General features: G+C 36.4%; 10 protein-coding genes and 1 non-coding gene across 18 annotated transcripts; 6 read left to right on the forward strand and 5 right to left on the reverse strand.

Moving 5' to 3' along the window:
- The first annotated feature begins 3,806 nt into the window (after positions 1-3,806).
- Positions 3,807-32,425, forward strand: LOC138322897 (annexin A5-like). Its single transcript, XM_069267105.1, is given in 18 exon segments — positions 3,807-4,781; positions 5,305-5,330; positions 5,630-5,825; positions 6,608-6,690; positions 7,131-7,211; positions 9,086-9,130; positions 9,334-9,412; positions 9,721-9,737; positions 11,813-12,071; positions 12,879-12,973; positions 18,714-18,759; positions 18,762-18,826; positions 19,764-19,854; positions 22,023-22,123; positions 22,315-22,566; positions 23,461-23,536; positions 28,929-29,041; positions 29,335-32,425. Coding segments are annotated over 17 exon segments (1,740 nt in total). The 5' UTR covers positions 3,807-4,781; positions 5,305-5,315; the 3' UTR covers positions 29,461-32,425.
- Positions 32,426-45,439: 13,014 nt separating this feature from the next.
- Positions 45,440-81,521, reverse strand: LOC138322898 (uncharacterized). 2 transcript variants are annotated; one of them, XM_069267106.1, is made up of 7 exons: positions 81,367-81,521; positions 79,291-79,581; positions 78,897-79,064; positions 58,093-58,335; positions 50,940-51,026; positions 50,437-50,515; positions 45,440-50,148 (listed from the first exon to the last, which is right to left on the reverse strand). In XM_069267106.1, exons 1-7 carry the CDS (start codon positions 81,425-81,427, stop codon positions 49,506-49,508), a joined length of 1,572 nt encoding a protein of 523 aa, XP_069123207.1. In that variant the 5' UTR covers positions 81,428-81,521; the 3' UTR covers positions 45,440-49,505. The 2 variants fall into 2 exon arrangements, with proteins under 2 accessions (XP_069123207.1, XP_069123208.1); XM_069267107.1 differs by lacking the exon at positions 58,093-58,335.
- Positions 81,522-86,296: 4,775 nt separating this feature from the next.
- On the forward strand, positions 86,297-100,398 carry LOC138322899 (core histone macro-H2A.1-like). 2 transcript variants are annotated; one of them, XM_069267110.1, is made up of 8 exons: positions 86,297-86,548; positions 87,316-87,422; positions 88,456-88,737; positions 89,348-89,437; positions 89,916-90,006; positions 93,091-93,180; positions 94,152-94,326; positions 97,275-100,398. In XM_069267110.1, the coding sequence occupies exons 1-8, from the start codon at positions 86,380-86,382 to the stop codon at positions 97,435-97,437; spliced, it is 1,167 nt and encodes a 388-aa protein (XP_069123211.1). In that variant the 5' UTR covers positions 86,297-86,379; the 3' UTR covers positions 97,438-100,398. The 2 variants fall into 2 exon arrangements, with proteins under 2 accessions (XP_069123211.1, XP_069123209.1); XM_069267108.1 differs by lacking the exon at positions 94,152-94,326 and adding an exon at positions 94,913-95,087.
- A 3,227-nt stretch (positions 100,399-103,625) lies between these two features.
- On the reverse strand, positions 103,626-109,678 carry LOC138322901 (biogenesis of lysosome-related organelles complex 1 subunit 2-like). Its single transcript, XM_069267114.1, has 5 exons — positions 109,526-109,678; positions 107,399-107,524; positions 106,352-106,471; positions 105,570-105,674; positions 103,626-104,585 (listed from the first exon to the last, which is right to left on the reverse strand). Exons 1-5 carry the CDS (start codon positions 109,596-109,598, stop codon positions 104,554-104,556), a joined length of 456 nt encoding a protein of 151 aa, XP_069123215.1. The 5' UTR covers positions 109,599-109,678; the 3' UTR covers positions 103,626-104,553.
- A 4-nt stretch (positions 109,679-109,682) lies between these two features.
- LOC138322900 (serine/arginine repetitive matrix protein 2-like) lies at positions 109,683-136,958 on the forward strand. Of its 3 annotated transcripts, none has more exons than XM_069267111.1 (16): positions 109,683-109,829; positions 119,107-119,590; positions 119,958-121,139; positions 121,524-121,647; positions 121,907-122,037; positions 122,436-122,465; positions 123,529-123,655; positions 124,273-124,400; positions 124,972-125,028; positions 125,646-127,910; positions 128,383-128,417; positions 128,742-128,782; positions 130,193-130,267; positions 130,911-132,106; positions 132,436-132,513; positions 134,296-136,958. In XM_069267111.1, exons 2-16 carry the CDS (start codon positions 119,158-119,160, stop codon positions 135,282-135,284), a joined length of 6,891 nt encoding a protein of 2,296 aa, XP_069123212.1. In that variant the 5' UTR covers positions 109,683-109,829; positions 119,107-119,157; the 3' UTR covers positions 135,285-136,958. The 3 variants fall into 3 exon arrangements, with proteins under 3 accessions (XP_069123212.1, XP_069123214.1, XP_069123213.1); XM_069267113.1 differs by having other exon boundaries at positions 132,439-132,513; XM_069267112.1 differs by lacking the exon at positions 109,683-109,829 and adding an exon at positions 116,521-116,539.
- Positions 136,959-140,182: 3,224 nt separating this feature from the next.
- Positions 140,183-170,997, reverse strand: LOC138322902 (uncharacterized). Of its 2 annotated transcripts, XM_069267116.1 has the most exons (17): positions 170,936-170,997; positions 169,243-169,332; positions 168,811-169,191; positions 168,093-168,521; positions 166,879-166,999; positions 164,835-164,962; positions 164,609-164,638; positions 162,599-162,731; positions 159,795-159,907; positions 156,490-156,561; positions 153,399-154,577; positions 152,976-153,022; positions 152,574-152,614; positions 150,738-150,812; positions 150,104-150,255; positions 149,094-149,384; positions 140,183-141,128 (listed from the first exon to the last, which is right to left on the reverse strand). In XM_069267116.1, exons 2-17 carry the CDS (start codon positions 169,310-169,312, stop codon positions 141,061-141,063), a joined length of 3,330 nt encoding a protein of 1,109 aa, XP_069123217.1. In that variant the 5' UTR covers positions 169,313-169,332; positions 170,936-170,997; the 3' UTR covers positions 140,183-141,060. The 2 variants fall into 2 exon arrangements, with proteins under 2 accessions (XP_069123217.1, XP_069123216.1); XM_069267115.1 differs by having other exon boundaries at positions 168,811-169,332.
- A 175-nt stretch (positions 170,998-171,172) lies between these two features.
- Positions 171,173-191,621, forward strand: LOC138322904 (nucleolin-like). 2 transcript variants are annotated; one of them, XM_069267120.1, is made up of 14 exons: positions 171,173-171,253; positions 176,918-177,209; positions 177,854-178,013; positions 178,295-178,425; positions 178,784-178,819; positions 180,342-180,471; positions 181,079-181,215; positions 182,282-182,602; positions 182,826-182,854; positions 186,300-186,313; positions 186,682-186,765; positions 187,292-187,440; positions 188,965-189,078; positions 191,262-191,621. In XM_069267120.1, exons 2-14 carry the CDS (start codon positions 176,933-176,935, stop codon positions 191,291-191,293), a joined length of 1,614 nt encoding a protein of 537 aa, XP_069123221.1. In that variant the 5' UTR covers positions 171,173-171,253; positions 176,918-176,932; the 3' UTR covers positions 191,294-191,621. The 2 variants fall into 2 exon arrangements, with proteins under 2 accessions (XP_069123221.1, XP_069123222.1); XM_069267121.1 differs by having other exon boundaries at positions 187,295-187,440.
- A 3,219-nt stretch (positions 191,622-194,840) lies between these two features.
- Positions 194,841-194,921, reverse strand: Trnal-uag (transfer RNA leucine (anticodon UAG)). The gene has a single exon. It is a non-coding gene; the product is annotated as a tRNA-Leu (tRNA).
- A 259-nt stretch (positions 194,922-195,180) lies between these two features.
- Positions 195,181-215,349, forward strand: LOC138322903 (eukaryotic elongation factor 2 kinase-like). Of its 2 annotated transcripts, XM_069267117.1 has the most exons (13): positions 195,181-195,338; positions 195,706-196,395; positions 196,594-196,631; positions 206,055-206,226; positions 207,508-207,654; positions 207,965-208,225; positions 208,799-209,068; positions 209,893-209,916; positions 211,158-211,277; positions 212,032-212,232; positions 212,553-212,677; positions 212,938-213,116; positions 213,707-215,349. In XM_069267117.1, the coding sequence occupies exons 2-13, from the start codon at positions 195,931-195,933 to the stop codon at positions 213,817-213,819; spliced, it is 2,115 nt and encodes a 704-aa protein (XP_069123218.1). In that variant the 5' UTR covers positions 195,181-195,338; positions 195,706-195,930; the 3' UTR covers positions 213,820-215,349. The 2 variants fall into 2 exon arrangements, with proteins under 2 accessions (XP_069123218.1, XP_069123220.1); XM_069267119.1 differs by lacking the exon at positions 209,893-209,916.
- Positions 215,350-223,312: 7,963 nt separating this feature from the next.
- LOC138322905 (actin-related protein 2/3 complex subunit 1A-like) lies at positions 223,313-235,795 on the reverse strand. The gene is made up of 13 exons (XM_069267122.1): positions 235,640-235,795; positions 234,437-234,520; positions 233,521-233,672; positions 227,974-228,082; positions 227,707-227,824; positions 227,094-227,153; positions 226,486-226,592; positions 226,073-226,175; positions 225,540-225,615; positions 224,982-225,085; positions 224,601-224,687; positions 224,188-224,278; positions 223,313-223,941 (listed from the first exon to the last, which is right to left on the reverse strand). The coding sequence occupies exons 2-13, from the start codon at positions 234,501-234,503 to the stop codon at positions 223,903-223,905; spliced, it is 1,113 nt and encodes a 370-aa protein (XP_069123223.1). The 5' UTR covers positions 234,504-234,520; positions 235,640-235,795; the 3' UTR covers positions 223,313-223,902.
- A 182-nt stretch (positions 235,796-235,977) lies between these two features.
- On the forward strand, positions 235,978-245,652 carry LOC138324156 (protein canopy homolog 4-like). Its single transcript, XM_069269241.1, is given in 6 exon segments — positions 235,978-236,170; positions 236,977-237,084; positions 239,043-239,155; positions 239,467-239,584; positions 242,926-243,021; positions 243,367-245,652. Coding segments are annotated over 6 exon segments (609 nt in total). The 5' UTR covers positions 235,978-236,052; the 3' UTR covers positions 243,423-245,652.
- The last annotated feature ends 6,777 nt before the right edge of the window (positions 245,653-252,429 follow it).

Below are 252,429 nucleotides of genomic sequence, written 5' to 3' on the forward strand. Positions count from 1 at the left end.
ACAAAGAAAAATAGATCTACTTCAAAATGGATATAAATGAGTAACATATTTCGAAATAACATAGTAAGATTGCGTAACCTACGTACATATGCCTACGTTGCGACATTCTGTTCTCTGAAAAGTGCAATATATCGGTAGTCAAAACATATACCAGTAACAAGAAAGCTCGTGATTACCGTCAGAAAATCTGTGGCTGAAATCTTTTGAAATTGTCTTTTCATTGAAATGATTACATAAAAAAGTGTGTTTTTTTATTTCTTTCAATTTCAAATCCAAACAATGGTTGCTTACACGAGTTTATGGAGTTTGTCATTCAAATCGAGAGGTGTCCATGTTTTCTTTGTAAATAGACATAGCAATAAGGTTATGAAAAACGGAACATGGACCAGTTTCTGTCGACAACGAAAGCTCAGAGGTACTAAATATCAAAACACGTCACACAACACACACTCTCAAGACACTTTTGATAGCAATCATTTGAGATGCCTGTACATAACTTACATTAAACAGACAACAATTTTTAATTGGACCGTATCAGATTCAGATCACAGGGATCTGAGAATTAGCTACAGTTTATATCAATGTGGACCCACCAGAGTGTTCAGACGTTAGATGTTTTAAGAGTCTAAACAAGTGAAATTGTGTTCTGAATAGTATGACTAAGCTACAATATACTAATTTTGCTGGAACACTAAAAAAATTGTTTGATATTTTTGTTGGAATTATGAAGATACCTTGAACAGTATTTTTATCATTAGTAATTGATTATTTGATTAATAGACTTAGGACAAAAAATATATCAGTATGTGAAAACCATGTATCTGAAGGTGTTCCATGAACAAAATTAAGAAGGTCAACAAATCCAGTATGGCTGTCATGCCGTAAAACATGTAAAAAAAAACAACAACACAAAAACAGCTATAACTCAAAAAGTATTAAAGTTATTTCCAATCTGAAGATATCTAATTGTAGGGAATAGACATATCTAACTTTTTCCCATTACATGTTTTCACAATATATGTCTTGTTAACTCTCTTGCTACTAGAGTGCACAATTACATGTATGTACATTGTCGGCTGACTGCCAGAGCGTACACATTTGTCCATTTCAAGTCATCCCTTGTACGTGGCGTATACACAGTGTATGAACGGAAGTGCATAGTATTTTTTAAATTTTCGTTGTTGCGACTCTGTATAGCGGTACTCGGTCACTTGCTAAGACAAATGAAACAATCGATCATGGATATTTTTTGCAAATTTTATTCATTCTATACGTTTTTGTTGTAATTTTCGGTTATAAACGGCGTTATGGATAGAAATTTGAACAACCAGTGACTAATGAAATGTTGAGGGTTAACCAGCATTAACATTTGAGACACTTGTTGTGAGTTGATCTGCTGTTCATCATCGAAGAATTGAGACACCCGCCTAATATTTTGCACTATTTTAAGGTATTCTGTCTGTCTTTCATTATTTCTAGCACCATCAAAGGTTTATAAATGAATCCAACAATATAAAACACATAAATACATCTTTATGGACACAATATCCTTTACTTAATCGTATTTTGAAGTTGTAGGATGATCAGTTAAAATTGTATAGTCACTTGCATTGTTTTGAACTGGCGATGTATAGTTGCTTGCGAGGACACTTGTATATTCGATGTATTATTTTCAAAATCATGTTAATGAATTTGTTTAAATACATGTGATGAAGGCGTCTATAATGTTAGACATATTTGTAGTTACGAATAATGCCGATATTTGATGATTTACCGACCTGTACACCATGCCTGTTTTCATTCATCCCGCTTCGATACTCACAAGTGACGATACAGAAAGCAACTAATGATTACACTATACACTTCCGTTCATACACTGTGGTATAGCTCGCTTGGTTTTCAACAGACTGTCGTGATATATTTGGTCTCAAATGAATCTGGAAACGCTACTGTATAGTAATTTATAGTAAACTATTTCATTTTGAAATAATTTATGGTACATAGTAACTTTTTAATGTCACACTTTGTCAAAAACACATTTTAACACATGGCGTAAAAATTAGAAAAGATGACGCACGGAACATTTGGATGTAATATATCTACAAGGCAATTATGACAAGCTAATTTAACATTTAATGAAGGAGCAAGGTCTATTCCGTATTTAATCGAAGTATATAAGATATCTTATATACATATGAGATATTATATATAGCGTATTTATATAAGATATCTCATATAGTATATGGAATATCTGTAGGTGTTTCATGATCAAATTAGTGGTTACGTTATGTATTTTGAAGTAATTCTTTGATACAGTGTATAATTATTGTTTTTTTAGTAGATTGCGTATCTCTATATTGTTTCAGTAATATATTACAGTATTATGCTAGGCCTACATCAGAGATTTAAATACTATTTAAATCTCTGACCTACATGTACTAGAACTGTAAATAATTAGCCTAGCTACAGGACTACATGTAGCTTCATAACAGCAAAATCTAATCACGATGGTCCTACCGAACAATAACGTTAGTGTAAGGCCTACTGTAGGCTCAAAATTCATGTGATCAATCAGAATTTTACTGTAGGTCTAGCATTTTCATGTTTTCGGTACTGTATATTTATTTGTTTGGACGTCTGAGCTTACTCAATATTTATGGACATAGATCACAGGCGTCTGCTTCTGGTTTGATAAAAATATAATAATAATAGGATTTATTATTTTTCCAAAACCAGATGCTGACGCCCGTGCATAGATATAGTTCTTGGATATTTTCGACACTCCATGAGAGTATTTTCGAATTCAGGAGAAGTATACATTTCGATATAGGCCTATGGGACATTTCTTTTTACGTAGGACATTTTTTTACGCATGAACTACGTAGTCTAGTTAATATCGTATACGTATTCACCGCCATTTTTGAAAGCGTAAGCAGACGATTGGGTGTGTAAAGCGTTTCTTCCACCCAGATCGAGAGCTAGCAAAATTGTTTACCAATCACTAAGGACATCAGTGTATTCGTAAGCACAGGTAAGTCATTGCTTGATTACCATGCACACAGGTAAGTCATTGCCTATATAGACCGAAGATCAGGTAAATCAGGTAAATTGCTTGATTACTATGCACACAGGCAAATTCTTGATTTGTGATACACAAAGGAACAACACTTAATTAATTGAAATATATCAAAATTTTAGAAAGTATTTGTGTACCAATGTAAACAAATGTCTCATGTTAATTATTAGTACCGATAATAGATCTAACGGCCTACACTATAGCCTAGTTCTTGTTGCTTCTTGGTCTTAAAAAGCAGGAGTCCAGAAACGTGTCAAATGTCAGCAGGAGATATCGGGCATTGATGTACATATGGACTTCAAATAAAGGTGTTTTTTTTATGTTTATTCCGTACTAATTTGTTAGAATATTGTAACAGAATAGGAGCCAGACAGGGATTCTTAGTGAAACCTGGGACCTCTGAACACTAGCCGCCGATGATCGATCTTGAATCATCTTGAATCGGACCAATCCTACTACATTCCTCCCTCCTTTTTCAAAGTCTTCGCCCTCTAAGACATGTATATGGCAAGCCTGTTTCACATTTATTGAAGGAGCAAGGCTATCTGTATTTAACTTAATCGACTTATATAAGATATCTTAATCTCATATAATTAAATATATATCTTATATATCCACATAAGATATCTCATATAGTAAATAAGATATCTTATTCAATTTTCTATATAATTAAAATATCTTATATGGTATATAAGATATCTTTATAATTGAAATCTCGTTGCTCAGCCGGCATTCAACACAATTCAAACTCTTTACAGTCCTTCCTCAGTCTCTTTGTCTTCAATGTATTGATTCTTTTTTTTTCGAGATTGATCTGACGAACTAATGACCAAGCCTATTCGGCTCATGTTGACGGCCATTTCGATTTTTTTTTTATTACAAAAAAATACATTCAATGTATTTGCTGGTGATTGACCCATTCCAGAACACTAACATTGGAACTTCTCAGCCACAGTTAGCCAAAAACTTGCTTCTGATGTAACAGATGAGTGCATTATACACAGACCATAGGCCTATAACATAACAGATAAATGGTGTTAAAATTGTACCTGTGAACAGGAGCAGACAGCTATGTATATCACAAAAAAATCAAAATGTGATCATAGATCTGTTAAATACAGGTGGTGAGCATTCTGGATTGAGTCAATCTCTGGTTTGAATATGACTGTCTGGCTGTGCCTTCTCCTTTTACTCTTTCATGTATATGTGGTACCTGCGACCAAACTTTGTTTCAAGTGAGGTGGATACTTGACAAGGCAATACCAAAACCTTGAAATTTTGTGGAAAAGACTAAAGGGATGCCAGAGTTAAACTATTGAAAATCTGATCAATCATTAGCGACATTAGAACCGTGGTCTGGCCAGGCATTTTAATGCTCCTCTTACACATGCTGAGATAAAGGACTACGAAGTTTGTTAAAAAAATGACCTTGACCCTCATTCAAGGTCACAGGAGTTAAAAAGGTTAAAGTCTTTAAACAACTTCTTGTGAATAACTAAAAGGCCTAAGAAACCTGATATTATTGTAAGTCTGTGACAGGCTGGAATGAAGGGCTACCAAGTTAAAACAAATAACCTTGACCTTCATTTAAGATCAGCTGTCAAATATAGCAGAAACTTACAACTACTGGAGAGCTTCGACAATGCAATGCTTTAACTACAACGTTTTAGTGATCAATTTAAAAAAAAAAGTTATTCAATCTCTGGTAAGCATTTCTATTTGTTCTTACAAAGAAATCAAACATGTGTGTGTATAGTGTTCCTGAAGATATACATGTACACAAGGTATTATTATTTATGGGAATCAACGTGTTCTCTTTTAAGAATTCTTTACTTATTGATTGTTAACATAATTATCCTCATTAGAAAGAAATTAAATGAAGTACGTTTCATAAGGGATGTTAATGTAGATCTTAGCAAAGTTTTGTGACTTTAAATAGCCAGATGACCATTTAGGCTCATGGGAATCTTGTTGATATGTACTACAACCAAGTCAAGGTATTTAAACTAGTGATATTTTGTATGCCTATATTTGCGTAATATATTGCCTACAATTATCTGGCATTTGCACGACAATGGACAAAGGACTCAATGTGATTTAAAGACTTTTTATCAAATTAGTGATGTTCATCTACCTATCAAGAATTTATATATATAGGCATACACAATATCACGAGGGGTTAATACCTCAACACATAATGTGTCAAATAATACATTTTTGTTTTATAGGAAACTAAAGCATGTCATACTATGGGGTGAGTACTTAAAATATTTTTTAACCTTCATTCAAGTTTTTAATTTATAAGTTTATGTTTTTACTAACCCCTACAACCAGTTTGGAGAAGTATTTATACAATTGGATCATCTTGCTACTCTGTCTGTTTTTATAATTGTGTAAAGCTCTCATCTACAAACAATTTTTGTACAACTTCAATTCATCTTACATGCATTTGAATACACAAGGAATTTTAGAAAAGGAGAAAGGGAGACAAGCAATGTTTCCGATTTAAACACGTAGAAATTAGTTTGTAGAGAAATGTGTTTTTTGTTTCAGAGTAACTACGGTGGTGGAGGATATGGTGCAGGTTATGGGGGTGGGGCGTACCCTCCCCCCAGTAGTGGCCCTCCCCCACCCCCAGGGGGCTATGGAGGTTACAGTGCCTACAATGTGAATTCCTATGGATCGTATGGTGGAGGATTTTCTGTTGGCTCTGCCGCACCCCCAGGGGGACAGCATGGATATACTGGGGGTAAGTATTTCATCAATGTTAATGATGCATGTTGTCTTTATTTCAATATATATATTGTAATGATTTTATATATTAAAATAGTTTTAATATTAGTAGATATTATATAGAGTAGAGATCTGTGTATTGTCTACAAATAAGGTCTGTATAATATTTTTGCAGGCTATCAGTATATTGTCTACAAAAGAGATTTGTATAATATTTTTGTAGTCGATCAGTATATTGTCTACAAAAGAGATTTGTATAATATTTTTGTAGTCGATCAGTATATTGTCTGCAATAGAGATTTGTATAATATTTTTGTAGTCAATCAGTATATTGTCTGCATTAGAGATTTGTATGGTATTTTTGTAGTCGATCAGTATATTGTCTGCAATAGAGATTTGTATATTGTCTACAGTAGAGATTTGTATATTATCTACAGTAGAGATTTGTATATTATCTACAATATAGATCTGTATATTGTCTACAGTAGAGATTTGTATATTATCTACAGTATAGATCTGTATATTGTCTACAGTAGAGATTTGTATATTATCTACAGTATAGATCTGTATATTGTCTACAGTAGAGATTTGTATATTGTCTACAGTAGAGATTTGTTTATTGTCTACAGTATAGATCTGTATATTATCTACAGTAGAGATTTGTATATTGTCTACAGTATATATCTGTATATTGTCTACAGTAGAGATTTGTATATTGCCTACAGTAGAGATTTGTTTATTGTCTACAGTATAGATCTGTATATTGTCTATAATAGAGATCTGCATAATATTTTGCAGGCTATCAGAGTGGTGCGGTGGCCGGTTTCACTGTTCCTGCTAGCGCTGTCCAGCATTGTTCTTACCAGGGAGTCATGCCTCAGGTTTAAATAAATTATATGTATTTCTGTTAATAGTAAAATTAAGATTGCAAAAAAAACCTAACCTACTCTTGAAACCAATCAAATTCAATATATTTAACTCCAAATAACATCAATGTTATACATGTACATAGTGGTGTTGTATCTGAACTGAATTTGAAGGGCAGTCAATATAACTTAAACTGAATTTAAAGAAGGTTTGCAAAGGTTAGCAGACATTCAACACAATGCCTTTTATTGTCTGTCATTTTCAGCCATATCTTATTAAAAAAAAAAGAGAAAAAAAAGATACAGAAATAAAAAATTGTTGTTTTTGTTTGTTCTGCTAAGAATTATTTTGAATGTGAACATTTAAGATACTTATATATTTCATATTGTAGTCTGTAGTAGCTACCTGCCTGTTTATGGAGAGATATTATATATTGGTATCCATTCTGTTACAGCAACAACAGATGCCCCAAAGTAATGTTTATGAATCCTTCAACAATAATATGTACCAACGACAGATACAAATGCAACAAATGGTAGGTTGGTGATCAATACATTACTTTCTTTCATACCTACAGGTGTAATACTGGCTGGTCCAGGGCAATACACTCATGTTGCCTGAGGCTGTATTGCATGTCTACCCATACAATAAAGCCTCGTGACGTCAATTTAAACATTTTTTTCACAAATATGACTGGTTTTACTATAAAAGATGCACACAATGAAATTTGTGTTGAAAATATTACATAATTTTTCATGTATGGAAAATTGATTTCCACTCGTGGATTTCTTTTATTTCAAAATGGCGGGATATATTAGTTGTAAAATTCCAATAAAACATCGAGGATCGGGATCACAAACTGTTGCAAAACCCTTGACAAACCTCGGGTTTTACTACATTTTGTGACTCTTGGGTAGAATATCCCTATCCTTCATATCCACATATGAAAGAGTCTCATAGTATTACCCTAAATTATTACTGCATGGTACAGGAAATGGACATAGAGTAAACAAAACATATTCTTTAGGTAGAAAAGAATGGTTTATGTAATTGTATTGTTACACAACCCATGAATATTTCATACGTAATATTATTTCAAGGGGAAAGAGGGTAGTAAATTGTAAAACATTAATTCAAATTCATAAATTGTGATGAATTATAAGTATTGAAGGGCTTTTGGTTAACTTTGGTGTAGCAATTATTTATAAATTATACATATGCTCAGGTAAAAGTACACACTGCATTTTGCCTCAAGTTTTATTTTGACACCTTTAGAACCATTTCAAACAAAAGAATGCCACTTTAATACACTGATTTTTTGCGATAACGCGCACTGCTTCCGGCGTCCATCCGTCTGCCAACAATTGACTTCTTCTCCATAACCGCTGGTCGGAATTTAACAAAATTTGACAGGTATCATCCATATGAGGTACTGACTGAAAATTGTACAAATGCTTGGGCTGACCCCCTGGGGGCCTGAGGAGTGGGACCAAAAGGGGTCAATTTGGCTATTTCCATAGAAACAACTTCTCTGAAACTAAGCATGGGACAGCTCTCATAATGCAATGGAAGCATGGATTTAAAGCAATTTAAGTGATTGGGCTGACCCCACAGGGGCCTGATGAGGGGCAGGGTCAAAAGGGATCAATTCGGCTATATCCTTATAAATGACTTCTTTTCTGAAACTAAGCATGGAATAGCATTCATAATGCAATGTTAGCATCCTTATACGGTGGGGATTCAAACTTGTACAAATGATTGACCCCTCCTGGCCTGAGGCGTGGGACCAAAAGGGTCAATAAGGCTAATGTTTTCATATAAATTACTTCCTCTCTGAAACTATGTATTGAATAGCACTCTTAGTCGTTGGGATTCAAAATAAAACAAATTATGGGGTCAATTTTGCTAATTTTTCTAATTGTAAGAGTCTTTGTGATTATTACTTGTACTAAAAAAAACAGGTGAGTGACACAGGCCCTCTAGTAGACTGGCCACCTGAGTCTCCAGAATATTGAAGAAAAAAATCATTAAGATTTTGCTTGATTATTTTTGTCTCTACTACATGTCTGATTCTAGCCTAAGTTACAAACTAGGGGGAGATAATCTAGTAAAGAACTCTGCTGAAAAAGTCTAAGTATCAACAACTTAGGGTCTGGTGGCCAGCTTAGGCCTCTTGTTTTATTTTAACAGTCAGAATTAGTAACACGTAGGTGCCAATACAGAAACAAAAATAAAGTTCAGGTGGGACCTTGACATCTGAGTGTATTAAAGCTTAATTTATATGTATCATCATTTATAACTTGCCACAATAGCAATTTAAAGGATTTGTCACTGTTTACCCCTATTGAGTGATTTTACACAGATCAAAACATAAGCAAGTCTCTATTTGTTTTCTTCTCTAACTTGTAGTACCAGCAGCAGGCCAGGGCCCAGAAGAAAATGAAGAGGAAAAATGTAAGTTTTTATTACTATCAACACATAATTTGGACCTGCATGCAAGGGATATGAAATAAAAGTCAAAATTCTCAAAATTGGCTCTTGGCTAAAATCTTATCAAAACCGATGTGCAACAGCTACTGTATTTACACATATAATTGAGTACTGGTAAGACATATTATCATGTAATTATTGTTCCCAATGCGATCATTTTTTGGCAGAGGAGGAAGAAGAAGAGGCAAGAAGAAGATGAAGATGAAGAGGAGGAGGAGGAGGAGGAGGAGGAGGAAGAGGAAGAGGAGGAGGTAGATGATTTTATTTTACACAGTCATCCTTGTCCTTACATGTTTAAACTATAATAGACTATAATAGATTGTCAATAGATACATTCAGTCTTGTCTTTGTCATATCACAATCAATCCCTATCACACCTCTGATGTTCTAAATAAAGCATTTTCTAGTTTCAGTATCATCTGTAATGTACACTGTACATATATCTCTATAAAGTATTGATAAAGGTTTGTACTTTACACATCCCTCGATCACCTCCTTTTTGTGTGTTTTAGAGTTCATAACACTTTGCTTTTCACTCCTAAAATTTTATTTGCAGTCATCTTCATCTGTGGTAAGTTAACATTGTTGTTCTTAGATAGACGTAATACAGTTGGAGTGCATAACATAGGCCTAATCTTGAATATTCCTTAAATTAACTTTGGACATGTTGAATCCATGGTGTACACTGTGGTCCATGTTAAATTATGATTATATAGAAATTTTCGAATTTTAACAAGTAATTTCATTGTTAAGTTACACATGATCATTTGTAGTCGTTAAAAAATCAGCTTTGGATTGCATTTTGTGTCTAAAACTTCATGAACTTCAAGAAAATGTATGATCATCTGATACTGAATAAGCACATAAAGTGTAGGTGCCTTAAGGAAAATCTGTATATGTTTAACAATTATGGACCTCTGTTGAGGTTAATATGGTGTTATACTGCCCTAGTAGAATGATGTTTTAGATTATTCCACGGCAGTATAACACCATATTTATTTACCAAATCAAAAGCCCTTAAATTTTATATTTGATATGGAGTTTTTCTATTTATGAAATGTCAAAACTATTATTTGATACACTTGATATTTACAAGAAGAATGTTAGCCTTGTGAATGGTGAACATGTACCACTCTTGAGAACATTAACAGCTGTAATATTTACCAAGCTGTGAGGTCACAAAAGTAATGTTATCTCTTTGTTTTTATTAATGGAAACATTGAGTTGATATGCTTAATATCAACTTAAACTCGATCCACATTAAAATGCACGTATTAACCAATGAAATAAGTGGAAGAAATATATCATACATACACCATTCAGAATTTCAGTTATCTTTTGTACATTGTACAATTGTATTTCAAAAAAATTGTTTAAAATAAAATTTAGTTTTTTTTTTTTTCATTCATGAACTTTCATTCTTTGCAGGAAGCAATGCCAAATGGCATCAGTCAACTTGTATTTTTAGCTCACCTGGCCCGATGGCAAGGTTAGCTTATTTCATGACACTGCGTCGGTCGTCTGTCCGTCCATCCGTCGATTGTCCGTCCATCGTCCGTCAACATTTCCTTTAAATCACTACTAGTCATAGACTTCCTTAGGGGGAGGGGAACAGAGTTTGTATAAATTTTTTGGCTCTGACCCCCCGGGGGGAAGGAGGGGCGGGGCCAAATAGCGGAAATAGAGGTAAATCTTTTAAATCGCTATTAGTCATAGAATTCTGCATGGATTGTAACCAGATTTGGTCAGAAACATCATCTGGTTAAGGGGAACAGAGTTTTTATAAATTTTGGCTCTGACCCCCCCGAAGGTAGGAGGGGCAGGGTCCAAAAGGAGATATAGAGGTAAATCCTTGAAATCGCTACTTAAGTCATAGACATCTGAATGGATTGTAACCAAATTTGGCCAGTAACATCCTTGGGGGAAGGGAAACAAAGTTTGTATAAATTTTGGCTCTGACCCCCCGGGGGCAGGAGGGGCGGGGCTCAATAGGGGAAATAGAGGTAAAGCCTTTAAATCGCAACTAGTCATCGAGTTCTGCATCGATTCTAACCAAATTTGGCCAGAAATATCCTTGAGGAAAGGGGAGTGAGGGTTGATGGATGGGGTTGGAGAGGGTTATAAGCTGGACGACACTTCTATTTATGCTTAGACATATTTATTGGTGTTATATATTTTACGTTGTAATGATAGTTTCATACCATTATAGTAAATGTCCTTAAATGACACTTTCATCCACGGTTAGCATATACCCGTATGTAAAATGTTTATTTTGAAAAACTGTTGCTCTCCTGGAAATCCCTCACATTTGACATGATTTTCATCTTTTTATTTTTTAATGCAGTATGCATTAACTATGCACTCTAGCTTATGCTCATATTTGGATCTGAGATCCATCTGAGTATGATGATACATCAATTTTGGTGACAGTGACACCCTTTTTTTGTTTACCCGTGACCTACTTTATGAAAAAGCTCACCAGGAGTTTATTTATCATTGTCTTTAAATATTTTATTATGCTTGAACCTACAAGTGGAGGGGCATTAGTGACTTTTATACACAAGGGACAAATGTTTTATATTTCGTCTGTTCTTTGTTTTTGCTCACACCACGCTGTATAATGGTTTTGCTTACATTTTAAAACAGGGACTGAGTGATGAACTTAAAGCTCACCTGAAGAATGCGTACAAAGTAGAATGTTTAAAGCGTCTGACACTGTCGGGAACCTTTGATATGACCTCGGGGACTGTCACACCCCTTAATAACTACCCAGAGGAAGGCGATGATCCAGTGGTTGTCTATCACAAATCAGAAGACTCCAATGCAGCTGGTGTGGATATCAGTGGCCAGAAATGGGACCCTGAATTAGATTGTCAGTACCTCAGATGGGCTATGAAGGGTGCAGGTTTGTAATCTGATTTGTATGTAATGTTGTGCGAGTTTTATGGTAGGGTCTATAGTATTATGTAATCGTCAGTTTGAAAATAAGTACTATTTGTCAGTAGATTTTCTTTCTTTCCAATCGTTACTGATACCTGGCTTTACTGACACCTGCCTTTAATGACAACGGTCTTTACTGACACCTGACTTAACTGACATCTGGCACTACAGATACCTCACTTAACAGAGATATGACTTAACTCATACCTGGCTTTACTGACACCTGTCTTTACTCACACCTGATCTAACAGAGATATGACTTTTGTGACACCTGACTTTACTGACATCTGACTGATCTGACACCTGACTGAACTGACATCTGGCAATATAAACACCTGACTTAACAGAGATATGACTTAACTCATACCTGGCTTTACTGACACCTGTCTTTACTCACACCTGAGATATGACTTTACTGACACCTGTCTTTACTGACATCTGTCTTTGCTGACACCTGGCTTTAATGACACTTGTCTTTACTGACACCTGGCTTTAATGATGCCTGTCTTTACTGACACCTGCCATAACTGACACCTGACTCAACGGACATCTGGCACTACAAACACCTGACTTATCAGAGATATGACTTAACTCACACCTGGCTTTACTGACACCTAGCTTTACTGACACCTGACTTTACTGACACCTGGCTTTACTGACACCTGACTTTACTAACAGTAGTCAGTTTTCTAGAGTTGTTAGCTGTGCAGACACTATTTGAGTCAATGCTAAACATATTGGTATTATGTATAGTTTTTGTGATAATTTACAGGAACTAACGAGGATGCAATCATCCATGTGGTCACGTCAAGGTGCAACTCACAGAGGCAAGAAATGAAGAAAACATTCAAAACGTTGTATGGCAGGGTGAGTTTGGTTACTACTGTATAAAACATTGTATGGCAGGGTGAGTTTGGTTACTACTGTATAAAACAATGTATGTCAGGGTGAGTCTGGTTACTACTGTATAAAACATTGGTTACTACTGTATAAAACATTGTATGGCAGGGTGAGTCTGGTTACTACTGTATAAAACATTGTATGGCAGGGTGAGTCTGGTTACTACTGTATAAAACATTGTATGGCAGGGTGAGTCTGGTTACTACTGTATAAAACATTGTATGTCAGGGTGAGTCTGGTTACTACTGTATAAAACATTGTATGTCAGGGTGAGTCTGGTTACTACTGTATAAAACATTGTATGTCAGGGTGAGTCTGGTTACTACTGTATAAAACATTGTATGTCAGGGTGAGTCTGGTTACTACTGTATAAAACATTGTATGCAGGGTGAGTCTGGTTACTACTGTATAAAACATTGTATGTCAGGGTGAGTCTGGTTACTACTGTATAAAACATTGTATGTCAGGGTGAGTCTGGTTACTACTGTATAAAACATTGTATGGCAGGGTGAGTCTGGTTACTACTGTATAAAACATTGTATGTCAGGGTGAGTCTGGTTACTACTGTATAAAACATTGTATGTCAGGGTGAGTCTGGTTACTACTGTATAAAACATTGTATGTCAGGGTGAGTCTGGTTACTACTGTATAAAACATTGTATGGCAGGGTGAGTCTGGTTACTACTGTATAAAACATTGTATGTCAGGGTGAGTCTGGTTACTACTGTATAAAACATTGTATGTCAGGGTGAGTCTGGTTACTACTGTATAAAACATTGTATGTCAGGGTGAGTCTGGTTACTACTGTATAAAACATTGTATGTCAGGGTGAGTCTGGTTACTACTGTATAAAACATTGTATGTCAGGGTGAGTCTGGTTACTACTGTATAAAACATTGTATGTCAGGGTGAGTCTGGTTACTACTGTATAAAACATTGTATGTCAGGGTGAGTCTGGTTACTACTGTATAAAACATTGTATGTCAGGGTGAGTCTGGTTACTACTGTATAAAACATTGTATGTCAGGGTGAGTCTGGTTACTACTGTATAAAACATTGTATGTCAGGGTGAGTCTGGTTACTACTGTGTATAAAACATTGTATGTCAGGGTGAGTCTGGTTACTACTGTATAAAACATTGTATGTCAGGGTGAGTCTGGTTACTACTGTATAAAACATTGTATGTCAGGGTGAGTCTGGTTACTACTGTATAAAACATTGTATGTCAGGGTGAGTCTGGTTACTACTGTATAAAACATTGTATGTCAGGGTGAGTCTGGTTACTACTGTATAAAACATTGTATGTCAGGGTGAGTCTGGTTACTACTGTATAAAACATTGTATGTCAGGGTGAGTCTGGTTACTACTGTATAAAACATTGTATGTCAGGGTGAGTCTGGTTACTACTGTATAAAACATTGTATGTCAGGGTGAGTCTGGTTACTACTGTATAAAACATTGTATGTCAGGGTGAGTCTGGTTACTACTGTATTAAAAAACATTGTATGCAGGGTGAGTCTGGTTACTACTGTATAAAACATTGTATGTCAGGGTGAGTCTGGTTACTACTGTATAAAACATTGTATGTCAGGGTGAGTCTGGTTACTACTGTATAAAACATTGTATGTCAGGGTGAGTCTGGTTACTACTGTATAAAACATTGTATGTCAGGGTGAGTCTGGTTACTACTGTATAAAACATTGTATGTCAGGGTGAGTCTGGTTACTACTGTATAAAACATTGTATGTCAGGGTGAGTCTGGTTACTACTGTATAAAAACATTGTATGTCAGGTGATCTGGTATACTGGGTATGTCAGGGTGAGTCTGGTTACTACTGTATAAAACATTGTATGTCAGGGTGAGTCTGGTTACTACTGTATAAAACATTGTATGTCAGGGTGAGTCTGGTTACTACTGTATAAAACATTGTATGTCAGGGTGAGTCTGGTTACTACTGTATAAAACATTGTATGTCAGGGTGAGTCTGGTTTACTACTGTATAAAACATTGTATGTCAGGGTGAGTCTGGTTACTACTGTATAAAACATTGTATGTCAGGGTGAGTCTGGTTACTACTGTATAAAACATTGTATCAGGTCAGGGTGAGTCTGGTTACTACTGTATAAAACATTGTATGTCAGGGTGAGTCTGGTTACTACTGTATAAAACATTGTATGGCAGGGTGAGTCTGTTTACTACTGTATAAAATATTGTATGTCAGGGTGAGTCTGGTTACTACTGTATAAAACATTGTATGTCAGGGTGAGTCTGGTTACTACTGTATAAAACATTGTATGTCAGGTGAGTCTGGTTACTACTGTATAAAACATTGTATGGCAGGGTGAGTCTGGTTACTACTGTATAAAACATTGTATGTCAGGATGAGTCTGGTTACTACTGTATAAAACATTGTATGTCAGGATGAGTCTGGTTACTACTGTATAAAACATTGTATGTCAGGGTGAGTCTGGTTACTACTGTATAAAACATTGTATGTCAGGGTGAGTCTGGTTACTACTGTATAAAACATTGTATGTCAGGGTGAGTCTGGTTACTACTGTATATAAAACATTGTATGTCAGGTGAGTCTGGTTACTACTGTATAAAACATTGTATGTCAGGGTGAGTCTGGTTACTACTGTATAAAACATTGTATGTCAGGGTGAGTCTGGTTACTACTGTATAAAATATTGTATGTCAGGGTGAGTCTGGTTACTACTGTATAAAACATTGTATGTCAGGGTGAGTCTGGTTACTACTGTATAAAACATTGTATGTCAGGGTGAGTCTGGTTACTACTGTATAAAACATTGTATGGCAGGGTGAGTCTGGTTACTACTGTATAAAACATTGTATGTCAGGGTGAGTCTGGTTACTACTGTATAAAACATTGTATGTCAGGGTGAGTCTGGTTACTACTGTATAAAACATTGTATGTCAGGGTGAGTCTGGTTACTACTGTATAAAACATTGTATGTCAGGGTGAGTCTGGTTACTACTGTATAAAACATTGTATGTCAGGGTGAGTCTGGTTACTACTGTATAAAACATTGTATGTCAGGGTGAGTCTGGTTACTACTGTATAAAACATTGTATGTCAGGGTGAGTCTGGTTACTACTGTATAAAACATTGTATGTCAGGGTGAGTCTGGTTACTACTGTATAAAACATTGTATGCAGGTGAGTCTGGTTACTACTGTATAAAACATTGTATGTCAGGGTGAGTCTGGTTACTACTGTATAAAACATTGTATGTCAGGGTGAGTCTGGTTACTACTGTATAAAACATTGTATGTCAGGGTGAGTCTGGTTACTACTGTATAAAACATTGTATGTCAGGGTGAGTCTGGTTACTACTGTATAAAACATTGTATGTCAGGGTGAGTCTGGTTACTACTGTATAAAACATTGTATGTCAGGGTGAGTCTGGTTACTACTGTATAAAACATTGTATGTCAGGGTGAGTCTGGTTACTACTGTATAAAACATTGTATGTCAGGGTGAGTCTGGTTACTACTGTATAAAACATTGTATGTCAGGGTGAGTCTGGTTACTACTGTATAAAACATTGTATGTCAGGGTGAGTCTGGTTACTACTGTATAAAACATTGTATGTCAGGGTGAGTCTGGTTACTACTGTATAAAACATTGTATGTCAGGGTGAGTCTGGTTACTACTGTATAAAACATTGTATGTCAGGATGAGTCTGGTTACTACTGTATAAAACATTGTATGTCAGGGTGAGTCTGGTTACTACTGTATAAAACATTGTATGTCAGGGTGAGTCTGGTTACTACTGTATAAAACATTGTATGTCAGGGTGAGTCTGGTTACTACTGTATAAAACATTGTATGTCAGGGTGAGTCTGGTTACTACTGTATAAAACATTGTATGTCAGGGTGAGTCTGGTTACTACTGTATAAAACATTGTATGTCAGGGTGAGTCTGGTTACTACTGTATAAAACATTGTATGGCAGGGTGAGTCTGGTTACTACTGTATAAAACATTGTATGTCAGGGTGAGTCTGGTTACTACTGTATAAAACATTGTATGTCAGGGTGAGTCTGGTTACTACTGTATAAAACATTGTATGTCAGGGTGAGTCTGGTTACTACTGTATAAAACATTGTATGGCAGGGTGAGTCTGGTTACTACTGTATAAAACATTGTATGTCAGGGTGAGTCTGGTTACTACTGTATAAAACATTGTATGTCAGGGTGAGTTGAGTCTGGTTACTACTGTATAAAACATTGTATGTCAGGGTGAGTCTGGTTACTACTGTATAAAACATTGTATGTCAGGGTGAGTCTGGTTACTACTGTATAAAACATTGTATGTCAGGGTGAGTCTGGTTACTACTGTATAAAACATTGTATGTCAGGGTGAGTCTGGTTACTACTGTATAAAACATTGTATGGCAGGGTGAGTCTGGTTACTACTGTATAAAACATTGTATGGCAGGGTGAGTCTGGTTACTACTGTATAAAACATTGTATGGCAGGGTGAGTCTGGTTACTACTGTATATAAAACATTGTATGTCAGGGTGAGTCTGGTTACTACTGTATATAAAACATTGTATGTCAGGGTGAGTCTGGTTACTACTGTATAAAACATTGTATGTCAGGGTGAGTCTGGTTACTACTGTATAAAACATTGTATGTCAGGGTGAGTCTGGTTACTACTGTATAAAACATTGTATGTCAGGGTGAGTCTGGTTACTACTGTATAAAACATTGTATGTCAGGGTGAGTCTGGTTACTACTGTATAAAACAATGAATGTCAGGGTGAGTCTGGTTACTACTATATAAAACATTGTATGTCAGGGTGAGTCTGGTTACTACTGTATAAAACATTGTATGTCAGGGTGAGTCTGGTTACTACTGTATAAAACATTGTATGTCAGGGTGAGTCTGGTTACTACTGTATAAAACATTGTATGTCAGGGTGAGTCTGGTTACTACTGTATAAAACATTGTATGTCAGGGTGAGTCTGGTTACTACTGTATAAAACATTGTATGGCAGGGTGAGTCTGGTTACTACTGTATAAAACATTGTATGTCAGGGTGAGTCTGGTTACTACTGTATAAAACATTGTATGGCAGGGTGAGTCTGGTTACTACTATATAAAACATTGTATGTCAGGGTGAGTCTGGTTACTACTGTATAAAACATTGTATGTCAGGGTGAGTCTGGTTACTACTGTATAAAACATTGTATGCAGGGTGAGTCTGGTTACTACTGTATAAAACATTGTATGTCAGGGTGAGTCTGGTTACTACTGTATAAAACATTGTATGTCAGGGTGAGTCTGGTTACTACTGTATAAAACATTGTATGTCAGGGTGAGTCTGGTTACTACTGTATAAAAACATTGTATGTCAGGGTGAGTCTGGTTACTACTGTATAAAACATTGTATGTCAGGGTGAGTCTGGTTACTACTGATATAAAACATTGTATGTCAGGGTGAGTCTGGTTACTACTGTATAAAACATTGTATGTCAGGGTGAGTCTGGTTACTACTGTATAAAACATTGTATGATCATGAGGTGAGTCTGTTTACTACTATATAAAACATTGTACAGTAGGGTATGATAATTAATGATAATTATAGTTGATTTAAAACTTAAACACTATATAGTTAGTTGGATCAATTTAATTTACATTGTTATGATAAATGTTTTAACGTGACATCATTTTAGGACTTGATTGAAGATCTTCATAGTGAGTTGAGTGGAAATTCCGAGGAGCTGTTATGGCGTTGTTTGTACCCCCGGCTAGATATGATGCTTGGTCGATAAAGGAGGCAATCTATGTAAGTATCTTACCTGCTACCCAACCCACAAGCACTTGTTGTTTAAAACATGCAATGTTTTTGAAATATATGTAATCTAACATAGGTCATGGTATTTAAAAATCTGTATAACATGTTACAAACTATGCAGGACCACATTTTAAACATTTATCTGCCATTTACTTGGGTACCATATCACTCACTACAAATTCTTCAAATTCTACAAATCAAACACAGTTTTCAAATCTACTAGCACTTGGTGTCCAAAAAAATATTTCAACATATAAAAGGATACCAATGTGGTCAATTGTACTTTAGAGGGTAGTAGTATTTGTATTTTGTTAAGCAATCAGATATTCGAACAAAGGTTACATTGATTGTCTATATAAGTACATATGTGATGGGGTCATGTATGAAATGGGAGTTAATAAATTTGATCGAGTAGTTGTAAAATGTGCAGTAGTCAAGGAAACATACCATACTAATGTTGATATAATTGAATGATCGCCAGATGATGTGTAGCCACGCCTTGTGCTCCCACATACAAGTGTACCCATCCAATGTTCAGACATTGTAGCTTACACAATACAAAATGCAAAGGTACATTTATGTGTTTGATTGACAGCTGGCAATTTGTCATTTCAGACAATGCAACGAAAATGTCATGATTATTTAACATAAATATCTCTGAGCTTCAATTAATAACTTGTTTTTGGTAATGAAAATAAATACCATACTCTTTTGAAAAAGGTTAAAACATAAAACCAAGATATTTTCAAAATTTGTTAGCATTTTTCACAGATAGACTAATTAGGCATTTTCTGAAGTACAAAAAATCATACATCCAGTGGGCAAGACACTGGAAATTATGGTAATCTAAGAATGGTCTCAAAAGTCTTTAATTTTGATGTTTATGTAATGTGTGTAAGCTTCTTTATTAGTGTGTTGATACCCACAGGGTTTAGGCACCGATGAGTGCAGCTTGATCGAAGTTCTAATGACGAGGACAAATGCCCAGATCCAGGAGATGAGAGCAATGTATCCAGATGGTTAGTAATCACTATGCAAGCCACAATTGTCAGTTTTTAGGTCATCTGAGACAATTACATTTTCGACTTCTTCTCAAAAACTGTTGAAGCAATTTCAATAAAATTTTGCACAAACCTTCTAAGGCATTAGGCCAATCAAATTTCTGAATTATAAGACCCCCACTCCCCAGGGGCTGTGGGAGGGGCCAAAAGGGGTAAAATTGACTAAAATTTCAAAAACCTTCTTCTCCACTCATAGATGTGGTAGAATCGAATACTCTTCATGGATAGAAAGGTCTCAAGGCCCTCTACAAAAATTGTGAATTATATAACCCTGGGTCTTGGGTTTTCCCCTGGGGTAAGGGGGTTAAGTTTACTATAGTTTATATAGGGAAAACACATTTTTAGCATTATTTGGTCATTTGTAATAGGAAACTAGTCAAACATTGTCAGAATGATCCCTATGAAATGGCCATTGAATCCTGTGAACAATTTTTACATGACTGACCCCCAGGGGCCTTATGGGCGGGGCAAAAAGAGGTCAAATAGGCTAAAACTTTAGAATTCTTCTTCTGAAATTCTGGAACTGGTAGAATCAAATACTCTTCATAGATGGAAATGACAATAAATGCATGTCAATGACATTCGAATAACAGCATTTTTAATTTTTAGTCCACCATAATCAGATGGTGGGCTTTTCGTCTGTGGTCCGTCATCTACCATCCGTCCTTCCGTCCTTGCATTCGTTAATATTTCTTATTACCTCTATTTCTCAGAAAGGGATGAAGGGATCTTTCTCAAATTTTATATGTAGGTTTCCCTAAGGCCCTAGTTGAGCATATTGCATTTTGAGACGGATCGGTCAACAAGATGGTCCCTGATACTTAAAGATTGTTACCGCTATTTCTCAGAAAGTACAGAAGTGATCTCTCTCAAATTCCACATGTAGGTTCCCCTTGGGCACTAGTTGTGCATAATGCATTTTGGGACCAATCCATGAACAAGATGGCCACCAGGCAGCTATCTTGGATTTTGATAGTTAAAGTTTGTTTCTGCTATTTCTCAGAAAGTACTGAAGGGATTCATCTCAAATTTCACATGTAGGTTCCCCTTGGTCCCTTATTGTGCATATTGCATTTTAGGACCTATCGGTCAACAAGATGTCCAACAGGCCACCATCTTGGATTTTGACAATTGAAGTTTGTTACCGCTATTTCTCAGAGAGTACAGAAGGGATCTTTCTCAAATTTATATGTAGGTTCCCTTAAGGCCCTCGTTATGCATATTGCATTTTTGGAACGATCTGTCAACAAGATGGCCAACAGGCTGCCATCTTGGATTTTGACAATTGAAGTTTGTTCCTGGTATATATATTTCTCAGAAAGTAATGAAGGGAAGCTTGTTACCACTATTTCTCAGAAAGTACAGAAGGGATCTTTCTCAAATTTATATGTAGGTTCCACTAAGGCCCTTGTTATGCATCTTGCATTTTGGGACCTATCGGTAAACAAGATGGCCAGCAGGACGTCATCTTGGATTTTGACAATTGAAGTTTTCCGTTGTTACCGCTATTTCTCAGAAAGTACAAAAAGGATACAAATTGTCTCAAATTTCATATACAGGTTCCCATAGGGGTCTAGTTGTGCATATTGCATTTCTCAGAAAGTACTCAAAGGATCTTTCTAAAATTTCATATGTAGTAATATGTATTGAAAGTTTTTAAAAGCAGAAAAAAAAATCCCTCTTTCATTTGTCAGACGTAGATCATTCTTTGGTGGGTGGCAAGATCCCTCTGGGATCTGTTGTTATGAAAGTGGTTTATGATTGGAATATCAAATTGAAAACATATGTATTCCATAAAAATGAGCTTTTGAAAATTTCTCAAGGGCCGAACACCTCTTCGTTGAATACATGGTTTGACGAAACAGGGATACATTTCGTACGAGATATAAGGGGTATTCAACGAATAGCTATTCAAGCTATTCAAGGTTTAGTTACATGAAACATACAGGGACACATTCGGGACCATTCAATTAGTTGGACGGATAGGGGTATTCCAGGAATGTGGGTTTGAGTTAGAGGGGTTATACTGTATATATATATTTGGCCTATCCCTACTCCATTCTGAGGGTCTACTAAGTTAGTTTTGAAATTAAATGACCTAAATAATAATTCTGGTTTCTTAACAGTTGTCAGTCCAAACCGTAAGAAACAAGACTCTGTGATTGAGGAGGACATTGAGGGTGATACATCTGGGGACTTCAAACGTCTTCTCATCTCAGCATCCCAGGTATATATTGAAACCTGACCACTGGTCAGCAGGATTATTATGCTTTCCTCTATATTACTTGGCCTATTTATGTATAATAATGAACTTTTACTGCTATCACAACTGCAGGAAGTTATGTGTTATATTCTGTAAAAGTGTCATATATCTAAAGAAAAGGGCTGAAATGATTTTATTGAATATTTGTTTACCAGGGAGGAAGAAATGAGATAAAGGAGGAGAAGCTTGAAGAAGCTATAGTAGAGATTGAGAGAGATGGAGAAGGCACTGGACTTTTCCAGATTGACTTTAAAAAACTCGCCAACATGGATCAGGCCAAACAAGACGCCAAAAAGCTGTTTAAAGCAGGAGAGGACAAATGGGGTACAGATGAGGAAACATTCATCAGGATTTTTGCAACTCGCAACACATACCAGCTGCGTGCTACCTGGGACGAGTATGTCAAAGTAAGTTTCTCATTGTCAAAGATCAAGTCAAAACCAATTCAGGGATGGGATTTATTTTATATGTTCACATAGCCAGGGTCATTTAAGGACTGGGTTTAAAACCTTTTTTTTCACTCTTACTTTTTTGAGCAAGTTGCATATCATTCTCAATTATCTTTTTTAACTTACTGTTGTTTTCTCAATATTTCCCTTCATTCAAAAACAAACATACATACAAAAAACAAATACATTCACTCATATACATACACCCTTACATACATACACCCTTACACCCTTACACACGCAGGCACGCACGCACACACGACTTTTATCATTTTTACACCTTATATATTATATTCATCTTTATTTTTACATTTCATCTATATATCATTTTTTAGTATTCTCATACAGTATTCAGTATATTGCAAAAATATCAATTTAAAAAAAAATATAATCGTTTTCTTAGAAGTTTTCTATATATTACATCCAATAATTTCACTAACAGTCTGATCAATCCTACCGATAGTCAAATTTCAGTGTTGATCGTATCAACTCAAAAACCTAAACAACTGTTAGAACCACATAAAGGGAGGTAAAGGCCTTAAAGTCACACCTTGACTACTTAGCCACTGTGGTCCCAACTAAGGTAGATTGAACCATAAAACAATGAGTCAAAACAGGAAACAATGACGTGGAAAGCAGCTTAGGAGTGGAATGGTGATGGAATCCAGTTAACTTTGGAGCAGATTAGAATGAGTAAATCTTTTAAGGAAAAGATTCACATTACTTCATTGATTGTTTTACTTTTTATCAAGGCATTCTATAGTACCATGCTTCATATAAGTTTTATTAAAAAGATTTTACCATCTGGTATGTTAAAGCTCAAACTAATACCTGTAAATGTGCTATTGACAGCTGACTCAACGAGACATCTTAAACTCCATTGATAGAGAAACCTCTGGCAACTTTAAGAAAGGGCTGCACACCATCGGTAAGGACAATTCATACATATGTACACAGTAGATACATAAATTATTTTGATGACAATATTAAAAAAAGAAGAAACACTAGACTTTGTTGCTAGGCCTTACTGCCTTCACAGCCGTCTTCAGGCAAACTTTAAATATATATATGTATATGTATTAAAATCTTTTCATAATTGTACAAGATAATATTTATGATGAATATGAAGTATATATTTTAAGCCTGACTTTGCTGACACTGTATGGGACAGAATCAATGTGTCAGTCTGTTAGTAACTCTGACTAGTCCTCTGTTATACAGTATGGGACAGAATCAATGTGTCAGTTTGTTAGTAACTCTGTGTGTAGTCCTAAGTTATACAGTATGGGACAGAATCAATGTGTCAGTTTGTTAGTAACTCTGTGTGTAGTCCTAAGTTATACAGTATGGGACAGAATCAATGTGTCAGTTTGTTAGTAACTCTGACTGTAGTCCTTAGTTATACAGTTAGGGGACAGAATCAATGTGTCAGTTTGTTAGTAACTCTGACTGTAGTCCTCTGTTATACAGTATGGGACAGAATCAATGTGTCAGTTTGTTAGTAACTCTGTGTGTAGTCCTTAGTTATACAGTTAGGGGACAGAATCAATGTGTCAGTTTGTTAGTAACTCTGTGTGTAGTCCTAAGTTATACAGTATGGGACAGAATCAATGTGTCAGTTTGTTAGTAACTCTGTGTGTAGTCCTAAGTTATACAGTTAGGGGACAGAATCAATGTGTCAGTTTGTTAGTAACTCTGTGTGTAGTCCTAAGTTATACAGTATGGGACAGAATCAATGTGTCAGTTTGTTAGTAACTCTGACTGTAGTCCTCTAGTTATACAGTTAGGGGACAGAATCAATGTGTCAGTTTGTTAGTAACTCTGACTGTAGTCCTCTGTTATACAGTTAGGGGACAGAATCAATGTGTCAGTTTGTTAGTAACTCTGTGTGTAGTCCTAAGTTATACAGTTAGGGGACAGAATCAATGTGTCAGTTTGTTAGTAACTCTGACTGTAGTCCTAAGTTATACAGTATGGGACAGAATCAATGTGTCAGTTTGTTAGTAACTCTGTGTGTAGTCCTAAGTTATACAGTTAGGGGACAGAATCAATGTGTCAGTTTGTTAGTAACTCTGACTGTAGTCCTTAGTTATACAGTTAGGGGACAGAATCAATGTGTCAGTTTGTTAGTAACTCTGACTGTAGTCCTTAGTTATACAGTATGGGACAGAATCAATGTGTCAGTTTTTATTAGTAACTCTGTGTGTAGTCCTAATTTATACAGTTAGGGGACAGAATCAATGTGTCAGTTTGTTAGTAACTCTGTGTGTAGTCCTAAGTTATACAGTTAGGGGACAGAATCAATGTGTCAGTTTGTTAGTAACTCTGTGTGTAGTCCTAAGTTATACAGTATGGGACAGAATCAATGTGTCAGTTTGTTAGTAACTCTGACTGTAGTCTTCTGTTATACAGTATGGGACAGAATCACTGTGTCAGTTTGTTAGTAACTCTGACTGTAATCCTCTGTTATACAGTTAGGGGGCAGAATCAATGTGTCAGTTTGTTAGTAACTCTGACTGTAGTCCTAAGTTATACAGTTAGGGGACAGAATCAATGTGTCAGTTTGTTAGTAACTCTGACTGTAGTCCTAAGTTATACAGTTAGGGGACAGAATCAATGTGTCAGTTTGTTAGTAACTCTGACTGTAGTCCTTAGTTATACAGTTAGGGGACAGAATCAATGTGTCAGTTTGTTAGTAACTCTGTGTGTAGTCCTCTGTTATACAGTATGGGACAGAATCAATGTGTCAGTTTGTTAGTAACTCTGTGTGTAGTCCTTAGTTATACAGTTAGGGGACAGAATCAATGTGTCAGTTTGTTAGTAACTCTGTGTGTAGTCCTAAGTTATACAGTTAGGGGACAGAATAAGTGTGTCAGATTGTTAGTAACTCTGTGTGTAGTCCTAAGTTATACAGTATGGGACAGAATCAATGTGTCAGTTTGTTAGTAACTCTGTGTGTAGTCCTAAGTTATACAGTATGGGACAGAATCAATGTGTCAGTTTGTTAGTAACTCTGACTGTAGTCCTTAGTTATACAGTTAGGGGACAGAATCAATGTGTCAGTTTGTTAGTAACTCTGACTGTAGTCCTTAGTTATACAGTTAGGGGACAGAATCAATGTGTCAGTTTGTTAGTAACTCTGACTAGTCCTAAGTTATACAGTTAGGGGACAGAATCAATGTGTCAGTTTGTTAGTAACTCTGACTGTAGTCCTAATTTATACAGTATGGGACAGAATCAATGTGTCAGTTTGTTAGTAACTCTGACTGTAGTAACAGTAGTCCTCTGTTATACAGTTAGGGGACAGAATCAATGTGTCAATTTGTTAGTAACTCTGACTGTAGTCCTAAGTTATACAGCATGGGACAGAATCAATGTGTCAGTTTGTTAGTAACTCTGTGTGTAGTCCTCTGTTATACAGTATGGGACAGAATCAATGTGTCAGTTTGTTAGTAACTCTGTGTGTAGTCCTTAGTTATAGGGTTAGGGGACAGAATCAATGTGTCAGTTTGTTAGTAACTCTGACTGTAGTCCTCTGTTATACAGTTAGGGGACAAAATCAATGTGTCAGTTTGTTAGTAACTCTGACTGTAGTCCTAAGTTATACAGTATGGGACAGAATCAATGTGTCAGTTTGTTAGTAACTCTGTGTGTAGTCCTAAGTTATACAGTATGGGACAGAATCAATGTGTCAGTTTGTTAGTAACTCTGTGTGTAGTCCTAAGTTATACAGTATGGGACAGAATCAATGTGTCAGTTTGTTAGTAACTCTGTGTGTAGTCCTCTGTTATACAGTTAGGGGACAGAATCAATGTGTCAGTTTGTTAGTAACTCTGACTGTAGTCCTGTTATACAGTATGGGACAGAATCAATGTGTCAGTTTGTTAGTAACTCTGTGTGTAGTCCTAAGTTATACAGTTAGGGGACAGAATCAATGTGTCAGTTTGTTAGTAACTCTGACTGTAGTCCTTAGTTATACAGTTAGGGGACAGAATCAATGTGTCAGTTTGTTAGTAACTCTGACTGTAGTCCTTAGTTATACAGTTAGGGGACAGAATCAATGTGTCAGTTTGTTAGTAACTCTGACTGTAGTCCTAAGTTATACAGTTAGGGGACAGAATCAATGTGTCAGTTTGTTAGTAACTCTGACTGTAGTCCTCTGTTATACAGTTAGGGGACAGAATCAATGTGTCAGTTTGTTAGTAACTCTGACTGTAGTCCTCTGTTATACAGTTAGGGGACAGAATCAATGTGTCAGTTTGTTAGTAACTCTGTGTGTAGTCCTAAGTTATACAGTTAGGGGACAGAATCAATGTGTCAGTTTGTTAGTAACTCTGTGTGTAGTCCTAAGTTATACAGTTAGGGGACAGAATCAATGTGTCAGTTTGTTAGTAACCCTGACTGTAGTCCTTAGTTATACAGTATGGGACAGAATCAATGTGTCAGTTTGTTAGTAACTCTGTGTGTAGTCCTAAGTTATACAGTTAGGGGACAGAATCAATGTGTCAGTTTGTTAGTAACTCTGTGTGTAGTCCTAAGTTATACAGTTAGGGGACAGAATCAATGTGTCAGTTTGTTAGTAACTCTGACTGTAGTCCTAAGTTATACAGTATGGGACAGAATCAATGTGTCAGTTTGTTAGTAACTCTGACTGTAGTCCTCTGTTATACAGTTAGGGGACAGAATCAATGTGTCAGTTTGTTAGTAACTCTGACTGTAGTCCTAAGTTATACAGTATGGGACAGAATCAATGTGTCAGTTTGTTAGTAACTCTGTGTGTAGTCCTTAGTTATACAGTTAGGGGACAGAATCAATGTGTCAGTTTGTTAGTAACTCTGTGTGTAGTCCTAAGTTATACAGTTAGGGGACAGAATCAATGTGTCAGTTTGTTAGTAACTCTGTGTGTAGTCCTAAGTTATACAGTATGGGACAGAATCAATGTGTCAGTTTGTTAGTAACTCTGTGTGTAATCCTAAGTTATACAGTATGGGACAGAATCAATGTGTCAGTTTGTTAGTAACTCTGACTGTAGTCCTTAGTTATACAGTTAGGGGACAGAATCAATGTGTCAGTTTGTTAGTAACTCTGACTAGTCCTTAGTTATACAGTTAGGGGACAGAATCAATGTGTCAGTTTGTTAGTAACTCTGACTGTAGTCCTCTGTTATACAGTTAGGGGACAGAATCAATGTGTCAGTTTGTTAGTAACTCTGACTGTAGTCCTCTGTTATACAGTATGGGACAGAATCAATGTGTCAGTTTGTTAGTAACTCTGTGTGTAGTCCTCTGTTATACAGTATGGGACAGAATCAATGTGTCAGTTTGTTAGTAACTCTGTGTGTAGTCCTTAGTTATACAGTTAGGGGACAGAATCAATGTGTCAGTTTGTTAGTAACTCTGACTGTAGTCCTCTGTTATACAGTTAGGGGACAGAATCAATGTGTCAGTTTGTTAGTAACTCTGTGTGTAGTCCTCTGTTATACAGTATGGGACAGAATCAATGTGTCAGTTTGTTAGTAACTCTGACTGTAGTCCTAAGTTATACAGTATGGGACAGAATCAATGTGTCAGTTTGTTAGTAACTCTGACTGTAGTCCTCTGTTATACAGTTAGGGGACAGAATCAATGTGTCAGTTTGTTAGTAACTCTGACTGTAGTCCTAAGTTATACAGTATGGGACAGAATCAATGTGTCAGTTTGTTAGTAACTCTGTGTGTAGTCCTCTGTTATACAGTATGGGACAGAATCAATGTGTCAGTTTGTTAGTAACTCTGTGTGTAGTCCTAAGTTATACAGTTAGGGGACAGAATCAATGTGTCAGTTTGTTAGTAACTCTGACTGTAGTCCTTAGTTATACAGTTAGGGGACAGAATCAATGTGTCAGTTTGTTAGTAACTCTGACTGTAGTCCTAAGTTATACAGTTAGGGGACAGAATCAATGTGTCAGTTTGTTAGTAACTCTGTGTGTAGTCCTCTGTTATACAGTTAGGGGACAGAATCAATGTGTCAGTTTGTTAGTAACTCTGACTGTAGTCCTAAGTTATACAGTATGGGACAGAATCAATGTGTCAGTTTGTTAGTAACTCTGACTGTAGTCCTTAGTTATACAGTTAGGGGACAGAATCAATGTGTCAGTTTGTTAGTAACTCTGACTGTAGTCCTAAGTTATATAGTTAGGGGACAGAATCAATGTGTCAGTTTGTTAGTAACTCTGACTGTAGTCCTAAGTTATATGCTAGCCTTTACACGCAAGTGTGTATATAATTTTCATGTCTGTCAAATGTTTATTGCATTTTTTCTCCGTTTCTCTTCTATATATAGTGGCCAGTATTCGCTGTCGTCCCATGTTATTCGCTGAGCGACTTGTTGACTGTATGAAGGGCCTGGGAACTAACGATGATGATCTCATCCGTATCATTGTCTCCAGATCTGAGGTATAATCAATTTATTTAGTGGATAGTAAAACTGTTTGGAAAATTTCAGATCTATTTTTCAATCTAAAAATGTTTAAGGGTGCATGGTTTCCATAACTGCAATTGTATTTATAACTTCAACACCATCTTATAATTGATTTTTTCAGATTCTTACTTTTGTCAAACTACATTATAGGATGAAGTTAGAAAGAAATTGTAAACTTCTTATGCAATTGTCTGTGATTGTATTAACTGGACGTTCTTGATTTCATTGAAAATGACCTCAATGTAAATGTATCCTGTGTACATTTCAGATTGACATGGTACAGATAAAGCAGTGTTTCCTTGAGAAGACCAAACAAACTTTATGGAGGTGGTTAAAGGATGACTGCAGTGGAGATTACAAGAAACTCCTCCAGGCTATAGTTGGGAGGGACTAGGGGACATAACTCTACTAAAAGATGACTGCAGTGGAGATTACAAGAAACTCCTCCAGGCTATAGTGGGGAGGGACTAGGGGACATAACTCTACTAAAAGATGACTGCAGTGGAGATTACAAGAAACTCCTCCAGGCTATAGTGGGGAGGGACTAGGGGACATAACTCTACTAAAAGATGACTGCAGTGGAGATTACAAGAAACTCCTCCAGGCTATAGTTGGGAGGGACTAGGGGACATAACTCTACTAAAAGATGACTGCAGTGGAGATTACAAGAAACTCCTCCAGGCTATAGTGGGGAGGGACTAGGGGACATAACTCTACTAAAAGATGACTGCAGTGGAGATTACAAGAAACTCCTCCAGGCTATAGTTGGGAGGAACTAGGGGACATAACTCTACTAAAAGATGACTGCAGTGGAGATTACAAGAAACTCCTCCAGGCTATAGTGGGGAGGGACTAGGGGACATAACTCTACTAAAAGATGACTGCAGTGGAGATTACAAGAAACTCCTCCAGGCTATAGTGGGGAGGAACTAGGGGACATAACTCTACTAAAAGATGACTGCAGTGGAGATTACAAGAAACTCCTCCAGGCTATAGTGGGGAGGGACTAGGGGACATAACTCTACTAAAAGATGACTGCAGTGGAGATTACAAGAAACTCCTCCAGGCTATAGTTGGGAGGAACTAGGGGACATAACTCTACTAAAAGATGACTGCAATGGAGATTACAAGAAACTCCTCCAGGCTATAGTTGGGAGGAACTAGGGGACATAACTCTACTAGTGTTGTATAGCATAGACATTTCCCTTTAGAATAACTTACCTAAATCTGTATACCTCACAACACCTTTATGGATCCTTATGAAAATAAATGACTCTTAATTGCCATTTCCTAGGAAGTGTGTCATTATTGTTTTGACAATTGTTTAGAAAAAGTAATGAATGTGAACCTTTAAAAATTGTCTTAAAAGAATTATAATGTTGTCATGAAGAATTCTGTGCTATGTATATAATAGATAATGTATAATTTAATTGATCTATTCAAAAATTATTTAAAAAAACAGGTTTGAGAAAACTTTTCAAAAACATGATGGAGTGCTTGAAATGGTTTTGTGTTCACTTAGATTTACAGTTTTTATCAATAGTACTGCAAATTTAAATTAGTGTTTGAGAAATCCTGCAGATTGATATTTGATTTCAGGTAAAAATACAGAAAAAAGCAATCAACTAATAGGACATAAAAATGAGTTATTTTCTACACAGTTGAATTTTTCTGAGTTTCGGCCATTTTTATACAATAAAACCTCATTTATATCTATAGTCTTCATTGACTTTCAAGAAATACAATTACTGTATTCGACCCAATAAGCGCCCATGTCCCTATAAGTGCCCCTCCCCCTTTTTAAGGCCTCGATTTCAATTGTCCACACATAAATAAAGACCAAAACTACACAAAACTGTATAGATTTGCAATAATTTTGTCAAGTTTTATTAGCACCTTTTCATTTTTGAATTTTCCAAACGCCCTGGGTACTTATTGGGTTGAATATGGTAGTACCTCATTTATATCTATATCATTAATTTTTATACTAAATCCGACTTTCTGATTGGCAGATTCTTTTTCTTCATACTACTTTGAAGAAAAAATCTGAGAATGGAGCGAAAACCCAACACTATCATGACGTCACAATAGAGACATCAAAGTTGCGTATTGATTTGGAAAAAATAATCCATTTGAAAATCAATGTAATTGTATGTTTCAACATATTTTATTGTATAGTCTGAAATATTTAATTGAAAGCATTGATGTCACTATCTTTTAATTTCATTGGGTTATGAAAAAAATTTTGTTTGCACACCTTTGCGAGAACCCGGTATGCGGATTCACATAGCTTAATAGCGACATCAATGCTTCAATGATATTGTATTTATAGCTATAGTTTGCATGGACTAACTAACTCTTTTTCACCTAAGTCTTCATCGACTATACCAGAATGTGGTTTTGGTAGATTTACAAGTATTTTACACTTTCATTAATTATACATTGTCAAAGTATGTGTATCATTAATAATTAAAGCATCATTCTTCACTTTTGTCTTGGATTAAAGTTGTATGGTCTACAACTTTTACTCTTTTTGTCATAGTGAAAAAATCTGAAGAGTTACATATATTTTCTCCATCTGTCTGAGTTTTAAACTTTATAATTTTTCCACTTTTTATAAAGTTCTAGGATTGGAAGTATTTTTAATCATAAATGTAAAAATTCTTTATAACAAAGTAACACAAGAGTTGTGAAACCAAAATGTCAACAATTTTTTAATAAACAAAAGATGTGGTCGACCTCAGCAGACTGGATCTACAAAGATAATAATGCTTGCACATTACAATATTTGACACACGCAATATTTTACGGTAATGTGTGAATTGGATGTTTCAAATTCTCATTCTGTGGACATATACCAGCATGATTAAGTCATATTAGCCAATTGAAGCCACATTATCAAATGTTTAAATGACATAACGTTACAGTGAAATAAGCATGCAATATAACTTTAATGTATGTATTTAAACTGTTTGGCACCAAAGTGATGCACAGGTCCTGTACTATCAATATTTGTTCTCAATTAGATAACGCTACATTGCCAAAATCATAACAAAATTAAACAAATGAAATTTAATTTTCTTGGTTTTAGTTAAAATTGTGAAATAACCAGGGCAAGACTGATCATGATGTTATATGGTGTTAATTCAATAAAAAGGCTAATGAAATAGCATGTGTGCATAATAGGTAGAACATCAAACTGAGGTCTTGTCAAGTATAGAAAATTGCAATCTATAATGTGTGATGCTTTAATAGGTCTCTTTCATCTTTTGTATAGAAATATTTATATTTTAAGCTTTTAACACCTCTATCTCGTTTGGTATTAAGTAGCACTTGTTGAATAAAGATTCTTTTCTAAATATTTCTTTTGTGGTTATTTATATGATATGCTTGGTATTTCGAAAAGAGCTAGAAGATTTGTAAATTAGGGAGGGAAATCAACCAGTGATGTAGCTTGTCCAGCTATAGATAGGAGAGACTATGGGACATAACTCTACCAGTGATGTAGCTTGTCCAGGGAATAGATAGGAGAGATAAGGACAGACTCTACCAGTGATGTAGCTTGTCCAGGGAATAGATGGGAGAGATAAGGGGACATAACTCTACCAGTGATGTAGCTTGTCCAGGGAATAGATGGGAGAGATAAGGGGACATAACTCTACCAGTGATGTAGCTTGTCCAGGGAATAGATAGGAGAGATAAGGGGACATAACTCTACCAGTGATGTAGCTTGTCCAGGGAATAGATGGGAGAGATAAGGGGACATAACTCTACCAGTGATGTAGCTTGTCCAGGGAATAGATGGGAGAGATAAGGGGACATAACTCTACCAGTGATGTAACTTGTCCAGGGAATAAATAGGAGAGACTCGGGGACATAATTCTACCAGTGATGTAGCTTGTCAAGGCTATAGAGGGGAGAGATAAAAAATATAACTCTACCAGTGATGTAACTTGTCGAGGCTATAGACGGGAGAGATAACAGAACATAACTCTACCAGTGATGTAGCTTGTCGAGGCTATAGAGGGGAGAGATAAAAAATATAACTCTACCAGTGATGTATCTTGTCCAGGGTATAGATGGGAGAGATAAGGGGACATAACTCTACCAGTGATGTAGCTTGTCTAGGGAATAGATAGGAGAGATAAGGGGACACAACTCTACCAGTGATGTAGCTTGTCTAGGGAATAGATAGGAGAGACTCGGGGGGGGGGGGGGGGGGGGGGGGGGGACATAACTCTACCAGTGATGTATCTTGTCCAGGGTATAGATGGGAGAGATAAGGTGACATAACTCCACTAATGATGCAGTTTGTCCAGGCTTTAGATGGGAGAGACTAGGGGACATGCCTTTACCAGTGACGTAACTTGTCCAGGCTATTGTTGGGAGAGATTAGGGGACATAACTCTACCAGTGATGCAGTTTGTCCAGGATAAAGATGGGAGAGTCTAGGGGACATAACTCTACCAGTGATGCAGTTTGTCCAAGCTGTCTATAGATGGGAGAGACTAAGGGAAATAACTCTAGCAGTTATGTAGCTTGTCCAGGCTATAGATGGGAGAAACTAGGGGACATACCTTTACCAGTGACGTAACTTGTCCAGGCTATTGATGGGAGAGATTAGGGGACATAACTCTACCAGTGATGCAGTTTGTCCAGGCTAAAGATGGGAGAGTCTAGGGGACATAACTCTACCAGTGATGCAGTTTGTCCAGGCAATAGATGGGAGAGACTAAGGGAAATAACTCTAGCACTGATGAAGCTTGTCCAAGCTAGCTATAGATTGGAGAGATTAGGGGGACATAACTCTACCAGTGACGTAACTTGTCCAGGCTATAGATGGAAGAGACTAGGGAACATAACCCAACCAGTGATGTAGCTGTGCTAAGGGTATAGATGGGTGAGATTATGGGACATAACTCTACCAGTAACGTAGCTTGTCCAGGCTATAGATGGGAGAGATAAGGGGACACAACTCTACCAGTGATGTAGCTTGTCTAGGGAATAGATAGGAGAGACTCGGGGACATAACTCTACCAGTGATGTAGCTTGTCGAGGCTATTGATGGGAGAGACTAGGGTTCATAATGCAACCATAACCCAACTTGTCAAGGCTTCATATGGGAGAGACTAGGGGACATAACTCTACCAGTGACGTAGGTTGGCCAACTATCACAATTAGCCATGTAATTTTCTGAGAAACATATGTTCTAAATATTGTAGAAAATGTGCTTCACAGCTAGTTCAGTGCACTTTACACTAGCTATTTTCAATAACAATAACAGTTGTGGTTTGCTTTAATGAATAAGCTTTGGACCAGAGGCTTACACATATTGCCCTTTGTCAAGTGCTGTCAAATGTCAATGAGTACTTTCTGTCATGGTTTGGCTATATTAGCTTCCAAATTATTTCATGAGTAGAAATAAAAAATTGAAACAAATTACTGTTATTTTTAGGTCACCTGAGACGAAGTCTCAAGTGACCTATTCTAATCGCCTTTTGTCCATCATCGTCTGTCGTCCATCGTGTGTTCGTAAACATTTTACATTTTCAACTTCTTCTGAAAAACCGCTGAAGCAATTTCAATGAAATTTTGCACAAACCTTCTAAGGCATTAGGCCAATCAAAAATGTGAATTATATGACCCCCCCCCCCCCAGGGGACTGTGGGAGGGGCCAAAAGGGGTAAAATTGACTAAAATTTCAAAAATCTTCTTCTCCACTCACAGATGTGATAGAATCAAATACTCTTCATTGATAGAAAGGTCTTAAGACTCTCTACAAAAATTGTGAATTATATGACCCTGGGGTCTCAGGTTCCGCCCAGGGTCATTGAATCCTATTAACAAATTATCCATGACTGACCCCCAGGGGCTTTGGTGGTGGGGCCAAAAGGGGTCAAATAGGCTAAAACTTCAAAAATCTTCTTCTGAAATTCTGTAACTGGTAAAATCAAATACTCTTCATGGATAGAAAGGTCTTAAGGTCCTTTACAAAAAATGTGAATTATATGACCCTAGGGTCTCATGTTTCCCCCTTGGGAGGGGTTCAAGTTTACTATAGTTTATATAGGAAAAACACAGTTATGAACGTTATTTGCTTATTTTTCATAGGAAATTAGACAAACTGGGTTAGAATTTTGAGCCTGAGATAGCATTTTATCGTCATATCAAAATTGGTCCTGGCCAACCTCTTGGGGCTTAGGGGCGCGGCCAAAAGGGGTCAAATAGCTGATATCTCATATTTTCCCCTTGGGAGGGGGTCAAATTTACAATAGTTTATATAGGAAAACAAATTTATGAACATTATTTGCTTTGTTTTCATAGGAAATTAGTCAAACTGGGTTAGAATTATAGCCTGAGAAAACATTTTAACATCATATCCATATTGGTCCTGGCCAACCCCCAAGGGCCAGAGGGGTGGGGCCAAAAGAGGTCAAATTAAAATGGCTAACTTTTCAAAAATCTGGCATCTGAATTCATAGATTTGGTGGAACCAAATTCTCTTCATAGATTGAAAGGTCTTAAGGCCCTTTACAAAATGTGTAAATTTCATAGCCCTCGGATCTCAGATTTTCCCCATTGGGAGCTAGGGAGTCGAGTTTACTATAGTTTATATAGGAAAAACACATTTATGAACATTATTTGCTTAGTTTTAATAGAATTATATGCCTGAAATAGCATTTTAACACCATATCCATATTGGTCCTGGCTGACTCCCAGGGACCAGAGGGGCAGGGCCAAAATGGGTCAAAATGGCTAAAATTTCAAAAATCTTCTTCTGAAATTTCAGGTTTGATGGAACCAAATAATCTTCATAAATTAAAGAGTTAAATTTATGAAATCACTGACACAGACTGACTTTGAATTTTAAGCATAAGGTTTGGTAGCATAATACATTAACTATCAAAATGAAAAACAAAAAATTAAAATTCTAATATGAAGGTTCAACTTTAAAGTTTATTCTAGTTCTTAAATACTTTTTACAAATTTGAACCAACTTTGCAATGCTCTTTCTGTATCAGCACTCAGGTGACCGTCAAGGCCTCTTTGGCCTTTTGTTTAAATTGTGGTTTACAAAGACTTCACCACAAGTGTAAGAGGTGATGTACAATCTTACCTGGAAGAGTTTAGGGAACACAGTTTATTGGGATCTAAGTCAACCTCCCCTGTAACAAATACAGATAAATTAGCTAGATTATACACTTACAAATATATACAAGATTCTGGGGATCTCATATACTTTATACACAAGAAAGCGACATTTTGAACTCTTAAAATTCATCTTCAGGCATCTTATATTCCACCTTGTATTCTGATGTAACCAGTGTGAAGGATGACACCGATGCTATATCAGTAACAGGTTAACCTACAGCCACAGTATCCTACAGAATCTCAGACACCAGCCATGTGTCAGTGTCAGAGTGATGCTCCACCAAACCTGGGAGGGATATTAGGCATATGACATTTTACTACGTCCTTCAGCTCTCAGCAGAGTGAACAAGTCATAAGTTATTGGTTGTTCTTCTGAATCCTCATTCCTGTTTTGCACTAGCTTAGCAGTTCTTAAGGTATCTGGGACAATTTTTCATAAACAATCCTTAAGAATTCGCTATAGGGAAGCACTATACAGAATCTAAGGACACAATAGGTCCATGGGCCTTAACGGTCACCTGAGTTCATTAAGAATGAAACAAAGACATGTAAACACTAATATACTGGCCCTTGAAGTCATTCAGTGATTTTATAAATTTGACTTTTAAATCTATGAAGAGTATTTGCTTCCATCAAACCTGTGAACTCAAAAGATTTTTTTTTTTTTAATTTTACGTCATTTTGACCCTGTTTGGCCCCGCCCCTCTGGTCCTCTAACGAGTCAGCGAGGACTGATATGGATGCTAAAATTATATATCTCAGGCTAATAATTCTAATAAAGTTTGACTCATTTCCTATGAAAATTAAGCAAATAATGTTCAATAATGTGTTTTTCATATTTAAACTAAAGTAAACTTGACCTCCTCCCCAGGGGGAAACATGAGACCCCAAGGTCATATAAAAATAGATATAATGTCTGTTGTCAGACTCTCTGATGTGAAATTATGTAATTTTAATTTGAATGGTTGATTATTATTATTCTATAAACTCTTATAAAGAGGCAATCTGATGGGAACGGAATATTAGAACACCATAATGGGAAACTATATGATGAGTCAATTAATGTGGATAAGAATGTGTTATATACATGCATCTATGTAAGATAGTGTATCAATGGCAATCAAACAAGCACAGTATTTCTGTGTATACCTAGTATGACAAACAGACAATACTTGAAAAACAAAAATAACAATACCACGCACACACACACACAACAAAACGATTAGGACATAAGCAACAAGAGACAATGCCAGTAATGTCAATTAGCTAAACGAAAAACAAACATTTCCTATTACAAATGACCAAATAATGTTCAAAAATGTGTTTTCCCTATATAAACTAAAGTAAAATTGACCCCCTCCCCATGAGGAAACGTAAGACCCCAGGGTCATATAATTCACAATTTTTGTATAGGACCAAGCCCTATTTGACCCTTTTGACCCCACCCCTAAGGCCCCTGGGGGTCAGTCATGGAAAATTTTTTAAAAGGATTCAATGGCCATCTTATACTGATAATTCTGACCAAGTTTGTGTCATTTCCTATTACAGATGACCAAATGAAGCTAAAAAAAGTGTTTTCCCTGTATAAACTATAGTAAACTTGACCTCCTCCACAGGGGGAAATAAGAGACCCCAGGGTAATATAATTCACAATTTTGGAAGACCTTAATTCCTTTCTATGTATGTAGAGTATTTGATTCCACCACATCTGTGAGTGGAGAAAAAGATTTTTGAAATTTTTAGTCAATTTTACCCCTTTTGGCCCCTCCCACAGGGGGTGGGGACCATATAATTCACAATTTTGATTGGCCTTATGCCTTAGATAGTTTGTGCAAAATTTTATTGAAATTGCCGTAGCAGTTTTGGAGGAGAAGTCGAAAATGTAAATTGTTTATGGACATACGACGGATGACACAGGACGGACAACTGACGACGACAGACAAAAGGCGTTTAGAATCGGTCACTTGAGACGTCGTCTCAGGTGACCTAATTATCTAAGTTAAGGAGCCTTCCTAATTTCTGTAATGCTTTCCTATGGGTAATCTGAAGTTAAGAAGTTCCTTAAAATTCAGGAATGTTTGTGAAATTTATCCTCAACATATACCAAGCTGCCCTCAACGCTGGGTTTTACATGGCAAGCAATACAGAAATTATGTTATTTTTCTTCATCCTCAATCACATTGGCTTAGTGGAAAAGTTGTTAGACATCCCTCCAGCTCCGGGTTCTTAGGGCTAAGGGATTGAGGTGTTCCACATTCTACTACTAATCCCTCCAGCTCAGGGTACTTACCTGGCTAAGGGATTGAGGTGTCCCACATTCTACTACTAATCCCTCCAGCTCAGGGTACTTACCTGGCTAAGGGATTGAGGTGTCCCACATTCTACTACTAATCCCTCCAGCTCAGGGTACTTACCTGGCTAAGGGATTGAGGTCAGGTGTTCCACATTCTACTACTAATCCCTCCAGGCTCAGGGTACTTACCTGGCTAAGGGATTGAGGTGTCCCACATTCTACTACTAATCCCTCCAGCTCAGGGTACTTAGGGCTAAGGGATTGAGGTGTCCCACATTCTACTACTAATCCCTCCAGCTCAGGGTACTTACCTGGCTAAGGGATTGAGGTGTCCCACATTCTACTACTAATCCCTCCAGCTCAGGGTACTTAGGGCTAAGGGATTGAGGTGTCCCACATTCTACTACTAATCCCTCCAGCTCAGGGTACTTACCTGGCTAAGGGATTGAGGTGTCCCACATTCTACTACTAATCCCTCCAGCTCAGGGTACTTACCTGGCTAAGGGATTGAGGTGTCCCACATTCTACTACTAATCCCTCCAGCTCAGGGTACTTACCTGGCTAAGGGATTGAGGTGTCCTACATTCTACTACTAATCCCTCCAGCTCAGGGTACTTACCTGGCTAAGGGATTGAGGTGTTCCACATTCTACTACTAATCCCTCCAGCTCAGGGTACTTACCTGGCTAAGGGATTGAGGTGTCCCACATTCTACTACTAATCCCTCCAGCTCAGGGTACTTACCTGGCTAAGGGATTGAGGTGTCCCACATTCTACTACTAATCCCTCCAGCTCAGGGTACTTAGGGCTACGGGATTGAGGTGTTCCACATTCTACTACTAATCCCTCCAGCTCAGGGTACTTACCTGGCTAAGGGATTGAGGTGTCCCACATTCTACTACTAATCCCTCCAGCTCAGGGTACTTACCTGGCTAAGGGATTGAGGTGTCCCACATTCTACTACTAATCCCTCCAGCTCTGCTGCTCAGGGTACTTATCCCTGGCTACCTGCTAAGGGATTGAGGTTGTCCCACATTCTACTACTAATCCCTCCAGCTCAGGGTACTTACCTGGCTAAGGGATTGAGGTGTCCCACATTCTACTACTAATCCCTCCAGCTCAGGGTACTTACCTGGCTAAGGGATTGAGTTGTCCCACATTCTACTACTAATCCCTCCAGCTCAGGGTACTTACCTGGCTAAGGGATTGAGGTGTCCCACATTCTACTACTAATCCCTCCAGCTCAGGGTACTTACCTGGCTAAGGGATTGAGTTGTCCCACATTCTACTACTAATCCCTCCAGCTCAGGGTACTTACCTGGCTAAGGGATTGAGGTGTCCCACATTCTACTACTAATCCCTCCAGCTCAGGGTACTTACCTGGCTAAGGGATTGAGGTTGTCCCTACATTCTACTACTAATCCCTCCAGCTCAGGGTACTTACCTGGCTAAGGGATTGAGGTGTCCCACATTCTACTACTAATCCCTCCAGCTCAGGGTACTTACCTGGCTAAGGGATTGAGGTGTCCCACATTCTACTACTAATCCCTCCAGCTCAGGGTACTTACCTGGCTAAGGGATTGAGGTGTCCCACATTCTACTACTAATCCCTCCAGCTCAGGGTACTTACCTGGCTAAGGGATTGAGGTGTCCCACATTCTACTACTAATCCCTCCAGCTCAGGGTACTTAGTGGCTAAGGGATTGAGGTGTCCACATTCTACTACTAATCCCTCCAGCTCAGGGTACTTAGGGCTAAGGGATTGAGGTGTCCCACATTCTACTACTAATCCCTCCAGCTCAGGGTACTTACCTGGCTAAGGGATTGAGTTGTCCCACATTCTACTACTAATCCCTCCAGCTCAGGGTACTTACCTGGCTAAGGGATTGAGTTGTCCCACATTCTACTACTAATCCCTCCAGCTCAGGGTACTTACCTGGCTAAGGGATTGAGGTGTCCCACATTCTACTACTAATCCCTCCAGCTCAGGGTACTTACCTGGCTAAGGGATTGAGGTGTCCCACATTCTACTACTAATCCCTCCAGCTCAGGGTACTTACCTGGCTAAGGGATTGAGGTTGTCCCACATTCTACTACTAATCCCTCCAGCTCAGGGTACTTACCTGGCTAAGGGATTGAGGTGTCCCACATTCTACTACTAATCCCTCCAGCTCAGGGTACTTACCTGGCTAAGGGATTGAGGTGTCCCACATTCTACTACTAATCCCTCCAGCTCAGGGTACTTACCTGGCTAAGGGATTGAGGTGTCCCACATTCTACTACTAATCCCTCCAGCTCAGGGTACTTACCTGGCTAAGGGATTGAGGTGTCCCACATTCTACTACTAATCCCTCCAGCTCAGGGTACTTACCTGGCTAAGGGATTGAGGTGTCCCACATTCTACTACTAATCCCTCCAGCTCAGGGTACTTACCTGGCTAAGGGATTGAGGTGTCCCACATTCTACTACTAATCCCTCCAGCTCAGGGTACTTACCTGGCTAAGGGATTGAGGTGTTCCACATTCTACTACTAATCCCTCCAGCTCAGGGTACTTAGGGCTAAGGAATTGAGGTGTCCTACATTCGACTACTAATCCCTCCAGCTCAGGGTACTTACCTGGCTAAGGATTGAGGTGTCCCACATTCTACTACTAATCCCTCCAGCTCAGGGTACTTACCTGGCTAAGGGATTGAGGTGTCCCACATTCTACTACTAATCCCTCCAGCTCAGGGTACTTACCTGGCTAAGGGATTGAGGTGTCCCACATTCTACTACTAATCCCTCCAGCTCAGGGTACTTACCTGGCTAAGGGATTGAGGTGTTCCACATTCTACTACTAATCCCTCCAGCTCAGGGTACTTACCTGGCTAAGGGATTGAGTTGTCCCACATTCTACTACTAATCCCTCCAGCTCAGGGTACTTACCTGGCTAAGGGATTGAGGTGTCCCACATTCTACTACTAATCCCTCCAGCTCAGGGTACTTACCTGGCTAAGGGATTGAGGTGTCCCACATTCTACTACTAATCCCTCCAGCTCAGGGTACTTACCTGGCTAAGGGATTGAGGTGTCCCACATTCTACTACTAATCCCTCCAGCTCAGGGTACTTACCTGGCTAAGGGATTGAGGTGTCCCACATTCTACTACTAATCCCTCCAGCTCAGGGTACTTACCTGGCTAAGGGATTGAGGTTGTCCCACATTCTACTACTAATCCCTCCAGCTCAGGGTACTTACCTGGCTAAGGGATTGAGGTGTCCCACATTCTACTACTAATCCCTCCAGCTCAGGGTACTTACCTGGCTAAGGGATTGAGGTGTCCCACATTCTACTACTAATCCCTCCAGCTCAGGGTACTTACCTGGCTAAGGGATTGAGGTGTCCCACATTCTACTACTAATCCCTCCAGCTCAGGGTACTTACCTGGCTAAGGGATTGAGGTGTCCCACATTCTACTACTAATCCCTCCAGCTCAGGGTACTTACCTGGCTAAGGGATTGAGGTGTCCCACATTCTACTACTAATCCCTCCAGCTCAGGGTACTTACCTGGCTAAGGGATTGAGGTGTCCCACATTCTACTACTAATCCCTCCAGCTCAGGGTACTTACCTGGCTAAGGGATTGAGGTGTCCCACATTCTACTACTAATCCCTCCAGCTCAGGGTACTTACCTGGCTAAGGGATTGAGGTGTCCCACATTCTACTACTAATCCCTCCAGCTCAGGGTACTTACCTGGCTAAGGGATTGAGGTGTCCCACATTCTACTACTAATCCCTCCAGCTCAGGGTACTTACCTGGCTAAGGGATTGAGGTGTCCCACATTCTACTACTAATCCCTCCAGCTCTGGGTACTTACCTGGCTAAGGGATTGAGGTGTTCCACATTCTACTACTAATCCCTCCAGCTCAGGGTACTTACCTGGCTAAGGGATTGAGGTGTCCCACATTCTACTACTAATCCCTCCAGCTCAGGGTACTTACCTGGCTAAGGGATTGAGGTGTCCCACATTCTACTACTAATCCCTCCAGCTCAGGGTACTTACCTGGCTAAGGGATTGAGGTGTCCCCACATTCTACTACTAATCCCTCCAGCTCAGGGTACTTACCTGGCTAAGGGATTGAGTTGTCCCACATTCTACTACTAATCCCTCCAGCTCAGGGTACTTACCTGGCTAAGGGATTGAGGTGTCCCACATTCTACTACTAATCCCTCCAGCTCAGGGTACTTACCTGGCTAAGGGATTGAGGTGTCCCACATTCTACTACTAATCCCTCCAGCTCAGGGTACTTACCTGGCTAAGGGATTGAGTTGTCCCACATTCTACTACTAATCCCTCCAGCTCAGGGTACTTACCTGGCTAAGGGATTGAGTTGTCCCACATTCTACTACTAATCCCTCCAGCTCAGGGTACTTACCTGGCTAAGGGATTGAGGTGTCCCACATTCTACTACTAATCCCTCCAGCTCTGGGTACTTACCTGGCTAAGGGATTGAGGTGTCCCACATTCTACTACTAATCCCTCCAGCTCAGGGTACTTACCTGGCTAAGGGATTGAGGTGTCCCACATTCTACTACTAATCCCTCCAGCTCAGGGTACTTACCTGGCTAAGGGATTGAGGTGTCCCACATTCTACTACTAATCCCTCCAGCTCAGGGTACTTACCTGGCTAAGGGATTGAGGTGTCCCACATTCTACTACTAATCCCTCCAGCTCAGGGTACTTACCTGGCTAAGGGATTGAGGTGTCCCACATTCTACTACTAATCCCTCCAGCTCAGGGTACTTACCTGGCTAAGGGATTGAGTTGTCCCACATTCTACTACTAATCCCTCCAGCTCAGGGTACTTACCTGGCTAAGGGATTGAGGTGTCCCACATTCTACTACTAATCCCTCCAGCTCAGGGTACTTACCTGGCTAAGGGATTGAGGTGTCCACATTCTACTACTAATCCCTCCAGCTCAGGGTACTTACCTGGCTAAGGGATTGAGGTGTCCCACATTCTACTACTAATCCCTCCAGCTCAGGGTACTTACCTGGCTAAGGGATTGAGTTGTCCCACATTCTACTACTAATCCCTCCAGCTCAGCCGGGTACTTACCTGGCTAAGGGATTGAGGATGTCCCACATTCTACTACTAATCCCTCCAGCTCAGGGTACTTACCTGGCTAAGGGATTGAGGTGTCCCACATTCTACTACTAATCCCTCCAGCTCTGGGTACTTACCTGGCTAAGGGATTGAGTTGTCCCACATTCTACTACTAATCCCTCCAGCTCAGGGTACTTACCTGGCTAAGGGATTGAGTTGTCCCACATTCTACTACTAATCCCTCCAGCTCAGGGTACTTACCTGGCTAAGGGATTGAGTTGTCCCACATTCTACTACTAATCCCTCCAGCTCAGGGTACTTACCTGGCTAAGGGATTGAGGTGTCCCACATTCTACTACTAATCCCTCCAGCTCAGGGTACTTACCTGGCTAAGGGATTGAGTTGTCCCACATTCTACTACTAATCCCTCCAGCTCAGGGTACTTACCTGGCTAAGGGATTGAGGTGTCCCACATTCTACTACTAATCCCTCCAGCTCTGGGTCTTTAGGGTCAAAGGACTGAGGTATCTTACATTCTACTACTAAGCCCACCAACTTTGGGTCTTTAGGACTACGATAATTAGTTGTCTGACTCTCTGGATCCTGAGGACTGAAGGATTTTAAAAGGTATCCATCATTCTATTCAACCTCTAGATGTCAATAGTACAGGATCTGTACTCGACAGTACAAAATCGCTACTGTGGCATTGGTAGGGTAGTTTTAAAGCTTAATAGTAAAGACTTCACTCTGTATTTAGAATCTATAAGCCTATAAAATAATTATGTTTTATATTGAACAATTGTTTGAAGATTCATTCTTGTATCCCATTATGAAAAACCTAACAGGTGCATATCTGCATTTATCCCATAACTATGCATGTTTCACAATGGAAAAACCATGTGATAAATTCCATAGCAGTTGGTTATCATTTATGTTTACACACTCCAGTCCAGTGTGTAAACACCTACAGCACCTCTCGTTAGTTAAGAGAGGCGCTGTAGGTGAAAGCTAAAGCTCGTGTCTTTTCAAAATTTGAAAATTAACTAACTCGAGTTTGATAAACAATAGTCACTTGTTGGGGAATCTCTATTTATTTACAGCATGAAAAGTAAACTCTGAGGTCGATGAGAACCAGATTTGAACCCATAGATAAATAGTACAATCTCAACCAAAGGGCAGGTGATCATCTGTGTATAACATACAAATACAGACATGGAATTCATATCCTCTTAACTTCAAAAGATCAATAAGATAAATATCAAACAGGAAACAAATTATTTTTCACAAATATCAAGGGGCCATAACTCTGTCAAAGAGGGTAATTTTAAAACAGACTTTGTCAAAGTTAGAATTAGCATTCGTTGAATTCATTGCCATAGTAACTGTTAATGGAAAATCATTTCTTATCCTTATTTCAAGATAATTTCTGGCTAATTTTTGGACATTGTCAAGATCAAAATACAAACACTACCTTAAAATTTCCTATTCTTATTTCGGGAGCAGCAGACCTCAAGGTCAAAGCAATGTTTAGCTAAAATATAACCCAGTATTCTTTTTAAATTGATCGAGACAAAACTTTGGACATAAAATTTGGACAAGAATGATTTTTCCTCATAGTAAGTTGTATAGCTGAAACTGCATTTTCCCATTATTATATTCGATCCAATAAGCGCACATGTCCCTGTAAGCACCCTACCCCTTTCGAGGCCACAATTTCAATTGCCCAGGCATAAATAAAGAACAAATCTGTATAGGTTTGTAAGAATTTTGTCTTATCAAGTGCATCATTTCATTTTTTTTAAAATTTTCTATACAACAATAAAGATAAATCAGACAAATACTTAGCTTCCATACTGGACTAGTTTATTGTAAAGTAGAATCTGTCATACATGGATACAATACCAGGGATTACATAATACTGGTACAAAAACACGTGTGTATTGGTACACATTGTACATAATACAGGTACAAAAACAGGTGTGTTACACATTGTACAACACTGGATTAACAGCCTCATGTAACATGGGTGTAATGGAGGATAGAAAAAATAACAAGGAATTTTATGGAGACATTTAAATGAATATAATGTGACCAAAATAAAAATGTGAAAAATCTTATAGATACTATTTACATAACAATCATGGTGGTTTAATTTGAAATAAGACATACATTGTAAATGTACGTAAGCATTCATAACAAAATGAACATATAAAAATATGAATCAACCTTTTCTTTGAAGTATAAACAAATTAACATTCTCTCTAAAAATATTTTTTTTTAACAAATTGAAAGAGAAATGAAGTAATCATAATCAGCAATATTTGTGTAAGTATTTACAATTCAGTTACAGTAACATTGAAATCATTATGCCTTTGATTTTCAAAACATGAAACTTCTTTTACAATGTAATTAGCAATATGTTTTATTCCATCCGTAGCAAAAAACATAAATGAAATTTTCCATCAACTTTACTTAACTTTATTCTACTGAGTGTAAGCCCCCCCTACCCTACAAAGGTTGGGATTTAAAGGGAGGGTCTTATTTATCAATATAGGCCTATCATTTAATGTTTATGCATTGAATCACCATTCTACAAAAAAAACAATTCTGGCCATATGTCGGTTTGTGTACACATCCAACTACAAAAGGTTGAGAAAGTTTGTTAAGCACTGCAGATTGATTTTAATTAAAATCAGTCTTTGACAAATAAGAATTAGGGTATAACATCTTATATTTAACATGCTGCAACACTTTGAATGTATATATATATGTACAATTGAACCTGAAATACAAAGTAATGCCTTCTTCCAGTAGAACAATAATACAGTTTATTGGATTAAAGTGTATAAATAATTGGTAGAATCAATAAACAAATATATTCTCTGAGCATGCTTCACTTGTTGGATTATATTCAATTTTATATATTAATCACCAACATAATACTAATGCCTGATTTTTTTTAAAGATAAATACATTGGTTTGATTAATTTTGTAATGTATTTCTAATTAATAATTTAAAATTACAATAGAAATTATCTAAATAGTATTACTTGAATCCAATATAAGTCACAATGAATGACTCAAACATCTAAGTAACAATAATCAACATCATTTATACAACCTTATAACTAAATTATTTAGCTTCAGAACTCTTGAACATGCACATGGTAAATTTTGGTAATATGAATGTAAAATCATCAAATAGTAAAAATCAATGTCCAAACGTAATGTCACTTACAACTGATAATTAGCAGTTGTGATGGACAAAATGAAATGTTTCATTGACCTAAATTTAAAAACTGCACATTGTCACTAGGTCAAAGAACATTAATATAAAGTATCAATTTAATTCATCTGTAGGAGTTATAAAAGGAACCATTTTGGGTTATGTAGCAGATTTTGATAACCAATCAAGTTCAGTATGACTAGGTGGCGTTATAATACATCGGGACTAGATATAATCTACACTACACTATGTACATATATACAGTGTAATCTATTTACTATTATACTGTGAACAACTTCATTTTCATGTACAATGTATACAATGCAGTACTTAGTTCAATGTATACAACATTTTGCGTCTTCAATGTTTTCAACATATCCATGAATACATATTCACAATCAATGAATCTTACTGACAATTAGGCATTCAGATGAATCATTTGAATATGAATATGAGCTCTATCCCAAAAGTATGCTAATCTTTGTATCTCGTGACAACAAAGTGTTTACAGCACTTTGTACAATGTACATACGCTATTTGGTATACAGTACTTAGTACAATGTACATACACTATTTGGTATACAGAACTTAGTACAATGTACATACACTATTTGGTATACAGTACTCAGTACAATGTACATACACTCTTTGGTATTACTCACTACAATGTACATACACTATTTGGTATTACTCACTACAATGTACATACACTATTTGGTCCTCAATAAGATATTAGCAGTCAAAACCATAAACTATTAAGATAATAATACTGGATATACATTTGGTGTAAAATGGCAAGTAGCATCATTATAACTAGCAAATGCACAGCCATTGTAATATATCTGACCGGGGGAGGGGGCGGGGGAGGGTGTGGGGGAGGGGGATGATAAGGTCACTATACTCTAGTGATTACAGATCTAGAGATGAAAGAAAATCTAGTATGTATACATGTAAGAGGCAGTGCAATGTACTATTTACAAATATAGCGGGAAATCCTTTAAACACTGTACAATACTAAATGTAATGTGTATACAATTAGTGCATATCTTGTAAGATACAACATTGTAAATATTGTTAATTACCACTTCATACAGGAAAATTCATGAAGAAAAAACTAACAATTGAATAATATGAAAAATTGATGATAATAAAAAGATAAGGTGAATGGAATTTTTGATTCGGATATACATATAAAATGTATTGCAGTTATAGTAATGTTAGGTAAAAGAGTATAATAGCACATATTGTTTATGTTTCGACAATCTATTGCCTGATATAACATTGGTAGCCCAATGAGAATCCCTAAGATCTACATAGGTACCATTTTATGGATGTGTATCACTTACTTATACTGAACATTAACAGCAGCCTTACAGTAACAATAACCAAAGGGAGGAGAGCCAGTGCCAGCTATGTACTCAAGTAAGTTTTACAGCCTACAGTAACACTATCAGATTTGTAATACATCAATTCATATAGCTTATCAACAACAAATCATTATAATATTGATCAATAAACATGTGTCATTTTCACTTTCATATCAATGACCACTGTATATTGTGTCCTAAATAACCAGATAGCATAATTTCAAACTTCCACTTTTTGTCTCAAATCCAAAATACTACGCCACTGATGTTGAACATTGGTAAAGAATACATGTGTAAATATTCTGACTTTATCATCCTTTATAATCCTCGCTATGTATGTAAGGCATTTTATCAGCACAAAGATGATGAGCCCATCTTATCGTGGCCTAATGACCAATCTGAGAGTTGACGCTCACTATACTGGTGTATATAGCATAAATATAAAGTAACATGTTACAACACTTCCATCCAATTAATAAGGGGTCATTTCACTGAACCCTATCTAAATGTTGAAGAATTTCCAAATGTTATTAAAGACAAAATTAATATAGTTTTTTCGACTGACTTGGCAAGTTTGAGCTAATTAATTAATGTCCACATGTAATAATGACAATGTATTATTTGGTTGTTATGTTGCAAAATGTCCATAATGCCTGCCAAATGATAGCTTTTTCCAAGACAAAATATAAATGTATTGTATTTCTTGATATTCCTATCAACACTAAGCTCAATAGAAACAATGGAACAGAAAGGTGGATCAGGTGACAGTTATTTTAGGTACTGAACTGACATGAAAGTCATAACACTTAGTCAGATCATTTCAGGATCATTTTGTGCAAGTTCTACAAGAAACTTGTAGTTTGCTTTATACAAGCTTAAGTTAGAACAGAGCTACATGTGTATACATCTAATAATTTAGACCAGATCACTTATCTAATGGCAGTACCCGGAGGTGTTTCACGATACATTGTATATGTACATGCGTGAAAACTAGTGTATTGCATAAGTCGGGTCTCTTTTAGCATAAATGAACACTAAACATATGAAAACACAGCTGAATACTTTCAGACACATGAACTGTAACCCAAGGTTACTGACGTACAGTACTAATAAACACAGGCTGATTGACTTAAGGTTGAACTAAACAGAATCATAGTCTTACATATTTGGTTGTAGTTATGTGTTGAAATATCCAAGTTTTCTTGGAATACAACATTGATGTAAAATTGAATGTAGTGATCAGCTATTATTTTGGTGCTAGCAACACCCACAGAACTGAACACAGCAGGTGTTAGAGATAGTCCCCCAAAGTCATTACTGCAATGTCTCATAGATTTGTTCCGCAGTTGTCCCACATGCTGTCAGACCACGATTGTTTCCCAGGAAAGGCTGGGCAATCTCATCCTCGCTACCATGTTCCTCCCGAGCCTCATTCATAGCATTGTCATTGGCATACAGGGGCTGGTCTGTAGCCTCTTCACGCTGCTCCAGATTACTTGGCTTGCACGGATCCACAACTCGATTGGCTTCAGTGATAAGGTTGGTAGACTTTCCTTGTCTGCTTCCTGCAGACATATCCACATACTCACACTCACGGGCTGGCAATGGGCGTCGGTTGTTCAGACATGGAAGAGGCGGGGGAGACGTGTTGTCATCTCTTGATGGCGGACACTTTTTAAGAGGGGTCTCGTATTCAGGATCTTCACTACAACACATATCCTTGCCCCCTTCTGCAGCCCCCTTGGCTTGCAGAGTGGATGTGCACTGTGTGTCATAGCGATTGACACCATGGTCAACTTGCTTTGTGACGACATCGTACAGTCGGTTCATGTCACTTGTGTCCATGTAGATGTTACTCTGAGCGCGCTGATGTCCCTGATCACGCTGATCCACACGAGCATAGTTGAGATTTTCAAACCGCACCGACATTTCATCCACAGGCTTCTTACGATGGAATCTAAAATATAATGAGAAAAATTTAACTGTATGACTAGACATGAAAATTATCAAATATAGATACTTGAATGATTGACTTTAGTACTAGACATGAAAATAATCAATTTTCTTATTGATATGAGATATGATGTTAAGATATGATTAACAAGAACTATTCAGCTTCACAAGCCATGTAAATATTCAATTGTTTGACTAGATCTATGAGAACGACCAACGGTGTTATATTTTTGAGAAAATTCAATAACTGTAGACAGAGTTTAATACAACAATGACAACATAATCATCTTACCTCTTTCTACAAAAGATGAAAGCAAACACGACCAACAGTAGTACAACTACAGCCCCTGATATAAACCCAATCAGCAAACCTGGAACAGATCATCATCATCATCATAATCATCATCATCAATCATCAATAATCATCATCTATCATCATCATCGTCATCATTATCATCATCCATAATAAAGTCATTCATCGTCATATCATCCATCATCATCAATGATTAAATCATCATAATTGATCAAATAATCATCATTATTATTATTGAAAAATCATCATCATCAGCATCATTATTATTATTGTAAAATCATCAGCATCATTATTATTATTGTAAAATCATCATCATTATCATCATCAATGATCAAATCATTATCATTGTAAAATCATCATTATCATTAGTGATAAAAATTATCATCATTAGTATCATCATTGTAAAATTTTAAAATAATATGATGTGACATATGTCAGAATGTAATGATTTACATGTTTGGACCTAGAACTTCAGTACATACTGTCTTTGTCTGTGTTGTGATCTGGTTCTAGCTGCCGATCCCCTGTCGCTGACGCCTGGTCAGGTTCAATATGGGCATTCTCATATGCTGTAATGACACAAAACGAAAAAGGGTGTGAAAATATGGTGTCACAATATTTATTGTTTTATTCAGAAATAAAATTTCATTTCAGCAATATGCTGAAAAACCTGTGTATTAAAGCGAGGAGGGGGATCCAACTTCAGAGAATTTTTATGACTTCTAAATGAAGCTATGGTCATGGATCCTATGGAACTTGTGATAAATGCCTAGAGTCAGTAGCTTATCAGCCTTACAAAATGGCAATAACCAGGGACTACGGGGAAAAAAAGTTGAAATTCAAGATGGCTGTCTTGTCAATCAAGCAATTCTTATGATTGTGCCAAAATGAAAAATGTCCATATCAATTACGAGCAGCCTACACAAGAAATATGAAAATCTCAGCAGTTAATAGTTTATGATTTTTTCTTTTTTTTTTCTCTCCCCCCCCCCCCAATATTAATTACTTTCCCATGCAGTGTACATGCATGTGGTAACACTTCATCAACTCCCACACACGTAACTATAAGCTGATTGAGATCTATACAGTACATAGACGCAAGTACCGGATCACACACACACACACAATAACATGAGGTCAATGGGTACAATATAAATATTACAATTATGTTCTCTAATCATTTCATAATAGGAGATTTCAGAAAAGATGGCGTGACATCACAGAAAGTTTACATCCGGGTCCTCAAAGGTACAAACACAGTATGGCGACTAATAAAAACAATAACAGATACGTACATCCCTGCTACACAACCGATACTTTGACAAAAGTATACACATTCATACTTGCAAATTCCGATTTTAAAATTGTTTCTTATTGTTTCAGAGGTTACAGACATTTATATTTTTGCATTTACAATTGTTTATTGCTAAATATATTTGTGTAGATTTAGTGTTGAAGCCAGCTTGCCAAGCGGTGTCGGGCCCTCACAGTACCCGTTTTTTTCTTCACAGGTAGAAATCCATGTTGTGAAAAAGTTGAATAGATAATTGATTTTATTGAGTAACTTTCTGTTATACATGAAAAAGCTGTTCACAACACTATCAAATATAACGAAATGTATAAACCATCTTGCCAGACCACGGCCGCTCATGCATAGCTTCGCTGGTAGATCACCTCATGCCACATCTTATAGTTGGGAATTTAATAATATAAATACGTAATTACCAACACATATCTCAATAAGTACTTGTAAAAGATATATATTTCGTTCTTTTCCATTTATAACTTGCTTTAAAGGAATGTTATAAACCACTGTGTTACACTTATACAATGTATGCAGATCGTAAGGCTGTTGATATTTCGAAAAATAAAATGGTGAAATCGTTCAATTTGCTGTAGAGTTCATTTTTTAATTTCATGCGCTTTTATTCCATGAGCTTCTGAGTGAAGTCTCAAATTGAAGTGATATTACTTTAAAATAATTTGAATACAGATAGACTACATTTAGATTTATGAATACAGATCGTAATACTGTAAATGCCGACCAGGACACATTGCGCATGGCTTCGAAAATCCTAAAATACTAAAAGTTTTGTTTAAAATATGATAAAAAGTAACTAATAACTGACTCATTTGTATGCCATAAACTAAAATCCAAAATTTCTGACGAAATTTTTTTATCCAGAATATGTAATTTTGTGACTTTGAAAAAGGACGAAATTCGAGATCTCGGCAGTACTGTACGTAATGGCTGCCGTGCGCTTTGGGTGATCTACAAAAGCAAACTTTAATTTGGTGATAATCACAAATCTTAAGGTGTTTTACAAAGTAACACTAAAAAAACAGTAATCGCTTATTAAAATTACAGTACGATGTTTGCGTAACTTGGAATTTAATTTGTAATTTCAAGCTGATATTTGCAATATTCTGTCAATGTTTATACATAATGGCGACCGTGTTTTTTCTCGTGGCGGTCGAAAATGGAGTATAAACATTGTAAAATATATGAATACCATATGTTTATATCTATATATTATTATTACATATTTTTATTTACACCTTTTGAAAATAAGATAAAGCAACAATTGTCGGATTGCCATACTATTTATTACAGTAAAATGTAAACAAACATCGAAGCGGCTGTGTTTCCACCATGTTAATGTGTACAGATATACGGAGTTGTATCTTTGAGCGCCCGGATGTACCTTTGCGTGACGTCATCGCCATCTTTTCTGAAATCTCCTATAGGAAGGTGATTATATGTTAATTCATGCTAACCTTTCATTCAGAATTAATAAATGTCTAGTTTAATTATTATGTTGATATTTTACTGGCACTATTATTAGCAGTGATGTGAAAATTTGATTCCATGTATACCTGTAAACACATCCCAAAATATGAACCAGGATCATGTAGGATTTTCCAGTATTCTATTAATAGCCTGCGACAAAATACCAGATCTCATTTAGAGTGTCAATATTCCCACTGGTATTTGGAATCCCATTGAATTCAAGGAAACATCACTTTATTTTCACAAAATCACAAAATTTGTGCGGACAAGACAGATCATGATACAATAAGCTCCACAAAACATATGTAACCCTGCTATGATATACTTCTTGGCTTAGAAAGAACTCTAAGCTCAACCAATTAGTGGAGTGTAGGACTAGTAATAATAGCCTGATGTCCTAATTCACCAACCTTGACCCTTATAGTTAACCTTGACCCTTATCAACGACATTTTATTCCAGCTTTAACCATCATAAACAGAGGTTCTGAACCTTGACCCTCACAAAGAAAGGTTTATCAATCTTATCCCTCACAAATAAATTATATTCACAAATCTTGACCCTGATGGACAAAGAGAAACATACATGGTTATATATTTTCCTTGAATAGAAGTTACCAATCCTATGAGTATTGGAAAGGCTGGCCAATCATATGATGAATAGTTTCTTAACGGTTTAAAAAACAAGAGGCCCAAAGGGCCTGCATCGCTCACCTGGTTTGTAATGCAAAGTAATGTTTGTGGCCAAATTTGGTTAAAATCCATGCAGAACTCTAGGACAAGTAGCGATTTATGGGATTATGGGCCCCGCCCCTCCTGTCACAGGGGGTCAGAGCTAAAATTTATTCAAGTTCTGTTCCCCTTCTCTCAAGGATGTTTGTGGCCAAATTTGGTTAGAATCCATGCAGAACTCCAGGACAAGTAGCGATTTATGGGATTTACCTCTAATTCCCCTATTGGGCCTCGCACCTCCTGCCCCCAGGGGGTCAGAGCCAAAATTTATACAAGTTCTGTTCCCCTTCCCCCAAGGATGTTTGTGGCCAAATTTGGTTAAAATCCATGCAGAACTCTAGGACAAGTAGCGATATATGGGATTTACCTCTAATTCCCCTATTGGGCCTCGCACCTCCTGCCCCCAGGGGTCAGAGCCAAAATTATACAAGTTCTGTTCCCCTTCCCCCCAAGGATTTTTGTGGCCAATTTTGGTTACAATCCATGCAGAACTCTATGACTAGTAGCGATTTAAAGGAAATGTTGACGGACAGACGGACGGACGGACGACGGACGAGACGACGGACGCTGCACCATGACATAAGCTCACCAGCCCTTCGGGTCAGGTGAGCTAAAAAGAAGCTCCTGAGTGTATTAAATGCTGAATTTTTCTCCTGAGTTAGATGACAGCAGATATATAGTTGTACCACCATACACCTGCTACATATCTGTCACATACTGTTGTGTTCCAAGTCATATGTACACGAGTCAGAATTCTGAAAACTGACACACAAAAAACAATCCTTTATTATAAACATCCATACATGTTCTGTTATAACAAAGTAAAATATGTTCTAAGATAAGTGGTAAGGGAGGAGACAGATAGATTAGAAAGTGTTATATAACATAAAGTGGACATGGGATCGGAGTATATTATAACATGATGAACTCTACACATAACAGTATAGGTTCTTATGTGATGTATAGAACTATATGCTTATAATGAAGTGAATTTGTTGGTGCCCAGAAGTTTGTGATAACAAGTTGTAAAGGAATGAGACATATACCTGGTAGGTAATTACACAGTAACATGATATATGTCTTTCTCACCTATCATTTCAGGGAATCACATCACAACAGGTACCATAAATGTAATACTAATTCTGTTAATATTAAGATCAGAAGCTAACAGTAGATGATGTGGTATAATTGGGGTTAACCAGAATGATAAATCTTTAAACACTTGAGCTGACCTCTGGTGATTATCATCACACTATATTGTTGAAATTTGAAGTTATGAACATCACACCACCCTGGCCTGAGATAGGCTGTTTTTCATCATGCGAGTGACACTGGTGTTATGATCCAAAGTCCAACCCTGTCCACAGATGTGAGTGTGCAAAGGAAACACTCACACCATTATCAGATTTTCTTGTAGACCTAAGAGATCTGGTATCAGCTGCCTACAGATGTGGCCAGTTTATACAGGAGCAGTTCACAGCTGCACATATATTATCATTGGGGTCTAGATCTGTTCACTGAAATTTCAAGTGGGGGGTACACACACATTATTCTGGGGTATACCCACACGTACATCATAAATATCTCTATATGGGGGTCCCCATACCTTATTATTACCATAATATATATAAATGGAGTCTACAGCTTGCAAATTGTGGGTCATCAATATTTTATTTTTTATTTTATATATGATTTTTTACAAAAGTACAAACGATAAAGACAATAACACACACAAATTCAGCATCAACCTTTTACATTGATAACATGCATGCGACAATACAGCTAATCAAAAACAAGAATTCACAATGATGTAAGGATATATGGAGAGTAGTCGGTGTTAGGGTTATTTAAGTGTGGAGAGAATGGTAGATTTTGTAAGGCAGGGCTTATTGTAGTAGTTGGTGGCTGCCTTTACTGATCCATACTAGCATTGAATCTCAGATAATATTACTGATGTACAAAATACTGTACAAAACATTGGGATGGTTACTTATTATAAGGAAACTGTAAGTAACACCTAAATTTAAATATCCTGTACATGCATACAGCTTCCACAACAAATCTGGCCCAGGTTTTGTTAATGGAAGCTGTTTACAATTTAATTATACCACATCAAGGAAATGGGTATTGGTTTACAAAACTAGAGAGATAATTAAATAAGAACAGTTCCTGGCTGAATTATTCAAATGCTCATCTAGTGGCAGATCTAGTGCCTGTGTGAGAATTTGATGTGCTAGAACCTGCCTCAAAGCCTTCACTTGTCTCCTCACTGGCAGGCCTTAAATTGCTGTGTCACGAAATGCAGTAATTCTTTCTATTAGGGAGGGTCAGGATGAGAGAGACTTAATAACAAAGAGCACGAAAACCAAGCACTGAAATCTGGACGTTGAGAGTTTATAAGTAGTCTATGTCTAAGTCAATGGGGCTATAATGGTAACAGTACAGAAAGCTTTGTTACTGCGATTTCCAGATAACCTTGAATGAGTTTGTGATAGCAAAGCTATTGTGTATAATGTAGCAGCATATATATAGACAACTATAAGTATAATCATAGAATCAACATGCCTGATAGATGTCACAATACCTCATTGTCATGCAGTGTTGGTGCAACAATACTAAATTTATACTGTAGTGTCACAAGCAAAGAGGAATGGATTACATTAAAAAAAATATATATATTCTTCTGAGCCGAATATTTTTTATAAATCCCCTACTCTCAATTGACACGTAAAGATTCAGAGTGAATGTGTCTCTCCCCTGTAGACCCTGAAAATTTTCTAAATAATCCATTTAATTTACCAAAACAAGTAAACCCTATCTAAAATATTGGCTGCAAAATTACAACATGAAGTAAAAGTAGAACTTTATGGTATTTAACATTTAGTTTCATTCTGAAAAACACAGGCAGCTAATTCTGTCTTTATAGATCTCTCCCTATATAGTCTAGACCCTCAAAATTTCCTGAAGAACTTCTTGTTCAATCTTCAAAAATCTCTCCCTTGAACTTCCTGCTATTCTACTTTCATCAGAACAAATGGCATTTGTTACCACATTGTGCTTTTTGAATTTTTTAAATATTTAAATAATATTAAGACAGTTTTGTTTTTGTTTCTTTAAATTTTGAACTTCTTTGGAAGACATAGAACCCATCTTGTGTTATCTCTCCCCTGTAGACCCTCACAATTTCCAGAATATCTTCCTGCTATCAATTGAAACATCTCAGTAACCAGAACTAATCAAATGTGTTTTAGCTAGAAACTGATATTTTAGTTGGTGGAAACTAAAGGTGTTGCAATTTTGTTTTAAAGAAATAATTTTTTCAATGACACGTAAATGTCAAATCATGACAATGATCTCAAGTAGCGTTTCCTCTGTCCTGTATAACACTTGTTGGAGTACAGTGATGAATAAGACCGGTACAAAAGTCGTAATACACCGTAGGTGTATATTATTTACCACCACAAAAATGTCACAATTCATTCTTCCTAATAAAGGACTTTTCAATGAACTCCTTTTTTCATTTAACAGGCGTAATTTCTGAATGAAATACGTCGCATCGAATGTTTATTTTGAATAGTACCTGGTAAGGAGTGACAAATTTCATTTAAGTGTTTTACCAGGTAATCCAATTGTTAGCAAATTAAGCAAAGATGTAAATGTTTTAAATTTTCTATATTAAATAGAAAATAAATCATATAATAAATAAAAAGTTCATTAATTGAATCAAAGTTTGTGATTGATAATTAAATCAGAACTAAGAAATAACTGCTGAATGACATATTGACCCTGTTACACAATGAATCCTAAGTTTCCACAACAAACAATCTTAACACTGACCAGAAATACAGATGATGATGACATACATTGAGTTCTCAATAGAAGTAAATTCAAGTAAATTTTTCAAAAATAATACACTTGAAATTTGATCACAAGGTTAATAATGCAAAATAGTATGTCTAAAATGATGAAAAAATCAAAGAAAATTGCAATGTATGATCATGAAAATAAATTTTTTTTTTTGAAATTATTACATTTTTAATTCATAGTTTGAGATTGTATGCGTTTCCATTTTGGTTTCATTGTGAAGTATAGGGTGGTATGCTGACACCACTGACCTTGGACATTCTCCGACCTCATTTTTTGGCTTTCCAATATCTTTGGCTTATCGTGATTGGGGACAAAAGCAACAACTAAGTCAGGCTCCGTACTGGATGGGGGCTGTTCTGTAGTTGGGATAGGGGTCAGTTCGACGGTGGTGCTTGCCTCTGTAGTAGTGGTTGAGGTAGAGGCAGAAGTTGTGGTGCTAGCTGTGGTGGTGGTGATGGTGGTAGTGGTGGTAGTCGTACGAGGCGACATACCTTTATGAATAAACAAAAAAGGAAAAAAAACGTAACTAAAAATTTTGATGAGTGAAAATATGAGCTTTTTTTTTTCTTTCAAATAAAAATAAAGAATTCTGGGCAGATATTGGTTGCTTGGCTTTACTGACAGAATCTCAACTCCAATTCAGTACTAATAAGGTTTCTAAATTGTAACTTTGCTATATAGGTGTACCGGTAAATATATAACGAAACAAAAATAGATTGATATGAACAGGCAATATACAAATATCTATTTTTGTCAACTGATACAAACAAATTATATATATCATAAGTTTAATTTTATCAAAGTGTTTATGTTTACACAGCTGTGTATCATCAAGTACATGTATCGGTATATAAATTATAAACTTCTGACAAGATTTATACAGCATTATACAACCCTGTATCCAAATTAAACAATTTAATTGTCAAACCATTATTGTTCTTGTTTATATGAAATTAACTGTTAAATTTGCTCTAGAAATAATTCTTTTAGGTATTATAAATGGTAAACATTCTGAATATTTCCTTACAAAAGGGACATTTACACTAAGAGATGCTCCACCGCTGACAAATGTTATTTTTACACTATGAAAAACAGGAGCAGACGATTTTGTATTTTTCTTCAGTTAAAAAAGTTACTTACTTTACACCATTACCACCATTGAAAAGTTTGAGTTTCTAATTTTACTTCAAGTTAAAAATATGAAAAATAATTAATTGCATCCCGAAAAAATTCTGTGGCACTATATCTTATATAGAATGAAGTAATGATTGCGCATGCACCAAAGGCAAAACAAATTATTTTATGTTAGTTTTTGTATTAATTAGGCATATACATACACGATTAAACACCAATTATTGTTCAAATGATGAATATCATTTATGCTCTGTCGGCGGTGGAGCATCTTTAAAGAATTATTTAACTTATGAGTTATTATCATTCTAAAATTTGAATTTTTCGATGTTGTTTTGAGAATCTTGCATCAATAAATATAACCAATGAACCAAGATTTTTTTCCAATCTGAAACACAATCTCATATCTAAATTTCATTCATTGTCCTGATGAAATGTGATGAAAAAAGATGAAAAGGAAAAGCAATAAAGCAATGAGTGATGACGATACAGCAGTAAAACAAGCTGAAGATAATTATAATTGTGACGATATCAGGAAAATGTGCAACACATATACAGTAAAGCCAAAATGGAATTATGCTGAAAATGTAGTGTGATCACCCCCCTCTATAATTGGCATAGATCTTTTTTTCTCGCACCTCGGACAGGGAAATCTCACATGATACCCAGTGCTAGATTTTTCTTTCTCGTCCGATCTGTCTGGTACCTTTACGCGATTTTTGGCGGAATTTTACACCATTCATGTAACAGTCCGCACATGTGACGTCATACTCTAGAATCGATGATGTCACACGCTTCAGACATTCAGCATTTACCATGCATTTTTTGGTTGTTGTTTTTAATGATTAAAATAGTATGTACCGATTGATCAGCTTTTTTCTTTGATATAACCGAACTATAGTTTTACGTGGAATGATTAAATTCGAAACGCAGATGAAATGGTCAATCGGCTTTGAACCAGGAGGCCCAAGACGGGATAATTTTACTCTGAATGCGTTTATGGATGGTTTTATTATATCTTAGAGGCGCGAGAAAAAAATCTATTACCTTTAAGTGATCAAGATCGGGTTATCTCAGTCTCGGGCAAAGATTTTGTAACATCCCAACCTCGGCTAACGCCTCGGTTGGGATTATGTTACAAAATCTTAGCCCTCGACTGAGATAACCCGATCTCGATCACTTACAGGTAACAGATTTTATTATCTGCTGTTTCATTTCATACTGTGAATTATATATATTTTGGTCTTGTGTTGTAGCTGGTGGCTACACAAGTTGAACATGACACCGGAAACTGTTTTGCTCAGTTGAAATCTTGCATAGCAGCACTATGAGAGTATTTACGGTACACCAGACAACACCATAGACAGCACTATGAGAGTATTTACGGTACACCAGACAACACCATAGACAGCACTATGAGAGTAATTACGGTACACCAGACAACACCATAGACAGCACTATGAGAGTAATTACGGTACACCAGACAACACCATAGACAGCACTATGAGAGTATTTACGGTACACCAGACAACACCATAGACAGCACTATGAGAGTAATTACGGTACACCAGACAACACCATAGACAGCACTATGAGAGTATTTACGGTACACCAGACAACACCATAGACAGCACTATGAGAGTATTTACGGTACACCAGACAACACCATAGACAGCACTATGAGAGTATTTACGGTACACCAGACAACACCATAGACAGCACTATGAGAGTATTTACGGTACACCAGACAACACCATAGACAGCACTATGAGAGTATTTACGGTACACCAGACAACACCATAGACAGCACTATGAGAGTATTTACCGTACACCAGACAACACCATAGACAGCACTATGAGAGTATTTACTGTACCAGACCATTATCACACACAGCACTATGAGAGTATTACGGTACGGTACACCAGACAACACCATAAACAGCACTATGAGAGTATTTACGGTACACCAGACAACACCATAGACAGCACTATGAGAGTATTTACGGTAGACAGCACTATGAGAGTAGACAACTATGATTAGAGTATTTACTTACCATCATTTTATTAACAGACTGACAACTTTTTACACATACTTCTGTCACAAACTAAGGCTGTGACATATGTACACTGTAGCTATTGGTATATAGAACAGATATGTACAGGCCGTGACGATGTACACTGTAGCTATTGGTATACAGAACAGATATGTATGCCGTGACGACAGGTGACGATGTACACTGTAGCTATTGGTATACAGAACAGATATGTATAGGCTGTGACGATGTACACTGTGGTATACAGAACAGATATGTACAGGCCGTGACGATGTACACTGTAGCTATTGGTATATAGAACAGATATGTACAGGCCGTGACGATGTACACTGTAGCTATTGGTATACAGAACAGATATGTACAGGCCGTGACGATGTACACTGTAGCTATTGGTATACAGAACAGATATGTACAGGCTGTGACGATGTACACTGTAGCTATTGGTATACAGAACAGATATGTACAGGCTGTGACGATGTACACTGTAGCTATTGGTATACAGAACAGATATGTACAGGCCGTGACGATGTACACTGTAGCTATTGGTATATAGAACAGATATGTACAGGCTGTGACGATGTACACTGTAGCTATTGGTATACAGAACAGATATGTACAGGCTGTGACGATGTACACTGTAGCTATTGGTATATAGAACAGATATGTACAGGCTGTGACGATGTACACTGTAGCTATTGGTATATAGAACAGATATGTACAGGCCGTGACGATGTACACTGTAGCTATTGGTATATAGAACAGATATGTACAGGCTGTGACGATGTACACTGTAGCTATTGGTATACAGAACAGATATGTACAGGCCGTGACGATGTACACTGTAGCTATTGGTATATAGAACAGATATGTACAGGCCGTGACGATGTACACTGTAGCTATTGGTATATAGAACAGATATATGTACAGGCCGTGACGATGTACACTGTAGCTATTGGTATACAGAACAGATATGTACAGGCCGTGACGATGTACACTGTAGCTATTGGTATATAGAACAGATATGTAGCGTGACATGTACACTGGCTATTGGTAATAGAACAGATATGTACACGTGACTGTACACTGTAGCTATTGGTATATAGAACAGATATGTACAGGCTGTGACGATGTACACTGTAGCTATTGGTATACAGAACAGATATGTACAGGCTGTGACGATGTACACTGTAGCTATTGGTATATAGAACAGATATGTACAGGCCGTGACGATGTACACTGTAGCTATTGGTATATAGAACAGATATGTACAGGCTGTGACGATGTACACTGTAGCTATTGGTATACAGAACAGATATGTACAGGCCGTGACGATGTACACTGTAGCTATTGGTATATAGAACAGATATGTACAGGCTGTGACGATGTACACTGTAGCTATTGGTATATAGAACAGATATATGTACAGGCCGTGACGATGTACACTGTAGCTATTGGTATACAGAACAGATATGTACAGGCTGTGACGATGTACACTGTAGCTATTGGTATATAGAACAGATATGTACAGGCCGTGACGATGTACACTGTAGCTATTGGTATATAGAACAGATATATGTACAGGCTGTGACGATGTACACTGTAGCTATTGGTATACAGAACAGATATGTACAGGCTGTGACGATGTACACTGTAGCTATTGGTATATAGAACAGATATGTACAGGCTGTGACGATGTACACTGTAGCTATTGGTATACAGAACAGATATGTACAGGCCGTGACGATGTACACTGTAGCTATTGGTATATAGAACAGATATGTACAGGCCGTGACGATGTACACTGTAGCTATTGGTATACAGAACAGATATATGTACAGGCCGTGACGATGTACACTGTAGCTATTGGTATACAGAACAGATATGTACAGGCTGTGACGATGTACACTGTAGCTATTGGTATATAGAACAGATATGTACAGGCCGTGACGATGTACACTGTAGCTATTGGTATATAGAACAGATATGTACAGGCCGTGACGATGTACACTGTAGCTATTGGTATATAGAACAGATATATGTACAGGCTGTGACGATGTACACTGTAGCTATTGGTATATAGAACAGATATGTACAGGCCGTGACGATGTACACTGTAGCTATTGGTATACAGAACAGATATGTACAGGCTGTGACGATGTACACTGTAGCTATTGGTATATAGAACAGATATGTACAGGCCGTGACGATGTACACTGTAGCTATTGGTATATAGAACAGATATGTACAGGCTGTGACGATGTACACTGTAGCTATTGGTATACAGAACAGATATATGTACAGGCTGTGACGATGTACACTGTAGCTATTGGTATACAGAACAGATATGTACAGGCCGTGACGATGTACACTGTAGCTATTGGTATATAGAACAGATATGTACAGGCCGTGACGATGTACACTGTAGCTATTGGTATATAGAACAGATATGTACAGGCCGTGACGATGTACACACTGTAGCTATTGGTATACAGAACAGATATGTACAGGCTGTGACGATGTACACTGTAGCTATTGGTATATAGAACAGATATGTACAGGCCGTGACGATGTACACTGTAGCTATTGGTATATAGAACAGATATGTACAGGCTGTGACGATGTACACTGTAGCTATTGGTATATAGAACAGATATGTACAGGCCGTGACGATGTACACTGTAGCTATTGGTATACAGAACAGATATGTACAGGCCGTGACGATGTACACTGTAGCTATTGGTATACAGAACAGATATGTACAGGCCGTGACGATGTACACTGTAGCTATTGGTATATAGAACAGATATGTACAGGCCGTGACGATGTACACTGTAGCTATTGGTATACAGAACAGATATGTACAGGCCGTGACGATGTACACTGTAGCTATTGGTATACAGAACAGATATGTACAGGCTGTGACGATGTACACTGTAGCTATTGGTATATAGAACAGATATGTACAGGCTGTGACAATGTACACTGTAGCTATTGGTATACAGAACAGATATGTACAGGCTGTGACAATGTACACTGTAGCTATTGGTATATAGAACAGATATGTACAGGCTGTGACGATGTACACTGTAGCTATTGGTATATAGAACAGATATGTACAGGCCGTGACGATGTACACTGTAGCTATTGGTATACAGAACAGATATGTACAGGCTGTGACGATGTACACTGTAGCTATTGGTATATACAGAACAGATATGTACAGGCCGTGACGATGTACACTGTAGCTATTGGTATATAGAACAGATATGTAGTACGGCTGTGACGATGTACACTGTAGCTATTGGTATACAGAACAGATATGTACAGGCCGTGACGATGTACACTGTAGCTATTGGTATATAGAACAGATATGTACAGGCCGTGACGATGTACACTGTAGCTATTGGTATATAGAACAGATATGTACAGGCCGTGACGATGTACACTGTAGCTATTGGTATACAGAACAGATATGTACAGGCCGTGACGATGTACACTGTAGCTATTGGTATATAGAACAGATATGTACAGGCCGTGACGATGTACACTGTAGCTATTGGTATACAGAACAGATATGTACAGGCTGTGACGATGTACACTGTAGCTATTGGTATACAGAACAGATATGTACAGGCCGTGACGATGTACACTGTAGTACACTGTAGCTATTGGTATATAGAACAGATATGTACAGGCTGTGACGATGTACACTGTAGCTATTGGTATACATAGAACAGATATGTACAGGCCGTGACGATGTACACTGTAGCTATTGGTATACAGAACAGATATGTACAGGCCGTGACGATGTACACTGTAGCTATTGGTATATAGAACAGATATGTACAGGCCGTGACGATGTACACTGTAGCTATTGGTATACAGAACAGATATATGTACAGGCAGGCTGTGACGATGTACACTGTAGCTATTGGTATATAGAACAGATATGTACAGGCCGTGACGATGTACACTGTAGCTATTGGTATATAGAACAGATATGTACAGGCTGTGACGATGTACACTGTAGCTATTGGTATATAGAACAGATATGTACAGGCTGTGACGATGTACACTGTAGCTATTGGTATACAGAACAGATATGTACAGGCTGTGACGATGTACACTGTAGCTATTGGTATACAGAACAGATATGTACAGGCTGTGACGATGTACACTGTAGCTATTGGTATACAGAACAGATATGTACAGGCTGTGACGATGTACACTGTAGCTATTGGTATACAGAACAGATATGTACAGGCTGTGACGATGTACACTGTAGCTATTGGTATATAGAACAGATATGTACAGGCCGTGACGATGTACACTGTAGCTATTGGTATATAGAACAGATATGTACAGGCTGTGACGATGTACACTGTAGCTATTGGTATACAGAACAGATATGTACAGGCCGTGACGATGTACACTGTAGCTATTGGTATACAGAACAGATATGTACAGGCCGTGACGATGTACACTGTAGCTATTGGTATACAGAACAGATATGTACAGGCCGTGACGATGTACACTGTAGCTATTGGTATATAGAACAGATATGTACAGGCCGTGACGATGTACACTGTAGCTATTGGTATACAGAACAGATATGTACAGGCCGTGACGATGTACACTGTAGCTATTGGTATACAGAACAGATATGTACAGGCCGTGACGATGTACACTGTAGCTATTGGTATACAGAACAGATATGTACAGGCCGTGACGATGTACACTGTAGCTATTGGTATACAGAACAGATATGTACAGGCCGTGACGATGTACACTGTAGCTATTGGTATACAGAACAGATATGTACAGGCCGTGACGATGTACACTGTAGCTATTGGTATATAGAACAGATATGTACAGGCCGTGACGATGTACACTGTAGCTATTGGTATACAGAACAGATATGTACAGGCCGTGACGATGTACACTGTAGCTATTGGTATACAGAACAGATATGTACAGGCCGTGACGATGTACACTGTAGCTATTGGTATACAGAACAGATATGTACAGGCCGTGACGATGTACACTGTAGCTATTGGTATACAGAACAGATATGTACAGGCCGTGACGATGTACACTGTAGCTATTGGTATACAGAACAGATATGTAGAACAGATATGTGACGATGTACACTGTAGCTATTGGTATACAGAACAGATATGTACAGGCCGTGACGATGTACACTGTAGCTATTGGTATATAGAACAGATATGTACAGGCCGTGACGATGTACACTGTAGCTATTGGTATATAGAACAGATATGTACAGGCTGTGACGATGTACACTGTAGCTATTGGTATATAGAACAGATATGTACAGGCTGTGACGATGTACACTGTAGCTATTGGTATATAGAACAGATATGTACAGGCCGTGACGATGTACACTGTAGCTATTGGTATACAGAACAGATATGTACAGGCCGTGACGATGTACACTGTAGCTATTGGTATACAGAACAGATATGTACAGGCCGTGACGATGTACACTGTAGCTATTGGTATACAGAACAGATATGTACAGGCCGTGACGATGTACACTGTAGCTATTGGTATACAGAACAGATATGTACAGGCCGTGACGATGTACACTGTAGCTATTGGTATATAGAACAGATATGTACAGGCCGTGACGATGTACACTGTAGCTATTGGTATACAGAACAGATATGTACAGGCTGTGACGATGTACACTGTAGCTATTGGTATATAGAACAGATATGTACAGGCCGTGACGATGTACACTGTAGCTATTGGTATACAGAACAGATATGTACAGGCGTGACGATGTACACTGTAGCTATTGGTATATAGAACAGATATGTACAGGCGTGACGATGTACACTGTAGCTATTGGTATACAGAACAGATATGTACAGGCTGTGACGATGTACACTGTAGCTATTGGTATACAGAACAGATATATGTACAGGCCGTGACGATGTACACTGTAGCTATTGGTATACAGAACAGATATGTACAGGCTGTGACGATGTACACTGTAGCTATTGGTATACAGAACAGATATGTACAGGCCGTGACGATGTACACTGTAGCTATTGGTATACAGAACAGATATGTACAGGCCGTGACGATGTACACTGTAGCTATTGGTATACAGAACAGATATGTACAGGCCGTGACGATGTACACTGTAGCTATTGGTATACAGAACAGATATGTACAGGCCGTGACGATGTACACTGTAGCTATTGGTATATAGAACAGATATGTATAGGCTGTGACGATGTACACTGTAGCTATTGGTATATAGAACAGATATGTACAGGCCGTGACGATGTACACTGTAGCTATTGGTATATAGAACAGATATGTACAGGCCGTGACGATGTACACTGTAGCTATTGGTATACAGAACAGATATGTATAGGCCGTGACGATGTACACTGTAGCTATTGGTATACAGAACAGATATGTATAGGCTGTGACGATGTACACTGTAGCTATTGGTATATAGAACAGATATGTACAGGCCGTGACGATGTACACTGTAGCTATTGGTATACAGAACAGATATATGTACAGGCCGTGACGATGTACACTGTAGCTATTGGTATACAGAACAGATATGTACAGGCTGTGACGATGTACACTGTAGCTATTGGTATACAGAACAGATATGTACAGGCCGTGACGATGTACACTGTAGCTATTGGTATACAGAACAGATATGTACAGGCTGTGACGATGTACACTGTAGCTATTGGTATACAGAACAGATATGTACAGGCCGTGACGATGTACACTGTAGCTATTGGTATACAGAACAGATATGTATAGGCCGTGACGATGTACACTGTAGTGACGTATGTACGTACACTGTAGCTATTGGTATACAGAACAGATATGTACAGGCGTGACGATGTACACTGTAGCTATTGGTATACAGAACAGATATGTACAGGCCGTGACGATGTACACTGTAGCTATTGGTATACAGAACAGATATGTACAGGCCGTGACGATGTACACTGTAGCTATTGGTATACAGAACAGATATGTACAGGCCGTGACGATGTACACTGTAGCTATTGGTATATAGAACAGATATGTACAGGCTGTGACGATGTACACTGTAGCTATTGGTATACAGAACAGATATGTACAGGCTGTGACGATGTACACTGTAGCTATTGGTATACAGAACAGATATGTACAGGCCGTGACGATGTACACTGTAGCTATTGGTATACAGAACAGATATGTACAGGCCGTGACGATGTACACTGTAGCTATTGGTATACAGAACAGATATGTACAGGCCGTGACGATGTACACTGTAGCTATTGGTATATAGAACAGATATGTACAGGCTGTGACGATGTACACTGTAGCTATTGGTATATAGAACAGATATGTACAGGCTGTGACGATGTACACTGTAGCTATTGGTATATACAGAACAGATATGTATAGGCCGTGACGATGTACACTGTAGCTATTGGTATACAGAACAGATATGTACAGGCTGTGACGATGTACACTGTAGCTATTGGTATATAGAACAGATATGTACAGGCCGTGACGATGTACACTGTAGTCCTATTGGTATACAGAACAGATATGTACAGGCTGTGACGATGTACACTGTAGCTATTGGTATATAGAACAGATATTGTATCAGGTACTCAAACTCACTGTAGCACATCGGAAATGGCTCATACTGAAGGGCTCACCATTGATTTTTCCATCTTTTCTGTCTTACAAATTCATTTCTGAACATTGATGGGTGGTACATATATGTACAGATCTAAGCAGCTGGTTTACAACTTAAATACAAAGAACATCGATATCTGAGACAATTGTTCCTCATTGCCAAAACAAATAAAGCCGCCAGTTACAATTGTGAACACGTGTAGTAGAATTGGGGATTTCTCACAACTGATGTCATTATTATATAATATATGCACTAAGAAACTAATTTGTCAATACAGTGGAACCTCCCAAAACCGAACCTTCTCAAAACCGATCACCTCTAGAAACCGAACATGGATGTCATGTACGGAATGAATTCCTCTTTATTAATAGTATATAAAACTTCCCAAAACCGATCCCTCCCAATTCCGAATACCGGACCGATTTTGAGATCGGAATAGTCAAATATAACTAAAATACACTTCTGAAAACCGGTCTTACCTGAGCGACACCGATAGATTGCATTGAGGTCTGATCAACCGACCGTGAAATACACACGTACCTGTACCATAGTTGTTGCATGCCATGTCCTGGGGCGTGTATACAGATTTGAAGGCTTTAGGTACACGGTAATTATACCCGAGATCGTGGTGTGATTATTTAATGATGCCTATTGTTTAGATATCTAACGAAGGTCTACCATGTGCACACGGTTTGTTTACTGTAGGAAAACAAGCAGAGCTAGTAACAAAAAGAAAGTTTCGTATTCAAATCACACGGGTTTTTTTATTTACATATGTAGTTGTCGGATAACGTAAATTATCTGTATGAAGAGGCCGAAGCCTTGTATTGTTTTAGAAAATGACTATATGTCATATAATGACCGGCATCGACTGATCATCGTGTAATTAGACCATACAATTTGATTCTTGAAGTAACCGGAAGCGATCGGTCGTATGTACATGTAGGTTGCAGACGAGAACATCCCCAAGAACATTCACGCAACTAACTAACTAAACTACGTTTATAAGCGGTAACAAAGTCAAGTTTGCTGTAATTCATTCCTTTTAAACGTATGAATCTCTCTTTTGTGATAACATTCACATTAACAATCAATATCGGTCGGTTTTAACGAACACTAGGCATACATGCGGTGCACTAATGTAAAAAACAACTTCCGATCGATTAAATCCGGATCGTGATGATCGGTATTCGGTTCACTTCTCCAAACCGATCCCTCTCTAAACCGGCCGAAATTATATGCACCGACCATGATCGGTTTCGGGAGGTTCCACTGTACCATGTGTTACAGCAAATAGATTAAAAGTATTGACAAATCATTTGGTCTTGACCTATATATTACTTTGTCTAGTAAATATAACATGATGGACACTTTAAATTTAATTCAAAACAGGCAGTGGTAATCAATCAGAGTTATAAGGGCTGTGTGAAAATTAAGTACTTGTGATATAAACTGTGATCAAACAACAAGTATATATATCTATATAAAATGAAGAGTAAAATCTTGATTAAACAATCATCAAATGAAAATGTATTCAAAACTGTAAGTTAAATACATATTAAAATAATCTTACTGTTTTGTAGTGAGTTTGGATATATCACATATATCACACAGGGTTGAATAAAGTGTCAGTAAGTATGGTAAAGTACTATGTATATCAGATGAGACACGAAAGTGATTTGTCACGAATACAGATTGCTGATACAATGGGTGACTGAATTCAATAATGTCTGACTCAGACAACGTTGATGATGAAGAAAATGTTTATATGTGAAACAGTTTGGAAATCCACTGCTACGTATACTGGATCAATAGAACAAGAGAACACTCAGGCCTTCATGTGGTGTGTATTGGCGAGCACATCAAATCTCTACTGTGTTTTTCTCCAGCACCGCACCAAAAGCTACAGGCCAACGACCGAGTGTGTGAAGGGCCTGTAGGCATACATCGGGAAGAGAATACTGTAATGTCAATGTATTACCTGTTACTTGTCACCACTTGAATCTCACTTTAGAGCCCAGATACTTTCCAAGACAACATCATCTGTTTCTACCACCACTATAGGCCTAACCATATAGGCTGCTAGGAAACACAGGCTCTTGATTAGTTACATTATCAAGTTTATATATATATACAATAAATTCTAAATGATTAAATACAAAATTAAAGACAAAAAGTAAGTAAGTGCACTAGCTGCTTTTGACTTGAAAAAAATGTAATGTATACTGTCTGTTTAAAGTTTGTATGAAATTTATGCTTTCAAATATTTATGAGTTTTAATTTTGTTGAAAAAATGTATGATGAACAAGCTCACACTTATCAATGCTATATCAGCGATAAATTCGCAAGTTTTACCCCACCCAAAAATATTTCTCACAAAGATCATGGACCTTTCCTACGAGTGCAGGAAGGTTTATAAATAGCAATATGTACTCTGTGCCACTATAACTGTACATGTATGTATTTATACACCGTAATGTCAACAAGATTAAACTAATAGATGGTTTCCTTGATGATGTGTTGAAGCTGATCACCATGTCACTTAATGATAAGTATCTTCTCTTCCCCTTTAAGTGGATAAATCCTAGACCATCTTCCTACTCACACACTTCCATTTCACATACACATAAGTATTTACACACTTGTACCAATATGTCCTTATATTGATATTGGTTGTAGAAGAAATGTGCATTTATTATCAGTCAAGTCCGTCAGAAACTTTGAACCCCACCCAACCAAGTTGACCTTTTTATTGTTGGTAAACAGGTCAGGGTGCATTGTTTGTTTTGTTTATAATTTAGACATAAAGCTATGAATCATATATCAATGTATTTTTTTTAAATCAGTTAACCTGTTTTAAACTAGTGGCGAGGCACAGACAGCCATCTTGAATTCCTATGAAAACTGAACTCCTACGCACGTAATAAGTTTCCTGGACATAATGTTATTTTCATAACCATAAGGAATGCAAACAATATCACATTGTTTTTGTTTTTCCCCTGCTAGGAGACATCTACAATTTTTTTATCTTTATAGTAGCCACCTTTATATATTAATGTCGAAAGAGATATACACCTATAGCTAAGTCATTAAAGAAAATTGGTTTACAATGTGTGAAAAATAACTTAGTCCACAAATATTTTACATGCAAGTTAGAATTTTTTTTTATTGATATATGATTTATCAGAAGAAAACAGACTGCTTTGAATCCCCATATTATAAGCTAATTTGCTAACACATGGTCCAGAGCTAATTTCCAAATCTAGCGGAAGTTTCCCATTGCAATAGGAATGTAAGTTGTATTTTGATCAATCTTGAGAGTTTCTGAAGAGAGAGGCTTGGTACATTAAGTTTGGTCCTATCAAATTTCAACACCAACAACACACCCAGCATGTCAACAAGTATATCTAAACAGGAGACATGGGACAAGGAAGTAATTCCAACCGTGTGGACAAAACAAAATTGTTAAATTTTCGAGGCGATCTGCCCCTTTATCAAGACAAACAAAACAAACACCATAACATAATAGGATACGAACAGTAAAGCGGGACAAAGTAGGTAAATATTAAACTATACAGCACAACGGAGCGCAATTTACCCTTCGGCAGTGGCAGCCGAAGGCCGGATCGACAGAATGCTAAAATATGAGCGATGACTGAAAAGCGTGCCACGTGTGACGTCAAATGTGTGGCGAAATTGATATATATATAGTGCTCATTGGTATAGGATGCAAATTTAGTCACCTATCTTCTCAGTGTGTTGACAAAGAAGCAAAATCCCAAATTTAGTCGCCTTTTGCTGGGCAGCATATGTAAAGGATGAAAAACTTGTAGAACAAAACGGGAAAATGCTGGAAGTAGGGATAATTAATTGAAAAGCAAGTGATCAATTGATGTCGATAAGTATATTTAACATTCGTTAATGCCTTTGGGATAGCGGGTCTGTAGATAGGTAATCCAGAATCTCTCTCTCAATCGAAGCTTGGTTTGTGTCCAGTAGGAATAGTGCTCAATTGCAATCACCTACATGTCTTTAAACAGGAGACATACACATACACTAGCCTGTGGGGTGTATCAAAACAATATCATTGGTATAAATGAGTCAGTGTACATTAATTAATATACCATGTATGTGTGTGCGGATAGATTATACATGGTCAGTGTCTGAAAATACATGAATAAGCTATACATATTTGGTGAATGATAGGTAAGACCAAAGTGGTAATAACTGTTTTAGTTTTGGCGAGTCACTTTTTCCTTTCTCTCCCAAGCCAAAAACACTTATAATTACCGCAGGAACACAACCTAGCTATTTACTGGGTAAATATATGACAGAGCTTGATTTGAAGAATCTTGTATATATATATTTGAACCTTTCACAGGAAATCCTGTTATAATATTAGATACATCAATTTTCTCATCCAGACATGTTAACCTTTGGTGACCAAAAAGAGGTAGATTTTTTACTCAAAAGCGGTAGCATTGCATGCGGCATTTTTCGCGGCGCGTCAGAGATATATAAATATCACTAATATGCAAAATAATTACAAAAACATATTTTGTTAACAAATTATGTTTTAACTTTGATTATCACCATAGGCCTTGGTGGCTCATTTTGCATTTTTTAATGTTAATTGAGGCTTACATTAAATTTAGAAGATGCAAAATGCCAATAAATATATTGTATACTTTTATTTCAATGTATTTATCACCTTTTTTAAATATACATTTTGTCTATTTTTTTCACTTTATTTAATACATACTTGACTCATTTTCTTTTGATTTATGTAAGAAAAAATACAAATATTTGTTTCTAAAACGTTCACCAATATTCTAGAAAAATAATCCCCCTGCGAAAATTTTTTTTTTTTAGTGAATTCCTGAAATTTTATACCAAAATCCGGCTCCTTTATTAGAATCACCTCATTCCAAAATGGCGGCCATTACGATTGCAAAGTTTATGACTTTCAGCAGACACTATACGCCTATTTTACATTAAAAACGTGAGTAAATCATTTCAATTAATATGAATTTAAGGCAAAGCCTCAGAAGAGCGCAGCTCCATGTCATGTAAATACAGGATTATATAACATCATAACTTTATATTGTTTACATTTTTCTACGAGATTAACAATAAAATATATTTCACTGACATGCACAGGATATCAATAGTTGGAAAGAATTCGATATAATCCAAATGCAATAGTCAAATTTACTTTTCATCAGATGCGGAGAAAACTTGGAAATATGCCACACATGTTATCAAAAATACGCGGGAAACAGTTCCGTCATCTTTGGCGTCAGGTTTTGTGACATCACTGCTGACGGTGCCGTGCGCTTGAGAACATACAGAGTACCCTATTATTATATTTGGCCAATACATTTGTTGCGTTGTTCTTGTATATATGGAAGTTAAAGTAATTTTAAAGCGTATCCCGATGACATGTTTGGTCTAGTACAGAAAATTTCTAATCTCGCCGTGCTGATAACGAGAATTAAAACATGGCTGCCTACATGGAGGCGCGAGACTTTTCCCGCGGGACACGATTTCAAAGTCCAAGGGGTACTGGAATGTATTGGAATCTTTATGCTCACACACGTGTTATGGATAGTAGAGCTTCGCTCTACGCGGCCTTCGGCCGCGCAGAGAGCTGCGCTCTTATAAGCAGTGTTTGTTTTTGAAATGAAGCTAACTAGTTTTTTAGCACAAAATTTATTGAAAGGCCAGATGATTGTTTCCTTACGGTAGGCCTACATAATACACATCGTTACACTCAGACACGTGAAATTAGCGACACCACCAAGCCAAGGTGGAACTAGCCCCAGGCTGTTAATTAGCACCAGTGGGTGTTGGTCAGGGAGTGTTCACACCTCCTTTGTTTACTTAATTATCAAACCAGTCCCCCTACACTGTCTGGTATGCATTTTGAAGCCACCATGGCAGCCCCACCCGACTATAAAAATTTCAGAAATCGGAAGAAAAAAAATAAAAAAGATGTTTTGTCAGAAATCGGAATATTTGGATATTAAAGCGGTAGGCGGAATATAAGCTTCAAAAGCGGTAGACTTCCGCCTGAATCGGTAGGGTTAACATGTCTGCTCATCAGCAACATGATATAAACTTTTATATAGTTTTTTTCTATCAATGCAAATTTAATATTAGGAGTTTATCTACATTTAAGAACAGTTGATAAAATAATGGAAATGTTCAGTGTATACTAGAGTTATCTAATTAATCATTGAAAGGTGAAATTCTATGATTACAGCTGATACATGTTTAGATAATGTTTTACATGTAAACAGGATGACAACTGAACAAGATTAGATAAATAAGATGCAAGCAGGTACATTTTATATAATTGTACATGTATATAAATTTCTATATCGGATCTTATATAATTACATGAATCTCAATTTGAATCGTCCAACATTTTCAAATGGAGTCTCCTGATCACATTTTCCTCCTAAATGTGAAATGATTACTAAAAACGTCATGATGAAGACATATTTATATACTTTTATATTATATAGACCCATATGTTCATTGGAAAAGGTCAGAAAGCAGCTGGTATTTTGTCTATCTTCATTTCCTGACGTCATATTAAACATGTATAAACACACACATTTATCATGACGTCAAAATTGATGTCAAGGTTAAATTCATGTTATATTTGATACACTGTTGTTGTACAAACTCGATTTGTAACAAGCATATTATCATTATTATAAATCGTAAATTTGTATTAAGCTGCATGAACAGCGAACTCTGAAGTAATCTGTAGTGACAGCTGGTACTCAGGGTTTGTGTTTACACCGTCCTCATATCATTTTCAAGCACAAACAAGAGGCCCAGAGGGCCTGTATCGCTCACCTGGTTTGTAATGCCAAGTAATATTCTGGATACAGGTTCATTGTTTATTTTCTGAAGAAATTTGAATATTTACCTCTAATTCCCCTATTGGGCCCCACCATTCCTGCCCCCTGGGGGTCAGAGCCAAAATTTATACAAGCTCTATTCCCCTTCCCCCAAGGATGTTTGTGGCCAAATTTGGTTATAATCCATGCAGAACTCTATGACTAGTAGCGATTTATAGGATTTACCTTTATTTCCCCTATTGGGCCCCGCCCCTCCTGCCCCCAAGGGGTCAGAGCCAAAATTTATACAAGTTCTGTTCCCCTTCTCCCAAGGATGTTTGTGGCCAAATTTGGTCACAATCCATGCAGAACTCTAGGACAAGTAGCGATTTATAGGATTTACCTTTATTTCCCCTATTGGGCCCCGCCCCTTCTGCCCCTGGGGGGTCAGAGCCAAAATTTATACAAGTTCTGTTCCCCTTCCCCAAAGAATGTTTGTGGCTAAATTTGGTTACAATCCATGCAGAATTCTATGACTAGTAGCGATTTATAGGATTTACCTTTATTTCCCCTATTGGGCCCCGCCCCTCCTGCCCCCGGGGGGTCAGAGCCAAAATTTATACAAGTTCTGTTCCCCTTCTCCAAAAGATGTTTGTGGCCAAATTTGGTCACAATCCATGCAGAACTCTAGGACAAGTAGCGATTTATAGGATTTACCTTTATTTCCCAATTGGGCCCCGCCCCTCCTGCCCCCGGGGGGTCAGAGTCAAAATTTATACAGATTCTGTTCCCCTTCCCCAAAGAATGTTTGTGGTCAAATTTGGTTACAATCCATGCAGAACTCTATGACTAGTAGTGATTTATAGGATTTACCTTTATTTCCCCTATTGGGCTCCGCCCCTCCTGCCCCCAGGGGCTCAGAGCCAAAATTTATACAAGTTCTGTTCACCTTCTCCTAAGGATGTTTGTGGCCAAATTTGGTCACAATCCATGCAGAACTCTAGGACAAGTAGTGATTTATAGGATTTACCTTTATTTCCCCTATTGGGCCCCGCCCCTCCTGCCCCCGGGGGCTCAGAGCCAAAATTTATACAAGTTCTGTTTCCCTTCCCCAAGGATGCTTGTGGCCAAATTTGGTTACAATCCATGCAGAACTCTATGACTAGTAGCGATTTATAGGATTTACCTTTATTTCCCCTATTGGGCCCCGCCCCTCCTGCCCCCGGGGGGTCAGAGCCAAATTTTATACAAGTTCTGTTCCCCTTCCCCAAAGAATGTTTGTGGCCAAATTTGGTTACAATCCATGAAGAACTCTATGACTAGTAGCGATTTATAGGATTTACCTTTATTTCCTATATTGGGCCCCGCCCCTCCTGCCCCCAGGGGGTCAGAGCCAAAATTTATACAAGTTCTGTTCCCCTTCTCCTAAGGATGTTTGTGGCCAAATTTGGTCACAATCCATGCAGAACTCTAGGACAAGTAGCGATTTATAGGATTTACCTTTATTTCCCCTATTGGGCCCCGCCCCTCCTGCCCCCGGGGGCTCAGAGCCAAAATTTATACAAGTTCTGTTCCCCTTCCCCCAAGGATGCTTGTGGCCAAATTTGGTTACAATCCATGCAGAACTCTATGACTAGTAGCGATTTATAGGATTTACCTTTATTTCCCCTATTGGGCCCCGCCCCTCCTGCCCCCAGGGGCTCAGAGCCAAAATTTATACAAGTTCTGTTCCCCTTCCCCCAAGGATGTTTGTGGCCAAATTTGGTCACAATCCATGCAGAACTCTATGACTAGTAGCGATTTAAAGGAAATGTTGACGGACAGACAGACGGACGGACGGACGGACGGACGACGGACGACGGACGCCGCGCCATGGCATAAGCTCACCGGCCCTTCGGGCCAGGTGAGCTAAAAATGAAAAGAACCCCACTATTTTATCCAAAAGCACATTCCAATTATATAGCTAACAGAGCTAGAGAAATCTCAATGGCCATTGTATCTAAATTGGACAGTCTCTGACATTGATTATGGAGCTCCAGCACAAACCCTGGGTACAAACATACAATATGAAATTTATTGAATAAACAGAGATGCATGTACCAACTTTTTAAAATCTTGAGACGTACTCCATTTTGGAGAAGCGAGACCTCATTACTGCTTTGAGCTACTTAACAAACAAATACTTTTACAACTTCTCATTGTTTCCTCATCATGTAATGATATTGATAAGAAATACAGCCTTTAGTAACCTCTACTTATAAGTTCATTAGTATTTCTAATTAGTACCAGCATTCTAATTTATAATTCAACAGATGTATAATGTGATGGATATATCTCTTCAACTGACTCTACATGCTAAACCAATCAAGAAATAAGATTAATTTTGAAAATCAATATATTTAAAAATACTTAAAATCCTAATAAACTTGTACTAATTCTATAATCTTGTTTATCAAAATACGGAATGGTATTTGGGTTTTCCCAAATCAACAGGAAAACCAACATCGGTTAGAAAGGCCTTTAGTGGCAATAAGTGGAGTATAACAGTAATCTCCAACATTTCCTCTAACTAAAGAGAAACTGTAGCAGCCATCTTGAATTTCTAAGGAAACTTCTAATGCACATACGCTAGATATACAATGAAACACAAATCAGGATTTGTCACTGAGATCTTATCAGGCCTACTACCACACCAGTATGAGAGCTGTGGTATCAAGTGGTTAAGACACCTTAACATATAAACAAGCCTTTCACCTCTGGGTCACAAGTTTGAATACGATGAGTAGCAGTTGCTAGTTATACGTATGGACAGCTGGTTGATGTTTTTTTTCTGTGTACACCAGCTTAAATATTTCACCACCTAAACCTTGCATGTCATTAAATGACCCTGGATTTTAATAGGACTTTAAATAATGGTCAGTGGTTTTTCTCTGGGTATTTCGGCTTTCGTCCTCCTCCAAACCTGGCATATCTTTAAATGAACCTGGATTTTAATATGACCTTCAAACACTAAAACATCTTTTTGCAGATCTAGATGGGTAAAAGTGGCCTAAGCAGCAGTTATCTGTTGAATCAATATGTCAACATGATTAGTGAATAGATAGTGAATTACAGTCCCAGATAGGGAACAAGTCATTGAACAATCCAATCTGGGTAGACTTGATGCTGAAAGAGCAGTTGATCACCTTTAGTGACCTTGATATCAGGTGAAGAAGCTGTTAAGAGAATATTATCTTCATCAGCATGTTGTGTATTGCTCAGTAATCAAGGGTTAGTGACAGATCTCAAAATACCAAATATGTGAATAATATACTTACGGAAGTCACATATAGATCTGTATGTATACAGCATGTCTGTGTCACAGTGGTAATCGTGCCAGCGATATCCGTCCTGTCTCTTCATAAGGGCACAGTCCTCGAAGGAAAACAGACCCAGGGATTTACTCGGCTGACCAGGGGCCCAGTAACTCCACTGTAGACGCTCACCTATACAACAATGCAGTGCCAATACAATCTAAATCTCTCAACGCTTCATGATGCGACTGATGGAGATACCAGAAATATATTGATCAATTAAATTCTATTGAATATTTAGAGATTTTATTTAATGAATTATGAATACATAAATTGTCACACATTTTAGCTGATGAGAAGTCAGTATACTTCAAGGTTATATTTATCCTGTGTAATTAAGAAAGGTTTGTTAACATACCTGTTGTCCATCTCCACACACCTCCGCTCCTACTGTTAGCACCTATCCATGTCCCTGTGTTTGTCCATCGTAAACTACCTAACGTCCGTTTAAGGAAATTCATAATATGTTCATTAGGAATGGACACAAGTTCTCCTCCCCATCTATGGCATTGTTCTCGAGCCTCTACCCATGTTCCTTCACGCGATACAAACACATAACACTTGTCCTGAAATGTCCGCACACTATAATGTTTACTCAGAGAATTACGTACAACAACAGGACATCTGTATAAATCCTTAGAAGCTTCGGCTACAAGACAAAAAACATGTATTATATAAAAAGAATGGGAAACCATGGGTATGTACAATGTTAGAATTACACCCGTGCCCCCCCCCCCCCCCCCACCTTAATATGATGGGGTATAAACTTTAATCCAGTCATATTTGAGGGTTGGTTAGAATTGTCAAACCTGCGGGAAGTTTCTAGTATAGCAGACCCAAGTATTCATTTTGAATTGCCGCTTCGAAGTGCCAACAAGGGTGACCACCCCCTCCTCCCACCCCATGTTTTCACTATTCCTACATGCATCCTTCATTTGAATCATCAACAAGGTAAACTTCATGAGTAGTTGTGTTTACAAATAAAATCAAAGTCTATGAAATCATTCATTACGCAAGTTTAACACACGCTAGCTGCTCAGCTAACTACCAAAACGGAATCACAAATTTTTTTCTCGTATAATCTACAATGCTTTCCCTGTGATTCCTAGTTAAATACTTTTTGGAAAACTTCAGTTTTTAACCAAAAAAGGGTAATATTTTATTTCATAAAAACCATATTTTTCATTTTTGACCGCCCGCTAATGCGGTCATTATATATACGGGTCGCCGTCAATAAACTTGTGATATTTTGCAAAAAAATTGGGGTCTGCTATACTAGATGTGTTCTGATTTGTAAGTAGCCTTATTGTTTATTCTTTAGTGTCATGAGTGTTAGCTCTATATTTATTTATATCTCTGTTGTGTGTTTGCTATATAATGTTACCAATAGATTTGATGTTCATATGTAGAACCTCACTTTGATAAATGCGAATACAGCCAATGAATGCGATTGAGGCACCTAATTCGGCAAATACACATCTTTCAACCCCTTTTAATTCTGTAATTAATAGATATCTCACTGCAAGGACGTATATGAGAAGGATAAGTCACACTGGGTTTTGGGGAAATCTAAGGCAGGCGCTTTTGTGTTTGTGCAATGACCGTGACGTTGAGCGACGACTGATTTTCCTTTGATATCCGCCGGCGCAGCCTTTGATGTAGCTTGCGGGTGCGAGGGTTACCGCCTTACTTTCGGAAGCGGAGCCGTCATTTCATGAGCTGTCGATTTTTTTTTACGAAAATTTAAGACATATCCTCTAAATATTCTGTCTTTAAAGCAAGTAATAAACGTCGTGAAATTTAATAAACTTTACATTGGTGTTTCGTTTGACTCGATAAGACAAGAATTTGTTGAGAAAAACGGTTTTTATTCCCGGTTCATAGGCGTCTCGCGTGGTGTTTAATTTGGGTACCATCACCTTAGTAATGTAAAGAGACAGTCATGAATCCTTCTCACTTATAAATCCTTGCTCACTGCGATTAAAGGTATATTGTTATGAAATATAAAAAATAATTTTATTTTTTGTTATTCACTAGTATGTGGCATTTTGTACACATGCGTATTTAAACATTATAAAATATCTTTCAAAATACCGTTCATACATTGATGATCAGTGAACAACAAAAACATAACAATTATTTACTGTGACAAGTCTCTGTGCCTCGGATATCCATTTGTACCTCTTCTACACTACAGTATCCTTTTATTTAGTAATTCGGTTATCATGCTATCATGGTTTTACACGTTTGATACTGTACAGCTTTAGACTGTCAGGCTGTAGGCCTAGTGCCAGTACTAGTGGCTGTCTGCAGTACCAAGCATGTCGTGAGAACCATGTTTACTTTATCGTATTACTTTATCGTATTCCCGTTCAAATTCCACCAAAACAAAGCCAAATTCGTAAAGATTGGCTTCACAAATACCACCACTTACCTAATTCAAAAGATACCATTATACAAAATGCTAAAATCGGAGAGAGAAACCGAAAATCCATGACGATATTCGTTGTTGACAGTTACTCCTCGACGTAGATAATGTTATGTTATGTACGAATCTGGGTCACCCTAAAGGTCAGACAGTAAATAGCTTGCGCTTTCCTGATTGGCTAATAATATTAAGGAATGTTTACTCCGATTTGGAATAACCCACATGTTGATATTTCTACTTTTCAACGAAATTCTACCAAGAACAGGATATCTACACTTTAATTCATATATGTTAGGATGAACATTAATCGATTCACAAAGAAATAATTAGCGATATCTGATATAACTGGTAATGTGGTCACCCCTCTCCATATGGAACAACCGAAAATGAGGGGGAGGCTGAGGTGAAGCATAGCATTGACTCATATTTTTTTACGTAATATCAGAAACATGTACTATAACATTTATACATGTTTCTGGTAATATAATTAAAGCGGTTATTTAGAATAGTATACTAAGATATTACATGTATGCTGTATTTTCTTTTTCTCTGGGTCTTTCATTATTTATTATTAATATTTCCTTTATTCCATCCAATATATACTAAAGAGTTCACAGAAAACAATAAATTACTTATAAATTCTTGCTCTAACATACATATACACACATTTCACACACATACAAAATCGGTTAAAGTTGTATGGTTTATGACTTCCTTTCTTTTGTCGGGGAAAATATTTTCAACCACATTTCGCCATTTTACAATGCAAATGATAATTAGTTACACATATGTATAGATTAGACATTACACATAATCACATGCAGTTTGTACTTAGTATTTGCCTAAAGATAAGGTCAGTCATAAATTATCACTTTGTACGAACATTTTGTAAACAATAATAACTGCATTTAATCTAAAATCATCCAGCTGATAAATTAAATTGTAAAGATGTCCCAAAGCTGACAAAAGGCATTTTTCTCAATAAAAAAAACAGGAGCAGACGAATAAGTATTTTTCTTCAGTTACAAAAGTTACTTACTTTACACCATTACTACCATTGAAAAGTTTGAGCTTCTAATTTTGTTTTAAGATAAAAATAATTAATTGCGTCCCAAAAAATCCGTGCATTATGTCATATATGGAATGAAGTACTAATTGCGCATGCACCAAAAGCAAAATAAATGATTTTACATTATATTTTTGTGTTGATAAGACATATACATGAACAAGATGAAACATCAATTATTCAAATGATGAGTATCTACGTCCTTGGTATGGATTATGGTACGTGATGAAATAAATATTCCCTTCTTATTCCGGCTAGCCTAACGTATTTCACGAAACAAGTCAAACGTTTTTTTTTTTTTTTTTTTTTTTTTTCAATTAAAACATATCCGCTATATGTATGTCATGTTTCTGTTTGGGGCCTAGACGCAGAAAAATCTCAATGTGCTAAGGGAAGTAATTCGTGCTCGTGCAGTGATTACATGAATTTAGTTCTGTCTGACTATTCAATAGTGTAAAGGAATAAGAAATTTATTTTACGTGTATACTGTAGGCCTATTCATAATCATTTTTTTTTGTTAACGAAAACAAAGTGAAATTCATTAAAGCATAACAGAGTAACACCAGCGACATAAGTAATCATACATGTAATATGATTCTACACCCTGAGAAATGCTATCAAAAAACGAAATCACGAATCAAGATAAGCTTTAAATATGTTATTTATCACCAAAATTTACTAACATTTTGAAAATTACAGTATTGTCATACTGTCAACATATTGGTTTAAATTTTACAAATACCAGCAGAGAATGAGTTTTAGCAGTACTGCCAAAAATCATTATATGTGAAGCGAAATGATTACGGTCTTACCATGAAAATAAATTGTGGTCTACAAATTCATTTAACATTATTACAGTGTTATTAGTAATTGTAAAGTGATTTCTGCAGGAAAGATTCCATCTAAACATACATAATAAGGCATAAAAACAACAATTTTTCAATAATATATCTTGTAACTAACGTTTTTAACATGACAAAATTTAAAAAATTGCCCAGTTACGGCACATTTAACTTTAATTTTTTTTGTGTTGATAAGACATACATTTACATAAGTAAATACCAAATATAGTTCAAGTGATGAGTATCGGTCATGCCTTGTTGGTGATGGAGCATCTTAAAGTTTCTAAATCTATAAACCTTTAGAGATTTTAATAAAGAAAATGTGTGTTGTTTTCAAGTTCAGTTCGGACCGTTGGTAATTATATAAATCACAGGACACAAAACGAAGAATTCAAGTGGAATTTGATTTTCTCTTGTATTGTATTTCTTTCCCACATATCAACATATGTGGCACATTACATAGAAATAAAATGAAAGTTCACTCGTATTGGTAATCCAATATGTAGACACCGAATTAGTTGTCCGTAGATGGCGATCCACCTTATAAAAGTTCCGAATTTGAATAATGTTCACACACAGTTCACTATATATATATATCTGGTAATCCAAGAAATATCCGTAGTGACCGCCTTGAAGGTTGGGAATCCAACTCATGTTCATAAATCAGGCATGGGTTTTTATAATAAAATGACCATTGTCCAATAGGTAAACCCGGATGTAATCAAGATCAATAGCATAAAGATATTATCACAATTAAACGACTTGAAAATATATCGGCAGTTTGATATGAAATATATCTACTTAAGCTTATCAATGACACCATTGCCTCAAGGAAGGTTATAAACACTTTGACATGTGAATACTATATGTAATTGTCGGTCACTCCACAAAAATAAGACCACAATGCCTTAGGGTAGATTTTAAACTTGTCAACACATCTATAGGTAAAATATACAATTATATAACAACAAAGAACATCTCAAATTTCTCTATGACAACTTTATAAAATAATAGTTGTGGAATTAAAATAAGATAAGATTAAATGATAAAATTTCATATACGTTTCGAAGGGACACTGTATTCAATTGAATAAAGTATCAACTGAAAGTACAAAATGCCAATTTTTTAGTCCAGACTATAGCAGTATTACAGTCATATATGTAGTAAATTTTAAAAAGAAGTAAATCTCCAACTTTTTGATAAAAGACGTGTCCAGTATACACTTGAAGAACGAAGAGCCACCAAACCAATAAAAAGACTTTCCAACTAGCCTTATTCCAATCGATTATGTCAACTTGGATTACACTCTCTAAAGTATACAGACACACAAACAAAAAACACATTGTTCTGCAAGTATTCAGAATTATTAACGAAATTGACATAATCAGTGATAGAGGTCGAAGCATGCTGTCCAAATCACGGGCATTTGCACACTAAAAAGATAATCTGACAGCATGTCTTGGTAATTAGTATCACGACGTCAGAGACTAATGGTGGCTGATTTGTGCCATTTCGTCTTTTCGTCTTTTCGCCCCGAAAAGACGAGAATTAAGAAACAAATTTAAATTTCGTCTTTCGAAAAGACGAAAAGTCAAACACGAAAAGACGAAAGTGATACACGCTAATTAGCGACTTTGATTCTCGTCTTTTCGCCTTCAAAATTCTCGTCTTTTCGTCTTTTCGCCCCGAAAAGACGAAAAGACGAAATCTTAAATTTCGTCTTTTCGCCCCGAAAAGACGAAATTTAACAAACCTTAATTTTCGTCTTTTCGTCTTTTCCCCCGAAAAGACGAAAATTAACAAACCTTAAATTTCGTCTTTTCGCCTTCCGGTCCGGTGTGGAAGTCATTTTGAAATATTTTTTATCTTAATTAAAATTCAATATGGAAGCATCAAAGTAGTTTATGATAACAATCGATTTATTAAATTGATAGTATTACAAGTATCGTCATCAATAACTAAGATTAGAAGTTTTAAAACAGAAGTCAACATGTTTGTTTACAGCAGTTACGTAGATTTCTCACACGTGGCATATGCCACGTGCCACTAACAGATTCATCATTCCGCAAATCCTTTAGCGTGATTGATACATTTTTTAAAATTCATAAATATCTTATTTTTTTGTGTTCTAATCGCACTCTTTAGCAATTACGCTTATCAAAACATTGCCGTGTATATGTTAGGACCATAATGAACTTAAGATGCTAAACATAGCACTTACAGGAGTTACCTCCCCTACACAACTTGAAAAAAAAGTTGTCGGCGGGTAATATTTGAAAGCGTTTGAACCACGGATAAACTTGTAAACAAAATAATTTATGAAAGACAACTCGTGAAGACTTTGAGTTTAAAGGAAGGAGTTGTACCAAGAAATTGCTCAAATACAGTTAATTATAACAGTCAATCAGTAGGTACAATGTACTGTGTATTATTTGAAAAGACATTTTGACTACATACATGACATGGTCTTCATCATAATTGTACATTAGAAATTACATTATAATCTCCGTTGTATATGATAGATGACAAAGTATATCTGTAATTTGTATTTTTTTCGGGGGGAAAAGACGAAAATTAAGGTTTGTTAATTTTCGTCTTTTCGGGGCGAAAAGACGAAAATTAACGTTTGTTAAATTTCGTCTTTTCGGGGCGAAAAGACGAAAAGACGAAATTTAAGGTTTGTAATTTTCGTCTTTTCAGTGCGAAAAGACGAAAAGACGAGATTTTTGAAGGCGAAAAGACGAAAATTAAAGGCGCTAATTAGCGTGCTTCACTTTCGTCTTTTCGTGTTTGACTTTTCGTCTTTTCGTCTTGATAACCGGACGGAGATATCAGAGAGTGGATTTCTGTGAGGGCTTTGTCAAGGCTCGTCTGAAAACAATATAAAACCTTCAGGTCTGTGTTTGATTCATAAACGAACATAATCAAAAACAGCCCAGGCACCTGTTATAACGGTTCATAAAAGGGGGCGTTTCCCCATTGGATGGAACAGCTGATTCTACTTCCTGTGGATCAGTTTGAGCTTGCTGTAAGGCCGATGTATAAATAGTTACCAATCAACACATTCGTTGTGTCGCTTGTTGGTCGACTCTCAACACTTAGTCTAGCAATATGTCAGCTCGCGGTGCTAAAAAGAAGAAGGCGACATCTAAGTCAGCCAAAGCCGGGGTCCTGTTCCCCGTGGCCAGGATGAGGCGCTACCTGAAAAACATGACCCACCATTATCGTATTGGGGCCGGGGCACCTGTTTACATGGCGGCCGTCATCGAGTACCTTACCGGTAGATCTCCGCTCCTCCATTGTATTTCCCTGTTTGTGTACATTCTCGCCTAAGCTTTAAGCACAGTCAGCAGAAAAGCTTTTGGTTGTCTATAAACAAAGTCACCGAATTTATAATAATGCAGACAATTATTGATAACCAATACAATATATTACATAATAGCAGTGTCATTTAATGTAATACATTGATTACCAACATGTATAATCAAAACAATAGAGTTCTAAATGTCATCATGACCCAGCATTTGATAGAAAGGACATAATTAGTGTTCAATCTCATCAATGTTCATACAGTACAGATAAAACCTTATGTTATTTTCCCCCAAAAATATATATATGATTCTGATGAGTTTTACAGAGTATATATATATTAACATAAGCTATGTATTTGTCAAGTAGTTAAGCTTATCAGAAAACAATTTGAGTATAACATACAGTTATCAGTTTTCTTTACTTTGCTAGCAGCCTGCCTTGATTCCTAAACAGATAAGAAAATATGCAAATTATGTAGGAACTCCTAGTTCTCCAAAGTGTTTGCACTCAAAGTGGAAGTTTAAATTCCTTTTAGAGCTAATTGCCAACCCAGGTCTTCCCAGTACTATACATAAAACGAGAAAGGAATCTTTGTCACAAATAGTAAATATGATTTAAACAAATACTTTTTGATGAAAAAATAGTTAGGTGAATGGAAAACAGTTGGGTTAATTTTATTGATAATGAACATATTGTTTCTAGTTGTCATTTATATGCATGTATTGCCTTATTCAGCTGAGATCTTGGAACTTGCCGGTAACGCTGCAAGAGACAACAAAAAGAGTCGAGTCACACCAAGGCACATCTTACTGGCTGTGGCAAACGACGAGGAATTAAATCAGGTATATCATAAGTTTTATCTGGAGGTGTTGGTTTAGTCTAGATGTTGCTGTTAAGGCATATATTCAGGTAAAAGACTCATACTAAAGTCAAAGACCCTCGCTGATTTGCTTTTAAATGGATAATATATGTTATAATGAACTAAAATAACTATTGTTAGTGACCCAGCAATGGTGTCTACTCCAATAGAAAGTTTTTTGGAATTCAATTTTACTTGTTATGAATTGGATAAATTGTTATTTTATATGAGTTATTATTATGAATCAATATTACAGTTATGGATCATCCAGTTAATCTGTAATAAGGGGAGACAAATGTTAATATATAACTAAGTGGAGACAAATGTTAATCTTTAACTATGATGAGATAGAGGTTTATCTATAACTAAGGGGAGACAAATGTTAATCTATAACTAAGGAGAGACAAATGTTAATCTATAACTAAGGAGAGACAAATGTTAATCTATAACTAAGGGGACCCAAATGTTAATCTATAACTAAGGGGAGACAAATGTTAATCTATAACTAAGGGGAGACAAATGTTAATCTATAACTAAGGGGAGACAAATGTTAATCTATAACTAAGGGGAGACAAATGTTAATCTATAACTAAGGGGAGACAAATGTTAATCTATAACTAAGGGGAGACAAATGTTAATCTATAACTAAGGGGAGACAAATGTTAATCTATAACTAAGGGGAGACAAATGTTAATCTATAACTAAGGGGAGACAAATGTTAATCTATAACTAAGGGGAGACAAATGTTAATCTATAACTAAGGGGAGACAAATGTTAATCTATAACTAAGGGGACGCAAATATTAATCTTATAACTAAGGGGAGACAAATGTTAATCTATAACTAAGGGGAGACAAATGTTAATATATAACTAAGGGGAGACAAATGTTAATATATAACTAAGGGGAGACAAATGTTAATCTATAACTAAGGGGAGATCAATTTTAATCAATAATAAGGGGAGATAAATGCCAACTTATCTAAACTAAATAACATTAAATATTTGTTTTGTTTCAGTTACTGAAACATGTGACCATTGCCAATGGTGGTGTGTTGCCTAGAATACTCCCAGAACTTCTCCTGAGAAAGAAAGGATCAAAATTCCAGATGCAATCTGAACCTCCCAAACTCTCCGTTCAAGCCAACAAAGCAACTGCTAGTACATCTAAACAGAGTGACAGCCCAAGTCCAGCCAAAAAAGCAAAGGTCAAGGTGACCCCCAAAGTTGTTAGGGCTCCACTCAAACCAATACCCAAATCAGGAAAGACAGGAAAAATAGCTAAAGTTAAACCACTCAAGGTGTGTGTTTTTTGTAGTAATGCAATTTATTTCATTGCTTTTATATCAAATATGCCATGACCAAACTACAAGAGAAACACTGTTTCTATAATTAAGGCATCAGTAGGGTGTTACCATTGCTAGGGATTTACGTTATATAATGGTGCAGCCATTGTTATTACAAACAGAAGTGAAAGATTTGTAAGGAAACATTGTTAGTTTGCCGAGTTGAAGAGAGATCAGACAGCTGCATTGGAGGTCACATTTCAGTGTAAATAATATGAATCATTGCAATCCTAATCACTGTATTTCGGATATTAGAATAACTACTATACCGAGGGAATCACTTACTCTATTTGAAATATTACTCTAGCTTTATTAAGGAAATCCCTGTTATATTAAGGGTATCCTCATTACTAAAGTAAGAAAATCCTTAATACTATATTAAGTAATCATTGATCCTATATTAAGGGTATCCCATATACTTAGGGAATCCCTGTTGCTATATTTAGGGTATCATATACTAAGGGGATCCCTGATGCTATATTTAGGGTATCACATATACTAAGGGAATCCCTGTTGCTATATTTAGGATATCATATACTAAGGGGATCCCTGTTGCTTTATTTAGGGTATCACTGGGTCTGCAGAAGCAGTAGCTGCAACGTCTGCTGGAAGTTTCACAATCCTGTCTGAGAAGAAACTTTTCCTTGGACAAAAAGTAAGGCTTGTACGACTGATGAGTTTATAATACCATTTAGGCTGATGAAGACAGGATCACTAGGGTAACAGGAGACAAATGACCTGTCGGTCATATAAAATACAAAACTCTCTATAAATATATTTTGTATTCATACAGTCATTTTCATTGTAGTAAATTGTACAATTTATAATGCCACAACTGTCACATTATTAAGTCAGCTGAGATATAAAACCATGTTGTTGATTATAAGGATAGATGTTTGTCAGACAAGTGCACCACATGGTCTCTCAATAGTGTATAGCTTGTGGCTGTATTTCAAAAGAATATGAACAAGAATGGGAGAAATCACTCCATTTTCTTACCTTTAATAGGGAGACTAATGTAAAAATATATTGAGTTGAGTTGACAAAATTCAGTGGTAGAGAGAAATTTAGATTTTAAGAGTAAAATGGTTCTGGTATTTATAAGAAATGTAATATTGTCTGATGTGTTACAGATGACAGTTATACAAGGAGATCTCGTTAAAATCATGTCAGATGCCATAGTACACCCGACTAGTTCAGCCTTCTACATGGGAGGGGAAGTAGGTAGGTATAGGGTAATTACAGGCAGCCTAAAGCAAATGTTCCGCAGACTCCAATGACACGATCAACAGAAAATATCAAAATAACATAAGGTATGTCACCACAGTAATGTTATAGACACAAATAATTATCTCTTACATAGCATGACTATGTCAGAATCTTATTAGCTCACCTGGCCCGAAGGGCCGGTGAGCTTATGTCATGGCGCGGCGTCCGTCGTCCGTCCGTCCGTCCGTCCGTCCGTCCGTCGTCGTCCGTCCGTCCGTCCGTCCGTCAACATTTCCTTTAAATCGCTACTAGTCATAGAGTTCTGCATGGATTGTAACCAAATTTGGCCACAAACATCCTTGGGGGAGGGGGAACAGAACTTGTATAAATTTTGGCTCTGTCCCCCCCGGGGCAGGAGGGGCGGGGCCCAATAGGGGAAATAGAGGTAAATCCTATAAATCGCTACTTGTCCTAGAGTTCTGCATGGATTGTAACCAAATTTGACCACAAACATCCTTGGGGGAGGGGAAACAGAACTTGTATAAATTTTGGCTCTGGTCCCCCAGGGGCAGGAGGGGCGGGGCCCAATAGGGGTAATAGAGGTAAATCCTTTAAATCGCTACTTGTCCTAGAGTTCTGCATGGATTGTAACCAAAATTAGCCACAAACATCCTTGGGGGAAGGGGAACAGAACTTGTGTAAATTTTGACTCTGGTTCCCCGGGGGCAAGAGGGGCGGGGCCCAATAGGGGAAATAGAGGTAAATCCTTTAAATCGCTACTAGTCATAGAGTTCTGAATGGAATGTAACCAAATTTGGCCACAAACATCCTTGGGGGAAGGGGAACAGAACTTGTGTAAATTTTGGCTCTGGTCCCCCAGGGGCAGGAGGGGCGGGGCCCAATAGGGGTAATAGAGGTAAATCCTTTAAATCGCTACTAGTCATAGAGTTTTGAATGGAATGTAACCAAATTTGGCCACAAACATCCTTGGGGGAAGGGGAACAGACCTTGTATAAATTTTGGCTCTGACCCCCCCCGGGGGCAGGAGGGGCAGGGCCAAATAGGGGAAATAGAGGTAAATCCTTTAAATCTCTACTTGTCCTAGAGCTCTACATGAATTGTAACCAAATTTGGCCACAAACATCCTTGGGGGAAGGGGAACAGCACGTTTATAAATTTTGGCTCTGGTCCCCCGGGGGCAGGAGGGGCGGGGCCCAATAGGGGTAATAGAGGTAAATCCTTTAAATCGCTACTAGTCATAGAGTTCTGAATGGAATGTAACCAAATTTGGCCACAAACATCCTTTGGTGAAGGGGAACAGAACTTGTATAAATTTTGGCTCTGACCCCCCGGGGGCAGGAGGGGCGGGGCCCAATAGGGGAAATAGAGGTAAATCCTATAAATCACTTCTTGTCCTAGAGTTTTGCTTGGATTGTGACCAAATTTGGCCATAAACATCCTTGGGGGAAGAGGAACAGAACTTGTATAAATTTTGGCTCTGACCCCCTGGGGGCGGGAGGGGTGGGGCCCAATAGGGGATTTAGAGGTTGGGCCCAATAGGGGATTTAGAGGTTAATATTAAAATTCCTTCAGAAAAGAAACAATGAACCTGTATTCAGAACATTACTTGGCATTACAAACCAGGTGAGCGATACAGGCCCTCTGGGCCTCTTGTATTCTTTTTGTGTTACCAGTCAACATAAAGGTATCATTCTGTTGACATTGATGGTGCTGCCTGCTGCATCATCCCTTTAACTCAGAATCCGGCATGTATACAAAGTACAGAAAGAGTTAATGATCATGCATATCTTCCTTGCCGGGGTCGCAGTGGTTAAGTGGGTAAAATGTCCCAAATATTACCGCAAGACCTCTACCACTGGGATGCGAGTTCAAATCCCATGTGGGGCATGCGTAGTTGCCAGGTATTACGTACTGACCACTGGTCGGTGTTTTTTTCTCCGGGTGCTCTCGGGGCATATCCTTACATGACCCTGGCTGTTAATAGGATCTTAAACTAATAAAACCAAACATTCCTTGCCAAAATTGTTTCCTTGGGATCTGATTTTAAGTCTGAAGGTCAAAAGTCAAGGTTAATAAAAGAAAAGTTACATAAATGGATGATGATAGAAAACCCTGTGGCATTACAGACTGATTTTCAATTTTTAATATCTATTACATAGAGTAAGGCACATATACCATTTTATCCATTCAGTGATTTTTGTGTCGCCTGCAACGCAAGGGCGACACTTAGGTATCACTATGTCGGCGCCGGTGTCGGCGTCGGCGTCCGGGAAACGGTTTCCGTGCGATAACTTAATTATTCATCATCCGATTTCAACCAAATTTGGTATACTGCTTTATATTAATGTGATCTCGGATGAGTTTGACAATGGTCAAAATCTGTTAATATTTGCAAGAGTTATGGGACTTTTAAAATCGTCAAACAGATAAATCCATGGTTTCCGTTCGATAACTTAAATATTTATTGTCCAATTTCAACAAAATTTCATGAATTGCCTTATATCAATGAGATTTCAGATGAGTTTGACAATGGTCAAAATCCGTCGATATTTGCAAAAGTTATGGGACTTTAAAATCGTCAAAACAGATAAATCCATGGTTTCCATTCGATAACTTAAATATATATTGTCCAATTTCAACAAAATTTCATGAATTGTTTTATATCAATGAGATCTCAGATGAGTTCGACAATGGTCAAAATCCATTAATATTTGCGAGAGTTATGGGACTTTTAAATCGTCAAAAGATGGTTTCTGCTATATAACTTCAGTATTTATTGTTCGATTTCAACCAAATTTGGTGTACAATGTATTGCTTTATATCAATGAGATCTAAGATGGGTTTAATACTGGTCAAACTCTATCAATATTTGCAAGAGTTACATGATTTGATAAATTCACCTAATTATTAACAATATTTTCAATTATTTTTTGTGATGCTGTGCAGGCGACACATCCACTTCCGTGGAATTCTTGTTATCAGATATTTGTCAAACAATTTGTATTCTGTTGATGGTCTTGTGAATTTTATAAAACTTTATTGTTAAACTCCCTCAAATCTGATGTCTCTGTCTTTTAGGGTCAGCTATAGAGAAAGCAGGTGGTAAGGAGTTTAGGAAAGAGGTGGATGACTTATACAAATCCAATGGTTCTCTGGACACGGCGGGAGGTAAGTAGTCCAGAACTATATACATGTTTGTATATTATAAAGTTATCTGCCATTGTGGTTAGGTATAGATTGTAACGGCAATAATTTGAGCAAAAACTTCATCATTTTTCCTGAAATACATGTATATCTTTTTAAGCCCGGAAACACATGACGTTACAATGGATACCTCCTTGCAATAAGAGCAGATAACACTGAAATATATAAATACAGAATACATGTATATGGAGGGAGAGAATTTAATCTTGAAGTCATGTCTTTATTACATAGTGAAATATTGTACATGTATCTGTAAATATCAAATTTAAATAAAAAGTCAATAGATGTTTTATTCTTGTTGGAAAATATATACATTACATCTTATTTATATTTGATTTTGGATTGAAGATGTTCATTTAAGCCATCTGCATTCAAATTCAAATTGAGAAAAAATATTTGAAAACAAGTTTTGTTTACTACTCTGGTCATGCAGATTGAAGAGAGACTAAAATAATCTCTTCTAATCTTTCATTTGCTTTGTAACGAAAAAAAATTAAAGATAGTTAAAAGTATATCTAAATTATTAAAAGTAATTTGATCATCTTGCCTTTTATAACTTTGTCCACTTTTGGAGTTAAAAGTATATCTAAATTATTAAAAGTAATTTGATCATCTTGCCTTTTATAACTTTGTCCACTTTTGGAGTTAAAAGTATATCTAAATTATTAAAAGTAATTTGATCATCTTGCCTTTTATAACTTTGTCCACTTTTGGAGTTAAAAGTATTTCTAAATTATTAAAAGTAATTTGATCATCTTGCCTTTTATAACTTTGTCCACTTTTTTTGGAATACCAAAAGAATTGTTCAAGGAATGTTTTTGAATTTCCTGTGATTTTGATATAGATAATCAATTGGTATAAACATAAAGATGTGTTTCATAGAAAGGTATCTAAGTATTATGAATGATGATTGTCTAACACCACCACATTTTCAGCTGCCATATGTCCTGGTCATAATTTCCCTGCTAAATATGTGATCCATGTGAATGGTCCGTCATGGGGTACGACCAATTCTACACAACTCCTGGAAAAGGCTGTCAAGAATGTGTTAACATTGGCGGACGAGAAAAATTTAAAGTCCATAGCTATTCCATCGATAGGTAGTGGGAAGTAAGTCTGGTATATGTGGTATGGTGGTACACTAAGGTAGTTGTGGCCTTAGGATAGGCTAACTGGAACATTCAGTCAAAAACTGTAGCACTGAACAATACTGAACACTACTATTTCTCATAAAGGACGTTTCAAACAACCTAATTTCTTTATTATTTTTCATTATAATTTAGATAAACTTTCAAAGAGGAACTTTACATTAATTGTCCACAAATGCCACCACTACGCTAGTGTTTATAGTACATAGCTACACCTGCCTACAGGTGATAAATCTGGTATGTATCCTTGTTCTTTGTTGTCATGGTAACCTTTGCATGAATGTATATGTCCAAAGCTGAAACGCTGCTGCAATTTTCTGCTTTTGCCTGCCCTGCAGACCCCTTTGCATTTCTAGCTGCTGGGTTGACCTTTCACCATTTGACTTTGGTTGACAATTTTATCATTTGACCTTGATTTACCTATGACCTTTAAGAGCCAAGGTTACAAACGATTTATCTCCAAAGTAGGTGTGGCTGTGTGTTACAAGTGTTACCATTAGTCTGTTGGCGCTAACTTTCACTGATAGAAATACTCTGTTTTGCTTTAGCTGCCATATGTCCAGGGCATAATTTCCCAGCCAGGTTTGTAATCCACTGTAATGGGCCCCAATGGAGCGCCAGTAATCCACAACAATTGTTAGAGAAAACCGTCAAGAATTGTCTGACCTTGGCAGATGAAAAGAACCTTAAAAGTATTGCATTTCCTTCTATTGGAAGTGGACGGTAAGATTGTCACCAACATTAAATACATTTATTGTACCTGCTGCCACAAAGTTGTGGAGAAGTATACAGGAATCTGTCTGTCTGTCAGTAAAACAAATTATCCAATCAACTCCTCCTAAACTTATTAGTCAATTTCAGTGTAACTTTGTAAACATGACAGGAGTTATAATTATCAAAATTTGCATACAGTTTTCTTGTGTCAAAATTTTGGTTGTCATGGCAACCAGGTCATTATACACAGGTTTTGTAAAATGGTCAATAACTCATTAGGAGACACTGATGGTGGCTGTTAAAGGTAGGAATTTATCATTGAAGGATAAACCAATATATCATAAAAGTCAATATTCACCAAAAGGTCAAAAGCTTTTTTTTGGCCCCTGTGTCAGACATGCTTCATTTACTGCAGCTAATTTATAATAAGGGTCAAGAGTAGTTGGAGGCAAGACCCTTTCTGAAGGACGTCAGTTTTCTAGTGGTAAAAGGTGATAATAGATCTTTTATCTCTACTTGCCAAAAAGTTTAAAGGTTAGGTTTGCCTGCTTTGATTCAAAGTGACTCTAGGATCTAAATGTGACCTGAGACTTCCACTTGTAGCTTTATCCTGTAAATGTCCTTGCATGAATGTCCCAATATCTTTTCCTTGCACTGCAGATGATTTTATGTGATTCTCTAGACTTTGCATTCTGTTCAATTGTATTGCTTTAATTATCCCCCGCCCAACGAAGTTGGCGGGGGATATACAAATGGGTTCCGTCCGTCTGTCCTTCCGTCCGTCTGTCTGTCCATACGAATGGTTTCCGGAGCATAACTCTAAAACCAGTAGAGATATTTCCACGAAACTTCATACACACATTGGTCTTATGGTCTAGTAGTGCCTTTTACTATTTTTAGGTTTTCATTTTTTGCATTTTTTCCGTAACCATGGAAACATTGCTGAAAATATCATATTTTTGTACCAGGTTCGTTTCCGGAGCATAACTCTAAAACCAGAAGAGATATTTCCACGAAACTTCATAGACACATTGGTCTTATGGTCTAGTAGTGCCTTTTGCTATTTTAAGGTTTTCATTTTTTGTACTTTTTTCTGTAACCATGGAAACATTGCTGAAAATGGCAGATTTTTGTGTAAGAATCGTTTCCGGAGCACAACTCTAAAACCAGCAGAGATATTTCCATGAAACTTCATAGACACATTGTTCTTATGGTCTAGTAGTGCCTTTTGCTATTTTTAGGTTTTCATTTTTTGCACTTTTTCCGTAACCATGGAAACATTGCTGAAAATATCATATTTTTGTACCAGGTTCATTTCTGGAGCATAACTCTAAAACCAGAAGAGATATTTCTACGAAACTTCATAGACACATTGGTCTTATGGTCTAGTAGTGCCTTTTGCTATTTTAAGGTTTTCACTTTTTGTACTTTTTTCTGTAACCATGGAAACATTGCTGAAAATGGCAGATTTTTGTGTAAGAATCGTTTCCGGAGCACAACTCTATAACCAGCAGAGATATTTCCACGAAACTTCATAGACACATTCTTTTTATGGTCTAGTAGTACCTTTTGCTATTTTTAGGTTTTCATTTTTTGCACTTTTTCCGTTACCATGGAAACATTGCTGAAAATATTATGGTAAATGGTAAATGTTACTTTGCAAAACTCCACCCATCTTTGTGTATATAGTCTAATATAAATGTCAAGGCTGTATATCGGATTCAACAATTGCAGCCCTGCTCTACTTGAATTATACTCCATCTTTCTTTTAGCTCAACTTCCTTTTTCCTGGTTTTTTTTCATACACATAAGTTTCCACAATCAAACAGCTTTGATATCTCCATTGGCGGGGGATCTGAATGACTATGTCCTTGTTTGTATATAAATTCAGAACAAAGTCCTAAAAGTCTTTAAGTAAAAGAATAAAAGTCCTTGTTGGCACAATTAACTTGAGTATTATCATACCGCGTATATATTGACAATGGTTCAGCAAAACAAAATCTACATGTAGTATGTGAGACAACCAGGATGAATGTATTTCTTCTAAACTATCAGTAATCCCAGGTATTGTTTCATCTCCTCTAGTATGGTGAACTGTTTTATTACCAGCCCAAAATTTTATATCTTCAATGTATTCAAATGTTTTTGTGAACTGTTGATGTTAAATGTAATGATGAATTGATGTTTATTTTGTAGTGCAGGATTCCCCAAGCAAACGGCAGCACAGATCATCTTGAAAGCTATCAGTAATTATTTTGTCACGGTAATGAGCAGCTCACTGAAGCAAGTGTACTTTGTACTTTACGACATGGAGAGTATCGGTGTTTACACAAGTGAACTGGCAAAATTAGACTCTTAAAGGGAGCAGTCATTGAACAGGAAGGACATTTTCATTCTTAAAAATATTCTGTAGCAATTCGAACTTTTGTGTCGTGCATTTAATTAGAATTAGGAGAAAGCAGCTACCTTTTCTTAATTATGTTGTTTTCATTTTTGTTATTTTTTGAATGATAAAAGAATATCATAAAATATTTTTTGTGCACTCCTAGCTGACTTCTCTCTAATATCAAATACTGATACAAGCAATATTTAGACACAAGTTTCATCATACTAAAAATTTTCCACAAAATTTTCATCATAAAAGATTTTTGAAGCAATTACTGTCATATTTAAAATAAATTGTATTTATAATAACAGTACTATTTAAAACATTTAATTTGAATAGATTACTAATATTAATTGATATCAAAGAAGTTCCTGTGAAATATATTTTGTTTTCCTGGTATTGTGTTAATTCAAATTGAGACTAACAGCACAAATATTAAACAAAAACAAACCAATGAATAAGCAGTTTGTATTGAAGTTCAAATTGAAACTTGAAATTAAACCTTTTACATCAATCCAAATCAGAGATCCTTGCTTTCAGTAATTTGTAGGATTTCCTCGGGACCATAAAGCATTACGGTGTGTGAGTAACTAAGTTTGTTTCCCTACAGACCAGTGGTTTGTCTGGAGTTTGCTTGAATTCGTTTTTGTAATATTTTAATTTGAAGACAAGCACAGAGAAACCTGCAATTGATATGTGTTTTTGATGTCTACAGGTTTTCATTTTTTACCTGCTAATTTTAGAGATAGATGAAGCAATTTGCCTGTGTTAAGGAGAATCAATACAACTATGTAATTCTATCCACGAATGTTGTTTTTGACTTGGTTAGTTGGTTCATAATCAAATTGTTGTTTTACTTGGTAGATTCTACCTTTTTAGGTGGTAGATTTGGATAGTAGGTTTTATACATTTGAAAACAATTATCCATTATTTTGTGGAGTCAACATCATGTTTTACAAATTATCTCCTATTCATTTTAAAGATCATTTTAAAGATGTTTTATTTAATAAATTTCTTTTTAATCATCATTTTAATCACCATCTTATTAACATTAAAAAACAATTTTTGATTCAAATAACATTGCTTTGATTGTGTTGCTGCGACTATCTTGCTTGTTATAATTATCCAGGTCAATATCTTCACTGATCAAATTCTATTGCTATTCTATCAACTGTAAACTACGTTCTTTTGCAGCTACTAATTTTCGCAACGTCTGTTTGTAAACTGGTTTGCAAAGATTAAATGTCGCTGATCTAATAAAAAAAAAAAAATATAGATCTAAATATTTATCAATGCAAGCAAAGTATTCATTAAATCTGTGATTATGAAATTCTCAAAAGTTAATTGTATGAGAAAGGTTAGTTGACTGTACTGTTTACTTTGGTATTGTCCACATTATTGTTGGCAAAGACATCCAGCATAGGTAATGGCCGACTTTCCAAAATATAGTTTCAAAGGTAAAATATTATTCTTTGATTTATTAGAATATTAACTTCTGAATAATTAATGATTTTTCAGTAGTGTTTCACATCAATTTGTCGTTGTATTGGAAAATTAAAAACAAACTATAAATAAGACAATTTATATAATTATGTAATGTAAAATAAATTTGATTTTTCTCAATTTTCGTCCCTCAAACCACCCAAACCCCCTTTTTTTCTCCTTAGAAAATATTGATTGTTGAAGCAGGTTGTCTGCTGTTATGTTACTGTTGTATCTTATACTGATAGATTTCCTCTGCTTTTGTCGTGTTGTTTTATGTTTAATCAGTGATAAATTGAACCGTTTAGCTTTTAATTAATATTGACTGTGATTCCTCTTTATAATAGATAGTTTTAATATATAAAAATTTATTATATATAACTTATTGTTCAAACAATTGAGAGAATTATATTTAACACTGTTACATATTCGAATATTTGGAGCAAGTTCACAGTATTTCTAGTTTCATTGTAGAATTTAGTATTTTAATTTTTTCCCTAAGATTATTTCTCTTTTGATGTGATAAGCAAAGTATTGTGATCTTTGTCAATTATGTTTAGTCATAAAAACATTAAGTCATTGTACAGCCATTGTAAAATGGCTGTTCAGTTTTTGTTATTTAAAATTTATGAAACTCTGTTTCAGAGACCAAACTAAATCATCGGTGCACCATCCAAGAACATAAAATGTATATCACTTTAAGTTTGTAGGGTCACTATTTCATGGTTTATTATAGGGGCATATTTGCGGAGGTCAAGTTTTGCAGTTCATGACACTTCGAACTTTTGTTCTAATTCAACAAACGTCGGTGTAATTCTGGATATTTCGCTTGTATATAGAATTCATGGAATCAGAGGAACAAAACTAAACCCCCAGGAAATTTAACTGTGTATACAGTATTATTTTGTATACTAATCTTAAGTCTCTCCTATTGTCCATGCTTATTTAAGCTTTTCCCTGCTTCTGAACCAGTGACCAGCAGTATTGTTACGTATTACACATTACAGACCTTTGTTCTGTTGGTACATAGTGGCAGTCGGATGTTATTATATAATTGTTAATATGTTATACATATGAGATTGAAACATCCTACCATTCACTATTATATATATTACATTGTCATCAAACATACCTGATCATCTAGAACACCTGGTGTTTGTTGTCAGGTGATTTCAACAATATATACCTCTGTCTCGGATGTTTGTAGAGGTCTATTTTGAACAAATGCATTTTTCATACCATATGTGCTTTTATATACCATCATTAGGAAGAGAAAGGTTTATGTGACTGTTGACTGTAGTGACGACACCTCCTTAAAAGTCTAGGTCTTATCTCACATTTAGAAGTGCTTAGTTTGTTTAAGATGTGTTGAACCGTGGTTTACGATTTATTTCTGTTTAAATAAATTCCTATTTTGATTTAGTAATTTTTTACCTGATGATATAGGTAAATTGATACTCAGTTTTGTCTTGTGATACTACTGTAGCTCAATTGTCCATCATTTAATCATTATTGAAAATTTAAATGAAAAAAAAACTGCGATTGATTGCAACACGCTACACTGCACTTAACACAAGTGCAGCATATATATGACCATCCTTGATAGTCCAGGGGTTACTATCACTGATGTTATATCCACCACTTGACTATCTCATAGTAAAATTGAAGGCACCAGAAGACACAGATAATTTGATCCTTTGATGTACAAGGACACAGATAATTTGATCCTTTGATGTACAAGGAATGGTATAATGGTACACAGTGTGTTGCCTTGATGCAGGCCTGTGATTGGTCAGATTTTTCTCCTGAACTCCTTTACTATGAGATAGTTCAGGGATGGACGGACTACAGAGGACGACATAGCATGGTGCAATCAACAATGGGTCTCTGACAATAATGAAAAAACTGACATAACTCAACTGTATACATGTATATTAGTTTTAAAGCCATCATTGGTTTTAATGATTTTAACTGAAGTGTTTGGAGATTTTTGTTTTTGGCAAAAAGTAAGCAATAAAACACTAAGAATTTTAAAAACTACAGTAAAGAAAATTTTGATTGTAAGTTAGGCATTTTGAGTCATTCTATCGTTTGACATAGGGTTCTGATATCTAGTTGTACATGGTTGGGTAAGTGTGTTACTGTGTGGTATATCTCTACGTATGTGTTTGTGTGTTACATCTCTAGGTAGGTGGTCATATGTTATAAAGCACATTCTGTTGATGTGATGGAAACTTAGTCCAATAATAAATATTGTGTACTTTTTCTCATTTTGTTGGTGTTTTTAGTTCACCTGGCACTAAAGCTGCAAAGGTTCAGTGTTCCCATATTTCACTTCAGTAAATGCAAATTCCCCACAGAACAATCACTGTGATGTCACATGTACAGGGGACACAATGTATAAAACAGCAGTCATGACATAATATTCCGTGACCCAACAGATGACCAGTCGGTAAGCTGTATACAGAGGTGAATGTGGGGACCAAAATCAACCCTGAGAGACATTATCAAAATCCAAGATGGCTGCCACAATCGCCATCTTGAAAACACTTTTTACGTCATCTGACCAGGATGACCTATTGGATCATGCACCATCCGTTGTTGTGCGCCGTCCGGTGTGCGTAGACTTTACATTCAAACGACTTCTTCTCAATAACCGAAAGCTCCAGGGCACTAATACTTGTCCTGTAGCATGCTGGGATGAAGGGCTACCAAGTTTGTTCAAATGAATGACCTTGACCTTTATTCAAGGTCACAGGGGTCAAATAGGCTGAAATATCTTGATACAACTTCTTCTCAATAAACAGACAGCCCAGGGTGCTAATATTGGGCCTGTGGCATGCTGGGATGAAGGGCTACCAAGTTTGTTCAAATTAATGACCTTGACCTTCATTCAAGGTCACACAGGTGAAATAGGCTAAAATCTTTTAAGCAATTTCTTCTCAAAAACCTAAAGGCTCAGGGTACTCATATAAGGCCTGCAGCATGCTTTGATGAAGGGATACCAAGTGTGCTCAAATAATTGACATGACCTTCATATAAGGTCACAGGGGTCAAAAAGGATAAAATCTTTAAACGACTCCTTTTCAAGAACCGAAAGGCCCAGGATACTCATATTAGACATGCAGCATGCTTGGATAAAGGGCTACAAAGTTTGTTCAAATGAATGACCTTGACCTTCATTCAAGGTCATAGGGGTGAAATAGGCTAAAATCTTTTAACGACTTCTTCACAAGAACCGAAAGGCCCAGTATACTCATATTGGGCTGCACCATGCTGGGATGAAGGGCTTTCAAGTTTGTTCAAATGAATGACATTGATCTTCATTCAAGGTCACAGAAGTCAATAAGGCTAAAATCTTTAAACGACTGTGTTGTATTGTGCCAAAAGTCAGATGAGCATTAAGGTCCATGGGCCTCTTGTTGAACTTCGCAAGTTCTATCGGTACAATTTAGCTGAACTTGCATGAAATTATCCTAATATGGTCTTGACCAAGTGTTATTATTTCTGGGGTCATTCCCAAATAAAAGATGACCAACATGAGTAATTTTCTATTGCAAATGACCAAATAATGCTCAAAAATGTGTTTTCCCTTTATAAACTATAGTAAACTTAACCCCCTCCCCAGGGGAAACCTGAGACCCCAGGGCCATGAAATTCACAATTCTTGTAAAGAGTCGCAAAACCTTTCAATCTATAGAGAGTATCTGGTTCCATCAAATCTGTGAATTCAGAAGAACATTTTTGAAATTTTAGCCATTTTGACCCTTTTGGCCCCGCCCCTCTGGCCCCTGGGCGTGGGCCAGGACCAATATGGATATGACGTTAAAATGCTATTTCAGGTTAATAATTCTAAGCCAGTTTGACTAATTTCCTATGAAAACTAAGCAAATAATGTTCATAAATGTGTTTTTCCTATATAAACTATAGTAAACTTAACCCCCTCCACAGGGGGAAACCTGAGACCCCAGGGTCATATAATTCACAATTTGTAGAGGGCCTCCAGACCTTTCTAGCCATGAAGAGTATTCGATTCTACCACATCTGTGAGTGGAGAAGAAGATTTTTGAAATTTTAGTCAATTTTACCCCTTTTTGGCCCCTCCCATGGCCCCCTAGGGGAGTGAGGGTCATATAATTCACAATTTTGATTGACCTTATGCCTTAGAAGGTTGTGCAAAATTTCATTGAAATTGCTTCAGCGGTTTTGGAGAAGAAGTCGAAAAATGTAAATTGTTTATCGTCGCACGATGGACAATAGGCGATTATAATAGGTCGCCAATGCAAGAGACTTCGTCTCAGGTGACCAGAAAATGTTGCGTCATTTAATAATATGAATGTTTAGCAGGGGGAGGAAAGGCAGAGCACCTGGAGGAAAAGCACCAAACAGCAGTCACTACCTGGCAACTGCCCTACGTGAGATTTAAACTTGTGACCCATAGGTGGAGATGCTTGCGATGATATACCAGAACATCTTAACCACGAAAGGTCTTTTCACATTTAGAGTATGAAATTTTCACATTTCAAAACGAAAAGAAAAGTATAACTGGATATTTCAATATTAAGCACTTAGACATCGATAGTAAATACTTGACAAATATGTAGTTTAATGTGAAGTTAGATGACCTACAGTTTTCTTTGAGCCGTCATAAGTCATCAATTAAAACAAAATCATATTGGTAATGATTTCAGTTTTTATTTCATAAATATACAGTAAATTCATTAATCATTAACAAGATTAATCATTATATATTGCACTTAATTTCTGTACACATTTAATAAACATACTCTAGGCTTATTATCCTGACACTAGGTTTCAAACTGTAAAACTTGTGTCAGATAAAACAGCATCTACAGTCTACACTGGAGTATCTAGTATCCTAGGAGTGACATTGTCCAAACATGTATAATATACCTTGGACTGAAACTAATTGATGATAAATAGACATAGGGTCAGAGACAGTGTGATGAAAATTGATCTATAGACAATACAATGTAGTAAAAAATGAACAAGAGAAACTAAGCATGAAGTTTCAAAATACAATAACAATTGTGATGTATGATATTCTATGTTGGCATATTACAGAGTTATCTGCCCTTGCAGGTTAGTATTGAACAAAATGATGGCATTATAATGGATCCCTACCTGCAAGCTAGGAGGTAACTCTGTAATCATTCTCGGCCCCCATCGGCTGTCAAGCTATCGCTATACCAACTGACAGAGTGAAATGAAGGGAAGTAACTCTGATGGATGAGAATGCTCTGTAATATGCAAACTAAGAAAGACAACTTCAACCAACAAACATTTTGATTCTCAGATGGAATGTAAAATCAGTGTTAAAAGATAGATAGTCTTGTTTTAAATAAGTTATACACCATATTTATTTTTTATTTGTAACTCCTTTTCCACAAGTCTGCCACACCTAATGTAAGTAACAACCTTCTGAAGAAGTCTGTCGATATACAGTACTAGTCAGTATGATACAGTTCACCACACACTCAGCATATACACCTGCTCAACAGAGTCAACACATATTCTGAATCCAGCCAATATCTCAACTTCAAATCATGTTCTAACTGTTCTTCATGATTAATGTTATACAAACAATCATCTTTTTTCCAGGGCTCGGAATTTGGCTTCTGAAATATTAAAGAAAAAATTATAAACCTTCCACACATATTATCATTTTAATTGCAATTTATACATTTGGGTGATGATCACCGACTGGCAGATCCTAGTGTGCAATTAAAGATGCTCCACCGCCGACAGAGCATAGATGATATTAATCATTTGAACAATAATTGGTGTTTAATTGTGTATATATATGCCTAATTAACACAAAAAATTATATAAAATAATTTCTTTCGCCTTTGGTGCATGCGCAATCATTACTTCATTCCATATAGGATATAGTGTCACAGAATTTTTTCGGGATGCAATTAATTATTTTTCATATTTTTAACTTGAAGTAAAATTAGAAGCTCAAACTTTTCAATGGTGGTAATAATGTTAAGTAAGTAACTTTTGTAACTGAAGAAAGATACTAAATCGTCTGCTCCTGTTTTTTATTGTGAAAAAATACCATTTGTCAGCGGTGGAGCATCTTTAAATTTTGTGCATGTTGTCGTGACAGGATAAAGTTATGATTAAACACTTGGATCTTTAAAGGCTAACTACCATTTCGAAACTAAAATGAAAAGTTTCTTAAAAATGATTATAAGAAAATATAAATTGATGGCAAACAGATTACAACACCAAACAAAGTTGACAGGAAAGATTCATTTTGCTGTTTTGTGATCTGGCATACTAGTGATAGTCAACTGATGTGCGGTAATTAGGATACAGCGGGAAACAAAAGACACATTATAAACTAACATTTGATTGATTTTAGTTCAATTGTTAAGAAGGTGATAAGTGATAATAATTAACGATAAGCTAATAACATTTGTGATTCTACAAAATTATCTTTCTTGTTTCGCATTTACATTTTAAAAATTAAAAGCTGTTTCAGAAAGGTAGAGGGCCTTTATTTATTATTTATTTGATCTTACCTAGACGCTACTGGTCTGACAAGGTCATTCATTTGAACAAACAAATATTGTTTCAATGAGTTTTATGCTTACCTAATCTCTTTGAGTAAACATCTAGTTTGTATGCTGCTTGCTCCAAATTACTGACATTTTCTTCAATATGGTCAATTTGTTCTAAATAAGGCTGGAGAGTTTTATCTGGTAAGTAAAAACAAGAGCTGTAGGGTAGAAATCATGTCATGCCCCAGGTGTATATTGCTGTAGGGTAGAAATTGTGTCATGCCCCAGGTGTGAATTAAGACTTTTCATCTACAGCAGTAGTAACTACAATATTTCAATAATTAGCCCCCCTTCACACAGGAACAGCAAATAATCTAATGATATAGATTATAATAGAATCAAAACCCCCCTTGCTTTCCCTAAGATCAACTATATAAATTGTACCAGGGTATATGAGCCGAATATTCATTCTTCCCTGTTGTTGACTTTAGTCAATTAATTAGGATGCATTTGTACCTGTGTAATTACATATTTTTAAGTGTGATTAGCAGGAAATGAAAGCTGTATTAATTCAACAAAGAAGAAACATCAAAATATCAACTTCATCAACGACGAGCAATAATATCTGATTATTAAGTCTTCTTGTTTCTATGTCTGCCTGCAGTGTTACCTCCCCTTTGAGGATTATCAATACATATTACTGGTAATACATATTACTGGTAATACGGTTATAATGGCTATAAAAACGTTTTTGTTCTCAGTCCTCAATAAAATCAGAACATGATGTCACTGCTAACATTATCTATAAGCTCCCCTCCCTTCACAGCCCCTCCCTTCATGATGAGGTTATGGACATTTCACAAATTTAGACCTACATTTATCATTGAGTTCCTGCAGCGATGTGCTTATATCTTGTGCCAGATTCTTCATTTCTGAATACTTAGCAATTGTGATTTTATTCATGTTCTCTAGCAATTTGTAATCTTCAATTGTTCCTGAAAAATAAAAAGATGTCAGTTATTTTTCACTTAAAAAATCTTTTGGTCATTTTTAAAGTACATATATATATACAAAACATCTAAGCAGGGATTTTCCTACAGTTTTTTTACAGGGTCCAGGGTCCATCAAATTGGGAAATTTTACGCGCCATAACATGAAATTGGGAAAAATTACTAAATAAAGAAAAATACTACTATATGATTTAAATTTTTTATTTATTGTACATCTGAAATATTTCAGGTTGACTGTAGTGTTCATTCAATCATTGTACTGAAATATTTCAAATTTATAAGTCCCGAATCGGCTACAAATCTAACTAGTTCAAAGTTTTCAGTCACGGCCCACTTTTGCCTTATCAGAAAATTTACACACTGAAACATTTGTTTTATTACTTCTCGATTTTTCAGCGTTTGATTCAGGTTTTGTTCTACAAGCATTGAATGAACACTTGAAACATTTGTATTATAGTTTATGATTTTCCTGTTTGCGTCACATGACATTACTCAGACTTTCAATTTTAGATTCCGATTGGGAATTTTTAGCTACAAATTGGGAATTTTAGCTAAATTTTCGGAGGGGAATGGGTCCGTTATTCGGCCCCAGATTCTACTGTAGGAAAATCCCTGCTAAGAGTCATCAAAGAAATTTACATCAGCCTATCTGTATAAGAGAAGTTTTGACTGATTTTTAGCTGTACAAGACAAGTTGGACTCTTTGTTTTATAGGGATTGCATTTGACACAAATTGAAGCAAATATTTGGCATAATGGCAGAAAATTATCCTCGATATTTCATCCTGAGTTATATTATCAGTAACAGTAACACAGACTGGAATATGCCTCTTATGTTTAGAATACATGAATTAAAGTGATGTAATATATTTCGATAGTTGATGTAATCAAACCAGTAATTAGTAACACCGACCCTCCATTTCTCCTCGCAGATATTCAGCTGTTTTCTGGAAGGTCTCCCTACAAAGCTGAACGACATCTGGTGGTGGGGGCTCTTTAGCCTCTGTAGCAGTCTCAACCACTGCTTCCTGCTCACTACCTGAAGTGTTGTATATATTTTGACTTAAACAATAGAAATTTTACACAATTTGACATATTCTGTAAACTGCATTAGTGTATAACATTAAATGTTCGTTGTGTATAAACTGAATTCCTTTGTTTCAAATTAAAAAAAAACATTTTTTCTTTTATATAATTGTCACTATTGTTCCATCGGGTTACTATAAATATTTCCAAACCAACAAAATGACTATTAGGCCTATAGCTCCAAACCATGAAACTTGAGACTTAATTTGTAAAAGGACAGTATACAGTTTTTAATTCAAAGAGTGAGACACCATATATGTGTAAAAGGAGCGGGTCGGTGTGGTTTTGTAGCCTACATAGTGTTAATACAGTCTCTGTCACTCAGCTGACGGAGCATGCTTCTTTGGCTCAGTTGGTAGAGCCGTAGATTTCCATGCCTGAGACCCGGGTTCGATTCCTGGTCGGAGTACTTGACAGGAAGGTGTATTTTCCCTGTTCTTCTAAATTGGCACCCAACTAAATAACCCATGGAAGGTGGTTAAAGGGTCTTGGGGTTGAAATTTAGGAAATCTCAAGAAAAACAGGGGGAGTAGTGTAAAAGGAGCGGGTCAGTGTGGTTTGTACATAGTGTTAATACGGTCTCTGTCACTCAGCTGACGGAGCATGCTTCTTTGGCTCAGTCGGTAGAGCCGTAGATTTCCACGCCGGAGACCCGGGTTCGATTCCTGGTCGGAGCACTCAACAGGAAGGTGTATTTTCCTTGTTCTTCTACATATGGTATAAAAATAAGGACCAAGGAACTGTCAATAGACATGCTGGGATTTGTGTATATAGATAAATAGGAACCTGACCAAACCACAACCAAATATAAAAATGAATTAAGATAAATGACCAACGTTTCAAAAGTGTCCTGTTGTGCTAGTCTAATAATATTGGATTATCCTTAACACTGTTAACGTTAAAGTAGGGACCAGTGAGATTAGTATGACATTCATCACTTAGAGCACAGGTTTACGACGCGCGCGCGAAAAAAAAATACTAAAAAGTATTTTTAGGCCTAGTATTTCTTTTTTTGCGTGCGTCGTAAGCCTATGCTTAGAGTAGCTAGGTAGCTTGTCGGAGGATCATTCTGGATCGGGGAAGCAGTCTACATTATGCATTAAACATCTCGTGTTGTTCATCAATATAATTACTATACATAGCTCATGAATCTATATCTAGTTGTCTATAACTCGATATTCTGTAACAGGAGCGAGACGGGCCCAGTTTGCAACGATGTCAAACTACACCCGACGCGCCCCTAGTGCAACCCAGGTTCGTTGGGTATTATTTAATATGCTTGTCTGTTGGTAGGAGGAAGAACAAACTACCGGGTTTAGACGATAATGAACAGTTTATTATGACTATAACAGTAACTATTTACAACATACATCACACATACATCAACACACATATTATAACCAGCCCCCTTTCCCGTACCTAATTATCTATTACAGTTTTATTCCCATCTAATTACTAAATATAAAATAGTCACCTATAGCCTAGTAGCGGAGCTGGCAGCACGCAGGAACTTAATCCATCAGACTGCCCAGTCTACTAGAACTACCCCGAATTTATCCCCATACCCGAGTCTAGGCAGCCAATCACAACAGAGAAAACACAGCCACACATTTAGGACATCTCACGAGAAATGAATGCACGACACAAACACTACCACAGTATAGAGAAATACAAAGGTCACAGCACAGGTACACAATACACCTACGGACAAAACAGCTTGACTGGTTAGCTTGCCTAGACAGTAAACATATAAATTAATGTCCCCCGCTACACTTCCATGGCATGATATTTTTTATGTTGTGGGTGTTTTGGGATTTTTACTTCATCACCGATAACATTGCAGTAAGATCAAGATGATCTCAACTAGACCAATATAATTGAATGAGTTAAACTTTAAGATATGAATACCAACATTTATCTTTTATGGTTCAATATAGCAATTAAGTCGACTTACATTTATTGTCACTCGATTTCGACCCGTCATCTCCACCTCTTTCGGCCATTGTTGATTTTTCCAATGATACCATTATTGACTTGTGCAAGTCTATGTATTGCACCTATTCAGGTTAATATAGCCGATAAATTATTGCGGACACTATACAGTGCCCTCACGAACGACAACTCTAATCAAGACCACTAGGGGCTCTACAAGCTCTTTGACTTCCGTTCAACACAGTAAAAAATGGCGGTGCCCTGGTCATGTGTGTGTGCACAAGGAAAGACGATTAAGCCAACAAACAAGTTCATTGGTTGAAAAGGTTATTGTTTACATGAGTATTTTTCATTTGCCTTTGAAAATGATACGATTTTCACTATATGCGTTGCCTGACGTTAGCGACTTTCTCCGAATTTCTGAAAAAGAGCGAAATGTAAATTATATGACCACATCGATCACAGGTGTTCGTTTCTAATATAAGTATAAGTATAATACTGGGTCAAGGTCTATAACTCGGCCGGCCATATAACACTACCCAATTTCAGAAAAAGTATGATTATTAACCAACCGTATAGGATATAATAATACGAATACTCTCAATCGACAGCCAGATAATTTATCTTTATTTTCGGTCACACTTAATAACGACAACAAACGACAAGAAACGACAACAAACGACAACACGTTAAATACAAGGAAAGGTTAGTGACAACACAAGATATGTTATTCAGTACATTAAAATGAATATTTCTACCAAGTTTTATGAAGATTGGTGCAAAAATGAAGGAATTAGAGCGATTTTAATATTCTGAAATCGGCCGCTGGTCAACGATAAATCGAGTGACAAGAGGTTTGCCGTGACGGTATACCGACAACACGTTGTAACATCGAAAATGTTTTAAAAACCTAACGACAACAGAAGATGTGTTATTTGTCATACTATAATGCATCTATGTACAAAATTTCATTAAGATTGGAATAAAAATGAAGACTTTACCCCTGTTTTAATGTTACGAGATCGGCGACTGGTCAGATTTATATCGCGAGTGTGTATGTTCAGCATTACCGACAACACATCATAGCATTAAAAAATTAGAAAAACCTAACGACAACATAAGATATGTTGTTTGTCATACCATAATGCATCTCTGTACAAAAATTCATTAAGATTGGAATAAAAATACCGGAGTAATGACGATTTCAAATATGAAGAGACGCAGAGTGTATACATGTGTGTAAGCCAAGCTTACATGTAGAGATCTAGATCCGACCGACAACACAAATAATTTTACGAAATTACGCAGTAATGTTACCGCAAATAATAATATATGTAACCTATATCTAAAGAAAGTAATTCATGTCAATTGTAATGACTATTGATGAAGATTTGAATGAGTAATGGTCATTGAAACGTCTACGACGGCTTGCATATAGTATACATAGAAGAAGCACACACGTGTGTATATTATCAGAGTGATTACAGTTCGCGATTGTATTTATTGTTATGTAAACATATGGTGTGTATATATACTTCCCATATGTTATCTTAAGAAATACATTATTATATGTTTTTTTTATTGTACATTTTTGTATAAAATATTTGCGTATATTTTCGGGAGCATGAATGAACGACAAAGAAAAAGCGCCGATAATGTCGTCTATCTTTGGCGAGGATGGACTGATCAATTTGGATACTATCAAAGAATTTGATTCAGTATCAAGCAAAATCGACAATATGTATGGTGAACGTATGGGTACATATTGGTCTGAAAAAACTACCAACTATCCGGCGCAGGGTGGTTGAGGCCCGAGTACGATGCCCCCATATACCCAAAGGCTGGAAAAACAACAATTGCGAATCAATGAATGACATCATAAAGCTTGTTGGTGACTGGAAAATTTCGAAAAACGATTAGAGCACATACAAAACACGCAGTACAACCACGAGCGCAGATCGCGTCACGGAATAGGAGAGTACGAATTAGCTCCGCATGCGCAACATTTAAAAATAAGTTCAGTATTTTGGAGAACACTGCCAAAGACAAAGACAACGACAACGGAACGTGCACAAGTTTTTAAAACTTGTGAAGCAGAAAAAGGAACTTATATCTTCCACTAATGGAATGCTAACTATTACAAAAACATCAGCCATCGCGAAAAAACCGGATACACGAAAACGTGTACGTGGAAATGAACAGAATCGCACGGTCCGTCTAAACAGAAAAAATGTCTTAGCGAAATCTTGTGTGCCCGCAGAACGGGGTTCAAGATAAGTTAGACTTTAAACGATAAGTTTGCGAAATTATCAGTTGGACATTTTACGATATGTTTGCGAAATATCTTGTGTGCCCGCAAGACGGGATTCAAGATGTTTTAACAGTTAAAATTCGTTGACCTTCTAATACTTTTCAAATGAATTACACGTATGTATGTGTCAGTAAAAATCATTCAATAAATAAAATGTGTAAGTTCAGTAATAAAAAGTGTTAAATAAACGTAATATTTGTAAGCTTCCCGAAATTAAAACTTACGATACGCAAGTGAAATCTTGTGTGCCCGCAAGACGGGATTCAAGATATTTAAACTTAATCTTTCAAATAAAACGTATTAAATAAAGTTACCGCGTTAATAAAAAAAGTGAATTAATATAAAAATATTTACGCAGCTAAAAATACACACACACAAAAAAAAACTTACGTGACGCTACCCAATTTGGAACGCTACCCAAAATGAAACACTTTTAAAATATGTGATACAGAATTTTCAGTTTGCAATCTAAACTAACAATAACAGTCCTGAACAAAAACTAAGGTGCTGACTATTTTGTGACAATTTTCTTTCCAGTTGCTTATTATCTGTGTTTAAAAATAATGAAATTTTGAAAAACTCCGGGAAACGACGTCGTGCGACACCCCTAAAAACACCATATATTTTAAAATGAGAAAATAAATGCTGAATGGAATATTTTTGAAAGACATGTGCCCTGAATAAACTAAAATATGTTTGAACTTTCTTTAAATGAATTCAAACATTTTTTTTCATGCCTGGACAATTATTAATCAAACTTTAATTATTTAGGAGGTGTTCCATTTTGGGTACTCAAATCTGCTGAAACACAGGGCTGACAAGTAAACAAACCATGAAATTATTAATAAAAGCATCTATTTGTGGAATGTTAAGAAAAAAATCTGGATTCAACCACATGTAAGAAATTTTTTACAATTATCTTCAAAAGTGTTCGTGTATTGAGTATGGCCTAGAGTTCTACACCGACTATAATGTTGTTTACACAATAATGGCTTAGACAAACAGTATCGAGACCCTATGCACTCGTACACACGCGTGTACAGGGCGGCGTGTGTGAGTCGTCGATCTGTTGTCGGTAGTAAACCTGACCAGTCGCCGATCTCGTAACATTAAAACAGGTATAAAGTCTTCTTTTTTTTCCAATCTTAATGAAATTTTGTACATAGATGCATTATAGTATGACAAATAAAATATCTTCTGTTGTCGTTAGGTTTTTAAAACATTTTCGATGTTACAACGTGTTGTCGGTATACCGTCACGGCAAACCTCTTGTCACTCGATTTATCGTTGACCAGCGGCCGATTTCAGAATATTAAAATCGCTCTAATTCCTTCATTTTTGCTCCAATCTTCATAAAACTTGGTAGAAATATTCATTTTAATGTACTGAATGACATATCTTGTGTTGTCACTAACTTTTCCTTGTATTTAACGTGTTGTCGTTTGTTGTCGTTTGTTGTCGTTTGTTGTCGTTATTAAGTGTGACCCTTTATTTTGGTATATGATACAATATATAGGTAGCAGTGTACAGTAGATTTGAAAAATTCAGCAAAATAATGTGCAGGCTTTAATCATGTACACACATCTTTTTAACCTTAAATAACACCTATATAAAAGTATATATATTTTTAATCTACACAACATTTGCAATTGTCATGCAGAGTTCATTTTTGGAGAGGTCTGCATTTTGTTGTTTTGTGAGCCTGTAAAAACCATGGTAACCAATTTTTTTTCTTTGAAAAATTGCTAAAAATTGGCATTTTCAACCCAAAATTACACCCCCTAGGTATATCATAGGTATATTATTAAACTTTTGAGCAATCTTACCTCGTACCGCGGCTATCAATTTCTGCTGCTACAGAATTGAGTTTTTCCATCTTAGACGCACATTCGGATACCCTCTAAATCATTAATCTCAAACCCATTTTGGGGAATTTCTTTATGCAAATGTGAAGCCTACATATAAGTCTCTAGATTGAATTCACCAATTTTAGCACATATACATTTTTTAATTTTTCATGCATATAATAAAACAGGGGCTTTCTGCTTAATAAAAATCTCACCCATGGCCATTCGGTCTAACTGTACACTGCTACCTTATACAGCATGTTTTGTATTTTACAGTTTTCCGAAAACCCAAATTATGTCTAAACAAGGTTGTGACGAACAAAATGACCTATCCGGCTACTGTGTATCTCTAATAGTCACCGAGTAATGCCAATTTCCCCATAAGGTATATTTTCACCCGTGTTCCTCCAATACAAGTAACAAGGGGAGGTAATTTGAAAAAATGAAAGTTAAATAACAATGCTGTTTTCTGAAATAAAATTATTCTGAAAATTTGATATGGTATTTGGAGTTTCTCTCTATGCAGAAAAGTGAAAAATACTGGGTTGCTATGAAATCTGACCCTGTTCTGTGACGTCATAGTTACCATGACGTCATAATAATGGTGATGTCATCATTATATGTGGAAATGACGTCATAAATACTTAGTGTTATTATTTCTGACAATACAAATCCTATTCTGATTTACCTTAGCACTAAATGCACTTATTCTGATAGATAAATCTTAACATGACATTCAAAATGTCATAATTTCCTGCATATTACATCAAAATATTGTGATCCCACCCTTGAAATACAGAACTTTACATGTAATCATATAAAACTGTACGTTATTCCCATTTTATTGAAAAAAAGCCCCTTTTCCCTCTTATCTTAAGATAATGGCAATAATTGACAATACCGGCTTAGCCGAACACTCATTCTAGTACAAAAAATACATATTATAGCCTTAACTAGATGTATATGAAAATTGAGAAATCAATGAAAAAAATCCCAAAATTAGCACTTTTGCTGTAAATTTCCATGGATACCAGGTAATTAGCAGAGCAAAATTAATTAGAATTCATATCAAATGGACTGAGAGACACCCGGTTAGCTGTTTTCAGCTTGCTGTTCAAGTGTAAAATGATTAATCAATTAACAGTCAAGCATATCATACCATACCTAGGTAGCAAATTACAGAATGGCAAACTGAGCCAATTACATCCCTTTAGTTGTAACAAATGAAAAATATATGTATTTACACAGTTTCAAACTGTTTTATTGTGTTTTCTAAGATAAATGAATGAAAATTAAGCAAAATCAATTATAATCAAGGTCATTTTTCAAAAATTGATAATTTCAGGCCCTTATAAGGTAGCAGTGTACAGTAGATTTGAAAAATTCAGCAAAATAATGTGCAGGCTTTAATCATGTACACACATCTTTTTAACCTTAAATAACACCTATATAAAAGTATATATATTTTTAATCTACACAACATTTGCAATTGTCATGCAGAGTTCATTTTTGGAGAGGTCTGCATTTTGTTGTTTTGTGAGCCTGTAAAAACCATGGTAACCAATTTTTTTTCTTTGAAAAATTGCTAAAAATTGGCATTTTCAACCCAAAATTACACCCCCTCTACTAGAAATTTTTTTCTTGAATACAGTTTAAAACCAAGCATCACTGTCGTGATAGCGGAACTGAGCCTATTTCGACATAGGTATATTATTAAACTTTTGAGCAATCTTACCTCGTACCGCGGCTATCAATTTCTGCTGCTACAGAATTGAGTTTTTCCATCTTAGACGCACATTCGGATACCCTCTAAATCATTAATCTCAAACCCATTTTGGGGAATTTCTTTATGCAAATGTGAAGCCTACATATAAGTCTCTAGATTGAATTCACCAATTTTAGCACATATACATTTTTTAATTTTTCATGCATATAATAAAACAGGGGCTTTCTGCTTAATAAAAATCTCACCCATGGCCATTCGGTCTAACTGTACACTGCTACCATATCATGCCGTATAAATGTCACTAGGTATCCAAAAATATCGGAAAACAGCCAGATTTCAACTGGTCGGACACTGTGGTGTCCTCCGATGAACACGCCAGGGCTCTAATGGGTAGCTCAAAAACCACTGCATGTCAACACTTCAGCGTCATAAGAATGAAAGTTTGGTAGAAAACAAACTTACCGGTTAGTAAATCCCTGGATAAATACCATCCATTTGCCTAGCGTAGGCCTTTGAAATTTCCGATTGAAAAAAATTATGTCTCTAGCCGCCATGTAAGTATGTGTGCAGTAGATTTGTTTTGTCGGCGTTGATTGGCTCTCGAAAATTAATTGACCAATCAACGCCGAGAAAACAAATGTACTACACACATATCAACATGACGGCTAGAGACACACATTTTTTCAATCGGAAATTTCAAAAGGCTGTATTGCGCAAATGGATGGTACATAGATAAACACTAACATACCGGTAAGTTTGTTTTTTTACCAAACTTTAATTCCTATGAAGCTGAAGTGTTGACATGCAGTGGTTTTTGAACTACCCATTAGAGCCCTAGCGTGTTTATCGGAGGACACCACAGTGTTCGACCAGTTGAAATCTGGCTGTTTTCCGATGTTTCTGGATACCTAGTGACATTTATACGGCATGATATATATTGTATCATATACCAAAATAAAGATAAATTATCTGGCTGTCGATTGAGAGTATTTCTATTATTATATCCTATACGGTTGGATAATAATCATACTTTTTCTGAAATTTGGTAGTGTTATATGGCCGGCCGAGTTATAGACCTTGACCCAGTATTATACTTATACTTATATTAGAAACGAACACCTGTGCATCGATCACATGTGTTGCTGTCAAAAAGTGAGTGACACAGTCGCAGGTGCCCGTGTTTAGCATGTACTCTAGACCTAATGCATAAATAATGCTTGAAGAGAAACTGTTATATTTTATCACATAAGTTAGTAGAATCCGGATACCTGTGTGATTGTTGACTGAATACAGCAGATATAGACTTATCAGTTAGGCCTAGAGACATTTTCTAATAATTTGTGGCCTATATTTTACCACAAGAGTTTGACGTTCTGTCAATGATATGTAGTAATATGACTGAAGGCAAGGCCTTAAAGTGAATAGTCGGGCAAAGAAAACCAGTCTAAATGCGTTCATTGGCCTTCCAAAAGTTCTCACATATTAATAGGACGGTCAAGATCTGCTTAGTTTCACAGTTCTGACCATTAAAGTAAAGTAAAGATGAAAGCATTGAAAGCGAGGCTGCGTGGAAATGTAACCACAGACGTTAGTGAGCCGGGAGGACGTTTTAGAATTCCCATACTTTAAATTAATTTTTTCGTACGCAGACAGATTTTGACGGGAGATTTTATTTTTCTATTTCATAAGAAATAATACTGGATACATTCACACCATTTTCACCAACTTTAGCCATCCTTGCCCGACTGTTCACTTTAAAGGGCGCAGCCAGATGTTTTAATATGAATCATGCACGGCATAGGAAGAGCGAAGCTCTATTTGTTTGTTATTTTCTATTTCATGTAGGAGACATAATTTAGAAATAAAAGGACACACTTTAAACTTTAGAAGTAAATGATGTAATAATTGTCTAGCATAAACTCAAAGAAATGAACTCAAAGTTTCGGATTTCTCTGTGTCCACTAAAGGCCTGGAGTGCGGCGTATGGGAATCCTATGATTTCGCGCCATTTGTTGACGTTATGTGACGTCATGATTCTTGGTGCTCATCTTCGCCTTGGTGGATATTTTGACTGTTCTATAGCTTTTGATTTCCAAAGTGTTATTATTCTTATTCAAAAAATAATAAAAAATGTTTAATTACTCCTGTTTTGCATTTGTATTAGTTAAATATATATTTACTGGGGAGAGCAGTACCGGAGCAACGCACAACCTCCCCATATGTATGAAAAAATGGCGGCTGCAAACTGAAGCCGTTAGCGTGTAGGATTGAATTTTTTCGTGTATCTGTTTCCTTAGAAGTGCTTCGCACTTCAAAGGGCTGCGCCCTTATAAATATATATAAAAATACCCCTATATACTAGGCCTATTTTTTAGAGCGAGCGTACTCTCGCCCTATTGTTTTCCTTGTCGGGTGTGGAGTTCGTATACATCAGCTATGCGCAGGTTCCAAATGCGCACATGATACCGGAAGTCACTATCTTATACTGTTTAATAGATTTCGCTGTGATTTAGAGACACTAACCTTTCAAATATAAGAGATATCTATCAGCGATGTTCTTCTGTAAATTAACAACAGTGTCATTAAACAGTGCTAAACACATTCATTTTCTGTAAACTTCAAGCGTTGTATCATACAAACTCTTGCATCGGTCACAATATTCTAAGCATCTGATCGACTTTGGAAACCTGTTGGTGCTTTCGGGTTGATATTAAGAAAGCCTTCAAGAAAAACAGAAGCATAAAAAGAGCAAGTTGTACATAAAGTGTTATGTTAGATGCAGTCATTGATCCTTTGGCTGCAGTCGGTAGAGCCATTGGTTGATCACGCCGGAGACTAGAGATACACCTTTGTAGCGAAAGAGATAAAATACACATGTGATAACTTTTCAATAGTGTATTTTTTCTGCTACAACAGTAGCTAGCCAGAGACCTGTGTTCAACTCCTGGTGGAGGCACAAAACAGGAATCCAAATATGTTTTTCTCCTGTTCAGAAAAACAAAAAGGGTGGAAATGCAAACATCTATTAGGTGGTCACATTCTGATGACTTTTAGTTTTACACTCTCTGTATGATCAGTTCAAATGCATTTTCTCTGGGATTCTTATGCATTATAGATCAATAAACCGAAAACAGCATTTTCCCACAGCATTCATTTGTACCAGTGGCTATGTTATGATATGATATATGGGTGTGAAATGACTATATGTATACAATAGTGACTTCTCCAATCCTTGCAAACTGTTCTATCTCCAGAAATTTACTGTCAAGAAATATGGAAGTATAGTAATTTGACGAGTCAATTTGAGAGGTAACCAAAATGAAATGTTGTCCGATCCTCTGTGAAGCAAAGTGAGAATTAGGATCTGTATTTTAAGTAGATTGGATGACAGGTTCCAGCTGACTGCACTTCAGTTTGTGAGAATGATACTCCTATATGTCATGAAATGTTTGTACTGAAGAAGTGTCAATGGTTCTGCTAGCTACAGTTGTTGAAGAAAAGATCTCACACTTTTGATGATTAAGTCACTTTTTACAGAAGTGTAATATACTTTCTACTACAATAGCTATGGTTCAGTTGGTTGAAACTTGGTTCTACATTAATGTTATATTTTTAATATGTTAACATCTTCTCTAATTCCATGTTAATGACTACTTATGATTTTCTATGACATTGAATGCTTGATCATTTAAATACCGGGTATTACATGCATTTTTCAGGAGCTAATCGTGATCAGATGAAAGAGAGACCAATACTTATACACAATAATTATGGCAAGTTCAGGAAATGGTGATGGTGCAGACAAAAGTACAAATGTGGAAGAGGATGTTGACGAAGATTTCATGTTGTCCATGGACCAATGGGATGTCGTGGACGAAGCGTCGGGGTCAGAGGACGGAGACCAGGTAACGGAGGAGATGCTTAATGAAACAGGTGAAACAGTTGACAAGGAATTACCTGAAAATGATGTCCAACTAAATGAAAATGACTCCAATGGTGTGACTGAAAAACCCACAAACAATGAAAATACAGCTGATATTGATACTGATGATGTGAATTTATTAGAGGATGATGTTGTTGATGTTAATGATGTTTTACTGATCACAGAAGATGCTACAACTACTTATGTTGAGAATAAGGGAATAGAGGAGAAAAACAGTAATGATGAAGATTATGCAACTACTACAGCGGAAGGTTCAAAAGGTAAAAAAAAAGAACATCCTATGTGTCATATATGACAGAGATCAAAACATGTAATAATCTTGTGTGTAATAGTAAAATTTTTCTAACAGTTATATCACCTCATTTGATCTATTAAAGAGTCTGCATGATATACACACATATATATATTATACATGATACAGATGATATACATGTGCCGGTATGCCATATCTAACAATATAAGCACCAAGTTAGTTCGCCTACAAAGAAGTTTGAATTTCAGATTATACATTTGTGTAACATTATATTCCATAAATTATTTAAAGATTACAGTCAATGTGTATAATTCCTATGTTTTGTAATCATGTTTGCTTTATGTGTATAATGCTTTTGTACATTGTATTTTCAGAATCCAGTGAATCATCAGTGTTGGTATCAAACTTTAGCCTGTGGCCTAATTTTACTGTAACTATACAGAATCCCAGCGAGGAAGCTGAAAAAGATGGACAGACAGATTCTTTAAATGCATTTACTGGAGTACCATCCAATAATGAGACCTCAGAAAACATGGAGGGTATTACTACATCTACGAATAGCAATATTCAGGACAAAAACAAAGATATGGAGGGGGAAAAGGTCACTTCGACAACCGAAAATAAAACAAATGTTTTTAAGACAAATGAATCGATTGATGAAAAGAACACGTCTCACGATGATATTCCAGAGAAAGACAATGCTATAGATAATCTGATGTCTGAAGTTATGGAAATTTGTAATGAAGGTAATGAGGATGATGATGAAAAAGGTACTGACAGACCTAAAGAAACTGAGAAAACAACTGAACCGTTTGGAGAGAATATGGAAGATAGAAGTTTGACAAAAGAAGATCAGATATTAATTGGAGTTGAGGATGAGAAAGAAGGTTCTTCAGATGGTTCTCAGGTAGTGAGTGAAACAGTAATAAAGAACACTGAAAATACTGACTCGCAGATAGAAACTGATGTAGAAGTGAATGCTTCTCAGGTTGATGTAAATGAGGAACATCAACAGACTAAAGATGAGGGAAAACATATTGCCATGGAGACGGAAAATAAAAATATTGAGGACAAATCTGAAGTGAAAGACATTGAAACAAATGTGGAGAAAAAGGGAGACATAGATGATGAGAACCAAGAACCTGAAGAAACGGAGGATGCAGATGAAGAGGCTGAAGAGAATGCTGATGAAGATGAGGAAGTTGTAGAAGGAGAGGAAGACTTGTTGGAGGAAGAAACTATTGAGGATGATGAAGATGTGATCGAAGAAGAGGAGGAGGATATGGATATAGGTGAAAACGGACAAAAAGAAGTGAACAAAGCGGAGGATTCAAAAGCTGTTGTTGAAACTGTAAATGTAGATACTGCTAAAGAAGAACAAGCAAAAGATAAAGTCATGAAAGCCATACCAAAAGTACAAGTGAAAGCTCGTACCAACGCTGCTGTACATGTTGGTGCAGATGGCAAAGCTCTAGCTAAAACTGCTGTTAAAGCCGAAACCAAGGTGCCTGTTAAGGCGGAGGCAACCCATGCAATCTCCAGCACTCAAGTTTTAGGTTAGTCTTTATATGATATTGTCATCTTGACAGGCGAAGCTTGTCTTTCTCAGAAATAATGCTATACATGTATATGGATATTGACAATTAATTACCTGGATCAGACTGGTACAGCTGTATTAAGCTTATATTAAATTTGACCTGTATTTTCATATTGGATCAATAGTAACAGGGGAGAAGAAAAGAAGGAAAATTTGTCAATTGACGTACATGTATTGATAAAATTGCTGGTACTGAAGTTTACTATATAGACCAATAATTTCAATTTTAACAAGGTCTTTAGTTATACAAGCTGTGTTATTTAGGCAGTACATTGATATGTTTTTATTGCCAACACGACTTGCTTGGTGAATATACTCATTATTGTCCGATTCTTTGTTCCAGATTTGAAGATGAGCTGTGTAACTGTGAGTGATCTCGGGTCAAGAGATATGATTCTTATTCTTCAAAATGCCCTACACTTCAATGTAGACTTCCCCGGCCAGCCTAACAGTGTTAAAGGGATAGGGTAAGTTATATCCAGGTATAATACATTGATAATTATTTCTTCTGTGTATTCATATTAATTAGTTCACAAAAGGTAACTCCAACCTGGTGCAACCACACAATTGTATCATATTTACATGTTATCATGAAAGAATCCATATTTTATGTGAAACATACTTGACATATTTTGCATTTTCTGTGTAAATTGGAGGGGATGTTAGATACCAGTATTGACCTCTTTGTGGATCAATATATGATCATAAGACCCTGTGTAATTACAGCACTGTTACTGCGACAGTCTCTCTGGATAAGCGACACACAAGTCTCAAGTATTTGATGAAGAGCTTAGCCGGTCTTTACTTTGAGGGAGTGGAGTTTCCAGACATGAGGCAAAAATACTTGGAGTGCATTGGTAAGACTTAAAAAGATTGTAAAAGAAAGAGTACTTCTTACTGCTTGTAAATTGATAAATTGAGAGTAGAGGAGATGAATAAGATAAGTGATATACCAGATACACTCAAAATGTATGGCATAATTGTAAGCTACATTACATGTATATAGATAATGCTGTCAGAATTAAATTGGCATTGCAGTGTAAAATTCCATTTTGCAAGCTAAACATACTTTTATTTAAGACAATTTGGTCATTTGATATATCAAGCTTTATTTAAAAGTGCAAAAATTTGGTCATTTGATATGAAGCTTTATTTAAAAGAGTGCACTTTGGTTATTTCATAAGTATCCTTTTCAAACGATAATATCAAATGAAAGCTGAAAAATGATTAAATGAAGTCTCCTCTTCCTTTTCAGCCAAGGAATGCAGAGGAATGAACCTACAAGGTAAAGCTTGACCAATGACTAGCTATATCTCTGTATTGTCTGTAGACTGGCTGGCACCAGGTCTATATTGTAAACTGTGGACAGGTGGACACAGTTTTAACATACATACCAGGCTTTCATAACCTTGTTGATGAAGTGTTTCGATCACTTTGATATTTTATTATACATATCGGTTACTGTAAATATGGATTTACTTGCGGTATAAAATTTTTCACATGTTTCACTTTCATTATGTCTCCATGAATATATCAAAGCTGTGTGATTTTCTTAACCTGAAATCATCAAGATTACAATGTTTATGGTATAATCTGTTAAACATTGGAAGGATCCAGTGTTCTCAACCTACTTTTGAATTACAGTAAAACATCGTTATAATGAACACACTTACAAGTTACAAAAAACTTGTATTTATAATAATATTTAAGTTAATACAATTATTTGAACGAACTATGGTGATAACAAGTAATTTCCTTGCTTCCCTGAGATTCATTATAACTGTGTTCTACTGTATATCAACCCTGTTGGACTATGTTATACCTTTGTTGATGATGTACATGATCTGTCGACAACCCCCATGGACTTTGTCACTTTGTGTTCCAGGAAAAGTTTACATTAGATTTACATACCTGACCAAAGGCATGGAAAATCTTATGTAAAAAATTAGTGAAAGCACACTTGTTTTCCAGTTTAATGCATGCTATGTAAAAAAATAATATAGATAATTAAAAGTTTTTTTTATAGGAGTCTGTTTCAGGGGAAACAACTCTTGTTAAAAAAAAAAGAAAAAAAAAGTGAGAAAGAAAAAACAATAGGATTTGGTATTGTATCTTGTTGGAAACCTATTGTGAGGACTGTGCTTTGTGATATTGTGACCAGTGCTGTGATAATGTAGTGGTAATATGGTGATATCAGTGGAATTATATTGTGGATCTTCACAGTGAATGAAATGGAAGCTTACTTTTATTTCAGGTTTTCATGTTGTTTTGATAAACAACTTGGACTGTTAATGTCAAGGGTGACACGTTTGTCCAGAACCCATTCTGTATTTACTTATCATTCACAGGTATACATCCAAAGCAATATTCTCTATTTGCTTATCAACTTCCAAAATACTCATCACGGGAAAAACTCAAAAAATGTTTCCCTAACTGCAAAAGATGCTTCCTATCATATTCCCGGAGAGGTATTGGGTAAGTTATTATGTTGTTGGAGTAGAAGGTCATAAGGTAAGTAAGATTCTATTGTGATTATAGCTATTGTTATAAGAAAATGTTTTGACATGGGTCAAAACAGTAAAATGTATGTCAAATCATTTACTTGCATGTAGTTTTGAATTTGTATGAGAATTTGTCTCGTGATTGTATCCCATTCTACATGAAGTAAGGTTTGATACAGAGGATTGTACAAACCACATGGACTGTTGTATCCTGTTACCCTGATTACTTAATGGGACTTTTGTACAGAGAATTACCCTGATTACTTAATGGGACTTTTGTACAGAGAAGTGTTTGGGGAGGAACCTGGTGAATGTGATCAATATAGTGTTGTAATCATCAAACTTTAAATAAAGGGGACAAGCAACTTCTCATTGACAGATTAAACATGGTTAGTCATGCACTGTTTATTTGTATCTTTAAACATTATCAATGTATAAACTTATCATTTTTATGTTGCTATGTGTTTCTCCTTTGTACAAGCTTCAGAATAACATTTAGATGACTCGTGATTGTCTGTATGTTGTCCTGTTGTCGGACTTTGCTTGGAAATGATGTGAAGAACTCTGTGAAATCTACATGTTTGTTTACAGATGGGCTGTACTACAGTTCAAGACAAAAGAGGAGCCCCTGAGGATCCTACAGGCTACTGGCGGGGAAATAACTCTAACGAGGAAGGCACTGCCCACCATTCTTAGTATTGTCTCTCCACGTTCTACAGGTATCAGTATAGTTCTGTATTGTTTTTATTTGATGTCCCATTAAAAGCCAGGGCTCAGTTTCATGAACATTCCTTAACTAAGAATTCCTTAACTTAATATCTTCCACAGAAAAGCATTACAAAAGTTAAAGGAAAAATCTTAAATTAAGGGCCTTCCTTAACTGTGTAATGCTTGAATTCATATGGAGAAATTTAAGTTTAAAAATTCCTTAAATTTAAGGAATTTTCGTGAAACTGGGCCAATGGTCATTTGAACACATGCTAGTATAGGGGCTAGGTGAAGAAAAGCCAGAGTACCCAAAGAAAAACTACCAAATTGTGATTAGTGCAAATGTACCTTGCAAATGCCTCAGTCGTAACTGAGTGGTGGAGGGCTAGTGGTAGTGTTGAAACACCTTAACCACTCAGCCTCCGCAGCCTCTATTAATATACACTAGAATCTGAAAACACTATTGTGTTTTGAGATTGTTTCAAAATATTGCTTTGCCTGTTAGATTTAATGGACTGACCTGTTTCCCCATATGCTAACGTGTTTTGTGATTGTCTTATCGGTAAATTTTGTTCACTTCAGAGGAGCTTACCTGTCCAGATTTTAGAGCATGGTTTTCTGACCTGAGGTTCAACCCTGGTAAGTTATAGTTTGATTTAAAGAAAAAAAACTCTGTCATTGAAAAGGGTGAAGACTACAGATTTGTTTCGTGTCTGTCCTTCCTTCCATCCTTCCATCCTTCAGTCACTTTGATCTACATCTATGTTAGTCTAGGGCTAATACTCAGGTAATGTTTATATGGACTGGACTCTCCTTAACTATATAAGACACTTGAATATACATGGTATATGGATCCATCTTATCCCTATATTATTTGCCCTCCTCTACATTTAGAATATAACTTATAGTCATTCAATTTTTAGCTCTTCTACTTCTGAAAGATCTTCTGTCTATTAGCTGGAAGATCTTATACTTCCCTTCTGAATGGAATCCATCTTTTGCTTGTTTTATGCATGGCTGTTAACTCACTCATCCCAGAAATTTCATAATGGACTGGTCTTGTCTTGATTTAGAAGAGTCTAAATGTGTCTTCAGGGGTGAATGAGTTACCATATTTGCCGTATTTAGTGCCCCTTTTTAAGTGCCCTGGGCACTAATTACAGCAAATACAGTACTATTATATTTTGATAATACATGCTGATGGTAGGGGTGGTCTTTACCTAATTGCATCTATCATATTAATGTCTGTTTTTCAGGAGGGAGAGGTTGGGGACCAAAATTAGAGAAAGAAACCCTGAAAGAAAATGTTACAAAAGAAGTGGTAAAGGAAACTATTCACAAAGAAAAATTGACAGCAAAAGAGAAACTAGCTCTAAAAAAGCATGAAATAAAAGGAAAATCATCTCCAACAAAGCCAGAAATAAAAGGCAAACCAGCTCCAACAATGGTGAAAACATCTACAATGAAGCAAGAAACAAGAGGCAAACAAGCTCCAACAAAAGTGAAATCATCTCCAAAGAAGCAAGTAACAAAAGGAAAAGGGAAGCTAGCTCCATCGAAGCAGGAAACAAAAGGGAAACCATCTCCAACAAAACAAGCAAACAAGGCACAAGGAAAGGCTAAAATTCAACAAAAAACCAAGGTAGAGATCAAACAAGTTAAGGCTGCTGCTCCGCAACTCAAAGCTGCTGTTCCTCAAACAACAACATTACCTACTATAATTGTCTCTGAAAGAAAGGCAATTCAGTTTAATGTTCCCCCAAGTGTACGATGTCTGAAATCTGTACCTACCGTCCAAAGTCAGGTAGCATCAGTCTCCAATGCTCAAGGTCATGTGTCATCCAACATAGAAATTCAGACAACATCAGCTTCAACTAAAGATCAAACAGCTGTATCTCAGATTCAGAGTGTTACAACATCTAAAGTTCAAGGTCAGATAACTTCCCAAGCCAAGGTTCAAGGCCAGACTGCAGACAAAGTGTCAGATGGTGTAAAAAAAGAAGATACTGGAGTTTCTGTTGCCCAGATTCAAGATAAGGAAAAATCAGAAGCACAACAATCAGAACAAGGTGAACCTGGGGCTTGCCCACAGTCAGAGATTAGCCAGGATGTGATAAGTGCTTCGGTTCAAAATCTTCAAACAAAAGAAACTGAAGACAAACCAGCTGAGTCTGAAACATCTGATCAAATGATAACAGAGGAAGATTCTAATGCTAAAGAAAATATCACTCAGAGTCAGCAGGCTAAAGAACACCAGACTGAGGAGAAAACAGAGTCTGAGAAAAATGAACCTGTTTTTGCTGATGTGATGAATACAAGTGATGAAAAGGATGGTGTTCCTCCTGATACAAAGATGGAGGATGTACAGAATCCCGCACAGGACAAAGGTCAGGGTGACAATGGAGAGGATGTAGAACAAGTAGATATGGAGGATGTTATCGATGTTGATTTAAACAGAGACAAAGATGAAAAGGAGGAGGTTGTGGAACTTGAGAAAGAAGATGAAGAGATGCAGGAAGATGATGAAGAGGATGATGAAGAAGCTGTTGAGCAAGATGTAGAGGATGAGGTTGCAGAAGAGGATATTGAAGTTATTGATGTTGATGCAGATGAAGATGAGGAAGTTGAAGAGGAAGACAAAGAAGTTGATGTTGAGGAAGTTGAAGAGGAGGAAGATGAAGACGAGGGAGATGAGGAAGTTGAAGAAGAGGGAGATGAAGAAGTTGTGGAAGTTGATGAAGAAGAAGATGAAACTGAAGAAGTTATTGAAGAAGAACCAGATGCTGCGGAAGATGAAGCTGAGGAAGACAAAGATGTTGTTGAAGTTGTTGTAGAAGAAGACGATGTAGCAGAAGTTTTAGAAGAGAATGTAGTGAAGACTGAAGATCAGAATATTACTGGAGAAAATGAGGATGGAGTAAAAAAGAAGGACTCAAATGATTCACCAGAACAAAAGGACAAGGATATGGGAAAAACAACATCTAAGAAAGGGAGACAAGCTGCTTCAGTTGCAAAGAAATCTACTGTTCAAAAGAAAGCTAACATTGCTTCAGGTAAAGTAAAAGCATCGCCAGTGAAAAGTCCACTGAAGAAGCAAGTTTCCAGGAAAGCAAAGCCAGGATTGAGCAAAGGTGAAGGTGACATGTATGACAATGTGTCACCCTACGACAGCATATCTCCTTATGATAGTATCTCAAGTGATTCGGAACATGATGGTCTTAACAAGAAGGAATCGCCTAGAAAGAAGAAAACAGCAGCGACAGCAGATATGCAGTTAGACAATGACAGTATCTCCAGCGACTCGCTTCCGGGGGAGGAAAACAAGAAGAGCGGTAAAGGGGGATGGGATTACATGCGGGGAGTGTGGGACTCTGTAAGTGGTGAGTCTGTGACCAGTGCTAATAGTGATCTTAGTGACATCAGCTCCAAGGACAGCAAGGACAAGAGGAACAGCAAGGGAAAGAAAGGAAAATCTGATGATGATTGGGAGAATGACTTGCTCAGTAATGTATCTGATGCAGGTGAGTTACTGGATAATGTATTCCAAGCTACTGTTATAACATCATTTTCACATGTGATTGAATTTCATGTTATTTTTGAGGGATGTGAAGTCGCATGAATAAATCATCACAAAAATGTGTTAACTTCCTCTTCAATTATAATTTATAGAGCGTTTTTTCAATAAATTGCAATATTAAATCCCTACGAAATGAGATTCACACTGCTATGAAAATAAGTTTTCATTATTAAAAAACTGAGAAAAATTGTTTAAATTAAAAAAAAATATGGGAAATGTTGTTGAAACAAATCTGGGATATTATTCTGTAGAATTATTTACAATTCTATAAAATTCCACCTCTGTGTTTCTGAGCTTTCAAGCTGTTGCACATCGGAGTTGCTTTTTGCACAAGGGTTTAGATTTTTTGATAGGTTTCCTATAGAATGCCTTCAATCATATTTTCTCTAGCTTTGTCGTTTTTCTTTCTTTTCTAGAGAGCGAAGGTCGTCGACGTGTGATGACACATAAGGTAAGTGTAGAAAAATGTTACTTTTGTGTAACAAAATGACATTTCTGTCTGAACAGAACGAATGACTGAGCTCCTGGCACCATATTGTTCATCTCAATTTTGACATATGTTGTAAAAACAGAAGTGCAGCAAAGCAGAGATGTTCCCACAACATCTGTCATTTTTTTGTGAAATAAAAAGTTTGAAAGGAATGAAAGCTGATAGAATACACATGTAGAACAAATTATTTTTGTATTGTGGTTTTGAAAGGGAAAATATGTTGTTACAGCAGTCTTTTTTCATTGAAATACTTTTAAGTTCTTTTAATTCTGTTTTTGCCTGCAGGAGCTGTCCAGCAAACTCCACTCAGCTCTTTCCGATGAAAAGTAAGTTTACATAACAATGATAATACTTAGCATTGATGTCACTAGTTTTAGCTCACCTGGCCCCAAAGGATCTGAAGCTTCCTTGGGTGAACAGGAACCAATTTTGTATTACAAGGTGCATGAGGGCAGGGCCAAATAGGGGAAAATATAACAAATTCTTAAAAATCCTTCTTCTTCTGTAGGAATGAAGAGATCAAGTTCTAATGTAGTCTGAAGCTTCTTTGGGTGAAGGGAACCAATTTAGTATAAACGGTGGGTCTGGTCCCCCAGGGTCCTTAGGGGCGGGGCCAATAAGGGAAGTATAGCAAATTCTTTAAAATCCTTCTTCTTCAGAAATGAAGGGATTTTGTTCTTATTTAGTCTAAAGCTTCCTTGTGTGAAGGTAACCAATTTTGTGTAAACGGTGGATCCGATTCTCCAGGGGTCTGCTGGGCAGGGCCAAATTGGGGAAATAGGGGAAATATAGCAAATTCTTTAAAATCCTTCTTCTATCGGAATGAAGGGATTTTGTTCTAATTTGGTTGGAAGCTTTCTGGGGTGAAGGGAACCAATTTTGTATAAATAAACGGTGGTTCTGGTCTCCCAGGGGCCCAAGGGGCAGGGCCCAATGGGGGAAAAGCAAAGTCTTTAAAATTCTCTGTAGAATCTAATTTCAAGATTAAAATCTAAAGCCTTGGAGTTGGTAGCTTGTGTTTTTAGCCTGAAACAGGTGAAAGATACTGGCCCAATGGGCCTCTTGTTTAATTTCATATCCTGATGAAAAAAAAAAAAAAAAATAGTGACATCAATGCTTATAATAACATTTTCCAGATTACTTGATAAAATAAAACACATTTAAACGTACAACTCAATTGATTTTCCAAGAGACTTATTTTTTCAAATCATTATGCAAGGATGATGTCTATAGTGTAATGTCACACAGTGTTGAGGTTTCGTGCCATTCTTAGAGGTATGAGGAAAAATTAAACATATGTATAAAAATTGCCTTTCACATACTACAATACATACGGTAGTATATTGATAATAAAAGAAAGATGGTGAAATAAAGAGAAGACAACCAATCTGTGACGTTATTTTTTTTCGCTGCTAGTCACTTGGACTAGTATACATTTAAATTGTACCAGTCCGACTATTTTATCACTAGTCCAAATTAAATATACAGCCATTGAGGCGTTTTGCTCCAGTACTTCAGTGAAAATAACAATAAACTCTACCTCATCTGTTTGTGTTTGGTTGTTATAGGTACAAACAGAATGACAATAAACCCTACCTCATCAGTTTGTGTTTGGTTGTTATAGGTACAAACAGAATGACAATAAACCCTACCTCATCTGTTTGTGTTTGGTTGTTATAGGTACAAACAGAATGACAATAAACCTTACCTCATCTGTTTGTGTTTGGTTGTTATAGGTACAAACAGAATGACAATGCCATGGTAGCCCTACTTAAGTCTGCCCTGGATGTGGTAGTTCAGAGCAGGGACAGGTAAGCCATTTCATTATAAACTAGTGTTGTTTGCTGTTAAGCGGGCGCCTTCTTCATTAAGTAAAATAGCAACAATGGGGAAAAAACGGCTCAAGTACATAAAAAAAAATTGAATATTAAATTGGGATATTTGCTTTTAAACAATATTACACTGGCAACAGCTGCTTTCCTTTAAACTCAAAACAAAGAGGCTTAATATACATACATGTATGTATCAATGAAATGTGTAGTAAAGTAACTCTTATGCCTTTGCTATGAAATATTCTTTTATCCTGTTTTGATAGATGCACGAAGGGACATTTCTAGATTTGAATGCGGTCATTAACATTATTGTCCAGACAAATTGGAAAATTTAAAAAATATCTTTGAGTGGACACATTTCAATGCATCATTTGAATGTGATTCTTTCCATGAATGGGACTAATTAATGTATCACATGATACCCGATAACATTTGTGTGGAACTAGTATCTCCAGTGGTGATGGACCGTAACTCTTTATAATCTTTCCGCTGAAATGACGTTTGTCATCTTTTAACACTGTTCCATCACCTTTAGAAACAAACGATGTCAGGTATCACATGGTATGTGAATCAGTCTCATTAGTAACTGTCACATGCTTTTTACTAATCTATTGTCTTTCAGACACAGCCCATCACCACCTCCTAAAGCCAGCCGAGTGCGAGGTGCCTCCCCCAGGAGAACCGATACCTATCACAAATACAAACACTCACCTTCTCCAGATCCCTTCAAAAGACGTAAAGCTGCTTCACCAGTGAGAGGCCGCCAGTCGAGGTCCAGATCTCCAATGAAATATAGAAGATCATTTACTCCATTACGATCCCTTAGCTCACACTCACCTACTAGACATCAGGACTCTTTACACAGACGTGATTCTCTCTCCCCACAGAGACATTCGCGGGGTAACTTATCTCCTCGCAGGTCATTTAGGTCACCCCTCAGAGATGTCTATGGTGGCAGGAGGTCATCCTTTTCCCCTGTTCGTGACAACAGATACAGACAAAGGAGTAGAGAGGTCTCTCCATATCGTGGGGCTAACAGGCTGTCACCAGTATCCGTCTCTCCAGTTAGAGATCGGTACGGTCGGCGCTCATTCTCTCCAAGTAATTCAGATTATAGCAGATCTATGCATGATAGAGGAGGGCAGTACAGACGGAGGTCTCCTTCCCCTCACAGGGACTTCACTGCGCGTAGAAGGTCTATTTCTCCAGCACGTGGTACTTATAACAGACAACAGTCCTCATCACCAGATAGGACAACGTCCTACAGGAGGACAAGAGGTTCAGTTTCCCCCATCACTAGGGAATATAACCATGGTCGACGACCACTATCACCAGATGACAGGCATGGCAGATATAATCGGCGGTCGCCATCACCGGGTGTTAGAGGCTATGACCGGGGAAGACGATCGCCGTCTGATGAATCAAGGAGATATAACCAGAACAGAAGATCACCATTCTCAGGTGCACGGGGATATGACCAGAGCAGACGATTGTCATCTCCAGATTCAAGGAGTTATGACCAGAGCAGAAGATCGCCCTCCCCACGGACAAGGGGCTATGACCGAAACAGGCGGTCCTTGTCATCAGTCAGTCGCGACTCTTATGATCAAATCAGTCGCAGTTCAAGGTCACCAGACAGCAGGTCATATGTAAAATATGCAGGGTCATTGTCCGATATAAGTCAGCAGTCAGTTTCCAGAAGTTTGAGTCCTATTTCCTCAAGGTCAAGGTCAATGTCTCCTAATGTGAAACGAAAACATCCATATGATGACTATGCAGATCAAGATGCCAAGAAAGCAAAGTTGGATCAGCCAACAGGTAAGAATTGTACTAGAATATGTGTCTTATTATATGCTTGCATCAACCAAACCATTGAAATAGTGCTATCATACTTCAACAGAATAGTTATGGCTCAAAAAGAACTTAAAAATTGTAAATAGAACTTTACAAGTGAAACTATAAAACAAGACACTTTATTTTTGTTCAGAAATGTTGCACCAGGTACAATGATTTAGCATTACATTCACAATGTACATCTTCTTGACATTCAATGAAAAAATCATAGTAAAGAAATAATTAGAATTAAGATCCTCTTGGATACCAACTGTTGTGATATGTGCCCTGCTAATGTGTTTCATTTCCATCAGCAGGGGCTGTCTATACAGTTGGTTACAATGTGCCCCAGTCTGGTTCAGTTGTGGCAGCCACTTTCTACCCTGGTACAGGTTAGTATGATAAGCTTTTTAGTATCATATTCAGGAGTCGGTCAATGTCTGCACAGTAATTCGCACTATACCTATAACTTTTTACTGAATTTTGAAATGTGTTAATCAGTATTGTGAGATGTACCACAATGCTTCTAGTATTGGATATAAATTCATGAAGTAGTTTTGGTTTGTGATAAAATGAGAATCTATGACATTACTAGTAACCATAATAGATTAACTACACATGACCAACTGGACTTCTTACACCCGGTCCACCCCAACTGCGAATGATAAATATTATGAAGTTCCTTACCGTCAATCGATTGATTTGTAACACCGCGAGAAATTCTGTACCGTGTAGCGATAAACGCTAACACTCTACCGACACAACGTGGCTATTTTTAGACTCGAGTACTGTCGCCAAATCCACAGGTAAATCGCGGGGCGCTCTGGCTACATCAGCTATACCAAACACAATCGTAAATGTTACAAATACCGTAAAATCTTGTGTTACTTACACACCAGTGTACTTTGCACATGTATTTTTTCTTATGGCTTTAAATACTGAAAAAAATCTACTATCGGTATATTTTGCGCATTCAAATTTTGGGGAAAACGATGTCCGGGGAACCACAAATTCAGTGTTATAAAGGTGGTAATTTCATTGCAAAACATTCACAATAAATGCTTGACAACTTGCACAAAAAGTGTTGTATTTAGAAGAAATAACATAATATAATTGCACTGTGCTTGTTTTCTTTTATTGGCCACCGTAACTGAAACAGTGAAATATATCTTGCAGAACATGTCAAAAACATTGGCAGTCCGCCGTATTCGATCCGTACACATGTCAATGTCTGGAGATATTACACATGAATAGTTATCAGAACTATTTGAAAATATTATAATTTAGTTACTTTAATATTACCACAATAAGTTTTAAGTGTGTTTGAGATCATTAACAAACTTTAAAGAGCATTCCGATAGCATTTACGTTGGCTTGCAATCTGTACGGCACCAGATCCAAGCTGATGGCTAATTATATATAACAGTACGGTTAAAATGCCACTAACCTTCTAGCTTGTCAGTTTTGCTGTAATAATATTACAAACCACTTATTGAAAATCCTAAATATAGGACAGTTTAGGACTCGTCTTATAAATCCCACGTGTGTTTTGACTTTTTGCACACGGCCTGCAGCCGGGACATGTTATGGCGGTTCCCTACGTAATGAGCATAGCTAGATCTATAAGGAGTTTCATATGCAGTTTTACTAGAAATATGAAGATTTGTTAAAATATCTAAAATAAAGAAATACTAGTCAAGTGAATTTTTATGCAATTTGAAGAATATTTGTTTTGTTTTTAAGTAGATACAGACGCATTGTTGATGATATATAGATCGGTTAAGCTAACTAGCCATTCAGTTTCGTTAAGCTGGATGAGAGGCCCGAGCGTAGCATCCAGTACCAGTTTACCTGTGGATTTGGCGACAGTACTCGAGTCTAAAAATAGCCACGTTGTGTCGGTAGAGTATTAGCGTTTATCGCTACACGGTACAGAATTTCTCGCTGTGTTACAAATCAATCGATTGACGGTAAGGAACTTCATAATATTTATCATTCGCAGTTGGGGTGGACCGGGTGTAAGATGTTTCAAATTGCTCTGTTGTTCAAAAAGTGTCAATATCAATCTAGTGAAGTCCAGATCTAAGTCCCTTGTTCTATTGAAAGATTGTATGAATTTCTGTTTGTGTATTTTGACCTTATTTGGTACATAAAATTGTTGTTTATGTTGCTAGGCTACCAGCAGACAGCTACAGTATACTCTCATCATCCTACAATGTCAGCCACAGCTCCAGGACAGTACGCAGCTCCGTACCAGCCACCACTTGTCCCACCTCCGACGATGATGACCCAGTCCGCTCCTCCATACATATATTCACAGCCACCGGTACCTTACGTGGGTGCCCAGCCACCTCCAACCATGATGCCCCCACAACTACAGCCTCCTCCGATGTATATGTCACTACCACAGTCCACATCATACGCACAGCAACCACAAGTGACTGTAACAACCAAGAAGGCAGTGCAGCCACAACGCCGTCAACTTATCCCTGTACCAGAACAAGGAAACCAGGCTTTGTCGTCGACGTTAACGACAAAAGCTGTAGGAATAGTAGACCCACCCAGACGAGTGCTCTTTGTTGGTGATAGTCTAATTCACCAGCTGAGCAATGACTTTGTTGGTCAGAAACAAAACTTGAACCTACATCAGCGTGAATTCCAAATTCACTGTGTTGGCAAATTAGGAGGAAAAGTTAGTGATATGGAGCCTCCTGCACTGAATCATACCATGAATGAAATTCAACCACATAATGTGTTTATACAGTGTGGGGGCGACGACTTAGACTCGCCAAACTTTACACAGATAATGACATGCCTTCCTACACAACTCGTGTCTATTGCTCAAAGACTAGTGGACAGTTTTGGTGTTGTTTGTGTTGGGATAATGCAGATTCTGCCGCGACAGACCACCAAACATGTTGACTGTGACACATATAACAAAGGGGCCAACCAGGTGAACTGTAGCATCAAGGCTCTGTGTAAAAGCAATAAGAATCTCTTTTTCTGGAACCACAAAAATCTGAAAAGCAGTGATGTAGTTAGTATTGGTAAGTTAGGCAGTGATGGTATTCGTCTGACAGAAGCAGGAATGGTCAAGTATTTCCGTTCAGTCAGGGGCGTGACACTTTTTGTGGGTCGTGGATCAAAGAAAAGTCTGCAGTGAGGAAAACATGTTTTAATAGTTTGGACACTAAATCAGAAGTCAAAATGAAAGACTATTTTGCTTGTAATTGAAAAATTTATGCAGTACTGTTTTGCCACCTGCATATCTCTGGATCAATATCTATGTAGGCGATAGTGTCAGGTGTGTCCAAACAAATTTCCACACAGATTTTTCGGTAAATTTGAATCGATTTACTCCAAATTTATTAACTCATTTTCATCATAAACATAGAATTTAGTAGTATTTTAGAAACTACATGTAAATAGATATAAGAATTAATTCTAATTGAGATATGTTTGGTTGATTTCTTAAAATTTTCTTCAGGCTAAGAAGTATAGGTTTTACAAATTCTTTGTTACATAACTAGTAGATGTTATCTTAACCTCTAATGAGGGCGATATTGAATATATTGTACTAGTCCTGGAAATGCTATGTGTAAGCATGTGTAGACAATTGCTTGTTGTCAAACAAAAATCTTTACATATGTTTATTGTATTGAAAGTATTATTTGTGATACCTGGTAGTTGCAGAGGAAAAATATGAAATTTATTTCAATTACTGAAAATGTTGCATATGGTCTATTTCTAAATTCCCTAAATTGTGAAATCAGTATGAATGGCTAAAATGTTAAAGAATATGAACATGAATCTTGTGCCCTAATGTTTTTAGGGCGAGCAAACCCTCGCCCTATTGTTTTCCTTGTCGGGTGTGGAGTCTGTGTACATCAGCTATGCCCAGGTTCCAACTGCGCACGTGATACCGGAAGTCACTGTCTTATATCGTTTAATAGATTTCGCCGTGATTTAGTGACACAAACCTTTCAAAAATAAGAGATAACTATTAGCAATTTCCTCTGTAAATTAATAACAGCGACATCTGATCGACTTTGGAAACCTCCGGAACAATATGATGCGAATCAAGTTTATGTAGTTAATAAAAGAAAGTGACGAAACAGATAACTTTTAGTACCGGCCAAAGACATTTACAGTGTTACTCAGCAGATTATATTTGATTTATTTCACATCATCCTTGGTCCTAGGTAATGAGCGATAGTGCTACGTACGTACACCTGTTGCAGAAGATGATTTCATATAGTATAGGCTTGTGAGTATATATGTATATCTGCGGGTTATTTATAAATTAGGTGTTACAGTTTTGTATGTGTAAAATATCTCGCGGCAGAAGCCTTATGCATGTACATGCATATCATTCTGGAAAATAAGGTTTTAGGAAGTAGTTAACGAGCACTTAATGTCTAACAGACATATTTCTAGTCATATATATATAATGTAGCATGACTTATTTTACAGTTATAAACAAGTATTTTTGTATCAAACTACAACAAATAAGTCCATTGGATATTTTATTGCTACAAGACTATTTGCTCATGTTAATTAAATAATAGACCTGTATGGGAGAAAAATTGGAGACAATTACAAAATATTGTATTATACAAACTGTTCAAATTTGTATATATGTGTACCCGATCTGTTTATGGTACAACATCAGTGAGTGATTTGTTAAATCTTTGATGTGTTAATGATTGGTACTGATATGTTGTTGGGTTATAGCCGATGTGAAATGTTGTAATCATGGAGTAAAAGGTATGAAAGGGGAAAAACAAATACTGTACAAAACATGAATGTGCAATGAATAAAAATACTTCAAAAAGTTGTTGATGTCCGAGTTGGGTTGTAACGTGTAACAAATCGCTTCAATTTATCACGATGCTATTTTGTATGCAACTTAGATTATCAATAGTTATGGTCATTTAAGTGTATATATATAGATTATTAGGTCATCCTGACCCTTTGGGTCAGATGACCTAATAATCTATATATATACACTTAAATGACCACTTAAATGACCTATTGTCATCATGCACCGTCCGTCGTGGTGCGCCGTGAGCCGTGCGCCGTCCATAAACTTTTCATTCAAACGACTTCTTCTCAATAACCGGAAGGCCCAGGGTACTCATATTTGGCCTGTAGGTTGCTGGGATGAAGGGCTACCAAGTTTGTTCAAATGAATGACCTTGACCTTCATTCAAGGTCAAAGGGGTTAAAAAGGCTAAAATCTTTAAACGACTTCTTCTCAAGAACCAGAAGGCACGAGTACTGATATTGGGCCTATGATATGCTGGGATGAAGGGCTACCAAGTTTGTTCAAATGAATGACCTTGACCTTCATTCAAGGTCAAAGGGGTCAAAAACGCTAAAATCTTTAAAAGACTTCTTCTCAAAAACCAGAAGGCCCAGGGTACTGATATTGGGCCTGTAGAATGCTGGGATGAAGGGCTACCAAGTTTGTTCAAATAAATGACCTTGACCTTCATTCAAGGTCAAAGGGGTCAAATAGGCTAAATTCCTTTAAACAACTTCTTGTGAATAACTAAGAGGCCTAGAGACCTGATATTAGGCCTGTAGGATGCTGGCATGAAGGGCTACCAAGTTTGTTCAAATAAATGACCTTGATCTTCATTCAAGGTCATAGGGGACAAATAGGCTAAAAACTTTAAACGACGTCTTCTCAAAAACCAGAAGGCTCAGGGTACTGATATTGGGCCTGTAGGATGCTGGGATAAAGGGCTACCAAGTTTGTTCAAATAAATGACCTTGACCTACATTCAAGGTCATAGGGGTCAAATAGGCTGAAATCTTTAAACGACTTCTTCTCAAACAAGAGATCCCATAGGGATCTTGGCACCTACCAAAGAATGATCTATATCTGACAAAGGAAAGATGGATCTTTTCTCTACTTTTTAAACTTTTTCAAACATACTACGTACATATAAAATTTGAGACAGATCGCTTCAGTACCTTTTGAGAAATAGCGGTAACAAACTTCAACTATCAAAATCCAAGATGACTCCTTGGCGGCCATCTTGTTGATCAATCGGTCCCAAATAACAATATGCACAACTAGGGCCTTAGGGGAACCTACATGTGAAATTTGAGAAAGATCCATTCAATACTAACTGAGAAATAGCGATAACAAACTTTGAATATAACAAGAGATCCCAGAGGGATCTTGGCACCCACCAAAGAATGATCTATATCTGACAAAGGAAAGATGGATCTTTTCTCTACTTTTTAAACTTTTTCGAACATACTACATATAAAATTTGAGACAGATCGCTTCAGTACCTTTTGAGAAATAGCGGTAACAAACTTCAACTATCAAAATCCAAGATGACTCCTTGGTGGCCATCTTGTTGATCAATCGGACCCAAATCACAATATGCACCACTAGGGCCCAAGGGGAACTTAAATGTGAAATTTGAGAAAGATCCATTCAATACTTTCTGAGAAATAGCGATAACAAACTTTGAATATAAAAATCCAAGATGGCTGCCTGTCAGCAATTTTGTTGACCGATCGGTCCCAAATCACAATATGCACAACTAGGGCCCTAGGGGAACCTACATATGAATTTTGAGACAGATCCCTTCAGTACTTTCTGAGAAATAGCGATAACAAACTTTGAATAACAAAATCCAAGATGGCTGCCTGGCGGCCATCTTGTTAACCGATCGGTCACAAAATGCAATATGCACAACTAGGTCCCTAGGGGAACCTACATATGAAATTTGAGACAGATCCCTTCAGTAATATCTGAGAAATAGCAATAACAAACTTTAATTATTGAAATCCAAGATGGCGGCCTTCTTGTTCACCGATTGGTCCAACAATGCAATATGCACAACAAGGGCCCTACGGGAACCTACATATTAAATTTGAGAAAGATCCCTTCAGCACTTTTTGAGAAATGGGGATATCGAACCTTAACTATCAAAATCCAAGATGGCCGCCTGGCGGCTATCTTGTTTTTCCTATCAGCCTCAAAATCTGTATGGCACAAATAGGGACCAAGGGTAACCTCAATGTGAAGTTTGAACAAAATTCCTTCAGTAGTTCTCAAGACATATCGATAACAAACTTCAACTGCCAAAATCAAAGATGGCTGCCTGGCGGCCAACTTGTTTTTCCGATCAGCCTCAAAATCTGTATGGCACAACTAGGGACCAAGGGTACCTTCCATGTGAAGTTTGAACAAAATCCCTTCGGTAGTTCTCAAGAAATATCGATCACAAACTTCAACTGCCAAAATCAAAGATGGCTGCCTGGCGGCCATCTTGTTTTTCCGATCAGCCTCAAAATCTGTATGGCACAACTAAGGACCAAGGGTAACCTCCATGTGAAGTTTGAACAAAATCCCTTTAGTAGTTCTCAAGAAATATCGATAACAAACTTCAACTGCCAAAATCAAAGATGGCTGCCTGGCGGCCATCTTGTTTTTCCGATCAGCCTCAAAATCTGTATGGCACAACTAGGGACCAAGGGTAACCTCCATGTGAAGTTTGAACAAAATCCCTTCAGTAGTTCTCAAGAAATATCGATAACAAACTTCAACTGCCAAAATCAAAGATGGCTGCCTGGCGGCCATCTTGTTTTTCCGATCAGCCTCAAAATCTGTATGGCACAAATATGGACCAATGGACCAAGTCAAATCGCACTAGTAGAACTTGAGAAGAAGTTCAAAATGTGTTTTCAAGATGGCGGCTGTGGCGGCCATCTTGGATTTCGGATCGACCCGAAAAATAACAACACTTTGTCGGGACCATGTCAGGATCATTTCATGCAAGTTTCAGTCAAATCGCACCAATAGAACTTGAGAAGAAGTTCAAAATGTGAAAAGTTAACGCACGGCGCACGGCGGACGGCGGACGGCGGACGACGACGGACGAAACATGATGACTATAGGTCATCCTGACCCTTCGGGTCAGATGACCTAAAAACCACCATGCCATTGCCATTACTACCTATATATATAGTCTTTCTCCAAGAAGGTGGTTCTATAAGTACCTTCTTCAATTGAAATCAAAGAAAACAAAAGTATTTTATTTACAGTGTGTTGATTTTAATGATGAATTAACATGACACAACGATATAGACAATGGATAAACATAAAAAAATAATTCGGACTCTTCAATGTTATGAATGATGGAAATGTTCCATTAATGTACACTAAGTAAGACTTAAGTTAAACACATTCAAATTTCAAACATTTAATGATCTGATGACTTACAATGAACATTTAGTTTTATATACAAATGATGGATTTTCTGTGTCTGGGCGATGCCTGGTCAATCAATGAAGCCAGTCGCCCAAATTATACAGGGCCGTTTTCGTTTATTCGGAACAACCGGTTCAACCTTTGGTTAAAGTAATTATTTCAAGTATAAGTCCTGACGGACCTGCAGTGTTTTACACAGGCCTGTGAGAGCTTTGTCAAGGCTCTCCTGAAAACAATATAAAATCACTAAGTCCATCTTTAATCAATAAACGAACAACTAGGTCCAACCAGTCCAACCATATAATCGAAAACGGCCCTGGTGTCAATAGATATAATGCTTATTGTAGTATACATTGATTATCTACAGATGTTTTGAAACATAAAACAAATACTGCTAAATGTTAAAGCATTGTGCTATCTTACATTGATAACCTATACATGTTTCAACAAGTGATATTTAAGTTCCAATATCTACTGTGACTAATTTCCAAAATTCAGATGTGAACTCGTGTCACAATAGCTACTTCCAACTTATTCCCAAAGTTGTGAATTAGATGATCTGTATCAAGTATTCACTACAACACTTTAGAATCCATTTATTGGTATCAAACTGGTCCTGTATGAATGTCCTTCCATGTTTGAATTCAACAATTTCCGAATTTGTGGTAAAGTCATATAGTAATTTTGACTATATTCTGTATCAATAGTCCTGATAACTCCTTGACATTCCTTGGCTACTGCCTGCACCCAACAAAGGCCGTTTTACTCCTGAAAAATAATAAGGCATGAATCAGGTTTAATCTTTTATAATAACATATTCAATGTTCCACCAATAATATTTATAAGGCTCCATTTAAAACATGTAAGTGATACAATACATTCTAACATAAAATATATTTAACACACCATCTAACAATCAAACTGAGGCTGGCTGGCATGGTTTTCTGATGATTTTTGAAATACAGTCGAAACTCGTTATCTCGAAATTCAACGGACCAACGAAAATAATTCGACTCATCCGGAATTCGACTCAAACGTAATGCCATTAGGTTTGGTCAGAAAGTGGTTTTTAACGGTCCTTATATCTTATGACAGCCGGGTACATGCCTATTACCGTGATCAGCATATTATCGTGATTTTCCAACTTATAAGGTTTGTATTAAATCTTTTTAGTTATATGTTTTCAGATGTTATGGGTTTTTTTTTAAATACATTTTTAAATAAAAAAATTGAATTACGATAATATGATCGTCATATTTTGCACTATCAACATTCCAAACAAACCTTAGAAAACGCTTTCGTTTCTAATGATTCCTAAACAAACACGCTTCCGGTCATGATCAGCCACGCTGCTAGCTGTGTAAACACGCGTCGTGTATATGTACAGGTAAGTCACAATTGTAAAGTGACACTAATTAGGAAGCCAGACTTGAGAGCATTATTAAACAATTATCAATTACTAGTCATTGTTGTAGTATGTTCCCATAGGCCTGAATCTGCATATACCGATCGCGATATGTGCAGGTAAACCAATCACGTGTTACGACAAACCACAGGTGAATTTCAATTGTTTGTATCCATGTTATATTTACGTAATTGTTGGGGTTTTTTTTATTTAAAATTTTGACTAAAATTAAATTCGAGATAGCGACTATTTTTTTCGTTGAATATCCGTTCTAGGGACCAGGAATTGACTTTGACACAACCGGAGTTTCGAGTCATCGAAATTCGAGTCATCTGATCTTAAAATACATACACAAAGAAGGACAAAAAACGGAACTTGAAAATTAATTCGACTCAACCGGAATTTCGACTCAAGCGATTTTGAGATAACGAGTTTCGACTGTATTTAGTTAAATAATCAAAGTCCCATTATGCTTCACAAAACTCTGCTAAGATGTACATTAGGAGTCCTTATGAAACGTACTTCATTTAGTTTCTTTCTAATGAGGATAATTACGTTAATAATCAATTAGAAAAGAATTCTTACAAGAGGCCCAAAGGGCCTTAACGGTCATCTTACTACCTTGACAATAGTAAAATTAATTATATATGGTGTCACTTTGTCAGGATCATGTCAGGATCATTTTCAATTTCTTTCAACAAATTTTATTTCAAACAAGAGGCCCAAGGGCCTTTAAATATAGGAAATTAATTAGATATAGTGTCATGGTAGTCATCTTCGATTTGGGATCAACCAGAGATGTAACAATACTTTGTCGGGACCATGTCAGGATCATTTCATGCAAGTTTCAGCCAAATCGCACCGGTAGAACTTGAGAAGAAGTTCAAAATGTGTTTTCAAGATGGCGCCTGTGGCGGCCATCTTGGATTTCAGATCGACCCGAAAAATAACAACACTTTGTCGGGACCATGTCAGGATCATTTCATGCAAGTTTCAGCAAAATCCCACTGGTAGAACTTGAGAAGAAGTTCAAAATGTGTTTTCAAGATGGCGGCTGTGGCGGCCATCTTGGATTTCGGTTCGACCCGAAAAATAACAACACTTTGTCGGGACCATGTCAGGATCATTTCATGCAAGTTTCAGCCAAATCGCACCGGTAGAACTTGAGAAGAAGTTCAAAATGTGTTTTCAAGATGGCGGCTGTGGCGGCCATCTTGGATTTCGGATCGACCCGAAAAATAACAACACTTTGTCGGGACCATGTCAGGATCATTTCATGCAAGTTTCAGCAAAATCCCACTGGTAGAACTTGAGAAGAAGTTCAAAATGTGTTTTCAAGATGGCGGCTGTGGCGGCCATCTTGGATTTCGGTTCGACCCGAAAAATAACAACACTTTGTCGGGACCATGTCAGGATCATTTCATGCAAGTTTCAGCCAAATCGCACCGGTAGAACTTGAGAAGAAGTTCAAAATGTGTTTTCAAGATGGCGGCTGTGGCGGCCATCTTGGATTTCGGATCGACCCGAAAAATAACAACACTTTGTCGGGACCATGTCAGGATCATTTCATGCAAGTTTCAGCAAATCGCACGGTAGAACTTGAGAAGAAGTTCAAAATGTGTTTTCAAGATGGCGGCTGTGGCGGCCATCTTGGATTTCGGATTCGACCCGAAAAATAACAACACTTTGTCGGGACCATGTCAGGATCATTTCATGCAAGTTTCAGCCAAATCGCACCGGTAGAACTTGAGAAGAAGTTCAAAATGTGTTTTCAAGATGGCGGCTGTGGCGGCCATCTTGGATTTCGGATCGACCCGAAAAATAACAACACTTTGTCGGGACCATGTCAGGATCATTTCATGCAAGTTTCAGCAAAATCCCACTGGTAGAACTTGAGAAGAAGTTCAAAATGTGTTTTCAAGATGGCGGCTGTGGCGGCCATCTTGGATTTCGGTTCGACCCGAAAAATAACAACACTTTGTCGGGACCATGTCAGGATCATTTCATGCAAGTTTCAGCCAAATCGCACCGGTAGAACTTGAGAAGAAGTTCAAAATGTGTTTTCAAGATGGCGGCTGTGGCGGCCATCTAGGATTTCAGTTCGACCCGAAAAATAACAACACTTTGTCGGGACCATGTCAGGATCATTTCATGCAAGTTTCAGCCAAATCGCACCGGTAGAACTTGAGAAGAAGTTCAAAATGTGTTTTCAAGATGGCGGCTGTGGCGGCCATCTTGGATTTCGGATCGACCCGAAAAATAACAACACTTTGTCGGGACCATGTCAGGATCATTTCATGCAAGTTTCAGCAAAATCCCACTGGTAGAACTTGAGAAGAAGTTCAAAATGTGTTTTCAAGATGGCGGCTGTGGCGGCCATCTTGGATTTCGGTTCGACCCGAAAAATAACAACACTTTGTCGGGACCATGTCAGGATCATTTCATGCAAGTTTCAGCCAAATCGCACCGGTAGAACTTGAGAAGAAGTTCAAAATGTGTTTTCAAGATGGCGGCTGTGGCGGCCATCTTGGATTTCGGTTCGACCCGAAAAATAACAACACTTTGTCGGGACCATGTCAGGATCATTTCATGCAAGTTTCAGCCAAATCGCACCAATAGAACTTGAGAAGAAGTTCAAAATGTGTTTTCAAGATGGCGGCTGTGGCGGCCATCTTGGATTTCGGATCGACCCGAAAAATAACAACACTTTGTCGGGACCATGTCAGGATCATTTCATGCAAGTTTCAGCCAAATCGCACCGGTAGAACTTGAGAAGAAGTTCAAAATGTGTTTTCAAGATGGCGGCTGTGGCGGCCATCTAGGATTTCAGTTCGACCCGAAAAATAACAACACTTTGTCGGGACCATGTCAGGATCATTTCATGCAAGTTTCAGCCAAATCGCACCGGTAGAACTTGAGAAGAAGTTCAAAATGTGTTTTCAAGATGGCGGCTGTGGCGGCCATCTTGGATTTCGGATCGACCCGAAAAATAACAACACTTTGTCGGGACCATGTCAGGATCATTTCATGCAAGTTTCAGCAAAATCCCACTGGTAGAACTTGAGAAGAAGTTCAAAATGTGTTTTCAAGATGGCGGCTGTGGCGGCCATCTTGGATTTCGGTTCGACCCGAAAAATAACAACACTTTGTCGGGACCATGTCAGGATCATTTCATGCAAGTTTCAGCCAAATCGCACCGGTAGAACTTGAGAAGAAGTACAAAATGTGTTTTCAAGATGGCGGCTGTGGCGGCCATCTTGGATTACGGATCGACCCGAAAAATAACAACACTTTGTCGGGACCATGTCAGGATCATTTCATGCAAGTTTCAGCCAAATCCCACTGGTAGAACTTGAGAAGAAGTTCAAAATGTGTTTTCAAGATGGCGGCTGTGGCGGCCATCTAGGATTTCAGTTCGACCCGAAAAATAACAACACTTTGTCGGGACCATGTCAGGATCATTTCATGCAAGTTTCAGCCAAATCGCACCGGTAGAACTTGAGAAGAAGTTCAAAATGTGTTTTCAAGATGGCGGCTGTGGCGGCCATCTTGGATTTCGGATCGACCCGAAAAATAACAACACTTTGTCGGGACCATGTCAGGATCATTTCATGCAAGTTTCAGCAAAATCCCACTGGTAGAACTTGAGAAGAAGTTCAAAATGTGTTTTAAAGATGGCGGCTGATGCGGCCATCTTGGATTTCGGTTCGACCCGAAAAATAACAACACTTTGTCGGGACCATGTCAGGATCATTTCATGCAAGTTTCAGCCAAATCGCACCGGTAGAACTTGAGAAGAAGTTCAAAATGTGTTTTCAAGATGGCGGCTGTGGCGGCCATCTTGGATTACGGATCGACCCGAAAAATAACAACACTTTGTCGGGACCATGTCAGGATCATTTCATGCAAGTTTCAGCAAAATCCCACTGGTAGAACTTGAGAAGAAGTTCAAAATGTGTTTTCAAGATGGCGGCTGTGGCGGCCATCTTGGATTTCGGTTCGACCCGAAAAATAACAACACTTTGTCGGGACCATGTCAGGATCATTTCATGCAAGTTTTAGCCAAATCGCACCGGTAGAACTTGAGAAGAAGTTTAAAATGTGTTTTCAAGATGGCGGCTGTGGCGGCCATCTTGGATTTCGGATCGACCCGAAAAATAACAACACTTTGTCGGGACCATCTCAGGATCATTTCAGGTAAGTTTCAGCTCAATCCCACTTGTCAAACTTGAGAAGAAGTTCAAAATGTGAAAAGTTAACGCACGGCGGACGGCGCACGGCGGACGGCGCACGACGACGGACGAAACATGATGACTATAGGTCATCCTGACCCTTCGGGTCAGATGACCTAAAAATGGAACAGATTGATTTCCATACATAAAAATACCTGGTGTACACGTATATGTTTGACACCCGGATGATAAACAAGACAAACGTTGCCACGACTGCGGGTTGTTTTGAGTAAACGATGAGTAATACAACTGTTTTAACGTTTGACACTCATTTTTCCACATATATTGACTGCGGCTCCTCAAATGTTTATTACCGTATTCGACCCAATAAGCGCCCTTCCCCCTTTTTGAGGCCTCGATTTTAATTATCCACGCATAAAGAACAAAACTACAAAAAACTGTCTAGATTTGCAATAATTTCGTGTTATTAGCACCTTTTCATTTTTAAATTTTTTTTTTTAACACCCTGGGCGGTTATTGGGTTGAATATGGTATGCTTGATTTACAGCTAATTTTTGAAAGTAAAATGATCAGGAAATGTTGTGTGTTAAAAGTGAGATGCATACATGGGGCACCAAAGTGGGGAATTTTATTGTACTTGTATAACCATTATAACTACATGTAAATCACTTTAAAAAAAAAATTCGGCATCAGGTAGTTGTCTTTTCTCCGGCTGAAAACTTGCTCACAAATCCGTTGCTTATATTCCTATACACAATAGATCTACACATACAAACTATAAAATATGATATATACATGAAGGAAATTGTACTTCTATACGTCCGGAATATAACTGCAGTAACATAAATAATTTATAGATTACCAGATACATACAGCATGGATCTTTTGAATATGAAATATACAATATACACAGTACAAATTTAACTCTTCAAAGATTAGAGATTAGTGTTAATGACAAGAGATCCCAGAGGGATCTTGGCGACCACCAAAGAATGATCTACGTCTGACAATAGAAAGAGGGATCTTTTCTCTGCTTTTCAAACTTTTACTACATATTACTTCATATGAAATTTGAGAAAGATCTTTTCAGTACTTTCTGAGATATATAACACTAACAAACTTCAATTATCAAAATCCAAGATGGCTACCTGTTGGCCATCTTGTTGACCGATCGGTCCCAAAATGCAATATGCAGGTCCTAGGAGAACCTACTTATAAAATTTGAGACAGATCACTTCATTACCTTCTGAGAAATAGCGGTAACAAACTTCAATTATCAAAATTCAAAATGGTGGCCTGTCGGCCATCTTGTTGACCGACTGGTCCTAAAATGTAATATGCATAATTAGAGACCTAAGGGAACCCGCACATGAAATTTGAAACATATCCCTTCCGTACTTTCTGAGAAATAGCGGTAACAAACTTTAACTATCAAAATCAAAGATGTCGGCCTGGCGGCCATCTTGTTGACCATTCTGTCCCAAAATGCAATATGCACTACTAAGGCCCTAGGGAAAGCTACATGTGAAATTGAGAGAGATCCCTTCAGTAATTTCTGAGAAATAGCGGTAACAAACTTTAAGTATCAAAATCCAAGATGGCGGCCTGGTTGCCATCTTGTTAACCGATCGGTCCTAAAATGAAATATGCACAACATGGGCCCTAGGGGAACCTACAATTGAAATTTGAGAGAGATCCCTTCAGTACTTTCTGAGAAATAGCGGTAACAAGAAATGTTAACGAATGGAAGGATGGACAGACGCCGCGCCATGACACAAGCTCACCGGCCCTTCTGGCCAGGTGAGCTAAAAATGGAGAATTAAAGGTGGCCTAGAAGCTAAAGAGCTGAAATAGACCAAAAATCAGGCCAATAAATAATTATATATACATTTTTGAACAGCCTCAACATATTATTTTAATTGTACCTGAAGCATGTAAGTACATTGAGAATGTATGTATATATTCTGACAAGTCCCTGTGTATACAGTGTACATTATAGATAGGCTGATGGGATATACATCCATATAATATTATAATGTAATGTAAGTACATTGAGAATGTATGTATATATTCTGACAAGTCCCTGTGTATACAGTGTACATTATAGATAGGCTGATGGGATATACATCCATATAATATTATAATGTAATGTAAGTACATTGAGAATGTATGTATATATTCTGACAAGTCCCTGTGTATACAGTGTACATTATAGATAGGCTGATGGGATATACATCCATATAATATTATAAAATGCAAAGAAATCATAATATCCAGCTTTACTTAGCTATTCATCGACCTTCCGTGCAAACTACATGATGTGTACTTGTGTTTAATTTTATTTGTTTACAAGTTTTGTCGAGTCAACCCGTGGAAGGCCTCTTCAGGAAACACTATACAAACACGTGTTTTATTTCTATGTTCATTTTCAATAAAGCGTGCAGTTGAATAGAAGTGCTTACCAGAGATCGAGCAACTTTTTTTAAATTGATAGCTAAATCGTTGTAGTTATCAGAGTTTGACTCGTTCTTTCTCCTGTTCCAACGAGCCCATTTGTGTTATTTAACTGGAATTCAGTGAGTTTTAGGCTTATTTCGGAATCTGTCATTTACATGCGTACTTCATCCATTGTTTGGGAAAATCCACCTTTTTTCTGTCTGCGCATGTGAACTCGATATGTTTACATTTTTTGTAGCTCTGTTTATGCTCTGGGGCAAGGAGTCGGGAAACACCCTCTTATATGAGGGGTTTTCTGTTGTTTTTGAAAAACATGGAATTGATGGGCATGTTTCATTAGCGGATATTTTCAAAAGGATATATGCTCTATCATTCAGCAAAGTTTGGTACTGTATGACCATAAATTTACCCCCCCCCCCCCCAAAAAAAAAAAAAAAACCATAATAGAACTTAAAGTTTTTAAATACCAAAGATTAATGCTTTTGAAGTACATTTTGTTTTCAATAGCATCATCTCAATATGGAATAGTACCTTTACATGAACTTGTTATTCCTTGATGGTGATAAGGTAGATTAGCATTTGGCTAAGGTTATATACTATGACTATTATGTGTATTTTCCATTCCTAGATGGTAGGCTTTATTATTCTGAGGAGAAAATATGAAATTGAGTCACTAACCTTGACTGTATCCACCTCTGCCACCACGAGCTGTTCCTCCTCTCCCTGTTCCCCGCACCATTCCTCTACTGTTCCCCCTGATATTGCCTCCTCTCATAGAGCTCCCTCTACCGCCTCTACTCATGCTGGTAGCTCCCCCTGCTCCCATCAGACTTGGCTTAGAGTACTGATTCTGTAATGGTGAGTGGTACTGCTGTGATGTCTGTTGTGTACCGGAGTAACTTCCACTCCCCATTGAAGAACTGTGGCCCAAGGAAGATCCTCCTCGACTCTGTCCTTGCATGGAAAAGTCTGAAATCAAAAGAGAGAAAAAGTAAAAGACTTGAGGATCATTGCAATTATGGTAATCTTTAAAGTGAACAGTCGGGCAAGGATGCCTAAAGTTGGTAAAAATGGTGTGAATGTATCCGGTATAATTTTTTATGAAATAGAAAAATAAAATCTCTCTTCAAAATCTGTCTGCGTACGAAGAAATTAATTTAAAGTATAGGAATCCTAAAACTTCCTCCCGGCTGACTTTGTCCGTGGTTACATTTCCACGCAGCCTCGCTTTCAATGCTTTCAACTTTTCTTTATTACAATGGTCAGAACTGGAACGTAAGCAAAACTTGACCGTCGTATTAACATGTGAGAACTTTTGGAAGGCCAATGAACGCATTTAGACTGATTTTCTTTGCCCGACTATTCACTTTAATATCAGAAGCAAACAAATCAATAATGTCATGAAAAATATGCTACTTAACATTGTTAGATAGGGGGTTAGTTATTAAATAACATTGGACATGGTTCATTTAGAGGGGCATTTCAGTCAGTGGCCTGTTGTGTTGTCCATTCCAATTTGACCCTTATGATTACAGAAATTCCTATGATAGTGTATAATAATTCTCCAAATTTTGATCTGTTTTGTGAAAATGACCCATGCAATTTTATGATCCATTACATTAACTTCCATAATCTGAACAACTCGCTTCATTTTGTGAATGAATTGAACAGCCGGAAGAGGTGAGTACCTGATCTTGGTCGTTTCTGCAGCTGTGAGTCCTCATCATCATACATCTTCCTCCTTTTTAGGGGGACATCATCAGATCTACGCATGGATGAGGATGTTAATGGTCGGCCAAGTGAACTACTGGAACTGGCCCGAGGGGCTGGGGACTTACTCCTGTAGGAAATTCATAATGTAACACATATAATATAACAAGTGAAAAGTTAGACCAAACATTTGCTGGGAAAATGTAAATATCTGTCAACACCTAAATAATAAATTTCATAATATAATATACAATGTACTGTATTAAAAATATTTTTACCCATATGCTATTCTGGGCTTTTTGCTCATGAAGGGGCTAATTTAAGACAAGACAATCATTATAACAAATATAGTGTTGAAGCTCACATATGGCATGCATCGATTGTTCCACATTTGAGGTGGCAAATTAGATGTGTAACATGAAGGAAGTGAAAATTTTCCGTTCTTTATTCTGTATGTCATTAAGGAATGACTTTTTCCTTACGTAAATAGATGTAGCTAACAAACATTTATTTTTTTGATAACATATTTCATATTACATATATATTATAAACATTCTGAGGATGTACTGAAATAACCATACTGAGAAATCAAAAGACATTTAAGAATATTACCCTTCCTTCTTCTGCATGGCATCGAGGGCTGTCTGGAGGAGAGCTACCATAGCACGGTCATCTTGGACACCTTGTCTATAACATAAACGACAGCTCATAATACCAAGACACAACAAGAGGCCCAGAGGGCCTGTATCGCTCGCCTGTTTTTTTTAAGTAGTTATCAAAAAGACTCTTACAATATGGCCCGCGCCTAAGGCCCGGGGGGGTCATCCCTATCAGTTGTACAACTTCGAATCCCTACCCTATAAGGATGCTACCATTTCGTTATGGGTGCTATCTTAGTTGCAGAGAAGAAGTCGTTTATATGGAAATTGTCAAATTGACCTTTTGACCTCGCCCCTCAGGCCCTTGTAGGGGTCAGCCCCATCATTTGTACAATTTTGAATCCCCACCCTATAAGGATGCTACCATTGCGTTATGGGTGCTATCCCATGCTTAGTTGCAGAGAAGAAGTCGTTTATATGGTAACAGCCAAATTGATCCCTTTTGACCCCGTCTCTCAGCACCCGGTGGAGTCAGTCCCATCATTTGTACAATTTTGAATCCCCACCCTGTAAGGATACTACCATTGCATTTTGAGTGCTCTCCCATGCTTAGTTGCAGAGAAGAGGTCTTTTATATGGAAATAGCCAAATTGACCCCTTTGACCCCGCCCCTCAGACCCCCGGGGGGTCAGCCCCATCATTTGTACAATTTTGATTTCCCACTCTATAAGGATGCTACCATTGCATTATGGGTGCTATCCCATGCTTAGTTTCAGAGAAGTCGTTTATATGGAAATAGCCAAATTGACCCCTTTTGACCTCGCCCCTCAGGCCCCTGGGGGGGGGGGGGGGGGGGGGGGGGGGGGGGGGTCAGCTGTATCATTTTAACAATTTCCAGTTAGTAGCCCATAAGGATGCTACCAGTCAAATTTTGTTGAAATCCAACCAGCAGTTATGGAGAAGAAGTCGATTGTTGACGGACGCCGAACACAGCGGTATCCCATTTGCTGCAATATTGTAGCTCAAAAGACTTTTTGACAGAAAATGATATCGTCTTTAGAGCTACAATTGGTGCCTATTACTGCTAATGGAGCAAAGTAATGATTATGCAAACCATTATAAAACGTTTGTTTGCATTTTCATCGTACTTGTTTGATATCGCTTACCTACTAGGCAATAAAACTAAACCACATAAAATATCAAATTCTCATCGAAGCATTATCTTTTTTACATAATACATATGAAGGTCTTTCTGAAGGGAATTTATACTGCAAGTCCACAAATTGTGAATTTTACGTCTTGTGAGCGGTACGGTAGATATTAAGAATGGTAGTTATGTTTGTTTTGGACAAAAATAATACGTAAATGCATGTATACGCATAAACTAATTGGAAACCCACAAAAAAGTATAGAAAACTATGCCCGAGTGATTTTCGGAGGCAGTGCTCCACTACGACACATAGGGACCAATTTGTACCCGGCCGAATGGTATAGTAGGCCGGGTACGTATATTCGTTCTAGTAACTCATAAGCTCACCTCGCTCCTTCGGACCAGGTGAGCTAACAATAACCTTACACCATATGGTCAACTGACAAAAATTACATATTGTTACTGTACAAGTTCATATCATACTTTTTCAGCCTTTTCTAAGGTGATGTAGCTTGACACAACAAAGAACCTGATTAAAATGCAATAATTTATTGAAATGTACAGTATCTGTATATTTTGCAGTTTGAACTCATTTGATCACACCAAGCTTCTCTACATGTTCTTTTGGATTGTCTTGTTGAAGACAGAATTGTCAATGAACACTGATGGTACAAAGGGTACCAGTGGAGCAATGCTTACCTTTCATTTGACAGAACAACGCCAAGCTTTTCAGAGAGGTCCTGAAATAAAAGGCCGAAATAACATCATGTCGTGAATCTGTTCACAGACAATATTCAATGTGATTGAAAAATAAAATATTGTAGGGTAGAGGATTTATTGAAATAAAATTCCCAGTATCCTTTACTTATTTTAACTCAATTCAATACGACTCATCCTGTTTACAGTGATTAATTCACAACAATGACAGCATCAAAATAGTTATAACCATAAACCTCAAATTTCCTGTAGTTTCACCATCCCCTTTTTTGCTCCCTTTACTATACCATGCCAAAACCTAGAGATCTTAGTTGAAATGCTCAAAATCAATCATTGGTTATTTTTTTACCACTTTACCAACAAGAGATCAACAACACTACTCACCCTTCGTGAAGCTGTCTTTTTCACCCCTCTTCCCATCATATCATCATCTGAAACAAAACCGAAAGAAATATTGATTTGAAGAAATTGATTTTCAGAATTTTCAGTCCTTCTGTTTTTTCATGATTTATGTTTCTAGTCTTACCTTAATTATCTTTACAATAAAATAACTGCATGAAATGGGACGACCATTTAAATTTAAGTCTATATGTAGCCCTAAAACTGCAGAGATTTTTTACATTAAATAGTTGACTCTCTTACTCAACAGTAGAAAGCTCAAACAAGCAACTCAAGTGAAAGTAATCCTTCTTAAAATACAGATGGAAATCATTATCTAAATCTCATTAGTCCCTAGCTGTTTAAGTCACTAGAATTGAGAATTCAAATTAAGTCTATAGACCAGCATGATAAAACAACGACATGTACCTCTGTCCATACTTGGAGAGTCATCGTAGTCCCTATCATCCCACATTGGACTCTTCTCTCTCCTCCTGCTGACCGGTCTCCTCGCTGACGACTGTCCTCCCATTCTATCAGAGGACCTCGATGGTCTGTCATAGTCGTCATCACGGCTATAAGATCCGCCCCTGTTGTAGTCATCCTCATAATCACTGTGGTCACTGTAATTTCCACCCTTGTTGTAATCTTTGTAGTCTTGACTGTAGTCACCACCATCTCTGCTGCTCCTCCTATCTCTATTGTAGCCTCCATCTCTACCAGAGTCAAAGTTACTTCTACTATCTCGTGTACCTCCATAGTTACCTCCCCTTCCTCCAGAGTAACTACCGCTACCTCCTCGGTTATAATTACCTCTCATGCCCCGAGTTGAAGTGGATGATCTGATATTGATGTCACTGGAGCGCCTAGTGCTCCCATCCCTGGGAGAACCCCTTGTGTTGCTAAAGCGACCAGTATCCATGGTACTTCCAGTGCTCCTTCTTTGCCGCTGATCACTGAATGACCTATCAGATCCATAACTTCTGTTTGGGGAAAGACTTCTGTCAAGTCTATCCCGACTTCTTGACCTTGACATTGAAGAGACATTGGTTCTCATTCCATGACTATCTGATCCCATCTGGTTCATGTTCCTCTGGTTCATGTTCCTCTGGTTCATGTTCCTCTGGTTCATGTTCCTCTGGTTCATGTTCATGGAATTTCCTCCCATGCCCATTCCCATGCCTGAACCACCCATGTTGCCCATCATTCCAGTACCCATATTCCCCATGTTGGATCCCATTCCCATGTTTCCCATATTTCCCATGCCCATTCCAGAGCCCATATTGAGCCCCATGTTGAGATTCCCCATATTTCCTCCCATTCCTTGTCCCATCATGTTCCCCATATTGGATTGGCCCATGCCCATGCCACCCATCTTGGCAGCTGCTACACTAACATTAAGCCCAGGAATTCCCAAATTTGTCCTCATTCCCATGTTCATATTGGACCTTAAACCTGTGCCCCTCATGCCCGGTCTCCTGCCGCGGGTGTTCAGGAACTTGTTGTCACGGAAGTTTCCACGACTGAACCTGCCAACAGGCCGTATACCTAAGCTGGTCCGACTGGTTGGGGCAGTGTTCTGTTTGTTGTTCCAGTACTCTCTTCTCTCTGTAATAAAAAATCATTAACAGCTACAATTGTCTACATTTAATTTGGTAATATTCTATGTATCCTGCTGTCATTAGGCCAAAAAAAATTAATATATCTGTTCAAGGTTACCCGACCGACCCTATTTCTTTTTACCCCAGGGTTTTTGCCAGCTATTTTGGGAAAAGGACCCTGAGCAAAAATTGGGAAAATATTGACGGTGTTTTTAAAAAATTGGGAAATTATCTTCATCATTTTAATTTAAGTCTGACTCAAAATATTCATCAACTATTGAGTCAGTATTCAGTAATATAATTTTTTTTATAAATTTATCATTTTAATTATTTTTGATGCTGTATGTAATTTTTATTGCATGTTAAAGATACTCCACCGCTGACAAACAGTATTTTTTCTCTATCAAAAAGAAAAGAGCAGACGATTAAATATTTTTGTTCAGTCACAAAAGTTGCTTAATTTCTGTACACCATTACCACAATTAAAAAGTTTGAGCTTCTACTTTTACCTAAAGATAAAAATATGAAAATAATTAGCCTAATTGCATCCCAAAAAATATCTGTGGCACTAAGTCATATGGAATGAAGTACTGATTGTGAATGCACCAAAAGCAAAATAAATTATTTCATTTATTTTTGTGATAATGAGACATATACATACACAATTAAACACAAATTATAGTTCAAATGATGAGTAGTTTATGCTCTGTCGGCGATGGAGCGTCCAAAATAAAACACTTGGAACGTTCAAATGTAACTGATCAATGCAGAAATTATGGTAAAATGCAAATACATGAGGTCTATGTAAATTGTCAAAGACGTTTGACAATGAAACATACTACATGTATACACAAACTACAATCTATGGATTCAAACAAAAATTTTAATTTACAACTGATACTTAACAAATTGAATAGCAGACGAAACATCTGGCTCAACCCTACTGTCACTTACCACACTGAAAGTGGGCCACGTGCCAAAAACACCAACTGACAGGACCCAAGATATTGTGCCTGAGGGGTTAATTAATTGGTGATTGCCATTTATAATCCTATTTTTATGTCTGGTTGATGTTTTGCGTCCGTACCCCGGTTAGTTTTCCTGCGCTCTTGGCCAGCCGACTCACCTGTCATGGCCGCCATTTTTTCGGGTGCGTTTGATTGCAAAGTCCAAAAAGTTGTGGAACTTCGCCACTGAAATCGGGATGCTTCCGCGAACATAAACTATTAAAAAATGATGTTTCCCATGTGGAATGGACTCGTACAGGACATTATATATTAATAACCAAAACCGAAGGTATATTGAGACATCATTTGCGGTTTTAACTTAATGCCATGATTGGGAAAATAGTGACTGATTTGGGAAATTACAGTGCTATTTTTCCATTGGGAATGGGTCCGTTTACCGGACCCTATAAAGGCCTGGCAAAAACCCTGTACCCCCAACCCTAATTTTCCCCCCCATTTTTCTACGAAAACAAAATTGAAAGTTGGGATTTTGATCTCAGACTGCGGTTCCGGCCATTATTTTAGTGTGAAAGACACTTAAAAAAAAAAATCCTCCAAAACTACCGACCCTATTTTTTCTTTACCAATGTAACCCTAAACAGACATATCATTTTTTTTTGGCCTTATTAAGAGCAATCAGAATAGGTATTGATTGCTATGTCAATTTCTTCTAAGAGTAATATTATTTATATTTTAAAGTGAGAAATTGGTTTCCCACCAAAACTAATGACATGAGAATCATTGATAACTTTACAAAATGAAGAGGCTGAATTCATAATCCAGTATTAACCAGAAATGAGAATACTCTATTGGCTTAGTTGAAGCTACACTGCTTTCATCAAATTAAAGAGGTGATTTGTTAAGCTAATTTAATCATATGTCTATCGTCTAAATATCAGGTAAAAAACTTACTGTCAGACAGGTAGAAGAGTTTTCCCCACAGCCACTGCTGTACACGTGGTGTTGTTGGAATCTCAGGTTTACCTGGAATAAAACAGATTTTGGTGGTAATTACTGACCATACTTTATACACTTTATAAAACAATGTGGTGGGAATGACAGTAGATGTATATATACTATAACAAGAGGCCCAAGAGGCCTTGACGGTCACCTGAGTGCTGATACAGAAAGAGCGTTACAAAGTTGGTTCAAATCTGTAAAAAGTATTTACGAAATAGAATAAACTTTAAAGTTGAACCTTTGTATTAGAATTTTCATTTTTTGTTTTTAATTTTGAAAGTTAGTGTATTATGTTACCGAACCTTATGCTTAAAATTCCAATTTGCTTTGCCAACGTTAAACAACAAAACCAGACTAGAAGTCAGTCAGTGATTTTATAAATTTCACTTTTTAATCTATGAAGATTATTTGGTTCCATCAAATCTGTGAATTCAGAAGAAGATTTTTGAAATGGTCCCTGGGCCATGAAATTCACACGTTTTGTATAGGGCCTTAAGACCTTACAAGCTATGTAGAGTATTTGGTTCCATTGAATCTGTGAATTCAGAAGAAAGATTTTTGAAAAGTTAGCCAATTTGACCTCTTTTGGCATGGCCCCTCTGGCCCCTGGGAGTCGACAAGGACCAATATAGATATGATGTTAAAATGCTATCTCAAGCTAATAATTCTAACCCAGTTTGACTAATTTCCTATGAAAACAAAGTAAATAATGTTCATAAATGAGTATTTGTTATATAAACTATAGTAAATTTGACCCCCTCCCCAAGGGAAAATCTGAGATCCCAGGGCCATGAAATTTACAATTTTTGTAAAAGACCTTAAGACCTTCCAATCTATGAAGAGTTTCTGGTTCCATCAAATCTGTGAATTCAGAAGAAGATTTCTGAAGTTTTAGCCTATTTGACCCCTTTTGGCCCCACCCCTCTGGCCCCTAGGGGTCGGCCAGGACCAATATAGATATGATCGATTACAAGAGATCCCAGAGGGATCTTGGCGCCCACCAAAGAATGATCTATGTCTGACAATGGAAAGAGGGATCTTTTCCCTGCTTTTCAAACTTTTTTCAAACACAACTACATATAATATTTGAGACAGAATGCTATACATTGTAGTACTTTCTAAGAAATAGTGGTAACAAACTTCAACAATGAAATCCAAGCTGGCAGCTGTGCAGCCACCTTGATGACCTATCAGTTACAAAATGCAATATGCACTAAGGCCCTAGGGGAACCTACATATAAAATTTGAGAGAGAACCCTTTAGTACTTTTTTAGAAATAGCAATAACAAACTTTAACTATCAAAATTCAAGATGGCTGTCAGACGGCCATCTTGTTGATTGATTGGTCCCAAAACGCAATATGCATAACTAGGGCCCTAGGGGACCCTGTATATGGAATTTGCTTGAGATCCCTTCAATACTTTCTAAGAAATAGTGGTAAAAAACTTCCACTACCAAAATCCAAGATGGCCGCCTGCCTGGCGGCCATCTTGTTAACAAATCAGTATCAAAACACAATATGCACAACAAAGTCCCTAGGGGAACCTACATATGAAATTTGAGAAAGATACCTTCTGTACTTTCTCAGAAATGGCGGTAACAAAATTTAACTATCAAAATCCAAGATGGCCGCCTGGCAGCCATCTTCTTGACCTATCAGTCCCAAAATGCAACATGCACAACAAGGTCCCTAGGGGAACCTACATATGAAATTTGAGAAAGATCACTTCTGTACTTTTACTATCAAAATCCAAGATGGCCGCCTGGTAGCCATCTTGTTGACCGATCGGTCCCAAAATGCAATATGCACAACTAGGGCCCTAGGGGAACTTATTCATGAAATTTGAGAAAGATCCCTTTAGCACTTTCTGAGAAATAGCAGTAACAAACTTTAACTAACAAAATCCAAGATGGTCGCCTGGCAGCCATCTTGTTGACCGATTGGTCCCAAAATGCAATATGCACAACTAGGGTCCTAGGGGAACCTACATATGAAATTTGAGAAAGATCCCTTTAGTACTTTCTGAGAAATAGTGGTAACAATCTTTAACTAACAAAATCCAATATGGCCGCCTGTCTGCCATCTTGTTAACCGATCGGTCCCAAATTGCATTATGCACAACTAAGGCCCTAGGGGAACCTACATATGAAATTTGAGAATGATCCCTTCAGTACTTTCTGAGAAATAGCGGTAACAAACTTTAACTATCAAAATCCAAGATGGCCGCCTGTCGGCCATCTTGTTGACCGATTGGTCCCAAAATGCAAAATGCACAACTAGGGTCCTAGGGGAGCCTGCATATGAAATTTAAGAAAGATCCCTTAAGTACTTTTTGAGAAATAGCGGTAACAAGAATTGTGAACGGACGGACGGACGGACGGACGGACGACGGACCACGGACGAAAGGCGATTTGAATAGCTCACCATCTCATGATGGTGGGCTAAAAATGCCATCTCAGGCTAATAATTCTAACAAAGTTTGACTAATTTCCTATGAAAAATAAGCAAATAATGTTCATAAATGTGTTTTCACTATATAAACTATAGTAAACTTAACCCCCTCCCCAGGGGGAAACCGGAGACCCCAGGGTCATATAATTCACAATTTTTGTAGAGGGCCTTGAGACCTTTCTATCTATGAAGAATATTTGATTCTACCTCATCTCTGAGTGGAGAAGAAGATTTTTGAAATTTTAGTCAATTTTACCCCTTTTGGCCCCTTCCACAGCCCCCTGGAGGGTGGGGGTCACATAATTCACAATTTTGATTGGCCTTATGCCTTAGAATGTTTGTGCAAAATTTCATTGAAATTGCTTTGGCGGTTTTTGAGAAGAAGTCGTTAATGTAAATTGTTTACGAACACACGACGGACGACGCACGGCGACGGACAAAAGGCGATTGAGACTTCGTCTCAGGTGACCTAACAAATGTAAAGGACGGACAAAAGGCGATTGAGACTTCGTCTCAGGTGACCTAACAAATGTAAAGCTAACTGAACATATGACTATATCCTGTACAGGTCTGGTAGTTAAAAATGTTTTATGGATGGCTTAATGCTAATTTGTTAAACATCAAATGTCCTACAAAATGAAGAGCCCTATAAACACCTCTTTTAAATTGCTTGCTTAACAAATCATACTGCAACAAAAAGAATGAAAATTTTAACTTTTTTAACTAAGCATGAAAATTTGATCCATTGCAGCAATACAGAACAAACTCAGTACATTATTGTGTCCATGTAATATAGAAAACTTACCCATTGCAGTCATCCTGCTGACTCTCACTTGATGCTTGCCAATCTTGATAAACTTGTTTTTGTGAAGAAAGTTAAGACATTCTGCTTTAGTTTCCATTTCAACCACAGCCCAACTAGAAAATAAAACACCACAGATGAAGAACATTGTAAAAAAGTATATAATTACCGTAAAACATGGTATGACGAATCTCTGGGGACCAAAATAATCACTTATAAGCATAATTTGTTTACCACGTTATCCGCCCGATATCTAGTGATTTCACCCGTGTAATATTTTTGCATATGTCACCAGTGTAATATGACCTGGAGCGATTTTCATTGGCTGGAAATTCATTGTGACTTCAGACAGAAACAATAAAATGACATCAGGATTACGAGGACGGCGGGACAAAATGGCGGCATTTGCTGGATTTTAAGAATACATTTTGACTAGACATTTTTTGTTATGTAGGTATTTGTAGTTATGTGATAAAAAGCATCTTAAATTTGTGATAATTTCACATGAGATTTTATGAAACTCGTCTCGAAGTTTTAATTTTTGCTCGCCAAAGCTCGCAAAAATAAAAATTTCTTAAAATTTGTTTCATAAAATCTCACATGAAATGAACACTCATGTAAGATCCTATATATACAAAGATTACAAACATCTCACGGGAACATGGAATAAAGAAGAATTCGAAGTTATAACCATGAATTTGTTGCAAGTGTTTTCATTATAAACGTGTTAAACAGTACAATTAATCTAAGTGATTTAAATTAAGGTTTCAGATATCTTTTAATATCAGTGTTGCATTTTCAAAAATAAAATTCTTATTGTATGTATGAGTGTAAATAAATGCACATATTTCTAAGAGATGCACATGCTTGTTTTAAAAACAACCTGGCAAATCAACATCATGATGGTGAACAGATCTCTCAAAAAATATGGTGCAAAAATCTACCTATTTTTAAATCATTCAACCAGCAGGCATGATGATATAAACTGTTACCAGATTGGACATACAGTTGATATGAAGCCCATCAAGAAGGAAAATAAATAGAATGCCATCTGTTATGGCACCAAGAATATTTATCTTTTTGACGGATGGGCTTCATATCAACTGTATGTCCAATCTGGAAACAGTTTATCAAATTCAAAACTGTACACGTATATCTGTTGAATTTTCCGCTTGCGCTAGTGTTGATGCCACCAAGTTCAATTAAAAGGAACAGCCATAGCATCAGCTTCTGAATATTGTTCAACACAAAACGATATGAAACAAGCGAACAAATGAAAAGTATGCGATCATATTTTTCAATACATGCTTTTTTGTCAACACGATAATACTATTGGATTTCAAAGACCGCACAACTTTAAAACCACTTTTTAAAATCATTTGGTCGTTATGTATAGGCTCAAGTATACATTGTCTGTGACGTGGCAGAAATGTTAAATATTCAAACGCTTGACCATATTGGAGTTCATAGCCTGATATTGCCCATCTGGTTTAATATAGATCAAACGGGAAACTGAAATTAGAATAGAAATATAGGGCAATATACAGTTCCTGTCTGCTAAAAGACAGAAAAAAGATCTGTTTCAAGGAGATTTGGGAACATGAAAATATCAATGTGACTGTTAATCTATATAGGAAAGGTATGTTGCTCTCTCAGAGCCAGGTGACATAATGATGATATATTACTTTCTTTGGACATTAGGGGCAGATAATAATGAAGACATTGTTTGTGTCTGGCATGATGATTACCAGCTATGTACTGTTTATATTTTGTTGGCTATACCACATTACTACAATACCTTATATTGCTAAGAATGAGTAGCAGTGCAATAAGAAGAAGGTAATTTGTTACAACCAATATTCAAAAAATACATGGTTGATGCAAATGACATTAATATGAAGGGATTAGCAGCTCACTTCAAAATGAACATTTTCTCTCCAGCAATGTTGTTGCCAAGTAATGAATGAGTTTTATGCAAATGAAGCTTTTTTTGTTCTTAAACACACTTATACACATGTGAACTTTTTCCATGGAGAATGGTACATGGACAATGAATCAAACATACATTTTGCTTTGGCAGATATTGAGTATTTTTGTTTTGTGAAAAATGTTTTTTTCCCCCACTTTGCAAGGCTCAAGAGTGGCACCTGTTTTGGTATCAATTCACCACTGGTGACCACGCAGTTATTGGCCTGTATGGTACCTCAAAGGCAATATATAACCAGAGAAAATTTGCCAGGCTTCAGTTCCCAATCACATGAGTTTTCCTAGTCCTGGATACAGTTTCTACCGAATTGCTTTTATAAAGGTGTGCAAATTTACATTTTGAGTCTTTTCCAACGATTGTGGTATCTATCCATACTTCATAATTAAGTTACAGAGAGACTTTTTTAAATGCTCTTGAATCATACAAAACTATAAACTATTTGCCAAGTACTTTGTGTATTGAGATATATTTTTCTTACATTGAATATCTTGTATGTTAAAACTTTACTTTCTGCTTCATTGCATATAAACGCACATGGTTTCATTTTGATGATAAATTGTCAATGACTTGGAGTTGTTACCAGTTATATCAGCCTTATAAAGGCGAAGTTGGCTATTATAACAAAAGGACTAGCAAGTCCCAATGTCTATCTGGTCATCTACAGAGTTCAAATTCACTACATGAATTCATTTCTCTGAATGGGATGACTGTTTTAGACACAACTGCAGTCTTTTTTTTTACCTTTGCTACACCTCACCTGTGTTGTCTTTTCCCCAAACAGCCCGACTAGTTTTCCTAGTACCCCACAGTACTTACTTACCCCACAACTTTGCCCCCAGGCTTGCGGGCTACACAAGCTCTGACCATATTAGGTACGTATTCCTTCAGAGATAAATCTGTGGTATCTTCTGGTAAATTCTTCAGGAACAAAGACCTGTCCCTGGGATGGTTCTCTGTAAACAACACGCAAAGCTGAAAATCAAGTCTTCATCAAGATATATACTGAAAAACATTGACATTGATTCTCATGTCTTCGTTCCGAGATATATAAACATCCACACAGGAACTGTTTATTCTCTTGTATCCAGTCTATCAGTGAATCACTGAGTCAATGACATGGAGTATTCAATGAAGTAGTTTTTTGCATACAGAAATGAACAAAGCATAATGGAACCTCTAATAGTGATATTCAGGGTTACTGAAAATATCCATTTCTGTTGATCAACATGAAGTAGTACTTTCGCTTGATCTCAAAGCCATATTTAAGATGGGAAATAAATCAATATTAGGAAAGATAAGCCTTTTAATATGTTTTCATGTTCAGACATGCATCATATCTCAATCAAAATGATTATTGAGCATCACATCAATTAATTATACATGTATACAAAATGTTCACAACAGTTTGTGTCAAAAGACAATTATTAGACATAAACAAATTCTTGGGATTTTTTTTTCCTCAGAAAATCGAGTCTTTCCGGATTACATTACGACTGAACCAACAACTATTTGTAGTTCTTAATTTTTATCATTTTTCTCATCCTTTTCTCCCGATTCAATTGAATCCTCTGAAGTTTTATTTCAAAATGTTTCCAACAGCCTGAGAAGTATTTGGATTAACATATTTTGTCGGACACATTTTGGTGCACAATATAGGTACAATAAGTTTCTCAATTTGAGGCATTTTCAATCCAGTTTTTCTTCAAGATGACAGGAATGAAGTCAAATAGTCAACCTGATTTTGACCATGTTTGTATACTAGGATGATTCAATGTAATTTTCACGATTATGGCATTTCTCCAATACATACTCTTCTTTGACTTTAAGAACAGCAGTGATAATTTTTGAAATCAGTTCCAACTGATTTCTATTTCTGTTATTTGATGTCTTTGATTTCCAGGTATTCTGCTATCTATATATACATGCGTTATGCATGCGTTATGCATACACATGTAGCAGTTTTTTTTGTTTAAGCTTCCTTTAAAATTACCCATTCACTCCAAAAGCTTCATTATGCAAACATAAAGTTGAACGATGATTTCTTCAGCAATTTCTGTCATATCGTGGTAATTTGATTTTGATGAAACCAGAACCATGCACATTCTGTCATCTTTTACATTGACAACATATCCCGAAGTCAAAAGTGTTGTTCCAACCAATGATGTTCCAGCATTCGTAGGATTGAAATGACAAATTTCCTCTTCATATAACTGATGCAGAAACCATTGCACAATTGCTTACACTGTAGATCAGAATGTGAAACATTCTTTTTGAGTCACACCAGGAAATTTGGACATACTAGTTGTCCTACAAACTTGATATGCCAGCTTCAAGCATAACGAGAACACTCCATCTTCCTTATTGTCAATTTAAATCTGATGTAGTTACCGGGAATGTTGTACAAGTGCTTGACTGTCACTCTGCTTCCATTGATCTGCCTACCAACCAACTGGCCAAGAAAATGTTTGGCAAAGTCTAGCCCTGCTGTGCCTTATTCCAGATATGTATTGTATTTTAGTTGTATGTCATTTGGATTGGAACTATTTGCAGTAATATACCTTCTGTAGTCTTCTGGATTAAGGATACAAATTACTATCTAGCAATAACACAATATATTAAGAATGCATTAATAAATTTACAGAACTTTTAATTAAATTAACAATTATAATTATATGAATTTTGATCTACCATATTTAGTAATTTCATATAAATAAGAAGACCATTTGGATTAATTTATATAGAAAAGTCTTCCCTTTTGGCTTGTCCACCTTTTAAAGTTTAATATCTTACCTTGTATGCCCATTCTTTTGCTTAAAGTTTAATATCTTACCTTGTAAGCCCATTCTTCTGCAGAAATCATCTTAAAAGAGACAAAAAAGTATTATCAATATGCTTTTTTATCTGGAATTGTATTATTAAATAAAATATGTTGCGTTATAATGGTATACTTGTGTTTTCATGTCTTCATGACTTTTTCATAATGATTTAATTTTACAATTTAATTCATGATTAATTTTTGTTTGTTTAAACTATCTGATAAGAATTTTTAGACTTACTTGTTTTCTTCAAAAGATGTTCTGAGCATTCATTTATCTTTATTCCCAGCATCCTCATGTTCGCCAGACTTTTGATAAGGCTCTCATACCTTGCTTCACTTGAGGCATCAATAGCAACTTTCATTTTGCTGTCATAAAAACAAATTTATTGTTAAAAAGAAATAATTGTGTGCACAGTTATATCATATCATGTTTGGTAATGATGGTATGTATAGGAGATTTCAGAAAAGATGGCGATGACGTCACACAAAGGTACATCCGGGCGCTCAAAGGTACAACTCCGTATATCTGTACACATAAACATGTGGGAACACAGCCGCTTGAGATGTTTGTTTACATTTTATTGTAATAAATAGTACGGCAATCCGAGAACCATTGCGTTATTTTAATTTTTAAAAGTGTAAATAATAATATTTAACAATATTATATAAATATAAACATCTGGCATTCATATATTTTACTCTGTTTATACTCCATTTTCGACCGCCACGAGAAAAAAACAAGGTCGCCATTAGACCTACGTATAAACATTGACAGAATATTAAAAATATCAGCTTGAAATTATAAATTTAATTCCAAGTTTCCCGAAATATCATACTGACATTTTAATAAGCGATTACTGTTGTCTAAGTCTTACTTGGTAAACACCTTACGATGTGTGATTATGACCAAACTAAAATTTACCCCAAGCGCACGGCAGCCATTACGTACAGTACTGCCGAGATCCCGAATTTCGTCATTTTTCAGAGTCACAAAATTACGTATTTTGGATAACTTTTTCGTCAGAAATTTTGGAATTTAGTTAATGACATACAAATGAGTCAGTTTATAGTTACTTTTTATAATATTTTAAAACAAAACTTCCGAGTAATTTAGGATTCTCGAAGCCGTGCGCAATGTGTCCTGGTCGGCATTTACAGTACTACGATCTAGCTATATTGTAGTCTATCTAACATGTATTCAAATTATTTAAAAGTAACATCACTTCAATGTGGGACTTCACATAGCAGCCCATGGAATAAAAGTGACCAAAAATTTAAAAAAAAACTCTCTACAGCATGAAATTGAACGATTTCACCATTTTATTTTTTCGAGATATCGGCAGCCATACTGTACATGTACGTGCACGTACATGTACATATAGATCTGCATTTACGTGTAACACAGTGGCTTATACCATTCCTTTAAAACAAGATATACATGGAAAATAACGAAATATATATATTTTACAAGTACTTATTGAGATATGTGTTGGTAATTACGTATTAATATTATTAATTTCCCAACTATGGGCTGTGGCCCGAGGTGATCTACCAGCGAAGCCATGCACGAGCGGCCGTGGTCTGGCCAGGTGGTTCACATTCGTTATATTTATATTAAATAGTATTGTGAACAGCTTTTTCATGTATAACAGAAACAAAATACATTGAAATCAGTTATCCATTCATAACTTTTTTCACTACATGGATTTCTACGTGTGAACAAAAAACGGGTACTTGTGACGGCCCGGCACCGCTTCGCAAGCTGGCTTCAACACTAAATCTACAGATATATTTAGCAATAAACAATTGTAAATATAAAAATATAAATGTCTGTCAACCTCTGAAACAATCAGAAAACATTCTAAAATCAGAATTTGCAAGTATGAAAGTGTATACTTTTGTCAACGTATCGATTGTGTAGCAGGGATGTACGTATCTGTTATTGTTTTTATTAGTCGCCATACTGTGTTTGTACCTTTGAGGACCCGGATGTAAACTTTCTGTGACGTCACGCCATCTTTTCTGAAATCTCCTATAGTGTCATATCTACAATCATGTTTCTTTTTCTTGTAAGTTTGCGCAGTTCAGATTTATGGAATATTACTGGGTAACTGTAAATTTCCAATGAGAATGATGTAATTCATCTGTATTTTACTTGTGAAATATATATTTTAAAACTTGCTATTTATCAAATATTGAGGTGTTATCAAACGTTTTGCAGATAACAGTATTACTATATTTGCCGTTATAATAATAATTGTAACAGCCAATATGGTACTTACCCTAGGGCACGCGTCCCACCATCATCTTCAAAATCAATGTGGATTTCCTTTGCTTTACACAGGCACAGGAAAAAGTCATCTGCCTTAAAGTTTCTCACCTCGACATCACTCATAGTGATAACTAATCATGGTAAAAACAAAAATTAGGTAAGCGGGTTATCCTGGTACATATAGCATTCAATCATTAATTTAATCATTTTAACAACATTTGTCAAAAAAGTTGCATTAAATCTACTTAAAGGGACAATTCAGTGAGGCTGATTCTGTTACATAACCACAAAGCAAAGTATGACATAAATGTATTGTTCTACGTTACTTATGAAACATATAACAAGAAATATTGACAAATTTCACGATGTTGTTAACTATTTTGATTGATACTGTTGAAATTCCAAATCGTTGATCAACACGATTAAGCAGGTACAACATGTACACTGTACTCATATACCTGAGCCAAAGTCACGCATGGTAAACAAATACATAGCCACTGAGGAGTTGATGAAATTATTTTTAGACAAGAACATGCATCTAATAAGGTAAAAACACTACTGTAAGAGTGATTTGAGTAGTTCTTGACAAAAAATTCTTTCCTACACTGGTAAGGGACAGGGTTTGGCATACAAGACATCTGACCACTATATATAATGATGGACAGTAAGCGAGTTTGAACATTTCATATACATTTCACTACAGTGGGCTTTTCTGCAATATCACATTAAAACCAACTAATCCTATTTCTATTAGAACTAGTTTGTTTCCGATATATGTGCAAATTTAAATGTACTCTTAGACTGAATTCTACATTTAAATGTCACAAATGGTCTGATAGAAGCAGGTATGCAGGGGCCTAGAACAAAGTCATACACATACCCGACCTACTGTACCTTTCGATGGACAACATTATCTGTCAAAAAGTCTTTTGAGCTACAATATTGCTGCATAGCAGGGACCATATTACATTAACATTATTACACATGTGCATTAGCTTTTACTGAATATCAGCAATTTCTAAACTGATTGTATAAAACCTCATTTTTAAGATGAACTACCTTAAACTGAAACATAAATGTATGTCCAGCTATATACATGTATATATATATATCAATATTCATTATAAAGAAATTTATTAATGCCTCATTATATAGCCAGAGTGATCAATATGGGGAAGGGGACATTCAAGGTACCAAAAACCACTTTAGCTGAGCTATTGTTACCTAGGTTATTCCATTCCTTGGTCATGGCTTCATGGTCAGCCTTTCTCCTAGCTTCAGCTCTGGCCCTGGCTTCAGCTCTTGCTTTAGCCGCAGCCTCTGCCTCAGCTTTAGCTTTTGCTCTTGCAGCTTCCCTTTTTTCTTTATCACTCTTCGACTTATTAGCATCCTTTTTCTCCTTTGTGTCTGCTTTATCCTCTCCCTCCTTTTCATCAGTTCCTTCCTTTTTAACATCAGAACTCTCTTTTTTGTCTTCATCTTCACCTTTTCCCTCAGTTTTAGCATCATCATCCTTTTTCTTATTGCCTTCAGCATCTTTTTCAGTAGTATTTTCTTCTGTTTTTGTTTTCACATCACTCTTATCTTTAGAAGAGTCAGCATCTTTAGAATCAATATTAGAGCTTGCCTTTTCTTTCTTTGTATCTTCATTTTCTGGGGTGAAAATCAAAGGCATACTACTTTTCATAATGATTTAATTTTGTGTTACAAATCTATCTATACTAGAAACATTTTTCACCCGATGGTCTATTGGCTAGTTAATAGTTTCTGGAAAACTTTCATTTCAAGAGTTACAAAACAGATATCAAATAGAACAAAATATTAAACATCATATAATTGAATAATTGTGAATCTTGAAGAATTTAAATCATTTCAAAGATTGAAAACAATTATTACATTTTCAGGCCAAAAACCTTCATGTATAATATCAATAAACTTTTACCATCAGTTTGTTTTTCTGATAAAGTTGAATCGTCTTTCTGGTCACCTTCGGCAGTTCCTTCTGTTTCCTCTTGTAAATGTTCCTCTCCCTCCATGAATTCGTCCTCATAACTGGCTTCCAGATCTTCTTCTAAGTCACCTTCCTCTCCTTCATACTTAGGACCAGTAGGCATATCACTATCTTCTATCTGAAGGTCGTGATCCATCTCTCTACCATCATCTTCTCCCTCATGTTCAGATCCAGATGCTTCATCCACAACATCCCAATTATCAGTCATAAACATCTCTACACCATCTTCATCCTCCATTTCTTCACCATGTTCCTCATCACCCTCCTCCATTTCTTCCACATTTTCATCGCCCATTTCTTCTGCCTGTTCTTCTCCTACCTCCTCTTTGGCTTCTTTATGTTCACTAGATTCTTCGTGTTCACCAGTTGTTTCCTGCTCAACCTGATCTGCTTTGGTGGATTCTTCACCTGCATTTTCTGCTGGGGTTGACATTCTTTAAACGAATGCTTATTCTGAAATAATCAATACATCAAATATTTATATCTTGTATATCAGTGTCTGCCTTATTTAAAGGGCCACTACCTTTCCGAAACGGCTTTTAAAGAGACAATTCACTCAGGCTAATTTTTTTTACATAACCAAGAAGCAAAATATAGCATAAATGTATTGTTCTACATTTCTTATGAAACATTTAACGTAAAACATTGACCAATTCCATGACATTGTTAAGTATTTTAATTAATATCGCTGAAATATCAAATCGTTGATCAATACGATTAAGCAGGTACAATATGGACGCTGTACCCATACCGAGCCAAAGTCACGCACGTTAAACAAATGAACTGCATAACCACTGAGGAGGTGATAAAATGGTTTTTTTAGGCAAGACAATTCACCTAATAAGGTAAACACACAACTGTCAGAGCGATTTGAGCACTTCTGGACAAAAGTTGCATTACTCTACGAGCAAGGGACAGGGTTCGGCATACAAGAATTTCGACCTCAGCGTGTAATGGCGGATAGCGAGCGAGTTTGAACATTTCACACACAAGTCACCACCATGGGCTTTTCAGGCATATCACAGTAAAACCGACTGATATAATTTCCATTAGAACTGGGTTTTTTCCGATATATGTACAAATTTTAATGTTCTCTTAGACTGAATTGTCCCTTTAATTTTTAAAATAGGAATGTAAAACGAGATCAATAATTTTGTAGAGTCGCAGAAGTTATTAACTATACGTTTACTAGCACACTTATCATCACCTTCAGAACTGTTTAATTAGAATAAATAAAATGTTAATTTTCATAACGCGGGTCGTTTTATGTTTCCCGCCGTCGTCCTAAATGCCGCGCGGTAGTTGACTATCACTGCGCCAGACGGCAAAACAGCGAAATGAATCTCCACTGTAATCGTACATTAGACAGGAAATCTTGCATTTGTTTGGTGTTGTAACCTCATCTTAAGCCATTGATATATATTTTCCTTTGTTATTAATGTTTTTAAGAAACCTTTAAATTTTGCTCCGGAAAGGTAGTGGGCCTTTAAGCTTTAATTCTCTTTTTGGTATCCTTAAGATTTATTCACATTTTCTGAATTTTTCCCAAAGGTTACTGTAATTCTACTTGTATATATATATATGCAGTCTATCACCTACAGTGCCATTTTTATAATACTGTAGTGCATGAGGATGGATGGATGGTTGTTAAAACCTTGTCAGTAGTGGCATACAGTTGCAGTTTGGGTTTATTTGATATTTATGTTTTTTCCAATGTCTGTTCAATATATATGCGTCTAGCCTATATCAAGTATTAGTCCAATACCTTACAAATTTAAATATAAATAATTTGTGATAAAATGTTTAAAACCCGTGTTTTCATTTCACAGAGTCTTGCATTTTGGTAATCAAATGATTACTCAAATGCAGGACCGGGACTGGCGGGAGTGTGCCCAACCTGACATTACATTGTGTACTACTAAGAAGTAAGTTAGCCCATCTCTGAAATAAACACGCTTAGCATGTTATTTAATACATATAGATATGGAGGATGAAATTTGATGTTAAAATATTACTGCAAAATAACGAAATTTAAATAACAACGTGAGTATTTTACCTTCTGAAAATGCAACCACAAGCAGGTTTAACGGAAAGTTACCTCCTCTTTGTTAACAATAGAGGTCGCTTTTAAAAGAATCATTTTTGTTTTAATCCAATTTAATGTAACAAAAAATAAAGTCATTATTTTCTTTTAAAAGTTTATTTAAGGCATCATTTTCAACAACAAAAATAACTAAGAAAAATGGCCAAAAAAAATACAGAAATAATTTTTGAACACATGTGTCCGGACTTACTTACATACCGGAAACGGTTCTAAAATTAGGCTGAAACTCTGGGTCACGTGTAAAAAGGCTTCCTCTTTGCTTTGCTGCAGGTACACTTTGATTGATAGGGTGCAAATACTTACAATCTCAAACAATAAGATTATTGTATTTTGAATTTGATTAATATGAAAAGATATATATCTTACCTCGGTAAACGAATATGCTTTCGGGTTATCACTCTCGATATTATTACTCGGTAACGTTACACTGTATTCCCCCCCCCAACATTTTGCCATCTTTCACAAAGTGACGTGAAAGCGTAATTTCTGCTTTTCAGCTTATGTCATGGTGCAGCGTCCGTCTTCCGTCTGTCCGTCAACATTTCCTTTAAATCGCTACTAGTCATGCAGTTCTTCTTCTTTGGTTTGACACCATCCGTCAATAGTACAGTGAGGATTATTGGTGAGGTGATACGGCTCTGTGGCGTGTGGGTCTGGGAGGGGGTTATATACAGTGCATTTTTTTCTTTTCTGGTGCAGAAATAGATAAAAGTAGATAGGTTAAACACATGATAAAAATGAGGTGTTTATTTGTGGGTGGGGGCTTCAAGGGCTACTTTGTTTATGTTTGCCTTGAAGCCCTCCAGTGTAGTGTTTTGTACTGTTACCACAGGGAGGAGATTCCAGTGTGTGATATAGGAGGATGAGTCGTGATTGTAGACAGCATGTTTGTAGTGTTGGCCATTGGAGTGTGTATAACATATCTGAGACTGAAGAAGTGTTATGGTATCTGTTGTGTACATATAGTGCTGCTCTGCGTTGATTTTTTTTCTATTTGTTGTATTTGGCCAGTATTGTCACTATTGTGTGGGTCCCAGATAGAGGAGCAGTACTCTAGTTTGGGTCTGATAAGTGCTTTGTATGTGTGTTTTTTAGGTGTGGTGAATTGATTGTGAGGTTTCATTTTAGGAAATCTAGTGTTCTGTTTGCATTTGCGGTGATGTTGTTAATGTGTTTGTCCTATTAGAGATTGTTTTGTAATGCGAGGCCTAAGTATTTATTTGTTTGACATGTTCAAGTGAGTGGTTATGGAGAGTGTAGTTGTGGTGGATTTTGTTGCGTTTGGTGGTAGTGGAGATGACGTTGCACTTGTCGGGGTGGAATTGCATTAGCCAGTCATGTTCCCATTGTCCTGCTTTGTCATGGTCGTGTTGTAGTTTCAATGTGTCTTCTTGTTTATGTATGGTCTTGTAAATGATACTATCGTCTGCGAAGAGTCTAAGGGTGCTGTGTTTCATGTATTCATGTAGGTCGTTGATATATATAAAGTAAAGTATGCAGATATGTTAACCCTACCGATTCAGGCGGAAGTCTACCGCTTTTGAAGCTGATATTCCGCCTACGGCTTTACTATCCAAATATTCTGATTTCTGTAAAACATTTCTGAAATTTATGTACATTTTTTGTAGACGTTTGGTCTGCTATGGCGGCTTCAGTATGCATTATGCATACCAGACAGATTAGGGGGACTGGCTTGATAATTAAGTAAACAAAGGAGGTGTGAACACTCCCTGACCAACACCCACTGGTGTTAATTAGCAGCATGGGGCTAGTTCCACCTTGGCTTGGTTGTGTCACTTATTTCACATGTCTAAGTGCATCTAACGATGTGTATTATGTAGGCCTACCTAAGGAAGCAATCATCTGGCCTTTCAATAAATTTTGTGCCTAAAATTAGTTAGCATCATTTCAAAACCAAACACTTCTGATAATTGAAATGATTTACTCACGTTTTTAGGTCATCTGACCAAAGGTCAGGATGACCTATTGTCATCGTGTTTCGTCCGTCGTCGTGCGCCGTGCGTCGTCCGCCGTGCGTCGTGCGTAAAACTATTTATACAAAAGCATACTCCTCCTAAACCCTTGAGTGAATTACATCCATATTTGGTGTGAAACATCCTTGGGGAAGGACAATCCTATTTTATATAAATGAGATAGGTCCGACCCCTAGGGGCAGAGGGGCGGGGCCCCAAAAGTGCAAATTTTCTTAATTTAAAGCTTTTAAATCCTACTCCTCCTTCATCCTTGGATGGATTTCATCCATATTTGGTTTGAAACATCATTGGGGAAGGACAATCATATTTTATATAAATGAGCCTGGTTCGACACCTAGGGGCTGAGGGGTGGGGCCCCAAAAGTGCAAATTTTCTTAATTTAAGCTTTTAAATCCTACTCCTCCTTCATCCTTGGATGGATTTCATCCATATTTGGTGTGAAACATCATTGGGGAAGGACAATCATATTTTATATAAATGAGCCTGGTTCGACACCTAGGGGCTGAGGGGTGGGGCCCCAAAAGGGCAAATTTTCTTAATTTTAGCTTTAAAATCCTACTCCTTCCTCATCCTTGGATGGATTTCATCCATATTTGGTGTGAAACATCATTTGGGATGGGCAATCATATTTTATATAAATGAGCCTGGTCCGACCCCTAGGGGCTGAGGGGTGGGGCCCCAAAAGTGCAAATTTTCTTAATTTTAGCTTTAAAATCCTACTCCTCCTTCATCCTTCGATGGATTTCATCCATATTTGGTGTGAAACATCATTGGGGAAGGACAATCAAATTTTTTATAAATGAGCCTGGTCCTACCCCTAGGGGCTGAGGGATGGGGCCCCAAAAGGGCAAATTTTCTTAATTTTAGCTTTAAAATCCTACTCCTCCTTCATCCTTTGATGGATTTCATCCATATTTGGTGTGAAACATCATTGTGGATGGACAATCATATTTTATATAAATGAGCCTGGTCCGACCCCTAGGGCTGAGGGGTGGGGCCCCAAAAGGGCAAATTTTCTTAATTTTAGCTGGCCCAATTCCTGTTTTCAGGTTTCGGTCTCCGATCTCAATGATTTTATAGGGGTTTTAATTGATGCCGAACAACATACAACATTTTTGTATACCAAGATTTTTGGTATTCCAAGATGGCCGCTGGCCCACTTCCTGTTTTAAGGTTTCAGTCTCCGATCTCAATGAAAATTGGTCTATAGGGGTTTTAATTGATGCCGAACAACATGAAAACATTTTCGTTAAGATTTTGGTATTCCCAGATGGCCACTGGCCCACTTCCTGTTTTCAGGTTTCAGTCTCCGATCTCAATGAAAATTGGTCTATAGGGGTTTTAATTGATTCAGAAGGGGGAACTTTAGGTGAGGACAATCATATTTTATAAAGGACCGAGCTAAGACCCATGGGGATAGTACGGCGGAGGTCGAAAATGGGAGCTTTGCTGAAATTTGGCTTTAAAATCTGACGACTCCTCATATAAATCCTTGAATGGGTTTCAACCATATATGGATGAAGGGCTACCAAGTTTGTTCAACAAATGATATTTACCTATTTCAGAAACTTACATATTCAACTAAGGACTTCTTTGTATTGTTTATATTAATCGTTAACCAATATTTTATACTGGGACTTTGTTGTTTTGTGCCATGAGTCAGATGACCGTTAAGGCCCATGGGCCTCTTGTTTCATCTTCTAAATGTAATGTAAGCCTTAATTAACATTAAAAAAAAGCAAAATGAGCCACCAACGCCTATGGTTATAATCAAAGTTAAAACCAAATTTGTTAACAAAATATGTTTTTGTAATTATTTTGCATATTATTGATATTTATATATCTCTGACCGCCGCGAAAAAATGCTGCGTGCAATGCTACCGCTTTTGAGTAAAAAATCTACCTCTTTTTGGTCTCCAAAGGTTAACATGTATGAGTATGGGGCCCAGACAGGTTCCTTGAGGGACTCCAGATGTTACTGGTATTTTGTATGAGTGTTTGCCCTCAAGTATTAGTGTCTGGGTGCGGTGTGAAAGAAAATTTATAATCCATGCATGTGTGTTACCTGTGATGCCATAGTATTTGAGTTTGTACTAGAGGCGTTTGTGTGGTACTTTGTCAAAGGCTTTTGCAAAGTCCTTGATTAATATTATGATGCCTGTCTGCGTGTTGTCGTTGTGGTTTTGTGTAAGGCCATGTATGAATGTGGCCAGTTGGGTTTCGCACGATCTGGAAGGTCTAAAACCGTGTTGTTTATCGTATAGTATGTTGTTGTTTTTCAGATGTGGCACTGGTGATGATGTGTTCCATTAATTTGCATGTGATGCATGTGAGTGATATAGGTCTGTGGTATGTGGGATTGTATTTGTCGCCTTTTTTGTAAATTGGATTGACATTTGCATGTTTCCAGTCGTGGGGAAGTGTTCCTGTGGTGAGTGAGTATGTTAATATTTTTGTAAGGATAGGAGCTGTGATGTCTTTGAGTTCTTTTAATATCCTGCCATGAATGTTGTCGGGGCCAGTTGCTTTATGCGGGTTTATATTGTTCAGTAGTTCATGTATGCCCTGTTGTGTTATGTGGATGTCTGGCATAATTGGGTGTGGTGAAGGTCCTTTGTCAGGTATGGTTGTATTCTGTTCTTGTGTGAAAGCAGACTGAAATTGTTGGTTTAGGATGTTGGCTTTGTCAGTTGTGTCCATCAACAGCTGTCCGTCTTTCCATAAGGCTGTGATGTCAGAGTTCTCTTTCTTAGTTGTTTTTATGTTCGAAAAAAGTTTTTTGGGATTGTATTTTTTGTTAGGGTGTGAGGATCGAGGTTCGTCTATTGGTATGTCTGTTATCATTTTTTCTAAGTAGTTGAGGTATGCATTTCTGGTTTGTTTTTGTTGTTCTGATTTTGTTGCATTATATTTATGTTTGATTTCTGGTTTGGATTTATATTGTTTGTGTAAGCGTTTGGATTGGTTTAAGAGTTGGCGGATGGGGCTGGTTATCCAAGGGAGTTTGGATTTGTGTGATGTGCTTGGTGGGTATGCTTTTGTCTATGGATTTGTTAAGTGTTGTTTTGAAAGAGTGCCAGATCTCCTCTATGTTGTCGTTAGATAGTTCGTCCAGTTGTGTATTTAATTGTTCAAAGTCAGTTTTTATGTTGTACCAGTTGGCTTTATTGTAGATGGTCTTCTGATCTTTTTTAGTCTGACGTCAATTTCGGTATAAACTATGTCGTGGTCAGATTTTCCTAGTGGTGGTTATATTTCTTGTTTGTTGATGATGAATGGCCTATTCTGCATGAATTGTAACCAAATTTGGCCACAAACATCCTTGGGGGAATTGAATTGAAGAGTTTTACGTGCCGCAACGTAATTGTTTCTGGGCACATTCTTGGGGGAAGGGGAACAGAACTTGTATAAATTTTGGCTCTGACCCCCCGGGGGCAGGAGTGGCAGGGCCCAATTGGGGAAATATAGGTAAATCCTATAAATCGCTACTTGTTCTAGAGTTCTGCATGGATTTTAACCAAATTTGGTCACAAACATCCTTGGGAGAAGGGGAACAAAACTTATATAAATTTTGGGCCTCTTGTTTCATTGATGGAAGTTAAGGGGATAGAAGGCTAGGGTTTAAAGTCATTATTTAAAAGTACTGTGTATGATATGCATTAATTTATATTGAAATGACCCTTTGAAGTTTAAGCGGAGATCTGATGTCAAATTAAATGGTGATTGCCAGGCCCAACCTATCACGATCGTCCTATGTCAAATCTATATCTGTACTGTAGAGTAGCTATGGTCTGTACTTATTCAGTGAGGTAGTACTATTACAACTATATCTAGATTTATTTTGTAAAACCGTTTTCTTGTTTTTACCTTGACCTTTACGTGTATAGTTGTATATACAGAATATTTTATTATATATTATTTATTTCATTGTTTTATTTAGATTATTATTATTAAAATGGCTGAAACAACAGAAACCATGGACACAAGTGAGGATATTGGCCAAGACATTGATGCAACAATAAATGAACTGTCTGAATTGGTAAAGGATGATGCTGTGGTAGGAGATAAAGAATCAAAAGACGATGAAAACATGGATGATTCCACAGAGAAAAAAGATGACGAAGAAGATGCCAAAGCAGAGGAAGAGGAACCATCAGAAGAAACCAGTGGCGGGAAAAAGAAAAAGAAAAAAACAGTTATTGATAAAACAGAAAGACCACCTTTAGTTAGAGGTAGTCCCAATCATCACATATATATATATATTGATAGTCATCTATATCTGGGAACCAATGTAACAAAGCTATGTTAAGATACATAGAAACCCTAATTTTTAGCTGTCAAAAAGAAACTACCTTTATTTTAAATATTGGTCTTTTGACTCTGTCACAGAGTTGGTGGCCTACATTATCAGCTGATATTTCACTTGTTTATTAGTGTATACCACATTGGTGATCATGTAAAACATAAAGTAGTCTATTTAAACTTATTGAAGATATTTCATGTGGTAATTCAAAATAGAAAGAATTGGAATTGCAAAGATTATATATTTGGTATCAAGGGTCACTAAAATGCTTGGTGCAGACATTCTACCAAAAATGATGATTTTGATAACAATCATTTCTGGATGATTTTGAGCCAATATTTTAAGAGAAGAAACAAATTTAGATAAGTAATCATTTTACAGTTAAGGGTGACTTTCATATCAAACAGACATAATTCTTGTTTTGATTCCTTTTGGCAATCAGGTTAATTGTTGATCATACTTGTAGTCCATGCTTGCTGTGGTATTATTGTGTCAAAATTATTTGATAGATTTGGTTTTTTGTGGAACTGTTGTAGCTACCAATTTTCTGAAAAAGTGCCTTTGTCTTTTTAGCTATTCATGGTGATGTGATCATTGATAAGTTTAGAATGAGAGATGCCAAGATGAAGGACTTCTTGACTATCTTGAATAAAGCTGATAGCTTTGTCTTCGAATACAACACTGAAAACACACACAGCTCTCAAACTGACGATGACAAGCAACTTAGGTTTGGGTATGTATTTGTTGTTACTAGTTCGTTTAGAGTAGAAGCTAACCTAGCTACAAATGCCTATTAGATGTAAAGCAACCATTATGTATTGATGATGCAGATGCTCAGATATATGAGCAATGTAGCATGTCACAGACATTGCCATAGGTCCAATATGTTTAGGACGATTAGAACAGAAATATATGTTTTCTTTACTACTTTTAAATCAACATATATTGTCGTGCTACATTTATAGTAATTTCCTACACATTGGTGATAACTCATATTTGTGTTATGATTTACAGAAAATTAAAATTGACGTATAGTGCTAAAAAAGACTTCAAGGCCATATCAATTATCAACATTCTGGCTGACCTGGTTGACTTTAATCCAGAAATTGAAATTACTGCACCAGAGTCAATAAGGACTGAGTTGGGTAAGTGAATCTAAATATTAAAGTTATTGTTAGAGTTTTAGTAGAATCTTATGTAATTTAGTGTACTTTAAAGTGCCAATTTTGCTATACCATGCCTTGACAGAGAATGTCCAACAAATAAAAAGGTCATATTGTTGTGACGTAACCCAATAATTTGCCATTTAATTTGTATATTCTTTCTATTATGATAAAGGAGCCAATCCTCTCAAAAAACGATTTGTTATGATTGTCTATTCCACTGATTTTAATTACATTGAGCATATTACATATCCAATACAGAATTCAAACAACTTGGTATCTTGTACAATAAAACTTTAACATATTTTGAAAGTATAATGTTTTTCTTTCCTTTTAACAGATGCTGAACTTTATGGAGCAAGAAGATCCTTGATGAGTATGTACTATTTAGTATACATTGTTTGTATTACATACAGTGTCACTCCAGATCTCTAACTTTTCAGTTACGACACAATGTTTACATGTTTGCACAAAACCCATAACAAAGTTTCATCATGCATTATAGAAAAGTAATCTCCCATAAAAATCAAATGAAAAAAAGCAAAACAAAAAAAGAATGAAAGAAAAAACAAAGAAAAAAAATACCATATCATTGTTTCATGCGTTTCTGAAAGAAATCAAATTATTTTCTATGTTTATTTTTGAAAAAAAATTCTCTTGATTAAAAATAAAATGAACTTTGTTGCAATCACTAACTTTTGAAGCCAAGAAATCAAATGCCTGATGAAAATAGAAACATGTTTTTAACAAAATATCAAACATGCAAAAAAAAACCTCAACACAACACTAAAAAGTAAATAGTCTACACAGGAACAAAACTTTCCACTCTGATATATCTACATGGTAGACATTAGGTATTAAATGTTGGAGTAAACTGACAACAGTTGAATTGGCCACAGAAGAGGAGGACAGGAGGAGGATGAGCTCGCATAAACTTTTATTAGGGGCTAGGATCTGCCGTATCTAAAAATTACAGTCATTGACCTGAAAAATGACTTGAGGTTAGCCTCCTGTCACACCTTCTAGAGGACTTTGGTCAGCCTCTATGGATACACTGAAATGGAACTTTGAACTGTGCAGTGCGTTTGGTCTGCCAAACGTAAAGCTGGTCGTTTCTCGCACAACTTAAATGTGTCAGCGAATACCCAACAGTCTTCCTGCTGGTGATGTCAATTTCCAGTATTATGGCAAATGCTTTTGGTATTTGCGCATTTACTGACAGGTAGCATTGAGAATGTGTTCATATGTTGTTCACATTCTAAAGTCATTGTTGTATATTATCTAATGTTCATTGTGGACTTAAGTCATTTAAATACTATGTTTAATGAGAAGTACAGATTGATGATCTGTATCTACATATATATCAGCATTGCTTTCTGTTGAGTTTGTGATCTAGTTACTGACATCCATTTCAGTGATGCTCATGATTCATCGATTTTATATTTGATAATCTAGCAATGCATGTAATAGCATATGAAAGCATTGAGCTTTAAATGTTGAATTGTCCATAGGCATACATGTGTATGCATTTGATTTCACTATGACCAGCAATTCATAGGCAAAACTGTGGACCACAGAGGTTTACATTTGCTTGTATAGATGATTGTGATGATCATCATATACATTGTACATGTATATTGATACATTCAAAATCTTAATGTGAAAGTTATTTGTTTGCAAATAACTTTATTTGTTTTGATCTTAAACTTCATGACATAAGAGGACAAAATCCTCGGATCTATATGTTGTTATAAACCTGGTATTGAGCCAGCAGATAAAAACATGTGACGTAACAAGACAACTGGTCATATTGTCGGGGCAACACCTCTCCAGCCACAGTAACCATGGTTACTCTGGTTAGAAGCACTATGTCTATATAGCTAGTTTGTTAATTTCAGGTCAGGCTAAAGATAAAACTTTGTATGTTAACGACATAACAAATGCAACAACAGAAGAATTCTTAAAGGCCTTAGTGCCTGATTGTTCCAAAGCTCATATTCCTGTAGACTCAGAGGGCAACAAACGTGGGTAAGTATCCCTCCAAACTTGGTGGACCGACTGTCTTGTAAAAACACTGTAACGTATGCAAAGAAAATTGTTTCATTTATGTTGATGGTTTCCTTCGAATTGAGTGTGTGTTTGTAAAATCAGTCTATCATCCTTAGGTACACTGTGATTTCTACATCATAATAAAAGCGGTTAAGAGAACCATACATGTTTTAATAAAAACTTTCAATGTCTGACATTGTTATAAGAATCTCATGTAAAAAATTTCCCAAATCTTTCTTAAAATCTTGCAGCATTGAATTATTATATTAAAACAGAAAAGTACAAGGTAAACAATTCATATCAAGCTTAAGTTAACTTATACTTATAATGTAGTAGTTCAAACAATTGTTTGTGGATGTAAAAATTATACAAAGTTGAATTGATATCCAGAAAACACTCTAAAATTTATTAATTATTTCATAGAAAAAATTAAATTCGTTGAAAAAGTTATTTGCAATTTATCATGGTAATTATTGAATTTATAAAGCTTTATAATTAAAAAAAAAAAAAACAGACAAAAAAAGCATTCAAAAGTATGTATATAATTCTTGCAATTATAAAACACAATGTTTAAATACATTTACAGCTGGGCTGTGCTGGAGTTTAGAAACGGCAAGGAGGCAGATGAGTGTATGAAGTCTGTCAAGGAAATTGAGATTGGATCGGATAACAAGGCAGTCATCAGTCGTGCTGAATCATCTGATCCAGCTGTTGTAGAAAAAGGTAAGAAAATTATCATCCATTGTGTCTTCACTTTGATAGAAAGTACAGTATAACTCCTAAAACTCCAACAGTAAGGGATCAGATCAGTAGTTCAAGGAATACAGGGTATTCAACTCATCCGACCGGTCGCCATGTTGGATTTTAGTAGTTGAAGTTTGTTACCGCTATTTCTCAGAAAATACTATTAAAAAGGGATCTGTCTCAAATTTCATCTGTAAGTTCCCCTAGGGCTTTAAATGTGCCTATTACATTTTTGGATTGATCGGTCGACAAGATAGCCAACCGGCCGCCATCTTTGATTTTGGAAGTTGAAGTTTGAAAAGCAGAGAAAAGATCCCTCTGAGATCATTCTTTGGTGGGAGCCAAGATCCCTCTGTTATGAAAGTGATTTTTGATGAAAATATAAAATTGAAAAAAAACATGTATTACATAAAATGAGCATTTGAAAAATTTTCCAAGGGCCAAACACCTATTCGACGAATACATGGTGTAATAGTATTCATTTGATGAAATTGGAATACGTTTCTGTTCAAGGAATAAGGGGTATTCAACGAATAGCTGTTCCAGCTATCCAGGGTTTTGTTACATGGAATATATAGGGACATGGTCTGGACCATGCGATCAGTTCGAGGAATGGGGGGTATTCGAGGAATGTGGATTTGAAGTAAAAAGGGTTATAATGTACATGTTAGTTGATAGATTGATATCCTGACCTAAATTTTCACCATCACCACACACATGTGAAAGTTTTTAATGCTGAAATAAAACAAATGCTGTGACCTATATCTTCAATTTTTCTTCTGTTTTATGAATTGAAATTCACAAGTGCATGATTTGCAGGAATATCTGCAAAAAATATCATTTCTATTTAAATATTTAAATAATTACGCCTATCAATGAAAACATCAATTTTCATCTTTGACCATTAGCCCAGTAAAAATTGAATGTTTTTTAATAGCATACACTGCATCTTCATTCAAAATATTTTGCATGAAATGGCTGAAAGGATATCCCTCCTTTTTCAGTTGACTATTTTAAATTTGTGAAAAATCTGTGTTTTGTTTAGCCAAAGAGACTCATAATAACAAGCCCCTTAAAAGGAAGAAGGTCGGCCAGACACCTTCTAAGGACAAAAAGAGACAATGGAACCAGGGTCCCGGAATGCAAGGGCCTCGTCCACTGATGCAGGGAAATACAAGAAGTCCAAAAGGGGGGAATAAACCTAGACCGAGTACAGCTGGGAACTATGGAAAGCAGGGATCGTATAGTGGTAACCAAGGTAACAGAAACCGAGGCTATGGCAACCAAGGATATGGAAGAAACAAGGGATATGGTAACCAGGGTTATGGAAACCAAGGTTACGGAAACCAGGGTTATGGAGACCAAGGTAAAGCATTTTGTGCCCGGTGTTTAAAAATGATCGCAAAAATTCACGAAAGTAAATCAAAGGCGAAAAAAATTTGGTTTACATTATTTTGTGAATTTCAAATAATCTCCACTTTATACTTATGTGTAGATCATCATGCAAAGTCTCCCAAACAAGAACTCTTTAATTTTCTAAGGTATGTTATTTCATAATATAGTAATTGAAAATTCATTGAACTTTTCAGATTGGGGTTACCAACAAGGATATGATGTGGTAAGTTTTGAATCCTCACTTAGCATTTTGCTATAGAAAATAAGCATTAAGATAGCTCCATACTTTTGGGAAAACCCATGTCATTTTTTTCTAACAGGTCTTATTTTCTTGCATTTTTCATGCAGATTTCAAAACTGTATCAAAAATGGCTGTTCTTGAACTACTTTTTGAAATATTTTTTTGTAATATCAGAATGAATTTAGTCTCAATACTGTTGATTATTCCCCGCTTTCTCCGAAACGGGGGATATTCATTTGGGTTTGTCCGTCTGTCTATCTCTCCATGTGTCTGTAACACTTCGTTTCCGTGCAATAACTGTAACAAATGTAAACCAATTTTCTTCAAACTTCGTGACAAGGTTGAATGCCTTAAAGGCTCGACCAAGTTCGATGCGGCTGTCTATGGACCTTATTTAGCGGAGTTATGGCCCTTTGAATTACTAAAAACGTAATTTTCTGCCATTTCCATGCAATAAGTGTAACAAATGTAAACCGATTTTCTTCAAACTTAGTAACAAGATTAAATGTCTTAAGGACTTGGCCAAGTTCCATTGAGACTTTCAACGGACCTTATTTAGTGGAGTTATGGCCCTTTGCTTAAATTTTGAAAAAAAATCAGTTTCTGCCACTGACATACAATAACTGTTATAAATATTTACCGATTTTCTTCAAACTTGGTAACAAGGTTGAATTCCTTAAGTGCCTGGCCAGATTCGATCAGCTGTTTCAGCGGATGTTATTTAGGTTAAACCTAACCTCAATAATGTTTACCTACAATATGTCCTGAAAGCGGGGGATGGAAACTCCACAAATTTGCTTGTTTGTCCTTAATTTCTAACGATAGAAAAATTTACAAAACTGTTGTATTTTTACAAATGCTAACTCATTTTTCGTTATTTCCGAGGAGCGTTTCTATACATAATTACATTATGTTGTGCCATATTATCGCCCCTAAAAAATCAATGAATAGGCAAAGAAGGAAATGAAAATCCATGTCAATTTTACAATATTTGTATATGATATGCCCAAGGTAATATATTTTTCAAATATATAAAAACATGGGGTCCTCGATCAAATTTTCACAATTTTGTAAGCTTGAAGTTTGTAACTCGCAACCCTACCCCCATTTCATCCAGGGCTAAGATGGGTCATTTTTTACTATTTTTTTTAAAATCATGCCACAAAAAACATTCCACATCAGTTCATATGTTTTTGTGATAACGTATCTATTTTATGTCAGTTTATTTTTATGATTTTCTCCAAATTTTGTGTTTTAAGGAAATCCGTAGGCTTTTTTTGTAGAATTCCAGTCCGGACGGGTCCCCTCTTATCATTTATAGTGACAACCGTTACATCCGGTGTTTGAAAATCCATTCCCAATTTCCAACAGGGACTGCAAAAACCTCATAGATAGCATCTAATTTTCACTTCACTGCTTTTATTTGATTTATTTAATGATTTTAAACATTCAATATTATATGAAGACAATTTTCACCTATTGAAAAAATATCTAAGTTGAATGTCGTAGCCTATCGGAAACCATTTTAGGATTCAAAACAACCTCCGCAGCTTCTGGTATAGCGTCATATGAATTGGCACGGTTTTGAAAAGTACCTTAAGTATTAAGCATTTGACATTTAAGTCTTTATCAAGAGCATACTAGGAGTGTGTCACTGAAGCATACTACATATATAAGTTATAAAGGCACTGTAAAATATAATTAACCACATGTGATAGGCCCATGCCAAGGTTACAGACGTCCTGATTAAGTAGTAAAATAAAAACTAAAATAATCAGTTAAAGGTATTTTACAATCTTAAGAATAGTAAATAATGAAACTATTTATTTTAAACTTTTAAAATTTCCATCGATATATATACAGTGCCATTTCCTTATATTCATAACTCTGGGCAAAAACAAGCTTAGACCTACTGGTATATTTGATAATAAGACACCTTCAGTTAAACTCACATCATTTATTTCTAGGGTAGAAGGGCTTATCGCCGATACAATACAGTATTTATCCATTTGGTGTTCACAATATTTTGATCAATATATTACAGATACATTTGTCAAATTTTGCTGAAATGCATGTTTTTATGCCATATCAGTAACTATGGAGAAGTTATCAGCTTATCATTTGTAAGTTAAAAATATGGTCTTGGCAGTCAGATGACCGATTGACCCTTTGAGGTTTTTATTGAAAATGTAACGCTGGAATACTTCATCTTCAATTGTTTCTGTGTACTAGACCTTTTTCCACATTGAAGTTTTATTTCCTTTTTCATTTCAATATGTGAAATATAAATGTATATAGTTTACAATGAAATTTACATGGTATAGAAATATAGGTATGCATCAGTATTTTTAGGTCATCTGACCCGAAGGGTCAGGATGACCTATAGTCATCATGCTTCGTCTGTCGTCGTGCGCCATCCGCCGTCCACCGTCCGCCGTGCGTCGTGCGCCGTCCGCCGTCCGTAAACTTTTCACATTTCAATCTTCTTCTCAAGTTTGACCAGAGGGATTGAGCTGAAACTTACATGAAATGATCCTGACATGGTCCCGACAAAGTGTTCTTATTTTTCGGGTCGATCCGAAATCCAAGATGGCCGCCACAGCCGCCATCTTGAAAACACATTTTGAACTTCTTCTCAAGTTCTACCGGTGCGATTTGGCTGAAACTTGCATGAAATGATCCTGACATGGTCCGGACAAAGTGTTGTTATTTTTCGGGTCGATCAAAAATCCAAGATGGCCGCCACAGCCGCCATCTTGAAAACACATTTTGAACTTCTTCTCAAGTTCTACCGATGCGATTTGACTGAAACTTGCATGAAATGATCCTGACATGGTACCGACAAAGTGTTGTTATTTTTCGGGTCGATCCGAAATCCAAGATGGCCGCCACAGCCACCATCTTGAAAACACATTTTGAACTTCTTCTCAAGTTCTACCAGTGCGATTTGGCTGAAACTTGCATGAAATCATCCTGACATGGTCCCGACAAAGTGTTCTTATTTTTCGGGTCGATCCAAAATCCAAGATGGCTGCCACAGCCGCCATCTTGAAAACACATTTTGAACTTCTCAAGTGCTACCAGTGCGATTTAGCTGAAACTTGCATGAAAGGAGCCTGACATGGTCCCAACAAAGTGTTGTTACACCTCTGGTTGATCCCCAATCGAAGATGGCAACCATGACACTATATCTAATTAATTTCCTATATGATTATTGCCAAGGTACTCAGATGACCGTTAAGGCCCATGGGCCTCTTGTTTTAAATCACAAAATACATATTAAGTTCAAAATTCCAATTATTATAATAATGTATATGTGCTATGTTAGATAAACTACCATATGTGTTTTTTAACGATGTAATTTCACCGCTACTGCATACAGATTAAATTAAGAAGTAATTTTGTTTTTTTCTGTTGCCTATTTCAGCAGGACAATTATAGGTAAGTGGCTACGTATACTTAAGTTGGTGGATTTTATGTTTCTATTTCTAAAGAGATCTTATATAGATGTTGTCATCCTAAAATTCTTACTTCAGTAGTGCAATTGTGATTTGATAGAAAAATGTATATGTAATTTTAAAAAAAGGGTAGATTCCCTGATCTTTAAGTATAGAATACAATTTTACATTTTGTTTTTAGGAAAGGGCATGAAACATTAGCTCTAGTTTTCTACTTTTTATGTGTGCAAATAGTTTGTATTTCATTATTATTCTGGTATATGTGTAAAAATTGATTCAAATGATAAACCCACCAATTTCTTTTATTTCTATATATACTTTTATACTCAGTATGCATATATGTTGTTTCAGAGGTGGCCATGGTGGTATGAATGATGATGATAACATGCTGGACTTCTTACAATGTGCTATCATGGAGATGAAAAACAAAAAGAGGTGAGAAACTCTATGACATGCTGCAGTCGATACATGTTTTCAACTGTATGCAGGTTTGAAAGAAGGTCATTGAATGATAAAAACAAAATCTGGGATCTATTGTTATCAACCCTTTTTATTAGGGATAATAACTAATCTTTATAAATATGTGTAGAATTGATCAGGACCTACCTTGATAGTGTGACAACAAAATCACAACCTGAGTGGTAATTCATGATTATCCAATACTCGGAGTAATTCATGAATACCGGTATCCAATACTCGGGGTAATTCATGAACATCCAATACTTGGTGTATTTCATGAATTTCCAATACTTAGGATAATAAATGAATATCCAACCCTCTGCAAGCCTTGGTTGATGTTCATGAAACACTCTTTGGGTTGTGATTTCCTTGTTTCACCCTCAAGTTAGAAAAAGATTCTGTTAATCTTTTAGGTAGATTTAATGTTGTTTAGCCTAATATTTGATAGTACATGTATATGTACCAGATGTATTGACTAAGAAGTCTTTCTTCACCTTACTAGTAGTGCTAATATGGGTGGAGACGGCTGGGGAGGAAGTGGCGGTGGATACAGCAGCTACAGCCAGTATGAAGGCTTTGAGGATACACCAAAGAGGAGACGAGATAACTGGAATACTCCTGCAGGGGGAAACTGGGGATCTGGTGCTAGAAGTAAGTACTTACATTGAATAGTCTGGCAATGACAACTGGTCTTAATGCGTTCATTGGCCTTCAAAAAGTCCTTACATATCAAAACAAGTCAAATTCTGCTTATGTTTTGACCATTGAAATTATGGTAAAGCCCCGTGTAAATTTAGCACAGCTTTAAAATTAAGTGCTGAAATCAAGGCTGCGTGGGAATGTCAACACAGATATAGCCAGCAGGGAGGACGTTTTACGCTTCCTATAATATGAATTAATTTCTTTGCATGCAGAGCAATTTTGATGGGAAATTTTTATTTTCTATTTCATAAGAAATTATACTGGATAATTTTTTGTAAACGACTTAAGCCGTTTGGAACATTCTATTGTGTTACAAAGATGTTACTCATGTGACACTCTATTGACTTAGAAATATGTGTCAATAATCCATTCAGATTTTGGGTGTTTATTTCCTGAAATTGTTGTTATTTTCTCAAGTATCGGTATAAACTTACTGTAATTGTATAAACTTACTGCATCCTTAGAAAAGAATGTTTTGTTATTATCCCCGCCCAATGAAGTTGGCGGGGGATATACAAATGGGTTCCGTCCGTCCGTCTGTCCGTCCGTACGAATGGTTTCCGGAGCATAACTCTAAAACCAGTAGAGATATTTCCACGAAACTTCATACACACATTGGTCTTATGGTCTAGTGGTGCCTTTTGCTATTGTAAGGTTTTCACTTTTTGGACTTTTTTCTGTAACCATGGAAACATTGCTGAAAATGGCAGATTTTTGTGTAAGAATCGTTTCCGGAGCACAACTCTAAAACCAGCAGAGCTATTTCCATGAAACTTCATAGACACATTTTTCTTATGGTGTAGTAGTGCCTTTTGCTATTTTTAGGTTTTCATTTTTTGCTCTTTTTCCGTAACCATGGAAACATTGCTGAAAATATATTTTTGTACCAGGTTCGTTTCCGCAGCATAACTGGAAAACCGGTTGAGATATATGCACAGAGCTCCATAGGCACATTAGTCTTATGGTCTAGTAGTGCTTTTTGCTATTTTAAGGTTTTCACTCTTTGTACTTTTTTCTGTAACCATGGAAACATTGCTGAAAATGGCAGATTTTTGTGTAGGAATCGTTTCCGGAGCACAACTCTAAAACCAGCAGAGATATTTCCATGAAACTTCATAGGCACATTGTTCTTATGGTCTAGTAGTACCTTTTGCTATTTTTAGGTTTTCATTTTTTGCACTTTTTCCGTTACCATGGAAACATTGCTGAAAATATCATGGTAAATGTTACTTTGCAAAACTCCACCCATCTTTGTGTATATAGTCTAATATAAATGTCAAGGCTGTACACCTGATTCAACAATTGCAGCCCCGCTCAACTTGAATTATACTCCCTCTTTCTTTAGCTCAACTTCTTTTTTCCTGTTTTTTTTTCCATACACATAAGTCTCCACAATCAAACTTACTTCAGCTTTGATATCTCCATTGGCGGGGGATCTGAATGACTATGTCCTTGTTGTTTTCTCCTTTACAGATAACCAAGGAAACCGAGGTCAGCAACAAGGACTTGGAGTGTGGTCACAAGCAGGAAATCAGCAGGGAAATTCAGGACGTAATTCTGGCAAAAACTACGGTGGTGCTTACGGAGGTAAGGCAGACAGTATCCTTGGTCCCAGGTGTTAGGCAAAAAACTATCATGGAAAAAATTTGGCGATCACCTCATTGATATTATTTTGTGGTGAGGAAAGTTCACGCATTTACCAATTTCTAAGAGTTAAATTGTATGCAGGTTATCTCTAAAAATATCATTTTTCTCTATTATTCACGAGAGCATTGAGGTTAGCGGAATTTAAGTTGAATGTGAATACAGCGAAACTCTATTCTCTGCAGATAAAATCAACTCTACAATATTGTAAATTTTAATCTGAAGTTAAGGAAAATAAATTATATGTAATGGTATTAATGGAATCATGACTAATAGAATCTTACATGGGTCTGTGAAGTGGACAGGGATATCTCAACCCACATGAAAGATTTTGGCCGTCAACCCTCGGCAAGCCTCGGATAGACCTGCCACGTGATATCTTTCACATGGGTTGAGATATCCCTGTGCACTTCACAGACCCATGTAAGATTCTTTTTCTCCCATACTTAGTAGAAAAAAACGATGAAATTCCACTTAATTTCCAGCTTTTTCATCGCGCCATTATCGCAGGAATGTCGTTATGCGTCAAAATTGATTACGTAATCTACAATGCGCGCAGCAGTTACGCCGCATGTATTGATGATGTCACGTTATTGTCTAGCGCGTGTGTGAGCTGTCTTACGCCGCATGTATTGATGATGTCACGTTATTGTCTAGCGCGTGTGTGAGCTGTCTTACACCCCACCCCACCCCCCCCACCCCCTGTGTAAGATAGAGTTATCTTTTCCCTAACAACCACAAGATATTCCTGTGAAGTATGGGAGAAATAAGATATTATTGATATAGGAGAGTGCATTTTAAATGTATTGTGTGTGAAGAGAAACTTGTAGAGAGGTTATTGTAAACATTCTGAGTTATGTAAGAAAAATTTATTGTGTGAAACTATTAAAGGGAAATACAGTCTTTGCAGTCATGTTCGTGGAAACTGTAGACTGCAACAATTCTGTAGATAGTCAATATATATAGTTTGAGGCTTATCTCTAACTTAAAACATAGCAAGTCTTCGTGCTTATAAAGTACATTTTCATTTTTAATATAAGCCAGTTTTTTTTGCCTTTGTCTATGAGCTCAGGTAACTCTACCAATGTGCATTCAACCATGACAAATCCAATATAGACAATGGCATCATAGAATTACCTTTGCTTGGTTATATGTGACGAATACCATTCATGAACGGAATACATGAAGCATGCTTTTGGGTTGGATAACTATCTGTAAATTCATTTTCACCATGTCCGCCAAAAGTGATGGCTGGATATTACTTTCTCAATTTAAGCGATATATTAAGGCGGTTTTAGTGACTTTTATTGCTAAAAGGACATTTTTTTCCAATGTGGTAAAGACATATGAAAGTAGACATGCAATTTAGGCGTTTGTTTGAAAGCGTCTTGCTGAAATGATCGCATATAACAGTGATTTTCAGCCAGTTCAAAACAGTCAGTGCCCCCAGAACTTTCATTGAATTCAGAGAATTCAAAAATTTTGACTTCTCTAGAGATAATTTTGGATTTATTTATACCATGTGCAATTTCATTCAACAAGCCAATGGGATTTAGGTGAAATTCTGAAATGTTGTTGAAACAACACCAAAATAAGTGTAAAACTACAGTGTAGATGATTTGGAAATTTAAAATCAAAAGTGGTGTACAAAAACAACAAGGTTTCAGAAAGCAGAAATTAGAATTAATGCTGTAGATGAGTTCATAATAAGGAGGAAAACTCTATCTGATATTCTGTGGATGTGTTTAATTCTGCATCAATAGATGATTGAATTCTCTTCATATTCATTGTGTGGGATTTTTTCGTCATTTGGATTAAAAAATAATGGAATATTCTGGCAGGTTGTGTGTTGTGTGTTAACATAATTATGGGATTATGCCAGGAGACAAGCCAGGAGACATATACTCACCCGTATTGTGTAACTCTCCCATATACTACCTTTTACTGTCTTATAAGTACCTGTCTTATATAAGAGTCACATATAAGACAGTAAAAGGTAACATATAGGACAGTTACAGGTAATTGTCTGATAATCCGGGTGTTAAAGTACAGAAACAACAGTAGATGACATCACTACTCTGTTTTAAGTTCTATGTGTAACTTACGCATGTTTTATTTTGTTATAGGTCAATATAACAACTATGGTGGACGATATTAAAGCCATGTCAAATTCCACAAGGATGGATAACTACCAACTGTTCTAGAATCTACAGAGTTTTTTTATTGTGAAACATTGTCTGTCACTCAGCCGGATTATTGGAATCATCAGTGTTGTCATGTGACTTTTAAATAGCATACCTGCTTTGCAACCTCACTTTAGAAATTTTCCTGTGGCATCTTTTCATTCTCATAGTGTAAATGTTAATCTTTATCATCACATATTGTGGTCATTTAATGTTGTAAGATGTGGGTTTTTTTTAATCAGATTTTGTTGTGTCCTTGCCATCGTTAAATCAGATCATGAATAAAATTCAATGTGTACAAGATTACAGACGTCTAACTCATCTATTATACAGTTCTCAGCAAGATAACAGTGTGACGCAATATTAGTCACCTTTTACACAACCGTTTGCCTCCAGTCCACCATGAAAATAATATCACTGATATGTTAGGTTCTCTAGTGAGCCTTCACCGATTCTCAGTAATACTGTTGACTTTATAATATAAGAATGTGTAGATGACCACTTACCTTTCACTGATAATGTAAGGATCACCACTGACCATGGACTGATAATGTAAGGATCACCACTGACCTTTCACTGATAATGTAAGGATCACCACTGACCTTTCACTGATAATGTAAGGATCACCACTGACCATGGACTGATAATGTAAGGATCACCACTGACCTTGGACTGATAATGTAAGGATCACCACTGACCTTTCACTGATAATGTAAGGATCACCACTGACTATGGACTGATAATGTAAGGATCACCACTGACCTTGGACTGATAATGTAAGGATCACCACTGACCTTGGACTGATAATGTAAGGATCACCACTGACCTTGGACTGATAATGTAAGGATCACCACTGACCTTGGACTGATAATGTAAGGATCACCGCTGACCTTGGACTGATAATGTAAGGATCACCGCTGACCATGGACTGATAATGTTAGGATCACCACTGACCATGGACTGATAATGTAAGGATCACCACTGACCTTGGACTGATAATGTAAGGATCACCACTGACCTTGAACTGATAATGTAAGGATCACCACTAACCTTGGACAGAAAATGTATGTATCACCAGTGACCTTGGACTGACAATGTAAGGATCACCACTGACCTTGGACAGAAAATTTATGTATCACCAGTGACCTTGGACTGATAATGTAAGGATCACCAGTGACCTTGGACAGAAAATTTATGTATCACCAGTGACCTTGGACTGACAATGTAAGGATCACCACTGACGTTGGACTGATAATGTAAGGATCACCACTGACTTTGGACTGATAATGTATGGATCTCCACTGACCTTGGACTGATAATGTAAGGATCACCACTGACCTTGGACTGATAATGTAAGGTTAACCACTGACTTTGGACTGATAATGTAAGGATCACCACTGACTTTGGACTGATAATGTAAGGATCACCACTGACCTTGGACTGATAATGTAAGGATCACCACTGACCTTGGACTGATAATGTAAGGATCACCAGTGACCTTGGACAGAAAATTTATGTATCACCAGTGACTTTGGACTAGTCGACAATGTATGTATCACCAGTGACCTTGGACTGACAATGTAAGGATCACCACTGACCTTGGACAGAAAATTTATGTATCACCAGTGACCTTGGACTGATAATGTAAGGATCACCAGTGACCTTGGACAGAAAATTTATGTATCACCAGTGACCTTGGACTGACAATGTAAGGATCACCACTGATGTTGGACTGATAATGTAAGGATCACCACTGACTTTGGACTGATAATGTATGGATCTCCACTGACCTTGGACTGATAATGTAAGGATCACCACTGACCTTGGACTGATAATGTAAGGTTAACCACTGACTTTGGACTGATAATGTAAGGATCACCACTGACTTTGGACTGATAATGTAAGGATCACCACTGACCTTGGACTGATAATGTAAGGATCACCACTGACCTTGGACTGATAATGTAAGGATCACCAGTGACCTTGGACAGAAAATTTATGTATCACCAGTGACTTTGGACTGGTCGACAATGTAAGGATCACCACTGACCTTGGACTGATAATGTAAGGATCACCACTGACCTTGGACTGATAATGTAAGGATCACCACTGACTTTGGACTGATAATGTATGGATCTCCACTGACCTTGGACAGAAAATGTATGTATCACCAGTGACCTTGGAGTTGACAATGTATGGATTTACCACCAACCATGGATTGATGGTGCAAGTTCAGCAGTACTTGGACTGATACCATAAGGTTTGGCATTGACATATAGTAACTGATAATATTGGCTTCAGTACCGACCTTACATTACTTATGTAGAATTTTCTGGTGACCTTTACATGGGATTATGAACCTAATACTATCGGCCTTGAGTCAATGGCGAACCCAAGGTAAAAGATCACTGGAAAATTCTACGAAGGTCAATGGTGAACCCAATAATATATTATTTCTCAAATCCAGGGAGATGCAAGAAAGCTAGCATTAATAATCTCTAGCATATTGATGTGCTCAAGATTTTCAGTTTTGCAAAATAAGGAAAGATGAGATTGACTAGACATTTATTTATTATAGTATTTTGTTCATTCCAAAAGTTGAACAAATATCAAATTCTATGCACTGCAAAAGAGAGTCTAACAGCTGTCTTCAGTAATTACGTGGTTGGGAACATGAAGATTCAGTAAATTTCGAAAAAATCAATTACTCTGTCAATGATTTAGCAATGAAATATACCTTGGTTTGGTTTGTTTATTTTTACGTCCTATTAACAGCCAGGGTCATGTAAGGACGTGCCAGGTTTGTTGGTGGAGGAAAGCCGGAGTACCCGTAGAAAAACCACCGACCAGGGGTCAGTACCTGGCAACATGGGATTCGAACCCGCATCCCAGAGGTGGAGGGCTTGTGGTAATATGTCGGGACATTTTAACCACTCGGCCACCGCGGCCCCTAAAAATATACCAGGCAAGAAAGAAAATCAAATAATTTAATCCTGTTACTCAAAGTTGATGTAAAAGAAATTTTATTACATCAGAATGTAATGAAAATGGTTGGTCTTTGTATATGCTTGAAAAAGCCATTCAAAACCATTAACAATGAATAGAATTAAATGCCAATTGTCTGCATTGCACTGTAGTATTATGAAAAAAAACATGGTCTCCATCCCCCAAAATGTTTATTGCGTTCACTAACAGTGTAATAATGCTTGTCTTGTTTGCATTTCCTATTTTTAAAGACGCTCCACTTCCGACAAAGCATAAGCGATGTTCATCATTTGAACAATAATTTGTGTTAGATCCTGTACATATGTGTCTTATTAACACAAAAAGTAACATAAATAATTTATTTTGCTTTTGGTGCATGCGCAATCAGTAGTTCAAAGGTGGAAATGGTGTAAAGTAAGTAACTATTGTAACTAAAGAAAAATACTAAATCTGCTGCTGCTTGATAGAGAAAAAATACCATATGATAATGCATTTTATGTATGTTTTGATAAAGTGTATAAATGAAAAAAATATCAGTGGCAGCGGTGGGATTCGAACCCACGCCTCAGAGAGACTGGTGCCTAAAACCAGCGCCTTAGACCACTCGGCCACGCTACCTCATTCCATTTACAGCAAAAATAACTAGAATTTATAGTCAATTCTAATCACGTCGGCGTTTTGCATATGTTTTCTATTATATTAATCATATTGTTACAATTTTATCGGAAATCCTCTTTTATCTGTAAGAGACCTCTATAACTGATTTTTCAATTTTGAAGTAGGCGATTGTTAGGAACAAATAAATTTCCCATTTACGGAAAGTACCGGTGGTTCACGATTGTGAAATTTATTTTCATTCGGAATACATTTTCGGAACACATCTGATGTTTTCTTAACAATTTGATTATGGTAAACAGCAAACGTGACCTCTCATGATACAAGAAGTCAAGGCTCTTCGAGCAGCAAGAAAACAACGTTGCATGACGCGTTCGCAGACGAGAGAGCACGCACGAGACTGGCAGTTGTAAGAATCAGGTAAGAATTGTTTATTTACTCGAGACAACGGCATGTCGCCGTAATAAAGCGTTAATTTCGTAAGTGTTATTTTGGAACAAGAACATGTTGACATGATATTATTTTGCCCTATGTCACTGTGGTTCTAACATAAAATGTCTCAGACATTGTCTGAAAACTTGTAAATATGTCCACCACATGGTTTTGACAGTGTTGGGAATGATGTGCTAGACAATAAAGTAACCATCCTCATTATTTCCATGCCCCAAGAAATGTCAACAAATTCACTTAATTTGGGAGACCAGGAAATATTATTTACATGCATACTGTAAGATGTATAGACTAATGACATACAAGTGATATTTGATAAATTTTCTAATATTTACAGGTTAACAACCCACAACAATTTGAAGATGCATAAATTCAGATTGCTTTGGGGTATTCCCTGTGATAATCAACTAGTCTGTTGAGAAGTGGATCAAAGCCATCTATAGCATACTCAGGGGAAAAGGATGAAAGTGAATTTATAAATTCCAACATCCTGGAGTGTTTGGGAACACAGGAGTTTAACATTACAAGTTGAAGTATAATTAACAACTAACACTATATCAAGATGTCAACTAAAACATCTGAATCGTATGATAGTGATGAAGAGTGGGATATGCAGTTATATCCAACAGCTGATCCAGACTCCAGCAATGATGACGACACAGGAGCAGATGATGAACGAGAAGATACAGAAGAAAGTGATAGTGACATACCTGCAATGCCTCCACCTTTAATGACACTCAGACAAAGAAGATTAAGTAAATCTGTTGCTTTGGCTTCCTTGAATAATCTAAAGAATATTAATGGAAAAAATATTAATGGAAACCAACTGAAATTGAATGTGAACACTGCACGTGCACGAGCAAAATACAATTGGGCTTTAGCCATTAGAAAGGCAAAATTGCTTAATGATCCATGGAAAGCTTTCCATATTGAGGACATTGATTCTGAAATTTGTATTCGGCATCGCTATAATCCACATAAGAAAACATGGTTAACAGATGAAGTTAAGGTCAAGATGGAATCCAAGGTAGGCATTGATATCTTTTTCTAATAATTATAAAAAAATAGTACTTAATGTGTACTGTATTTGGATCTTAAGTAATAACAAATCATGTACATTAAGTTTGTTTATTTTAAAGAACAAGGCTTTATTAGTACAGTATTGTAAAATTCGAGTTAATTCCATTTTCATCTAAACACTCCAAGGTTTTCTTTTTGTTTTTAGTCCTTCAACAGAGGAGCAATGAGAAAATGCTACAGACTGTAAGTCATATTTCATTTTCATCAGTATTTTCATGATACTAGGTAATTAACCAGAAAAACATACATGTACATTTGTATGTTCCTGGGAGCGCAAAGAAACTTTCATAATAATAAGGAAATCATGGTGTTCATTTTAAAATGCCATACAGATTAACACACTTTATTATCTCAGAATTTTCTGTTAGTTTCACAATTTAACAGTTGTTGGAGGGCTAGGTGATGGATAGATACTCATGTTCACCCCTGCCCCCGACAAAAGAATTCAAATGGAGACAGGCATATATACCTTACATACATTTTCTTGTTTATTTCTTAAAAGAACAAAAGGGAGGCCATATGCGAGTTATACATATAGCCACATTAGGGACCTTTCTCTGATTATAGAAAAAAACAGGCCTGCATATATGTATATGCATGTACATTGCACAGTACAGGAAAGAGGCATACAAATACATGTACATTGTACAGTACAGGAAAGAGGCATACAAATACATGTACATTGTACAGTACAGGAAAGAGGCATACAAATACATGTACATTGTACAGTACAGGAAAGAGGCATACAAATACATGTACATTGTGTATATAATGAATTTTGGAAATCTACATGTATATATATTTAAAATATTACATTGAAATATAAAGTATTGTTGTATGATTAATTTGCCCATACAGTGATGGATGGTACTTTGTATGGAACAAATAATTAAATACACTGTTTATATACTAATGACCTCATTATTGTGTTTTCAATGTAGGTATTTTTACACGTAATTAACACCTGATAATGCTTATTGATTCTAATGTAAATGTATTTGCTGAAGTATTGATAATCCAATATCGAAAGATGTATCTGTTTGATTTAAAAAAAACTTTAAGAAAGTAAAAAAAAATGTCAACAATAATTAAAAACATCTAGCTCTGTGATGAGTTTAAAGACACTACTACTGATATTTGTATGATAATTAAATATTTCAGTTAATATAAACAAAGCAAAATGTTATAGCTATTTAGTTCATTTGTACAATAACAGTATGGTTATTACAACATCATCATGCAGTAAATACTCTAGCTCATTTCACTTACATAAAGATGCTCTACCGCTGACAAATGGTATTTTTTCTCTATCAAAAACAGGAGCAGACGATTTTAGTGTCTTTCTTCAGTTACAAAAGTTACTTACTTTACACTATTACTACCACTGAAAAGTTTGAGCTTCTAATTTTACTTCAAGATAAAAATATTAAAAATAATTGATTGCATCCCAAAAAAATTACCTGGCATATATTGAGTGAAGTACTGATTGTGCATGCACAAAAAGCAAAATAAATTATTTTATATTATTTTTTGTGTTTATTCGGCATATGTGTATATACATGTATATATATATACAAGATTAAACACCAGTTATTGTTCAAATGATGAGTATCGTTTATGCTCTGTCGGCGGTTGAGCATCTTTAAGTTAGTAAAATTTTGCCAATTTAATCATATATACATGTATAGCATACATTTAGTATTTGTTTAAATGTAATGACTTATCGACCTGTGTGTTGATGTTGATGATGACCTAATAATTAACACTGTCCACTTATCATGACCATTGATCAATCTATAATGATTTTTCAAGCTTGGACCTTATCATCAGTATTGCCAAAAATATTTAGTCCCATGATGTTAAATTACTCAATTGTAAAAATTTCATTGGAGCTTTGAAAAATTCTATGCATATATTTTGTCGAAATGTAGATTTATCACCTGTGACCTTTGGTGTAATATAAGCCCTTTACATCGTCTGACCTACTTATAGTAATTGTACTTATAGCAAATATACATATATTTAGTGTTTTTCTTTGTGATATGATGTGAAAGGCGTGCTAGTGACCTGTGTTATTGATGTTGATCAGACACCAGACAGTGACCTAGTAAACAGCCACAGCTGTCCAGTAGTGACCTGTGTAAGCTCTGGATGTCCTGACCTTTCACTGAAATCTAATCTCATTGTTGACACCTAACACCTGAAGTAAACAACTTTATTCCCAAGTAAAATGTATTGTAAACATTAAATCACTCCAGCAACAATTAGCAGTTATGGGTCCAATCAATTCATGCATGTTACATTATCAATTTCATATACTTTCCAAAACATATGCTAGATGTAACTTATGTTACATGCATCCACAATCAGAACTTCATTCCATATAGGACATAGTGCCATGGAATTTTTCCGGGATGCAATTAATTATCTTTTATATTTTCATCTTGAAGTAAAATTAAAAGCTCCAACTTTTCAATGGTGGTAATGGTGTAAAGTAAGTAACTTTTGTAACTGAAGAAAAAAACAAAATCGTCTGCTTTTTGATAGAGAAAAAATACCAATGCTAGGGTGGAGCATCTTTAAAATGTAATTGGTACTAGTAGGAATTATATTATTAATGATTTAGACCCATATAAAACATTCTCTCTTTTAAAACAGTACATGTACATTTACCCATTTCATCTGCCTATAGAGTCTTTGTGTCTATAGGGTTACTAATTACAAAGTTTTCAAACAAAGGTCTAGACCTTTGTGACTGATAAGCTGCAGTCAATTAACCTGATGCCTGCAGTTTTATTACGAGTAATTCATGAAGTCGGATGGTTTATAGACTTGACGAGTTACATGTTGACAAAAATTCAAATCATCTGGCCGGGGATAATGCATTGCACATGGTGCACAGATGGGCCAGCGTAAGTGATGACTAAAAGTCATGCCGATTGTGTGTCAAACAACAGCATATGTGTGCATGAGGCTATAGGTACATTGTAGGAGGTAGTCAACATGTTTTTTGACTGATTGCAAGTCTTAGCCTACAAAATGCGTCAAACCTCAACAGCCAGTAAAAAAAAGATTCATGAGATTGTGTTTTAATTTCATACATCAACTGTTAAGAGTTGTTTATGAAAAAAAAAATTTGCTGTGAATCAGGATAGCAGATCTAGAGTCTCTTGCCTGTAAGATAGCATCTCCTGCTCAGTCTGGGGTGAAGGTCTTTAGTGATGGCTTCATAGTGTGTTATTAGGTCGACTAGCATTTAGTCATGCATGGCCACAAGTGAATGCTACATCAAATCATTATGTGGAAATTTGTTCTGCCGAGTGTCATTATGACCTTGTTTACCGAATTGTACCACTGATTTTAAATCATTTTTATAAGCAACCTATATAGCTATGACATATTTTGTCAGTTTATAGGTGAGTAATCATATGAAAAATGTAATAAATATTGAATTTAAAATTAAATTAATTTTAAAAGTGTTGTATTTTTAATTCAGCCTCCAACTGCCGCTTTATATGGTAATTCTATGACTAATGAGAAACTTTATTAATTCCAAACATCTTGGATAATATTTAGAATGAACGAAAGTAGGATCAGATCAATTCAACAGTTGTAAAGTGTACGTATACACCCTAAAATGCTGCAGAATTGTAAGTGTCAAATGCAGGGTAGATTATTGAAACAATTTAATAAATAAAAATGAAGCTCATGATAATTTTCAAAAATGAAGCTCATGATAATTTTCAATTTTGGAAGAAATAGTAAGTAGTTTGTATGATGATATACATGTTTTTTCCTGTCCAGTATCCATCACAATGTCAGGTTGTTATCTGAACTTATCTCAAAAGTTACAGATTTAGATGAAAGTTTTTTCTCTTTCAAGAACAAGCTCACAATGTCATGTACAGCAAATAAACATCATGTGATGACTGCCTTGCAACTTATCAACCTATTTCATAATGCAGATTATATAGATCTACAAACTTGTGTACATCCTTATCTGTTCTCCATGCAAACAATGTAGTTTATGCTTGTTGTATCTTTTGCTTGCCATAAATGTGCAGTGTAAATCAAATGCTGTATGTACCATACCTCTCAGACCGTTATTCTGAGAGTTTCTGTGTCGGGTAAATTCCAGCATAATAGAACTGCAGGCTAATGGTAGTGATCAGCAGAGATCCAAAAAATGAGAATTAAAACTTTTTTTTTTTTGTAAAAATGTTCTTGCCTTCCCCCTTCCCCCAATCTTACATTAGCTAGTATAACCTAGCTAACTTTGACAGACATATATGAGTGGCAGAGTGGTTTAGGTGTCAGATATTCTTACATTGACCCTCCAATGGTTTTAGGTTTAGAGCCACAATATACCAGATAATGACCAATGACCATCCATCAGTGTTCATTCACCCAGAAATCAGGCTTCTATCAGTATCACTAAAAAATCTAGTAATGTTTGTGTTCTGAAAGCAAAAAAAAACACCACTGGCTACTGGTCAGTCCTGCTTAATTTCCCTATAAAGATTAAATAGGAACCATGTACGGTAACCATCTGAGGGTTTTCGACAAATGAACACATGTACTAGCCCTCCAACTCTTTGTTATGAGTTTGAAACCCATGCAGGTTATACATATAACAGGGTATAGTTGCCAGGTACTGACCTATTGACCATAGGTCAATGTTTTTTCTCCAGGTACGCTAGCTTACCTCTACCTAACCAAATCTAGCATGTTTTAATACTAATAGGTATGTAAATAGAATAAGCCTATTCAAATAAATTAACTTTAGCCTAGCTGGTAGTCATTAATTCTTTAAGTAATGGTAGCTGTATAGTGTGTAAATTGTGAAACATTACATTGCAAATGGGCATGTATATAAATTATTATGCTGAACAGCAGCTGATGATTTGTAGGATATATGATACACAACAGTGAGTTGAGTATTCATCAAAAGTCATTGTTAAATAAATTGATATTATTAGAAGTGAAATGTTTCCATATTTACACCACATAAACATGTCACTATCAACATTGAATTATAAACGTGATGAAATATGTATTTACTGTTGATCAATTTGAACTGAAGGACTGTGACCTTTTATGTGGAGATGTTTACAATGTGTAGGTTTCCATGAGGTAAGCATGTTGTTTATACCAGCCGGGGTCCAGGTCACTTTCCTTTCGAGGTGACTGTGTACAGGTAGATGTATACACACAGACAAACTTACAAATTGTACATAATCATACTGGCATATATATTGTATAGTCCCAGCTATGATGCACTGATGCACAATTGTGGGTACAGACATTGTGCTAAATTGCAATGACATGTTGTAAACATTGGGTAATTGTAAGAATCTTCCGTACAGACGCTCAAAATCTGTGTAATGGTGCAGCATCATGCCGTCCATGTGGCTAATGGTGTCATGTTTACACCATTCTTCTGAGAAAGGATGATAAAGACTGTGTCAGACAGCAATTGCTGATTGTGTGGGATATTGTTAATTACTAAAAATGTAAATGATAAGATGCAAGCATTTAAAAACAAATTTACATTTCATAATTAAACAACCTATATAAATTCAGATTTTGTTTATGCATGGACTTGTACAAAGGACTTGGCTGTTGAAATGTTAAAAGGGGAAGTTGATAAGTAAATTCACCCACATTTATTTGAAAAATGTGATGAACAGGACAACTTTCATACTAGTAAAATGTTTACAACTTCTGTGTGGTAGGACAGGAAGGTTGAGGTTGCTATAAATAGATCTGATACATAGAGAGGCAGCTCACATTCCAAACAAACAAACATTTCTGAGTGTCAGCTGGAAAGGGGATCAAAATAATTTACTGTTTATTTTGAAGGAGGGGTGGTTTGTTCTAGGAATGAGATATTTCAGTTAGGGGTGGTGGAATTAGATGTAATGAGGAGGGATTAGATGGTGTTTTATTGTTTCAGGTAGGAAGGGGGTAGATTGAGGAGGGGTAGGGAAATGAGATATATGTTACTGGGAGAGTGCACGTGGGTTACATAATATATTGTTTGGAGGATTGTGGGTTGTCTTTGTGTGTTAGGTTTGATTCGTTTAATATACTCTGATGTATACTAACAGCCGTGATCATGGTGGAAGACCTGAGTAGTCAGTACCTGTTTGATTGATTGATGTGGCTTAATGTCCTTGTTCCGGTTATAACCGAGTCTAGGACACTAGTCAGGACCTGGCAACTGCCCTTTACCCTATACTTTTGTAGCATATGCTGAAACCATGCTGCTTTGTATGCTGGCATCATGCTGCAAGCTTTAAGGCATGTCTGCAACATCAATTATGCTGCAAATTGCAGCATGTTGTCTTGCTTCCTAACATTACAGAACATACTGCAACCATGCTTTATAAATTAAGATAAAATAGAAATATGGTTGCTTGTGGTGTGCTGGCATCATGCTGCAAGCTTTAAATGTCTGCTCAATTATGCTGCAAATTGCAGCATGTTGTATTGCTTCCTAACATTACAGAACATACTGCAACCATGCAGATAAAATAGAAATATGGTTGCTTGTGGTGTGCTGGCATCAAGCTTAAAGCTTATATGCAGTAGAAATCATGCTGCAATGCAGTATAGTGCCATGCTGCAATATAGCACATGCTGTAATAACTGGTATGGTTTGAAAATAAAACTGTGCAAATGCTTCAATCATGCTAAATTGACTTGTTTATTTGGGATGTGAAATTTACTATATACAACTGCATGCTTCCCCATATAGGATTCAAACTTGTGACCCAGAGGTAGAAAGCTTGTGGTAATATGTCGGGACTTCTTAACCTCTTGGTCACTGCAGGTTACATATTATTGCTTACACAGTAGTGTTTGGTAAACAGTTCTTGTAATATAGAACTGTTAGTAAGACAACTGGAACATACCAAGGCCAAGGTCATGCACTACATAGGTTACTCACCCAAATAAACAACCAGTGTCATTGATCCTCAGTGATTAGTTATAAGATAAGGCTGTGTTTTAAATCATACCAGTCACAGACATGTTTACAATGCAATAAAGGACATAGGTTTGTTAATAAGGACACTGCTGTATTTGGAGGACATGTTAGCTCATTATGCAATATAAAAATAGCTATCCAGTATATATCTACAATTTGTATATGTATTCATATAGACTATGGAATGTCATCGAATGTCCATTATAGATCTGATAGTGATATGTTAACAGAACAATCCATATTTATTTAAGGATCATTTTACATACATAAGTACCATGCATGATTAGCTTGTGATAAATCAATCCTATAGTACTTGGCTTAATGAGGTTTACTAAGTAAGTCCTTTAAAAACAATCATTGTTTTGGATAGACAACCCTCACACTGTACAGGCAAAGTTTAGAGGCTATGTCTGACCACACGGTAAATTATATATGCAGATTGTAAAAATTTATATTTCAAGATGTTAGAAAACAGACGAAGGTAAAGAAGGCAATCTTTATCGTGACTTTTAAGACTGGTAGTAAATGGCTGCAGTAGATTCTGCCATATTCAGGTACTTTCAGAAGTTCAGACTTTCTTGAACGGATAAAAATGTATTAGTAAGACACACTCACATATACAGAGTATACATGACATGGAAACAATTTTTGATCAAATTGATTGTACCATCTAACTTGTCAATTAAATGTTTGAAATGAAATTACTTTACATAAGATGATTTAAGTAAAAATTTGAGGGACGTTTGTGTCTACCAGTACTTTGTGCAAGCATAACCATAAGAGCTGACTTATCAGTTTACTCCGATTCTTCTGTTTTTAAACATTCATTATAATTTAATTAACCCAGGATAATTTTGCGTCAGAGCTATCAAAGGTGACATGTACACCTATCATACAGTAATATACTGACTTATTCATGAGCTATATCATACCTGAGGCTGGGTTACCTGTTATAATCTGTCTGACGTCAGAAGATAACATCAAACTACCTAAGATATGTAAATGCAATATATACACCACAACTTGACATGTTTTTCTCTTTGCATGTTACATATTACCCTTGTGAAAACTTTCCATGCTTAGCACCTTTTGACTTTTACTGTAGCAACTCTTGTGGTGAAAATATATCAAACATGTGTATGTACATTCAAAGTTTAGAAGTCATAACTGATTTAAACTGAACTTGAAATGTGACAGGTCTTTATTGGTTAAATGTCCTAATAAAATGATAAGATGAAAAGTTAAATACATCTAAAAACTTGTTTCTCATAGATCACAAGTGCAGTGGAATAGCTATAGTCCCATATCTGTGGATGCAGTTCAGATTTAAAATTCATGTGTTCTAAGTATTGATAAATGAAGGTGTTGTTATTGATAAATTCAAAGTTTATATCTCTAACTGATGCATTAACAATGCATAACACAATGTATGTTCATAACTACATATACTTGGGTAAGTTGATTATGAATACAGCACAATGTAATTACAGTGGATAAGGTACTAATATGATTAAGATAGAGAACAGCCAAGTCACTTTCTGACTGATCACCATGAAAAATTACTAAATGCTAGTGTTCATTTTAGACACACAAAATACGCATTTACTTTCACATTATTATTATTCATCTGATAGTGACGAAATTTTATGAATCATCACCTGAAAAACATGTCACCTAGACTGACATATGGTAGGGTAAAGGCCTTGTTAGGATATGGTAATGTTATCTATAAGTAGACTTGAGGGGGTATATTGATTTTACACTGAAAGCAGAGTGAACTCGGACAGCTTTCATATATCGTACACGAACATCTAAATCAATGATATATCAATCACATTAAAATATATTTTTGCAAGTGCACATTATAGTCGGATGGATTTTAGGCAAAATGGGAAGATTAATTTAAAATAAATCCTGTTTTATATGCAGATCCTATACCAAGAAGATTGATTCATATATAAAATTTTGGCTTTGCCTGTTCATACATAACTTTGTATAGCTATGCATGTAATTTATTCTCCAGTATATGAATAAATCAAAGATCATTCCATCAAAACTTATTGTTATAGGATATACATGTACACTAATTCAATATGTATTAATATAGTGCATATCACAATTCACAAACTCACAGGTTTGTCTTTTTTGCATCAGGGAGACAATTGTACATATGTATGTATTTATATTCATAAAGAATGGTTACAGTGATAGGCATCTTGTTACATGTAGATGTTTTGTAGACCATTACTGTCAGATTTTCATATGTGATATTGCTTTGATCCTAAATTTGTTGATATCAAATTTAGGATCATTGATAGAGTAAAATATGTTTACTCCTAAGGAGCCCCTGGTCTAGTTCTGTAGTGCTGTTTTAGGTGTCTTTCTGGCAATTCATTCAAATCTGTATATTTGTGCATATTTTGTCCTGACATGATGTTTCATGCTGGAATGAAACACTTAAACTCTTCGTTTGTATCAATTTAAACTGTTCATTGTATAATACAAATGGATGAGACATCAAATATCTTGGGTGATTGTGGAAATTTTTGAATAAAAGTATATTAAATATGTTGACAAGGATATCATTTTCAGAAGAACTATTTTATATATTTCAGGAAGAAACTGTCTCAGTTCCTGAAGCACCCTGATTGGAGTCACGCTGGAAACTATGTGGCCAAAAACTACATACAGCCTGTGGACCGAGAGGTGTACTTCCAGGACGTCAAACTACAGATGGACGCCAAAGTCTGGGCTGAGGAGTACAACAGACACCGACCCCCTAAAAAGGTAGGTCTGGGAAGGAAGATCTGAGGGAGGGAGGCAAAGTGGACACAGACCCCTCTAAAAAGGTGGGAATTGAGGAGGGAGGGACGGAGACAGAGGAGTACAATAAACACAGACCCCCCTAAAAAGATGGGTATGGGGGAGGGAGGGAGACAAAGGAGTACAACAGACACCGACCCCCTAAAAAGGTAGGTCTGGGAAGGAAGATCTGAGGGAGGGAGGCAAAGTGGACACAGACCCCTCTAAAAAGGTGGGAATTGAGGAGGGAGGGACGGAGACAGAGGAGTACAATAAACACAGACCCCCCTAAAAAGATGGGTATGGGGGAGGGAGGGAGACAAAGGAGTACAACAGACACAAACACCATAAAAAGGTGAGTATGGGAAGGGATGTCTGGGGGAGGGAGGCAGAGGGGACACACACACCCCTAAAAAGGTGGGAATGGGGAAGGGAGGGAGACAAAGGAGTACAACAGACAGACCCCCTAAAAAGGTGGGTATGGGGAAGGGAGGTCTGAGGGAGGCAGCGGGGTACATCAGACACTGACCCCCTAAAAAGGTAGATCTGGGAAAGGGGGGGTGGGTCTGTTGGAGGGACTAGGGGACACAGACCCCCCCTAAAAAGGTGGGTATGGGGGAGGGAGGTATAGGGGACACAGACCCCCTAAAAAGTGGGTATGGGGCTCAGACAGAGTAGTACAACAGACACTGACCCCTTAAAAGTAGGTCTGGGAAGGGGGGGGGTCTGTGGGAGGGGCTAGGGGACAGAGTAGTTCAACAGACACTGACCCTCTTAAAAGTAGGTCTGGGAATGGGGGGTCTGTGGGAGGGGCTAGGGGACAGAGTAGTACAACAGACACTGACCCCCTTTAAAGTAGGTCTGGGAAGGGGGGTCTGTGGGAGGGGCTAGGGGACAGAGTAGTACAACAGACACTGACCCCCTTAAAAGTAGGTCTGGGAAGGGGGGTCTGTGGGAGGGGCTAGGGGACACAGACCCTTTAAAAAGGTGGGTATGGGGGAGGGAGGTATAGGGGACACAGACCCTCTAAAAAGGTAGGTCTAGGTAAGAGACTTCCTAAAAAGGTAGTTGTGAGGTCTTAGAGAGGGAGGCAGGAGAAAATAATAGATTTTTATTTTCTGAAAAGATTGCTTTTACCAATATATTCAATATGGAATCTGACTTTTGTTCTTAGATATCATACATGTATTGGATTATTAAAGTCAGCATGTGTTGTTATATTAAATGACAGGACCTTTTATTATAAATCTGATTTGGCTTTTTCAGGTGGACATCTTTCAGATGTACATTTTGGAGTTTAAGGACAGGCCAGGGGCTCCACTGTTTCACCTTGAGCACTTCATTGAAGGTCATTATGTCAAGTACAACTCCAACTCCGGATTTGTTGAGGACTCCACACGCTTCACTCCTCAGGTTGGTGGTCAGTTGTAATTAGGTCACTCCACAGGTAGTTGGTCATTCACAATAAAGTCATTTAATAAAGAGATGGTCACCCGTAATTACAAATTCCTGGTTATATTGTAGTAGACTTCATTCCCTGTCATTGTTCCTATCAGATGTTTGTAATATGTGTATAACAAACTATAACTATAACAAAGCCATTTTGTTGGTCCCTAGCTAGATGTTCATTACAACTGTGTTTTACTCTATACCCTGTTTACATTATGACTGCTGTATAATTAGAGTTTTAAATCAAGATGAATATGGTTGTGGTACCCTACAGGCTCTCAGCCACTTCACCTTTGAGCGGTCTGGACACATGCTGATTGTGGTGGACATCCAGGGAGTGGGTGACCTCTACACTGACCCCCAGATACACACCATCGAGGGTAATGAGTACGGCGATGGTAACCTGGGAGCTAAAGGCATGGCCCTCTTCTTCCACTCGCACATCTGTAACGATATCTGTAGGAGTCTGGATCTGACAGAGTTTGATCTCGCTCCTTCGGAGCTCAACGCCCACAAAGACTTCCTCCGTCATCAGGTATGAACATCTGGTCATAAAATACAGTATAACTTGTGTAAACTGGCCCTTGTCTAATCCAGATTCCTGTATTCTCCAGCGTAATTGTATGGCATTTTCCTTCTTAATTTATAACATTTAAAACCTGTATAATCGGGAAACCTGGCTATAACGGCCAAATATGCTGGTCCCAGTGACATCTGGTTGAGACATTACATTGTACTTTTTCTTGTAATGTACTGAAGGGTTTGCTGCATTTCTGTCAACCAACTTAGCTTGACATGTGATTTCATATTTGACAGGCAGTTCAAATATTTGTGAATATTAATCTCTGTGGAATATTTCCAACGATATATAGTCTATAGTAGGACTTTTACAACATATGGTTCTGTAATTAACGAAATGGAATCACAGTGCAAAAGTCATGTATAAAAACCACTAAGGATAAGTTAAGTCTCATATCCCTGGTTTATATTCTGTATTTTCTTCAGATGACTGCAAGAAAATTGATGATTGAAGTATATACCATTCAAACAGTGACTATATACTCTATTATCTTAATAATTTAGTTCCCCTGTCATGCACATGTTACAGAGAAAGTCTATGATGAAGACTAGGCTGAGAGGGGATGAGGAACGCTGTATTTCCCTTTCATCACCTGACACAAAAGTTGATATTACTCGATTCTTGGAGCGCCAACGATCCAACTCCTCCATGATGAGTGACTCGGCGATAGACGAGGATACAGATGAAGGAATGTGTCTAGAGAGTCCATCACCTGGAGTGAGACACAGTCGAATGAGATTCATCAGTGAATCAGAACGATCGGATAAATCCGACAGTCAGTCTTCAATGACGGCAGAGGTACAGTTCTTTTCTTTGCTGTGCTTTTCTCAAACTTAAATATTCTTAAATATGATAGAAAAATAATTATCTAAAAATTAACCATGATAAAGGTCTTAGGGGAAAAAAAGCTTTGTATATTATTTTTTTATCCAAAATCTAAATGGCAGACGATATGTGTGGAAAAACACAAAAAAAATCTTGCTTGTTCTTTATTATAGGAATCTGTTGAAAATTCTGAACTTTTAAAATTAAGGCTATGAAATGGTAGCCTATTAAGTCTACTATCTAAAAATTCTAAAACAAATAGTGTAATTAAAAAAACAAGTCGTAGCTCTAGATATGTAAACACTTAGATATAGATTTATAGAAATATTGCGTTAAAGTGAGTACTTAGATATAGATTTATAGAAATATTGCGTTAAAGTGAGTTTTGTATCTGATAAGATTTCAGTGTGAAGATCGAACACAAAATAATCTTTATGAACCATGTATTATTTTTGTATAATGTTAAACAGAATATTTGTTCTGTCGACAATTACAATTTGAGGAATGAACCTGGACATAGGAAAGTAAGAAATATCCTATTACTGATACATACTGTACAGTTGCTGTTATTGGCGGGGTTTTAATTTCACTTAATTTGTCCAAATTTATCAAAATCATGGTTTTACATATTGCTTGGCGTTTGAATGAGGTTTTCAAAGAGAATAAAGATAATTTTCGAAAATAAACCCCTGGAATAAGTTACAAACTGTAAATGAAACTTTTACACTCTCTGAACAACTGTACAGTATTATCATTAGACAGTATTATAAGTGATACACAAAACTGTTTGTCTTCAGATTGATGGACATGAAACTCATGAGGTGGGAAAAACTATATACCAAACCCCCCCTTGTCACTTGCACGCTCTTCCTGACACTGTCTCTTTCAAACTACCAAACTTTTCATATGCTTTCACAGTTGACATGCAAGAGTTATTACTAATATTTCAAATGTTTTGCAGAAGAAGTTATTGTTGACAGTATGAATTGATGTTATTTTGCATGAAAAAGTTAATACTTGATACAGTTCAGAGACCCATACTTATTAATTATAATATGTTCAGTTAACATTCTGTTCATTAACGTTTGAGAAGCAACATTTACTAGTAACAGTTTCACATTTGGACAGTTTGATTTCAAGTTCACTGATTTGTTTACCCTTGTGATAATTCTTTGCTGACAATTGATGTCAATGGTAGGTATACAGGGTACAGATACATTAGATATATTCCTCAAGTCATACAGGTACACATTTGTTTACAAATGACCCAAGGCAATATGAATCATTAAGAAATAAAATGTACTGAATGCATCTTTTTGTCCTGTTCATTATCATGCAAACAATACATTTTAAAACAAGCAATGCTTACAGCTTAACCTATCCAGCAAAAATGTCCTTTGCTAGTGTTTAACTTATTCACCCCTGGAATTCCATAATGGACTGGCCTAGTTTTGGATTAAGAAGAGCCTAATTGTGTCTGCAGGGGTGAATGAGTTAAAAGTTCATCATCATAGTGATATTCTATGTGTGTGTGGTCTAATTATAGCTGGTGAACATCTGAGCTAGAGTAGAAAACATGTAAAATGATAGGCTTTTTATAATGTGACTTACTGTTCACACGGAGATCTCTGTAATTCCTTCTATTACCTTTTACTATTGCAAAAAAGTTCCTTTAGTACGGTATTCTATTCAGCCTTCTGTATATCAAGTCTAAAATGAGGCTCACTTCCTTTTAGTAGCCCCAGTTAAGTAGGAATTTGGCAATCAACATCTTCATTTCTATATATATTTTTTATCATTCTGTGTTAAAAGTAGCCTATAGCAAAAACTACCTAATTAGGTTTTGATTTTGAATCAAAAATAATCCTGTTGTTATGTGAAGTGTAAGAAGTAATATATATGATGTAAATAAATGTTTTGTTGTTTATAAGTTATAATCTCTTATCTGATAAAAGGATCCTAATTCTTACCTGTTCGTATTCAATCTTCGGTTGCTTACTGTACATTAACATTGATATAGTCAGAATACTCATCAGTCTGGTTCTCATTCTTGTTTCATTAGGAGGAACGCGAGGCTTTCCAGAGAATGGCCCAACAGAGAGCTCGGCCATCTTGTGTTGCCATGGAGGTGGACTTCAGGAAACTAATGAATATTAAGGTTGGAGATTCAACATTAGGAAAGGTAAATATACTTACGGAAACTGATCAGTATAAAGGTTGGAGACTGTGGATAATACGTGTAAAAAGGAAACTAAAGGTCAGGGATCACTCTAGCTCTGATTTATCTCAGTTTATGGGTAAATTTCCCCTCAAGGAATGAATTCCCTTCTAGCCTAAAATTCCCCTAGTGATTTAAAAATTCCCCATTTGAAGCTAAAAAATTACCGTTTTTGTAACACAATTTCCCCTGTGACTTATTTTTCATCAATTTTTTTTAGGCTTTTGTTTGCAAATTTCTTCAAATTTATCATACAGCTACTGCATATTTTATGATAAACTCAAAATTTTCATTATTGAGCTTAAAATCTTGCTTTACTAAATCTAAAAATAAAATAAGTGGTTTTGCAGTACTTTTTCATCAAAATGAATATAATTTTGGAATAAAATAAGAAGATTCAAATTCCCCTATAATTTGCCAAACTTTTCCCCTATTTGGAAAAAGGATAGTTTCCCCCAAAACCTAGATTGATCCCTGAACGGTAGCATTATTAGTTTTTATTCCCAACACAGGTGTGACTTTCTTTGGGAGCTGAGGGAAAACAATTTTCAATTTAGAGAAAAAGCTGTAAATCTGTAAAAATATCTGTAATAAAAAAACCATAGATCAAATTATTGTAAAATATGCTATATTGGTGCTTTAAAACTTTATATTGTTGCACTAATAAAACATCAACAAAAGTTTTAAAGCACAATATTACCTCACTTTCCTCACACAGATCCATCATGAGATGGCTAAGTACCATGAAATTGGCAGATTTGTAGTAGGGGAGGAGAGGAAGGAGACAGACATTGATTGGGAATCAGCCATATTTCATGAGGAGCATGCTGCAGAGCTGGGTGAAATGGAGGCCATTCTGACCCTGGCTAAACTGTACCTGGACATGGAGAGGGAAGTTCTGGTCAGCTGTGTTGTCGAGGTAAACATAGTTTGTAATTCAGGGGAAGTAATTTTATTGACTGGTTTGAGGGATTTCAGATGGAATATGAAAACCAAAACTGCAATTAACATCAAGTGCTAAGCAAAGTTATAGAAAAATGTTTAATACTACAGTGGTTATTGATAAGATATTGTCAAAACATAAAATCTTAAATAACAATAGAAGAATCAACATTGAAATAGAAGTACCAGACAAGAAGATTGAGAACATTAAAGAATTATCAGGTAAGCCTAACTGTAATAAGTATAAGATCATTTATGAGAGGAAGTAAATGATGAGCCTAACTTTATTTTTCCCAGAAATGTGATGAGAACTTCAACATTGGTGTAGACTACATGGTAGAGGCTGCTGAGGCAGGAGACCGTGGAGCTATGATATACATGGCCAAGGCATTCGAGACTGGGAATGGCCTCGGCACTAAAAGGTCAGTATGGTGTAGTCATAGTACTCTTACGTAGTTTGGGCTTGGTAATATGTATTTGAAAGGGATATATATGCACTCTCTCTTTTTTCATATCAAACTTTAATCCACTGATAAACAGTTGCTGGCATTAATATTTGGGTCCAGATATATTACAGTACACGTATATGCTGTTTATTCAGGATAATCCTATTAAATGCAGATGTCAATATTCACTGATAAAGGAACAAGTGTATAATGGACTGCTTCTTGCAATGTCACAGATCAATCTCCTGGGAGGATTCTCTGTCGTGGTATGAGCGTGCCATAGAGACGGACAACCATGATGAAGGAGGCGAATACAGCTGTGCAATGGAGGACCCAGTCCATATCCTTATAGCCAAGAAGGCAGAATTACTCCATAATGGAGGACACGGGCTGGAAAAGGATCCTTCTCAAGCAGGTACGTAAACTTATCACTTTTAAAAAGGGAGATAACTTATCACCAATCCACAATACTTTTACTACAGGGCTGTTTTCGTTTATTCGGAACAATCATTTGAACCTTTGGTTAAAGTCATCATTTCAAGTATACATCCTGACGAACCTGCATTTTTTTATACAGGCCTGTGAGGGCTTTGTCAAGGCTCGTCTGAAAACAATAAATCAGCAGGTCCGTCTTTAATTAATAAACGAACAACTAGGTCCAACCAGTCAAACCGCATAATCGAAAACGGCCTTAGAAATTCATAAATTATCTTTACTTACAAGGAAAGATAATCTAAAAATTTAGAGGAGGTAATATATTTGATTGCATTGAAAATGGGATGAACAATGGCTTATTTGTTTTCATTGAATGGGGACATATTTTGTTACCATAATAGAATGAAATATAATGTTGATAAAAGACATTCAAGTCTATCATCCTTTCTTTGCTTATTTGACATAAGTTTGTTATAGCAAGTAATTGTATCCGAAATGATTTGTTTAATGTAGTATGAATAATGAGGATGCCAGGTAAAATATTTTAGAATCTTTTGTTATATGTTATAGGTGATTTATACAATGAGGCTGCAGAGGCTGCAATGGCTGCCATGAAGGGGAGACTTGCTAACAAATACTTCGCTTTGGCTGAGGAGGCATATGGTGAGGTGGAGGAAGAGTGAGGGATCGACAGCTAGAGGAAGAGTGAGGGAGAGGAAGATCCGTGAAGAGTGCAGGAGATAAAGACTAGTCCAGAAAAAATAGATACAGATGTCAAACATAGCAAATCATGAAGTGTTCTGAGAGAAAAATGATTTTTGGTGTTCTGAAGATCTGTGTATATTCAAGTGACTTTCATATTGATGTGACTGTATTATCATTTTCTTTTTTAAAAACTTTGAATAGGATTTTGTTTCTACTTTACTTTTATATACAATACCGTATTTTTGCGCGTATAGTGCGCACTTTTTTTCATAAATTATCAAGTGAAAAGTTGGGGTGCGCACTATACGCAAGTACAGGCCCTGAATCATGATGACCGACCGGCAAGTCCAAGCTAAAGTGCGTAGTAGCCTAACATTTTGTACATGTTGAGAGTTATGCTACTTGGATCTTTAAGTCAATATTCAATGCATATATTCAATATGAAATGAAAAGCTCACTTGAAATTTATATCTTTAATTTCTTGATAGTCCATTTTGGAGCACACGTGTTCATGACCGGACACATGTTACGATCGTGAATCTTCAGTAAGGTATATCTCCAAATCTAAATGGCTTAATAAATGTAGCCTGGAGCTTGAAACGATGTATAAGTATGTAATTGATTTGTCACATTAAACTGATTTCCTTATAAATAAATTTCGCCAGCATGTGAAAACTTTTGAACTTACAATTGTTTACGGAAGTGAGTGTAATGGTTTCATGCAGAGTCAGCAAATTAAATACGAAACTAAAACCTTCTTACATTAAAACTGACCAATCTGTACTATAAATGATGTTATGGCTGTCAAATACACTCTTATTACCATCTGTTGAAATGGTTCTGTAAAATCTCATCTTGATTTCAATACTGATTGAAATAATTGAGAATACGGAAGTGTGCAGTCAGTACTCAAATATGGCGGCCACCTGTGGTTGATTAGCGTACTCGGTCGGCTTTCCAGCTAATATCTTTGACAATGATTAATTCTAAATGCCCATCAGATACACAATAGACTTGATTGATACCACTTGGAATTACACAAGGTATGGTTAATTATTTGATTGTAAAAACATCGTTGTTGAGACCTCATTATAGTGTCACCTGAAATTTACAAGCTAACTAGGCCTGTCGCTATTGCTGTGTAAACAAAGTGTCAATCATCGTGTCAAACTCCTCTCGCCAGTTAATTTTAATGAACAGAAGGTTGTTTTAGGCACTGATAAACAATAGGAAGAGTTTGATTTTGTTCTATAAGAGTGTTTGGAGCCTATGCAAAACGTTTTGAATGAAGATGCAAAAATTAGATTTTTTTGTAAAAAAAAAATTTTTCCAAAATAAAACTCAAAAACGTACCTGCGCACTATACGCGGGTGCGCACTATACGCGCAAAAATACGGTAATGGTTTATGAAGGAGTAAGAATATTAGCTGGCTGTAAAGACTTTTGATAAGTTGTGTGATATGATGCAGCAGCTTTCTGGTGAAATAAATCGGTGTCGGTGAACATTTTGTGTATAATGTTGTTAAGTCATTACAAAGACCTGTTGGATGTATCCTTACACACAGAATATACTGACAAATCACTCCCATTACAATAGGTTATAGACCTTGTACATACTAGTTTAAGTTGGATGTGTGTTATCTGAATATGTTGATACTAAGTGTCTATGAAAACCACTTGTACAGAAATTGATGTTTGTGTTGTAAAGTGTATCTCAATCTATTCTCACCCACAATGCTACACTCTATTTGCATATTACATAGTTATCTGCCCTTACAGGAAAGTATTGATTGGGACGGCATGAGTTTGAGAGCATAACATCATACTTATCAGAGAAAACAACAAACTTCGCCCACAAAATAAAAACGTCACAATGGATACCAAGCCCAAAGGGAGGTAACTCTGTAATATACAGAGGTGGAATAGCTATGGTCTATCACCACTCTATAGTTAATATCTAGGTTGTTAAAACAACTTTTGATTATCTTTTAAATCAGCACGAACTTGGTGCAAATTTTATATGACTTGGAAATGCAGTAACCTTCAGTGATAATTTCTGTGATAATTCCCAGTACATATAACAAAGGCAAATATTTTGTCTCTAATTACTAAAACAAGGTATGCCCCCGTTTGGACTACATGTCTGATAACTGAAAAGGTATGCCCTCTTTTAGACTTTGTCATTAGTTTATGAAACTATTTTTTTACTGAGATTATTTAGACGTATAGCCTTCATTATTCATAAGTATATGTATGTCATAAGGTTTTGTCTGTGACCTGTACATTATGTTGTCTACAATGTATCAAGTTCACAAAAAACATCTTTTGTATAACCACTGTGCTGAAATTGATATTTTATAGAATGTCATTTGTACAAATATTTACTCAAGTAAAAAAAGTTAAATGTTTTACATCTTAAACATTGTGGAATGTATTACTGAATATACCGATATGTTGTACAGGTTCACAAGTATGATGTCATAATTTGGCAGAAATATGATGTCATGATTTACAAATGTGTGGTGTCATATTTTTACATATGTGATGTCATGTTTTAGAGAAATATGATGTCATGCTTTACAGATTGAAGTATGATATAATAATTTTATAGAAGTATGATGCCATGTTTTACAGAAATGTGATTACATGCTTTACAGATGCAGAAATATTATGTCACACTTTATAGAAATATGGTGTCATACTTTAAAGAGATATGATGTCATAATTTACAGAGATATGATGTCAAATTTAACAGAAATATGATGTGATACTTTACAGAAATATGATGTGATACTTTGCAGAAACATGATGTCATACTTTACAGAAATATGATGTGATACTTTACAGAAATATTATGTCACACTTTATAGAAATATGGTGTCATACTTTAAAGAGATATGATGTCATAATTTACAGAGATATGATGTCAAATTTAACAGAAATATGATGTGATACTTTACAGAAATATGATGTGATACTTTGCAGAAACATGATGATACTGTACTTGATGTCATACTTTACAGAACATGATGCCATATTTAACTGATTCAGAAGTAGACGATGACATGGTTCACTGATTAATTGATATAATGTTCTGTTTTCACTGAATGATGATGTCATGTTTGATTTAAAGTGATTTAAAGGATGATGTCATTTTTATCTGAAATATGATGTCATGTTTTACTAAATTAAATTGTTAAGCATGATCTCCAGCCTTACTCAAGTTTCCTTTGATGGAAAATGACTACAGGGTTTCTTGTCTGTGTACATGTCTTATCTACATTGTAATTTTGTGTTTGTGACCAAATATTTACACTCCATGGATGTTTCAGTCTATAATGGATAAAACGTGTTGTAGATATTAAATGTTTCTTTATTGGTGTACAATACATTATGTACTAGACTATACTCTGCTGTACACAAATAACTCTTATGTGTCGTATCTTTCATGTATATTTTTAAAACATAACTAGATATTGATATTTCTATTGTGTCTGACATAGGGCATTGATAAGGCATGTTTAGTTGATAAAAATTGAGTAAATATACAAACTTTTCATAGGCATAAGATGTTCAAGTGATTATGAATTTGTATAAAGCTAAATATTGTGTTATCATTAAGTATTGGTAACACTCATTTCAATACTGTAAACCAACTTATTATATGTGTGCGACTAATTTTCGGATATTTCTGAGGCGATAAAAAAAATAGCTGAAATGAATTACTGCAAAAATATTTCAAATGCAGAAAAAACAGAACTTTAGAGGCTGTGAAAAAGTCATTATTTAAGAAAACGTGAAATAAATTAAGTTCCCATGAAAATAAGTTGGTTTACATTAAGAGTACGACTGTAAATATTTGTGAAGATCTTGTGGTTTGGTGTTCTATACACGGACATGGACTGTCTGGAATGGGGTGTCTTCTTGGTGTTCTAATTTCTGTTTTGGTGTTTTCATTCGGGAGTATTTCTGATAAATGCTATATTATGGATCTCTATGTTAAAGCTTTTTTAAAGCATGATTGATGAAGTTTTGCATCCTTTGCCATGATGATATTTAATTTGTAAGCTTTTGTCCTGGACAATTTTTCATCCTTGGTAAATTGTATATACCGTTACTAAATTTCTTGTTAATGGGTGACATGAAAATGGTTGAAATTTTGGTCCAGTTGTTGGACGCTGATATGGTGAACCAGTAAGTCCTGGTCACTTGACATTGATACGGAAGATTAGTAGTCCTGATCGTTTGACATTGTTATGGAGGACTAGTAATACTGTGGTCGTTTGACATTGAGATGGAGGACTAGTAATTTGGTCGTTTGACGTAGGTATGGAGGACAAGTAATACTGTGGTCGTTTGACATTGAGATGGAGGATTAGTAATTTGGTCGTTTGGTCGTTTGACATAGGTATGGAGGACAAGTAATACTGTAGTCGTTTGACATTAAGATGGAGGACTAGTAATTTGGTCATTTGACATTGGTATGGAAGACAAGTTGTTCTGGTCATTTGACATTGATATGGAGGACAAGTTGTTCTGGTCATTTGACATTGATATGGAGGACAAGTTGTTCTGGTCATTTGACATTGATATGGAGGACAAGTTGTTCTGGTCATTTGACATTGATATGGAGGACAAGTTGTCCTTGTCACTTGACATTGATATGGAGGACAAGTTGTTCTGGTCATTTGACATTGATATGGAGGACAAATTGTCCTGATCGTTTGACAAATTGACAATGATATGGTGAGCTAGTAGGGCAGTATTTGGACAATGATATACTGGAAGTTGTTTTGTAGTCTCTGTTGGTAGACTTTAAGGACTTGTATATATTTGGATATGGATTTTTAGGACCTATTGTTGGACATGGATATGCATGCTTTTTGGACATATAAAGTGGAAGACTTTTAGGACTTGAGGTTCGATATGAATATGGTTGATTTGTAAGGTTTTTATTGTAGAGTGGCGGGGCTTGTAGCTGGAAATGGAATTGTAGCAGACTTGTAGGGCCTGTTTTGTGACTTGCAGATCATTTCTTTGGACTGACATAACTGAACTAGACAAAGGTTATGCTAGGTTGGTGAATGTTGTTATAGACTGGCAAAGATTCATGTTTGGCACAGATTATTTTAGAATAAAAGGGCCTGTTTGAGGAAATTGGAAATGTTAGTTTAAGGATATCTTAGACAACCAGTTAGTTAATTGATGTTTTTGTGAGGTACCCCATTTCAGAATTTGGCTTCAATTAACTTATTTCTACCTCCATTTTCTATATTTTAAAGTAGCTTTGTGTTGGCCTAACATTACCAATCTGGATATATTTATTGAACTATTTAATACAAAGCGAATTAGAAAAGTACCATTTTTGTATTTTTTTAAGTTTTGATTACTGACTAAGATTTATCTGGTAAAGTACTGGTAGGATAAATAATCTTACTGGTATGTAAACTTTTTTCATTACTTATGTAATGATAAACACATGAATTAAAGTCTCTGATTTTGGATGTACATGTAGTTCAATATTGATAGGAATTTGTATATATCGTGTGTTGCTAAGGCCATGGCAGGAACTTAATTTCTTTTTATACTTTATTACTATTACCTACCTTTACCTACCTATACTCATGTAATGGGTCTTTTCATGTATCATATATATTCATATCATATGTCACTAACTTTGATCTCATTTCAAACCTTTCCATTCAATGAATGTTAAGATGACTGTTCCTGTAAGATATCTACATTATAATTCCTATATTGTGGCTATTCCAGTAAATCTACTTCCCTAGCCTTTGTTACAGAGTTCAAACCACAAAATTTGTTTGTTTTGAAAATTACACAGAAGTAAAAATTCATATGCAAATCGAACAAAAACAACAGTTCCAGGCCAGATGCTGTCAGGATACATATTTGGAATCTTTTTTGTATGCAGTATTTTTATGTTAAATCCATTGGACTGAGTCAGTGATACTTCCTATTTACAAATCCTTTCGACCAAAATATTGTTTTGCAGATCTATCAAAAGGTTAGCATACTGAAATTATAAAAAGCGCTGATATACAAATTTGGAATCATACTATAGTTCAAAGGAAATGCACTAAATTGAAGCTATGCAAAATTTTGAGAACCCTTAAACAAGTCTATCTACTGAATATCAGCCAGAATTACATTGACTGATACGATCGAATGACTTTGTTTTACAAGGGAAGCATGGTCATGCAGGGGTATCTTTACAGTTTTAGAAATCTGTACTCATAACCCTCAGGTCTTGTCACTAGGAATGGCTTAACTTGGAATGTGGATTTTGTTTTCAATTTTCTAAAAAAAAAAATTGTATGTTTTCTTATGGTTTTAAGTATATAACTTCTGTATGCCATATTAACTGATGTTTTCTTCTGTTTTATTTAATATTTTGGAAAAGATGTTTACTGTTGTATATAAACTCCTTGCTTTGTTTGAATTTGTTCAAACTGTAAGCTTGATATATATATATATATATATATATATATATAATATTGTATGAAACCGCCATAATTATTGTGTTGATACCTGGTTTATTATTTGAAATAATATTTTGGATGTCACACGTTAAAGCAGCTCTACCTTATATTGTGTAACCTAATTAAAAGTCTGATTATTTAAGTAGGCCATTTTGTAACTTAACAGGAGGATGGAAATATTGCTTGTGACATTATTAAAGACCCTGTCATTAGATGTACATGTATAATGTTGCCTAGCAATCCTTTAAAGTCTTGCCTATGGCAAATTCATGAAGCAAAAGTGTTATTTGGTGTAAGTGATTTGAGGCAATTTAATGTCTGAAACATTTAGTTTAACTACAAAATCATTTGTTCAAAGCTAGCCAAAATGGCTATATACTGTAATTTGGTCATATAGTGGTCTTTTTGACTTATTAGGAGTAGTGTATATGCTTGGAATTTGGATATATTAAAGTTTTACAAGCATCAATGCAGTTTAACTCGGATTATGCACACACTGTATGGACATCATTTCAATACACTCAACAGTAGAGAATGTCATCTGTTTTGCTGGATTTTTGGAAATTCTAGTTAGAATCAGATCTATTTATATCATAAATGGTAGAAGTAATCTACTGCAATAAGCATTAACTATTGGTCTTACATGTACATGTGGCAAGTTTTTGATATAAAGTAGTTCTTGTTTTCCTAAAATGATTAATTGAATTTTGTTTTTGTTATGTGAATGAACAAGATTTACCATGACATCTAGGATATTTTTGCCATAAAAAGAAAAGTACTTCAGGAGATAATGGCATAAGTTATAATACCAGTACATTAACTTAATTGTCATGAATTTCAGCTTTCATGAAAATATGGAATTTTGATATTTGCTATCGGCTGATAAATGCTTAAAGTATCATATTTATTACTTGAATTTAACATGGCACTGTGTGAATAGAAACCTTCCAATATTTTGGGTTGAATTTGAAAAATGTAAATGCATTGCCGTATTGAAATGTTATGTATCCTTTAGAATTTGAAGTAAAACAAGAATTTTGTATTAGGCCTCAGGAATTATTAGTATTAATTAGATAGTCTTCCCTCCTAATTACCTCTGTACCTAGATAACTTCTGATTTCTAATGCATTCCATGTAGAATTTAGAAGTGTTATGCAGAGTTAGGCTGCTGTTTCCTAAAGATTAAAGCTCAATTTTTGGTGTTTTCTAGGACTTAACTTTCAGCTGTGATGTTTTAACAGAAGTTGCTGGTTGAATAAGTTTTAAATTGAAGAAACCTTTCACCAAAACCAGGATAAGCAACCTGTATGATGTATGGGGACAGATTTGTACTTGCTAAATATTGATTGTATGTCTCTGTATCACTTACAGCTGATTGGTCGATGTAATTGACAATAAACCATTTAATATTACTTATGTCTTCTTTTTCGTTTATCTGCATGGTTTTCAAATGTATCCTTTGGACACATACTGGTATTAGGCTGTCATGTACAAAAGCGTAGGTCACTGTGACCTATATTTTGCTTCACATCAAGAAAAGTTAGTCCTAGTAGGTGTCTTATATATTACCAACTAAAAATGGTTACTATGCAGTGTTCTTCTCAGTTAATGAAACAAGAACTCTACCTCATATATAGTAAATTTAAAGGCAATTTCATGAAACCTCACTGATGATTTTGTGTGGGTCTTGATGAGACGGAGTGCTATCTTTGTAATACAGATCTTTGAAGAGCTCAGTAGGATGTTTTTAAAAGAACCATAATGAAAATTCTCAAAAACAATCTCGTCTATACAATATATATAGTTTTAGGTTGTTTTCGTTTATACATTTGTCTGGTTGGACCTAGATGTTCGTTTATGATTTAATAACAGTTCTGGTGATTTTATATTGTTTTCAGAAGAACCTTGACATAGGCCTGTATCAAAGTCTGCAGGTTCATATGGATTTACACCTGAAATAATTACTTTTACATATGGTCCAACCTGTTTCCATCTGTATGAAGGAAAACGGCCTTAGTAACAGTGACCTTGACCTTTGACCATGAAAAGCAATATTGGAGTCTAGTAATTTGATTGCCTCACCTCTGGAATACATTTTGTACATCTGATCACTCAATTTAATTTGTAGCTGTTCTGCTTCTGGAAGCTCTTCCATTTACAAGCTGGAAGTTCTTTTGAAAAGCGCAAATAGAGTTGGCCCTGAGCCAACACTACATGTAGGGTGTTAATTTAATGATTTCCTGCAGTAAAATATATTATGATAAATTTCCCCATCACACAAATGGGGACGTTAACAATCTGGTAATTTTGGGTGAAATAATACTCGTAAGTTGCACGCTGACTAACCAGTCTTAACGTTATGTTTGTTAGATCTATCTTCAAATATAAGCTGTCACTATCAATCATATTATCGCACATTCGATGGAACTCGGTTAATACGAACTCGAAGGGACCAAGATAAAACTTCGAGTTATACGAGTGCTCGAATTTAGGGAGTTCTTATGTCTACTGACGATCTTTTTACTTGGTATATATAGACTAGTTCCATGTCCTTAAACGATGTGAACAAGGGAGATGTCAAAATTGCCGATGGCAGTTGCAAAATTATAACAATAAAACCAAGATATATATTTTGAAATGGTGTTCTAAGGCAGTTTTATAAAAAAGATATTGGCATTTTCAGCGATCTCGTTGTCCAAAAAATCTCATTTCGAGTTATTAGAACATTTTATGTATGATTTTTGTCATTCGGACCTAAAATTTACTACGTATTATCCGAGTTCTTCGAGTTTTCGGAATTCGAATTATCCTAGTTCTTTAAACAAAGATAAAGAGAGAATTCTGCTGGGACCGGCGAAGTACTTCGTATTAAGCCGGGTTGTCGAATTATCCGAGTTTGTATCAACCAAGTTCCACTGTATACAATATACCAAATAGCAAATATTAACAAAAAAAAAAAAAAAAAAAAAAATCAAAATGAAACATTTTATTCATTGTAGAAATTATTTCAGCAAATACAAATCTTAAATAGACATTACAGAGACATATCATGATTATGTGTCACATATTATGTATAACTGATGTTAGGCAGACAAAACATGGAATGGCATGTGGAATTTCAGTTACCATGGTATCAATATGACATCAGCATGTTAAATAAGTAAAACAATTGAATATGATACATGCTTAATTACGTCTTAAGATAACACACAGGGACTTGTCTGCTGTGGATATCTGGCCCCGATTTCTCGAAACAAACTTTAGATCCAAACTGACTTAAGTCAAGAGTTTTCATATAAGTTACACAAGGAGAAAAACTTAAGTTTTGACTTAAGTCTGCACTTTTGATTCGAGAAATCGGAGCCTGATCATCACTGTCCCTTTTAGACATACTGTCTATACAGTCCATGTATACAAGACTTGATGTAAACATGCAGAATTGCATAGGTGTTAATGGTGTACTGTCTGTTTATACTGGTGTCTCCTATACTGTTTATGATGGTGGAGATTTGAGTAGATAATGGTACACATCCTGATGAAAGACTTGTGGTATTTAGATGTCTAGGCGATCTTCAGGCCAGAGATACTCTTCTCAAGGGACTGAAACATTAAACCAAATGTAACCATTCGCAAACATCCTAAGCAGTTGGCTTAGATATATTATATTTCCTTTATTTATCAAACAAAACACCTCGTTAATTCATCAGAAAGCATCAAAATCAATCTACAATGTACTTTGTAACGTTAGATAATCTGTTATTATCAAAATTCACTTTCCTTTCATAAGAAATTTATTTATTCATACTGTTAATCTATGATCAATTTTTGAAATATTAAGTAACTTACTTTAAAGTCCCAAATGATGAGCTGACCATCTGCCCCAGAGGTAGAGAATTTAGTACAGTCTGCCTTTGTTCCGGCAAACACAGACACTTTGCTGGAAAGGTAAAATGGAAATCAGGTAAGGCTATCCTACAAGGTATGACAAGTGGCTTCATAAGGATAAAGAACCAATAAGTAGTACTGTAAATGTTTATGTAAAGGGATACAAGATGTTGAAATAGTGGCCAAGGGTAATATTTGGCTTGGTTCGTTATATTAAACTTCCTTGCTTCCTTCCTTATCAGCCAGGATAATTTAATTTTCAAGTACATGCCAGGGGAGGTGGAAGAAAGCACCCTCAGTACATGGAGAAAAACCAGAGCCTGGCAACTTTAAATGTGTAGATATGAGGGGAGTTTAGATGATAGAGTGCATACGTAATAGTGTTCTGATGTTTGGTCTTCACTTCCCCAGTACTGTCTGCTGTTCCTGTCTTATCCATCTGACGGAAACGATTCATAGCACTGAAAATAATACACAGGACATGTGTTATCACTTAAACGTTTGTATCTTTATTGTAACCAGCTACAACGGATATCACTCTCCATCATATCTATGGTATATCTGTTTCAATGAAAATCTTCGAAGCCAATTTTATGTGATGTACAGCAAACTTTTAACATTTTCAACTTTTCAGAATTATTTTCTGTTACATTCATGGAGTGTCAAACTTAAAACACAACTATGGCTTGTAATGTCTAGCAATGTCTGTTAATCAAATATGTTAAACTACAACCAAATATAACTGTATCTCCTACCTCATTGTCATTTGGTCCTTCTCCTGTGGAATGTCAAGGTCAGTAATGAAGGTCACTTGTCCATCGTCACTGTGACTGAACAGTTTCGGACAGCAGTCATATCCCTGAAGACAGATATAACATGTACACATATATGTAAAAGATACTGAGACGAGAGAAATACTATGTTATGTCATGCAGAAAATGCTAATGTAACAGCCTATCATAAGAAACCACAACTACAACAATGAAATTCTTATGTCAAATACCACCATCAATATCAGTTTACCAATTGCAAGCCTCTATTTGAAATTCATATTGCAGAGCTACCTCACTAATGGGTAGGTATCCATTATGATATCATTATTTTGTGAGTGAAACTCATGACATTTTCTTGGAAAATTATAATGTTATGCTCGCAGTTACATGATATCACAATCAATACCTATTTGCAAGGGCAGATAACTCTGTTATATACAAATACGGAACATGATGTGATGGACATGAATATGGTTAACACTATATATCCTCCTTTCCAAATTAACGCCAGGGACATAGAAAAGTAAGATAAATACTCACTACGCAGACCATGCTGTTCTCTGTGACCCAGGTCAGACTCATGAAAGGCAGGAAATTCCCCTTCACTACAGCGATTCTAGAAACATGGAATAGAGAAAACCTCAGTAAGTCTTTAAACAAATCTACAATTTCATGGGTTTTTTTAAAGAAGGAGAATGTAAGCAGTGTACAAAATAGTTCACTAGTAATTTGTTCATAAGCAAAATTCACCAGAGTACAACCAAACTAGTCTAATACCCAACAGTCTTTATGTTACAAGTAAAACCAATGATAAATCAATACACAAAACAAAAAAAGCAGTTTCTATAGAATGTTGTACATTTATTATATGAAAGCATAATTTCCATGAAAGAATAACAGGACTCGATTCTATTATATTACTTTATTTTTTTTTAAATATCACTAATTCAATTAACTTGTATGACTCAAAGTCTCTATTTAAAAAGTATAACTTAAGATAAACTGAACTTTGAAAAATATTGGGATCAATTTGATCATGGTCCCACCAAAGTTTGACTGTAAATCATACTCACTGGTCCCCACTTCCTGCCATGGCAACAGACACACTAGCATCATGTCCAACCCAGGCCAGTTTTTCTCCACTGGGGGAGAAAGACACACTGTGGACCCATCCACCTGGAAGAAATAATCATATAATAAAGTTCTATAATCTTTAACTGGTCAATAATCGTACAATAAGCTATTGAATACTATAAACCACTATATTTTTACCACATATAAATTTTTGTGTAATTTTGATTGAGAGCTCAAATGCGAATTCAAATTTCATGTAAATAATTGTACATTAATGCACTAATGTCAGTATAAACCCTTGATCATGAATTTATTTACTTGCAAATATGTAAAAAAGTAATAAATAACAAAGACACAAATTTTTGTAAATGTATGTATGCGAAATCATTTCCCAAAGTACTCAAAATCTTACCTCCACCATTGGAGTACTCGCACATGAGATTTCCAAGATTCATCTTGGAGCCCCAGTTAGTGGCAGACGGTTTCTTCTCTACATCCTTAATATAGCCAGAGAAAACTCTAAAACAATACAAAAAGGTAGTAGAATTATTTGCATGCATGTTGATCTAAGTTTATCTAATCTCACAATCTTTAAATTCTATTCATAAATCATAAATTCAATTCCTTCCCCTAAATTTAGAAAACAATCGTCATTTTGCCTTTTAATATTTCTCGGTCCTGGACACATGAAGAAGGCAAAGTTACCATTTTATCACTAATGGGTGAAATTTTCATTACATAAGTTTCTACAGTTGATAAAGACACCTGTAAGTTTAATTCAATGTGACCTTGGTCATGATTAGTCAAAATAAATCAATGTAGTAAACCTAATCAATTTTCTGTAATGGTAGAATTATAATATATTGATATCCTTCTTCATCAATAATTTTCCATTATGTTGAATAACCTGTATAAAATATAATTTTTTGAGTGATTTAGTACCATTGAAACTTTTACATAATTGTCTTGATACAGTAGTAATTTTTTATTTCTTTTTTGAATATAATCTTTCTCTCTTACCTGGCCTTAAAATCTGTGGAGCCTGCTGCCAACAGAATGTTGTTGGGATGCCAGTCAAGGCTATGGACAAAAATGTCATATGAATACAATGCAATGTTCATATAGAGTCAAACCTAAATGATTCGAATTTGGTTTTTTGGGTTTTTTTTTGTGGTAAATACAATGATTATAAAGTTTACGGAGACGACATGTACACAACTACCACAGTTGGTCATGGTAAAAAAAAACTCTGTTTAACTCCAATTATGAATAATTGGAAGTCTCAATGTTTCAAAGTTTTTCTGTCGGCCCCTTGAACTTCGATACATCGAGGCTTGACTGTAGCTATAAAACCTTAATCTACAGATATTGCATGTGATCAATATGTTAGATATGATCGAGAGTCAGTGATCCCTGATTCTTATAAATCATTCACAACAATATATTAATGTTGTAAAAAACAGGAATATTAACTGACTAAACTATGTCACAATGATCCAGGTTTACAATTATCCAAGCTGACTCACCAAGTTACAGTTAATCTGGTAAATTTGAATTATTATGTAATAGTTAATTTGATTGGCAAATCTGAGTTGCCATGTAACAGTTCATTTAATTGGCAAATCTGACTTACCATGTAACAGTTGATCTGATTGGCTTCTTGATGTGCTTGCTGACCCACCACTTATTATCTTCTTCAAAGTAGCAGATGGATATGATCCGGGCCCCACTTCCTACAGCGAATTTGTTCTCTGTAACAAGAAACAGGTATAAAACAATTAAGTATGAAAAGAAATTTAAAGGAAACATTTTTTCACTTACTCAAGAAATAATTTTCAGGGATAAATAGATAATTAATTAAGGATGTCTAGGTAAGTTCCAAAATTAGAAAACATCTTACCGTCAGGTGACCAGCGTACACAGGTAGCTGCTCGGTTGATTCTCAGGATTACCAGAACAGGCTTCCATTTTCCATCATCTTGTAGAGTCCAAACATAGGCATTCCTGTCCTGTAGTATACAAACATATAATGCCTTATCAGAATTAAAGAGGATACAAACAGTATCTAATGTTCCCTTCTTTCAACCAAACTCAAGGGGAGGTAAGTGAACCTACCTACAGTGAATGCATTATAACCGAAAAATTTCAATACTTGAACCTCTTGCTATTACAATGACAGGACACTAAAAAATTCCAGATAGCAACCTCATTGATCAATGATATCAGGCAGGTTGTCAGCATATAAGAACCCCACCACTTTTGACCTTTATTTTTCTCTGAAAGGGGGGGCTTATTTGCAGTGAAATATGGTATTAGAAAATATTTCATCCCAAGAAAAGACCAATTATGTTATATGTGTATTTAATAAACATTTTTTAGCCTTCTTTCTCATGTATGTTAAGACATGCTTTACTCAACCCAAAGAAAAATCACAATGAACAAGGGGCCATCACTCTATATCAGGCTAAAAAACTTTCATGTGAGTTAACTTACAGCCCACAAGTGACAATGTTGTTACTTGATTTAACTTACAGCCAGCCAGGTGATGATGTTGTTACTTTATTTTACTAACAGCCCCACAGGTGACGATGTTGTTACTTTATTTAACTTACAGTCCCACAGGTGATGATGTTGTTACTTTATTTAACTTACAGCCCCACAGGTGACGATGTTGTTACTTTATTTAACTTACAGCCCCACAGGTGATGATGTTGTTACTTTATTTAACTTACAGTCCCACAGGTGACGATGTTGTTACTTTATTTAACTTACAGTCCCACAGGTGACATTGTTGTTACTTTATTTAACTTACAGCCCCACAGGTGATGATGTTGTTACTTTATTTAACTTACAGCCCCACAGGTGATGATGTTGTTACTTTATTTAACTTACAGCCCCACAGGTGATGATGTTGTTACTTTATTTAACTTACAGCCCCACAGGTGATGATGTTGTTACTTTATTTAACTTACAGTCCCACAGGTGATGATGTTGTTACTTTATTTAACTATCTTACAGCCCCACAGGTGACGATGTTGTTACTTTATTTAACTTACAGCCCCACAGGTGATGATGTTGTTACTTTATTTAACTTACAGCCCCACAGGTGATGATGTTGTTACTTTATTTAACTTACAGCCCCACAGGTGATGATGTTGTTACTTTATTTAACTTACAGTCCCACAGGTGACATTGTTGTTACTTTATTTAACTTACAGTCCCACAGGTGACAATGTTGTTACTTTATTTAACTTACAGCCCCACAGGTGACGATGTTGTTACTTTATTTAACTTACAGTCCCACAGGTGACAATGTTGTTACTTTATTTAACTTACAGCCCCACAGGTGATGATGTTGTTACTTTATTTAACTTACAGCCCCACAGGTGATGATGTTGTTACTTTATTTAACTTACAGCCCCACAGGTGATGATGTTGTTACTTTATTTAACTTACAGTCCCACAGGTGACATTGTTGTTACTTTATTTAACTTACAGTCCCACAGGTGACAATGTTGTTACTTTATTTAACTTACAGCCCCACAGGTGACGATGTTGTTACTTTATTTAACTTACAGCCCCACAGGTGATGATGTTGTTACTTTATTTAACTTACAGCCCCACAGGTGAATGTGTTACTTTATTTATACAGTCCACAGGGACATGTTGTTACTTTATTTAACTTACAGTCCCACAGGTGATGATGTTGTTACTTTATTTAACTTACAGTCCCACAGGTGATGATGTTGTTACTTTATTTAACTTACAGTCCCACAGGTGATGATGTTGTTACTTTATTTAACTTACAGTCCCACAGGTGACAATGTTGTTACTTTATTTAACTAACAGCCCCACAGGTGATGATGTTGTTACTTTATTTTACTAACAGCCCCACAGGTGATGATGTTGTTACTTTATTTAACTTACAGTCCCACAGGTGATGATGTTGTTACTTTATTTAACTTACAGCCCACAGGTGATGATGTTGTTACTTTATTTAACTTACAGCCCCACAGGTGATGATGTTGTTACTTTATTTAACTTACAGTCCCACAGGTGATGATGTTGTTACTTTATTTAACTTACAGTCCCACAGGTGATGATGTTGTTACTTTATTTAACTTACAGCCCCACAGGTGATGATGTTGTTACTTTATTTAACTTACAGCCCACAGGTGATGATGTTGTTACTTTATTTAACTTACAGCCCACAGGTGATGATGTTGTTACTTTATTTAACTTACAGCCCCACAGGTGATGATGTTGTTACTTTATTTAACTTACAGCCCACAGGTGATGATGTTGTTACTTTATTTAACTTACAGCCCCACAGGTGATGATGTTGTTACTTTATTTAACTTACAGTCCCACAGGTGATGATGTTGTTACTTTATTTAACTTACAGTCCCACAGGTGACGATGTTGTTACTTTATTTAACTTACAGCCCCACAGGTGATGATGTTGTTACTTTATTTAACTTACAGCCCCACAGGTGATGATGTTGTTACTTTATTTAACTTACAGCCCCACAGGTGATGATGTTGTTACTTTATTTAACTTACAGCCCCACAGGTGATGATGTTGTTACTTTATTTAACTTACAGCCCCACAGGTGATGATGTTGTTACTTTATTTAACTTACAGTCCCACAGGTGATGATGTTGTTACTTTATTTAACTTACAGTCCCACAGGTGATGATGTTGTTACTTTATTTAACTTACAGTCCCACAGGTGATGATGTTGTTACTTTATTTAACTTACAGCCCCACAGGTGATGATGTTGTTACTTTATTTAACTTACAGCCCCACAGGTGATGATGTTGTTACTTTATTTTACTAACAGCCCCACAGGTGACAATGTTGTTACTTTATTTAACTTACAGTCCCACAGGTGACAATGTTGTTACTTTATTTAACTTACAGCCCCACAGGTGACGATGTTGTTACTTTATTTAACTTACAGTCCCACAGGTGACAATGTTGTTACTTTATTTAACTTACAGCCCCACAGGTGATGATGTTGTTACTTTATTTAACTTACAGCCCCACAGGTGATGATGTTGTTACTTTATTTAACTTACAGCCCCACAGGTGATGATGTTGTTACTTTATTTAACTTACAGTCCCACAGGTGATGATGTTGTTACTTTATTTAACTTACAGCCCCACAGGTGGACGATGTTGTTACTTTATTTAACTTACAGCCCCACAGGTTATGTTGTTACTTACAGTCCCACAGGTGATGATGTTGTTACTTTATTTAACTTACAGTCCCACATGTGATGATGTTGTTACTTTATTTAACTTACAGCCCCACAGGTGATGATGTTGTTACTTTATTTAACTTACAGTCCCCACAGGTGACAATTGTTGTTACTTTATTTAACTTACAGCCCCACAGGTGATGATGTTGTTACTTTATTTAACTTACAGCCCCACAGGTGACAATGTTGTTACTTTATTTAACTTACAGTCCCACAGGTGATGATGTTGTTACTTTATTTAACTTACAGTCCCACAGGTGACGATGTTGTTACTTTATTTAACTTACAGCCCCACAGGTGATGATGTTGTTACTTTATTTAACTTTACAGTCCCACAGGTGACGATGTTGTTACTTTATTTAACTTACAGTCCCACAGGTGACATTGTTGTTACTTTATTAACTTACAGCCCCACAGGTGATGATGTTGTTACTTTATTTAACTTACAGCCCCACAGGTGATGATGTTGTTACTTTATTTTAACTTACAGCCCCACAGGTGATGATGTTGTTACTTTATTTAACTTACAGCCCCACAGGGTGATGATGTTGTTACTTTATTTAACTTACAGTCCCACAGGTGATGATGTTGTTACTTTATTTAACTTACAGTCCCACAGGTGACGATGTTGTTACTTTATTTAACTTACAGCCCCACAGGTGATGATGTTGTTACTTTATTTAACTTACAGCCCCACAGGTGATGATGTTGTTACTTTATTTAACTACAGCCCCACAGGTGATGATGTTGTTACTTTATTTAACTTACAGTCCCACAGGTGAGATGTTGTTACTTTATTTAACTTACAGTCCCACAGGTGACAATGTTGTTACTTTATTTAACTTACAGCCCCACAGGTGACGATGTTGTTACTTTATTTAACTTACAGCCCCACAGGTGACAATGTTGTTACTTTACTTAACTTACAGCCCCACAGGTGATGATGTTGTTACTTTATTTAACTTACAGCCCCACAGGTGATGATGTTGTTACTTTATTTAACTTACAGCCCCACAGGTGATGATGTTGTTACTTTATTTAACTTACAGTCCCACAGGTGATGATGTTGTTACTTTATTTAACTTACAGTCCCCACAGGTGACAATGTTGTTACTTTATTTTAACTTACAGCCCCACAGGTGATGATGTTGTTACTTTATTTAACTTACAGTCCCACAGGTGACGATGTTGTTACTTTATTTAACTTACAGCCCCACAGGTGATGATGTTGTTACTTTATTTAACTTACAGCCCCACAGGTGACAATGTTGTTACTTTATTTAACTTACAGTCCCACAGGTGACAATGTTGTTACTTTATTTAACTTACAGTCCCACAGGTGACATGTTGTTACTTTATGTTGTTCTTTATTTAACTTACAGCCCCACAGGTGATGATGTTGTTACTTTATTTAACTTACAGCCCCACAGGTGACAATGTTGTTACTTTATTTAACTTACAGTCCCCACAGGTGACGATGTTGTTACTTTATTTAACTTACAGTCCCACAGGTGATGATGTTGTTACTTTATTTAACTTACAGCCCCACAGGTGACAATGTTGTTACTTTATTTAACTTACAGTCCCACAGGTGACAATGTTGTTACTTTATTTAACTTACAGTCCCACAGGTGACGATGTTGTTACTTTATTTAACTTACAGTCCCACAGGTGATGATGTTGTTACTTTATTTAACTTACAGTCCCACAGGTGATGATGTTGTTACTTTATTTAACTTGCAGTCCCACAGGTGATGATGTTGTTACTTTATTTAACTTACAGCCCCACAGGTGACGATTGTTGTTACTTTATTTAACTAACAGTCCCACAGGTGACAATGTTGTTACTTTATTTTACTAACAGCCCCACAAGGTGACGATGTTGTTACTTTATTTAACTTACAGTCCCACAGGTGAGATGTTGTTACTTTATTTACTTACAGCCCACAGGTGACGATGTTGTTACTTATTTAACTTACAGTCCCACAGGTGACGATGTTGTTACTTTATTTAACTTACAGCCCCACAGGTGACAGATGTTGTTACTTTATTTAACTAACAGCCCCACAGGTGACGATGTTGTTACTTTATTTAACTTACAGCCCCACAGGTGACGATGTTGTTACTTTATTTAACTTACAGCCCCACAGGTGACAATGTTGTTACTTTATTTTAACTTACAGCCCCACAGGTGACGATGTTGTTACTTTTGGGTGCCCAATCAATACTGGTCACTCTCTGTCCATGCTCACTCAGTGTTGCGGTATTGTTGTAGGTCATGCCAGTCTTCTTATAAACCTTCACCTCATGGTTGTTGAGGGAAACAGCTACCTCTACAAGAGCACAGAGAAAAATTATATAAAAAAATGGGTTCATGTCACTCCATTAAACATCAATCTGTTTTTAACAAAAAAATATTGATCTGAACTGCATCTGAACAATAAGAATACATTCTTATTCTATCACAATTACTTCCCTTTGTTTCAGTACTTACACTTATACTACGACAAAGCTTCAAAGAAGATGTATCACATGTATTTCCACTGGAACTATATATTGCACGTGTCGTCTACCAACCATGCAGTTTCCATCAAGACTGACATAAAATGCCATAATATCTAGCCCATGAAACTTCATTTTATCATCTATCTTATTATCTTACAGTTACATTTCAGTACTGTTTTACTCAGCCTAAATTGTTAGGAAAGTGCTTATATAGGCTTGACATGTTACTCATTGGTTAGAAACATCAAGGAGACATTAAAACAAATGAAATATTTTGTAACAGAAATATCTAAATCCAAAGATACAACAGGCTCATACAATACAAGATCCCAAAACGATGTGGGTAAAGTACAATTTACTGTTGATTAGTCCTACATTCCGGTGATCGTGACATCATCTTTTGATATGAATTTTGTGATATCATATATATATAATCACCAGAAGGTGGCTCTAATAGACGGTAAATTTTACTTTCACATTGTCGTTTTGGGATCTTGAAACTGCTGTAATGTAAAATTGTGAATTGCAACTTTCCATACATGAACCTAAATGCATCTTGTACATTTGTGAATACTTTTTAAACTTTCCATACCTGAATGACTGCTGTTCCAGGAATGAGTAGTTACTGGATCTATACCGAAGCTGAACGTCTCAGGCATCTTCACAAAGCTCTCTGCTTCAAACGATATTATCCATGTTATTTTTCATAGTAGTTAAAGTAGTAAAGAAAAAGTCTGGGAAGCTTAATTGTGATCAGTAGATCTAGAATTGGCTAGCACATGTATATATTTATTTGGAGGTGACCCCTAGTTCAAACCCTAGCTGATCTGGTTGTTTCATTTTCTCTGCTCCAGTTACAGATCTCTACCATTAAAGAATGTTACATTTTGTACATGTTTGTAAATATTTATACATTTGTGTATATTTTAAACTCATACAACTGAGTTAACGTTATATTTTGCGTTAATGAGCACACTTCACGAGCCAGTTATAACAAATATGTTAACACTTGGGATTTGTCACATTGGCACAATGTAACAGAGCACATGAATTGATACAAACATAATCACTGCCACTGCCAGGATTGGAAGTTGGGACCTCTGGGATATATCGCTACTAGTCTGACGCTCAACCGATCGAGCTAAAAGAGAAGTTCTCTCTAGCCGAGCGGTTTATTGTGGCTAGTATTCACCACATACTCCTCCCTCAAGGACAGAACTCGTCCTTGAGTTTCTAGGGGTTAACAGCGATACCTGTGGGGCATGGCCGAGTATTTACCGAGTAATGTTACTTACACCCTGAAATCAAATTTTTCAGCCAAAATTGTGTCTATTGATAGGATTTTACCTTTTTATTGGTCCAGAAGAAACCCAGAGGGGGCAAAATTGGTAGGGGGTAGTAACAATTTTAATAGGCCTACTATGAAACTGTTGTGATTAATATTATTTAACAGACCTAGATAGAATTTTAGTACAAATAATTCATCTGATTCCGAGGCCACAGCCCAAAGGTCACTTCTATGCAATCTTTTCAACACAGATTGATATAACCGTATAAATCTATGAGTAGGATACAAAATGATAATATACTAAGGAGAAAGCAAAGGCTACATACACAGTTTTTAACACGGAAATATACTTTGATTTATTTCCTGGATTGACACACAGTGCTACCTTTACTGTCAGTAACGTTACGATGATTCATTCACAACATATCATGTTTTGTGTTTGTACGGATTCTATTCTTTGCTAAAACATAAGTATCCATATTAATCAGATATATATAATCAATTTACCCGAAACCAGGTTAATTTGTATTCCTGTATTCCTATTCGTGGACTCTGGCCAGTCGACACGAATCTATCTCCTCCCAACAAGTTATTATCTTCGAGAACCAATGCGGAAGCAACACGCCCGGTATATGATGTGATGACTTCGTATACATTTAGGAAATCTCCTCCGAATTTTGAGTAAAAAAATAACTAATTCTTAACGATATTCCTTCATAATAAATCTGTTAATGTTTTAATCCTACATTACGTTAATTTATATTTAAAATGAGATATATTAATTCTTATCATATTTACAAAGTATTGTTATTACGAATACGAGTGCATCATGTCGGTAGGGTTCAGCAAGGTCAGGGGTCAGAGTGAACTTCCTAGATACACCCTGCCATGTGGATTAGCTGTACATATTAGCTGTCAAGATGCACAACATTCGAGTTTTTACTCTGCTGTGTCTATGGTTGGTATCTCTGAATACCGTTTCGGTGACAGCTGACGAAAGTGATGAAGACCCAGTCAAAAAAGCAACTTCATGTGAAGGTATGCTGACTTAAACGGTTTCATAAAATAAGTTAGTTTGTTTCCTTGTAATGATAAGTTGTAGTGCAACACACAGGTACACGAGAAATTAGATAGAAATCTATATTCACAGGTACCATAGATCATCCTTTAGTTGTTTTAAGTCTATGGAATGCAATAGGTAATACACAAGGTATTTATAATTACAATGATTATAGCATATACACATTTACATGTTTAACGGTTACAATTTATGATAATGTAGATCTTAGTATGAATATATATATTTTTTTATAAAGTATAAACTGCAACTAATACTCAGTTCCCCCCCCCCCCCCCCTATGGTGCAATTGTTTGAAAATTAAAGCTTATATTAATCATGGAAGAATACCGGTACTGTACATTAAAGTAAAATTAAATTATGTTTATCAAAAAACATTATTCATAAAATTAAGGAAAACTATGGAATTATTCATATGAGAAAAAAATGTTGCAGGAATTGAAGATAATATCATTCCTCATCAATTACATACGTAAAAGGAGCGGGCCGGTGTGGTTTATACACGGTAACAGAGATTTGGATAGTGTATCACACTGGATTCCTGGTAAAAATTAAGGAGCGGGCTGGTGTAGTTTATACATGGTTCAGAGATTAAGATAGTGCATCACACTGGATTCCTGGTTGAGCACTCAACAGGAATCGGGTTTTTTTTTCCCCCCTTTTCTTCTACATGTATATGTTATTTAAATACATTTAAAACATCTTAACTATGTGTGTGATATCATAGTATTAAATTATATTTTTATGTTAAATATTTTTCCAACAGTCTGTAAATATTTGGCCACATGACTTAAGAGCTAGATTGGAGGAAACAGGGAAATCAAAAAAGTGTTAGAAACAGGTCATAGCTCTTTGACAACGAAAGAAAAAGAGGGTTGAAATATCAGAAATCGTAAGTAACAATACTTCATTATACATGTTTCTTTTGCTGCAATATGCTGGTAAAAATGTGTTTCAACCATGGTATAATTTTCCATTTTTAGCTTGATAACATGATATGTCTTGTTGTCAAGAATTTGATGATATATGATAAACTCTGTATCAGGTGATGTAAACTTTCCGTAAGAACATTATTACATTTGACTGACCTTGACATTACAAGATGAATAAATTGAGTGCTCTCCAAGAGCCCCCCACATATGTGACAAGCTACTGAAGTACAAATTCACAGCAAGGAAAAGAAGGGTTCTTTTGCAGACATGACAAAAGTAAAGTGAAACTATATTCACTACATAGCTAGGTGAAGGTGACACTTCTAGGTTATAGGTGTAAATAATACACAACATGGTTTAGTGTAAGTGATATTCACTACATAGCTAGGTGAGGGTGACACTTCTAGGTTATAGGTGTAAATAATACACAACATGGTTTAGTGTAAGTGATATTCACTACATAGCTAGGTGAAGGTGACACTTCTAGGTTATAGGTGTAAATGATACACAACATGGTTTAGTGTAAGTGATATTCACTACATAGCTAGGTGAAGGTGACACTTCTAGGTTATAGGTGTAAATGATACACAACATGGTTTAGTGTAAGTGATATTCACTACATAGCTAGGTGAGGGTGACACTTCTAGGTTATAGGTGTAAATAATACACAACATGGTTTAGTGTAAGTGATATTCACTACATAGCTAGGTGAGGGTGACACTTCTAGGTTATAGGTGTAAATAATACACAACATGGTTTAGTGTAAGTGATATTCACTACATAGCTAGGTGAGGGTGACACTTCTAGGTTATAGGTGTAAATGATACACAACATGGTTTAGTGTAAGTGATATTCACTACATAGCTAGGTGAAGGTGACACTTCTAGGTTATAGGTGTAAATGATACACAACATGGTTTAGTGTAAGTGATATTCACTACATATAGGTGACACTTCAGGTTATAGGTGAGGTAAGTGACACTTCTAGGTTATAGGTGTAAATAATACACAACATGGTTTAGTGTAAGTGATATTCACTACATAGCTAGGTGAAGGTGACACTTCTAGGTTATAGGTGTAAATAATACACAACATGGTTTAGTGTAAGTGATATTCACTACATAGCTAGGTGAGGGTGACACTTCTAGGTTATAGGTGTAAATGATACACAACATGGTTTAGTGTAAGTGATATTCACTACATAGCTAGGTGAAGGTGACACTTCTAGGTTATAGGTGTAAATGATACACAACATGGTTTAGTGTAAGTGATATTCACTACATAGCTAGGTGAAGGTGACACTTCTAGGTTATAGGTGTAAATAATACACAACATGGTTTAGTGTAAGTGATATTCACTACATAGCTAGGTGAGGGTGACACTTCTAGGTTATAGGTGTAAATGATACACAACATGGTTTAGTGTAAGTGATATTCACTACATAGCTAGGTGAGGGTGACACTTCTAGGTTATAGGTGTAAATAATACACACAACATGGTTTAGTGTGTATCATTATGTATAAGTGAAGGTGACACTTCAGCCAGTATAGGTGCAACTAATACACAACATGGGATTCAAATTTTGTGAGTTTGAAGTAATACGATTTAGTAAATGTAGGGTAGTAAAATGCGGACTTTAACCACTTTGCCACTGCGATCCCTCATCATGGACAGCACATGGAATTACAGATATGATTGCACATCTGGACTTGGTTTTTACTGATCATGATTTAAGACTGATGAAGTTGATGGGACACCATTGAAATCACACTTTCCTTAGTAATGCTTATCTTTATGACTGTTTTATGTAGGTGCAATATTGTAGCTCTAAAAACCACTAAACAGATAACAATGTTGTCTTTACAAAAAATAGTTGGCAGTTATGTAAATTTGTTCTATATTTTATGTTGTCAATGTTTCCCTTTCCAGAGACAAGGGAGTCAAAGTAGATCTTGGGATCCCCGAAGAATTGTGGGATACGCCTTCAGCTGAGGTTACAGATATGCATAGGAAAGTAAGTCTGAAACTTGTAGGAAAGCCTTCTTTGATTGTCTGTTATCAACAAAGAAAAGAAGTTATCAACAAACATCCATGAGCAGTGATTTTGTGTAATTAAAATGTAAATTTATTCTAACAATTTCTGATTGGTGATTATAAGACAATCTCTGATTAGTGATTAAAAGATAACCGCTGATTGGTTATGAGAAACAACCTCTGATTGTTAGTATTTTCCCAGTAAGACCACCTCTAATTGGTTCATTAAAGACAGTCATTCATTGTGATTATATAAGATTATCTGTGGTTGGTTGGTTTGGTTGCTTGCAGTGTTTCAAGATGGTGGAGGAACATGAGGAAGATATAGAAGACTGGTATTTCCACAAACAAGACCAAGAGGTCATGGACTACCTGTGTGCAAAGGTGGTGCTTGGAAAGGAAAACAAAGGTTGGTAACCCATGTGGGATAAAGTGGATTTCAATTCATAAAATGAAGAATCCTTGGAGAGTATGTATAATCTTCTGAGTAAAAATATATGCACTGTACATGTATAAAGGGCTACAGTGGCAGTGTGATTAACTTTTTACAGGGGACTCTGGCTTCAATTTTTCTCCACCTTCTAAACCTAACACATCAGTAAATGACACTTGCTATAAATGGGATGTTTAACTACACTAACTAAACGAAGTGTGTACATAAAAACGATTTTTAGGCCATCTGACCTGAAGGGTCAGGATGACCTATTGTCATCATGCACCGTCCGTCGTGCGCCGTCCGCCGTACGTATACATTCAAACGACTTCTTCTCAATACCCGGAAGGCCCAGGGTACTCATATTTGGCCTGTAGGTTGCTGGGATGGAGGGCTACCAAGTTTGTTCAAATGAATGACCTTGACCTTCATTCAAGGTCACAAGTATCAAAAAGGCTAAAATCTTTAAATGACTTCTTCTCAAGAACCAGAAGACCCAGGGTACTGATATTGGGCCTGTGACATGATGGGATGAAGGGCTACCAAGTTTGTTCAAATGAATGACCTTGACCTTCATTCAAGGTCACAGGGCTCAAATAGGCTAAAATCTTTAAATGACTTCTTCTCAAGAACCAGAAGGCCCAGGGTACTGATATTGGGCATGTAGCATGCTGGGATGAAGGGCTACCAAGTTTGTTCAAATGAATTACCTTAACCTTCATTCAAGGTCACAGGGCTCAAAAAGGCTAAAATCTTTAAATGACTTCTTCTCAAGAACCAGAAGGCCCAGGGTACTGATATTGGGCATGTAGCATGCTGGGATGAAGGGCTACCAAGTTTGTTCAAATGAATGACCTTGACCTTCATTCAAGGTCACAGGGCTCAAATAGGCTAAAATCTTTAAATGACTTCTTCTCAAGAACCAGAAGGCCCAGGGTACTGATATTGGGCATGTAGCATGCTGGGATGAAGGGCTACCAAGTTTGTTCAAATGAATGACCTTAACCTTCATTCAAGGTCACAGGGCTCAAAAAGGCTAAAATCTTTAAACGACTTCTTCTCAATAACCTGAATGACCAGGGTACTGATATTTGGCCTGTAGGATGCTGGGATGAAGGGCTACCAAGTTTGTTCAAATAAATGACCTAGACCTTCATTCAAGGTCACAGGGGTCAAATAGGCTAAAATCCTTTTTACAACTTCTTGTGAATAAATAAGAGGCTTAGAGACCTGATATTAGACCTGTGGCATGCTTGGATGAAGGGCTACCAAGTTTGTTTCAATGAATGACCTTGATCTTCATTCAAGGTCACGGGGGTCAAATAGGCTAAAATCTTTAAATGACTTCTTCTCAAGAACCAGAAGGCCCAGGATACTCATATTGGGCCTACAGCATGCTGGGATGAAGGGCTACCAAGTTTGTTTGAATGAAGGACCTTGACCTTCATATAAGGTCACAGGGGTCAAAAGGGCTAAAATCCTTTAAACAACTTCTTGTCAATAACTAAGAGGCCTAGAGACCTGATATTGGGCCTTTGACCACAGGGACCTAGCACAAAAAATTTTAACCAATAGTATACATATATATATATTATAGTATCAAGGGTATGAACTCGGCGGTCGAGAAAAACGGACCTATTTTTTTAAAACCGTGATTATTTTAATAAATGTGTTCTATACAACATTGATGGATATCTTACCTTAAAGAGAAATAATTTATCTTTCCATTGAGTGCTTGATGAACACAATTGGCCAAGTATTGACAAAGTTATGGCTTGATGAATCGCGGAAATTTACGAAAAATATGCTAGGTAGACATTTCCCTGTCGGTCGAAATGTCGTCTCGGCTCTAATGGGCACCCTCAAAAACCAAGCCAAAATCACAAAATCTACTCTTGTGGTGGTAAACAGTATCCATAACTGAGTTCATCCACAATCTCCTTTGGAGGTGTCATGACCCGTACTTTGTAGAAACTCCATTTAAACATCGTGTAGCTCACTTACTGTAACAGTCACCGCCATGTTCATTTTTCTCTCGGAACGCTTCTCGACTTTAAATATCGTGACTACATTATGCAAATTATGTTATGTTGTGCTTGTCAGTAAACTCGAGAAGCGTTCCGAAAAACAAATGAACATGGCGGTGACGGTTAAAGTAAGTGAGCTACACGATGTTTAAATGGAGTTTCTACAAAGTACGGGTCATGACACCTCCAAAGGAGATTGTGGATGAACTCAGTTATGGATACTGTTTACCACCACAAGAGTAGATTTTGTGATTTTGGCTTGGTTTTTGAGGTGCCCATTAGAGCCGAGACGACATTTCGACCGGACAGGGAAATGTCTACCCAGCATATTTTTCGTAAATTTCCCGATTCATTAAGCCATAACTTCGTCAATACTTGGCCAATTTTGTTCATCAAGCACTCAATGGAAAGATAAATTATTTCTCTTTAAGGTAAGATAGTCCATCACAATGTTGTTTAGAAACCCATTTATTTAATATAAATTTACGGTTTTAAATAAATAGGTCCGTTCCTTTCGTTCGACTACCGCCCAATTCGTTCATATCCCTTGATTCTATAATATTATGATATATGTATAATGTTTAGTTTAAAAAAGTAGTGCCAGGTCCCTGTGCCTTTGACATGCTTGGATGAAGGGCTATCATATACGTTCGAAGGAATGGCCTTGATCTTCATTCAAGGTCATGGGGATCAAAAAGGCTAAAATCTTTAAACAACTTCTTTTCAAGACCCAGAAGACACATGGTACTGATATTGGGCCTGTAGCATGCTGGGATGAAGGGCTACCAAGTTTGTTCAAATGAATGACCTTGACCTTCATTCACGGTCACAGGGGTCAAATAGGCTAAAATCTTTAAATGACTTCTTCTCAAGAACCAGAAGGCCAAGGGTATTGATATTGGGCATGCAGCATGCTGGGATGAAGGGCTACAAAGTTTGTTCAAATGAATGACTGTCACGGGTGGCAAATAGACTTAAATCTTTAAATGACTTCTTCTCAAGGACCAGAAGGCCCAGGGTACTGATATTGAGCATGTAGCATGCTGGGATGAAGGGCTACCAAGTTTGTTCAAATGAATTACCTTGACCTTCAATCAAGGTCACAGAGGTCAAATAGGCTAAAATCTTTAAAACGACTATGTTGTATTGTACTAATAGTCAGATGACCATTAAGGCCCATGGGCCTCTTGTTATACATGTACTTAATTTCATGATGGGTATTTTTTTTCTGGACATTCAAAGTCTTTTCATTAGAGCTATACAATTATTTCTACCATAATGTATTTTCAGAATGCCTGTATGAAACTCCTGTTTATGAGGCGACTAAACTAGATGAGGATGAAGAGGATGATATGGAACTTTACAAAATAAAAAAAGTGAAAAGAGGTAACATTGATTACTATTTTATTAATCATCATTTTGACATGGAAATCACTTTGTTATGCATTACCGTTATCTACATGGTGTCGTGGTGCAGTAAAATTTATGTGTGGGGTACATCGCCAGGATTGTTAGAGTGAAAATTTCCTCCACACATAATATTTTATGCATAAATGAAAATATGTTTCAAAAAGTTAACAGGTGTATTTATCATGAAAATAATAACATTGTGAAATGTTTACACATGTAAATTAAAATACTTGTGATTATACCCGCGTTTACAGTAATGTATCTACTTTTGAATACCTGTAAAAATGTTACATTATGGCTCTATGACCCAATATTTTGCAGGAAACTCCAAAGGTGACAGAGGAAGCCGAATTAACTATAAGAGGCAGGAACTTTAATACCTATATACAAAGTGGTACAGATTCCCTGGACAATAAGTGCCCGTATCTTTTATATAATACATTTTTTGTATGTTTTTACACAACATAAAATGCATGGGAGTAAACTATTTAGATTTCAAATAAATGTGCTAAGATGTGTATGAATCTCAGATACATTCAAATTAAGATTTTTAACAGATTTTTTTGTTAAGATTTCAAGTGTACAATTATTATAGTGTGCTGACCGGTATTTTGTTATAAGTCCATAAATTTACCACTTTTCCACATGCGAAAGAGTATGCCTTTTAATACAATTAAAGTTTTTTTCAACTGAAAAGTCAGGTGGTGGAATAGTAATCCACTTTCCTATCAGATCGGGTTCAATTTCTAGTTTGGGTTACATCATCACTCTCCAGCCTGATCAGCAAAATTTTGTCTCGGGACTCAGGTTTCCACCACATCTAAACTGCTACACTCTCCTTGCATGCTTCCATTTCAAGGCCACAAGTTTGATTAATATACCTTTTTAAGATTTATATCATTGTTGTAAAATGAATCATTTCTTCATTAGGAGGTTTACATGTGTAACATACAGTGAAAGCTGTATATAAAGGACACCAAATGGACATTTCACCAAATGGGGTTAATGAGTCTTTAACAGAGAAGTGTTCTTTATATAGAGGTGTCCTTTATAGCAGGTTTGACTGTAAATAAAAATATTCACCTGGGCCGTTTTCTTTTATTCGGAACAGCTGGTTCGACCATTTGTAAGTCATTATTTCAAGTATTAATTATGACGCACCTGCAGTTTATGATACAGGCCTGTGAGGGCTTTGTCAAAGCTCGTCTGAAAACAATATAAAACCTTCAGGTCTGTCTTTTTCATAAACGAACAACTAGGTCCAACCAGTCAAACCCCATAATCGAAAAAGGCCCTGTTTTATTACGTTTTGATGTGGAAAAAGATTATCAAAATGATTTTTTACTTTTAAAATTATTAAAATATTTCGTGTTGTGTGTTAGAGAAAAATATATGCTTCATAAATGCTTCTATTCTGCCAGGCTGAGTGGACCAGGGAACTCCTGCCATGTGTATACTGTATGTCTGTTGTGTACAAGGACTGTGTAATAATTGACTACTTTATTTCATTATATACATTTTACTAACACTTAATATTATTGCATTTGCATATGAGTCGAGATTTATTTGAAAGTTGTCAAAATGAATTGCATATATATAGACCTATATCAATATTATTGATGTTATAATGATTGTATCACATTTAGATGATGGTGTAACCGGTGTTTTTGGCGGAGATGAGATGATACTTTTGCGATTTCATGGCACATTGCTATGATCGCCAAAATTTGCTTTTCACATTTCAGATCAAATCGCAAAAAATTTGATTGGCGAAAATAACCATCTATACAGTGTTTATCATTATCAAAGTTTTCTTATAAGGCCAATAAAATTGTTGGGTTTTTTTTGGACAAATGTACATGTAAATGCTGAATATACTGCTGTTTCTAAGGAGTGCACATTGTGTCTGAAGTTTTATGCTTATAATTAGGCTGATAGTTTTCATAAAAGGTTGAATATACAATATGTTAACTCATTCATTAATTATTGATCTAAATCAATGAAATGCCCAAATTTGTACCACTCCAGTCATGCATATCCTGAAAGTATTGTGATGTTCTTGAAAATTTGAATGCCATGCTGATCATGATTATCATTCCACATGACATAACATCAACTACATGTATATGTAGTACAGTGTAACCTGTCAAAACTGGCCCATGTCAAATCAAGATTCCTGTGTATTCTGGCTTCATTGTATGGCATTTTCCATCTTAATTATATTAATTCCTATCTCAATCCTAGCTGAGTTGTAGATTAATAGGTTGTAAAAGTAGTTTTAGAGTCATAATCCTGATCATCTTTACCATAAAGTTGGTATGTACTTACAAATGAAAGTGACTTCAGCCTCCATGCTACACTGTAGCATTATATCTGTTTAAGGGTGTTACATTATGTGTTGTGAATTTTTCATACCTGGTGTTAATCTTTCAGATATCATATAAATGTACTTAAGACTGTTATATCTGTCTCAATTCTGTGAACACAACTCATCATTTTTATACATGTAGTTTTATGTCAGTTATATCATATCTGTATCCATTCTCGTCTGTAATCTGCAAAATCCAAAGCTCGTTATATCAATAAATTATTTTTCTATTTTTTAAATCTGATTTTGACTTGTTCTTTCTGTATACAAAGTGATGTGTACTGTAATTCCTATTTAAGTAGTATATAAGCAAAGGTTAGTACAAGGAATGTACTTTTTTGTTTGTTTATTTTTAGTTCACCTGCCCGAAGGGCAAGTGAGCTTATGCTGTGGTACAGCCGTCAACTTTTCCATTTAAACAACATCTTCTTCAAAACTTGAAGACCTAGAGTCCTGAAATTTGACTTATAGCATGCTGGGATGAAGGGCTACCAAGTTTGTCCAAATGAATGACCTTGACCTTCATTCAAGGTCACAGGGGTCAAATAAGTGAAAATCTTTTACAGACTTCTTCTAAATACCCATGAGGCCTAAAGACCTGAAATTGGGCTTGTGACATGCTGGGATCAAGGGCTACTAAGGTGTTCAAATGAATGGCTGTGACCTTCATTCAAGGTCACAGGGGTAAAATATAAAAAAATATTTAAATGTCTTCTTTTTAAAAACCAAGAGGCCTAGGGACCTGATATTGGGCCTGTGACATGCTGGGATCAAGGGCTACCAAGTTTTTCCAAATGAATGACCTTGACCATCATTCAAGGTCACAGGGGTCATATTAAGCTTAAATCTTTAAATGACTTCTTTGTAATAACAAAAACGCATAGGGACCTGATATTGGGCCTGTGGCATGCTGGGATGGAGGGCTATCAAATTTGTTCAAATGAATGACCTTGACTTTCATTCAGGTCATAGGGGTCAAATAGGCTAAAATCTTTAAATGACCTCTTCTTAATAACCAAGAGGCCTTGGGACCTGATATTAGGCCTGTTACATGCTGGGATGAAGGGCTTAAAAGTTTGTTCAAATGAATGACCTTGACCTTCATTCAATGTCACAGGGGTCATTTAGGCTAAAATCTTTTAACAACTTCTTCTTAATAACCAAGAGGCCTAGAGAATTAATATTAGGCATGACTGACATGCTAGGATGAAGGGCTACAAAGTTTGTTCAAATGAATGACCTTGACCTTCATTCAAGATCACAGGGGTCAAATAGCCTTATATCTTGAAATGATTTCTTCTTTGTAATCAAAATACCTAGGGACCTGATATCGGGCCTGTGACATGCTGGGATGAAGGGCTACAAAGTTTTTTCATGACCTTGACCTTCATTCAAGGTCACAGGGGCCATGTAGGCTAAAATCTTTAAAAGACTTCTTCTTAATAACCAAAGGGGCCCCTAACGTGCTTGGGCATGATATAAATTCTTATTTACTCTCCTCTTTTTTTAGTATGAACCATGCATGATTACCGGATAGCAGGTGAGCGATTCGGGCCCATTGGGCCCTTCTTTATATAGGGAAAACACATTTTTGAGCATTTTTTGGTCATTTGTATTAGGAAATGAGTCAAATGTAGTCAAAATTATCAGTATGAGATAACCATTGAATCCTATTAACCCCAGGGGCTTTAGGGGGAGGGTCAAATAGGCTAAAACTTCAAAAATATTCTTCTGAAATTCGGGAAATGGTAGAATCAAATACTTTTGATAGATGGAAAGGTCTTAAGGTATTTTATATAAAATATGAATTATATGACCCCGGGGTCTCACATATCCCCCTTGGGAGGGGGTCAAGTTAACTTTAGTTTATGTAGGCAAAACACACTTATGAACATTTGCTCAATTTTTATAGGAACTGAGTCAAACTTGATTATAATTATTAGCCTGAGATATAGCATTTTAACATCCATATTGGTCCTCGCTGACCCCCTGGGAGACCAGAGGGGGTGGGGGGGAGCCAAATAGGGTCAAAATGACCAAAATTTAAAAAAAAAACTTCTTCTGAGTTCTCAGGTTTAATGGAAGCAAATATACTTCATATATCAAAAAGTCAAATCTATAAAATTACTGACCAACTTCAAGGGCCAGTATGTAGTGTTTATATGTCTTTGTTTCATTCTATTTTCGAACTCAGGTGACCATTAAGGCCCATGGGCCTCTTGTTTAAACAAGGGGCCAATGGATCTGAATCGCTACCTGCTCTCTGGTAATCATGGTGTATACTTAACATCATAAGAAAGTCAAAAAGAATATCTATGTATGACCAAGGTAATATTAGGTGTCTAAGACTCTTACTTCTTGATAAGAAGTTGTTAAAAAATTTAGGCCTATTTAACCCCTGCGCCACACCACGGCATAAGCTCACTTGCCCTTTGAGCATGTGAGCTAACTATAGTTAACCTAAACCCCTCCCCAGGGGAAAACTAGAGACCCCAGAGTCATATAATTCACAATTTTTGCATCTTTCTATCTATGAAGAGTATTTGATTCTACTACATCTGTGATTAGAGAAGAAGATTTTTGAAATTTTAGTCAATTTTATCCCTTTTGGTCCCTCCCACAACTCCCTGAGGGGTGGGGACCATATAATTCACAATTTTGAAAATGTCGAAAATATAAATTGTTAACGGACACACCACACACGACGACGGACAAAAGGCAATTAGAATAGGCCACTTGAGACTTTGTCTCTGGTGACCTAAAAAGTTGTGGATTTTTTTTAATCAAGAGAAAAAAACTATTAACAAACGGTCAGTATTAGGTGACTGGCCTCAATAAGTGGGATTCAAACTCGAAACCCAGAGAAAGAAGGCTACTTGTTATAAGTTGGAACATCTTAATCACTAGGCCACTAAACCTGTACAAGCCATGTACACTCAAAAGGTTAGTTTGATGTTTTGCAAAAGGATAAGATGGTGCAAGACTGACAGCTAGATGTCCAACACAATTTTAGAAATGCGAGAATAAGTCAAACTAGTGGAAGGACAACTTCAGGGCACCTGCCTCTTTAATGTTTGGTGTCTTCTGACTATTGGAACAATACAGCATAGTCCTGTAAAGATTTTAGCCTATTTGACCCCTGTGAATGAATATCAAGTTCATTCTTTAGAAACAAATATGGTAGCCCTTCACCCTAGCATGTCACAGGCCCAATATCAGGTCTCTAGCCTCTTAGTTATTCACAAAATTTATTTCAAGATTTTAGCCTATTTGACCCCTGTGACCTTGGATGAAAGTCAAGGTCAATCATTTGAACGAACTTGGTAGTTCTCCATCCAAGCATTTCACAGGCCCAATTTCGAGTCTCTAGGCCTCCTAGTTATTTTCAAGAAGTATCAGCATCCTAGACCTTTTGATTCTTGAGAAAAAGTTGTTAAAAGATTTTGGCCTATTTGACCCCTGTGACCTTGAACAAAGGTCCAGGTCATTAATTTGAACAAACTTGGTAGTCCTTTATCCCAGCATGCTGCAGGCCAAATATTGGTATCCTGGGCTGTTTGGTTCTTGAGAAGAAGTCGTTTAAAGATTTTGGCCTATTTGACCCCTGTGACCTTGAATAAAGATCAAGGTCATTCATTTGAACAAACTTGGTAGTCCTTTATCCCACCAAGCTGCAGGCCAAATATGGGTATACAGGGCCTTTCGGTTCTTGAGAAGAAGTCCTTTAAAGTTTTTAGCCTATTTGACATCTGTGACCTTGAATGAAGGTCAAGGTCATTCATTCGAACAAACGTGGTAGCACTTCATCCCAGCATGCTACTGGCCAAATATCAGTACCCTACGGCTTTCGGTTATTGAGAGGAATTCGTTTGAATGAAAAGTTTACACACGGCGGACGGCGCACGATGGAGGACGGTGCATGATGACAATTGCACAAAGAACAATTGACAACAAGAACAAGTGAGTAAATGATGACAGACATTTTATTAGCAACAATATGACTCTGAATGACATGTTTTCCTACTTGGCACTTAATGGTACTGTCACTTCTCAGGTAACTAGTGGTTACTGTGGAGTTGCCAATTTTCAATGGTATCCAAGGTTATAATAATAATACATTTTCAGAAAAATAAACATAGGAGTATTTCGATGATTAAAATGTTTGGAATATCTTTCCCCTTAATTTTTCTTTGAAGATTTTTTTCTAATAAAAGGTTACCAATTTCATTGATTATTTTGTCTAAGTTTAATGTCTCCTGTGCTCTACCTCAAATGTTAGGGAATTACTCAATCCAAACGAATAAAATTATAAGAGTTTGAAATGTTATTAGCTAGTTATGAAATGCAATATATGAATACATTTTAGTACAACACAATAATGTTTCTTGTACTTAATGATACATACTATGAGTACATCAGCTTTATATCAACTTATTCAATGTTGATGCTCTGTGACATTGCATCAAATAAGAAGTGTACTTGCTAGACTTTATAACAATTTCTAATTAACAATGAGTTTTAATTATGAAATCGCAAAATCAGACCACATCAAAAATAGGCAACAGCACAGTGTAATGTACAACACCACTAACACTATCCTGTGATCAAAGTGTTATGTGAAAGTTTCCATCTTACCTTCTAGATAAAGGTCTGGACAATATGCATCAAGAATAATGTATTTAATGTAATATACAAGTTCATGGATGAATCATAATATTCCAAGCATAAACATTTCTGTTAGACTGGTCACCAGTCTCGAATATCAAAAAACATCACTCAAAATCGGACTGATAATTTTGTCTTATTCAATGATACATGTCTGATTCCAGAGTTTTGAACTAGGGGGAGATAATTTAGTATTAGAACTCTACATGGGAAATGTTATCAATATAACTAATTATCTTAGGGTCTGGTGGCCAGTCTAACATTTTGTATTTCTTCATTTTTCTTGGTCTGAATACAAAATAGAATCAATGATGATATTTAGTATTTTCTCTAAGGTATGATTTTTCTCCACACGTATAAATCCAAATAACTGAAGATCCAATAACATATATCATACACTTCCCTATTTAACCTATAAGTATAAAAGGTCCAAGTGTCTGATTACATTATCAATACAACCCCCTCTACATCAACAGAATGTTCATCGTTTGTAACCTTATGATAGCTAAGTCACATTAATGCACTACATGTACATTCTTCTTATGTTATTTGGAAAAAAAGTAAAAGTATCAAAAAGAGTTTGAATACTATAATAGCTAAGAATATAATTGCTAACTTAACTTTTACTGAAATTAACTTGGGATACAGCTTGATATTGATTTAAGTACCTTCACAACTTAAATAGAGCTTAATCGACTGAAAAGAATTCTCTGGTTTTAGAGACTGTTCATAACCTTCGACCTTTGAACCTGAAAAGCAATCACAGTTACTGCCACACGCTAACATGGTGATAAGTATGAGACACAATAGCTACAAAAATATCTCACTACTATAAACCACTATATCTTCATGTATACTACTGGTATAATTGCGTCTTTGTTAATTTCAACATATTCACCAACACATGAATTTGTGATCGAGAGCTGTCAAGTATATTCCCTTTTTGTAATTACATGAAATATAATCATTTGCGAAAAAATAAACCCATCTAAATCCACTTTTGAACACTCACGATTTGTATATATTGCAAAATAAAGTGGTTTACAGTACATCCCTTGAAATCACCTTAAAAACTGTGTTTCTTGATCTTTATGAAAGATTGATTGAAATGTACTGTTTGAACTTACACATATCATAATGAATGTTTAAGCAGTTAAGACATATCTACAAGAGTAATTTTTATATCAATATGTGTTACATTTTCTGGGAACCATAGTTTTGCCTCGTTAAAAATTAACTGCAAGCAATAAACATACCATTCTCAAGTCTCAAACAATTCTAATCCCAATTTTAAACCTTCTGATCATTATAGCTTGCAATTACATGGAAGGAAGTGATGATAGGTAAATTCATAATAAAGAAAATATATGTACCTAAATGATAATTTTTACGATAAAAAAATCCCAAATCTTCCTACATGCATCTTGATTTGTACAAAACTGGTCCCAGATATGGTCCAGGAAAGTTTTATCTTGAATTGTTTTCTAACCTGTTTTTTATTCCCACAGAATGTGTATCGTACTGGAAGTCCAGATAGCTATTCTGTTTATGATGTGCATTCAGTGATTAAACCAGTTATACTCAGTGAATCCATTACATACATATAAGCATATAATATTCTACATTAAAATCAAGAGATTAAAAATAATGATAATTTAAAAACAAATTTTGTACAGGGTTTGAATTTTTGAGATCAAAATCTATTTTGATTACACAATAAAAAAAAATTAATATTTGTGCTAACATTGCACTGGTAGAATATATTCAACCTAGATAAAATTAATCTCATTTATATTACAATATTTTAATAAACTTAAAGTTGTATGTGCCATATTTTTCATACTCATGAATCAAGATGAGCTTTTACTATGTTATTCATCACCAAAAATTACCAACTTTTTGAAAATTATAGAACTTTCAATGCATAAATTTCAAATTTACGTGTACAAATAAGAGCTGAAAATGATTTTTGGCAGTACAATGATTTTTGGCAGTACTGCCAAAAATCATTATATTTTCATCAATAGTGAACTGTGAAGTGAAATGAGTACATACGATCAGCAATCAAGCCGAATTGTGGTCTACAATTTCATTACACATTTTTACAGTGTTATTAGTAATTGTAAAGTGATTTCTGTCGATATGTTTCCATCTAAGCATACTTAAGGCAAAAAGACAAAATAGCATGTCAATATTTTTGCCCAGTTACGGCACATATCACTTTAAGGTACCCTTAACTGTGATTGCATGTTTACATACAAGTATGGTTTTGAAAATATTCTGCATGATTATTTAAATCGGTTGATCTACAAAACATATATGTGTAGTTTACTGTCTCTTGTTTGCCTAAA

This window comes from Argopecten irradians, chromosome 5, assembly GCF_041381155.1.
Source record: "Argopecten irradians isolate NY chromosome 5, Ai_NY, whole genome shotgun sequence".
In the NCBI taxonomy this organism is placed as follows: Eukaryota; Metazoa; Mollusca; class Bivalvia; order Pectinida; family Pectinidae; genus Argopecten; species Argopecten irradians.

Coding starts and splice junctions, on each gene's coding strand:
- LOC138322898 (XM_069267106.1), bottom strand. CDS start 81,427: ATGGATTTTCGGTTTCTCTCTCCGATTTTAGCATTTTGTATAATGGTA. Junction 79,065..79,290: donor TGTGTGGAGATGGACAACAG/GTATGTTAACAA, acceptor ATTGTTGTATAG/GTGAGCGTCTACAGTGGAGT. Junction 51,027..58,092: donor GAGGTCGGAGAATGTCCAAG/GTCAGTGGTGTC, acceptor GTGTCATTACAG/CATATGAGAATGCCCATATT.
- LOC138322899 (XM_069267110.1), top strand. CDS start 86,380: ATGTCAGCTCGCGGTGCTAAAAAGAAGAAGGCGACATCTAAGTCAGCC. Junction 86,549..87,315: donor CGTCATCGAGTACCTTACCG/GTAGATCTCCGC, acceptor TGCCTTATTCAG/CTGAGATCTTGGAACTTGCC. Junction 87,423..88,455: donor ACGACGAGGAATTAAATCAG/GTATATCATAAG, acceptor GTTTTGTTTCAG/TTACTGAAACATGTGACCAT.
- LOC138322901 (XM_069267114.1), bottom strand. CDS start 109,598: ATGGTATCATTGGAAAAATCAACAATGGCCGAAAGAGGTGGAGATGAC. Junction 107,525..109,525: donor GAAATCGAGTGACAATAAAT/GTAAGTCGACTT, acceptor ACAACACTTCAG/GTAGTGAGCAGGAAGCAGTG. Junction 106,472..107,398: donor TCTGCGAGGAGAAATGGAGG/GTCGGTGTTACT, acceptor TTTATTTTTCAG/GAACAATTGAAGATTACAAA.
- LOC138322900 (XM_069267111.1), top strand. CDS start 119,158: ATGGCAAGTTCAGGAAATGGTGATGGTGCAGACAAAAGTACAAATGTG. Junction 122,466..123,528: donor CAGAGGAATGAACCTACAAG/GTAAAGCTTGAC, acceptor TATCATTCACAG/GTATACATCCAAAGCAATAT. Junction 130,268..130,910: donor GTAGTTCAGAGCAGGGACAG/GTAAGCCATTTC, acceptor ATTGTCTTTCAG/ACACAGCCCATCACCACCTC.
- LOC138322902 (XM_069267115.1), bottom strand. CDS start 169,312: ATGTCAACCCCAGCAGAAAATGCAGGTGAAGAATCCACCAAAGCAGAT. Junction 159,908..162,598: donor CCTGGGGGCAAAGTTGTGGG/GTAAGTAAGTAC, acceptor TTTATTTTCTAG/TTGGGCTGTGGTTGAAATGG. Junction 150,813..152,573: donor GTTGTTCTGTCAAATGAAAG/GTAAGCATTGCT, acceptor TTTATGTTATAG/ACAAGGTGTCCAAGATGACC.
- LOC138322904 (XM_069267120.1), top strand. CDS start 176,933: ATGGCTGAAACAACAGAAACCATGGACACAAGTGAGGATATTGGCCAA. Junction 178,820..180,341: donor AGCAAGAAGATCCTTGATGA/GTATGTACTATT, acceptor TGTTAATTTCAG/GTCAGGCTAAAGATAAAACT. Junction 187,441..188,964: donor CTGGGGATCTGGTGCTAGAA/GTAAGTACTTAC, acceptor TCTCCTTTACAG/ATAACCAAGGAAACCGAGGT.
- LOC138322903 (XM_069267117.1), top strand. CDS start 195,931: ATGTCAACTAAAACATCTGAATCGTATGATAGTGATGAAGAGTGGGAT. Junction 212,233..212,552: donor TGGTCAGCTGTGTTGTCGAG/GTAAACATAGTT, acceptor TATTTTTCCCAG/AAATGTGATGAGAACTTCAA. Junction 213,117..213,706: donor AAAGGATCCTTCTCAAGCAG/GTACGTAAACTT, acceptor TATATGTTATAG/GTGATTTATACAATGAGGCT.
- LOC138322905 (XM_069267122.1), bottom strand. CDS start 234,503: ATGCCTGAGACGTTCAGCTTCGGTATAGATCCAGTAACTACTCATTCC. Junction 226,593..227,093: donor TCCACAGATTTTAAGGCCAG/GTAAGAGAGAAA, acceptor GTATTGTTTTAG/AGTTTTCTCTGGCTATATTA. Junction 224,279..224,600: donor AAACATCAGAACACTATTAC/GTATGCACTCTA, acceptor TTACCTTTCCAG/CAAAGTGTCTGTGTTTGCCG.